General features: G+C 34.7%; 15 protein-coding genes across 22 annotated transcripts; 2 read left to right on the forward strand and 13 right to left on the reverse strand.

Annotated features, from left to right (window-relative positions):
* Positions 1–2,788: 2,788 nt before the first annotated feature.
* Positions 2,789–18,533, forward strand: LOC131957740 (organic solute transporter subunit alpha). Of its 4 annotated transcripts, none has more exons than XM_059322767.1 (9): positions 2,789–2,878; positions 11,222–11,390; positions 12,492–12,649; positions 14,926–14,999; positions 15,710–15,868; positions 16,253–16,364; positions 16,622–16,874; positions 17,224–17,443; positions 17,993–18,533. In XM_059322767.1, the coding sequence occupies exons 2-9, from the start codon at positions 11,306–11,308 to the stop codon at positions 18,018–18,020; spliced, it is 1,089 nt and encodes a 362-aa protein (XP_059178750.1). In that variant the 5' UTR covers positions 2,789–2,878; positions 11,222–11,305; the 3' UTR covers positions 18,021–18,533. The 4 variants fall into 4 exon arrangements, with proteins under 4 accessions (XP_059178750.1, XP_059178672.1, XP_059178518.1 ...); XM_059322689.1 differs by lacking the exon at positions 2,789–2,878 and adding an exon at positions 2,914–3,006; XM_059322535.1 differs by lacking the exon at positions 2,789–2,878 and adding an exon at positions 3,676–4,013.
* Positions 18,534–22,914: 4,381 nt separating this feature from the next.
* Positions 22,915–32,892, forward strand: LOC131957972 (putative ATP-dependent RNA helicase DDX5). Its single transcript, XM_059322884.1, has 15 exons — positions 22,915–23,029; positions 23,665–23,890; positions 24,098–24,194; positions 24,430–24,563; positions 25,123–25,188; positions 25,319–25,460; positions 25,562–25,722; positions 25,829–26,001; positions 26,707–26,817; positions 27,052–27,113; positions 27,234–27,293; positions 30,148–30,384; positions 30,900–31,056; positions 31,353–31,548; positions 31,847–32,892. The coding sequence occupies exons 1-15, from the start codon at positions 22,998–23,000 to the stop codon at positions 32,087–32,089; spliced, it is 2,097 nt and encodes a 698-aa protein (XP_059178867.1). The 5' UTR covers positions 22,915–22,997; the 3' UTR covers positions 32,090–32,892.
* A 15-nt stretch (positions 32,893–32,907) lies between these two features.
* LOC131950595 (multidrug resistance-associated protein 1-like) lies at positions 32,908–45,424 on the reverse strand. Its single transcript, XM_059312840.1, has 22 exons — positions 45,248–45,424; positions 41,295–41,428; positions 40,956–41,093; positions 40,639–40,785; positions 40,224–40,302; positions 40,070–40,136; positions 39,836–39,962; positions 39,099–39,275; positions 38,625–38,792; positions 38,047–38,239; positions 37,739–37,796; positions 37,481–37,568; positions 37,151–37,388; positions 36,581–36,891; positions 35,995–36,194; positions 35,717–35,843; positions 35,457–35,558; positions 35,203–35,352; positions 34,824–34,982; positions 34,142–34,308; positions 33,669–33,863; positions 32,908–33,207 (listed from the first exon to the last, which is right to left on the reverse strand). The coding sequence occupies exons 1-22, from the start codon at positions 45,372–45,374 to the stop codon at positions 33,096–33,098; spliced, it is 3,264 nt and encodes a 1,087-aa protein (XP_059168823.1). The 5' UTR covers positions 45,375–45,424; the 3' UTR covers positions 32,908–33,095.
* An 11,016-nt stretch (positions 45,425–56,440) lies between these two features.
* On the reverse strand, positions 56,441–67,279 carry LOC131950692 (ABC transporter C family member 8-like). The gene is made up of 20 exons (XM_059312945.1): positions 67,199–67,279; positions 66,865–67,002; positions 65,485–65,563; positions 65,322–65,388; positions 64,433–64,559; positions 64,070–64,246; positions 63,733–63,900; positions 63,143–63,335; positions 62,799–62,856; positions 62,539–62,626; positions 62,200–62,437; positions 61,629–61,861; positions 61,097–61,296; positions 60,826–60,952; positions 60,584–60,685; positions 58,461–58,610; positions 57,777–57,935; positions 57,349–57,515; positions 56,876–57,070; positions 56,441–56,552 (listed from the first exon to the last, which is right to left on the reverse strand). The coding sequence occupies exons 1-20, from the start codon at positions 67,277–67,279 to the stop codon at positions 56,441–56,443; spliced, it is 2,859 nt and encodes a 952-aa protein (XP_059168928.1).
* Positions 67,280–69,681: 2,402 nt separating this feature from the next.
* Positions 69,682–78,147, reverse strand: LOC131950803 (multidrug resistance-associated protein 1-like). Its single transcript, XM_059313032.1, has 7 exons — positions 78,136–78,147; positions 77,106–77,234; positions 72,558–72,668; positions 71,520–71,581; positions 70,975–71,097; positions 69,979–70,263; positions 69,682–69,877 (listed from the first exon to the last, which is right to left on the reverse strand). Exons 1-7 carry the CDS (start codon positions 78,145–78,147, stop codon positions 69,682–69,684), a joined length of 918 nt encoding a protein of 305 aa, XP_059169015.1.
* A 6,110-nt stretch (positions 78,148–84,257) lies between these two features.
* Positions 84,258–94,171, reverse strand: LOC131950890 (multidrug resistance-associated protein 1-like). Its single transcript, XM_059313130.1, has 20 exons — positions 94,145–94,171; positions 93,806–93,943; positions 93,090–93,168; positions 92,930–92,996; positions 92,197–92,323; positions 91,831–92,007; positions 91,494–91,661; positions 90,905–91,097; positions 90,566–90,623; positions 90,304–90,391; positions 89,965–90,202; positions 89,427–89,623; positions 88,874–89,073; positions 88,602–88,728; positions 88,358–88,459; positions 86,240–86,389; positions 85,556–85,714; positions 85,129–85,295; positions 84,671–84,865; positions 84,258–84,369 (listed from the first exon to the last, which is right to left on the reverse strand). Exons 1-20 carry the CDS (start codon positions 94,169–94,171, stop codon positions 84,258–84,260), a joined length of 2,769 nt encoding a protein of 922 aa, XP_059169113.1.
* A 17,560-nt stretch (positions 94,172–111,731) lies between these two features.
* On the reverse strand, positions 111,732–119,402 carry LOC131950974 (ATP-binding cassette sub-family C member 3). Its single transcript, XM_059313245.1, has 19 exons — positions 119,277–119,402; positions 118,937–119,083; positions 118,453–118,531; positions 118,284–118,350; positions 117,956–118,082; positions 117,342–117,518; positions 116,751–116,918; positions 116,199–116,338; positions 115,540–115,627; positions 115,207–115,444; positions 114,775–114,971; positions 114,044–114,243; positions 113,751–113,877; positions 113,505–113,606; positions 113,262–113,411; positions 112,917–113,075; positions 112,585–112,751; positions 112,261–112,455; positions 111,732–111,958 (listed from the first exon to the last, which is right to left on the reverse strand). The coding sequence occupies exons 1-19, from the start codon at positions 119,385–119,387 to the stop codon at positions 111,847–111,849; spliced, it is 2,751 nt and encodes a 916-aa protein (XP_059169228.1). The 5' UTR covers positions 119,388–119,402; the 3' UTR covers positions 111,732–111,846.
* Positions 119,403–119,459: 57 nt separating this feature from the next.
* On the reverse strand, positions 119,460–127,007 carry LOC131951061 (multidrug resistance-associated protein 1-like). Its single transcript, XM_059313369.1, has 11 exons — positions 126,870–127,007; positions 126,554–126,664; positions 126,318–126,446; positions 125,830–125,940; positions 124,542–124,603; positions 124,004–124,126; positions 123,146–123,409; positions 122,361–122,538; positions 120,345–120,531; positions 119,607–119,740; positions 119,460–119,486 (listed from the first exon to the last, which is right to left on the reverse strand). Exons 3-11 carry the CDS (start codon positions 126,444–126,446, stop codon positions 119,460–119,462), a joined length of 1,215 nt encoding a protein of 404 aa, XP_059169352.1. The 5' UTR covers positions 126,554–126,664; positions 126,870–127,007.
* Positions 127,008–129,131: 2,124 nt separating this feature from the next.
* LOC131951148 (ATP-binding cassette sub-family C member 2-like) lies at positions 129,132–152,890 on the reverse strand. Its single transcript, XM_059313485.1, has 27 exons — positions 152,879–152,890; positions 152,293–152,421; positions 151,614–151,735; positions 142,639–142,761; positions 141,674–141,958; positions 140,819–140,996; positions 139,202–139,388; positions 138,877–139,010; positions 138,512–138,649; positions 138,128–138,274; positions 137,719–137,797; positions 137,552–137,618; positions 137,200–137,326; positions 136,601–136,777; positions 135,951–136,118; positions 135,340–135,546; positions 134,395–134,632; positions 133,869–134,179; positions 133,444–133,643; positions 133,182–133,308; positions 132,919–133,020; positions 132,644–132,793; positions 132,277–132,435; positions 131,483–131,649; positions 131,032–131,226; positions 130,391–130,478; positions 129,132–129,257 (listed from the first exon to the last, which is right to left on the reverse strand). The coding sequence occupies exons 1-27, from the start codon at positions 152,888–152,890 to the stop codon at positions 129,132–129,134; spliced, it is 4,143 nt and encodes a 1,380-aa protein (XP_059169468.1).
* Positions 152,891–157,109: 4,219 nt separating this feature from the next.
* On the reverse strand, positions 157,110–173,075 carry LOC131958062 (multidrug resistance-associated protein 1). Its single transcript, XM_059322983.1, has 24 exons — positions 172,808–173,075; positions 172,040–172,217; positions 171,447–171,633; positions 170,740–170,873; positions 170,467–170,604; positions 170,120–170,266; positions 169,700–169,778; positions 169,528–169,594; positions 169,165–169,291; positions 168,062–168,238; positions 167,601–167,768; positions 167,040–167,232; positions 166,760–166,820; positions 166,492–166,579; positions 164,895–165,132; positions 164,328–164,638; positions 163,924–164,123; positions 163,631–163,757; positions 163,363–163,464; positions 161,848–161,997; positions 161,145–161,303; positions 158,377–158,543; positions 157,910–158,104; positions 157,110–157,568 (listed from the first exon to the last, which is right to left on the reverse strand). Exons 1-24 carry the CDS (start codon positions 172,903–172,905, stop codon positions 157,457–157,459), a joined length of 3,603 nt encoding a protein of 1,200 aa, XP_059178966.1. The 5' UTR covers positions 172,906–173,075; the 3' UTR covers positions 157,110–157,456.
* Positions 173,076–175,294: 2,219 nt separating this feature from the next.
* LOC131951223 (ATP-binding cassette sub-family C member 3-like) lies at positions 175,295–178,906 on the reverse strand. The gene is made up of 6 exons (XM_059313599.1): positions 178,819–178,906; positions 177,433–177,612; positions 177,141–177,251; positions 176,548–176,676; positions 175,547–175,657; positions 175,295–175,423 (listed from the first exon to the last, which is right to left on the reverse strand). The coding sequence occupies exons 1-6, from the start codon at positions 178,849–178,851 to the stop codon at positions 175,295–175,297; spliced, it is 693 nt and encodes a 230-aa protein (XP_059169582.1). The 5' UTR covers positions 178,852–178,906.
* A 34,427-nt stretch (positions 178,907–213,333) lies between these two features.
* Positions 213,334–214,002, reverse strand: LOC131951314 (uncharacterized). The gene has a single exon (XM_059313708.1). The coding sequence runs from the start codon at positions 214,000–214,002 to the stop codon at positions 213,334–213,336; it is 669 nt and encodes a 222-aa protein (XP_059169691.1).
* A 5,122-nt stretch (positions 214,003–219,124) lies between these two features.
* Positions 219,125–246,153, reverse strand: LOC131958168 (multidrug resistance-associated protein 1). The gene is made up of 31 exons (XM_059323079.1): positions 246,053–246,153; positions 244,920–245,099; positions 241,432–241,542; positions 240,689–240,817; positions 239,999–240,109; positions 239,295–239,356; positions 237,060–237,170; positions 235,947–236,219; positions 235,281–235,458; positions 234,142–234,328; positions 233,776–233,909; positions 233,273–233,410; positions 232,537–232,683; positions 232,041–232,125; positions 231,725–231,791; positions 231,471–231,597; positions 231,104–231,280; positions 230,572–230,739; positions 230,117–230,285; positions 229,542–229,605; positions 228,718–228,817; positions 228,149–228,389; positions 227,412–227,722; positions 226,670–226,869; positions 224,781–224,907; positions 224,331–224,432; positions 223,622–223,771; positions 221,777–221,935; positions 220,976–221,142; positions 219,609–219,803; positions 219,125–219,324 (listed from the first exon to the last, which is right to left on the reverse strand). The coding sequence occupies exons 1-31, from the start codon at positions 246,083–246,085 to the stop codon at positions 219,201–219,203; spliced, it is 4,527 nt and encodes a 1,508-aa protein (XP_059179062.1). The 5' UTR covers positions 246,086–246,153; the 3' UTR covers positions 219,125–219,200.
* Positions 246,154–248,138: 1,985 nt separating this feature from the next.
* On the reverse strand, positions 248,139–253,220 carry LOC131958246 (small ribosomal subunit protein eS6). The gene is made up of 5 exons (XM_059323204.1): positions 253,093–253,220; positions 249,807–249,938; positions 249,310–249,520; positions 249,068–249,217; positions 248,139–248,463 (listed from the first exon to the last, which is right to left on the reverse strand). Exons 1-5 carry the CDS (start codon positions 253,096–253,098, stop codon positions 248,192–248,194), a joined length of 771 nt encoding a protein of 256 aa, XP_059179187.1. The 5' UTR covers positions 253,099–253,220; the 3' UTR covers positions 248,139–248,191.
* Positions 253,221–265,268: 12,048 nt separating this feature from the next.
* Positions 265,269–275,044, reverse strand: LOC131958318 (ERI1 exoribonuclease 2). Of its 5 annotated transcripts, none has more exons than XM_059323405.1 (10): positions 274,995–275,044; positions 269,269–269,397; positions 268,973–269,058; positions 268,572–268,652; positions 267,937–268,064; positions 267,690–267,840; positions 267,272–267,372; positions 266,980–267,061; positions 266,791–266,879; positions 265,269–266,323 (listed from the first exon to the last, which is right to left on the reverse strand). In XM_059323405.1, the coding sequence occupies exons 2-10, from the start codon at positions 269,295–269,297 to the stop codon at positions 265,397–265,399; spliced, it is 1,674 nt and encodes a 557-aa protein (XP_059179388.1). In that variant the 5' UTR covers positions 269,298–269,397; positions 274,995–275,044; the 3' UTR covers positions 265,269–265,396. The 5 variants fall into 5 exon arrangements, with proteins under 5 accessions (XP_059179388.1, XP_059179307.1, XP_059179472.1 ...); XM_059323324.1 differs by lacking the exon at positions 274,995–275,044 and adding an exon at positions 274,638–274,716; XM_059323489.1 differs by lacking the exon at positions 274,995–275,044 and adding an exon at positions 273,095–273,180.
* Positions 275,045–278,642: the final 3,598 nt, after the last annotated feature.

A 278,642-nucleotide genomic window follows, 5' to 3' on the forward strand; every position in this document is an offset into this window, starting at 1 on the left:
TATCATACAATTCTGGACCTTACGACTTAACAGTTCCACTAAAAGCCTGTAAACACACATTGTTTAAAATATTAATACTTCTCCCGATTCCTTCTTGGAAATACTTTTAACACATGGTCACGCGAGACATCTGAAGTCTCGCGAGACTTTCCGGCCACCTGAGCTTTGTAACGCAGTAGGGGGTGTTGTAAGACTTCGTCCAATGGTTCGTCTGGCTTAAGGTCGTCTGCACCGAAGCAGACGGCTGGGTACAGTCAACAGTTGTAGGTTTGGCATGCAAAAGACGGCAGTTAACGTCTGCTGTGCCCCCGGGTTCAACGCTGGAAGAACTACCACACGTGTGCAGGGAAAAAATGCAGGGCTCACGTTTGTTTATTTTCATGTACACTTGTGACATCGTCTTTCTGTACCCCTCCCTCTGGTTACTCATGGCAACCAAGATTTTAGCAGTGATTCTATATATATATATATATATATATATATATATATATATATATATATATATATATATATATATATATATATATATATATACACAAATATATTCCTGCATATATCCTACATATGTATATGCCTAGATATATCAAATATGCATATATATATATATATATATATATATATATATATATATATATATATATATATATATATATATATATTTAAATGCATATATTTGCCTAGATATATGCATATATATATATATATATATATATATATATATATATATATATATATATATATATATATATACATATATATATATATAGTCACGCCGCCTCCGTTCTCCTCATCGTCACTAAAACCTTCGTCCTTGGTGTCGGAGGTAACACCCACCCCGCCTCAGATGTCCCCCCCCCCTCCCCCACTTCATGCAGGTTGCAACAAAATAAGCATGGCTCGACTAACGGCCAAGTTAATCCTGACATAATGAGCCTTCAGTTAATCCATACTGGCGAGTGACCTTTCAGCTTGTGACAGTTGGTACCGAGTAAGGTCATTTTGTCTGAGATTTTTCCACAACTCGAGTTCCCATGCTTTACTTCCACGCCCTGGGTCGGCTCTACTTTTTAAAATCATTTTTCGACGGGTTAAACCTAAAAAAAAACAATTTCCACAATGTTGATGTTATAAAACATAAAACTTATGTAACGGCAATCTGCATATGCGCGTACATGCTGGAGAAATACAATAATGTCTTTCACACTTACAATTATTCACTGAAAGCAATTTATTTCTAACAAATATTTATAACACAACACATCATAGTGCTGCAATGAACCTTAATATTTGAAACTGAGAAATAAAAAACGAATATTACACAGAGAGGCCCTGGATGATGAATACGGTCTTTGTTTACCCTTTCAAGTAATTTCGTTCACGTAATAATAATAGCATAGCGTTGAGAAAAAGGGAGGTAATAATATACAATAACTGACTGTGTTTATATAAAATACAAGGGCGTATTGGGATTAGCCGTCAATTTGACATGTTTTCCGCATTTAAAAGGAATGTTTTTGATGTGGGCACACCTCGCACTTAGTTATACACATTCAGTTTGAAACATCAAGAACGGCTGGTGGAAATTCAGGCCACATATATAATATAAACACACACACTTATATAATATAGGCGTATATATAAAAAAGGTAAACACATTCATACAACACTTAGGCCTAAACATTTTTCAACATCTAAGCTGACGGGTAGCCTGTGATGCTGTTAGTTTTTGAACTTTCGATCTAATAGAAGCTGATCTAATTAACCTAATTATAATCAATGACACGCGAGTTCGCTGACCACCTCGACCTGACCAAACTCCTAGACCAGACTAGCAGACGTCACGATGCTAGACCCCCCCTGGAGGTTACGTGTCCCGAGTGATTGACATAAGTACGGGAACACCCGACACTGTGTTGTTCTATGGGAGTTTTAGCCGTGTCTTTTTTCCGTTTCACATTTGATATCGATCACAAGATACCTAGGCTTCAATCATAAAATAAGTCACGTGATTCTATAAATAGCTACACGCTTCAACTGTTTTAGCTTTGTGTTTTACAGAAGCTCGAGAAAATCGATCTTACTCTTAGGCGAGAGAAAAAAAGATTCACCCCTCCCCTCATTTTTTTCCCAGCTCTGTATCGATACTAACTAAACCTACTGATCTTTTTATAACCTACCGACTTAAATTTGACCCAGGTTTTTACGCAAGCTTTCGCCGTTTTTTCCATTTCGGTATCGATATTGACCATCTAACACGAATATCGTCACAGATCCACCACAAAGCAGGCAGTTACAGCCTCACCTGGAGTAATCGATTCTGGCCGCTACGTGAACCCATACTCGGAAACTGGTTCACTCGCCTCCGGTCGACCTCTGAAAATATCTTTCCAGCGTTTAGACTTCCGTCTGGAAGCAAAGCCAGCATTCTTGCTGAGCAGTGGTTTCCCTTACTTTACCCTCCCCTCTTTACACATTTGAAAGAAATTCCCTCCGCCCCTCCCCTCTCAAAATGTTAAATAAACACGCCGTAATACAGATTTACATAGAATTTTTTTCCCCTGTACTTACAAGCACGTTGACATTTCGCGATCCTTGTCAACGAGTCCCCGCTCCACAGTTTGAAACCCGCTGACCCGCCGCTTGCCTCGTCGCCATCGCATTCGCTGATTGCTCTAAAACGAACCAATCAGATCACGATTCGAGTCGGAAAAAATATAAACGAAAAACCGAACCAAAAATATTTTTTCTTATTTTAAAAAAAAAGGGAAAATGTGAGAGGGGGGGGGGGGGGGGAGAGAGAAAATGTGCCGGCAGCAAACAAGTGGGCGGGTGTTAGCAGACGACGTTTTTCAATTCCTCGGACCAAATATTATTTAAGGTGCGTTAACGCTGTAAAACCACCAACAAATACAATTTTTATCTGCGTATTTCACGACATTTTGGGCTGTAGATTTTTTCTCCAGTTTTTTTTTACGCGACTGACGTCTGCTGTTGTTGTGTTCTGAGGTAAACAAGCAAAGTTTAATTACTAGTGTATTGATTCTGTCGACCCGAGCCTGCATGTCCGTTTCTTTATGTGATGCAATTTGCCTTTAACTCGATGGCTACTCGTAGTGACCATCAACCGAAACACAACATAATTTTACTGCACACTCCTCGCTCGATTATTAACATAATTTTAAAATAAAATAAAACGCACGAAAGGTATATTGATTGATATTTTATTCTAGATCGATTGTATTGTTTTGATTCTCATTCGGATTATCGAAAAACAATTATCAAAACTACATGTTTTGAAACATTGTTACTGTTATCGGTGATTCCTTAAATATATAATGGATATATATACGTGTATATATATATATATATATATATATATATATATATATATATATATATATATATATATATATATATATATATATACATAGATTTACACACACTTATAAGACTTAACGGTTTGAGCATAATTTTAAACAATAGTCTATTAATAGTCTGCATGTTGTTTTCGTCATTGTGAGTAATTAGGGCGGTTCATCTATCACTCACCCGGAGTTTTTTAAAGCTTAGGCTTAGGAATTTGGCATGTAGGCAGGTTATTTCAGACACGGCTGAATTTAATGTGTTTTTTCCCGCCACTTCAGGTAAGGGCTCTCTACCGTCTGCTCTATACAATTTCTTATAGTCTGTTCACATTTTCCAACCAACACGGTTGCGCACGATTAATTCAATGAAACCGCCTCCCGGCAAGTAGATCCAGCGGGGAAGTAACTCCTCCGCTTCGCGCGGCTCGTGACCTAGTTAGAAGCCAGCAGACGACAGTACCTTGTATTATTTATTTCTGTGCAAGCATGTTTCGTTTCATGCATGGCGAGGCAGAGGGAGAGCTTTGACCTAGGTCGACTATTTTCTTTTTATCTAAAACACAATTTTAACACACACAGGCCAGCATAGAGTTCGTGTGACCCACATTTTTATTTCAGCGGTTTACTTACAAGAATTCTTTACAACAGGTAAGTTTTATTTTTGTTTTACCGTAACAAAAATTGTCTGCTTAGTCACGTAGCTTAAAAAATAGGTTGTGTCCAAAATATTAAAACAAGGCTACATAAATCTCGCCTTCTATGAATCTACATTCACCAGTGTTATGTTTTGAAATGTGTACCTTTAGCTAAATAACGTGGGAGGCTTCTGTACGGAAATATGGTTGAAACGAGTGCCGTCATTGACTTGTGGTGTGTTCCCATGCTAGATCTAGAATCTAGGCGAGTTCCTGTCAACATGTTGGCAACAGGAAGTGTGTTGTTATCCGTGATTTGAATTTTAATACACTGGGCTTCTAAAATATTGTTTACCACGAAACGATCTACTAACGGCATGGTCTTGGCACGTCACACGTGATGTGGAGTACTGTAAATTCTTATTAAAATATGTTTTTTTTAAAAAACCATTGGTGACCTAAGTACAGGCCTACTTACTTAATATATCCAAACACACGATTCATGACGTATTTATTTATACGGTCGTAACAAAACAGAAATCAGATAACACGTGTCGATATTATTGTTGTGACAGCCTAGCTGGCTCTCGCCATACTTTGTCGCAATGTTGATACTAGAAGTAAGGTGGGCTTGGAACTGGAGTAGATACTCAGTGGCGTAGGCAAGGGGGGTTATAACCCCTCCCCTGGACTCACACCCCTATATATATATATATATATATATATATATATATATATATATATATATATATATATATATATATATATATATATGATTTTATACATATGGAAAAATGTTTGAACCCCTCCCATTACCAATGCCTGCCTACGCCACTGTAGATACTTGTTAAAATTATAATATTTTATTTCAACCCCTCCCTCCCCCAGGACTTAGCATGACCCCCCCCCCCCATACCTAACAGAAAGAAAATGTATAGGCTACTTTAACAATTCTCACAATTACCGCCCCCTCAACCCCCACCCCCGGGGGCAAAATGTCTACAAGATAACATGATAACAACACCAGCCCTAACAGTGGCACCGCCTGAAAACAATATGAACTAGATCTATACTTCAATAATCTGCCTTGATTACTTTTTTTTTAAAGTGCCATTTCGATGAAGGTGCGCCACCTTAGTTGCTATGGAGACTAGATACATTATAAACAATACCGTGCTACGGCTGAGTTATCACCACCTATGTTGGCGCCAGCAGCGTCATAGGACTGTCAATACAATGTTTTATCGAAGGGGTCATTCGTATATGACGTCAAGCTTCTTCTTTGACGATTCTCATCCCCACACCCCACTTTCCACATTGTCATAAAATTTAAAAACCCAAACCCCATTATCGTTACACTTTCTGACCCTCCCCCCCCCCCCCCACCAAGCGTGTGACACTCATCAAAGTGACGTCACTAGTTGCCACGCGTCGTTGTGGGTCAGAATCAGTCGTTGACTAATTAATTAATTAAACATGTAAGGCTAGCTTTGATGAAAATACGATACGCACAAAAAATAATATCAATATTCATTGCTTGCAAGGGGTGTGGATAGTGGGGGGAAGGGGGCGGTGGCACCATCCGCATTGAGGACTGATAGGGTGGCACCATCCTTGGGGGGGGGGGGCATAAAGAGAAATGTAATATGGCAACATCCGTAATGTGGGCTGAAACGGTGGCACCACCCTTGGGGGGGGGGGGACATAAAGAGAAATGTAATATGGCACCATCATTGGGGGTGGAAGAGGTGGTATCATTCATGGAGGGTGGGGGACATAAAAAGAAATGTAATAGATCAAACACAGACGTACCGAGTGTTTTATCAATCGATCCTAATTAAATTAGCTTGCATAATTAAGAACAGGTGACACCATCCACGTGGGTGATAAAATGTAACTTCGCTCATTTCAATTTTCGATAGAAGGAACAGCTTGGTCGAGGTGGGTGTTTATTAACCTTGTAAAGTCTTCCTTTGTTTCTTTCTTTATCTTCTCTTGTGCGTATTGTTCTTTCATTCATTCCCTTATTCATTCTTTCTTTCATTATTTTTTCTTCCTTTCTTACTTTTCAAAATGTATTTTTTCTACATATCTCTCTTTCTCTCTAACACACACACATATACACACATCAAGGCAGACACACACATTCTCTCTCTCTTTGTTATAAATAGCTTTAACGCTTCAAGTTCACTTCAACAAGTTGTTATTGGCCTATTAATCTTTTAAAGACTTTCACAAGCTCAACCGAATCCAAAAAAGAATGACGTTGTTGCTTCTTAATTCCCTCGCTGTGTGAGTACAAATATACCCAGATAGTTTGTCGTCTGTATTGAGAGATCGAGTGAGACATAAAACTTGTGTCCGTTCAAAATGTGACTGATTTTAATACGTAGCGATACAAAGGCGACCTTGTAGAAGCCACAAAAGAATAGGGAAGTTTGTGAAAGCAGCATCGGTAGATATTGGCCTGGCTTTGTTTTAGATTTTCAATAATCGTTACACCAGTCTTTGGTTAAATCAAGCTTGCGGATTACTCAGTTTTGTTGATTTTACATAACGTTGTAGTGAATCTGGCCAATTAAAAAAATGTTACATGTAGAATTTCAAAAATAAAGTTTGTTGTTTCTTTAAATAAAATTGCTACTATGAATGTCAACTCGCTGGTATGTATAAGTTCGTAGTTATAAACAAAATAGAAAATACTCTTCCGAACCTGACGGTCCATGGCAAAGGTGAGTCCACCTGTTTCAGTGACCTCGGTATGTGAAGGGATAGTGGTCAACACTATACCCAGCCACCTTCCCTTTCCCTAATCGTAGTTAGAATTTAGAACATTATGCAGCTGTCTGATATTCTTTTATTTTGAACATTTTGAATATTTCTGTTGTTAAGTATATTTTTCCTGCGTTAAATTGAAACCTAGAATAGCGACATCTGTTTTTTTTTTATTGTCCTGCTTCGAACCTGTTACAATTCTGCTAAACACTTTGAAATGTGACGATAACAAAATACTTGTCAATGTCGACTTGTTTCTGTCAGTGTGAAACGATCTGTTATTTTTTAAACAATATCTGGGAAGTCTGGTCAAGAGACATGCAGATCTTCTTTCTGGTACCTGGCGAAGAGGCGGGCCGACTTTATCAAATCCAGAACTCGTCCTTTCGTGTGTTAATTCTATGGTGTTTGAAGTTTTACTCCAAACCTATAGGATGTGTTTTAATGATTTACGTTTTCGCGATTTTCCAGATTGTGTAATTTAGGAAGAATTAAGTCGAGCTGATATAAAGAAACATGAACTAATAGTCGGCTAACGATGCTCAATTTCACTCATTGGCGGCACAGGGTGGGACCGGCCGCCCACGGCGGGACTTTTGTTCTTGTAAAACGGGATGCCGGAATCGTAGATCGGCCCTGAGAGGCAAGTTTTGACTGCGATATTTGTTTTTCTTTCAGCTTGGGTTTCCTGTTATTAAGACTTGACATACATGATGATCAGCACTATCTCATTATCTTAGATTGGCTAACGTTGTAGTCTTTAACAGCCGTTGTAGTGTTTTAATTAATAAATTAATTTTTTGTTGTTGGGGGGGGGGGGGGGGGATAAGTTGAGCTATGTTCTCAGATAATTCCTTCTTAGTAGAAACATTCCTGATTGTCACCTGCTCCATGCGGTTTGTGTGATTGTTAACTTTGTATACGTTGGTAATGTGAAATCATAGAATCGAACCAGGGACCTTTCACAGCGCTTGTACCAACGTTCATCAGTTTGCTGTCCAGTGGGGGGGGGGGGGGGGGTGATATTATGTTGAAAAAACTTAACTGTCAAAACTGTGTTTTATCCTGTTGAGATAACAAAATAGATAAGGGAGGAGTGACACCAAACCCAAAATGGAAAATTGTTGGAGAGTGTGGGGTGACACCCTCAGTTACCGCACCGGGGGACAGCCGACCTAGTGACGCCATTGCTGCTGTCCGCAAAGGCTTGTGTATCTCTGTACATAGCAGTTTCTTTCAGACATCACTTCGGAGGGTGGAGGGGGCGAAGAAAGTCTACCGCCCCCCCCCCCCCCATCGAAATCGAATGTATATAATATATACTTTTGCCAGTGTCCGCCCCCTCCCCCCCGGAGGACCAGTATCATTTCTACCTCCCTAGTTTCCTTGTTATGTGGAAATGGCAGCAGTTCAACTGAAAAATAACTTTTCTTTGTTATTAAACACTTTTTTTTATCAAAGGTACATTAATTTCACAATTAAAGTTATTTTTAGGAACACCAGCTTGTAAAATCGATTTTAAAAAAATGTTAAATCAAAATACGTCGTTTGATGTCATTATTGACTGTTTATGATTAATTCTGTGTAATTTTGTAATTTTACTTTAAAACAGACTTTTAAAATTGTGGATGCTCCGAGCCATACCATTATATCATGCATAGATGTAACTCGCTTGAAGATTTAAAATCTATGTACGGGTATATGGTTTTAAGGGCCTATTAAAATAAAGTTGATTTCAAGGGATTATACGAGTCATATTATTTAATGGGCTAAAACAAGTCACACAAGTGACTGATTGCAAACAGTGTTTCTTCCAGACTTTCTCCGGGGGGGGGGGGGCGGGGCGGTAGACTTTCTTCGGGGGGGGGGGGGGGCGGATACTGTTAAAAGTATATATTTTCTATATAAATTATATAAATTTCATTTCAATCGGGGGGGGGGGGGGGCGGTAAAAAAGATGCCTGGAAGAAACTCTGATTGCAAACACTTGTCACACCTGATAATAGGCTAATGATCTTTCGGGTTACGAGCTAATACAAACAATTTCATAGGGCCAAACTTTGAAATGATAATATGGGGCTCATCATTTCCTACCTTGGGCTGACTCTTGATTATTCCTTGCTTCCATACTGCCGACGTATGTGTGGGGTTTAAGATAACGGCCAAAAAAAAACAAACTATAAAACTACCCAATCTAAATAGCATTGACAAAAAGGGATCCAACAAAAAGACTAAAAAATGCTTTCAACAATAGCTAATTTGTCTAGAGTCTAGAGCTTAAATAACAGTTGTTTTTTTATCGTGAAACATTTTGATGGAAATCAGTTTGTTTGGAGCTTAAATAACGGGAACCTTTTTGTCAGAAGCTGAATTGACGGGAGCCCGATTGTCAGTAGCCGTAATAAAGGGGTAGGTTAACAAATATCTGGCGACTTTTTGTACCGGTTGAGTTTTTGTGATATCACCTATGTTACGCCAAGAGTCCAGAGGAGGTTGGAAAACTTACGGTGTAGACCCAAACGTGAATGGGGGAAAAAAAACTCCCAGATCTTATTACATTCGTGAATCGTTCGTTAAACCACAGTAAAGCCCTTGTTCATAAACTAATTCCCCGGCTTATATTTAATGTCTCTTTGATTGACAAGGACAAACTAAACCGTTATATCAAACGTCAGTCGTTCTTTTTTTTTAAACCAGGTAAACCGAACAGAAATTTGATACATCAAGATTACAATCATGTCATGAAAATACTGTTTGTTTACGCTTTTCACAAGTTACCAGCTTGGTAGTTAGTCCACATTTTTTTCACCCAGCTTTGTGGATTCTAATTGATACAGCTGAATGAACCGTAACTGGGACAAGTGTGTACATTGAATGTAAAACTCTAAACCCACCACGCCATGAGTTGCGCACAGTGACGGTCTCAGCGCGTGCTCAGCTATCGATTGGCCAATTTTGGTTTCGTCTTGTACGACACAAGGTCACGTGCTTCGTATTGAAAACCGACAACCTACGACATTATTATCAGTTCGACTCCATTTTCCCCCCTCTCTCTCACTCTTCCTCTACGAAGACGGCGAGGGGTGGGGGAGATGAAAATCTATTATTAAGACAATTTATTCTTAAAATTTTAGACACGTTGCCGTGGCGACAACGATTTTTCAATGTGGTTGGGTTTTTCAGATGTTTATGATGGCGAGTTATATTTCTACAAACGTAACAGCTTATGTCTACTGTTAGCTTAATGGCCAAATTATTTAAATAAAAACTCAACATTATTCTAGCCACATTTTAAATTCGAAATATGTTCAAAATGTTACATACATGTTGAACATAATTAATAAAAAAAAAAATTAGCCTTGATGTTAATGTTGGTTTGTTTAATGGATCCTGAAGACAAAGAGAAGAATATCGATTCGGCCGTGGTAACAGTGTAGAGGGTATGCTAATGTAGCGGGCAGCAAGTTCTGAAGTGATGTTACATACCGTCAAACCAACGAGACAGTCACATGACCCTTGCCACACCTGTAGTAGGCTAATTCCCAGGTGCGCGACCTATTTTTCCTAACCCTGAGGTCATATTCTCGCCAACTATATATATATATATATATATATATATATATATATATATATATATATATATATATATATATATATATATATATATATATATATATATATATCTGTGTGTATAATTTTTGTTATTTATATATGCATGCATGCATTTATTTATACTGTACAACTAGACTGCCCCCGCTGCATTGCTACATTCTTATTCTCGTCTGGTCCTTGGGGAGCATACGACACTTTCGCTTCAACTTCAATCGATCCCATCCTTAGTCTTAAAAGATGTTATGCAGGTTATTTTTGGACATTGTACGCATTACTAAAACAATGCTGAGATTTTTACGATCTGAGGATTTTTCTGCACATAATTCAGTCGAACTGTCTAATCTTCAGTAATATCCAACAGCCAATCAACATCACCAGAAACCTTCAGCAATAGCTCAATAACATGTTCAGTAGCGATCAATAATAGCTTTCAATAATAGCTCAATAATCTTTAGTAACTTCCCACAGTAGCACAATATAATCTTCAGTAGCCTCCTACAATATCGCAATATCATCCTCCGTAACTTCCTACAATAGCTCGATATAATATTCAGTAGCCTGCAACAAAATAAGCGCAATAATATCTTCAGTAACTTCCTACAAAAGCGCAATAACATCATCAGAAACATCCAACAATAGCTTAACTACGTCTCACCACCCTCCACCCCACCCCCACAATACCTGATTGCCAAAAAAAAAAAACCTGATTAAAAAGTCAGACAATGAAATAGCCCCCGCGGCCATTAAACAAAGACCAACACCGCCAATTATCCCAGGATCCTGTCATCACTGACGTCTCTCTGTCACTGTCCGCTTGTTGTTTATCTTCCCCAGCCACCAGCGACAGTGCCGGAGCAGCCCTATGATGTACGGCTTGTTTGTGTAGACAGACCAGACCAGTCTTGAACCCGCCACACGATGGAGAGAAACACCACCCCCGCCCCGCCCCTCAACCACACGGACTCCTCACACTTTGTACCCTTTTCAGATGAATTTTTTCAAAGTAAGCGTTCATCTAGCGTACAGTAACGTATAGGTCTTGATAAATATAAATAAGTATATATATATATATATATATATATATATATATATATATATATATATATATATATATATATATATATATATATATATATATATATATATATATCCACGCATGTGTGTACATGTATATGTGTATAATCTCGGTTAATTATAGCCTGCTGCAACTTTCCTTCTATGCTTATGACAAATGGTGCAGGAAAAATAATTCCTACGCTGTTAATTTATGCGCGACATACATCACCATAGCTGAGGTTACAGTAACACTTCACTAGCAACTGTTCCCGTAGTAGCTACAGTCACGGGAAACTTTTCACTCTTTCGCCTAAAGCAGTGGTTCTTAACCTGGGTTCAATCGAACCCCAGGGGTTCAGTGAGTAAGCCTCAGGTATTCGAGTCATTATTCGCGATCGAATTTCGTCAGTTCGGACAATAGAGCTATTTAGAAGGGTTCGGTGCATGCGCATATGAAACTGGTGGGGTTCGGTACCTCCAAAAAGTTTAAGAACCACTGACCTATAGCTTTTATTAACATGCTTACAAACTTACTTAAATTTAAATCCACGAGGCTCATCTTTGCATCTTTAAAAGGATTAATCATGTTAATTATTACATCTTAGTATTATCAATAACGGGATGAGCTAATGAGCCTGTGGGATTAATGAAAGTTTAAAATAAAAAGACAAACAAAGACGATATGTGTTCTGTAAACGCTACTGACGCCATAGATATCATATTCTCCTTTTTTTCACACCGCACAAATCAGTTTGTCAGAATTTGGAATTCTGTATTACTTGAGACTATGGGGGACTAGCCTAGTCTAGTCCCCCCCCCCCCCACCCCACCCTCCTGTCAACGGACAGCACGCCACGGATTAGCGACTGTATTATTATACCACATATCTACCATCGCATCCCAAAGTTAAGGAGAACGTCCTTATATTTCTGATTACCTTTACATCTGACTGTGTACTATTAGATTCTGACGTTTAATATAGGACCTGAATGTTTATCCACCAAGGTCACGTGATTTAAAAAAAAAAAACAACATTTTTTTTTCTTAGACTTAACGGTAGCGGAGACCATTTTCGTCGTTGTTTGTGCCTTGGTCACCATAGCAACGCTTGCCATCTTCGTGGAGGAAGTCGTGTATGTGACCCGTCACTACAAGACAAGTAATGACATTAAGATCAAAACCTTACAAGTCCTCAGCATTCTCCCGGTAAGTCTCAGATAGGTATCTGATTTCTTAGAAAAACATTCTCACACACAATCTCTCTCTCTCTCTGGCATCTCCCTCTCTTATATACACACCTTTCTTTCACTCTTTCTCCCTTTTTCTCTCCCTTTCTCTCTCATTCCCTCCCCTCTGTCTCTCTGATTTCTCCCCCTCCTTTTCTCTCTATTATCTCTCCCTTTTTCTCTCCCCCTTTCTCTCTCTCATTCCCTCGCCTCTCTCTGAAGTTAAAATCACATTAAACTAATGGCAGCTTTCATCTTTTGCTTATATTAGTTACTATTTATAGGTCAGCTAAAAAACATAGTTCCAAGATCAAAAGCCTCTTACTACTGGTCAAGTAGAGCTCAGTTCTTAACATTCCCAGGGTGGTAGAAAGGGGTGGGGGTACGTCCAGTGGCGTAGCGAGGCCGGGTGGCACCCGGTGCGGCACTTAATGGTGTCACTCCCACACCCCCAGAGGCGTAGCGACCCTTCCCGGGGACAAATTTTCAATTTTTATTTTCGATTTGCACCCCCCCCCCCCCCTTCAAACTTTCGATTTGCATCCCCCCTCAAAATTTCGATTTGCACCCCCCACTCAAGTTTTTCTCTATGTGTTTCGCTATTTTTTGCCTTGGTGTCACCCACCCTGGCTAAATGGTGTCACCCGGTGCGGTCCGCACCCCCCGCCCCCTCGCTACGCCTCTGGGTACGTCTAACACCCGACCATAATTTAGGTAAAGAAAGCGTGAGTGAATATGTCTGGTCACTTGCAGTTTTCAAAAGTTTAAAGTAAAACACACATAGCCAGATGTACATTAGTTTTATTTGTCCCGAGGAGGGGGGGGGGGTGGTGAATAATGCAGGTGATAGAACAATGGCCAGGACATTGTGCGCAAAATCGGCTGGAGTAGTTTTGTCGAGATATCAAAGTTATTGGTCGAGATATCAAAGTTATTGGTCAAGATATCAAAGTTATTGGTCGAGATATCGAGGGTATTGGTCGAGATATCAAAGTTATTGGTCGAGATATCAAAGTTATTGGTCGAGATATCAAAGTTATTGGTCGAGATATCAAAGTTATTGGTCGAGATATCAAAGTTATTGGTCGAGATATCAAAGTTATTGGTCGAGATATCAAAGTTATTGGTCGAGATATCAAAGTTATTGGTCGAGATATCGAGGGTATTGGTCGAGATATCGAGGGTATTGGTCGAGATATCGAGGGTATTGGTCGAGATATCGAGGGTATTGGTCGAGATATCAAAGTTATTGGTCGAGATATCAAAGTTATTGGTCGAGATATCAAAGTTATTGGTCGAGATATCGAGGGTATTGGTCGAGATATCGATGGTATTGGTCGAGATAACAAAGTTATTGGTCGATTTTTCAAAGTTATTGGTCGAGATATTGAGGGTATTGGTCGAGATATCAAAGTTATTGGTCGAGATATCAAAGTTACTGGTCGAGATATCGAGGGTATTGGTCGAGACGTCGAGGGTATTGGTCGAGATATCGAGGGTATTGGTCAAGATTTAAAAGATTGTTGTCGAAATAGTACAGATTTTTGGTCGAGATACTAAAGATTTTGGTCGAGATATCAAAGATTTGTATCCAGATATCATAGATTTATATCGAGATATAAATCAACAATTATGATCAGGGTATAAATTATTTTGGCCTGAGTAAGCTTAAAAATTTTGTTCAGACGATTGAACCTAAAGTTACAAAGTTCTTAAAAGACATTCTATATGTCCTACTTTAAGGGTAAAGAACGGTAACTCGTACCAGATTCGCCCACCTGTGTATGTATAATTCCGATGGTGAGTGAACGTGATAAGGTCTACCTTTGCTTGAGGCCGATTGTTGTACAGGTTCTCATACAAAACCCCACAGGACAGTACATTATTATCCTGTAGAACTTTTTCTTCTTTTGTCGGAATCGCTGTTAAATGCCAGGGCAGGGTCAAGGTTAAAGCCAAGGTTACGGGGCTGGTTACGATGCGATAAAAAAAATTATACTGAATTTATATCGTGCTGAAGTTTAAAAATGTTCCGTAAGTTATAAATAGTAGGAGATATTGGTTGAAAGCAATCGATTAACTTCAAAGAGCATCAGAAAAACATTAGGCTTACTGTCTTACCACCCACCCCCTAATTAAGTTATATCATTTATGACCATTCATATTTCTCATTATTTTTAGCTTAAAACGCTGCATACTAAAAAATTTCGATACCATTGATAATAAATTGCATATTTTATTTTTTAATAATTTTAGGTTATCTCCCTTGTTGCCTTCCTAGCACTTTGTATTCCAAGGGCGAATACCCCGTGTCATTTGATTATCTTCACGTAAGTAAAAGCCAAACTAAAATGGTTTTAAATATCTCCTCAGTATTACCTAATTTTGGTTAATTATTTATTGTTAAAACATTCTTTGGAAATGAAATAGGTCGATTACTGTATGTCAAAAATCATTCCCTACACGTCAATACATGGTGTTTACAGATTTCAATCAGATAAATGAAGTAAAGTATTAAAAACTGAATACACCATTTTTGTATGTAAGTCGGATAAGCAGGCTGATGTATGCATTAACAAGTGTGAAAGCACATAAATAAAACTTAACTTCATGAAATCAAGAAAGTAATAGGCTCATTTAAATTTCTCAATAGATTAAATTTTTACATAAATACTAAAATACCACTAAACTATTATGCAGTGGTGGAAAAGGTAAATGATATTATAGACATGTGCCAGTTTGGTTGTTTGGTCTATCCAAGTTCAGTGATAGAATGTTGAAAACAAAATATAGCCATTTTGGTAGGGCTTAAATCTAGGCCTTTAATTAGGGCCTGCTCAATTAACATAATCTGGTAGGTATGAATTCTTGTAAATTAAAAAAAACCATCTAAAGTATCATAAAAAAAACAAAAAACCCACATTTTAGTTCCCTCTACATTGTAACAGGAGGCCTAATATTTATTATTTCAAATAGATAAGACATAACCTGTCTTGGCATGTTTCCTGTTTAAAATCCAGCTTTGTATGTGTTGTTTCAGGTACATCTCAGTAACATTGTATAACTTTGTGAACCTGATGATCCTCTACTGTGGTGGCCTGAAGCAGATGCTGCCTGTCCTGAAGGATGCCACAATTGAGCTTCAGTCTCCTCCATTCTGCTGTTGTTGTCCCTGTCTGCCATCAAAGCATGTCACACAGTAAGTCAGGACCACATTTGCTTTGTTTTTTCTATAATTGTGTTTAAAAATCATTCTCATCGTCTTTCCCATTCAAAACCCAAGACACATGGGGCATATGAAGTAGAGTTTGTAAGAATTTGGTTGGGTTTTTTTTTTCATTTCTAACTTGGGCTGTATTAAGTAACTAGAAGCAAAGCCTGTTGAAAAAAGGCAAACAAAATACAAAAACAAAAAAAATACATGTTGTTTAAATCTAAACATTTTTTTTTGTTTCCCTTTCTATCTGTCCCTTTTTCTGGCCATTTATGCCTTCTGTATTTTTATGTTATTTGGTTTTACAAGACACAGATAGACTTATTGCTTTATTAAATAGTATTATCATCATTTGATTTTTTTTCCTAGGCAAAATGTGCAGAGGTTAATTATTTTGGTCCTGCAAAGTGCCCTAAGTCAGCCAATTTTTGCAGCTCTCTCCCTTTTCTTGTGGATAGATACTAAATATACCAAAGGAAAAGTGAGTTTTTTTTTTAACATTTTAATTTTAATTCTATAGTGAAAAGTTAAAAACTTTAATGTATTTGCATTTCTTTTCTACACTACTTATATATTATCAATTTAATCTTTTATTTGTTATTTATGACCAATTCTGTTTTTATTATTACTCTGCCTGGTATTTTTCTTAGCTTTCATGTTAAATTATTTCTCTTTTTTTCATGTACTTATAAGCTTTATTTTAATGAACTTTAATAAAATATTTTCATTTCTTTACAGATAAGTCTTACAGATTCATACCCCTATATTACATTTTTCAGTCAAGTTTCATTTTTATTGAGTCTTTATGGATTCATCATGTTTTTTGGTGTCTGCAAAGTATATCTCAAGCCAGTATTTATTTTGGTGAAATATTTGTCAGTGCAATTGATAGTCTTGGTGTGTCTTTTACAAGAAGCTGTGTTTTCTATCTTGGCCAAGTTTGGCCTGCCTGCTTCTCGAGGAATTTTATCCTCTGATGTGAGAGGCGAAGGTAAAATTCCTGTGGCTAAAATTAATTTTTTGTATGCTTAATTACAGTTTGATCGAAGTGGAAGATACAACTCATAACAGCTGTACAGAATATTAAAAAGCTATGAGAAAAATTAGAACTAAACATATGACATATTTAAAAAAAACTATACAAATAACTTGATCCTAAAATTGAATTGTTACAGATTATTTTGTTAGTTATCACAAACTCTGCATAATCAATAACATTTTCTTGCATATTCAGTATAATTATTCATAGAACACAGGCTAACAAAAACCGTAATCTTTGAAATTATAACACATATTTTAGAAAAAATTGTAAACTAACATAACTTGAACATATATTTCAGCTTACTTCTTGATGGCCGTGATCATACAGGTGATGCTTTTATCTGTGTTGAGCCGTCACGTGTATCGGCATCCCCATGATCAAATAAGGAAACTCAACACAGACCATGATCAAAATGATGGAAACAATACCAACCATGACACAATCAAATGTAAAATATTGCCTGGAGATGAGACAGAAAGCACAAGGGCATTAACTTCAGACCTGATCAGTGATCAAGAGTAAGTGTTTACAAATCTTTATAAAAAATAATAAAGCATTTGGTGGATTTATTTTGGTAATATGATATACTTATGGATTTACTTTGGTAATATGGTATATAATATGAAATAAAATTGTCTATACAAAATTAACAAGTCTTGATTTTCATCAATAAAATATTTCCTGTGATCATAAATCAAACTTAATGTAACTTTGAGTGTATTTATAAATAAATATTAAAAGCTTAAAATTCAAGGTTGACACAAACTGGAAGTCAAATATTATATTTTCAGGCTTAAATAAAGCTTTTGATAAATATAAAGTAAGAGTTTTATTTAATGTGCTGGCAAACAAAATATAATTTATTAGTTCAACTTACAATAAAACAACAATTTTGTTATAAAATTGTTGATGAAAAAAATGTCAACTTTTCTGTACTGCTAAAATATATTTTATTAGACTATACTTTATTTGTATGGACAATGCCATTAAAATATACAATTAGCAGTAAAAATTCCAGGTTTTTTTTTTAAATTTAAAATAATACATTTTTGTATTTTATTTTTCAGTCTTAATAATCCTGCAATACCAGTCTGATAGCTCGGACCCAACAATAGAGCCCTCAACTAAATCTGAACTGGTTGTTTTGAAATTCAACTTTTATTGTAGATGGCTCTATGTGAAACTCTCCACTAATGTGTGTCCAGAACTGGACATTGATATTTAATTTCTTGTAATGTTCATGTTTCAATGAGATTTCAAGAAATATTTTTGTTTATTATTTAAACTGAGATTAGAAAAAAAAAACCTAATAAACTGTTGGGTATCATTTTTTAAATTAAAATATTTTATTATATTATAACCAATAATTGCATTGTTTCACTGTTGAAAAAAAACCACAGCATCAGTTAAAGTTGATGACTACTCACCAAGAACTATGGAGATTGACATGTTTCACAATTCAAAGTGCTACAGGAATAATATAATCTGGCAAGTTCCTAATTGTTACAGGAACAATGTTATGTTGACTGATAAGTTTTAAAAATTATAAGTTTTACCAGAACAATGTTGATTGAAAAGTTAATTTGTATGTTAAAGTTCAATGAATTTTTGTAAAAATGTGCAAATACATATATTTAAATATTACAATGCTATCCTCTTATCTGCATACATTTTGAAAATTTCAAACATAAAAAAAAGTTGGTCTTAGATTTTTACAAATTAATTAAAATGGTGTGTCCAGGTAATGCATTTAGATCTGTGTCCAAAATATTTTAATTTTAAATAAATCCCTGAGCTTCCATGATTTTCTCAGGGCCAAAAATTTATAGCCATTTTTGTTTGGCTTTTAAATTGTACATTAATATTTTCAAATCTCTCATTTTACATTTTGGAATATACATCATAAGAATATACTCAGCATAATCAGGATTTTTCAATATCTGGCCATGCACTGTAGAATTGAAATAATGAAAACTACCTCATGCAACTGAGATATATTAGCATAAGGGCTTCTGATTGAATATTAATGAAAATTTGTCTGGAACTCAAATTTAAAGTACCCCTTAGGGAATAGTTAGGATTGTAACAAATGGCCAGGTACACTTCAAATTTTAATCTCAATGAGATTCAATCTTCCTCCCCAACAAAAGAATTCTGCAGCACAGTCAGACTCACCTATCATTGTATGGCACTGGTTTATGTTGGTATCAAAATTGTGCTCTTATTTCTCGTATTTAAAAAATTGTGATTATAGTATTTGAAATGTGTAATATATTTTTTCAGTTTTACAACCCATTTACAATTGACTTTCTACAGTTTGGGTAAATAAATTATATAATCAATATTGCATATGTGGCAACCTAGTATTAATGAGTGTTCACTGGTGTACAGTTGTTTGCCTTAGCAGTAGCAAAAATGAAAATCAATAAGATTAGTCTGTTGTTCTTTTATTAGAACTAGTTTTTAGTTTTTTCTTAATTTCAGGAATTCACAAATTTGCTAGTCTATGAAAACCTTGACTTTCCAACATTTGGAGTTTACTTTTTTTTCATATTACTAGTTGACCATGTTGTTGTACTATTTATATAAATGTTATTCATAAATGTAATATTAATTTGTGGATTGAAATATCTTACATTTTTAGAATATTTTCTTTTCTTTGTGATGTTAAGTATTTTTGTCAGTTCAAGTTACATAATATTGCATGTAGCTTATTTTTAAAAATATATTTATGTATCGTTTATTTACCTTATTTTACAACTAGAAAATTTTAATGCATGCATGTGTTATGAGATTCAAATATTTTTTAAAATAAAAAAAAATGATCTCATTCTAATTAGAGATTTATGACTTGACTGAAGTTTTTGTTTCTGTGTGTACAGATTATCTTAGGGTTTTTCATATCAAGGCTTATAACCCTACTTTAAAACATACAAAAGTTATATGTACTACAACCAGTGTTTCTTCCAGACTTTTTTCTCCGGGGGGGGGGGGCACTTGAAATCTTCGGGGGGGGGGGGGCGGACACTGTTAAAAGTATATATTTTCTATATAAATTTCATTTCGTTCGGGGGGGGGGGGGGTGGGGGGGGGGGCGGTAAAAATTTTTCGGGGGGGGGGGGGGGGCTGAAGAGATGCCTGGAAGAAACTCTGACTACAACTGGTGAATCACACCAGATGATTACAGTTTACAGTAATGAGATGCATCACCTAATTCCACCTCAAACTTTTGGAGTTTCTGTATGCAGAGTATAACAGTGGTAAAATGCAGTCTGTTAATTAACTCAGATATGCACATTAATCTTAATAAGATCTAATAATTACAGTTAGTTAGCTTTTCATTACTGAAATGGGAATTAACTACTGATACTGATTAATTGAGTAATATGTCTATCATAATTTTTTTAATTAGTATAATTAGCATTATTGAGACCTGTTACACTTAATTAAAGTGTGAAAATAAACAATTAGTCCGCGTGTTGCTCAACACCACTTCACTCAACAATCCCTTTTTGCTGGATCTGTTCTCCTTACCTTACTTACAAAGTGTTTATGATGACCTAATCGAAATAGTGTCTCCCCAAGCAACTTTTTTAAAGTCTAAAACACAATATTTTAAATAATACAATCGGGCTATATCAGGTCATTTTATTTTTAAGAGTTACCTACCCTTAAAGGTAAATATGCCTGTGTAAGCCGCCTGATCGTGCTTATGTTTACATAGGTGAGGTAAGCCTGTCGCCCCTCCTGGGAAATAGGCAGCTTACTAGAGCAGTGTTTCTTCCAGACTCTTTTCTCCGGGGGGGGGGGGGGGCACTTGATATTTTCGGAGGGGGGGGGGGGCACTGGTAAAAGTATGTTTTCTATATAAATTCCATTTCGTTCGGGGGGGGGGGGGGGAATGGAGATGGTGTTAGGCCAGTTGATGCCTTTGGTGGTGGTTGTTACTTTCCAGCATTCGATGCCATTCAGCAGTACGCTAAGGACATTACTTTTGGAATCTCTGCATTTGGTCTTGAAGGGGATTTTCTTCGATCCCCGTGTTTTGCATGGTTTGCGGATAACAATTTCGGAGGGGGGGGGGCGGACACTGTCAAAAGTATATATTTTCTATATAAATTACCTGGAAGAAACTCTGCCTTCATATATGATTTTGATGGCATTTACGATTTTTTTTCCTTAGCAAAACCATTACACAATAAGGTATTCCAGCGGTAAAGCGGTTGTTTCAAATGTTGTAGTCTAGGCTATCAAAGGCCTTTTAAAAAATCAACGAAAATGCATAGAGGGGCTCTTCCATTCATAGTTTTGCTTAGTATTTGTCGCTAGGTAAATATGTGGTCAATGCATCGTTTGCCTTTCCCAAACCCAGCTTGTTCTTTTTGCATTTATTTCGTCTGCTTCTCTTGAGATTGTCTCGAACAGGAGTCTCCAAACTTTTCAGCCCGAGGGCCGCATTAACTATCGAATATAAGTTCGGGGGCCAGAGTTTCTTCCAGGTATATCATTGGGGATGGGGTGGCATTTTTCCGAAGTCACCTACAACAAAAAAAAATTTCCGTGGACAAAAAGATCTCCGAGGGCCGGATGAGAGGACCTCGCGGGCCGCAGTTTGGAGACCCCTGGTCTTAAATGATTCTGCAAAACATTTTACTGGTGAGTGGTAGGAGTATGAAGCCTCGCCAGATTTCAGTTTTTTTCCTTCCCTTTTCTTTTGTAGTTTGACTAATATACCAGTTTTCCATTCATGGGTTTTTTTTTCCTATCGTTCAAATTGTTCTTACAAATTTAACTCCATAAGGGGTCGCTCCCCCCACCCCCAACGAAATGGAATTTATATAAAAAACTTATAGTTTTACCAGCAGTGTTTCTTCCAGACTTTTTTTCTCCGGGGGGGGGGGGGGGGGCACTTGATATTTTCGGGGAAGGGGGGGGGGCGGTCAACATTTTTCGGGGGGGGGGGGCACTAGTAAAAGTGTATGTTTACTATATAAAATCCATCTTGTTCGGGGGGGGGGGGGCGGTAGACTTTCTTTCTATACGAAGTATAGTGAAAGTCTTGTAATCGTGCAAAAAAAATCGTGATTTTTGCAAATCTCGACGTTTTAGGGCTCCCTGAGTCGGAAAAACATAGTTTTGCAATCTTGTCCGTATGTCATTGTGTGTATGTGTCTGTGTGTAAACACGATAACTTGAGTACCGTTATAGCTAGGTTGATGAAATTTCAAATATAAGTATTAAGTATTATATCAAAATCGTAGATCCGTATCAACTTTTGAGCGATTTCCAACCGGAAATGGAACTTTTTCTACTTTGAACTTTTCAAAAGCCTATAACTTGAGTACTATTTCAGATAGATAAATAAAATTTCACATGTAAGTTAAAGATCTAATTCTCTGCCTTCTTTCAAATTTTGAGTAATTTCCGTTGACGGAAGTAGTAATTTTCACTATTTCCGATTTCTAAAAAAAAAACGCATCTGAATTTATAAAGTACTAATAATATTCCGCACTATTATGCACATTTTATTAGGCGTTCACTTGGTGTGCAATTCTTTTTTCTACGAGATTTCCTTCTATTTTAAAAAGTTTAAGTATTTAAAATGGATTAAAAATCATGTCTATATTCCGAGTTGCCATCCCCTACTGTTTCATATAGATCTAAGAATATTCGAGACAGTTTATGGGAGATCCCTCCCGTTTTTGTTTTGTTTCGGCACACTGGGCGGTTATATCCAAAAATAGCTTCCTCCAAGATTATTTTAATGCCAGTTTGTCATTTGTATTCAAAATATATTACGATCATATTTCTCTTCTAGTTATGTATAATATTATCGAAATATTTAAACAATATTAACATTAATTTATAAAAAAAATTATTTGAACAAAATTTTGATATCTCAAACGAGTGTTTATTAAAATCTTTGTTTAGTAATATGAATTAATATGTTTGGCTATAATGTAAAAAGTAAATTTTGGTCATCCTATTAGTCCTATTAGTACTTGACAACACACAGGACCATCAAGAAATAAATTACAACTTGCAAAAATTCATCACTAATTCCACGACACAATGTCTTTCAGGGACAGAGACCGAAACAGGGGGTATGCAAATGATGGGCTTATTACTAGCCTATTATTATACTAAATATAACTAACTAAGATTCTTGACTAGGCATAAATAAATAATTATTTAAGGACTCAACGGTCTTCTTGCCCCTAACTCCTAGCCCTGCCCTGCCCTAGCTAGAGCCTCTAGATCTAGCTCTAGACTAGACTATACTAGACTATACTACTTAACTATACTTAATATACTATAGAGATCTAGATTTAGATACTAGACCTAGATTCTAAATGGCCTAGTCTAGAAATATATTTTTGAGGCTTAGGCCCAAAAATTTTTTGTCTCTGTTTTTTTTTTATTCATACCATTAGGCAGGCCTACTAGATCTAGATCTAATAATTTTTTAATTTATTAGGCCTAACTAAGTATTTAGTAAGATCAACCAAAGTCAACAAACTCTGTTTAAATTGAGTTTGAAAGTAGATCTAGATCTAGACTCTAGGTCTAAAAATTTAGAAATCTAAAATCTAAATGCAGCTGCTGAAACTATAATTAAGAATGCTAATCTACTATCTATATCTAGATCTACTACTAACTAATCTACTAGTAGGCCTAATCTATACAACTAGATCTAGAGTTAGATTATTTTAGTTAAAATAGTTACATTGCTTTGTAGGTTTGGGAGTAAATCTGATGGAGGTTCCAGAGGACATTATGATAGAGGAGGAGGCAGATTTGGAGGTTTTGATCGGGGAGGTTTTGATCGTGGAGGTGGCAGGTCCTCATTAAAAGGAAGTCAACCTGGACAAAATCTGAGGAGGCCAAAATGGGATTTGAGCAAGCTACAAAAGTTTGAAAAAAACTTTTATAAAGAGCACATAAATGTTGCTCACAGAACACAGGTAAAAGCCTAGATATTAAAATAATATTGGTTACAGAGGCTTAATGTTTCTGATTGATTTTTATGTAGTTAAGAGCACCATGCAATTAAACCCCTCTCTTTAATACATTTTGCACTGCAGTTTTTCACGTTTGCTGTTTTATGGACAGTTCATTGTATTTGAAACTTTGCATTAATATAGTTTTAAATCACCTTTTACAAATGGCAGAGTGAAATACAACAGTTTTATGAAGCAAATCAAATCACTGTAAATGGGAAGAACATACCTAAACCAATATTTACATTTGAAGAAGGACTTTTTCCAGGTGAGTTTTAGCTATTCTGCTTGATATTGTACACTATATGTAAAATAAAAGAATTAGAATCCACAAAAGCAAACTTATAAATATTTAAACAGACAAAAAAATGTCCATTACTGTAAGACTATAATTTAACATGCTTGATTATTTTCTAAATTGTTAACTGGAAGTTTGTTAGGCCTATATATTTTCATTTTGATTTTCTGAGACTATCAAGAAATTCTCATTGTTTCAATTTCAGATTATGTCATGAATCAAATAAAGAAAAACTGTTGGCAGGCCCCCACATCAATCCAATCTCAAGGCTGGCCTATAGCTCTCTCTGGTCTAAACATGGTTGGAATAGCACAGACAGGCTCTGGGAAAACATTAGCTGTAAGACATTCACAACTTTTGAGTTCCGTAAATTTATGTGAAATCCCTTACACTGCACCATAAGAATAGAAGTGTAAGCATCACAATTATAATTCAGTTGGCGCCTTTCAGTTATTAAATAAAAGAAAATTCAATAAGCAATAATAAGCAATGTGTAAATCAGTATCTTAGATGCTCATCACAAGGTACTTTTATGCAAGATCTGTAAAAGTGGTGATAAATAACTTGTAATTAAGGTCCATATTTTGAACTGTACATGCAACTGATTTAAGTAATAATGTTTGTGAAATATATACTGTGTTTGATTACAGCTGGGGAAACTAGTAATAAAAATATTGTATTTTGCTTGAACTGACAAAAATACCTTGTTATAACGTAATAGTCTAATAAAATGGCCTAATGATAATCTTAATATTTACCTTGTGCAGATCAACGTCAATTTCAATGTAAAACTATTCAACTAAGTCAAATTTGTTTTTGACATTATTCCCTACCCTGTATTCCAGTTTTATGTTTAAATAACTTAAAAATGTAATAACATGTGTCACACATATTTCAGTTCATCCTCCCAGCTATTGTCCATATTAACAACCAACCTCTTTTGGAGAGAGGTGATGGACCTATTGTAAGTGAAGTATTTTATTTTTTCATATTCTAGCAACTTATCTGTTTTCTTGCACTTGTTTCCATCCAGCTGATGAGTAGGTTATCTCAAATTGAAAATGTGGTTTTGACCAGTTGTTTGTGTTTTCCAGTGTTTAGTACTGGTCCCAACACGAGAGCTGGCCCAGCAAGTTCAGCAAGTGGCCCAGGAATTTGGCCATGCCTCACAGATCAGAAATGCTTGTGTTTATGGTGGTGCCCCTAAGAGGCCGCAGATACAGGATTTAGAAGATGGTAGCAGTTTTTTTTCTTTTTATATAAACTTATTATAACAAGAAAATTATAGCTAAAAATTTTTTTTAAATTAATGAAACGACATAAACTTTGTCAACAAGGAGCTGAGATCTGCATTGCTACACCAGGCCGCCTAATAGATTTGCTAGAATCAAACAAAACCAATTTAAGAAGAACAACTTATTTGGTGTTAGACGAAGCTGACCGCATGTTGGACATGGGATTTGAACCGCAAATCAGAAAAATTATTGAACAAGTTCGAGTAAGTTATTGAAAAGATTTATTTTTGTCATTCAAATTTTTTCTCAAGAATTTAAAAAATGTTGCCCAATTACATAATTCTCTAAAATGTTGTCTTGCTTTTTTAGCCTGACAGACAGACTTTGATGTGGAGTGCTACCTGGCCGAAGGAAGTACGAAGGCTGGCAGAGGATTTTCTCCAAGACTATGTGCAAGTTAACATAGGAGCTCTGCAGTTGACAGCTAATCATAATATCCTGCAAATTATTGATGTGTGCATGGAGTTTGAGAAGGAAGACAAGTTAGAATATTTTATTACTTGTAATTATTGAAAAACAATGAAGTCTGAAAAGCACCTTTTGCTAAGGTCACCAGACATAGGAGATTAAGAATATGCTCTTTTTCTTACCTTAGTTCATACTCAACTCTTTTACTGATGATTCACGGTTTAATGACATAATTAATTGTACATTTTATAGGTGGTATGTTTTATAGCAATGTTAAGAAAAAAGGAAGAAATGATGTGAAACCAAAAGTTTCATCTACTATTATTATTATTATTTGGGGGGGGGGGGGGGAGGAGGAGGAGGAAGAACTTTATGATTTATCATTTTAGGAGTTCTTGCTTTATGCAGTGTCATGTGACTGTTAATGTTTCTAGCACTTATGTTAGGAATAACATTCAAATGTCACTCTAACCACCTTTATTCATAAAACCTCAAACAGTTAATAAATAAGCTGACCCATTGGGGATTGTTATTGTTTATCATAATACACCAGACCAGGCTGGTAGTTTGGTAGTTCAAATAAGCTGTTTCTCTTGAGTGCATTTAGAATTAAACAATACTGACATGGAAGTGTTTAAAAAAGAATATAAGTGCACAATGCCACTGTTTTGATAAAATAAACCAATTTACCATTCAGTGCCTAATTATGAGTGTAGCGTTCTTTAGGACAATGGTCCACTGTAGGTAATGAACTCAATAAAAATAATTCAATGTTGCAGACTTGTCAAATTGTTAACAGAGATCATGCAAGAAAAAGAAAATAAAACTCTGATTTTTGTTGAAACTAAACGTAAAGCTGATGATATATCTAGACGCATGAAGCGAGATGGGTAAGTTTTCATTATTGTGTTATTACCTGCTATATGTTAATCTTTAACAATTCATTCCTAGTTTATTGACCAGTGTTATAAGCTAATTCCATTCCACTTAGTTTATAACATAATTTTTAGTCAATTTTTGAAAGATTGTTGGTTTGATTTGACTTGATAAAAGTACAAGTAACACAATTATTTTTCAAATGTTGAATTAGGTGGTGTAGTGAAAATATTGAATTTCTTTTTCAGGTGGCCTGTGATTTGTATTCATGGAGACAAATCTCAAGACGAGAGAGACTGGGCACTGAATGGTATTTCATTTTCTTACCCTCAGTGGTTTTGTCTCGAATGTTTACAGACTTATCCTTAAATGCATTCTAAAACTGTTTTTTTAATGTCTTAAATCTGAATTTAGCTTGTTCTGTTTTTAGAGTTTAGAAGCGGCAAAACACCAATATTACTGGCAACAGATGTTGCTTCCCGTGGCTTGGGTAAGTTGTTTGTGATTGTTCTTGCATTTTTTTTTGACATGCTGTTCACTTCAAATGTTAAAATTACATTGTGTATTGTTAAGATTACAGTTATTTCATTCAAACTTGTTATGGATATCATTGATGTTGAAACCTAAAAATGTAGCTGGCCAATATTTGTTTAGTCGTGGAATTTGAAACAAATTCTGTTCAAAATGTTTTGGGTGGTACACTGAAACTAAAATGTTTTATGAATAGTTTCTTTACTCATTTTCTTTAACTTGAACCCATTAATGCAAAGGATGAAATGAGGTATAATCACTCGCAACCAGTATCTACAGAGTAACAAGCTCTCTATACATTGTGATAACATGTTTCCTTAAATATCTGACCTACATCAAAAATAATACTTAGCAATAGTATTTAGCAGCATGTATGTGTGGGGAAGGGTGTTGCATTTGAAGTAACGTAACTCTCAGCGTTAATGGATTGTAGAGCTATAATCATCTTATTAGTATCCGAGTCCAATAATTTGAAACATTTTGTTTATTTATTGATTTATAGTTTTGTTAAATAATTTAAACTAATGCTTTAAATATACTTTTTGTTTCAGGTGAATTATGATTCTAATTTTTCAGGATCTTCTTGTATTTCTTAGACCATAGATTATTTTATCCATGATAAAAAGGCACCTGAAACTGCTGTTTGAATGTTACTAGGTTGAAAGCATAATTTGAAACCTTTTTTAATCTTTGACATTTTAAGCACCTCATGATTATCACCACACTTAATAATGGGCATTTTTAAAAAAAAAATTATTTTGGCTTTGTTTATGAAAGTGAATGACATCTGATAAAAATATTTAAAAAAACGTTTAAGGGGGGTTTAATTGTGGGGGTTTTTGGGTAGAGAAAATAAGTAGTGTTCAGTTGAGACCTGTCTGTCATTGATCATACCTTCAGTAAAGTAACGTGAGACACATTAACTTACCCTCACAAAGGTTGACAAGAATTGTAATTGTGGTGCTTATTATGTTAAAGTTAATTAGGGAGGTCATAGGTCTGCTGAATATTTTAAATGGGTTCATTTATTTTGGTACTTTTCCCATACCAGCCCATTGAAACATTGATTTATACAGACTGTGTTGCAGGTAGAAAATGATCCTGTTGAGAAAAATATCACAGACTCACTTTTAATGTAAAAAAGAATCTATTTATTATTTTGATAATAACTTGAATAATAGTAATTCTAATTATATCTTCAAATCAAGTACTTTATTACAAAATGTTTCTCACAGCTGTATAAGAAAAATACTATCAGATCAGATTTACTCTGGATGATTTTGTTTACCTGGGATACCAATAGAACATGTATAAATGTGTTCCACAACTGGTCTTTAGAAAAGTACCTTAAAACTATTGTCCCTCTTGTGTTAAATTATGATTAGAGTATAAAAAAAGTCAATTAATTGGTGTAGTGTGTATTTTGACAGGGTGCCTCGCCTGGAAGTCTGATCATGACTGGAGAACCGTGCAGCGAGAAGCTAGTTTAGCCTTACATGGAATCCAGTGGCAAGGTGGATTCCCTACGAGTCTGCCAGTCGCTGGATGCCTAACACAAAGACTGGCACTGTTTTAAAGGACGTGTTTTGCCAGTCTACCCCCACACTATGGCTAACCTTTAACCACTCTAGTCTCACCATCTTCTATGGGACATTAGTTATCATGAGTGGGTATAATTTCCCATGTTTTGGTTGTGAGGCTGACATCAATTATCCTACTATAATGGAACAAGTCTGTTCTGAAGGCAATAGCAGGGACTGCCTTTCAAGATACTTTACCATCAATCATTTGTCTTTGTGTAAGTTATATACAATGGTGCATTTTGAAATATCTGTTTATAGGTGTGTATTTTTCATCCTTGAGGTAAACATACTGTCATTGGTTTTATTTGTATGTTCCAAATGTTACTTCATTGTTTGTCTAAAATCTGTGCCACAAGCAAACCTCATTACCACTAAAAAGATACTCAGCCTCCCAACCTCCCCACTTGTGTTTAAAGATCCCTAGTATCAGCCATATCTTCCCCACCCTTTATTTTTCGCTGAACGCGGCTGAAGTCATGTCATCAGACACAAGGTGTTTTGAGGCTTAAATTTGGGAACCTGCCAGCACATTTTAGGACTCACTTTCTACATCATTCTACATAGGCAAGCTGTCAATTCACTTTGCATTCAATCTGCTCATAAACTCCACTGAAATAGTTAGCTTCCTTACCCTATTTTTAATGAGAGCAAAAGTGACACTAGGCAGATTGCTAGCTTAATGTAAAGTAGTTCAGATGTGTATGGTTGTGTTCCCTGTATAGATTTAAGTGTTGCATAGTTTTAAAAACTGTCATTGAGTGGCTAGTCTTATACTGGAACTTGAAGGTAAGTTCTTATCCTGATCATTCAAGGTAAGTCCTTGTGGTAATCATTAAGGACAGTTTTTAGGCATTGATGATTATTGTTTTGGGTTGTGAATTCAGTGCTAAATAATACACTTTTCATTGTGGTTTACTGACAAAAATTAAAAAAATAAGTCTTAGAAGTGTCATTGTTTGATGGGTGATTTTTAAGTTTTGTAAGGTTTAATTTTTACTTGACAAAACATACTACATTAAAAAATGCAGTCAAAATGGTGAGCCATCAATGTCTAAAACATATGAAAAAAGTTTAAATTTTACATGGGCTATACATTTTGAAAAAACAGCAAGTTTGGTGCTTTTGGTTTAAATGATTAAACAATGCTTGAAATGAAAAAAAAAACTTTGCTAGCTAAAAACAAACAATCTAAAATAATTAAGTTTTTGAAAGTTGCTGTATTGGTTACAGATGTGGAAGACATCAAATTTGTCATCAACTTTGACTACCCTAATTGTTCAGAAGACTATGTTCACCGTATAGGGCGTACGGCCCGTTCCACCAACACGGGTACTGCGTACACCTTGTTTACACCTTCTAATATCAAGCAGGCTCCTGACCTGATCTCAGTGCTGCGTGAGGCCAAACAAGTCGTCAGCCCCAAACTCTTAGACCTGGCGGACTCTTCCAGAAATTTCCAGGGCAGAAGTAAGTTGTTGAGTCAATTTTGATTTGGAATTATTTTAATTCAGTTGTTCGTTTTACACAGAAATGCCTATCATCCCAGCAGCTTTTATTTATACAGCAAAGAAGGAACACAGCTGTATTCATAAATTAAAAATGAAATAAAATTATTTAAATATTTATTTCAAGTTAGCAAAGTAGCATCCACATTTATGTTCCCCTCTTTTGCTTCAAATTTTTCTTTGTATGACTAAATGCTGTGTAGGTATGTCTGGTTTTATAATGTTTGACTACATGAAAGAAATTAATATGCCAACCCTCCCTATAGATTTGAATAACTTCAAGTTACAAATCAGTGAAATGTTTGCAATACCCAACCCTCCCCTAGGATTAGAAATCTCCCTTATTTGATTACAGAAAAATTAGAAGCCAGTGAAATTAATAATTTCTGTCTTAAAGGAATTTTAATAAAATGCATTTTATGTGCAGTAGCTAAACCAACCTTCATAGATAAGATAAAAACAAAGTGTTTTCTCCAGGTCGTAGTCGCTGGGCTTCGAAAGAAAGAGGTGGAAGAGAAGACAGAAGCACAACATCTCTGCGAGACAGAGACGCCAGTGGACGAGGTGGTGGCAGAGGCGCTAGTAGTACTGGATACACTAGTAGTACTGGATATAGACTAGGAGGAGGAGAAAGGTTTCGTGATATGTTACTTTTACATTAATTCTTCAAAATTAAAGATTGTTCAAAATAAAAATGAAGATATTTTCTTTAGCTGTAGGAACCAAAGAGTTTGGTGGGTCTTACATTTAGGTGTTATAAAAAAGTTTCTGCTAATTAAACCTAAGTTTTAATAAATAGTCATGATCAGTTGTATTGTTCAAACAATGAGTAAAGTTTGTGTTTTATCTTAACATGACATACTTTGTAATTGTAGTTGATGTTATTTTAATGATATACTGTTCACTTGGTGACATTCTGTGTGATTGTAGTTCACGCGGAGGCCACTCAAGTAATATGAGACCAGCGGACAGGGACCAGTTTGGGAGAGATAAGCCTAACACATACACACAGCAGAACCAACCAAAGCCTGCGGGATTCAACCCAGGAGTTGCCAAACCCAGCCTGTTTAACACACCAGCCCAAAGACCCCCTGGTGTCAGTAGTTCCTACACTCAGGGATACCAGGTAGGGCAGCTGTCATTTTAACTGATCAAATCACAGGCAAGGTGTGGACGAGCCTTTGTTTAAAACACCAGTTGTTTACATTTTAACTAACCTTAACCAACTCATCATTGTTGCATGGCAACTACTCATCGCTGTTTCATTTGAAGTAAATTGGCAGCACATAACCATCATCACGCAATATGTTTACATTGAGTTTTCTATTAATATAATGCAATGTTTTGGTACTCTTAAAAGGCTAACATTTGCTTAAATTAGCACTTATGTTGGTGACAAAGCCTGATGTTTGTATATTTATCAGGCACCCAAACCTCTGTTGGGGGGAGGCAGCAACAACTTCCAGAGTTCAGCCATGACCAGGAACAACTTCCAGTCCCCCCAGGGTGGCTACAACCCACAGGACACCAGCATGCCCAACTACAGCAACCAGAACATGTACACCCAGCAAGCCCCACCCCAGCAACAGTGGAGTCAAACCTTCAGACCACCCCTGCCAGTGAACGCACCTCCACCACCCCCACCTCCACAGAATTCTGGCTATTGATTGAAATAACTTTTATATACATTTACAATTGCATGATAATATATGTAAATAAAATTGATATGCTAATCATTTTTTGTTGACCAAAACCAATACTTGATTCCTGACCAATAATTTGTGGGATTAAGAATGTGATGAAAGTATTTCACAGGAATACGTTTTAAAAAAAAATCTTAATTGATTAACTAAAAATAATTAGTAGTTAAAAATATTAACATTTTAATTAATATTCATTGACTTTAAATTAATTATTTCTGATATATATATATATATTTATCATTTACCTTGTGTATGTTGGCAAATTGATATATACATGTTGCTAAATAACCACTAGATGTCCCCATATTTTTATTTCCATTATTACATACATTGACTCATATTCATTACTATTGCAATTGAAATAAAAGTAGCAGGCGGCTATGATAAAACGTTTGGTGCCGGATTTCTCATACCAATATGTTCATATTAACCATGCAAAATAGTTTATTACATCTTACTGACTTAATGCATGGTGTTTTAATTCAATGAGGCAACTAAAATGTTCATATTCTCTTTATTTTATGAACCTATTGTATATGAACATAAGCTGTTAATTAATGTATGTAGTAGTAACCATGTCTTGTAGTCTGATGTTGATAAATGTTCACATTTCAATTGGATTTGAATCATTTGCGAGTGATGTTTTATTTTAATATGACTTATACATTCTTCAGAACACATTTTAAATTGAAATTAATTAATAAACTTCAACTTTTAATATTTTAAATTTTATTTATGAAACGCATGATTAATGAGATGCGAATAAATGGAAAAATTAGGAAAACAATTTGTGTTTATTCCTTCTTTTTATGGGTTAAGTTTTTTTATTTACTTGTATAAGAACATGCAATTTTTAATTATTACATTTTTAATTATTTTTGAAACAGTATGAAGGCATGTTTGGTTTCATTAAATCAAATGGTGTCACAATAGTGGGTAGAGGGCATACCATGACCAAGGGAAAGTCCAATCAAATGGTGTCATAACACTGAGCTAGAGAATAAAACTTAGATGAGCTGTTCTGTAATAAATTGCTTGGAGAATCCACTTCTATAATTTTACCTTGCCCTAGCACAATAATTCTGTTTAAAGGCAAACAAAAAATACAACCATTTAGAAGGTAATGTAATCCATTTGTGTACTGGCAATAACTTAATATGATTAAACAATTATTTTTAATGAAGTTCATCTGTACAATGATCTCAGCATACAAGGGGATAGTGTGGTCAGCACTATGCCCAGCTGCCGTTGTTTCCCTAACTTGAGTCAGGTACACATCAGAGCTGAGTGGACTCAGGGACGACATACGTCCTCACAGAAATCCAAAGTTGAGACCTGTAGGCTAGCAGCCAAACGCTCTATCACTCGAACATGCTGTCCTCAAATTCTGTTACTACTTAACATTTAATATTTATTTTATGAGCCTTATCAAGCCTAAAGAATATTTTCCAATAGGGATATGTAAAAATACTATTTGTCAAACATACTGTTTAAGACTCAACACTTCATACATTCTGTTAGTGAACTTTGGTGTCAGAGTTACCTGTCATAGTCCATGACTGTATGAATTCTGTGGGCTATGGTGATCACTGTACAGTCCCTGAAAGCAGTCCTTATAGTTTTCTGAATAAAATCATCTGTCTCTATGTCCACTGATGCTGTTGCTTCATCAAAAACTAAAATCTTTGTTTTTCTCAGTAGAGTTCTGGCTAGGCAGATCAGCTGTTTCTGTCCCACACTAAACACAAACAAGTTGGTAAAGGTTGTTTATGTTGAGGAGATAAATAATAACATTTAAATAATGGAAGTGAGGTGTGTATGTCAATGTTTATTCTGAATTGATGTGGTCATCCAGCTCTGAAGACTACCCAGGACCATTTTAATGGAAAGATAGGATGCACGAGTCTCAAATATGATAAAATACTAATATTTTGTGTGATTTTAATCTCATCTGAGGCTATAATTCTATGTGAATAAAGTGTGAAATCATATTTGATAAAAAATGACTTTACTAACCTGAGATTTTCTCCCCCCTCCCCAACATCATACTCCAGCTGATTGGGCAACTGTTGAACAAAGTCTTTAAGGTTGGCATGTTCTAAGCTATCCCAGAGTTCTATGTCAGATTTTTCGTTGGATGGGTCAAGGTTCATGCGCAAACTGCCAGCAAAAAGCACTGGATCCTGAAAAAAGATTTTGTAAACTGGAGCTTTTTTACAAGCTAGATAAAAAAAAATTCTAAGTTACACTCTTAATTCTAAGCAATATATTTGTTCTTCATAAAGTATTTACATCCAATATAATTTCATTTTGGATGTTGCTAAAATCATACTGCTTTTAATAACGTTATACTGTTAAACAATAAAACAGTCGAATTTCAAAAGGTGTCTTGCATAAATCATATTCATTGAAATTGAACTGTTACTTAGATCTATTTCAAGACTATTGTCTTTGATTAATTTTTTTTAAGCTTTAAAAAATATTTAAAGTTTAAAACAAATGCATGTGTCAAACTGAGGTTTAACTGAAGTTCCTATAGCTTACATGAAAATTCTATCATTTGCCTAGCATAAAATTAAAAGAAAAAACCTAAATTGTTCCTTATAAAGCTTCCTTAATTTTTTAGCAGAAATAAAAATTTTAAAAATTTCTGGGATAAAAATTTCAAGCAGAAATAACTATTAAGAGGATTCATTACCTGTGGCAGTATGGTGACAGCATGTCGAAGTGTGTGTAGCCCAATCTTTGAAATGTCCACACCATCTATTGCAATGTAGCCACTTGCTGCTTCAATCAAACGGAAAAGGGCAAGAACCATAGAAGATTTACCTGCTCCTGTTCTTCCTACAATTCCTATCTAAGATTCAACAGTATAATATTTAGCTAATAAAACACCTCTATTAGGTTGTGGTTTAATGAATATACAATGATGGTTTGTATTTTTTAAATTCTCAGCAGAATAACAAATTAAACTTCACAAAAAAGATATATAAATATAAATAGGCTATAAAATACAATATCACTTTGAGTGATAGAAAAATAATATTTTAAGTGACTAACATTTGTTCAGAATTTACCTTCTCTCCAGGATGTATTGACACATTGATGTTTAGCAGTACAAAATCTAATCCTTCTCTGTATCTTGCACTATAATTAACAAATTCTATATTTCCATTCAGTGGCCACACACCTGATAATCTAATGTCATCTGGCAAAGTCCAAGGAGCCTGGGACAAAAAGATTATTTTTTTACTATAATTTTGTTAATTTTGTCAAGAAATACACTATTCGGAATGTTCAAATTTGGTACAAATTTCAATGTTATTTTTACCTCACTTTTAATTAGTGAATATTCTTGAATTCTTTCCACAGATATGATGTTTGATTCAAGGTCACTTGACATTCTTGTCACTAATGTCATGTCATTTGTTATCTATAATTAATACCATATATAACATTTAGAAGCATTTCATATATAATTATAACTAACAATAATTTTAATTAACAAATATACTCTATAAAAATTCATACATTAAAACAATAAAAAAAAGTCAAGTAGGCTCTTTAATTAAAAAGTTAAATTCTTCTTACCATTAATACAAAAGTAATGGACAAACTGACCAAACCTGGGGCCACTTCCCCTCTATTGATTATTGTAAAGAGGGTAACACCAGCAATTAAAATATATGTAATAATGTCCAAACGAGTTTGCATCCAGCTGTGTAATGTAGAATGGGTTTGATTCATTAACATAAGACAACTCACTTTTAAGATAACTAAGAGTATAAATAGAGTCTATAAAAAATGATATCCAAGTTGTTAATTTTTTTTTTATGGTTTCAAAAAATGGAATTACAGTATTCACTTACTTGTTTGTTGCATGCATTATCATCAAAGGTCTCTGAAAGAAGTCGACCTTCATGTGAGAGTCTTGTGTGAACCTCAGCTGCTGCCTGTGTGCTCTGATGACTGTCAGACCAGACAGTGTCTCGCTGAAGTGGGCAAATACAGGTGAGCGATTTTTTGATGTGATACGCCTCAGCTGACATGAAGTCCTGATATAATATTGCTGGCAATCATAAAGATATCCGTTAATAATAAGAATGTTTTGAAAAAATGGGCTACTTTAAGCCTACTAAATACAACTAATAAGTTAATTAACTTTAACAGATATACTTCAACTATGATAATTACATCATTTCATAATTTCTTCTATAAAAATATATTATGGAAAATACATAAAAGGAATGTTCTTTGTATAGCCAGGCATGAGTCAGACACTGGCCCCTGCCCACCCCACTCAGGGAAAAATTATATGGGGCACCTGCCAAACTGGAGACCAGTCCGGTTTGTTCACGAAGTTGGACTTGTTGTCTGAATCCTCCACCATATTCTCAATTAAGAACAAAGAAGAAGAAGAAGACATAAAAGTGAGCTTCAAAAACAAATCTTTACCTGCACAATAATAAAAAGGAAGGCAGAAACAAATAATACACCAAGGAACCCTGAGAATATGTAGCTGATATACCCCAGATTTCCAACTGCAAACATCACAATCTGAATAAATATCTCCAAATTTATAAATATTTCACAGTCTAGAATATCCAAATCTTGACTAAACCTGTTCAAAATTCTCCCCATAGGAGTTGTGTCAAAAAATGACATGGGTGCTCTTAGCACTGAATTTATAAGTTTTGCATGTATCCATCGACAGGTGGTCACATGACGCAACTGGAACAGCCCTGAGTATATCAAAACACATAAAGCTGTGGACAAAAGGAAAATATAATCAATCATAATAAATTATCTAATACTGAAGGAACAAATCACATAATGGATCCCTAGATAGAAAAATATTTGAAAATCTTTAGGTAATTTTAGAAAGAGTCTGATGATATGCTTGCTTCTAACTTCAAACTATAACTATAAGAAAAATTAACCGTTTGCTTTAAAAACATAAAAAATTTAAATAAAAAAAAAAAACAACTGACATGTCATGATTTTTAGAAGTCTTTGCAGACTTACACTGAATAGAGCCACAAATAAGATAAGACAGAACATAATGTTTATTCATGTTATATCTTTCATTGCTGTTAGCTGGGAGCTCTGTCAAGTTGGACAATCGAACATCCCCTATCCACATTGTCAAAGTTATGTATGCTGCATTATAGGCAACATGGAAGCCACATATAAAAACAGCTGTCAGTAACACATATGGTACACCATAACCTTTGATGATATCTAAATAAACTTTCCATTTGACCTGAGGATAGAAAAAGATAAAGAGAAAATTTACTACACAGAATTAATAATATTACTTATAGATATCTATAGTGATAAATCAATGATGCATACTTTTCCTATTTGAGTTTCTTCCAATGTGATGAGTTTGCTCCTATTAATGGACTCATCTTCCTGTTCTTTTAAAGGTGTTTCTAAAATGCTGCACTTTGTTTAAAATAAATTTTGTCAATATATGTCTACATCTATCTAAAAAAATGAAAATTTAAATAATTAAAACTCAAAATTTCAAATAAATTTAAATACATTTTTTTCATCTGAGTTTGGGCAAATTGTTTCAACTTTCCTAAAATGTAAAAAAAAAAGACTTGCTTTCTAATGGTACTTCTCATTCTGTTCCTGATGTTGGTAGTTTGTTCAAACATTTTTCCTATTTAAAATTGTGTTCAAGATTCTAAACATTTGTTTTCATTGTAGATACACAGTAATAATAATAAGATATTCATTTATCAAAAGTTAAAACTTAAATAGCCAAATATAATAATTTAAATTTTTCTAAACTATTCTTATATCATACAAATGTTAACATTTTCAGCACATAAAAACACCAAAATTATTTAAATTTAATAAAGAATGAAATAAAATAGACAAATGTTAAAGAATGACTAAGAAATCTTGACCTGAAGTATCCCATTCTGACTCAGTATCATTGTTAATACACTCAGATAACAATCGTAAGATATTTTCACAGCGTTTGTTCTCAAATTGTAGAATTTCAGGGCCCCCAGAATCTACAATTTTACCATCATGCATAGCAACAACCAAGTCCACGTTTGACAATAAATGAATTCCATGTGTGACTAGGACACGAGTCTGTTGAAATTTTAAAACAATGTTTATTTTAGCTACATGATATTTTGGTGTTAAAATGCAATTAATAATAAATTTTAAAATTATTATTTTTTGTTTGACCATTAGGGAAAGGCATGTTGGATGGTAGTGTATGGCTGCAGACCTTATGTCTAGAGTTTGGGTCCCAGGTTCTTGACACTTACTGGAGTAAAACTTATAATTTATGCTACTGGACATAGTACAGACCATACTAGGTCAAAGAAACAGGTGAACTCTACTTCACTTTTCTAAAAGGATTGGAAGAAATTTAAAGGTTTGTCTCTATTCATACTATTTTTAAAAATTATTTATATAGAACAATGATTTTTGACAAGTTTCAAAAACAGAAAATAAACCGTTGCTTAACCTTTCTGTTTAAAAGTCCAGTGTTGCTGATAACATGTTGGAAGATGTGTTGTCCCACATGGCTGTCCACTGCACCCAATGGATCATCAAACAGGTAGATGTCAGCCTGGCTATAGACAGCTCTTGCTAGAGAAATTCTCTGCTTCTGTCCCCCTGACAAGTTCACTCCCTTGAAAATAAAAGATGGCAAAAAATATTTTTGAAAATTTGTAACTATAAATTTCTAATATTTCTTATTAATATGTGTATGAATAATTCTAATTATCTTTAACATGTGTAGCATATACACTGGTAAAAATATATATTTTCTATTTAAATTCTACTTTATTCAGGGGAGGGGGAGGAGGTAGACGTTTTTCAGGGGGTTCTGTATTAATTAATTAAATTATCATAAAGATGTGTGTTGTTAATTAGTCATATTGTCTAAATTATGTATGTATTAATTAATTAAATTATCATAAAGATGTGTGTGTACTTTCTCTCCAATTTCTGTCAGGTCACCAGCAGGTAAAATCTCCAGGTCTTGGTTTAAAGCACAGGCAGTAATGACAATTTTATAAAAAGTTGGATCAAATTCCCGACCAAATGTAATGTTCTCTCTCACAGTTGCATTCTGGATCCAAGCTTGCTGTGGTACATAGGCTAGAGTGGACTAGAACAAAATATATTAAAATATACTTTATTCATGAACATAAGTTAAAAGCCTACTTTTTTTTTTTAAAAAGTGTTTGGGATTTTAGCAATTTTTTTTCTTTTAAATGATAGATAAGTAGAACAATTTAATTTTTAGTCATTAGTGTACTTGCAGTCTTAAATATGTTTTTTAAGGAAGTAAGATAACTGCAATTATTACATGTCTTAGTTTTAACTGCAACCGATGATGATCCAGGGTTAAGGTAAATGTTTTGCATTATCCTAAAATGTACTAGAACAAATGACTGCAGTTCTCAAACTTATTATTTCTGAGTTCTTAAGGATTTTAGGCTATATATTTTAATTACCTAACATTAAGACATGAGTGTATTTGTATATAAGGTTGGTATGTTATTCAAATTTAATCAAATACATAATTATTAATTTAAATAACATATTGATAACTCTAGTTTAATAATAGTTGTTTGGTGGAATATAGCTGGTCATGAAAATTAAGCATAATTGTAAATTTTACTTATATTATTTCTATAACCAGACCACATATGTAAGAATTCTTACATTGATATTTGAGCTGCCTGAAGTTCTGTTCATCTCTCCCAGTAGAGCTAGCAGCAGAGATGATTTCCCAGCACCGACTGACCCCACCACTGCCACCAGCTTGCCAGGCTCAATCTTTAAATTGATGCTTGAAATTGTAAAATAAAAACATTACGTTACACAGAACAATTTTTCACAAAATCTCAATTCAGGTTATTTGTAGTTTAAATTACAAATTTAAAAGTTTTAGCCTACTTTTTAAGGTTAATATTTCCTGATTTTCCCCATGAAAATGAAGCATTGTCCATCCTTATGGCAAGATCTGTAAAACATTGTTTAATTTTTATTAATGCATCAATAGATAAAATATAATATTTTTGCACTAGAACTTATTTTTAAAAAGTTTTACCATCTAAGGTGTTGTATTCAGTTGAATCAGAATCTTCAGCCTGAAGAAATTTGTTAATACGAACAATAGAACCAGCCATCTAAAGACACTCAGATGAAAATGAATAGAACCATTAAAAATTTTTCAAATAATAATATTTCAGATTTGCTTAAACTTTAATAAAATTAGATATCTGATCTTTTCCTAACCTCAATATGTAACTTGACTAGATGTTTCTACAACCTGAATATGTCATTTAACCAGATCTTTCTATCACTCTAATAATTTATTTGACCCGAGTGTGTTATTTGGCCATTCTCACACCTAACAAACATGTTTTTACTGAGCAGAAATTTTATCCACCACACAAACTTATTTAAAACTTGATTGTTTTTTTTTAATTAAAAAATAACACTAACAAACAGACAAATCATACTTTGACAGCATATTTGATGTTGAGGGGACAATTAGTGAGGGCAATCCTGATCAAATTTATGTAATTGATTGCAACAAAAGCTGTTCTTGTGCTGATAAAATGATGCTCATTAAAACTGACGTAGGTCACCAGCATAAGAAATGTTATCTAAAAGAAAAAATATTTCATCAGACCTTTGCCAACAGTTAAATGACTAGAATGTTTTTTAATTTCATTAAATTTAATTAAATATTAGTTAAGACAAAGACTGAAATCATTATTAAAATCTTCTTTTCCTAGAATTAAAAAAAACATCCTTTTGGCTTTTTTAAAATTACCCAGAACGTTGCTCCAGTGTAGGCAAAAGTGTCAATCCAGTCACACATTGAATGTTTCTGTAAAACCTTCAGCTCTTTGTCTCTAATGCTCATTATTTTAGAGATAAACATGGGTTCCCAGCCATATAGCTTTATAACCTGACGACAATACATGGAGTGATTATAAGGTTCACTGTTAAAAAATAATAATTTTTGGTGCATCAAAAATATACTACATATTCATATACAAACAAAAATTATATAATTTTTTAAAATCAGTAATAGTAAACATATGAATTTGAGATTTTTACATAAAATCTTTAGGCTGAGGGTAAAAATATGTAATTAATTCTGTTTTACCTTGATGCCTTGCAGTATTTCATTCATTGTGTTTAGTCTTACATCTTTTACTTCCATCATCTCTTCTTGATACGTTCTCATTTTTTGTGTTATTATGAGATTGCTTATGAACATCAAGCAAATTAAACCTAGCCCTAAACAAAGGGATCAAGCACTTAATAGATCATAACATCAAAGTTTTAGAATGTGGTTTGTCATTTTGTGCATGGGCGTGGAGATGAAGTAATGATTTATAACAGCGTTATCTACCCATAATTTTACAGCACAGTTGTTACACAAATCTGTTACAAATAAGAACATGCAATAATTATAACCTGAACAAACATTTGGATTTTAAGGAATAAGAACAACCCTATAATTATATGTATGTATATATATATATATATATATATATATATATATATATATATATATATATATATATATATATATATATATATATATACATATATATATATATATATACATATATATACATATATATACATATATATACATATATATATATATATATATATATATATATATATATATATATATATATATATATATATATATATATATATATATTTATTTATATATATATATATATATATATATATATATATATATATATATATATATATATATATATATATATATATATATATATATATATATATATATAAATATACAGATAAATATATATAAATATACATATAAATATATATAAATATACATATAAATATATAGATAAATATACATATAAATATATAGATAAATATATATATAAATATATAGATAAATATATATATAAATATATATATAAATATATATATAAATATATATATAAATATATATATAAATATATATATAAATATATATATATAAATATATATATAAATATATATATAAATATATATATAAATATATATAAATATATATATATAAATGTATATAAATATATAAATATATAAATATATAAATATATATATATATATATATATATATGTATATATATATATATATATATATATATATATGTATATATATATATATAGATAAATATATAGATAAATATATATAAATATATAGATAAATATATAGATAAATATATATAAATATATATATAAATGTATATAAATATATAAATATATAAATATATATATATATATATATATATATATATATAGGGTAAAGGAGGGCGTTAAGAGCCGTGTGGTATTAAGCCCCAATCAACACCCCAACCCCACAAAACCCCCAATAACACTGCTAATCTACTTCTGAGGTAACAACCACTGCTGTTCTTTGATAACAGAGAAGCAGAGGATTCATTTTATGTAATTTGTGACACACTTGGTCCAATAGGGAGAGGATGAGACAAGATTTAATCCTACTGCTCTTTCCCTAAAATTTCTCATCTCCATAAAACCATTTTGTGAACTTTTTTTCCAAATAGACATAACTTGGGAAACTTCACTTTGTAATAAACCAAATGAGTTTTTCAAGCCCATTCTTTGTTCCTGTATTAGAGCATTGGTTGTTGTACATTTTAACACTATTTTTATAGCTATGGCTAGAATAGTTTTATTTTGGTGAATTTTTTTTGCACAGTGAATATTGGTGCCAAAACAAAATGGCCGACATTAGTCCCATTTTACCATGCTATAAAGTTTTTATCATTATCAGAGTAAAACTTGACTGATCATTACCATAATAGTTTTATTTGTTAGATAATAACTAAATCTACATGAATACATTAATTTTGTTCACTAGCTTGCCTGTTTAGAAAAGTTATAACAGATACTGTTATGTGGCTCTTGAAACCCTATGTGCAAGTTTCTCATTTATTAGACCACTGAATATGACACTGGTATAGGAATAGTTAACACAAAATGTATTAATTGTTAAACAGACTTGTGTCTAAATGATAGAAATACTATTCTAACCTGCTAAAAAGTAAAAATTCAGTCATCTCATGTTAGCAAGGTAATTTTTAAAATGGTATGAGTACTTATTACCCCTAAGGGGCAATACAGCCGACTCAGCCCTCACCTGTTTCTAACCAACCATAAAACTTCTAATCTCTTTGTAGGTATCAGGAATAAATGTTCTTAGGTCTCAGCCAATCTGGGGTGGTATGTTATGTAATTTATGACCCTCATGGTCCAGCATGGAAGTAAACAGACACATTAATACCACTGCTCCCCCCCCCCTTACAATTTCTTACCCCCATGATACCCAGCCCCCACCAGTTTCTGGCCCACCATAAAACTTCATCTCTTTGTAGGTAACATGGATTACAGTTACAGATCTCAGACAATCTGTGGTGGCATGTTATGTAACATATGACCTTCATGGTCTAGCAGGGTGGAGACCAAAGAGGAATCAGTACCACTGCTCTCCCCTCACAATTTCTCACCCCCATGATACTCAGCCCCCACCTGTATCTAACCCACCATAAAACTTATCTCTTTGTAGGTAGCATGGACTTAGTTCTTAGATCTCAGCCAACCAGAGATAGCATCTCCTTATGTAATTTATGGCCCTCAGGGTCCAGCAAGGAGAAAAAAAGGGGAAACCAGTACCACTGCTCTCCCCTCACAATTTCTCACCCCCATGATACCCAGCCCCCACCTGTATCTAACCCACCATAAAACTTATCTCTTTGTAGGTAGCATGGACTTAGTTCTTAGATAGATCTCAGCCAACCAGAGATAGCATCTCCTTATGTAATTTATGGCCCTCAGGGTCCAGCAAGGAGAACAAAGGGGAAACCAGTACCACTGCTCTCCCCTCAACATTTCTCACCTCCATGTCATGTTATGTAATGTATAGCACACATGGCTTATCAGGGGAAAGCATTAAGGCAGATTAGTTAGTACCAACCCTTTTTACATACAAGAATGTTAACTCTGGACAGCTACACACTAGTATACTAGCTACACACTAGGCATACTAATGTGCCTACTGTAAACTACTTGACTTTAGGCCCTATGTACACCTGTAATTGTATCAATTGTAGACTGGGCCTATTGGGGCCTAGTGATAGCTAGTATCAGTTAAAGTGTGTGTACACAGCATTAACTATTTTGGGGTTAGAAATTAATTATTTTTATTGAGGAGTTAGTCTAAACTAGGAGATAATGCTTATTGCCCCATTGCCCGGCTCCTTTCACCCCAAATGCTGATTTCGGGGGTATGACAATAAATGTTCAATTAAACCCATTTAAAGTATATTTAATAGACTTTGTTATTATTTTTATATTGTGTAAGATATGTTAGAATAATTTTGCCATATTTTCAATACTAAAAAATTCTTAGATTAGTAGAAATCTTTAAAAATGTACAGGTGCTAAAAAGTGTGGCTCTTAACGCCCTCCTTTACCCTATATATATATATATATATATATATATATATATATATATGATATATATATATATGTATATATATATATATATATATGTATATATATATGTATATATATATATGTATATATATATATGTATATATATATATATATGTATATATATATATGTATATATATATGTATATATATATATATATATATATATATATATGTATATATATATATATATATATATATATATATATATATATATATATATATATATGTATATATATATATATATGTATATATATGTATATATATATATATATGTATATATATATATATATGTAATATATATATATGTATATATATATATATGTATATATATATATATATATATATGTATATATATATATATATGTATATATATATATATATGTATATATAAATATATATATGTATATATATATATATGTATATATATATAGATATATATATATATATATATATATATATATATATATATATATATATATATATATATATATATATATATATATATAGCCTATATATATATAGCCAATATATATAGCCTATATATAACGTATATATATATATTACCTGAGAGCATAGCGAGTCCAATGACAGTATACAGCAAGTAACACCCAAAGGCAAAGAGCAAAATACTCATCCATATCCAAAATGCACCATTTAGACACAGCTCAAAGTGATTTGTGTCGATAGACATTAAGTTTGAGATTTCCCCCAAACTGAAGATTTTTCTTGACTCATTGGACATACGCAAAGACTGCAATGCAAGAATTTAAATATCAAATTAACATATTGGCTCTATACATTGATAAATGTACAATAATTTTTGTTTAGTTTTTATACAAATGCTTGTCTTTCTCTCATCACTTTGTTTAATCAACTGCTACACTGCTTTTCTTAAAGTCTTGAGCTTAAGTGTGACCAGAGTTTTGCAATAATTAAAATTCTCTGGCTCAAATTTTACCTAGACTCAATTTATTTGCTATACAACATGGATTTTAAAAAAATAACTTAACCAGCAGTTTTCTGTTATAACTTACAGTTTAAACTTTTTTGCATTTATACTATTATTATAGAGCCATTGTTTTATAGAGCAAGTTTTCCCCATGTAGGCCTTGGCTATATTTATCTATAATACTGGAAAATACATTTCTTTCATTTATACATTAATTTATGCAAATAGTATTTAATCTATTTATCAATTTGGAAAAACCATATTCATTAAAAAATTTAATTACAAAATTGGATCCATATTTGTAATAAACCCGCCCTGTGACTTAAGGTAACTTGAAGGAGTGGGACTATCTATAGCTTGCACGTTATATTTGAAATACAAGGCAAAACGTATAATTACGACAACTAAATGTCCAAGGTAAATGAGACAAATAGATCTAGATCTACCTTTCGAAATATGGCGCCTATAGCAGCACTTCTAACACGAATGGCCAGTCTGCTGCTTAGGTACTCTGAGGTTTGACAGAAAACTGTGGTCAGGATCTTGTTAGCTAACAGTAACATCATAAAGACATATCCATGCCAGTGTGGCTCTGTTAAATTTACACTGTAGTCTATCAAACAACTGAAAGTAGAAAGTCATAAAACATATGAAGTGATACAACAGCCCCCCCCCCCCACTCCTCCAAAAAACAACAACAAAAAAAACCCCAAATACAATATAAAATTAAAATAACATAATATGATATAATAGTCTAAATAGTAAATAATAAGCTACAAGTAGTAAGTAGGCCTATAGTTATTAATATTTTACAAATTCTTTTGTAATGTTATAGTAGACTGTTTTTTTTTAACTTTCCAGTAGCATGGAAAACTTTCTAGATCTAGATCTAGATATACCTAACCCTGGCTCATTCCTCTTCTTCCTTTTTATTTTAGTTGTAGATCTAAATCTAGATCTAGATCTATTATTGAGGGGATTACTGGATTTTCTCCTGTCAGCAGCCAGCATTTTATGCGCCAATCTGACCCGTTGACTCCGACTGCAACCTGCTTCTCAGCGTATTAATTACGTTTTATTATTTGGAATCTAGTTCGGAACCAAATAGTTTTAATATAATACCACCTTTACACCAACAAAGCCCTGTGGTGACATAAATCACGTATGTTGTAATATGTAGCTTAAATACACCACTGCTGCTTTTTAGTGTATTCACGTATTGAGTATTGGAAAAAGGGAAGGAGTACGAACTCTGATTGTCCTGCATACAAATATTGTCAGAGTAGTGCCCCTTGAGCAAGGCACAATCCACCATGGCAATTGAGTCTTGAGGGTGATAATGCACTACCTTGCTGTTTTTTTTTATAAATGTATCCGTCTTATCGCCCTTCACCATCAACTCAATACACTACAAATGTCTCGAGATGTTCTCATGAGATTGAATTCATTTATACATCATAATGCAGTCTTCCTGCTTACAAGACATAATGATGATTAGGGATTTCATTCATATTACAAAAAGTAATTGCCTCGAACCTACCCAATAATGAAAGGGATACATAAATTCATAGCCACATACACCAACATCCCAATATTGCAGTATAAAAACTCCCATCTGAAGGTTAAAAACAGAGCCATGAAGAACGATCTTTGTTTTGGTTTCTTTGTTTCATTGCTAGCATAGCTCTTGACGGCGTCATAGGATCGTCTCTCTGTGTCTTCACAGTTGTTGGCGTCCAAAAGTTGTGTTTCTTGTTCATCGCAGCTTGGCTTAGCTCTTATCCACTTCCAGGGTCTCAGACGCAACCATTTCTTTCTTGGTGAACTGTCAATAAATATAGTGGTTTTTGAAAAGTGATTTGTAATTTTAAAAATCTTTGAGTGTGTAGAAATAGCGATCAAGCTACTTTATGGTTGTTATAGGGCTGTTGTTGTTTAAGAAAATAACAGTTGTCTGTGAGGATTCTTTAATGGAACATGTAGCAAATGGTTGAAATATCTTGAAATTGTTGTTTTAAAAAGATGACTAGTTGAATTGACCAGAATGTAACAAAAAAATTAAAATTTAATAAATACCATAATGGATGAGGGAACTTATAATTACTTTTCATGATAAGTCCAGAATCTTTGTCACATTAATAATCTTATACAATTTCCCTGCAACATTTGCAATGTTCCATTTGAGATTTCGCCCTCTGAAGATATTATACATAGTGCCCTCCCCCCTTTTCTGCGGTTACGCTACTGACTGTTGTATTGTATTCCAGAAATGCTTAACGAAACAGAAATAATGATGTCATAAAAATGACACCTGACAGACGGAGTATGGTAAATGTTTCCAAAATCTACATATTAATGCTTAACTCACCTGTGGGCAGTAATTATGGTATGCTTAATGAGCGCATCTGTTACTATTGATGACTTATCATCCGGTATGAGATCGTATGTATCATCATCTTGTAATGGACGTTTGTATCCCAGGCGTATCAGGCTTAAAATACAGACAGAACTAGTTAGTTAGTAGACAGAGTTAGAGATGGGTGAATGTGGAAAGAAATGTTGGTTAACAAATGTTGATCCCGTCCCCAATCACAAAGTCACTAATAAAAAGTTTGGCTGACAAGGGATGTATACGTCTACTGCTTAAACGTCGGACAGATATCCTCTGTAATTCCATAAAAACAAAGGGCTTCAGCAAACTCTCTCCAACGAACTCTGTTTTGGGCAGCTCTCTTCAGGAACGTTCTCAACAAGCTGGTATTGGGTTGGTATATTTGAAGATTCTCTAGCTTATGTTTTTTTTAGGCAGGGCTGCTAGCCACGAGCTCAGCCCTCCTCATTTTGTGCACCCGTAATTAGGGCCGACTTTGGTTGAGTTGAAGACATGCTCAGCTACAACACAATCGATAGATATGTCCGTCTAAATGTCAGACATCTATGTCCGTCTAAATGTCAGACATCTATGTCCGGCTAAATGTCAGACATCTATGTCCGGCTAAATGTCAGACATCTATGTCCGGCTAAATGTCAGACATCTATGTCCGGCTAAATATCAGACATCTATGTCCGGCTAAATGTCAGACATCTACGTCCGGCTAAATGTCAGACGTCTATGTCCGGCTAAATATCAGACATCTATGTCCGGCTAAATGTCAGGCATCTATGTCCGGCTAAATGTCCGGCAACAACTTACGGTTCCAGCCACGTGAAGGAGATCCAGGATAAAACAGCAGCCGATGTCTCAGGGTTATGTGACTGAGGAGACAGGAATAAATCAGATTTATACATATATAAATACATTATAAATTATAGAACTTGGTAAAAATGTATTGATGATTTTAAATAGATCTTGGAACATTTCACTGTGAACTTAAGCTAATACACAAGACTATTGTGCGTGGTATTATAATTAAAATAAATACGTATTTAGGGATTTAAAAAAAAACACAAGAGCATCGCTTTTTCCAGTACAAAATTTGCAGAATAAATAGGAAGTTTTTTGTTTGTTCAAAGTTTAAAGTATGAGTATTGATATTACGTTGCATTTGTAAACATCTAAATTGACCGATTGGTCATATCATCTCACAGCCCACAAACATTGATTTTGTGATTAACGAACCGATTGAAATATGTCTCAGCTAGCTGTTCCTAACAGCCACTTAATTTTTGTTAGCTGAATGTTTTACTTCATCACCTCATAACGGGGACAATCCAAGTTAAAAATCTGCCTTGTTCTTTGAGTTGAATATCACTCTCAGTATAATATGTAGGCATGCTTCGTTTTTTTTATCCATTCACAGTAATTCAGTATTAGATACTTAGAAAATGTAACTGTCACCAGAATACATTTTTAAATGAAAAAGCACGTAACAAAAACAACTGGGGCGGCATATTGGAGCGGGAATCAATTACGGCATCTCAATTAATGTCCGTGGGAAAAATGCTTTAAGATACGAGCAATCAGGACGAATCAAATTCTTATCTCGAGGCACCATTATAATATATATATATATATATATATATATATATATATATATATATATATATATATATATATATATATATATATATATATATATATATATATATATATGTATATATATATTTATATATATTTATATATATATGTATGTATAATATATAAATAACAAATGTAGTTGGTCCTTAAAAGCCTATTTCTTTCAATTTTCAAAAGGAACATATTCTTTTTTTCAATTAAAATGTGCACTATAAAATCGAGACCTGTATGAATCTTTATAAAATTCACACGTTTTAATTAAAAATTCATTCGATAAAGGCAATAATGAAAGCTGTACAATTACTGGTACTGTTATTTGGACAGTTTACAGACACGTATCAGGACTGACCTTGTCTTTGACCCCATGGTACTCAGAAAAACACGTGACCACAAGCAGCGCTGTTGTCGCCACGTAATGCAGTACAACCACGCTAAAGTTGAATGTTTCTTTTGTATATTCCTAGACATTGTAGAAAACAACCTATACAAGTTTTGAAATCTTAAAATAAATAAATAACAGAAGGTCGTCTATATTCATTATTTTAACCATAGTGGACTGTAATCAAACAAACATTAAAAAAAACAACCTAAAATGTATACGAGATTTCATATGCGACCAAGGTTTTTTATTAAAGAAATCGTTTGTTTTAATTTTTCTTATTTTCAGTGCATATAAATGCTTGTTACTATAAAGATTTTTATTTTTATTTTATTTATTGAATTAAGTAATCTTTAAATTAATTTTGTATGACTAATAATATTACAAATTAGTCGTCGGAGTCGAATGTCTCTGGAGAGTTTGATTACAATCGATTCACTAGAAATGAGTTAAAATTGGAAATAGAATTTGCAAAAAACAGTCATTATGACATAGATAAAAGCTTACAATTATGAAATATATTTTGAATAAGTGAATGAATAAAAACTCACTCCGCTCATTCCCTTTTCAAAGATTTTCACAAGCAAGCAGAACGATGCCAGGGACCAGTAGACAAACATAGGGAAAGATCTGACAACGTTACGTGATTTCTCTAGCATAATGGTGCCTATGTAGAACATCTGGAAAAACTTACCAATACATTTTCTTTGCAAAACGTAGGTTCATTATTAAAAGAAAAAATACAGTGTTGTAAATTTGACAAACAGCCTTAACAAATAAAAGAAACTCCGATTTGATGAATATGTACTATTGTTAGTTTTGACTAGCCAATTATTTTAAAAGGTGGGTAGTGTTAGAATCATCTACTCCCAATATAACTGAACAACGATTATGAATAGAAGGAAGTTTAGACTAGGCCCAGTTGGGCTTTTGGAACATCGAGCAATCTCAGCAATGATCATCGATAAAATGGACGCGAGTAAAGGACCCGACAAAACAGCTAGGTGGGTTTAAGATTTGAAAGAGCTTAATTTGTGGCAGTTGATTAATGCAGTCTTCTCTTCGCGCTATTGAAGAGAGTGACACTATATTAAATCTACAGTTCAAGCATTAGTCAATGACATATTAGTAACAGTACAAGCGATTTTCGATAGAGGCTTTTGTCTCTAGCCATATTAATGGTGCCATATTTGTCACTTGTCTTTATTAAAAAGTGAAGGAATTTTTTTTATATATATTGCCAGTTGATTGTTAATGTCGCGGATATTTATTTGATGGTAAAAAAATCATCACATTCTTTTTTGACTTTGCAAGAAACTTTACTTACATTCCCCCATCCCCTCCCCCCCCCCCCCGTTATGTGAATGTCATAAATTGAAAACCCCTTAAAACATGGCAACACTTACCAACATGAACATTCGAACCAGTATTACAAGGAGTTGTTCAAACATTGTTTCCTCCGTCACTATAGCAACAGCCCACGTGATATCAGCTGCCCCAAGACACGAAGATAAAATCTAAATGAATATTCAATTACTCTGATATAAAAATTAATAAAAAACGTTTTAATTAAAAGCGTTCATGTAATAATGCAATAAAAAGGAGAAAATAAACGATTTTCTTAAAATATATAATAAAGAACTACTGTTTAAAGAATTTAAAAAAAAACGCGGGTCGCTATACCATGTATTGAATACATTTACTAGAATTCAATAAGCGACCCACGCATTTCTTATTAAATACAATAAAAATTAATTTTCATACAAATTTTGAGGCTATTTTATGCCGCAATCTTTTTGTTGATTTTAACCCCGCAATGATATATCTAACAAGCATAACAATGTGCGATCCCATGCATTATTTCAAATAAACCTGGAGGGATGTCCCCTAAACTTTCTCGAATATTCTTATATAACACTACGGGGGATGGCAACTCGGGATGCAGACAATATTTTTAATCCAGTTTTAACTACTTAAACTTTTTATAATAATAGAATAGAATCTCGTTGAAAAAAAGAATAATAGTGCGGGATATATCGGAAATAATGTAAATTACAACTTTCGGTCAACGGAAATTACCCAAACCTTGATAGAAGGCAGAGAATTATATCTTTTACTTATATGTGCAATTTCATTTATCTATCTGAAATAGTACTCAAGTACTCAAGTTACAGGCTTTGGAAAAAAATTCAAAGTAGAAAAAGTTCCACTTCTGGTTATTCGAAATGGCTGAAAAGTTTATACGGATCTACACATTTGATATAATACCTTATACATGAAATTTCATCAACCTAGCTGTAAAGGTACTCAAGTTATCGTGTTTACAGACACACATACACAAACACATACACACATACACATACAGACATACGAACACGAGTGCAAAATTATGTTTTTCCGACTCAGGGAGCTGTAAAACGTCGAGATTCGCAAAATTCGCGATTTTTTTGCACGATTGCCGTACTTTATACTCTGTATATACGAGAAAGTAAAAAGTAAAAACAACAAAACTTACGAGTTTAGCAATAAAAATCCAACAGACCGGATGTTTGTCACGTGACGAGGTCAGCAAGTGATACCAGTAGCACGGGGTCGTAAGTAAAAACCAGAAGGCCGGCGCCAGCTCTAGAACTGTGTTCTGGAAACATTCTGAGAGCTCGGGCCATGTGTTGTTTGACCAGGCTAACGAAGAGTCCTTGAGGAATGGTAAAGTTTAGGCTAGACATGTTTACTAATTAGAATAGGATAGTTTACATCTTATATTTTTATAATTCAAAATAAAAAAAAAGTTTTTGTGCACTTCTTTGAAAATCAAAATAATACATTTTTTAACCATTAAATATAATTTACATTTCACCTTTTTTTATAAGGTATATAATTACATAATTCAATATCTTTAGGCGAACAATATTCACAATTTATTTGCTACTTAGTGTTACACAATTGATGTTTTTGTATTGGGCATATATTTGATGGGATTCCATTGTTGGTATACACCGTTTTGCTGGCTGGTTGGCCTATAAAGCCCATTCTTTAGTCTTGTTACCCTGTGGTGGAAGTATGTAAAAACCCACCCATAACAGAAATTACTCACATACTAACTACGCACTGAGAAAAAAAACTACACGACTAAAAACCGATAAATAGTCTACTTCGCAATTGTAAGTTTTTTAAATATTACACAATGTACGATAGTGAATTGTGTGGGACCTCTTGTTTAAAATTAGCCTGTGCAGTTCACAAACATGTGTTTACATAGTAATTAACTAGAATAAAGCAGTTAATCAAGTAAGTGGAATTACCCAAAACACTGTTTTTGAAGTTGGTGCAGTTCTGCAGGCCTGTCTATATAAAATTGTAAAACCAAAATAAAAAATAAACACTTACCCAGAGTTGATCTTGACTGCAAACTTTTAACATTTTTGCATCGTTTTTTCCTTTGCATGAATTCAAATAGGTGGTCTTATATTAATCAAGTAAATTGAGTCATAAAGTTAAACACAGTGGACTATGAATATTTAACACAGCATTACGATCAAGTTAGTGTCGTTCATTTTATGGTAAAAATAATAATAAAGAATCAAGTAGTCATAAAACAATGAAATACATAATAGATCACGGCATCAGATTGTACTGCAGTCTCCCAATGTTATCACTCAGTCGATAGGCTGTGTCCATTGGTGTAGGCAAGGTGGGATGCTAGTGTCGCTTTTATGGGTCGTCCATAAATGACATCAAACTCGTTGGGGGGAGGGGGGTCCGTAATTTTGTGACGGTGTGTGATGAGGGGGAGGGTTTCAGTGAAACAACAAGCTAACAACCAGCTAACAACAAGCTAACAACAGCAACAGAGCCAACTAGACACTAGAAACCCCACAATCTAGATTCTAGGTTCATCAGAGCTAGATGCATTAGAGTGCCCCACAGAGCTGGGTGGAAAAGGCTTTCATAAACAGATTTAAAAAAAAATATACATATTTTCTAAAATATGTATCTCCATACATACTAGAAAATAAAATAAAAACTTTACTTATTTTAGAGTATTAAGTAAATACTTTTTATAAAACAGATAGTTGTAGTTACAACACCAGTACTTGATTATGTTTAGCAACTATACTTTAATATATATATATATATATATATATATATATATATATATATATATATATATATATATATATATATATATATATATATATATATACATATATAATATACATGTTTTATTTAAATTTTGTGAATCATTTTTTGTTTGGAAGTTGTCTGTAGGTGTTGCCGATCTCCCCCCCCCCCCTCCCGGTGGTCGACTCATGTGAACTGTGCAGACCCATTAGTAATGTGTACCTATAGTCGGTTGTTAATACAGCTTGATATAGCATGACTTTCTAGCTAGTTAGCAAGTTTTCGCAATGGTATTACCCCCTCCCCTCCCTCGGTATAGCGGTTTGGCGTTTTTTGCTTAAAACAATTTAACACATTAATTATGAGTTAATAAACTTTAATGATTCTGGACGACAATTCATCTTCCTTTTGTATATTTAGCAATTGTATCACCCTTTTATATGATGTCACCCGATGACTCCTTTTATATGACTGAACTGAAAAATAATGACTTTAATCGTATTCTATACACAACCGATATAAAATACTATTCAATAAAACAATAGGTCTATAACTTTAATGGGCTATAATCAATAGGGCTGTAACTTTGGTGTGCCATAACCAATAGACAAATGATAACCTTTTAATATATTACAAAAACAACCCTTGGAACAGTGAAAACATTATTCCAGAATAAGTGTTGTCTGTACGTATTCCCCCCCCCCCTCTCCTTAAAGCCTATATCTGGCCATGTTGTTCTATCCTAATCAACGCGCCATTGTTGAAAACTTCAGTTTTTCCATGTTTGAAACTTTTAAAACTTATTTTTAAAATCAACTACATAAATGTATAACTACGGTGTTAAATGTCATTTGAGCGAATTATAAGCATTCTGTAAACAAGCAATGGAAAATAAATACCTTCAGAATGTTTCAAAAATGAATAATTTATAACGTATTTGACAGGTTTATAAGTCTTTTATGAATGAATATTTTCATATTCCGGTAGTTAGTTGAAAGGTCAAACAACCAAAACAACTCACAACATTCTATCGCGACATTAATGATTCATCAGCTGGCTTATTCTATAAAACACAACGTACTGAAAGATTTTAAAACTACGAACACGTTTATGTCAAGGTCGCAAACTGAACAACACTTTCGCTATATTAGTTGAATGGCGTGACATCTATAAATATTTATTTAAACATTGAAGCCACAGCAGAGCGAGACTGTTGAGATGATGAGTAGTAACAATCGGATGGTACAATATATTGCATGTTAATCAGGGGCAGATTAAGCCTTATCAAGATCAACCATCTCGTACATTCCTATCCCAGGAAAAGAAAAAAGGTTGGGTGTAGGACTAGCAATCCTACCTCATCAAACAATAGAGAAAGCGAAACACATTAAATCAACGAGAGCTCGTGAAGGAAGATTCCTCTCTAGTAAAGCTTATTATAACGAGTGCTAGTGAAAGCCTTCACGTAGTTATCGCTCTGACAAATCTTCTGACGAACAAAACAAAAACCAGAATAAGGACTTGAAAAAATCCAAACCCTGTATGGAATGAGAAGATACAACATCAAGATTCTCGGTCTATCTGAGGCACAACCTATCTCATCACAACTGATAGCTGGAAGACTTAATACCAATGGACCGTAAGACAACCATTTTTCAACAGAGAAAAAAAATAAGAGTTCTACAATTCTATTTAGGCTTTTCTTCACCGCACACGGAAAAGATAACATGATCATTATGGTAGATTAAAATGCGAAAAATGAAGATGGAAATTCAGACTATTATGGGAAGACAAGAAACGAGATCATGAAAGAACGAATGGATGGAGAAAAATCGTTACATTTATTTATACGGTAGATTACGTAATTTGTAAGCATTAAAATAGAAAATAACATAAAATAAAAATTTCCAAGTAGTCTATTTGTCTTAAAACTTGACCACGCTAACTTTAAGAGATGTTCACAAGCATCAAAATTTTCTTAATTTTATAAACATGTTAAGTGGAACAGTAACCATGTCTTGTAGTCTGATGTTAATAAATTGTTCACATTTCAATGGGATATTAAAAAAAACTTAAAAATACATTTTCTCTCCCTTTATTTGCAAGAGAAGTTTTTAATACGACTTATACGTTCATCAGAACACCTGTCAGACTAACATTAATAAACTTCAACTTTAATAAACATTTTAAAATATATTTATGAAACACGCGATATACTATTATTAAAACAGAACAGTACGGTTTCATTCAATAAAATATTGCCACAACAGTGGTGGATGAAACATTCAATCAAACGGTGTCATAACTGTGAGCCAGAGAATAAAACTTGGATGAGCTGTTCTGTAGTAAATTAGCTGGAGAATCCACTTCTATTATTTTACCTTGTTCTAGCACGATAATTCTGTAAAGGCAAATGAACGAGTTTAAAAATGTAAGCAAAAACGTGTAATCAATACCTTTATATTATAAGTTAACCACATCAATAAGATAAAAAAAACGAAATTGGGAGGATTTTGTAAAGGTAAACTCTACTAAAACTTTACGTGAATGTCCAAAAAAAATATGTTAACATTTTGTTGGTAAAATTTAACATTTTGAATCGCAATATCAAGATTAATGGTACAAAAGAATACTTATTCTCTACATAGGGTTTAGATAATATTGCTTTACGTTACACATAATTTCATCCCCTTTATACATTCAGTATTTTGGACTAAGCCTAACCTGTCATAGTCCATGACTGTATGAATTCTGTGGGCTATGGTGATCACTGTACAGTCCCTGAAAGCAGTCCTAATAGTTTTCTGAATAAAATCATCTGTCTCTATGTCCACTGAAGCTGATGCTTCATCAAAAACTAAAATTTTTGTCTTTCTCAGTAGAGTTCTGGCTAGGCAGATCAGCTGTTTCTGTCCCACACTAAACACAAACACGTTGTTAAAGATTGTTTATGTTGAGTAGGTAAATAGTAACATTTAAATAATGGAAGTGAGCTGTGTATGTCAATGTTTATTTTGAATTGATGTGGTCATCCAGCCCTGAAGACTACCCAGGACCATTTTGATGCAACGATAGGATGCACGAGTCTCAAATATGATAAAATACTAATATATTGTGTGATTTTAATCTCATCTGAGGCTACAATTCTATGTGAATAAAGTGTGAAATCATATTTGATAAAAAATGACTTTACTAACCTGAGATTTTCTCCCCCCTCCCCCACATCATACTCCAGCTGATTGGGCAACTGTTGAACAAAGTCTTTAAGGTTGGCATGTTCTAAGCTATCCCAGAGTTCTATGTCAGATTTTTCATTGGATGGGTCAAGGTTCATGCGCAAACTTCCAGCAAAAAGTACTGGATCCTGAAAACAGGTTTAGTAAGACGTCATTTCTTTAAAACCTGGGTTAGGATTTTGGGTCATACAAAATAAGTATTCACGTCCAAACCGATTTAATTATAGGCCAGTGATGCTAACATTTAAAAATGTTTTACACATGTTTTAATAAATGTCCTCTTGATAATATCTAACTAATTGACCAGTAGGCCTATATGGAATATTTTTAAACAGTGGTGTCAGGATTAAATATTTTTAGCTTAAATAACTTTTAAGATCTATGTCTACCTGTGGCAGTATGGTGACAGCATGTCGAAGTGTGTGTAGCCCAATCTTTGAAATGTCCACACCATCTAATACAATGTATCCACTTGCTGCTTCAATCAAACGGAAAAGGGCAAGAACCATAGAAGATTTACCTGCCCCTGTTCTTCCTACAATTCCTATCTAAGATTGAACAATAATATTTAGCTAATGTAATAATATCTTTATTAGCTTATAGTTTAACTAATATTCAATAATGGCTTGAATTTTTATTTATTCTCAAGAGAATAGCAAATAAACCTTTACGAACAAAATTTTTATTGTTATAAATTGAATACCATTTGAGGGTCTTCCGTAGACGACGTTACATCCCTAACGGGGAAAGTTATAACGAGGGGAAGAGGTGGTGGTCAGAAAAATATGACGACACACTTTGCCTTTTTATAAAAAGCTTTTTATAAAGCTTTTATTTAGTTTAATATGTTTGTTTGTAGTTTTGTGACATATTTTGCTACTCAGGTTTTAACCAACAATTTTATTCAAACTTTCTATACACATTTTTTCTCCAATGACCATACAACAATACGTCATTTTCAATCTAATTAGACATTAGTCAATCAAGAACAATTTGTCCAAAATTGTGGCGTTATTTAAGGATATGTCTGATAAGATTATGAAAATTACAATTAATATATTTTTAGGTTTTACCTTTTCTCCAGCATTTATCGAAACATTGATATTTTGAAGTACAAAATCTAATCCTTCTCTGTATCTTGCACTATAATTAACAAATTCTATATTTCCATTCAGTGGCCACACACCTGATAATCTACTGTCATCTGGCAAAGTCCAATGAGCCTGACACAAAAAGGTTATTTTTATTACTATTTTCGTCCAAAAAAAACCCCCCAGAATTTTTTATGATAACATTTGGTTAAAAATAATGTAAAAAACGTTTTAATACCAAACTTTTATGCAGTATTACACTAAATAAACCTGGAGTGATCTCCCCTAAACTTTCTCGAATATTCTAATATAACACTACGGGGGATGGCAACTCGGGATATAGACATGATTTTTAATCCATTTTAAATACTTAAACTTTTTAAAACAGAATAAAATCTAGTCAAAAAAGGAATTGCACACCAAGTGAACGCCAAAAAAAAAAGATTAATTGTAGAATACAGGATAGTACAGAATAGTAGCTCTACCAATACAAGAAAACTTACATTTTACATTGTAAAATCACAATGGATTGTGGGCCCCTTTCCAACGCTATAAAAATCTTCTTAATATCTAGCGGCCCTTTGCTCAATGGACTTTGATTTTAATTTCAAAGAATTTGCTACGACAGCGTGTGTTTGATTGTATGGAAAAGAGGATTCGGCTTTTACAGTGGTTTAAAATCAAAGTGAAAAAGAATATACAAGAGCGTGGGATAGTGTCTATAAAATAAAGATAAGCCAACCGCAGCTACAGTGATCTTTTTAAAAAAAACAACAATCAAGTAAAAAATGCTAGAAAAAATAACTATAAAAAATGTATTATGATCGGCAGTGGGCCCTAAATGGCATGCCCCCTCCGCCGCCCACATTGCGGGGTCTGGCAGCACTTTAGTTCCGCCCCTGTTCTCAAGTTCAGGTTTCACATACATACATACATAAACATACACACACGGACAGAATTGCAAAGCCCGGTTTTTCCGACTCGATTACGCATAGAACACCCACATAATGATAAATCTGCAATTATTATTTTTGTCCCCCATACTCCGTATGTGAAGAAATATTGAGGTGTAAAATGATGAAAACTTTCACAATTTCATGTGATTTTTGTGCATGATTACAATACTTCCTCTATACTCTGTATACGAGAAAGTAAAAACATAATATAAAATTGCGTTTCTTTATTGAACTATTTTAGTCGTTAAATATTTGATAGAAATCTTTGATCTTTAGCCTCACAGATAATCTGATTCGAAAATACAAGGAATTTATCTAGAGCTACGGAAAAACTAGACTTATGTCAGCCGTAGATTCTAGATCTATATCTAATACAGCTCTATCTAGATCTAGAATCTAGGCCAATAATGAGTTTCTATACTTAACTATTTAAGACCTTAATTATTTTATATAAAACTTTGTTCAGCTATGGAATTGGCTAATTTGGGATATAAATTAATTTAAAGTAGTAAAGCCTATTCGCGTAACTTAAATTTCTTACACGGGCTCTAACCCATTAAATTTGCACCTTTTCGAAAGTGTTCGAGACACATCAAGGCAATGTTATTTTTATTTATTTTTTATTATATTAAAACAAATAATGCACAGTGGGAAATCACAACACGTGCGATTTGTTCTAAATTATTATTATTAATTCGACGTTAGTTTTAATAATTTATTCATTTATTATTCAAATGAGGTTTGAGCTCAGAAAATATTAAAGAAAGAAATCAATGTTTTTAAAAAACGAAAACATCTCTTCAGATGTGAAGGATAAAGTTGCCTTACGAGATTTGACGGGACACTGGGCAGGTAAAATAGAGTTTACCTGTTTCTGTGACCTCAGCAAATGAAGGGATAGTGTGGTCAGACCGATGCTCAGTCAAAATCGGTGTTTTTAAAAGACAAAAACATGTCTAACGCGTGACGTCTTTTTGAATGCGGGGTCTGGGTTTTTGAGAAGATGTGTGACAGTGAAAAGGGAAGGGGGAAAGATAACAATCATCAAACATCAAACAAACGTGACATCATTAATGGATGTTCCCCGAAACACATGGTTTTTCAAGAATGACGGGTCTAGTAAATATTAATTAATTAACTAAATTTTACCTCATTTTTAATCTGTGAATATTCCTGAATTCTTTCCACAGATACAATGTTTGATTCAAGGTTACTTGACATTCTTGTTATTAATGCTATGTTATTTGTTATCTATTAATAAAACCACATGATCATTCACAAAAGATAAAAAAAAGGACTAGTAACTTAATGTGATTTTCAAATATACACTATATATAAGCTTTATTTAAAACAATAAGGGCTATTGATTTAAAAAATAAAATTCATCTTACACTTAATATAAAAGTGATGGACAAACTGATCAGTCCTGGGGCCACTTCTCCTCTGTTTGATATTGTAAAGAGGGTAACACCAGCAATTAAAATATATGTAATAATGTCCAAACGGGTTTGCATCCACCTGTGAAAATAGAAATGTTTTGTTATATTGTTCTATTATAAGGCTGTTATTATGACTAAGAAATTATATTTGAATACACTGTATAAAATTGTCCAAATAGATTTTTCTTAAGGTTTTAACAAGAGATTTGCAGGGATCCCTTACTTGTTGGCTGCATACATGATCATCATAGGTCTTTGAAAGAAGTCGACCTTCATGTGAGAGTCTTGTATGAACCTCAGCTGCTGCCTGTGTGCTCTGATGACAGTCAGACCAGACAGTGTCTCGCTGAAGTGGGCAAATACAGGTGAGCGATTTTTTGATGTGATACGCCTCAGCTGACATGAAGTCCTGATATAATATTGCTGGCAAAAAAATAATAATTTAGAAATCTCAAAAATCTAGAAAAATGCTAAGAATGTTTGGTAAATATTTGATAGGTCTACTTTAACCTTAAAATATAAAACCAATAATAATACTTGAAGATTGACTAAGCCTTTAAAACAATTAAGTGATTGAAACTCTTTACTGGAAAAATTATATATATATATATATATATATATATATATATATATATATATATATATATATATGTATATATAAGTTAATTTATATTTACCTGTACAATAATAAAAAGCAAGACAGCAACAAATAATACACCAAGGAATCCTGGAAAAACGTAGCTAATAATACCAACTATTCCCAAAGCAAACATCACGTGCTCAATAAATACTTCCAAATTTATAAATATTGCGCTGTCTAGAACATCTAAATCTTGACTAAACCTGTTCAAAATTCGCCCCATGGGAGTTGTGTCAAAAAAACTCATGGGTGCTCTTAGTACTGAATTTATAAGTTTTGCATGTATCCATCGACAAGTGGTCACATGACGGAACTGGAACAGCCCTGAGTATATCAAAACACATAAAGCTGTGGACAATAATAAAACATCAAATTATCTTATACTTGAGAACATATTGCATTAATAAAACATTTTTAAAGAACTTCTTTATCTTTTCTCACATTTAATTAAGAAATTTAAAAATTAGTAGATTGCCTTAAAAGCCTTATAAATTATCAAAAATATAAGGAGCATATAACATTTTAGATCATTGGACGAGCAATGGTAAAAATCTTTAAAGCGTTTCTAAATCTTTTCCCTCATTTAACATATTTAAAAAGTTTCAGATAGCTTTAAAAGCATTTTTAAACTAAAACTGAAAAATAAATCTGGCATGTTATGTCTGTAGTTTTAATTGCAAACTTACACTGAATAGAGCCCCAACTTAGATAATACAAAATATAATGTCTATTTAAGTCATTTCTTTCCTTGCTTTGATCTGGTAACTCTGTATTGTTGAATAAATGATTATCCCCTATCCACATTGTCAAAGTAATGTATGCTGCATTATAGGCAACATGGAAGCCACATATAAAAACAGCTGTCAGTAAAACATATGGCACACCATAACCTTTGATGATATCCAAATAAACTTCCCATTTGACCTGGGAATGGCAAGAAAAATGTATTAGAAGAATTTTTGTATAGGGTGGAGCAGTAAAGAAAGTTTTATAGATACCTAAAGTGATAAGTCAAAAATCCATACTTTTCCTATTTGAGTTTCTTCCAACGTGGTGAGTTTGCTCCTGTCAATAGACCCGTCTTCTTGTTCTTTTAGAGTCACACTAAAATTACTGTAGATTTTTAAAAAATATACATTCATCTATATAAAATTTACAATACATAAAAGATGCAATCCATAAGTAAGAAAATAAACCATTTATTCTAATAAATGTTATAATGTGATGTTAAAAAAATGAAAACTGCTATAACAAATCTAAAATTAAACAATAAAATTAAACTTGCTTCTGAATGATGCTTTGCAATCTTTTCTTCTTGCTGGTAGTTTTTTCAAACATATTTCCTATTTAAAATTTTGTACAAGGTTACACTTTAATTTAAACTGGAAATTGAAGAATTAATATATACAACTTCAACTTTTGCTTACTTAGCCTATAAAGAATATTTTAAATGCAGAAGTAAATGTTGAAAAACAAGTAATCATATCAAATCATGTAATTTTGCTTTTCTTTCAAATATTATTCACTTGAAACATTAAATCCATTTTCATTGCATAAAAACGCTAAAATTATTTTAATAAAAATTAAATATCAATTAAAGTAAATGTTTAATTATTATGATAAAATTACCAAAATTATCCCTATCGTGGTGATTTTCAATGTTGGTATCATCATATTTAAACTGTGTTTTGTTTTTAAAACACTTCTTCCCAAATTGTACAATTTCTGGGCCCCCAGAATCTACAATTTTACCATCATGCATAACAACAACCAAGTCCACGTCTGACAATAAATGAATTCCATGTGTGACTAGGACACGAGTCTGTTGAAATTTTAAAACAATGTTTATTTTAGTTAAATGATATTTTTGTGTTAAAATGCAATTTATAAAGAACTTTTAAAACATTGTTTTGTTGACCATTGAAGAGATGGCATGGTTGTATAGTAGAGTGCATGGCTGCCATTCTGATCTCTAGAGTTTTGATCCCAGGTTCTTGAAACTTACTAGGGCTATGAAAATTATGGATATCAAACTTTAGTTTGCTGGACATAGTGCGGACTATACTAAGTAGCATAAACAGATGAACTCTACTCAAATTTTCTAAAGGATCGGTAGAAAACTAAATGTTTGTGTCTATGCATGCTATTTTAAAAATTAGTTTATATAGAATAATGCTTTTTGACAAGTTTCGAATACAGAAAATAAACCACTGATCAACCTTCCTGTTTAAAAGTCCAGTGTTGCTGATAACATTTTGGAAGATGTGTTGTCCCACATGGCTGTCCACTGCACCCAATGGATCATCAAACAGGTAGATGTCAGCCTGGCTATAGACAGCTCTTGCTAGAGAAATTCTCTGCTTCTGTCCACCTGACAAGTTCACTCCCTTGAAAGAAATTGATGGCAAAATAAAGTCACTTTTAAAACATGTAACTAAAACGTGTAATTTGTGATTTCTTTATTAATCAAAATTTCTTAAAGATGTGTGCATTAATCGTATTGCCAAAATTATGTGTGTATTAATAATTCAAATTATCATAAAGATGTGTGTGTACTTTCTCTCCAATTTCTGTCAGGTCACCAGCAGGTAAAATCTCCAGGTCATGGTTCAAAGCACAGGCAGCAATGACAGTTGTGTAAAAAGTTGGATCAAATTCCCGACCAAATGTAATGTTCTCTCTCACTGTTGCATTCTGGATCCAAGCTTGCTGTGGTACATATGCTAGAGAGGACTAAAAAATAAATAAATTGAAACAAATATTCACCAAAGAAGATAAAGGCCAACTTTCTTTTTTTAAACAAATGTATTCGTATTTTAGCAAGTGATTTTGTTTTAAAGAGTGAATAGAATTGAATTTATTTATAATGTATTACTTTTATTATTACTAGAATCGGATCACTTTGGCAAGATCTCTTACATTGATATTTGAGCTGCCTGAAGTCCTGTTCATCTCTCCTAGTAGAGCTAGCAGCAGAGATGATTTCCCAGCACCGACTGACCCCACCACTGCCACCAGCTTGCCAGGCTCAATCTTTAAATTGATGCTTGAAATTGTAAAATTAAAAAAAAAAAATTACGTTACACAGAACAAAATATCAGTTCGATTCAGTTGTAGTTTTTATTACAAACGTATCTACCAATATATATATACATATATATATATATATATATATATATATATATATATATATATATATATATATATATATATATATATATATATATATATATATATATATATAAAGCAGTGTATGTGTATGTCTGTTAGTCTGTCTTTTATGCATTACTACACCTTTCATCCGATCGACTTTGGGAAGTTTTTGCGAATATTCTTTGGGAGGTTTATCCCATTAGCGCTATGACGCCTACATTCATTTTAACCATTGCGATAGACTATAGATAAGTTGGTAAGTTGGAGCGTTTGGGTCGTTCATTACATTGAACCAGGCGCGTTCGCCGGGCACCGGCAGGGCCAAATTTGGCGCCCGTGAGCACTTTGGCACCTACGTTCCCTTTAAAAAGTGCGATAGACTATGGATTTAATGGGGCATTACAGTCGTTTACTGAATCATTAGCGCCCGTCGACGCCCCCCTATGGTACGATTTGACCCGTGCTACCCTTGGACTTTCTTCTAACCCTGCGGCAACGCGCGGGGACGGGCATGCTTGTATTTTATAAAATTATGTTGCTGTATTTGTTCATTTTTTTCCATATTTTTAATGACATAAATGTTAGCCACACTATTTACACATGCAAATATTTGTAAATTTATTTTTGAAATCTAATTGCAAAGTCATTAGCATACTTCCTAAGGATCTTAATGCCTGACTTTTCCCATGAAAATGAAGCATTGTTTATCCTTATGGCGAGATCTGTAAAACATTTTTAAGTTTAATTAATACATTAATTAATGAATAAGTAGATAAAATATATTATTTCAACGCTAGAAGCTGTTTATGAGTTTTTACCATCTAAAGTGTTGTATTCAGTTGAGTCAAAATCTTCAGCCTGAAGAAATTTGTTAATTCGAACAATAGAACCAGCCATCTAGACACACAGATTAAAAGCAATTGTAGTGTTGACAATTACAATTTTAAATAGGCTTGCTTAAACGTCAATACAAGTAGCAATAACATTAATAGTCCACTTCATGAACGGTATTTGGCTGTTTTCTCTAACACAAGAATATTTTTTTGGACCCAATATCCAACATAATGTTTTTAATTAAATATTTCCCATCCTAATGAGCAGATATTCCACCAAAACCTGAAAGATTTTTATGATCAACAACATCTCACTATCCAAAATAACAAATTTTCTAATACTTTTTACTTTCTCGTATATACGAAGTATAGAGAAAGTCTTGTAATCGTGAAAAAAAAATCGAGATTTTTACAAATCTCGACGTTTTACACGTCACTGATACGGAAAAACATAATTTTGCAATCTTGTCCGTATGTCTGTGTGTGTGTGTGTGTGTGTGTCTGTGTGTGCGTTTGTGTGTAAACACGATTACTTGAGTACCGTTACAGCTAGGTTGATGAAATTTCATATATAAGTATTTTATCAAAACCGTAGATCTGTATCAACTTTTGAGCGATTTCCCATAAACCGGAAGTGGTACTTTTTCTACTTTGAATTTTTCAAAAGCCAATAACTTGAGTACTATTTCAGATAGATAAATGAAATTTCATATGTAAGTAAAAGATCTTATTCTCTACCTTCTTTCAAATTTTGAGTAATTTCTGTTTTCCGGAAGAAGTAATTTACGCTATTTTTCGATTTCTCAAAAAACGCATGTAAATTAAAAAAGTACTAATAATATTGCGCACTATTATGCACATTTTGTTGTGGCGTTCGCTTGGTGCGCAATTCTTTTTTCTACTAGATTCTATTCTATTTTTAAAAGTTTAAGTAATTAAAAATCATGTCTATATTCCGAGTTATTTAAGAATATTCGAGAAAGTTTAGGGGAGATCACTCCCGGTTTATTTTAACATCGTAAAGATACATAATAAATGTACATACTTTGATAGCATATTTCATATGGAGAGGACAATTTGTGATGACTTTCTTTATCAAACTTATATAATTTATTGCAACAAAAGCTGTTGTTGTGCTGAGAAAGTGATGCTCATCACAACTGACGTAGGTCACCAACATCAGAAATGTAATCTGTATAAAAAGATGTAATCAAATTGGATCCCTCAATATGATTTATTTTAATTCATTAACTAAATTACTCTATAAATGAAACTTAGTTAATTATCTAAATTCAAACTATTTCTGAAAAATATACTTTCGCTAGAATTATAATGGAAATCGTTTATATTATTTTTATAAAATACCCAGAACGTTGCTCCTGTGTAGGCAAAAGTGTCGATCCAGTCACACATTGAATGTTTCTGTAAAACCTTCAGCTCTTTGTCTCTAATGTTCATTATTTTAGAGATAAACATGGGTTCCCAGCCATATAACTTTATGACCTGACAGTAATAAATGGAGTGATTGTTAAATGTTTTAACAATGGCACATTGTTGAAATTCACAAATTATTAATTGTTGATAAGTAGAAAATAAAACAACTAAATAGCGGCGTATGCTACGTCGCGGGTCAGCTCGTATATATGAATTCTTAACTAATTTTAAAGGTAATAAATAATAAACACGTAAAAATATTTACCTTAATGCCTTGCAGTATTTCACTCATTGTGTTTAGTCTTACATCTTTTACTCTCATCACCTCTTCTTGGTAAGTTCTCATTTTTTGTGTTATAACGAGATTGATTGTTAACACCAAACAAATTAAACCTAATCCTAATACAAATGAACTATGCATTAAATCAATGGTGAAGTGTGTGCTTTGTTTAGGGGAAGTAACATTGTTCAATAAAAGGTCTTTTTAAATTTATATTCTTTTTTAAGCAAAACAGAGCTGCTTTTTAAAATGGTTGAGTGCATAAGTTTACGCAATTAGCCTAATTATTTTGAAGCATTTTTACTTTCTCGTATATACGAAGCATAGAGAAAGTATTGTAATCGTGCACAAAAATTCACTCGAAATTTTAACAATTTTCACCGTATTACACCTCAGTCCTTCATTACATCCGAAGTATAGAGGACTTATTATCCAGATTTATCAAAATTAAGAGGTTTTATGCGTAATCCAGTCTGAAAAACTGGGCTTTGCAATTCTGTCCGTATGTCTGTGTGTCTGTGTGTCTGTCTGTCTGTCCGTGTGTAAACACGATAACTTGAGTACCGTTACAGCTAGGATGATGAAATTTCATATATAAGTATTTTATCAAAATCATAGATCCGTATCAACTTTTGAGCGATTTCCGATAACGTCTACGAGATTTTATTCTATATTTAAAACTTTGAGTATTTAAAATAGATTAAAAATCTATAGCCCGAGTTCTCATCCCCTGTTGTTTTGTATAAGAATATTCGAGAAAGTTTAGGGGAGATCACTCCCGGTTTATTTCAATATAGAAATCTGTGAGGTTAAACAATAATCAGAAAAAGTGTTTTTTAGGACAAATGTATAATAAAAATATTTCTTTACACACCACAAATCTATAGAGCTATATATTTATCTAGAACTAGCTCTAGTACAGATAAATTAAATTACGGCAAATAATTATTTAAATCCTTTCTGTTAACATTATACTGGATTTTACATTTTGGTATACAACTCTATCTACACTAAAAATAACAATATATATATATATATATATATATATATATATATATATATATATATATATATATATATATATATATATATATATATATATGTATATATATATATATATATATATATATATATATATATATATATATATATATAAATATATATATATATATATATATATACATATATATATATATATATTTCTTTACTACTATAATTACCTGAAAGCATTGCGAGTCCAATTACAGTATACAATATGTAAGATCCAAAGACAAAGAACAAAATACTCATCCATATCCAGAATACACCATTTATACACAGCTCAAGGTGATTTGTGTCGATAGACATTAAATTTGAAATTTCTCCGAAACCGAAGATTTTTCGTGACTCATTGGACAATCGCAAGGACTGTAATGCAAATATGATTTTATAATTAAATATCACATAAATGTAGGAACTACATGTTTTTAAATATGTATGTTTTGTTTGTCACTCTATCCCTATATTGATTTCTCTTACACTTTAGTTTAAAACTTTAAGGACCGTTTGTGACCATTTAAAAAAAAAATCTATCTATACTAAGTTTTACATTGTGGGTTAAAATGACATAAGGATTATAAATTTTATAAGCATAAGGCAATATATCAATATCTTGAATAATTTTCGCGATATAGGGATAGTATAGGGAGCGTGTCCTATATTAGAAGAGTATAAGGCGAGGTATGACTTGTATCTTTGTTGTTTTTTTATATATGATCAGAGCATAGTGTTGCTCCTAGAAAAGATGAAAATTAGTAACTGTGATAAGAACAAAGAACCTTTGCTTACGTGTTGTGTAATATAAAAAAGTTTGCTTTTAAATGCTACTTTTAGGTAGCACAGTGTGGCTGTGTTATATTTACACCATAGTTTAGAAACCATTTAAGAAGAAACGTAAGTATCATACTTAAAAAACGCATTCACAAAAACTTGGCACACGACACATTAAAAAACTCGACACAAGACACATTTTTTTCTCGTCTTGAATTCATTCTGTGCCTCAGCACACAGCTCTGACATTTTCCTTTTCTTAGTTCAGGTACTGGGGTCATTTAAATGCTTTTTTGCAAATTATTTTTACGAATTCTCTGTTAAAATTACTTTTATTTTCAAATAATTCTAATTTTAAATTTAAATATGACATATTAATAGATCCAGCAAAGTGAACTTTTTATATAGTGACGATTATCAACAGTAAGCTCCTTTCTAATTTTATAAGTTTTATTTCGTTCACAATGTCAGTTTATTTTGTGGGATTTTGGCAAATCCTGAAACTTAATTTGACCCACTTTTAATGAAAGCCAAATACGATTTGTTTATTTTTCGTTGTGGGTAGTTTTTCAACATCTTTCAAGTAGGAGGTAGAGTAGATTTACTCCCGCAACCGCTCCTACCCCCATATTCGGGCATTCACAATCTCAACTAAAATTTTAATATGATAAAAACACCTTTCGAAATATGGCGCCAATAGCAGCACTACGAACTCGAATAGCAAGTCTGTTACTTAGGTACTCGCACGATTCTCTAAAAACTGAGATCAACATCTTAGATGCTAAAAGCAGCATCATGAGGACATAACCATGCCAGTGTGGCTCTGTTGTATTTACACTGTAGTCTATCAACCAACTGAAAAGAAAAGTAGGCATAAGATTAAAAAAAGAAATTACGATACACAAAGCGAAATTTGGAAACAATAACATGTTAAAACGTGATTTCATTGAACTCACCCTAGGATGATGGGGAAAAATAAATGAATAGCCACGTATACCAGCATCCCAATATTGCAATATAAAAACTCCCATCTGAAGGTTAAAAACAGAGACATGAAGAACGATCTTTGTTTTGGTTTCTTTGTTTCATTGCTAGCATAACTATCGACGGCGTCGTAGGATCGTCTCTCTGTGTCTTCACAGTTGTTGGCGTCCAAAAGTTGTGTTTTTTGTTCATTGCAGCTTGGCTTAGCTCTTATCCACTGCAAGGGTTTCAGACGCAACCATTTTCTTCTCGGTGAACTGTCGATAATAGCTTTTTTTTTAAAGTGATTTTAAATTTATGTTTTAAATTACGTAGTTAGTGAGTTTATATAAGGTTATTTTATAGCTGTAGAATTTGCATAGAAACAACAAATTGTATGTCTTTAAAATATAACGTATAGTGCCATCACATGTGATCTAATAAAATCACCTCTCCTTAACTGAATCACAGAGCAATGGATTTCATTAGAAGCAACTGCTTTTTTATTCAGTTCCCCAAAGTGTTTAAAAAGTGAGATGACTTGAACAAACATCGACCACTGTTGCTAGTTTGAACATTTAAAATGAATCAGGTAGTCCATTCGTTCAAACTTGGTTGAAATATTTTTGAACAATTTGAAACAAAAGCACCTTTTTTGTGAATTCGATAACTAAAATATTTAAATTTGTTAAATGCATTGATGTAAAATTAATGTTAAGGTGCACAAACCCTGGAATATTTATCATATAGTTATTTCCACGAATATACAAAATTAGCCAGTTAAATTTTAGCTTTCATTTTTCTGGATATGTCTAACATAATAGCCCGCATTACTTTACACAAAGAAATGCGATATTGTCATCCAATGTAGGTTTTTGTATTCGAGAAATGCTGAATGACACACAACAATTGATTAAAAAGTCATAAAACATTAGTTTGTTACGTGGTGTAAGATAAAATGTTAACTAAGATAATATCAAAGTACCCACCTGTGGGTTGTAATTATGGAATTTTTAATGAGCGCATCTGTTACTTTTGCTGATGTGTCGTTTGGCGTCAGATGGTACGTGTCATCGTCTTGTAATGGACGCTTGTATCCCAGACGCATCAGGCTTGAAATACAGATATAACTCATTGGTTTGAGGTGTTGAACTGACGTGTGTGGGTGGGGAGAGAATGTTGGTTAACAAATGGTGGTGTGGTGAGTGAATGTTGGTTAATGAATGGTGTGGGTGGTGAGAGAATGTTGGTTAACAAATGTTGTAGTGATATGGGTGGGGAGAATGGTAGTTAAAGAATGTTGTAGTGGTGTGGGGAGAATGTTGGTTAACCAATATTGTAATGGTGTTGGGGGGGAGGGGTAGAGAATGTTAGTTAACGACTATTGATCATGACCACAAGGTCGTAGATAAACGAACGTTTGACATCTATGTCAAACTAAACGCAGACAACTAGATCCGGCTTAACGTCAGACATCTATGTGAGGCTAAATGTCAGACATCTATGTCCGGCTAAATGTCCGGCAACAACTTACGGTTCCAGCCATGTGAAGGAGATCCAGGATAAAACAGCAGCCGATGTCTCAGGGTTATGTGACTGAGGAGACAGGAATAAAGCAGATTTTAAATAACACAACCTGGTCAGGTTTTATTGATGATCATGGGTACATCTTTAAAACAGAGAACTCTAGCCGGTATGAGAGTGACTTAGAGTTATTTTTTAAAGCGTCTCATGGATGCCTTTCTCAAGTAGGCAATTTAGCTTATTCATATATTAGTAATTACTGAAAACAAATAATTAAAATATAAGAATCTAAAAAAATAAACCGGGATTGATCTCCCCTAAACTTTCTCGAATATTCTTATATAAAACAACGGGGGATGGCAACTCGGGAAATAGAATTGATTTTTAATCCATTTTTAATTGCTTAAACCTTTTAAAAATAGAATAGAATCTCGTAAGAAAAAAGAATTGCACACCAAGTGAACGCAAAACAAAATGTGTATAATAGTGCGGAATATTATTAGCACTTTATAAATACACATGCGTTTTTTTGAAAAATCGGAAAAAGCGAAAATTACTATGTCCGTTATCAACGGAAATTACTCAAAATTTGACATAAGGTAGATAATTAGATCTTTTACTTACATGTTAATTTTTATTTATCTATCTGAAATCGTACTCAAGTTACAGGCTTTTGAAAAATTGGAAGTAGAAAAAGTTCCACTTCCAGTTATCGGAAATCGCTCAAAAGAAATTTTATCAACCTAGCTGTAACGGTACTCAAGTTATCGTGTTTACAGACAAACACACACACATACACTCACACACAAACATTAATACGGACCAGATTGCAAAACTATGTTTTTCCAACTCAGGGAGGTTTAAAACGTTGAGATTTGCAAAAATCTCGATTTGTTTATTGCACTATTTCAAGACTTTCTCTACACTTCGTATATACGAGAAAGTAAAAAGAATGACTTAATTGTTCAATATGTATAGACTGACATGGGGCTGACATTGGCTTTGTCACCGTGACTTACCTAGTGCACCATACTAACGTAGGACTGACCTTGTCTTTGACCCCATGGTACTCAGCAAAACACGTGACCACAAACAGCGCTGTTGTCGCCACGTAACGCAGTACAACCACGCTAAAGTTGAATGTTTCATTTGTATATTCCTAGACACGGTGCAAATAACAAGATCAATTTTAAATATTTAAACAATAAATACAGTGAATTCACTACAACATATGGTAAACTATTATCAGGGACGGAATAACTAATAGGTTGGTAGGGCTATGTTTAAATGGCTACAGGACATTACCCCCTCCCCGTCAATTACCCCCCGGACATTCCCCCCCCCCCCCGTATTTACCCCCGGAGCAATTACCCCTGTCAATTACACCCTGTCAATTACCCCTATGTAATTACCCCCCCCCCCCCTTCCACCCAAGCCCCCGCTAAACTATATATATATATATATATATATATATATATATATATATATATATAGATCTACAACAAAATCTAAATGTACAAACATTAATAACGTTTAAAATAAGCAACATAAAATATACATTTTTAAATTTTTATTTTCTGAAAAAAAAAAGGAAAACTTACAAACATTCAAAAATATATACAACAAAATCTAAATGAACTTACATGAATAAAATTTAAAAAAATGACAACATAAAATTGTACATTTCTGAATTAGAAAAAGGAGGGAAACTTACAATTAAATTTGAATATTGTAAGCTATCCCTCTTAAATAGTCCATTTGATTTCTGTTGGCATAGTCCTTAACGATGTTAAAAATACGAGAATTGATGGTACTATATTTTGTTCTTGGTGGTTCTACTGGATGTCCGCCAAGCCGCTGACCGATGACCACTTTATAAAAACCTTGCTCGCGTTTGAGAACATTGATAAAACACCAGATATCTGGATGGTCAGCAGCAACTGCAGCTTGCACTTTACGATGCTGTTGTTGGTGCGAGGAAACTCATTTTCCACCCTGTGGTGTATGTTCCAGATGTGAGGCTCATAAAGGGGAACAGCTCGGCCTCTACGTCTTACTCTTCCAAAATGGCACGACGGTCTACTCAAAAGACAACGTCAAAAGACAAACCGACGGACATCAAACGCAAGCCCTATGAGCAGCGTCAACACATTTAGGGTGTAACAAATTTAATTCGCCACACAAGTCCACTCCCCACACATAGTGCCTTCCAAAATTAGAATGATATGTATTTAAAAAGTTAAAACCGACTGGACAAAAAAAACCTATATAAACAGTGGCACCACATTTAAGACTTACATTTTCGTCATTCGCTTTTAAAATCCAATCCTTCACAATAAATCAAGTGAAAAAAACCCACATAAGCAGTGACATTCTCAATCTCCTATACATATAATGATCTTAAGTTGACCGCGGGGAGGGGGGGGGGGGGGCTAATGTCATACTGATGTTTTTGAGCGGGAGGTAATGTCCGGGAGGGGGGGGGGGGGAGATTGACAGGGGGTAATTGCTGGGGATGGGGAAATACGGGGGGAAATGTCCGGGGGTAATTGCCGGGGGGGGTGGTTAATGTACGGTTCCCGTTTAAATAGAGTAAATCAAACTGATACATAACCCTCACTTCAGCGAATTAATTAATGTCCATACTTTCTGAAACAGCTCATCCATAATGAGACAGCGACCCATTCCGTAGCCCTATATACTCATAAACGGAGTATAAGGGACTTATTTTAATCGGGCAAAAATAATAATTGCAGATTTATCAAAATTTCAGCGTTCTATGCGTAATCGAGTCGGAATAACTATCATAAACATTGCTATTCATGGATCAGCATCACATGAGACGAGGCAGAACGAAGCCTATAGGGCTATTAAAACATTAGATCAGCTAACTGATCATTTAATTAGTAGAAGTGGGCTGTACCTTCGACTGTTGCCGAAACGTACTTCTTCTCTTGAAGGGCAACGACATGTATCGACAGTCCCAGTAAAACTAATAAGAGCGCAAAACGATTGCCATGCAAATCACATTGATCGCTTGTTTACAGCTGCAACACTGCATCACCTACAAGAATTAGCTTCCATGCTTGGACCGAATGAGGTATGCTTTATAAGTCAAGATGACAAGGCCCGCGTTCCGCTTGGGTTGACAGCAGCTAAAAAAGTCCATTGCTCATGCACATGGAATACAGGGTGAGCTTGCCTGACCATGACTGGGTTGTGGCTGCTGGACATAAGCTGATCCCTTCAGTTTATGCCGGGATAAAAATTCAGCTCAACGCCTTGGGAAATCGAGAAGCTGTTGGATACTCCGACCCAACATACCTATCAATCAGAACTGGTAAACATTCCTCATCCTCAGCACTTAGCCATGGACTTGATTTTTTAAAATTACTTACTTTACATGAATTTGATGATATCACACAGATTGGTGTGGATCAAATTGTTAAACCAATATTAGTGTTGACGGTTGATGGTGGCCCAGACGAAAACCCTAGGTATTAAAATGTCATCAAAGTTGCGGTACACCACTTTCTCAATCAGAACTATGATGGTTTGTTCATTGCTACCAATGCACCATGAAGAAGTGCATTTAATAGGGTTGGAAGGAAAATGGCGCCACTTAGCAATGAGCTAACAGGATTAGTTTTACCCCATGACCACTACGGCAGTCATTTGGATGAAAGAGGAGCCAAAATAGACACAGATTTAGAGAAGAAGAATTTCCAATTTGCCGGAAACACTTTGGCAGAAATATGGTCACAATAAATTATTGACAGTGGATACATTTCCTATAGTGGCAGCATACATAGATTCAGAAGAGTCTGAACACCTTGAAACTTCTCTGCTCTCTAAGGATCAGCGTTGGCAAGATATTCATGTGAGAACTAGCCAGTATTTGACTCAGATAGTTAAATATTGCTCAAAGCCAAGAAGCTCTAATTTTAGCTTAATAACTGATAGATTTCTTCTTCCACCTTTACCAGTCGCCCAAACAAGCTGTGGACTAACAATACCTGAGCGTTCAACAGATGGCCATCGCCATCTCTTTTTGCTGCTCAAAGTATAAAAGTGGATGAAATCCTCCCCCGCTCTTCAAATCCGTATCGCACAATCCCTTATGATTTGTATTGTACGTCTGTTCAATCCGTGATCAGCGACAGGGTTTTTAAAAAGTGTCACTCACACTTCTCTTCGTTGGTTATGCGGTGCAATCATTCCTTAATTCACAAACAGGAATCATCAATTGTGCCAGTACAGCGCATCAGGCCTCTGAGAAATGCTACACGCCTCCAACGTGAACTGATGGTTATAATTGCCAATGAAATTAATGGTGAGAGTGTAGATTAGATAGAAGAGGAAGACCTTGATGTAAAGGGAATTCCCATTCCATACGGGCAAAAAAATCAATTCCGTCTCTGTGTATTCAATGAAGGAACATTTTAATTCTCCATGGGAGAATGAATAAGCTTAAATATCACAACTTTTTTTATTGATGATTGCTATGTTAATACTGTTGTAAGTAGTTTTTTTAATACTTCGGTTAATGATCTTGCTAAGATTTAGAAATATGAATGTATATAGATATGGTCGGTTAAGTATAACCTGTTACTAATATTATTCTTTAATCGTTATTAATCAAATGTCTATAAAATTTGCTTAGATTCAAGTCAGTGTGAGAGTATTTCTTGTCATTTTCAACATCCTCTTCGCTAACAGCAAAACACGCAATTTAATAATCTAGTGGAGAGTCTTTACTATTAAAAATCGATGATATTTATATTGCTTTGTGAGAGATGACATCCGTTAAATCCATCATATAGGCTACAATAAAATATACCAGGAAAATTAAAGGTCTGGGCATAGTGATAACAGTTAAATAATTTGCATATTATAATTATACTGAATATATTGTTATTCTCACGCGTGTCGTCATGTCTGCAAGAAATACCTACATTTACATTAAGTATTTAAAAAAAAATTAATCTTATCAGCTTTAACATCACCTCACTGTATTACTGCTTACCTGCTGGTGCCACGAATGGGTCCTGCGCTCATTATTAATGCTGTGTCAACGAGCGGTAATTTTAAAGGGATGAAAACACAGCAAATTTAAAACATAGGATAAATTGTAAATTAGGGCTGGGGGTGGGGAGGAGTGTGACGTCCTTTTAGGGGGGGGGGGGGGGTAAAAAAATGGCCAAAAAGGCGTGACGTCATTTATGGACGACCCCCTTATCAGGATTATTTTCTATTTTTTAGTCTCTGATGGATGTCATATAGTCGGAGCCGTATGTAAAACGAATTTTCATGATGGAAGAGCTCATGGACCCATCTAACGATTCTGTGTCATTCACTTTTAAATCATTGTCATTGTTCATGATTTATAGGTAGTTATCAATTGCAACTTACACTATAAAAATAAACATTAGTACATAAAATGTAAGGGCCCGAGATTTGGTAAGTGTTCCAACAGCAACTGCTCAATCCACACTTGAGTATTCTACCCTTACTGTTGCAGCGCCAATAGACTCACATATTTATAGCCTTTCTAAATTGTAATATAATTCAAATAAGTGAATGAATAAAAACTCACTCCGCTCATTCCCTTTTCAAAGATTTTCACAAGCAAACAGAACGATGCCAGGGACCAGTAGACAAACATGGGGAAAGACCGGACAACGTTACGTGATTTCTCTAGCACAATGGTGCCTATGTAGAACACCTGAAAAAAGGATTCAGTCATTTAGTCACTAGCGTCTTCACGTGTACATAGAGTATAGATCATGTTGAGGTTGAGTGGTAATATTGCACAGACGACTAACACTGCCAAGTTTGACTTTCGAACTACAGTTCTTCAATTTCATTGAAATGTATCTGAGAGCATATCAAAAGCAGGTACAGTGACCGCAAAATGGATCTCTACACACGTAAAAATCACGAACGTTTTAACTGGTATGTGTGATGTATTGGTATAGAATTTAACCGTAGGTAGGATATTGCCTAAGATTTTAAACTTTATTATTGTTCAAGATGACTTAAACAATAATAAGCTATATCTACTTACTTTTAATTTGATACCAATTTTTTAATCAATTTAATCAGTAGCCTAGAAAATAATTTGTGAAAAAATCGCGTTTGTTTTTAAATGGCTACGATTATATAACTGAAAATCAGTGATACCGTGGGTTAGTTTTTAAGGCGTGTTGTTGTGACGCGATTGATCGTTCACCGCCGTTCAGCAGAAATGTGAAGTCTGTTAGATTTCTTCCCTTTCAAATACGGTAGTAAAAAAGATAGGTCAAGTGACAACCTACCGTAGGTTGTAATGGCCTCAACATCTTTTGTTTGGTTATTCGTTTATAACATCCAAAAGCAAAATCTAACGTTTCATTCCTAGCCCCTTCTCTCCCTCATGGACTAAACGCGTCCATTGAAATAAAGTACTCCACACTAATCAATATCACACAGCCCAGATCCAGATAATATTATTCTTTATTACAAGAATTTTGTAAGTGGACCCCCCTCCCCCTCCCCCTCTGTTCCCATTAATTCTGCTCGCGTCAAGAAGTTTGACATTTGTGTAAGCATCTTGAATAGATGACCAGTAGTTAGAGTGAACTTACCAACATGAACATTCGAACCAGTATTACAAGAAGTTGTTCAAACATTGTTTCCTCCGTCACTATAGCAACAGCCCACGTGATATCAGCTGCCCCAAGACACGAAGATAAAATCTAAATAAACATGAAATATATTTTAGAGAAAGAATATAAAATATCGTAAGATTCTCTCCTATTTCATAATTATTTCAACTCAGTAGTAAATAGCATGCACCCTGATCTGGATTCCCTGGTCTTTAGCGAATGTTATGAGAAGAAAACGTACCAGTTTAGCAATAAAAATCCAGCAGACCGGATGTTTGTCACGTGACGAGGTCAGCAAGTGATACCAGTAGCACGGGGTCGTAAGTAAAAACCAGAAGGCCGGCGCCAGCTCTAGAACTGTGTTCTGGAAACATTCTGAGAGCTCGGGCCATGTGTTGTTTGACCAGGCTAACGAAGAGTCCTTGGGGAATGCGAAAGTTTACATTTCATATGTGTGAGCGGCTGGAGTGTGTTTATCTGTTATTATAATTATTTGTAACTAAGAAGGCGAATGTCGCTTTTTGTGTTCCTTTGAGGATTGTTGTGGTTTTTAGTTAAGTAGTCCGCTATTATGGCGCTGATATGATTTTGATTTTACAATGGTTTGTAGCCTGGTTATTGTGTCTGGTTTATATTTTAATGTTATTATTTATGCAAACTTTGTTTTGGATTGTTGCTCCACTTTGCTTTATGTCCTGAATGTTAGTTATTGTTGGATTAGGGACTATTTTCTTGTGCGTAGAATTGTTTTTCGTTCGTGAATGTGGTGTGTGGACAGGGAGGGACATTCAGCGGGAATGTCGAGGCTTGTGTTTTGAAGTTTGTGTATCACATTTATGTGGTGTATGGTAAAGTAGAGCTATTTTTATACTGTTTTATTATGGTTTCCTTTTAATGGTTTTCTTATTTTATATACGCAGTGACTACGTACTATTTAGTCACTTTGAGAAATCTCAATGGTTGATGTATCTAGACCACGTGGTAGTATGGTGGTCTGGGTTTAGATTTTAGTCATGGATCTAGAGAATCTAGAATCTATCTCTAGATTTTACTTACATATTTTATGAGAACCTCTTGTTGAGGCTGATTAATGTGTGCATTGAACTAGTAGTTTTATGCTCAGTGACCTGATATTTAAGTTTAAGTGTGTTCTTTGTACTACTTTCATTTGAAAGTTCATTTTGTACAATATCCATTTTATTTTCAATTGTCAACTTCTTAGTTCCTTGTGTATAACTTTTTTTACATTTTGAATTGATTTGTCTATTTTTCCTCTTTCTAGGACGGTGGTCCGAAATTGGGTGTTTTGTTCCGTTGAGTTCTGTTTTGTATGCCTCCAGTGTTCTGTTTTACCTAGATTCTAGTTTTTTTAATAAGCTTGGTTCCATTTTTTTGTTAAATAAATTTTATTATATTGTTAAAGTTTTTGTTTTACTTTTAGTAGTTTTATTATTTAGACTAAGGTTAGGTTATTAACCAGTCTGGGTTTAGCCGGGCTTGCACTGACCGGACGGTAATAGATAAGCCTAGGGTAGAGTAGATTTTAGGTATCCCCCCCCCCCCCCTAGCAGGGCTTACATATGTGTATAAATCAGAATAGGAAAGTTTACATTTCAAATTTTAATAAAACAGAATAGGAAAGTTTACATTTCAAATTTTAATAAAGCAGAATAGGAAAGTTTACATTTTAATTGTTTACAATTCAAAATAGACAATTTATAATTTTACAGATAAAAAAACGAAAGTTTATTTTTCACACCTTTATCATAATAGGAAATTAGGAAGTTTTATATTACATATTTTTTAAAATAAAATTTGTAAAGTATACCTTTATTGATAACTTTCTATATATACTAAAACATATTATTAGGGGTCATCCATGTATATATATATATATATATATATATATATATATATATATATATATATATATATATATACACCTTGTCACACTCATGATTGCTGAAAGATCTGTGTGTCATTTTCTGTTTGCGGAATTTCTTATTTGCGCATTTTCTGTGGGCGCATTTTTAACTTTTGTAAGTTGTTTTTCTGCTGTACACCCCAACGTCTCTATTGACCTTCCCTGTTTATTTTCTCCTCCAGACGATCACTTCAGCGCCATTCCTATCATTTCATCTGGTCTCATCCTGCACACATCGCCCATCCAGCGCCATCTTCTTTTTTTCAACAACTTCTGAAACGCCCGACGCTTTCTATTTCACTTCGTAATCTTTCATTGCAGACGGCGTTGGGCCATTGGACACCTTTTATGTTAGCTGTTATCGGAGTCAACTTCAATGTCACAACTTTCATAGTCTTTGTTTTTTTATGGAGATATGCTCCTCTATCAACGGCTGCTTTATAAAGTTCTGCTTTGGTTTCTGTAGAGGTTATTCAACCCACTACCTGGAGTACTAGCTTTGGTCTTACAGTCTTCCCCTACCCACGAAGCTCTTACCAGCTTGTTTCAAGCTGCATGGGATTACGCTAGAGCAATAATATAGGGAGTGTAAATGATGCGCGCTATTAGGCATGAAGTATTTTTTGTAAAGATAGATAGGAGACAAATAAAAACATTTTGTTTTTAATTAAAAAAAAAACACTTACCCAAAGCTGATATTGTGTGCAAACTTTCATCATTTCTGCAGGGGGTTTTCTTATTCGTTTGTTTGAAAGCACTTAGGCCTACCTTGTTTTTTTAATCAAATAAATAGAGAACCTGTATGAAACACCGCGCACTATGAATGATTTCAACAGTATACTGACCAGGCTGATGTCATGGGTTTCACGATAATAACAATAAAACGTTTACTCTTAAAATAATGAAGTACTAAATTCGATCACACTATCTAATTGTACTGTAGTTGGTCACAGAGTTGGAGAGGCTGTGATGTCAATTAAAAGAACATAGTTGGGCTTTCACGAAGAGGTTCATTGTTAAGAATTTGTATTAATATGCATGTATTCAGGTGAGGCAGGTTGTTTGCTCATTAGTTGGATTCAGTATCTCATTTGTGAAAGCGTGGGTGTAGCGACTATTCATATATATATATATATATATATATATGTGTGTGTGTGTGTGTGTGTGGTTGTGGGGGGGGGGGGGGGGTGGATGGACGGCTAGATATATATACTATTATATTTATTACTAGCGTACCCGTCGCCGCGCGTTGTCGCGGGGATAGAAGAAAGTCTGACGAAATATCAATGCATTACTAATCCTATGTTCGTAGACCCGTGACCTTCTTTTCTAAAACTGAGTTATTTAAATGTAAACAATGCCTACGCTTGGATCATAAATATCTGGACACGGGTTTACCCACACTACCACATGAAAACCTTGAATTTACGTTAATAACTCAGAGAAATAATGAGGTAGAACACACTTCTGTGACCACCCATGTGTCAGGGACGTAGGCGGTGCTCTCAGGAGCCCCCAGGTGCTGCGTAGGTCCCTGGCTACTTAAAACTAACATAGGCGCCACGGTGCTCACAGGATAACCCAGAGCGCCAAACAGTATCCTGAAAAAAATGACGCAGGTTGCGTCATTCGCTAAAGTGACACACATCAACAGGATTTTTTTCTTTAACACGTAGAAAACAATTATTTGACGTGTATAAACATCAGTATGACTGATGCAATTTGTTAGCGGTACTAATTTTAAAAGAAGCTCGATCTCAATTTCTGATTGGATCGTCTTAAAGTAGATGCTAATTGCATTATTCGTAAGTGATGAAACTGTTTTCGTCGCTTTTTGTCAACAGAAAAGGAAACAACCCTGTTAATAAACTAACCTTCATTTCTCTGATAATTAAAAAAATGTATTATAGGGCCCTCAGCGGCTTATGTGAGCCTTTGGGGGCCGAAACTGAAATTTTAGTTCGCAGGAAAATCGCACTCTACCAGGGCGCCGTAGGACATGCCTCATTCAATTTAGTGAGCGACTGTAACGCACCATCTTATCCATTGTCTATCACACTGTTCAGAACGGACGTAGTCGCCATAGCGCTAACGAGAAAGACCAGGGCGCCAAATCGCATCCTGCCGGGGCCGCCCGTGTGAAATTAATTACCCCCCTCCCTCCCCCCAGAAACTTTCTCATGAGTATTCATCAACTCCCTAAAGTTTTATGGAACTCAGATAAAGGTGTCGAACCGCATCCGACTTTAATTTCTTTTAATATATCGTATATACAGAAGAATCACACACCCCCGTGGCGCCGCCCTTGCGAAATTAAAAAAAAAAACTTTTTTTTTCAGAAACCTTTCTTGATTGTTTAATCAACTCCACAAATTTTCATGGCGATCAGGTGGTTAACGATGTCAAACCGCAATCGGCTTTTATTTTAAACATACCGTATACCCTCCCGGGGCGCCACCCCTGCGAATTAGAATTTTTTTCACAGACACCTTCCCAGGAGTATTGTCAACAACTTCTCAAAGTTTCATGGCGATCGGATTAAAATTGTAGTAATGCATAAAAGACAAACAGACAGACAGACACACATACACACATACACACACATATATTGCTTTATATATATATATATATATATATATATATATATATATATATATATATATATATATATATATATATATATATATATATATATACTAGCCGTCCCGGCCAGGCCCTGCTCTGGTTCTGTGAAAAACCTTTCTGTTAAAGACCATTACCTTTGTGTTTAGTAATCATCATAAACCCGGCATTGCCCACCCAAACCACAACCAACCAAAACCAAAACAACAAAACGCAAACATAACGCTAACACAATTACAAATACAAACGAAAACAAAAACCTAACAACAAACCCAACCACAACCACAAACACCAATACAAACACAAAGAAAAAACAAACAAAAAAGCTAAAGAAAACAAAAACCTAACAACAAACCCAACCACAACCACAAACACCAATACCAACCAATAACAACACAAAAAAAACGAAAAAGCAAGCGAAAACAAACCAAATCCAAACGCAAAACCAACCAAAAACACAAATACAAACCCAAAGAAAAAAACACGAACAAAAACGAAAAAAGAAAGAACAAAAACGAACCAAATCAAACCGCAACCACTAACGCAAACCCAACCTAAACACAAAGAAAACACTAACGCGAACATAAACGCAAAGTGCTCAATCGCCTGTTTTAGCTTTATAAACGACTATAGTACCCCAACTTATTCATAGTCTTTTGCACTCACTTAAACGAACGCGCCTGTTTCAATTTAATGAACAATTATAATACTCCAAGCTTATCCGTAATATACCTACAACATTTGCACTTGATCAATCCCCGCTAATTATGTAATTATTTTTTTTCCTAACACCAAAACAAAGTAATAAAAAGTAAATTATTTCCACTAATGCAATGGTTTTATAAAGGGATGTAATTGTGTTTTCCTAATTTATCAAAGGTAAGTAAGTGCTATAGGACTAAATAAAGACATAATTAGAATTTTTGTAACAGATGATATTTTTTTAAAACTTGCCGAAAATTATTAGAGAGAGAGAGATTTATACATTATGTATATTTATTATTTATATATTAAAATTACGTAGAGTTGTCCTTAAAATACTGAATACATGGAGAGAAATCGCCACATGTATTTATAGAGTAGATAAGGTAATTTGTAAGCATTCAAATAAAAAATAACAAAATTTAAAAAATGATTTTAAAATAGTCTATTTATTTTAAAACTTGACCATGCTTACTTTAAGCATTGTGTTTTTATACAATGGGGCAACTAGAGATGTTCACAGGCTACGATATTTTCTTAATTTTATGAACCAATTGTACAAAAACATAAGTTGATAATTGATGTACGTAGTACAGTAACCATGTCTTGTAGTCTAATGTTAATAAATTGTTCACATTTCAATGGGATATAAAAAAAATCTTAAAAATACATTTTCTTTCCCTTTATTTGCAAGTGAAGTTTTTAATACGATGATGCATTCATCAGAACACATGTCAGACTAACATTAATAAACTTCAACTTTAATAAATATTTTTAAATATATTTATGAAACAGAACAGTACGGTTTCATTCAATAACATATTGCCACAAAAGTGGTGGATGAATCACTCAATCAAATGGTGTCATAACTGTGAGCCAGAGAATAAAACTTGGATTTGCTGTTCTGTAGTAAATTGCTTGGAGAATCCACTTCTATAATTTTACCTTGCTCTAGCACAATAATTCTGGAAAGTCAAATAAACGATTTTAAAATGTAAGCAAAAATTTGTAATCCATACCTTTATATTGCAAGCTTACTTCATCTATAAGATGATTAAAAATGAAATTGGGTAAATTTTGTAAAGGTAAGCTATACTAAAACTCAATGTGAATGTGACAAAATATGATTACATTCTGTTAATAATATTTAAAGTTTTGAAAGCCATAATAGACTAATGGTACAAAATAGGGTTTAGAAAATAAATGCTATACGTTACACATAATTTCATCCCCTTTATACATTCAGTATTTTGGACTAATCCTAACCTGTCATAGTCCATGACTGTATGAATTCTATGGGCTATGGTGATCACTGTACAGTCCCTGAAAGCAGTCCTTATAGTTTTCTGAATAAAATCATCCGTCTCTATGTCAACTGATGCTGTTGCTTCATCAAAAACTAAGATTTTTGTCTTTCTCAGTAGAGTTCTGGCTAGGCAGATCAGCTGTTTCTGTCCCACACTAAGCACAAACACGTTGTTAAAGATTGTTTATGTTGATTAGGTAAATAATAACATTGATATTATGGAAGTTTCATACGAAAGTGAGCTGTTCATGTTAATGTTTAATATGATTCGATGTAGTCATTCAGCTCTGATGATTACCCAGCACCATTTTGATAAGGGTTTAATGTTTTGTTTAATTTTAATTTTATCTGAGAATACATTTCGTACTGAATAATATGAGAAGTCTGAAATCATGTGACAAGAAGTGATTTTACTAACCTGAGATTTTCTCCCCCCTCCCCAACATTATACTCCAGCTGATTGGGCAACTGTTGAACAAAGTCTTTAAGGTTGGCATGTTCTAAGCTATCCCAGAGTTCTATGTCAGATTTTTTGTTGGATAGGTCAAGGTTCATGCGCAAACTTCCAGCAAAAAGTACTGGATCCTGAAAACAGGTTTAGTAAGATGTCATTTCTTTAAAACCTGGGTTGGGATTTTGGGTCATACAAAATAAGTATTCACGTCCAAACCGATTTAATTATAAGCCAGTAATGTTAACTTTTAAAAATGTTTTACACACGTTTTAATAGATGTCCTCATGATAATATCTAACTAATTGACCAGTAGGCCTATATGGAATATTTTTAAACAGTGGTGTCAAGATAAAATATTTTTGCTGAAATAACTTTTAAGATCTATGTCTACCTGTGGCAGTATGGTGACAGCATGTCGAAGTGTGTGTAGCCCAATCTTTGAAATGTCCACACCATCTATTGCAATGTATCCACTTGCTGCTTCAATCAAACGGAAAAGGGCAAGAACCATAGAAGATTTACCTGCCCCTGTTCTTCCTACAATTCCTATCTAAGATTGAACAATAATATTTAGCTAATAAAGTAATATCTTTATTAGATTATAGTTTAACTAATATTCAATAATGGCTTGAATTTTTATTTATTCTCAAGAGAATAGCAAATAAACCTTTACGAACAAAATTTTTATTGTTATAAATTGAATACCATTTGAGGGTCTTCCGTAGACGACGTTACATCCCTAACGGGGAAAGGTATAAAGAGGGGAAGAGGGGGTGGTCAGAAAAATATGACGCCACACTTTGCCTTTTTATAAAAAGCTTTTTATAAAGCTTTTATTTAGTTTAATATGTTTGTTTGTAATTTTGTGACATATTTTGCTACTCAGGTTTTAACCAACAATTTTATTCAAACTTTTTATAAACATTGTTTCTCCAATGACAATACAACAATACGTTATTTTCAATCTAATTAGACATTAGTCAATTAAGAACAATTTTTCCAAAATTGTGGCGTTATTTAAGGATATGTCTGATAAGATTATAAAAATTACAATTAATATGTTTTTAATTTTTACCTTTTCTCCAGCATTTATCGACACATTGATATTTCGCAGCACAAAATCTAATCCTTCTCTGTATCTTGCACTATAATTAACAAATTCTATATTTCCATTCAGTGGCCACACACCTGATAATCTACTGTCATCTGGCAAAATCCAATGAGCCTGACACAAAAAGGTTATTTTTATTACTATTTTCGTCCAAAAAAAAACCCAGAATTTTTCATGATAACATTTGGTTAAAAATAATGTAAAAAAACGTTTTAGTGCCAAGCTGTTATGCAGTAATACACTAAATAAACCGGAAGTGATCTCCCCTAAACTTTCTCGAATATTCTAATGTAACACTACGGGGTATGGCAACTCGGGATATAGACATGATTTTTAATCCATTTTAAATACTTAAACTTTTTAAAACAGAATAAAATCTAGTAGAAAAAATAATTGCACACAAAGTGAACGCCAAAAAAAATGATTAATTGTAGAATACAGAATAGTACAGAATAGTAGCTCTACCAATACAAAAAAAACTTACATTTTACATTGTAAAATCACAAGGCATTGTGGGCCCCTTTCCAACGCTATAAAGAATCAAAAGTCTTTCTTAATATCTAGCGGCCTCTCGCTCAATGGACTTTGATTTTAATTTCAAAGAATTTGCGAACACAGCGTGTGTTTGATTGTAGGGAAAAAGGACTCGGCTTTTACAGTGGTTTAAAATCAAAGGGAAAAAGAATATACAAGAGCGTGGGATAGTGTCTATAAAATAAAGATAAGCCAACCGCAGCTACTGTGATCTTTTTACAAAACAACAATCAAGTCAAAAATGCTAAAAATAAAAAAAAAAATTAACTATAAAAATGTATTATGATCGGCTGTGGGCCCTAAATGGCATGCCCCCCCCCCGCCCGCATTGCGGGGTCTGGCAGCACTTTAGTTCCGCCCCTATACTCAAGTTCAGGTTTCACATACATACATAAACATACACACACGGACAGAATTGCAAAGCCTGGTTTTTCCGACTCGATTGCGCATAGAACACCGACATACTGATAAATCTGCATTTATTATTTGTATGTGATGAAATATTGAGGTGTAAAATGATGAAAACTGTCAAAATTTCATGTGATTTTTTTGCACGATTACAATACTTCCTCTATACTCTGTATACGAGAAAGTAAAAATATAATATATAATTGCGTTTCTTTATTAAACTATTTTAGTCGTTAAATATTTGATAGAAATCTTTGATCTTTAGCTTCACAGATCATCTGATTTGAAAATACAAGGAATTTATCTAGAGCTACGGAAAAACTAAACTTAAGCCAGCCGTAGATTCTAGATCTATATCTAATCTAGCTCTATCTAGATCCATGCCAATAATAAGTTTCTATACTAAACTATTTTAGGCCTTAATTATTTTATATAAAACTTTGTTTAGCTATGGAATTGGCTAATTTGGGATATAAATTAATTTAAAGTAGTAAAGCCTATTCGCGTAACTTAAATTTCTTACGCTGGCTCTAACCCAATAAATTTGCACCTTTTCGAAAGTGTTCGAGACACATCAAAGCAATGTTATTTTTTTATTATATATAAAAAAAAATAATTAATGCACAGTGGGAAATCACAACACGTGCGATTTGTTCTAATTCATTATTAATAATTCGACGTTAGTTTTAATAATTTATTCATTTATTATTAAAATGAGGTTCGAGCTCAGAAAATATTAAAGAAAGAAATCAATGTTTTTAAAAAACGAAAACATGTAACCGGAGGTGTGACATCTCTTCAGATGTGAAGGATAAAGTTGCCTTACGAGATTTGACGGGAAACTGGGCAGGTAAAATAGAGTTTACCTGTTTCTGTGACCTCAGCAAATGAAGGTATAGTGTGGTGAGACCGATGCTCAGTCAAAATTGGTGTTTTTAAAAGACAAAAACATATCTATCGCGTGACGTCTTTTTGAATGCAGAGTCTGGGTTTTTGAGAAGATGCGTGACAGTGGGAAGGGAAGGGGGAAAGATAACAACCATCAAACAAACGTGACATCATTTATGGATGTTCCCCGAAACACATGGTTTTTCAAGAATGACGGGTCTAGTAAATATTAAATAATTAACTAAATTTTACCTCATTTTTAATCCGTGAATATTCCTGAATTCTTTCCACAGATACAATGTTTGATTCAAGGTTACTTGACATTCTTGTTACTAATGCTATGTTATTTGTTATCTATTAATAAAACCACATGATCATTCACAAAAGATTTTTAAAAAAGGACATGTAACTTAATGTGATTTTCAAATATACACCATATATAAGCTATATTTAAAATAATAAAGGCTAATGATTTTAAAATTATAATTCATCTTACACTTAGTATAAAAGTGATGGCCAAACTGATCAGTCCTGGGGCCACCTCTCCTCTGTTTGATATTGTAAAGAGGGTAACACCAGCAATTAAAATATATGTAATAATATCCAAACGGGTTTGCATCCATCTGTATAAATTGAAATGTTTTGTTATATTGTTCTATTATAAGGCTGTTATTATGACTAAGAGATTATATTTGAATACACTATATAAAAATGTCCAAATAGATTTTTCCTAAAGGTTTTAAAAAGAGATTTGCAGGGATCCCTTACTTGTTGGCTGCATACATTATCATCATAGGTCTCTGAAAGAAGTCGACCTTCATGTGAGAGTCTTGTGTGAACCTCAGCTGCTGCCTGTGTGCTCTGATGACTGTCAGACCAGACAGTGTCTCGCTGAAGTGGGCAAATACAGGTGAGCGATTTTTTGATGTGATACGCCTCAGCTGACATGAAGTCCTGATATAATATTGCTGGCAAAAAAAAATTAAATTTGAAATATCAAAACTAAGAAAAATGCTAAGAATGTTTGGTAAATATTTGATAGGTCTACTTTAACCTTAAAATATAAAACCAGTAATAATACTTGAAGATTGACTAAGCCTTTAAAACAATTAAGTGATTGAAACTCTTTATGGAAAAATTATATATATATATATATATATATATATATATATATATATATATATATATAAAGTTAATTTATCTTTACCTGTACAATAATAAAAAGAAAGACAGCAACAAATAACACTCCAAGAAATCCTGGAAAAATGTAGCTGATAATACCAAGAATTCCCAAAGCAAACATCACGTGCTCAATAAATACTTCCAAATTTATAAATATTGCGCTGTCTAGAACATCTAAATCTTGGCTAAACCTGTTCAAAATTCGCCCCATGGGAGTTGTGTCAAAAAAACTCATGGGTGCTCTTAGTACTGAATTTATAAGTTTTGCATGTATCCATCGACAGGTGGTCACATGACGGAGCTGGAACAGCCCTGAATATATCAATACACAAAAAGCTGTGGACAATAATAAAACATCAAGTTATCTTATATTTGAGAACATATTGCATTAATACTTAAACATCTTTAAAGAACTTCTTTATCTTTTCTCTCATTTAATTAAGAAATTTAAAAATTAGTAGATTGCCTTAAAAGCCTTATAAATTATCAAAAATATGAGGAGCATATAACATTTTTTATCATTGGACGACCAATGGTAAAAATCTTTAAAGCGTTTCTAAATCTTTTCCCATATTAAACATATTTTAAAAGTTTCAGATAGCTTTAAAAGCATTTTTAAACTTAAACTGAAAAATAAATCTGGCATGTTATGTCTGTAGTTTTAATTGCAAACTTACATTGAATAGAGCCCCAAATTAGATAATACAAAATATAATGTCTATTTAAGTCATTTCTTTCCAGACTTTGATCTGGTAACTCTGTATTGTTGAATAAATGATTATCCCCTATCCACATTGTCAAAGTTATGTATGCTGCATTATAGGCAGCATGGAAGCCACATATAAAAACAGCTGTCAGTAAAACATATGGTCCACCATAACCTTTGATGATTTCCAAATAAACTTCCCATTTGACCTGGGAATGACAAGAAAAATGTATTAGAAGAATTTTTGTATAGGGTAGAGCAGAAAAAAAGTTTTTATAGATACCTAAAGTAGTAAGTAAAAAATCCATACTTTTCCTATTTGAGTTTCTTCCAACGTGGTGAGTTTGCTCCTGTCAATAGACCCGTCTTCTTGTTCTTTTAGAGTCACGCCAAAATTACTGTAGATTTAAAAAAAAATATACACTCATCTAGATAACATTTAAAATAAAGAAAAGATGCTATTCATAAGTAAAAAAATACTACAATTTATTCTAATAAATGTTATAATGTGAGGTTAGAAAAATGAAAAATGCTTTAACATCTCTAAAATTCAACAATAAAATTAAACTTGCTTCTGAATGATGCTTCGCATTTTTTTCTTCTTGCTGGTCGTTTTTTCAAACATATTTCCTATTTAAAATAAATTTTGTACAAGGTTACACTTTAATTTAAACTGGAAATTGAATAATTAATATATACAACTTTAACTTTTGCTTACTTAGCCTACAAAGAATATTTTAAATGCACAAGTAAATGTTGAAAAACAAGTAATCATATCAAATAATGTAATTTTGCTTTTCTATTATATATTATTCACTTTAAACATTATATCCATTTTCATTGCATACAATTATCTTAATAAAAATTAAATATTAATTAAAGTAATTGTTCAATTATTATGATAAAATTACCAGAATTATCCCAATCATAGTCATTTTCAATGTTGGTACTATCAGATATAAACTGTGTTTTGTTTTTAAAGCACTTCTTCCCAAATTGTACAATTTCTGGGCCCCCAGAATCTACAATTTTACCATCATGCATAGCAACAACCAAGTCCACGTTTGACAATAAATGAATTCCATGTGTGACTAGGACACGAGTCTGTTGAAATTTTAAAACGATGTTTATTTTAGTTACATGATATTTTTGTGTTAAAATGCAATTAATAATGAACTTTTAAACATTGTTTTGCTTGACCATTGAAGAGATGGCATGGTTGTATAGTAGAGTGCATGGCTGCCATTCTGATCTCTAGAGTTTTGATCCCAGGTTCTTGAAACTTACTAGGGCTATGAAAATTATGGATATCAAACTTTAGTTTGCTGGACATAGTGCGGACTATACTAAGTAGCATAAACAGATGAACTCTACTCAAATTTTCTAAAGGATCGGTAGAAAACTAAATGTTTGTGTCTATTCATGCTATTTTAAAAATTAGTTTATATAGAATAATGCTTTTTGACAAGTTTCGAAAACAGAAAATAAACCACTAGCAACCTTCCTATTTAAAAGTCCAGTGTTGCTGATAACATGTTGGAAGATGTGTTGTCCCACATGGCTGTCCACTGCACCCAATGGATCATCAAACAGGTAGATGTCAGCCTGGCTATAGACAGCTCTTGCTAGAGAAATTCTCTGCTTCTGTCCACCTGACAAGTTCACTCCCTTGAAAGAAATTGATGGCAAAATAAAATCACTTTTAAAACATGTAACTAAAACGTGTAATTTGTGATTTCTTTATTAATCAAAATTTCTTAAAGATGTGTGCATTAATCGTATTGTCAAAATTATGTGTGTATTAATAATTCAAATTATCATAAAGATGTGTGTGTACTTTCTCTCCAATTTCTGTCAGGTCACCAGCAGGTAAAATTTCCAGGTCTTGGTTCAAAGCACAGGCAGCAATGACAGTTGTGTAAAAAGTTGGATCAAATTCCTGCCCAAATGTAATGTTATCTCTCACTGTTGCATTCTGGATCCAAGCTTGCTGTGGTACATAGGCTAGAGAGGACTAAAAAATAAATAAATAAAAAAAAATTCCTTCATCAAAAGAAGATAAAGGCCTACTTTTTTTTTTAAAACAAGTGTATTCGTATTTTAGCAAGTGATTTTGTTTTAAAGAGTGAATAGAATTGAATTTATTTATAATGTATTAATTGTATTATTACTAGAATCGGATCACTTTGGCAAGATCTCTTACATTGATATTTGAGCTGCCTGAAGTCCTGTTCATCTCTCCCAGTAGAGCTAGCAGCAGAGATGATTTCCCAGCACCGACTGACCCCACCACTGCCACCAGCTTGCCAGGCTCAATCTTTAAATTGATGCTTGAAATTGTAAAATAAAAAAAAAATTACGTTACACAGAACAAAATCTCAGTTCGATTTAGTTGTAGTTTTTATTACAAACGTATCTACCAATATATATATATATATATATATATATATATATATATATATATATATATATAAAAGCAATGTATGTGTATGTCTCTCAGTCTGTCTTTTATGCATTACTACACCTTTCATCCGATCGACATGAAACTTTGGGAAGTTTTTGAGAATATTCATTGGGAGGTTTATCCCGTTAGCGCTATGGCGCCTACGTTCATTTTAACTGTTGCAATAGACTATAGATAAGTTGGTAAGTTGAAGCGTTTAGGCGTTTACTAAATTGAACCAGGCGCGTTCGTCGGACAGCGGCAAGGCCTAATTTGTCACCCATGAGCGTATGGTACGATTTGCCCCGTGCTAACCTTGGACTTTCTTCTAACCGTGCGGCAACGCTTGGGGACGGGCATACAAGTATTTTATAAAATTATGTTGCTGTATTTGTTCATTCTTCCATATAACATAAATGTTAGCCACACAATTTACACAGGCAAATATTTGTAAATTTATTTTTGAAATCTAATTGCAAAGTCATTAACATACTTCCTAAGGATCTTAATTCCTGACTTTTCCCATGAAAATGAAGCATTGTTTATCCTTATGGCGAGATCTGTAAAACATTTTTAAGTTTAATTAATGCATTAATTAATGAATAAGTAGATAAAGATTATTTCAACACTAGAAGTTGTTTATAAGTTTTTACCATCTAAAGTGTTGTATTCAGTAGAGTCAGAATCTTCAGCCTGAAGAAATTTGTTAATTCGAACAATAGAACCAGCCATCTAGACACACAGATAAAAAGCAATTGAAGTGTTGACAGTTACAATTTTAAATAGGCTTTCTTAAACGTCAATAAAAGTATAAATAACATTAATAGTCCACTTCATGAACGGTATTTGGCTGTTGTCTCTAACACAAGAATATCTTTTTTTACCCAATATCCACCATAATGTTTTTAATTAAATATTTTCCCATCTAATGACAAGATATTCCACCCAATCCTGAATGATTTTAATGACCAGAAACATCCCATTATCCAAAGTAACAAATTTTCTAATACTGTTTTAACATCGTAAAGATACGTATTAAATGTACATACCTTGACAGCATATTTCATTTGGAGAGGACAATTTGTGATGACTTTCTTCATCAAACTTATATAATTTATTGCAACAAAAGTTGTTGTTGTGCTGAGAAAGTGATGCTCATTACAAATGACGTAGGTCACCAACATCAGAAATGTAATCTATATAAAAAAGATGTAATCAAATTTGATCCCTCGATATGATTTATTTTTATTCATTAACTAATTTAGTCTATAAATGAAACTTAGTTAAATATCTTAATTAAACTATTTCTGAAACATATAATTTCACTAGAATTATAATGGAAATTGTTTATATTATTTTTGTAAATTACCCAGAACGTTGCTCCTGTGTAGGCAAACGTGTCGATCCAGTCACACATTGAATGTTTCTGTAAAACCTTCAGCTCTTTTTCTCTAATGCTCATTATTTTAGAGATAAACATGGGTTCCCAGCCATATAACTTTATGACCTGACAGTAATAAATGGAGTGATTGTTAAATGTTTTAACAATGGCTCATTGTTAAAATTCACAAATTATTAATTGTTGATAAGTAGAAAATAAAACAACTAGATAGCGGCGTATGCTACGTCGTGGGTCAGCTCTTATATATGAATTCACCTCTTAACTAACTTTACAGGTAATAAATAATAAACACGTAAAAATATTTACCTTAATGCCTTGCAGTATTTCACTCATTGTGTTTAGTCTTACATCTTTTACTCCCATCATCTCTTCTTGGTAAGTTCTCATTTTTTGTGTTATAACGAGATTGATTATCAACATCAAACAAATTAAACCTAGTCCTAATACAAATGAACTATGCATTAAATCAATGGTGAAGTGTGTGGTTTGTTTAGGGGAAGTAACATGGTTTAATAAAAGGTCTTTTTAAATTTATATTCTTTTTTAAGCTTTTTAAAATGGTTGAGTGCATACATTTACACAGTTAGCCTAATTATTTTGCAGCATTTTTTTCAATATAGAAATCTGTGTGGTTAAACAATAATTACAAAACTTTAAAAAACCCCAGAAAAAGTGTTTTTTAGGACAAATGTGTAACAAAAATATTTCTTTACACATTACAAATCTATAGACCTATATATACTGGATTTTACATTTTTGTATACAATTATATTTACACTACTAATAACCATATAAAAAGATGTATATATATATATATATATATATATATATATATATATATATATATATATATATATATATATACACATATAAACACACACGCATATATATATATATATACATTTGAACATATATATATATATATATATATATATATATATATATATATATATATATATATATATATATATATATATATATATATATATATGTATATAAATATATATATATATATATATATATATATATATATATATATATATATTTCTTTACTACTATAATTACCTGAAAGCATTGCGAGTCCAATAATAGTATACAATATGTAAGATCCAAAGACAAAGAACAAAATACTCATCCATATCCAGAATGCACCATTTATACACAGCTCAATGTGATTTGTGTCGATAGACATTAAATTTGAAATTTCTCCGAAACCAAAGATTTTTCGTGACTCATTGGACAATCGCAAAGACTGTAATGCAAATATGATTTTAAAATTAAATATCAAATAAATGTAGGCACTACATGTTTTTAAATATGTATGTTTTGTTTGTCACACTGCCCCTAAATTAATTCCTCTTACACTTAAGTTCAAAACTTTAAGGACCATTTGTGACCATTTAAAAAAAAAATCTATCTATACTAAATTTTTACATTGTGGGTTAAAATGACATGGGGATTATAAAATTTATAAGCATAAGTCAATATATCAATATATTGAATAATTTTCGCGATATAGGGTTAGTATAGGGTCCTATATTAGAAGATTATAAGGCGAGGTATGACTTGTATCTATGTATTTTTTTCATATATGATCAGACCATGGTTTTGCTCCTAGAAAAGTAGAAAATTAGTAACTGTGATAAGAACAAAGAACCTTTGCTACGTGTTGTGTAATATAAAATTTTTTCTTTTAAATGCTACTTTTGAGAAGCACAGTGTGGCTGTGTTATATTTACACCAAAGTTTAGAAACCATTTGAAAAGAAACGTAAGTATCATACTCATAAAACACATTCACAAAAACTTGGCACATGACACAATATTTCTCGTCTTGTATTCATTCTGTTCCTCAGCACACAGCTCTGACATTTTCCTTTTTTTAGGTCATTTAAATGCTTTCTTTTGGCTAATTATTTTTACGAACTTTCTGTTAAAATTACTTTTATTTTCAAATAATTCTAATTTTAAATTGAAATATGAAATATTAATAGATCCAGCAAAGTGAACGTTTCTTATAGTAGCGATTATCAACAGTAAGCTCCTTTCTAATTTTCTAATTTTTTTTAGTTCACAATGTCAGTTTATTTGGTGGGTTTTTGGCAAATCTTAAAACTTATTTTGACCCACTTTTAATGAAAGCCAAATACGATTTGTTTATTTTTCGTTGTGGGTAGTTTTTCATCTTTTAAGTAGTAGGTAGAGTAGATTTACTCCCGCAACCGCTCCTACCCCCATATTTGGGCATTCACAATCTCAACTAAAAATTTTATATGATAAAAACACCTTTCGAAATATGGCGCCAATAGCAGCACTACGAACACGAATAGCAAGTCTGTTACTTAGGTACTCGCACGATTCTCTAACACCTGAGGTCAACATCTTAGAGGCTAAAAGCAACATCATGAGGACATAACCATGCCAGTGTGGCTCTGTTGTATTTACACTGTAGTCTATCAACCAGCTGAAAAGAAAAGTAGGCATAAGATTAAAAAAAAGAAATTACAAAACACAAAACCCCATCATAAAATGGAATTTTATATAAGATCTAGTTCTAGGCTAGTGTAATCTTAATTTTTTTTTAAATTTTACCGTCAGTAAAGCTACTTCATGTATTTTTTGTCTTAACTTTTCATTTTCCCGATGTCTCACTAAACATAGTAGGTAAGAACAAATATTTAATAGGATTAACAACACTACGGAAAACTGTTCAGTTCTAGTCCAAATCAGCATCCAGCTTTTATAATATACAAATTATATAATTATGAACCAAACAGTTGTTTTGTTTAGTATCACATTTACCCCCCCTCCCATATATATATATTATATAGACGTATAAAGCCTAAAGGCATTACTGTGGCATTTTTATACAAAATCAGTGATCATTTTAAATCTAATATTTATAAACCAGACATAATTTTAATTTCATTCGCCAATCATATTGGGGCTGCTTAGGGGTCATCCATAAATGACGTCACACTCCTAGGGGGGAGGGGGTCCGTAATTTTGTGACGATGTGTGATGAGACGGGGGGGGGGGGGTTCAGATGTTGCAACGTCACACTTTTGCATTATAAAAAAGCAATGTTAGAAAACGAATTTTAGACGTTACTTCGCGTTTAGATAACTGTTTTAATAAATTGTAATAGTTTAGACAAGATTTTAGAAAAATATCGATGTATAAAAAAAAATTCAACTGCAATTTTGAGGGGGGGGGGGGGGTTGTAGGTTGAGGTTTGACGTCATTTTAGGGGGGGGGTCTGGCTTTTTGTGACGACGTGTGACGGAGGGGAGGGGGGGGAGGTAAAAATAGTCCAAAAAAGCGTGACGTCATTTATGGATGACCCCTTATCTAAGTCTCGAGCAGTTCTCGGTAACTTGAATTTCTTGCATACTGCCACAAGACTCATATGGACTTTCGCTAAAACATAATAATTATTATTTACACCCAAAAAAAGTAGTAAATTAGAGATAAACGAAATTTTGAAACAATAACATGATAAAACGTGATTTCATTGAACTCACCCTAGGATGATGGGGAAAAATAAATGAATAACCACATAAACCAACATCCCAATATTGCAGTATAAAAACTCCCATCTGAAGGTTAAAAACAGAGCCATGAAGAACGATCTTTGTGTTTGCGTCTTTGTTTCAGTGCCAGTATAGCTCTTGACGGCGTCGTAGGATCGTCTCTCTGTGTCTTCACAGTTATTGGCGTCCAAAAGTTGGGTTCTTTGTTCATTGCAGCTTGGCTTAGCTCTTATACACTGCAAGGGTTTCAGACGCAACCATTTTCTTCTTGGTGAACTGTCGATAATAGCTTTTTTTAAAAGTGATTTTAAATTTATGTTTTTAAATTACGTAGTTAGTGAGTTTATATAAGGTTATTTTATAGCTGTAGAATTTGCATTAAAAAATGTTATGTCTTTAAAATATAACATATATTTCCACGAATATATTTCCACGAATAAAGAAAATTAGTTAGTTTAATTTTAGCTTTCATTTTTCTGGATATGTCAGCCATATTAGCCCGCATTACTTTACACAAAGAAATGTGATATTGTCATCCAAGGTAGGTTTTTGTATTCGAGAAATGCTTAATGACACACAACAGTTGATTAAAAAGTCATAAAACATTCGTTTGTTACGTGGTGTAAGATAAAATGTTAACTAAGATAATATCAAAGTACCCACCTGTGGGTTGTAATTATGGAATTTTTAATGAGCGCATCTGTTACTTTTGCTGATGTGTCGTTTGGCGTCAGATGGTACGTGTCATTGTCTTGTAATGGACGCTTGTATCCCAGTCGCATCAGGCTTGAAATACAGACATAACTCATTGGTTTGAGGTGTTGAACTGACGTGTGTGGGTGGGGAGAGAATTTCGGTTAAAAAATGTTGTAGTGATGTGGGGGGGGGGGGGGGGGGAGAATGTTGGTTAACGAATGGTGTGGGTGGGGAGAGAATGTTGGTTAACAATTGTTGTAGTGATGTGGGTGGGGAGAATGTTGGTCAACGAATGTTTTAGTGGTCTTGGTGTGTTAACAAATAGTGTAATTGATAATTTTTGTTATCGAATGTTGTAATGGTTTGAAATAGAGAGTTAACGAATGTTGTAGTGTTGTGGTGTGGGGAGAATGTTGGTTAACCAATATTGTTATGGTGTTGGGGGGTAGAGAATGTTGGCTAACGACTATTGATCATGACCACAAGGTCGTAAATGAACGGACGTTTGACATCTATGTCAGACTAAATGCAGAAAACTAGGTCCGGCTGAATGTCAGACATCTATGTCCGGCTAAATGTCAGCCATCTATGTCCGGCTAAATGTCAGACATCTACATCCGGCTAAATGTCAGACATCTATGTCCGGCTAAATGTCAGGCATCTATGTCCGGCTAAATGTCAGACATCTACATCCGGCTAAATGTCAGACATCTATGTCCGGCTAAATGTCAGGCATCTATGTCCAGCTAAATGTCAGACATCTATGTCCGGCTAAATGTCAGATATCTATGTCCGGCTAAATGTCCGGCAACAACTTACGGTTCCAGCCACGTGAAGAAGATCCAGGATAAAACAGCAGCCGATGTCTCAGGGTTATGTGACTGAGGAGACAGGAATAAATCAGATTTTAAATGACAAAAGCTGCTCAGGCTTAATTAATTATCGAGCTTATATCTTTTAAACAGATAACTCCAGCTGGTATGAGAGTGACTTAGAGTTATTATTTAAACGCGTTCATGAATGCATTTCTCAAGTAATCAATTTCGCTTGTTCATACATTATTAATTACTGAAAACAAATAATTAAAATGTAAGAATTTAAAAAAAATAAACCGATATGGCAACTCGGTAAGTAGAATTGATTTTTAATCAATTTTTAAAAACTTAAACGTTTAAAAATAGAATAGAATCTCGTAAGAAAAAAGAATTGCACACCAAGTGAACGCAAAATAAAATGTGCATAAAAGTACTGAATATTATTACTACTTTATAAATTCACATGCGTTTTTTCAGAAATCGGAAATAGCGAAAGTTACTACTTTCGATCAAGGAAAATTACTCAAAATTTGACATAAGGTAGATAATTAGATGTTTTACTTATGTGTGAAATTTCATTTATCTATCTGAAATAGTACTCAAGTTATAAGTTTTTGAAAAATTGAAAGTAGAAAAAGTACCACTTCCGGTTATAGGAAATCGCTCAAAAGTTGAGACGGATCTACGATTTTGATATAATACTTATATATGAAATTTTATCAACCTAGCTGTAACGGTACTCAAGTTATCGTGTTTACAGACACACACACAGACACACACACACACACACACAGACACACAAATACAGACATACGGACCAGATTGCAAAACTATGTTTTTCCAACTCAGGGAGGTGTAAAACGTCGAGATATGCAAAAGATTTTAAGTTTCTCTATACTTCGTATAGACGAGAAAGTAAAAAGAATGACTGAATTGTTCAATATGCATAGACTGACATTGGCTTTGTCACCTTGACTTACCTAGTGCACCAAACTAACGTAGGACTGACCTTGTCTTTGACCCCATGGTACTCAGCAAAACACGTGACCACAAGCAGCGCTGTTGTCGCCACGTAACGCAGTACAACCAAGCTAAAGTTGAATGTTTCATTTGCATATTCCTAGACACGGTGCAAATAACAAGATCAATTTTTAAATATTAAACAATAAATACAGTGAATTCACTACTATATATGGTAAACTATTATCAGAGACGGAATAACTAATAGCTTGGTAGGGCAACAATGCCTAGCGTTTTAATTTATTTTATTTTATTTTAATTTACATTATTTTAATTTACGCTAATTTTAAATGGCTACAGGACATTACCCCCTTCAATTTCCTCCCGGACATTTTCCACCCGTATGTACCTCCCGGAGCAAGTACCCTCTGTCAATTACCCCCTGTCAATCATCCCCCTATGTAATTACCCCCCCCCCCCCCTCTTTTCCACCCAAGCCCCCGCTAAACTATATAAATATATACAACAAAATATAAATGTACAAACATGAATTAAGTTTAAAATAAGCAACATAAAATATACATTTTTCAATTTTTATTTTCTGAAATAAAAAAAACAAATAAAAGGAAAACTTACAAACATTCAAAAATATATACAACAAAATCTTAATGAACTTACATGAATAAGATTTTAAAAACTGACAACATAAAATAGTACATTTCTGAATTAGATAAACCGGGAGTGATATCCCCTAAACTTTCTCGAATACTCTTATATAAAAAAACAGGGGATGGAACCTTGGGATATAGACATGAATTTTAATCCATTTTTAAATACTTACACTTTTTAAAATAGAATAAAATCTCGTAGAAAAAAGAATTGCACACCAGTGAACGCCAAATACGATGTGCAGAATAGTGCGGAATATTATTAATCAACGGAAATTACTCAAAATTGACAGAGAATTAGATCTTTTACTTACATGTGAAAATTAATTAATCTATATGAAATAGTACTCAAGTTATAGGCTTTTGAAAAATTCAAAGTAAAAAAGTACTACTTCCGGTTATCGGAAATCGCTCAAAAGTTGATACAGATCTACGATTTTGATAAAATACTTCTATTTGAAATTTCATCAAACTAGCTGTAACGGTACTCAAGTTATCGTGTTTACAGACACACAGACACATAGACACACAGACAGACACACAGACATACACACCGACATACGGACAAGATTGCAAAATTATGTTTTTCCGTATCAGTGAGGTGTAAAATGTCGAGATTTCCAAAAATCTCGATTTTTTTTTGCACGATTACAAGACTTTCTCTATACTTCGTATATACGAGAAAGTAAAAATGGAGAAAAACTTACAAACATTTAAATTTGAATATTGTAAGCTATCCCTCTTAAATAGTCCTTGTGATTTCTGTTGGCATAGTCCTTAATGATGTTAAAAATACGAGAATTAATGTTACAATATTTTTTTCTCGGTGGTTCTACTGGATGTCCACCAAGCCGCTGACCGATGACCACTTTGTGAAAACCTTGCTCGCGTTTGAGAACATTGATGAAACGCCAGATATTAGGATGGTCAGCAGCAACTGCAGCTTGCATTTTACGGTGCCAACCCTCGACGCTGTTGTTGGTGCGAGGTAATTCATTTTCCACCCTGTGGTGTATGTTCCAGATGTGAGGCTCACAAAGGGGAACAGCTCGGCCTCGACGTCTCACTCTTCCAATATGGCACGACGGTCAACTCAAAAGACGACGTCAAAAGACAAAACCAACGGACATCAAACGCAAGCCCTATGAGTAGCGGCAACACATTTAGGGTGTAAAAATTTCATTCGTCTAGGGCAGGGGTCTCCAAACTTTTTAGTCCGAGGGCCGCATTAACTATCAAATTTCAGTTCGGGGGTCAATTTGTTTCCAGGCATGTCATGATTTTTCTGAACAAAGTTCCTCAGCCATCACCAACAAACGTTTTTTTTTCGTGGACTAAAAGATCTCCGCGGGCCGGATGAGAGGACCTCGCGGGCCGCATCTGGTCCGCGGGCCGTAGTTTGGAGACCCCTGGTCTAGGGTGTAAAATAATTCATCCGTCTGCCACACAAGTCCACTCCCCACACATGGTGCCTTCCAAAATTAAAATGTTATGTACTTCAAAAGTTAAAACCGACTGGACATAAAAAGACAATATAAACGAATTTTCATGATGGAAGAGCTCATTGTCCTATCTAACGATTCTGTGTCAATCACTTTTAAATCATTGTAATTGTTCATGATTTATAGGTAGTTATCAATTGCAACTTACACTATAAAAATAAACATTAGTACACAAAATGTAAGGGCCCGAGATTTGTTAACTATTCCAACAGCAACTGCTCAATCAACTGTTGCAGCGTCCATAGACTCACATATTTATAGTCTTTCTAATTTGTAATATAATTCGAATAAGTGAATGAATAAATACTCACTCCGCTCATTCCCTTTTCAAAGATTTTCACAAGCAAACAGAACGATGCCAGGGACCAGTAGACAAACATAGGGAAAGATCTGACAACGTTACGTGATTTCTCTAGCACAATGGTGCCTATGTAGAACATCTGAAAAAAAAAAGATTCAGTCATTTAGTCACTAGCGTCTTCACGTGTACATAGAGTATAGATCATGTTGGGGTTGAGTGGTAATATTGCACAGACGACTAACACTGCCAAGTCTGAGAGCATATTAAAAGCAGATACAGTGACCGCAAAATGGATCTCTACACACGTAAAAATCACGAAAGCTAAAAATTGGTATGTGTGGTGTATTGGTATAGAATTAAACCGTAGATAGGATAATGTACAAACGTAGTTTTGTAGATAGTATAATGCTGAATGAACGTGGAATGTTTCAGTCTTGTGCGACAAAGGGTTCCAAAGCCTTAGAGATTTGAATTTTGAATTTTGAGTAAAAATGAAAAGTTGAGAAAACGTGAAAAGAAAGGCGGAAAAGGGCACTGTGCGTTTTCTCTTATAAAAAACAAAAAGAAAAGTCTTGTTATGTGTGGAAGAACCATTTGACTAATAAAATACGCGTTGTAATTTTTAGACAGATTATTCTATGTAAGCAGAAAATATGTATTCAACAGGTAATTAATTAATGACTATTAAGTATTACACATCCTATCTATCGAGTGTTATTCTCAGAGCAGCTATCATCAAACCAGATAAAGTTTTGTTTGTTAGCCGGTCTTCTCACTTCAATACAATGTCTATCCCTACTTACATTGTAGCTTACACAAGTTTATTGCCTTTTGATAATAGCCTACTACACAATCCTGGGCTAGACACGCCCCCATCCCACACCTCCCCACCGCTGGATAGTGCGTGAAGATCCTATGAGACATAGAGTACTGATGTTTATTCAACCGTGAATAACACATCCGTGTAGATAGGATCAAGCACTATGTTCCCGAACAATAGCTATTTATCAGCTCTCCCATCTAGTATTTACATTATTGCTAGCAAACCCTACACGGAGCGAAGGGCATACACATTAACACATGTGTCGTTTACAGTCCGATGTAAAGTCTGATGAACGCGTTCAAGGCTATAACAGCATGATGTAACAAGATTATAAACTGGTCGTTTGTTGAATAGCGAGAAGGGGGTGAGGGTGGGGGGTGAAGGGGATGGACATAGCACATTCTTCACACTGACAGACATATCCATAGCGCATTTTTTCAGCTTAGTATAAAGCGTACTAAACAGTGTTTAGTGGTGTTCCAATGACCATCAACAGTACACTTCTTGGCAAAGTTTCAATTATTAACCAAAACGTTGTATAATTTGAAAACATCAAATAGAAGAGTATATGCAAATAAAGTATACAAACGAAGAGGAGCGATAGTTTTGTTTATCTAGAAACAAGAAGGCTGCCTATCATACTTGGTTAGTTGCAACCTATCGTGAATTATTTTGATTTACTGTACTATAAAATGATTGGTCATGGTATCAATGAATATCCACCCATTCCTCATTTTTACGCGCATGCCCTTATACAGAGTTTAATTTCAAATTTTACTTAGTTGAAAACAACTTTTATCCCACTTAATCTTAAAACAAAAGAAAAGGTCACTACACGAGAGTGTACACGAGTGCTTGACCGAAGTTTATGGCACCCCCCGCGGGCAATAAATGATGTAAGACCCATCGGAGATAGCTGCTGTCCACGTAGTAGTGTGAAAATTTGCCGTGGGGTACCATTTTTCACATCGCAACAAAAGGATAACCGTAGGCTGTAGAAGTCCAAAATGTTCGGTTTAGAAAGATAAAAGGTATTAGTACCGAATTAAGAAAAAAAAATGATGAGCAATTTAAAAAAAAAAAATCGAAAACACGTGTATCTTGTATCCTTAACAGTGGTATCATACAGCTTACTCCTAATATTATTCTTTATTACAAGAATTTTGTAAGTGGATCTCCCTTACCACTCTGTTCCCATTAATTCTCCTCGCGTCAAGAAGTTTGACATTTGTGTAAGCATCTTGAATAGACGACCAATAGCTATGGTCAACTTACCATCATGAACATTCGAACCAGTATTACAAGGAGTTGTTCAAACATTGTTTCCTCCGTCACTATAGCAACAGCCCACGTGATATCAGCTGCCCCAAGACACGAAGATAAGATCTAAATAAACGTGAAATATGTTTTTAGAGAAATAATATAAAATACGCAGTTCTATTCAATATCGTAAAATTCTCTCCTATTTCATAATTATTTCAACTCAGTAGTAAATAGCATGCACCCAGATTTGAATTCCCTGGTCTTTAGTGAATTTTATGAGAAGAAAACGTACGAGTTTAGCAATAAAAATCCAGCAGACCGGATGTTTGTCACGTGACGAGGTCAGCAAGTGATACCAGTAGCACGGGGTCGTAAGTAAAAACCAGAAGGCCGGCGCCAGCTCTAGAACTGTGTTCTGGAAACATTCTGAGAGCTCGGGCCATGTGTTGTTTGACCAGGCTAACGAAGAGTCCTTGAGGAATGGGAAAGTTTACATTTCATATGTATACTAATCAGAAATAGAAAGTTTACATTTTACATGCTTACTAATCAGAATAGAAAAGTTTACATTTCATATGTGTATAAATCAGAATAGGAAAGTTTACATTTCACATGCTTACTAATCAGAATAGGAAAGTTTACATTTCAAATTTTAATAAAGCAGAATAGGAAAGTTTATATTTTACGTGCTTACTAATCAGAATAGGAAAGTTTACATTTTAATTGTTTACAATTCAAAATAGACAATTCACAATTTTACAGTTCAAAAAAGAAAAGTTTATTTTTCACACCATTATCATAATAGGAAAGTTTAAATTGCATATATTTTAAGATAAAATTTGTAAAGTATACCTTTATTGATAATTTTCATTTCAACTATATACTAAAACATATTATTAGGGGTCATCAATTTAAGTATATTATATACACCTTGTCACACTCATAATTGCTGAAAGATCTGTGTGTCATTCTCATTCGTCATTTTCTTATTTGCGCATTTTCTGTGGCGCATTTTTTTGTTTGCGCATTTATCTGTGGGCGCAATTTCTTGTTTGCACATTTTCCTGGTTATGCATTTTTCCGTTGCGCGTTTTTCTGGTCACCATATCGTGAAACCAAATCACAATAATGCAAATAATTATTTTTAATCAAAGCCTAAGGGGTCGTCCATAAATGACGTCACATTCGTAGGGGGAAGGGGGGGTTCCGTAATTTTGTGACGGTGTGTCATGAGGGGGATGGGGGGGGGGGTTCAGATGGTGGGACGTCACACTTTGGCATTATAAAAAAGCAATGTTAGAAAACGACATTTAGCCCTTATTTTGCGTATAGAGAGTTCAGACAAGATTTTGGAAAAATATTGATGTTTTAAGAAAAATTCAACTGCAATTTTGAGGGGGGTTGTAGGCTGAGGTGTGACGTCTTTTTAGGGGGGGGGTCTGGCTTTTTGTGACGATGTGAGACTGAGGGGTGGGGGGAGGTAAAAATCGTCCTAAAAAGCGTGACGTCATTTATGGATGACCCCTAAGACGATGTAGATCTAGATCTAGTCTTTTTTTTTAAAGTAATAAACTCAAAATAACCACATTAAAATTAGATATTTAAAAAAAAAAAACGCGTATGCAGACTGTGCTCGCAAGGTCAGCTTTCTCGGGTCTCGTGGTCAGCGCGACCACATGGAAAGGTGGGGAGAGGTTTTTTTGTATTATGGAAGCTCGTGTGTAATAAAAAGCAACATACCTTACATCTCTGCTAGAGTTAGTCTTATAGTTTTATACCCACAGCCCATATAATATATTTATTTTTTTAGTCTACAGATAAGCGACCGTTCATAAATGACGTCTAGTTAATCAGCCGAATTTTACCTCACAATCAAAAGCGTCACTGTGTACTACACATTACACGGCAAAAGCCATACTATCGCGTGCACACACCAGATACTCACAAATTATATATAAAAAAAATTATTCTGCATCCCACCTACCCACTCTTCAATAAAAATATTATTTTTATGTCTGCATGCAAGGTTTATGAAAAATAGTCGGTAAAAATTCATTTAAAAAAACGTTTTAATCACAAGCTTTCAGGAAATAATGCACATAAGTAGAAAATAAATAATTTTCTTTAAATGTATAATAATACATTGTCGTCAGTCTAGATCGAAACGCCCGAGCGAAAATTCGGACACTTCTAACTGACAGATACGGTTCACGGATGGCAATGCAATCTGACGTTAAATTTGACTTAAAATTGGATACCTAATTAATTTTTTATGAGTTAATTAAAATTATGTCCAAATTAGTAGGCTGTATTACCCAACTATTCCGCACTATTATTATCGCGTTTTTATGTTTTTATTCATGCAACTCTATTGTAAATTTTTAAAAATTAAAGTACCGAAAAAAAAATCATTTATAACGTTTAAATAACACGTTTTTATGTAATAATACACTAAAAAAGAAAATAAATAATTTTCTTTAAAATATAATAATACACTACTATTTAAATAACTATAAAGAAAAGCGTGGGTCGCCTAAATATTAGTAAAGTAATCCAATAGATAATAGTGTGACCCGCGCTTTTCTTTATAGTTATTTAAATAGTAATGTATTATTATATATTTAAAGAAAATTATTTTTTTTTCTTTTGTAGTGAATTACCACATGAAAGCTTGATATTAAAACGTTTCTTATGAATTTTGTTATTGTGTATGTTCGTGATTTTCAATACTTAAACTTGAATCAAGTTTCACCAAAATGGTTGATTGAATTCTTCTGGGCTACATAGACTACAACTACTGTATCAGGAGCTTTTACTTTGTTCTTTAATATAATCGATACGGCTAGTTAAATGCGTTCATCGCCATCTTATACCTTTGATGCACAAAAAGAATGCTCTATTTGTTTTTATCGGTCGGTTTCTGGTCACTTTCTTTGCGATTCCCTAAAATGTTTCAACTTTTGTAAGTTGTTTTTCTGCTGTACACCCCAACGTCTCTACTGACCTTCCCTGTTTATTTTCTCCTCGCGACGACCACTTCAGCGCCATTCCTGTAATTTTATCTGGTCTCATCCTAAACACATCGCCCATCCAACGCCATCTTCTTTTTTTCAACAACTTCTGAAACGCCCGACGCTTTCTATTTCACTTCGTAATCCTTCATTGCCGACGGCGTTGGGCCATTGGACACCTTTTATGTTAGCTGTTATCGGAGTCAACTTCAATGTCACAACTTTCATTGTCTTTGTTTCTTTATGGAGATATGCTCCTCTATCAACGAATGCTTTATAACTTTCTGCTTTGGTTTCTGTAGAGGTTATTCAACCCACGACCTGGAGTACCAAGTACTAGCTTTGGTCTTACAGTCTTCCCCTACCCACGAAGCTCTTACCAGCTTGTTTCAAGCTGCAGGGGATTACGCTCGAGCTATAATATAGGGAGTGTAAATGAAGCGCGCTGTTTGGCGTCAAGTAATTTCTTGTAAAGATAGATAGAGGGACAAATAAAAACAATTTTTTTTAATTTAAAAAAAAACAACACTTACCCAAAGCTGATATTGTGTGCAAACTTTCATAATTTCTGCAGGTTTTTTTTTCATTCGTTTGTTTGAAAGCACGTAGGCCTGCCTTGTTTTATTTAATCAAATAAATAGAAAAAATTGTATGAAACACCGCGCACTATGAATGATTTCAACTGTATACCAACCAGGCTGATGTCTTGGGTTTCAAGATAAAAATAATAAAACGTTTGCTCTTAAAATAATGAAATACAAAAATCGATCATCCTATCTAATAGTACTGTAGTTCTTCACAGAGTTGGAGAGGCTGTGTTGTCAATTGAAAGAACAAAGTGGGGCTTTCAAGAAGAGGTTCATTGTTAGGAATTTGTATTAATATGCATGTATTCTGGTGAGGCAGGTTGTTTGTTCTTAGTTGGATTTTAAATTTTTCTATTCAGTATCTCATTTGTGAAAGCGTGGGTGTAGCGACTATTCATATATATATATATATATATATATATATATATATATATATATATATATATATATATATATATATATATATATATATATATATATATATATATATATATATATATATATATATATATATATATATATATATTATATATATATATATATATATATATATATATATATATATATATATATATATATATATATATATATATATATATATATATATTTATATATATATATATATGTGTGTGTGTGTGTGTGTGTTTGTGTGTGGTTGTGGGGGGGGGTTAGATGGATGGCTAGATATATACACTATTATATTTATTGCTAGCGTATCTGTCTCCGCGCGTTCCGCTGGGATAGAATGTGACCTACTTAGGTCTGGTAATTTTTATTTTTACATTTGTTATACCATAAATGGTCTGTGGTGCAATCACTGGTTTTTTCCACTGTCTTAAGAAAGTCTTAGACTCAGTATTTTTCCATTATGAGATGATTGGTTGATTCGGACCAGGTGATACCCCAACCAATAGCCTTATGATTTGAAGGTGACCTTCCATGTTGCCTAAGTCAATAAATAGACCGCGCACAGGTTTCTCGAGGCAGTTACTTGACCAGACATCGTTGAGAGATAATAAGCCCTGTGTGTCGCCGTGTAGTAGTTTAAGCAGCACATTCTTATATTACTTGTGGTTAAGTAATACTTTATGCTTATAGCAGTGTTGTGTAAACTGTGGTGATTTTTCTGAAGTGTTAAAAGCTGTGATAGTGTATCATATTATTTTTTTCCACAAATTGTAAGTTGGGTTTTGTTCATTCTGTAAATCTATTTTATCCTGTATAAATCTAGTGTCCTGCCATGAATTTGTACACTCATTAAAAGTTATATGCAGATTAAATGTATTGTTGGCATCAGTAGTTTCTCTAGTGTTTCCCCTAGACGTCAAGTACGAGTCCTAGTGAACTATTGTGTTAGCTTACTTTTATTTAGGCTTTTCGCCATCTGTGTATAATCATTTAAACGAATCCGGGAGAGTTCGCCAACTATCTGGCTGATAGATTGGTGTTCGTTACAAGAAGAAAGTCTGACGAAATATCAATGCATTACTAAACCTATGTTTGTAGACCCGTTATATTGTTTACTAAAACTGAGTTTTTTTTAAATGTAAACAATGTCTGCGCTTCGATCATACATATCTGGACACGGGTTTACCCACACTACCGCATGAAAACCTTGAATGTACGTTAATAACTCATAGCAATAATGAGGTAGAACACACTCCAGTGACCGCCCATGTGTCAGGGACGTAGGTGGCGCTCTCGGGGGCCCCCAGATTACACTACCGCAGAGATGCCGCGTACGGACCCTGGCTACTTAGGGATCGTCCATAAATGACGTCACGCTCGTAGGGGGGAGGGGGGTCCGTTATTTTGTGACGGTGTGTTATGGGGTGGAGGGGGTTTGGTTTCAGATGGTGCGACGTCACACTTTTGCATTATAAAAATGCCATGTTAGAAAATGAATTTTAGACGTTATTTCGCGTTTTAGACAACTATTTTAATAAATTGTAATAGGAATTGATTAAAATACTCTATATAGACAAAGTTTAGACAAGATTTTAGGAAAATATCGATGTTTTAAGAAAAAAATTCAACTGCAATTTTGAGGGGGGTTGTAAGCTGAGGTGTGATGTCATTTTAGCGTGGGGGTATGGCTTTTTATGACGATGTGTGACGGAGGGTAGGGGGAGGGGAGGTAAAAATCGTCAAAAAAGCGTGACGTCATTGATGGATGACCCCTTAAAACTAACATAGGTGCCACGGCGCTCACAGGATAACCCAGAGCGCCAAATAGTATCCTTAAAAAATGATGCAGATTGCGTCATTTGCTATAGTAACACAGATCAACAGGATTTTTTCTTTAACACGTAGAAAAAAATTATTTGACGTGTATAAACATCAGTATGACTGATGAAATTTGTTAGCGTTACTAATGGTGAATTATTAGAAGCTCGATCTCAATTTCTGATCGTCTAAAAATGGATGCTAATTGCATCATTCGCAAAGTGACGAAACTGTTTTCGTCACTTTTCGTCAACAGAAAAGGAAACAACCCAGTTAATAAACTAACCTTGGTTAATTATTATTAATGTATTATAGGGCCCTTAGTGGCCTATGTGAGCCTTTGGGGGCCAAACTGAAATTTTAGTTCGAAGGAAAATCGCACTGTACCAGGGCGCCGTTAGACACGCCTGATTCAATTTAGTGAGCGACTGTAACGCACCATCTTATCCATTGTCTATCACACTGATCAGAACGATCTTAGTCGCCATAGCGCTGGTGGGAAAGAAAAGGGCGCCAAATCGCATCTAGCCGGGGCCGCCCGTGCGAAATTATTCCCCCCCCCCACCAAAAGAAACTTTCTCAACTCCCTAAAGTTTTATGGAACTCTGATAAACGGTGTCGAACCGCATCCGACTTTAATTTTTTTTTTAAATATCGCATATAGAGAAAAATCACACGCTCCCGTGGCGCCGCACTTGCGAAATTTAAAAAAACACTTTTTTTTCAGAAACCTCCCCTGGAGTGTTTAATTAACTCCACAAAGTTTCATGGCGATCGGATGGTGAACGATGTCAAGCCGCAATCGGCTTTTATTTTGAACATACCGTATATGGTGAAAAAACAAATCGCAACCTCCCGGGGAGCCACCCCTACGAATTTGAATTTTTTTTTCGCAGACACCTTCCGATTTGTATTCTCAACAACTTCTCAAAGTTTCATGGCGATCGGATTAAAAGTGTAGTAATGCATAAAAGACAAAGAGACAGACAGGCAGACATACACACACATATATTGCTTTATACATTATTTATATTTATTGTTTATATATTAAAATTACGTAGATGTATTCTTGAAATAATGAATACATGGAGAGAACTCGCTACATTTATTTATGGGGTAGATTAGGTAATTTTTAAGCATTAAAATAAAAAAAATAACATAAAATTAAAAAAAGCATGATATCAAAATTGTCTATTTATTTTAAAACTTGACCATGCTTACTTTAAGCATTGTGTTTTTATACAATGGGGCAACTAGAGATGTTCACAGGCTACGATATTTTCTTAATTTTATGAACCAATTGTACAAAAATAAGCTGATAATTGATGTACTGTAGTACAGTAAGCATGTCTTGTAGTCTGATGTTAATAAATTGTTTACATTTCAATGGGATATAAAAAAAATCTTTAAAATACATTATTTTCTCTCCCTTTATTTGCAAGTGAAGTTTTTAATACGATGATACATTCATCAGAACACATGTCAGACTAACATTAATAAACTTCAACTTTAATAAATATTTTTAAATATATTTATGAAACACGCGATATACTATTATTAAAACAGAACAGTACGGTTTCATTCAATAACATATTGCCACAACAGTGGTGGATGAAACATTCAATCAAACGGTGTCATAACTGTGAGCCAGAGAATAAAACTTGGATTTGCTGTTCTGTAGTAAATTGCTCGGAGAATCAACTTCTATAATTTTACCTTGCTCTAGCACAATAATTCTGGAAAGTCAAATAAATGATTTTAAAATGTAAGCAAAAATGTGTAATCCATAACTTTATATTGCAAGCTTACTACATCTATAAGATGATTAAAAAATGAAATTTGGTGAATTTTGTAAAGGTAAGCTATATTAAAACTCAATGTGAATGTGACAAAATATGTTTACATTCTGTTAATAATATTTAAAATTTTGAAAGCCATATCTAGACTAATAGTACAAAAGAGGGTATAGACGAAAATATTACACGTTAAACATAATTTCATCCCCTTTATACATTCAGTATTTTGGACTAATCCTAACCTGTCATAATCCATGACTGTGTGAATTCTGTGGGCTATGGTGATCACTGTACAGTCCCTAAAAGCAGTCCTTATAGTTTTCTGAATAAAATCATCTGTCTCTATGTCCACTGAAGCTGTTGCTTCATCAAAAACTAAGATTTTTGTCTTTCTCAGTAGAGTTCTGGCTAGGCAGATCAGCTGTTTCTGCCCCACACTAAACACAAACAAGTTGGTAAAGGTTGTTTATGTTGAGGAGATTAATTTTAATTTTATCTGAGAATACATTTCGTACTGAATAATATGAGAAGTGTGAAATCATATGACTAGAAGTGATTTTACTAACCTGAGATTTTCTCCACCCTCCCCAACATCATATTCCAGCTGATTGGGCAACTGTTGAACAAAGTCTTTAAGGTTGGCATGTTCTAAGCTATCCCAGAGTTCTATGTCAGATTTTTTGTTGGATGGGTCAAGATTCATGCGCAAACTTCCAGCAAATAGTACTGGATCCTGAGAAAAAATCTTTGTAAGCTAAATTTAAATGCAAAAACTAAAATGTTCCTTTTAATTTAGTTCCTAAAATATTTAACAGAAAAGCTTTAAAATAATTTGTTATTTGAGTTAGCTGTATGAGTGTAGGATAATAAACAGATACCTGTTAAGAGGATTCATTACCTGTGGCAGTATGGTGACAGCATGTCGAAGTGTGTGTAGCCCAATCTTTGAAATGTCCACACCATCTATTGCAATGTACCCACTTGCTGCTTGAATCAAACGGAAAAGGGCAAGAACCATAGAAGATTTACCTGCCCCTGTTCTTCCTACAATTGCAATCTAAGATTCAACAGAATATTACATCTATTACGTTATGATTTAAATAATATAAAACAGTAGTTTTTTTGTCAATTGTTTATAAGAATAATCAATTTAACTTTGATTAAAGGATTATAATAAAATTATTGAAATATACGTTCAATACAATTATATCTGCCATATTAAAAACACACTTTCATGTTTTACCTTTTCTCCAGCATTTATCGACACATTGATATTTCGCAGCACAAAATCTAATCCTTCTCTGTATCTTGCACTATAATTAACAAATTCTATATTTCCATTCAGTGGCCACACACCTGATAATCTACTGTCATCTGGCAAAGTCCAAGGAGCCTGGGAGAAAAATTTACAGTTTATAATATTGTCATGCTATTTTGACTGTTAACATTTAAAAATAATTAATAATGGGCTACATTAAAATTTTACCTCGTTTTTAATTTGTGAATATTCTTTGATTCTCTCGACAGATATAATGTTTGATTCAAGGTCACTTGACATTCTTGTCACCAATGTCATGTCATTTGTTATCTATTAATAAAAGTATACATATATTTAAAACAATTTAATTTACAAATAACTAACAATGATTTTACTTAATAAATAAACACTGCATTAACATTAAAAACAACAGGTAGGCATTAGATTTTAAAATAAAAGTTACATTCCACTTACCATTAATACAAAAGTAATGGACAAACTGACCAGACCTGGGGCCACTTCCCCTCTATTAATTATTGTAAAGAGGGTAACACCAGCAATTAAAATATATGTAATAATATCCAAACGAGTTTGCACCCATCTGTGAAAAAGGGAATGTATTGTTTTAATAATAATAATATACAATTTAAACGTTTATTACAACCAAGCGAAAAAATATATTAAAATACACTAAATATTTAAAAAATGCTGTCCAAGTTGTTAATTCTTTTTAGGGTTTAAAAAATGGAGTTACAGAAACCACTTACTTGTTTGTTGCATACATGATCATCATAGGTCTCTGAAAGAAGTCGACCTTCATGTGAGAGTCTTGTGTGAACCTCAGCTGCTGCCTGTGTGCTCTGATGACAGTCAGACAAGACAGTGTCTCGCTGAAGTGAGCAAATACAGGTGAGCGATTTTTGGATGTGATACGCCTCAGCTGACATGAAGTCCTAATGTAATATTGCTGGCAAAAATAATTGTTGAAGGTAGAAACAATATTATGAGTTAAAACAGGAAGTACAGTATGGCTACCTTAAATAAATCCACATAAATGCAATGAATGTTAACTAACTTAACCCCCCCATTAATACTAATGTTCATAGGACGGAGTGGTCTAGCGGTAGAGAGATGGGCTGCTAACCCTTAAGTCTCGAGTTCGAATCCGGGTTCAAGTCAGTAGACCGTCCCTGAGACCTAAATCTGACCTAACTCACGTCAGGGAAAGTCAAGGCGGCTTGGTATAGTGCTGACCACAATATCTAATGTTTCAAGCAGGTCTATTAAAAACTTTAAGAACACTTCGTTTAAAATGTTTATTAAAAAAAGTCCCACATATAAATGTTATTTAAAAAAACAACATAATGTGTTAAAAAATCTTTACCTGCACAATAATAAAAAGGAAGACAGGAACAAACAACACACCAAGGAATCCTGGGAAAATATAGCTGATAGTACCGAGAATTCCCAAAGAAAACATCAAATGCTCAATAAATACTTCCAAATGTAAAAATATTTCACTGTCTAGAACATCCAAATCTTGACTAAACCTGTTCAAAATTCGGCCCATTGGAGTTGTATCAAAAAAACTCATGGGTGCTCTTAGCACTGCATTTATAAGTTTTGCATGTATCCATCGACAGGTGGTCACATGACGGAACTGGAACAGTCCTGAATATACCAAACAGCAAAAGGCTGTGGACAACAGTAAAACTTTAAAGTACTTCAAATTCAAGGAGCACATGCCATATTACATTAACACATATTTTAAATGAATTTTACAATTTATCTGGTAAACTACTTATTTCCAACATTGAACAAAGATCCTTTTAAAAACTATGAGATTGCTTTAGAATCATTATTAAATCATTATTAAAAACCAGCAACTTAAAATTTGAAAACGTCTTTAAAGTTTTAATTTCAAACTTACACTGAATACAGCCCCATATAAGATACGACTGAACATAATGTTTATTTATCTCATATCTTTCATTGCTGTTAGTTGGTAACTTTGTCATGTTGGACAATCGAATATCTCCTATCCACATTGTCAAAATTATGTATGCTGCATTATAGGCAACATGGAAGCCACATATAAAAACAGCTGTCAGGAAAACATATGGTACACCATAACCTTTGATGATATCCAAATAAACTTTCCATTTGACCTGAGTGTAAAAAGGAAAATATAATTACAATAGTTATTGTACAATATAAAGAAAACAATTATGGAAATCTAAAGTGACAAGTCAAAACTCCATACTTTTCCTATTTGAGTTTCTTCCAATGTTGTGAGTTTGCTCCTATCAATAGATCCATCTTCCTGTTCTTTTAAACACACACCTAAATCACTGCAGATTTATTAAAATACACTCATATTTACAATCATCATTTAAAAGTTTATGTTTAGGTTTATCAAGTGATCAATAATCAAATATAGTGAGAAAAACTATTAACTTTGAGAATTATTTTAATATGAGATTAGGCAAAAACAGTTCCTTGAACTTTCTCAAAATTACACAACAAATATCAACTTGCTTTTGAAGGCTACTATTCCTTTTGTTCTGTTTGTTGGTAGTTTGTTTTAACATTCTTCCTATTTAAAATTTTGTTCAGGTTTATATTTGCGTTCATTGTAGATACACTTTAATTATAACAAAAAAATTCAAGGATTAAAATATATAACTTTAATTGTAGCTTACGCAATTATAACTATTTAAATAAAGACAACACAAATTATTTAACTTGGCTTTGTTTTATATATCATACATTCAAACATTACATCAAATTTTAGTACATAACAACTATAATTATTAAACTGAAAATAAATATCAAATAATGTAGTAAAACATTACTATAAAATGTTAAGCGAAATAATCTCAGTCTGATCCATATTCAGTGGTAGTACCTTTAGATAGCAACAGTAGTATGTTTTCAAAGCGCTTGTTCCCAAGATGTAAAATTTCAGGGCCCCCAGAATCTACAATTTTACCATCATGCATAGCAACAACCAAGTCAACGTTTGACAAAAAATGAATTCCATGTGTGACTAGGACACGAGTCTGTTAAAATATGTACACCGTTGTTTTTGTTTTAATTATACGATAACTAAACATCTTAATAATTACAATTACAAAAACAACAAATAATAAATCAAGAAATGTATCCCAAATAGGATAGTAGGGAGTTCGGTCTAAAGGATAACCATTTGTTTATTGGTAAAATTATCAAAAACATTTAAATTTACATGTAAATATTCTGGGTTTAAGTATAAAACGTTTTGGTAAGTTAGCATAGATAAAAGTTTGCCTTATCTAAAAAAAATTAACATCCTTGCTTTAAAATTTTTAAACACTTTTAAAACTATTTTTGTGACTTGTAAAGAAAAAAGTAAATAATGAGAAATATAAAACAGATTTAAAATCTATTTAACTTTTGTGGCCTGTTTTGAAAAATAGAAAAATTCAGACAAACCTTCCTGTTTAAAAGTCCAGTGTTGCTGATAACATGTTGGAAGATGTGTTGTCCCACATGGCTGTCCACTGCACCCAATGGATCATCAAACAGGTAGATGTCAGCCTGGCTATAGACAGCTCTTGCTAGAGAAATTCTCTGCTTCTGTCCACCTGACAAGTTCACTCCCTTGAAAGAAATTTGATGCCAGAAAAAACTTTTAAAAAATGTAATTAAAATATTTTAATATATGATTTCTTTATATGAATAATTTGAATTATCTGTAAAGTGTGTAGCATACTAATAATAATTTTAAGGATTTGTAAGTATTAATTAATCAATTGATCAATTAATCTTCAAGATGTCTGTATTGAACAATCAAATTATTTTACTAATGTGTTTGTATTAATTAAATGAAAATGCGTGTAAATTAAACAATCAAATTGTCTAGAAGATGTATGCGTATTAACTAATCAAACTATCTTAAAGATGTGTGTGTGTGTACTAATTGATCAAATGATCTTAAAGATGTGTGTATATCAATTAATCTAATTATCTTATTGATGTATGTGAATTAATTAATCAAATTATCCTATTGATGTGTGTGCGTACTTTCTCTCCAATTTCTGTCAGGTCACCAGCAGGTAAAATCTCTAGGTCTTGGTTCAAAGCACAGGCAGCAATGACAGTTTTATAAAAAGTTGGATCAAATTCCTGGCCAAATGTAATGTTCTCTCTCACTGTTGCATTCTGGATCCAAGCTTGCTGTGGTACATAGGCTAGAGAGGACTAAAACAAAATACATTAAATTTCTTTTATTCATCAAAAGAAGATAAAGGCATACTTTCATCTTGAAAACAAGTGTATTGGTATTTTAGCAAGTGATTTTCTAAAGGGTTCATTAATTCGATAATTCAACTTAGAAACAAGAATTTATTTTCAATCTTAACTATGTTTTTGAAGTAAATCAGCAAATTGCATTTAATACATTTCTTAGTTATTAGTAATCAATGAAAAAAGTTGGGGAAGAGGGAATGGGATTTCAGAATTCACACGATTTTGTAATACGAGCTTTAATAATGACATCACACAACTAGGGGGAGGAGGTAGGGATGGGATGAAGTGTGATAAAAAGGAAAATTAAGAGCAAGTGATGAGAATGGCTTATTTAGACAATATTACTTTTATTATTTCATGAATCAAACCACTTATGTAAGAATTCTTACATTGATATTTGAGCTGCCTGAAGTCCTGTTCATCTCTCCCAGTAGAGCTAGCAGCAGAGATGATTTCCCAGCACCGACTGACCCCACCACTGCCACCAGCTTGCCAGGCTCAATCTTTAAATTGATGCTTGAAATTGTAAAATAATAACATTACGTTATACAAAACAATTTTTTTGAGCTAAAATCAAATAACGTTTGTTGATTGTGTAAAATAAAAAATATCCCATATTATAAATAAATTAAACCAGAACTTTATTTAATTATTTACACGTGTTAGCGTTAGTCATTTATACTAATTTATTTTAATTGTACACATTCTATAACCTACTTTTTGAGGATCATATTTCCTGATTTTCCCCATGAAAATGAAGCATTGTCCACCCTTATGGCAAGATCTGTAAAAAAAAAACAATAACATTTTTTAGAAGATTTAATTAATCAATAAAAAATGAAATAAAAGATATTTTTAAAAATTTGTTTATAAAAACTGCTTTTACCATCTAAAGTGTTATATTCAGTTGAGTCAAAGTCTTCTGTCTGAAGAAATTTGTTAATTCGAACAATAGAACCAGCCATCTAAAGACAATGAGATGAAAATAAATAAAAACTGTTGAAAATTACAAGAATTATAAATTCATTAGGACACCACGGCAATAATAACACTACTTTTGTTTTGCATGCGTAATCTTCCATTTATAAAAAAGTTATATATATATATATATATATATATATATATATATATATATATATATATATATATATATATATATATATATATTTCTATCATCCGAATATATTTGTGAACAGATGTTTTTGCAATACATTTTTATTTCTATAAAGTATTTTTTGATAAAATATTACACCCAATCCTGAATGGGTTTTTTTCTGTTCAGAAATCCCCCCCCCCCCCCCCACGACACACGCACACCCCACACATCTAATACTGTTTTAAACACTAAAATAACTGACTAATCTACATACTTTAACAGCATACTTGATGTTAAGAGGAAAATTTGTTATGGCCATCCTGATCAAATTTATATAATTTATTGCAAGGAAAGCTGTTCTTGTGCTGAGAAAATGATTCTTATCAAAGCTGACGTAGGTCACCAGCATAAGGAATGTTATCTATAAAAAAAAATTAATCAAATCATTGACTCACTTGCTGTTGAATGATTATTCAACGCTGTTTTAAACGCATTTAAATTTGATCATCTAATTTTAAAGAAAGAAAAACAAAAATATGTTACTCAAGTGCAAGTCTATGAATTAGAATTAACGCAAAGTCTGGCAAATATTTTTTCTCTAAAATTAAAATTACCCAGAACGTTGCTCCTGTGTAGGCAAACGTGTCGATCCAGTCACACATTGAATGTTTCTGTAAAACCTTCAGCTCTTTTTCTCTAATGCTCATTATTTTAGAGATAAACATGGGTTCCCAGCCATATAACTTTATAACCTTTAATAAAACAATAGTGATTACAACATTATTCATTTAAAGCAATTAGCGAGGTATCCTGATAATTATCATCTACAAACAAAAAGCTAAATTGATTTTTATTTGAGGTGTTAAATATAAACGAAGTAGAAATTTGCAAATAAAATCTTTAGGCAATAAGGCTTAAAATATGCAATTAGTTCTCCGTAGTACCTTGATGCCTTGCAGTATTTCACTCATTATGTTTAGTCTTTCGTCTTTCACCACCATCATCTCTTCGTGATAAGTTCTCATTTTTTGTGTTATAGCAAGATTGCTTAGTAACATCAAGCAAGTTAAATCTAACCCTAAAATAAAGTGATCATGCAATACATCTTTAATCGATGTATAATTATTATTTTTATAATTGATTTCTAAATCAGCCTATTGTGCTAAAGAAGCTGCTGTTTAATAAAAGTGTTTACAGCAATTTTAATATTATCACTGTTTGCGTTGGTAATGAAGGGGAAGTTTCATACAAATTACATACACTATTAGGGTAGTCTTTTTTCGACATAGAAATGTACACAGCAATTGATTTCGTTCAGCATGAAAATAGTTATTTTAACGTTTAGACTAAGTCGAACTAAATTTGAGACATATCCATGATAAATATATATATATATATATATATATATATATATATATATATATATATATATATATATATATATATATATATATATATATAGTCATATATATATATAGTCATATATATATATATATATATATATATATATATATATATATATATATATATATATATATATATATATATAGTCATATATTTAAATAAATTAAAAAATAATATATATATATAGTCCAATATATATATATATATATATATATATATATATATATATATATATATATATATATATATATATATATATATATATAGTCCTATATTACCTGTTAGCATTGCGAATCCAATGACAGTATACAGCAAGTAACACCCAAAGGCAAAGAGCAAAATACTCATCCATATCCAAAATGCCCCATTTAGACACAGCTCGAAGTGATTTGTGTCGACAGACATTAAGTTTGAGATTTCCCCCAAGCCAAAGATTTTTCGAGATTCATTGGACAATCGCAAAGACTGCAATGCAAACAGTAATTTATAAATATCAATTAAACATTGGCTCTACTTATTTCTAAAATTGTAGGTTTTGTATTTTTTACATAACTCGTGAATAAATGTCTCTAACAACTATGAGAATCAAAAGGATTGTGCGCAAATTTTAAATATTGTTTTCACAATTTTTCTTTTTTTATAAATTTAAATCAATTTCTAAAATAGTTTTCTTTGTACAACATGTAATACATCTGTCCTATCGTGAAGATTATCAAGAATTAAGTTCTCTATATCGTCACAGTTGTCTGCAAACAGTAATGTTTTCAATATTTTCACCACTTACCATAAAATACGTTATATAATCTTACTAATTATACTGAAAAAATACAATAGTGTTTTATGGTAAAACAATAATTGAAAATCATGTTTTTAAACAAGCAAAGCTACTAGATGTTCCTCATCGTAATAAAAAATATAAAGTGTTAGTGTGGTCTTCAAAGTGAAAGTTCCATTAATTTGAAAATCCATCCAAAATATACATTCCTAATTCATTCTTTAAAAAAAAACTAATTGTGTAATGTAATTGGTGGATTACAACAAGTTTAACAGATCTAAATTAATTCAATTTCAATTATTTTGAATTTTAAATCTTTAGATTTTTATGAGATCAATATGTTCATTGGTCCGCAAAGGTTTGATCACTTCAATTTTTTTTAAATGATTATCATAATAGTTTCATTTTTATAACCAATCTTAAGTGTTACATGACCTACTTAGGTCTTGTATTTTTTTTAGTTTGACTTTTATTGCTCAACCATGAGTGACTGTGTTGCAACCACCAGGTAATTTTCCATAGTTCTAAGAAAGACATATACCCTAGTACTTTTCCATCACGAGTGGTGGTGCAATACTTTTATACTTTCGATTGGTTGATTCGGACATCAGAGTTGTCCCAACAAATAGTCTCACGTTTTGGAGGTGACCTCCCATGTTGCCTCAGGTGTCAAATGGTCTGCGCACACACTTCTGCAGGCAGTCCACCGCAGCAGTACGTAGCAGCAAGTCAGACCAGACATCTTTGAGAGAGAAAGCCTTGAGTGTCGCTATTTTGTAGCCTATAGTTTTAAGCAGCATTTTTCCTTTATTACTTGTGGTTTTAAGTAATATTTTGTGCTTTAAGCAGTGTCGTATAAGCTGTGGTGATTTTCTTGAGTGCCATATCCTGTGATAGTGTTAAATAGTGTTTTTTCCTAAAATTGTAAGTTGGGTTTTTGATATTCTACTCATTCATTGTATTCTGTATAAAGCTAGAGTCTTACCTTGAATTTGTACACATATTAAAAGTTATATATGGATTAAATGTGTTGTTGGCATCAGGAGTTCATCGAGTGTATCCCCTAGACGTTAAGTACGTGTCCTCGTTAACTGTTGTGCTAGCTATCATTTATAGGGCTTTAAGCCATCTGTGTATAACCATACAAACGAACAAACGAACGTTCGCCAGCTATCTGGCTGATAGAGTGGTGTTCGTAATAGTTATAAGATTTTTGCAGATTTTAAACTTCTCAAGCTAAATAGTCAATTTGGATATTTTTGTTAAATCTTATAAAGTAGGCTATGTATATTTCAGATAATGTGAAAAACTGCAGTTATTGTATTTACATGATGCGTCAAGTTTAAAAAGAAACAAGTATTTTAAAAAAAAAATTCATATTTGAACCACATTTAGGAATTCACCCGCTCTGTCTTTTGTTAGCCTAAAAAATTACGATTATAATATCGTGCGGATTTATATGTAAAATGAAAGCCAAAACGAACTCAACAAAAATTTCAATATCACACGAGAAAAATACCTTTCGAAATATGGCGCCAATAGCAGCACTACGTACTCGAATGGCCAGTCTGTTACTTAGGTACTCAGACGATTGGCTGAAAACTGTGGTCAGCATTTTGGAGGCTAAAAGCAACATCATAAAGACATAGCCATGCCAGTGTAGCTCTGTTATATTTACACTGTAGTCTATCAACCAACTGAAAAGAAAAGAAGACATATGACTTACGAAACACTACAACAGAAACTAAAACACCTCAAGTTAATAGGATGATATAGGGCCTAGAGGGTACAAATATAATTTGTTTTATTTTGTTATTGTAAACTTTTTAAATAAATTTCATTTTGTATTGTTTTTTAACTTTCAAGTTTTACACTAGGCAGAGAAACGAACAACATTTCGAAAAAGTTGTAACACGGAAATTAAAGTCTAACGAAATTCTCACCCTATCAGTTATCGTATTTATACAGTTGGGAACCAAATGGTTTTGTTTTAATATCTAATATCACCTTTACTACCCCCAACCCATTATCATATTACATTTTTGTTTAGCCTACGGAGATAAATGTAGCCTTTCCTTAAAACAACATGTTATTTTGATTTCATTAGCCAATGAGTTGTACATCGCGTGTTCTCGTGTGTTTGTACTTGTTGAATACATCATTATGCAGTATTGTAGATTTTAAGACCTAAAGCCATTTGGTCGAATGGTTAACCGTTGTTTATTAAAGACCAAAAAAATAAATAAATAAAAAATAAGTGATTTAAAAAATGTATTACATAAAACGTTATTTCCTTCAACTCACCCAAGAATGAAGGGGATAAATAAATTCATAGCCACATAAACCAACATCCCAATATTGCAATATAAAAACTCCCATCTGAAGGTTAAAAACAGAGCCATGAAGAACGATCTTTGTTTTGGCTTATTTGTTTCATTGCTAGCATAGCTCTTGACGGCGTCGTAGGATCGTCTCTCTGTGTCTTCAACTTTGTTAACGACCACAAGTTGGGTTTCATTGTAGCTTGGCGTAGCTCTTATCCACTTCCTGGGTCTCCTTTTTGGAGAACTGTCAATAATAGGTTTTTTTAAAGTGAATTTTAACTTTTGGGTAAGTGGAGATCATGTACATAATATATAGTTATAACACGGCTGTAGAAAATTACGTGAGAATTGTGACAATAATTCTCTATATTAACCGTATCCATATCGACACAAGGGATCTAATAAAAATAACTTTGATTCATAGAATAATACAATGGATTATATTTTAGATTCCACAACGATTCCTAAAAGTGAGATAACTAACTTGAACGGCTTTTAAACATTAACCGCTGTTGTTGATATAAAGATTTGTAAATGGATAAAGTAGCTAAGTGTTTCAAACATGGTTGAAATATTGCTGTTTAAAATAAACGTGACTCTAGTTGATTTAATGTTATTTAAACTCGATCAATATCGTAATGGAACTTAACATTTTTTTAATGATAATCTCAGAATCTTTAGCACATGATTAATTGTTTACAGCCAATGTGAGTGTTTGTATTCTAAAACTGTGTAGCCACACACACAAAAGGGACATAATGGCACCTGATAAATACTGTAAGTAAAACGATACACGAATTTAAAAATGTAGGTTTGCATAAAATCAAATATTACTCACATGTGTGTGGTAATTATCAAGTTTTTAATGAGGGCATCTGTTACTGACGACGACGTGTCCTGCGGCATGAGATCGTATGTATCATCATCTTGTAATGGACGTTTGTATCCCAGCCACAATAGGCTACAAATACAGACAGGACTAGTTAGCTAGAAGACAAAGTTTGGACGTGTGACTGACTTTTGTGTTTGAGTGGTAATCAAGTACCCTTTCAAACTTTAGGATTCATGGGGAAATGGAAGTAGAGTTCAACTGATTCAATGACCTCGGTATTATGACGTGATATTGTGATCAGAACTATACCCAACCACCTGGGTGGACTCGGGGTCGATCTACTGACACGAACTCGAGACTTTCTGTTTAGCAGTAGTTTTCTACATCTTGGTCCGGCTAAATGTCAGACATCTATGTCCGGCTAAATGTCAGACATCTATGTCCGGCTAAATGTCAGACATCTATGTCCGGCTAAATGTCAGACATCTATGTCCGGCTAAATGTCAGACATCTATGTCCGGCTAAATGTCCGGCAACAACTTACGGTTCCAGCCACGTGAAGGAGATCCAGGATAAAACAGCAGCCGATGTCTCAGGGTTATGTGACTGAGGAGACAGGAATAAATCAGATTTATAAATGACACAACCTGGTGCGGTTTTATTGATGATCGCGGATAGATAGCTGGAACATTCTATTGTTCGGCAACTTTAGCTGGTGTAGAAAACAGTAAAATACAAATATTCCAGAAAATACGTTTCATGTATGAATATATGAGGTCGGCTGCTAGATCTATGAGTGATTAGTGTTTTACCTAAAAAACAACAATTAGAAGACTAAAATTGTAATTTAAAGCGTAACTAAATGAGGTACGGTTTATGTTAACAAATAGGCCTACAGATCTCTGCGTCTGCTTCTTTGACTTATTAAAGTTAAAGTAAAAAAATAAACGTTTTTGTCACAGGCTGTATTATTTGGTATGTTTATTATATTGTGTTTTACATGAAGTTGCATGAATGTAGAGTACCTGGCTAACGGAAGGACTGTCTCAGCGACTCGTCATGTATTTTTCCATGCTTTTGAGAGATCGCTCATTGACGAAAGGGGAGAGAATGGAAAGTATAATAGGGGGAGCGAAAGGTGAACGATGTGTGCTTGCCTGTGACTGTGTAGTAAGATGTAAGATGTCACCACGTCAGTTTGTTCTAGACTATAATGTAATAGTCATTTTTCTACTGTGGAATATCATTATTGTTTCTTATGGATCTATGTAAATAAAGTTTGAAGTTACAAAGCACTGTAAATCGTATTCTTGGATGAACGAACCCACAATAACAACAGTATCATCCTATCAACAATATTCCTGTTGTTACATTGGTGTCAGAAGTGGGCGTATATTCCTGTTGTTACAGTTTTCATAAAATTTGGAAAACCGATGTCTAGATAATTTTGGTTTCTAGTACAACAAAAAAAATAACAATATTGTTGTTTGTAACTGTTCACAATTAGATTAGTGGGTGACCGGGTGTAGGTGCTGCTAAAGACCCGAGAGAAAAGTTAAATCACGTGCTGAGTTGGATACTAAAGCATGGCAAACGTTGCTCTTAAAAATAGAAGAAGTTTGATGAAGCTGACGTTGAAGTGTTTGAACGTCACAAATAGAAGACGTTTGATGGAGCTGACATTGAAGTGTTTGAACGTCACAAATAGAAGAAGTTTGATGAAGCTGACATTGAAGTGTTTGAACGTCACAAATAGAAGAAGTTTGATGAAGCTGACATTGGAGTGCTTGAACGTCACCTACAGAAAATGACAATGTTAGCGTATGTCTAACCTTGCCTTTAGCCCCATGGTACTCAGCAAAACACGTGACCACCAGAAGCCCTGTAGTCGCCACATACCGCACGACCACCAGGCTGAAGTTGAACGTGGCTCTTGCATGGTCCTAGACGTGGCAGAAATAATTGGATCACGTCTCAAATATTACAATAACTCAGTGTTTCAATAATGTAGATATTGAGGACAACTTTCAGGTACACTATAAGGAATAGGTGACAAAACAACAGCACACCTCCTCCTACACCTACTTCTACAACTTAGTACTAGCCCTAGCAGTAGCCAATGCCCAAACTCTAGCCCTGGCGCTGGCCCTGGCGCTGGCCCTAGCACAAAATTAAAGTTCTGAGTTTTACCCCTGTAGGTTAATCTGCCAATGGATACGCTACCATTTAGACGGACCCCATGGGCTTGGAAAAAAATGAATACATTTTAATTTTTTAAATTATAAAACAAAATTAAAGAGATAAATAACTAAAAACTCACTCCGCTCATTCCCTTTTCAAAGATTTTCACAAGCAAACAGAACGATGCCAGGGACCAGTAGACAAACATAGGGAAAGATCTGACAACGTTACGTGATTTCTCTAGTACAATGGTGCCTATGTAGAACATCTGAAAAAAACGAGCCTGTTACTCTTGTGTGACCAACATCAATTGATGGCCCCTCACATCAACCCCCCCCCCCCCCCCACACCCAACTAGAAGATGGAGTCACTCACCAGAATAACGACCTGAACCAGTACTACGGTGAGTCGGTCAGCCACTATTTCTTCCGTCACTAAACCAAAACCCCACGTGATATCAGCCGCCGAAAGGCACAAAGCTAAAATCTAAAGAAATATTAACTGTGTTACATTTTTTGTTAATAAAGGTTTTAACTTAATGTTATAGTCTATAGTTTAGGCTATTTTATGCCGTAAATAATTGAATGTAACTCCGAATTATGTTTCTGATTCCCACCATCAATGGTTTGTTTGATGTGTCGGTTACCTCACTTTGGAATCCAATGCTCTACCAGAACAGAAAAAAACGTACCAGTTTAGCAATAAAAATCCAGCAGACCGAATGTTTGTCACGTGACGAGGTCAGCAAGTGATACCAGTAGCACGGGGTCGTAAGTAAAAACCAGAAGGCCGGCGCCAGCTCTAGAACTGTGTTCTGGAAGCATTCTGAGAGCTCGGGCCATGTGTTGTTTGACCAGGCTAACGAAGAGTCCTTGAGGAATGGGAAAGTTTAGGCTTGACATGTTTGCAAATTAGAATAGGAAAGTTTAGGCTTGAAATGTTTACTAATTAGAATAGGAAAGTTTAGGCTTGACATGTTTACTAATTAGAATAGGAAAGTTTACATTTCACATGGTTACTAATCGGAATAGGAAAGTTTACATTTCACATGGTTACTAATCGGAATAGGAAAGTTTACGATTTAGAGATCTACATGTTTACTAATCAGAATAGGAAAGTGTATATTTTAATTTTTTTTCACAAATTATAATCAGGAGGTTAAAATTTCACAAGTTTGCGAATCAAAATATGGAAGTTTACATTTTATTTATTTAAAATTCAAAATATTTAATACTCCAAATAAAAGTAGGAAGCTTTACATTTCAGTTAATATTTTTACAAATCAAATAGGAAATGTTTCAAATTTTACAAATTTTCGCCTATAAAAACACAATATATTATTACAATTAGATCTACTTGTTTAGAATAAAAAGTGATTCGCATTTGTTTCTTCTGCAGTGTCCTCAGTATCATACCATCCATGTTATAAAGAGGTATTATTTGATGTAACCCATATACTGAGGACACCGATTGGCTCGTAGCTAAAAATTTGTCTGCGTTAACAGGCTATAATGTGTGTACTCTTGTGTTGTGTCATGTATTAAAATCTTATCAGATCAATACCAACTTTCTAATTAGACAATATCGAGCTGTTGCTCAGTGTTCGCGCGACCTCAAACAGAAATAGCTTACACTTAAAAGTAGGCCTACTAACAAGAATTTGAGAAGAACGAAATACAACTAAACCGGTAAGATCCTTAAAACTGGATGGCTTATGAAATTATACTTTATTCTGACAATGGTCCTCTTAATTTCATGATTTAAATTTTAAAAAATCTAAACGGTTGAGTTGATTACTTGCTGAGTTGATCTATGGTATGGAGGTATATAAGTGTACAAACAATAACTATCCCTAGTAATTATCTAGAATAAAGTAAAATGAGTAAATTAACATAATCTTGATTTTAAAGATCGTGAGGTGTATATGAGTTGTAGGGCTACCTATGTAAAAACAAACAAGCACGAAATTATAAAAAGAACTAAAAACTTACCCAGAGCTGATGTTGTGTGCAAACTTGTAGCATTTCTACATTGTAACAGGTCGCTTGTTTTATAATAGAAATAACTGAGCCCTAAGAAATACTTAACTGATCATAAATCTAGAAACGCAAAGGCATTGACAGATAGGAGTAGACTAGATCAAGACAGCCTATGTCCTTTTAACACAGGTTATATCCATTAATGTACTTTCTGAATGATCATTCTCAGTCAAAACCTAAAATGTGCAATGCATTCATGATCCTCTTGTACTGTATTTAATATTCTATACTTTTTGAACCATTAAAACAAAGATAAAGTGTGTGCTCTGCTGGCGTAAAGTAAGTGTTCACCTTTGGTGCGGCGGAAACTAAATTCTCGTTCGTGCGCAAATATGCTCAAATGGGCTGTGGGAATTTCCGAATGAAAATGTAATTTAAAGTTTTTAAACACCGATTATTTCGGCTGAGCATGTTGCTGACCACACTATCCCTTCATGAGCTCATGTCATATAAAATGTTGAACTATACGTCACCCGTCCCGTAGCCCTGCCAGGCCCGAAAGGCAACGTTACCATACACATCTGAAAAGAAGTCACACCGCAACTTCGATTAATTTGATATATTTTCTAAGCTTGTAGCTAATATGAATAAATTATTTAAGCTAACATCAAAATAATAGCAATAAATTGGAATTCGAAAAATTTGAAGGAATGCTACTCTTAACCATAACGTAAAATTGTGCCGAAGATTATTTTTAATTAAATTATAGTATTGAAAGACTACAATAGTTCAGTATTTTATTTTAAATCTACGAATAAAAGATCTGTTAAGAGTATCCTATCTCAAGTTAAAACATGTAGAGGGGGTGGAAGCAAGCGTTGTAATGGCCATATTCCGTACTTTTGTCTACCCTTAGCGATGAAATATCACTTTCTCTTTGTATTGCTATTGAAAGATAATAATATTATTGAAACCTAATAGAAATAATGAGCAGATGTATCTTTAAAGATATATGTTAGATAACGCATTAAACTTTTCAATCTCAAATAATTTTTAAATCGGACAGCCATTTTGTTTTCGAGCGAGGCATTCCGTGCAAGCTGCAAACTTCAGACCTGGTTGTTCGTTTGTATGATTAAAAGTGTGTTTTTACATAAGAATAAAACATGATTTTAATTTAAATCTTAAAATGAGTGTGTATATTTATATTTAAAATATAATCTAATTTAAATGTTTACACGTATATGGTTGTGTATTTACAAAATAATTTAAGAAAATTAAAAGAGCACTGCACAAAGCTACGCTAAAACAAATCGCACATTTTCCAAATCCCTAACCCTGTTCCTAACCAAAATCATATGCGTAAATTTCACCCTATCCCTAATTTTTATAACCCAACCGTTACTATTAGAGCGGCCCCTACCGTTACCGATAGCATTATTATTGCTGTTACTATTTCCGTTATCTTTACTATTACCAATATCATGACCGATATCACAGCCCGTATCATTACAGTTCCCCTTAATACAGCTCTCACCGTTACCCAAAGCGATGGGTAATTAACAGAGGGTAATGTCCTACTGCAGTTTTGTGTCAGAGTAAGATCCTGGGAGGTGGAGTATTTGACAGGGATAATTTTATCCGGTGATAATTACGTTGGTGAAATGAAGGGGATGGGGATTATTAATAATTAAATATGTAAAAATAGTTATTTATATGAACAATAACAACCGTAGGTAAAGATTACCTGCCCTAATGTTGTGGTATGTGTCTGCTAATTGATCAATATAAATGTTTTCAAATGGCTCCAAAATGTATTTCCATATATTCATACACATGGCATATATTGATCACAGTTATGAAATAATGTTTGCTTTTGGAGTATATTTTACTACTGTAAAATGCTATGCAATAAAATTAACAGACAAACCCATCATCAAACGTTTGGTACCAGATTTCTCATACCAATATGTTCATGTTCAACTTGATAATGCAAAATAATCTATTTATTTTAAAGCTTGATTGCGCTCACTAAAGATGTTCACAAGTAGAAATATGTTCTTTATTCGATGAAGCATTCACTATGTTTCACTTCTTTTTGTTTGTGTGAGGAAATGTCTCTATATACTTTAAGATACCAATATTTAATACGCCTATTAGGTTTTATATACTAAAATAAAGCCACAACAGAACTCATGAAAACATTCACTCAACGGGTATCATAACAGTGAGCCAGAGAATAAAACTTGGATGTGCTGTTCTGTAGTAAATTGCTTGGACCATCCACTTCTATAATTTTACCTTGCTCTAGCACAATAATTCTGTAAAAGACACCAAAAAAAATTAATAACGAAACTTTTAATTGATATTTGTGTGCCTCTGTATATTTATGTTAACTTTATATTATAAAACCATCACATTTAATAAAATCCATAGGATTTTTTAAAAATCTATAAAATCCAAATTTGCACAAAATTCAACATAGAATATCATTTCACATACTGTTAGAAACATTTAACATTTAGTATTTTATAATGTTCTGTTACGATGAGAGATACAGAAGAGAATTTATTGTCTCCAGTTGCGTCACGTGACTGGTGGGGTGGGGGGCGTTCTGCATTGGGTGAAAGAATTTAGGGGAGTGATACCATGATGAAAAATTGTAAAACTTACATTGAAAACAAAGATCTATTAAGTTAAAAAAAAAATTAGAGAGAAAGGGATGACACCTAACAAAAAAAAACTGTTAGAGAGGGTGAAGTGACACCCTCAGTTATCGCACCTAATGACGCCCATTATTATACCAATGGTGTTTCCAAAAACTAAATTCATGATTTACATCTATCAGTCATTCGACTTTGATGTCAGCATTACCTGTCATAGTCCATGACTGTATGAATTCTATGGGCTATGGTGATCACTGTACAGTCCCTGAAAGCAGTCCTTATAGTTTTCTGAATAAAATCATCTGTTTCTATGTCAACTGATGCTGTTGCTTCATCAAAAACTAAAATTTTTGTCTTTCGCAGTAGAGTTCTGGCTAGGCAGATAAGCTGTTTCTGTCCCACGCTAAGCACAAACAAATTGGAAAGTAAAAAGAATGTTTCAAAGATAAATTAGAAAATTAAAGGTATTAAAAAAATTGAGGTATCATTTTGAAGTAAGCAGCTAAATAATAAACAATTTTTGACCATGTTTCTTCTAGTCTAATGCAGCAATCGAGATCTGATGGGTTCCTACCACTGTTTTTTATTTGTTTTGATGTGTGTCTTAAACATGTGAAAAAAATGTAATATCGTATTTGACTGTATGTGATTTTACAAACCTGAGATTTTCTCCCCCCTCCCCCACATCATATTCCAGCTGATTGGGCAACTGTTGAACAAAGTCTTTAAGGTTGGCATGTTCTAAGCTATCCCAGAGTTCTATGTCAGATTTTTCCTTGGATGGGTCAAGGTTCATGCGCAAACTTCCAGCAAAAAGTACTGGATCCTGAAAACAGTTTTCATGAGCTGGAGATAATATTCGGATTCACATCTAATACTATTTCATAATAGGTCAGTGTTAGTGTAAACATGGTGTTAGTTTCTTACAATGTTTTACTCATAATTTAATAGGTGTCTTGGGGGTCATCCATAAATGACGTCACGCTTTATTTAACGATTTTTATCTGCTCCACTCCATCACACATCGTCGCAAAAAGCCAGACCTACCCCACCTAAAATGACGTCACACATAAATTGCAGCTGAATTTGTCTTAAAAAAGATATGTTATTCAAAATTTTGCCTGAACGATGTCAACATAGAGTATTTTAATCAATTGCTATTAAAATTTATTAAGGAGTTTTATAAAATGCGAAATAACGGTAAAAATTCGTTTACTAGCTTTGCTTTTTTATAATACAAAAGTGTGATGTCACGCCATCTGAACCCCCCTCCCCTTCATTACACACCGTCACAATATTACGGATCCCCCTTTTTCTACGAGTGCGACGTCATTTATGGACAAACCCTTTGATGATAATATCTAACATAAAGATCAGTACGACGAGTATTTTTAAAAGTTTGGTATCCGGATAAAATATTTTTGCTGAAATAACTTTTAAGATCACTGTCTACCTGTGGCAGTATGGTGACAGCATGTCGAAGTGTGTGTAGCCCAATCTTTGAAATGTCCACACCATCTATTACAATGTAGCCACTTGCTACTTCAATCAAACGGAAAAGGGCAAGAACCATAGAAGATTTACCTGCCCCTGTTCTTCCTACAATTCCTATCTAAGATAGAAAATAATATTATCAAGTCTAAAAAAATACATCTATTTCGTTGTAGTTTAAATAATATGCAAAAAATAGTTTATATTTGTAAATTGCTCCGCAAAAAAGTAAATTAAACTTTAAATAAAAGAATTTTCATAAATATTAATTCTAAGATAAAACTGTATTGGCTCAATTGAAAAAAAGGGAATAAATTTTTAAGTTTTACCTTTTCTCCAGCATTTATCGACACATTGATATTTCGCAGCACAAAATCTAATCCTTCTCTGTATCTTGCACTATAATTAACAAATTCTATATTTCCATTCAGTGGCCACACGCCTGATAATCTACTGTCATCTGGCAAAGTCCAAGGAGCCTGGGAAAAAAAAGATTATTTTTATCACTATTTTTGTCCTAAAAAAATTCATAATTTTCAATGTTAACATTTTCAAAAATACTAAATAATGGTAAATTTGGTAAAAAGTTCAATATTATTTTTACCTCATTTTTAATTTGTGAATATTCCTGAATTCTTTCCACAGATATAATGTTTGATTCAAGTTCGCTTGACATTCTTGTCACTAATGTCATGTCATTTGTTATCTTCATAAAAAAACATGATCCTTCATTAAAATTTCTTAAAATAGACATGAAACTAAATATGATTTTAATTATGAAATGTACACTATATATCCGTACTTTAAAATATTAAGAGGAAGTTACAAGAAGGCTATTGATTTTAAAAAAAATAGAATTAATCTTACCCTTAGTATAAAAGTGATCGACAAACTGACCAGTCCTGGTTCCACTTCCCCTCTGTTGGATATTGTAAAGAGGGTTACACCAGCAATTAAAATATATGTAATAATGTCCAAACGGGTTTGCATCCATCTGTGAAAATGGAAATTTATGGTTCTATTAAAAAACAGATTAAACTTAAACTTATGACTAAGAGGCTACATTTGAATTCATTACATGAACAATGCTGTTCAAATAGATTTTATTCCTAATGTAGGGATTACTTACTTGTTTGTTGCATACATGATCATCATAGGTCTTTGAAAGAAGTCGACCTTCACGTGAGAGTCTTGTGTGAACCTCAGCTGCTGCCTGTGTGCTCTGATGACAGTCAGACCAGACAGTGTCTCGCTGAAGTGGGCAAATACAGGTGAGCGATTTTTGGATGCAATTCGCTTCAGCTGACATGATGTCTTGATATAATATTGCTTGAAAAAACAATTTAGAAATCTCAAAAAATAAGAAAATTGCTAAGAATGTTTAGCAAATATTTGATGGACCTATCTTAACCTTAAAATAAATTTTATGAATTAACCAGAATAAACATCAATACTAATACTTAGTTAGACCAAGCCTTATTTTTTAAAATTTAGAAATTGAAACTCTTTACGAGAAAAAATGAATTATATATATATAAGTTAATGTATCTTTACCTGCACAATAATAAAAAGGAAGACAGCAACAAATAATACACCAAGAAATCCTGGAAAAACGTAGCTAATAATACCAAGAATTCCCAAAGCAAACATCACATGCTCGAGAAATATCTCCAAATTTATAAAAATTGCACTGTCTAGAATATCCAAATCTTGACTAAACCTGTTCAAAATTCTACCCATGGGAGTTGTATCAAAAAAACTCATGGGTGCTCTTAGAACTGAATTTATAAGTTTTGCATGTATCCATCGACAGGTGGTCACATGACGGAACTGGAACAGCCCTGAATATATCAAAACGCATAAAGCTGTGGACAATAGTAAAACACCATATTAGAATATGTTATTTCGGATCATTGAACGACCAATACTTTAAAATCTTTAAAGAATTTTTACATATTTTCCCACATTTAAGATATTTAAAAAGTATTAGATTGCTATAAAAGCATTATCAAAATAAAACTGAAAAAAAAATCTGGCATGTTATGTTCAGAAATCTGTGTAGTTTTAATTGCAAACTCACTCTGAATAGAGCCCCAAATTAGATAATACAAAATATAATGTCTATTTAAGTCATTTCTTTCCAGGCTTTGATCTGGTAACTCTGTATTGTTGAATAAATGATTATCCCCTATCCACATTGTCAAAGTTATGTATGCTGCATTATAGGCAACATGGAAACCACATATTAAAACAGCTGTCAGTAAAACATATGGTACGCCATAACCTTTGATGATATCTAAATAAACTTCCCATTTGACCTGAAGATAGAAAATTGTAATTAGAATAGTTTTTGTAAATGATAGAGCAGTAACGAAAGTTATTATAGATGCATGGAGTGATAAATCAATGATCTATACTTTTCCGGTTTGAGTTTCTTCCAATGTAATGAGTTTGCTCCTATTTATGGACACATCTTTCTTTTCTTTTAGCGTCACATCAAAATTACTGTAGATTTGTTAAAAAATATATACTCATCTATATGCAATTTACAATAAATAAAAAATACAATTCAAATTAAATGAAAGTTAAAGTTTTAAAAATTTTCATCTTATTTTTAAAAAGTTTTTATGTGAGTTTAGAAAAATTAAAATTGCTTTAACTTTTCTAAAATTAAACGATAAAATTTCACTTGCTTTTGAATGATTCTTTGCATTCTGTTCTTCGTGTTAGTAGTATTTTCAAACATATTTTCTGTTTAAAATTTTTTTAAAGGTTAGAAACACTTTTAATTATTTATATCTCGAAATTGAAGGATTAATATATATAACGTCAACAGTTGTTTACGTAGCCTACACATTTTTAAAAAATAGACAAATACATTATGTAAATCATATAAAATCATTTAATTTTACTTTTCTTTCATATATCATACACCTTAAACATTAAATTCTTTTTCACTGCATTAAAAAAAAATATAGTAATTTAAATAAAAGTTAAATAACAACTAAAGTAAAGGTTCAATTACTATGACAAGTTTACCAGATTTATCCCAATCAGATTCATTATCAGTGCTCGTACTATCAGATATCAAGTGTATTATTTTTTTGAAGCATTTGTTCCCAAGATGTAAAATTTCAGGGCCCCCAGAATCTACAATTTTACCATCATGCATAATAACAACCAAGTCCACGTCTGACAATAAATGAATTCCATGTGTGACTAGGACACGAGTCTGTTAAAATTTTAAAACAATGTTTATTTTAGTTACATGATATTTTTGTGTTAAAATGCAATTAATAATAAATTTTAAAAGTATTATTTTTTGCTTGACCATTAGGGGAAGGCATGTTGGATGGTAGTGTATGGCTGCAGACCTGATGTCTAGAGTTTGGGTCCCAGGTTCTTGACACTTACTGGAGCGATAACAATTCTGATGTATACCCAACCTATAATTTATGCTACTGGACATAGTGCAGACCATACTAAGTCAAAGAAACAGGTGAACTCTAGCTCACATTTCTTAAAGAATTGGCAGAAATTAAAGGTCTGTGTCCATGCATGCTATTTTTAAAATAATGTATATAGAAAAAATGATTTCTAATAAGTTTTAAAAACAGAAAATCAACCACTATCAACCTTCTTTTTTAAAAGTCCAGTGTTGCTGATAACATTTTGGAAGATGTGTTGTCCCACATGGCTGTCCACTGCACCCAATGGATCATCAAACAGGTAGATGTCAGCCTGGCTATAGACAGCTCTTGCTAGAGAAATTCTCTGCTTCTGTCCTCCTGACAAGTTCACTCCCTTGAAAGAAATTGATCGACGAAAAATCATTTTTTTTTAAAATGTGTAATTAAAACGTTTAATTTGTGATTTATTCCTATATTAAATTCTAAAATTATTATAATTTTCTTAAAAGTGTGTGTACTAATGTAATTACTTTTTGCGTATGTAGTAATAATAATAAGTATCTTTTAATGCTAATTATCTTCATGGAGTGTGGGATTCATGCAAATACTTACAATATCTTAAAATATGTGTGATTTAATAATTCTATTTACATTAAAAATGTGTAGGTATTAAAAATTTTAATTTTCTTAAAGATATAAGTACATAAATAATTCAAATTATCTTAAAGATGTTTTTTAATAATTCTATAGACCTTAAAGATTTACACATATTAATTAATCAAATGTTCTTACAGATGTTTGTATATTGATTAATCAAACAATCTAAATGATGTATGTGAATTAATAAATCAAATTATCCTATTGATGTATGTGTACTTTCTCTCCAATTTCTGTCAGGTCAGCAGCAGGTAAAATCTCCAGGTCTTGGTTCAAAGCACAGGCAGCAATGATAGTAGTGTAAAAAGTTGGATCAAATTCCTGCCCAAATGTAATGTTCTCTCTCACTGTTGTATTCTGAATCCAAGCTTGCTGTGGCACATAGGCTAGAGAGGACTAGAACAAAATAAATAAATTAAAATATATTTTATTTATGAAGGATGATAAAGGCATGCTTTAATCTTAAAAAAAAAACAAGTGTATTGGTATTTTAGCAAGTGATTTTCTAAAGAGTACATAAATTTAATAATTCAACTTAGAGACAAGGTACTCTTTTTAGTTGTAACTATGTTTTTGACGTAAATCAGCAAATTGCTATTATTACATTTCTTAGTTATTAGTAGTAAACAAAAAACGTTGTAATACGAGCTTTAATAAATGCCATCACACAACTATGACTGATGAGGTAGGGACGGGTTAAATTTTTTTAGATAAGTGTGTTAAAAAGGAGAATTAAGAAAGAGTGATGCGATTGGTTTATTTAGACTATATTATTTTTATTGTTTCTATAACCAGACCACTTATGTAACAATTCTTACATTGATATTTGAGCTGCCTGAAGTTCTGTTCATCTCTCCCAGTAGAGCTAGCAACAGAGATGATTTCCCAGCACCGACTGACCCCACCACAGCCACCAGCTTGCCAGGCTCAATCTTTAAATTGATGCTTGAAATTGTAAAAAAAAAATTACATTATACCGAATAATTTTTCACAAAATCTTAATTCAGTTCGATTGTAGTTTTCATTACAAACTTATATTTTATAACATTTGTGACTGCATTTGTTCAGTTTTTCATATCATTAATAAAAAAAAATGTTATACACATTATTCACACAGGCAAATATTTGTAAATTTTTTTTTGAAATCTTATCTATAAGCCATTAGCATACTTTCTAAGGACATTATTTCCTGACTTTTCCCATGAAAATGAAGCATCGTTTATCCTTATGGCGAAATCTGTAAAACGTTATTAAGTTTAATTAATTAATACATTAATGAATAAGTAGATAAAAGATATTATTTCAACACTAGAAGTTGTTTATAAAACTGATTTTACCATCTAAGGTGTTGTATTCACTTGAGTCAGAATCTGCAGCCTGGAGAAATTTGTTAATTCGAACAATAGAACCAGCCATCTAGACACACAGATTAAAAGCAATTGAAGTTTTGAAAATTAAAATAATCAAAATAACACTATTTGAAATATGTTAGCTTAAACTTCAATAAAAGTAGCAATAAAATTAATAGTCCACGTTTTTTTTTTACTGTTCTCTCTACCACAAAAATATATTATTGGACCCGATCTCTAGCAATCTGTTTTTAAATTAAATATTTCTCATTATTAATGATCAGATATTCCACACAAAGCCTGAATAATTTTACCAATCAGATACATCCCACCATACTGAATAACAAATTTACTAATACTGTTTTAATATCACTAAAAAATGATAATATGTACATACTTTGACAGCATATTTTATATGGAGAGAACAGTTTGTGATGACTTTCTTTATCAAATTTATATAATTGATTGCAACAAAAGCTATTCTTGCGCTGACTAAATGATGCTCGTTAAAAGTGACGTAGGTCACCAGCATCAAAAACGTAATCTATAAAAAAAATTAAAATATTTATTAATTCGGATATATCATTTCTAGTTAAATAACTAGGATTTAATTTAAATCATTGTCTAATTTTATAAATTAAAAAAAGAAAAACAAATGTATTTTTTCTCAAATTTACTCTGTAAAAAAAACTTGGCTCTTGGTCCTAATTTTCATAATGTCTAAAAAAATTTTTACGCAAGAATTAAAATGGACATCATTTATTTTATTTTTATAAATTACCCAGAATGTTGCTCCTGTGTAGGCAAAAGTGTCAATCCAGTCACACATTGAGTGTTTCTGTAAAACCTTCAGTTCTTTTTCTCTAATGCTCATTATTTTAGAGATAAACATGGGTTCCCAACCATATAGCTTTATAACCTGACAATAAAACAATCATTGCAATATATGAAATAATATTTTTGTTACATGAAAAATATAGTAAGTCACACTGATATTTTTATTGACAGTTATATATATATATATATATATATATATATATATATATATATATATATATATATATATATATATATATATATATATATATGAATCATTCACCTCATAACTAACTTCACGGGTAAGAATGTACACGCGAAAATATTTACCTTAATGCCTTGCAGTATTTCACTCATTGTGTTTAGTCTTACATCTTTTACTCCCATCATCTCTTCGTGATAATTTCTCATTTTTTGTGTTATAACGAGATTGATTATCAACATCAAACAAATTAAACCTAGTCCTAAAACAAAGGAATTATGCATTTAATAAATAGTGTAGTGTGTAGTTTGTATATGGGAGCTAACATGGTTTTTAAAATGTGCTTTTGATTTTCTTTTTTAAGCAAAACAAAGCCGATTTTGTAAAATGGTTGGGTTCTTTTTCTGATACAATAATTGTATGGAAATCTAATATGTTTACTACTATAATTACCTGAAAGCATTGCTAGTCCAATGACAGTATACAAGAAGAAACACCCAAAGAGAAAGAGCAAAATACTCATCCATATCCAGAATGCACCATTTATACACAGCTCAATGTGATTTGTGTCAACAGACATCAAGTTTGAGATTTCCCCCAAACCGAAGATTTTTCGAGACTCATTGGACAATCGTATCGACTGAAATGCAAATAAGAGTATCTAATTAAATGTCAAATAAAAGTAGGCACTACATGTTTAAAATTAATTAGGTTTTGTTTTTCACAGTGCCCCTAAACTAATTTCTCTTACACTTTTGTTTAACACTTACACTTTCGTTTCACTCTTTAAGGACCATAAATATTTTGCACAATTTAAACATATTCTACTTATACTTTTACATTTTGGGTAAAATGACTAATGGATTCGATAAATCTATATATATAATTCTCTTCTGGGAGCCGTTAGAAAACAAGCTGCAAGCGCCTCCTTGCAATCCCCTCTTTCTCACTATCACTACCACCCCCACCCCACCCCCACATTGTCTGGTGAGCTGTGCTCACGCTGTTTACATTTTACAATCATAGAGACGGGTTTGGTGACGGCTATTAGGGGCAGATAATTTAGTTTGAAACGATTTTAAACTTAGAGGAGGTAACTAAGAGGAGGTTGCTTTCACGTGGGGGGAGGGGGGTTTAGTGTTTTTAAGCAAATATTTTCAGTGGCAGCATTGGTACCGTCGAATTCACAAATTATAAATTACTGAAAAGTAGAAAAAAAACAACTAAATAGCGGCGTATGATACGCAGCGGGTCGGCTCGTTATAAATATAAGACAATGCATCAATGTATTGAATTTTTTTTTTCTAAATGCAGCATAAGGACAGTGTCCTGTAATGAAGACTACTAATGCGAGTTATGGCTTCTATCTATGTCGTTTTTTTTAAAATTCCAGCTATGATCAGACCAAGATGTGGCTTCTAGAACATGAGTAAATTCAGTCTAAAGAAGTAGTTTTTTTAAAGGCACAGTGTGGCTCTGTTATATTTACACTATACTTTAGAAACCATTTGAAAAGAAACGTAAGTATAAGACTTAAAAACGCAATCACAAAAGCTTGGCATAAGACACATTATTTTTCGTCTTGTATTCATTCTGTTCCTAAGCACACAGCACGGACATTTTCATTTTCTCAGTTCAGGTACTGGAGTCACTTAAATGCTTTCTATTGCAAATTATTTTTACAAATTTTGTATTAAAATTACTTTTATGTTCAAATAATTCAATTTTAAATTGAGTTATGAAACATTTATGTTCAAATAATTCAATTTTAAATTGAGTTATGAAACATTAATATATCCAGCATAGTGAACGTTTCCTATAGTGAAGATTATCAACAGTAACACGACGTATAGCGCCTTTCTTATTTTATAAATTTTATTTAGTTCATAATGTCTGTTCTGTTTTATTTTGTGGGTTTGTGGCAACTCTTGCAACTTTATTTTGACCCACTTCTAATGCAGACAAAGACGACATGTTTAATATTCGTTTTATGTAGTTTATTTTAGAAAAGGTGAAGTAGACAAAAACAAAACAAAAAAATAAGCAGATGGCACAAATGTATTAAAATACCTTTCGAAATATGGCGCCAATAGCAGCACTACGTACTCGAATGGCCAGTCTGTTACTTAGGTACTCGGATGATTGGCTAAAAACTGTGGTCAAGATCTTGGAGGCTAAAAGCAACATCATAAGGACATAACCATGCCAGTGTGGCTCTGTTGTATTTACACTGTAGTCTATCAACCAACTGAAAAGAAAAGTAGTCATGAGACTAAGAAATAGCAATCAGAAAAAAATATATAAAAAATCCAACATAAAATGGAATTTTATATAAAGTCTAAATCTTGGCTAAAGTGTTAATTTATCTTTTGTTTTATTTTTACCGTCAGCAATGATACTTTACGGTGTTTTTTAACTATTCATCTGCACGATTTCCCCCTAAACACAGAAGCTAAGAACCACTATTTTTAAAATCTGATTAGCAACACCTAGGGTAACTGTTCAACCCTTGCCCAAATCCGCATCCAGCTTTTATATAGTTCTAAACCAAACTGTTTTGCTTAGTAACACATTTACCCCCCTCCCTCATATAAATTCTTTAAAAAACATATAAAGCCTATAGACATTACTGTGGCCTTTTTATATAAAAATCAGTGATCATTTTTAGACTAATATTTATAAACAAGACATAATTTCTATTTCATTGGCCGATAGAATTTAACACCGTGCGGCTGTTAATCGAAGTCTAGGACAGTGCTCTACAGCTTGAATTTGTTTAGTACGGCATATGAAGTCTACTTCCTCTGGATACATAGGGCAATTTGCTAGAAAATATTAATTATTTTTTACACCTACACAAAAAAATTAGAGATAAACGAAATTTTGAAAAATTATTATTTTATAAATTGATTTCCTTCAACTCACCCTAGGATGATTGGGGAAAATAAATTCATAGCCACATAAACCAACATCCCAATATTGCAATATAAAAAGTCCCATCTGAAGGTTAAAAACAGAGCCATGAAGAACGATCTTTGTTTTGGCTTATTTGTTTCATTGCTAGCATAGCTCTTGACGGCGTCGTAGGATCGTCTCTCTGTGTCTTCACAGTTGTTGGCGTCCAAAAGTTGTGTTTCTTGTTCATCGCAGCTTGGCTTAGCTCTTATGCACTCCCAGGGTCTCAGACGCAACCATTTCCTTCTTGTTGAACTGTCAATAAATATAATTATTTTTTTAAGTGATTTTTAATTTGTTTTTAATTTCGTAGTGGGTTTGGGTCGTACAAAATTATTAGATTGTTGTAGGATATGCATAAAAACATCTACAAAATTGTGTCTTAAAATATGACGTAGAATGCGATCCCATTCTATCTAATAAAAGCACCTCTCACGAATCAAACAGCGATGGATTAAGTTTATTCAGTTCCTCAAAGTATCAAAAAATTGAGATGACTAATATTGTTGAGTTATACATTTTAAACCGACTAGGTAGTCCAGTCGTTCAAATTTGGTTGTAATATGTTGAAAATTTTGAAAGAGCAGCTCTTTGTGAAATCGAAAAAATAAAATATTATTTTAAAATATTACGTATCATGATGAAATTTATAATTAATGTTAAGGTACACAAAAAATTGAATATGTATTATATATACAATAGTTTCCACGAATGTGCACAATTAGCAGTTTTATTTTTAGCGTTCCTTTTTCTGGATATGTCAGCCATATAAGCCCGCATTACTTTTACGCAACTAGATGTGATATTGTCAGATAATGTGGGTTTTTGTGTGAAATGCCTAATGGCTTTCAACTATTCATTAGAATGTCAATAAAACGACACGTGTTGCGTGGTGTAAGATAAAATGTTAACTAAGATAATATCAAAGTACCTACCTGTGGGCTGTAATTATGGAATTTTTAATGAGCGCATCTGTTACTTTTGCTGATGTGTCGTTTGGAGTCAAATGGTATGCGTCATCGTCTTGTATTGGACGCTTGTATCCCAGACGCATCAGGCTTGAAATACAGACAGAAATAGTTGGTTTTAGGTGTTGAACTGACGTGCGTGGGTGGGGAGAGAATGTTGGTTAACAAATGTTTATATTGCCCTACCGCAAGGTCGTGAATGAATTGATGTTTGAATTCTATGTCGGGCTAAATGTCAGAAATCTATGTACGGCTAAATGTCAGACATCTATGTCCGGCTAAATGTCAAACATCTATGTCCGGCTAAATGTCAGACATCTATGTCCGGCTAAATGTCAGACTTCTATGTCCGGCTAAATGTCAGACATCTATGTCCGGCTAAATGTCAGACTTCTATGTCCGGCTAAATGGCAGACATCTATGTCCGGCTAAATGGCAGACATCTATGTCCGGCTAAATGTCTGGCAACAACTTACGGTTCCAGCCATGTGAAGGAGATCCAGGAGTAGTATATTAGGTCACTTTTGATTATTATTTTTGGCGGAGGTGGGGAGGGTGAGGAACAATGACATATAGTAAAATACTCGGGAGCAGGATGCGCGGGTGGCGCAAAGACATATAGCAAAATACTACGCCAGCTGCCGCAGCCTGGCGCATCGGGAGGGTAAGGGTGGGTGAGCAGGATGTGGGGGTGGCGCAAAGACATATAGTAAAATACTACGCCAACTGGGGTTGGCGGAGGTGGTGGGGAAGTAGGTCACCTTTTGGTGACCTTGTGACGTAATTAGTAACATTATGACGTAATTAGTGACTTTGTGATGTAATCATTGACCTAGTTACGTAATTTTAATGCGTTTTTTAATGAGTTTTAATGAGTTTTTAAATTTTTAATCAATTTTTATTGACTAGTTACGTAATTTGATTATTTGTTTACTTTTTAATTAATTTTTATTGACCTAGTTACGTAATTGGATTTTAATGAGTTTGAATTTAATGTTGTAGTTTTAATTAATTTTTATTAACGAGTTACGTAATTTGATTATTTGTTTGATTTTAAATTGTTTACTTTGTTTGTTTACTTGTTGATTATTTGTTTACTTTTTAATTATTTTTATTGACGAGTTACGTAATTTGATTATTTGTTTACTTTTTAATTATTTTTATTTTGTTTATTTTTAATTTAATTTTATTTTATAATTAGTTAAATTATTATTAACTAGTTACGTAATTTGATTTTAATTACTTTTGTTTATTTATTTATTTGATATATTTCTTTTCTTTGTTGTTTAATGTTGTTTATTTATTTGAATGTATGTATGTTTTAAATAAAAGACTAACACTAGCCGTGTACTTTGTGAATAACATCCATTAAAGATAACGATCAGCCACAGCTGTTACGTATCGACCCGCCCGCGAAGTTTTCTCACCGCTGCCCGTTTTAATGGGAATGTATTGATCGCACCCACGGGCCATCACACCTAATTAATTTGGTCACGCCTCGTGGGTTTATGTGTTGTTCACGGAAGCGAACACAGCAGGGGGTATGATAATTAATTGAAAGAGCTAAGTGTCTCTCCGTGAAGCCAGCGTTAAGTGTGGGAACACCTGTTACCACGTTAATCGATTTTTCCCCGCTCGGTTACTAGAGTGGGAAGCCATCACGTAACAGCTGGTGCTGTAATTACCCTGAGTAAGGACATTGGTTGTAACTATTCGCTTATAGCGAGGGTCAGCGAAAACAAAATATATTTAAGGGTTGGAATTTTCTTTCAACCACCGTTAAGTCAGGTTTGAGACGAAACAAAGTCTCGGTAGGTTCGTGTTTTTTTAATTGGCGACAGGGCGACTTGGTGCGTTGGTACGTGAGGTATGCGGGTAGACATGTTTTTTTTTTTTTTTTTTTTTTTTTTTTACAAGTCTGGAAAAGTAATTACGTTTTTGTATGACCGTTCCGATTTTCTTTTGATCTGACCACCATTTGACCACACTGAGTCAGATAAATTTAACAAATGTTCAATACATAGTCGCTTATAATAATATGGGTGAGGGGTGTAAGCAGGCGGGTGGTGGTAAGGTGGTAGTGGTAAGGTGGTGGTAAGGTGGTGGTAAGGTGGTGGTGGTAAGGTGGTGGTAAGGTGGTGGTAAGGTGGTGGTAAGGTGGTGGTGGTAAGGTGGTGGTAAGGTGGTGGTAAGGTGGTGGTAAGGTGGTGGTAAGGTGGTGGTGGTGGTGGTGGTGGTGGTGGTGGTAAGGTGGTGGTAAGGTGGTGCTAAATTTGTTTGGAGTAAAGGATATATAGTAAAAGATTCCACCACCTAAGTGAGGTGGATTTTAATTTTAATTTTTTTTTTTTTTTTATTTTATTTTTTTCATCATCTGTTAACTTTAAGGTTCTATAACTCTATATATTTTAATACGTTTTTTGATTCAAATGAGTTTACTCCCCCTAACGTAAGTACATGTAAAGAGGGATTTCCTATAGATCTGTAATGAATTAGGCCTTTTTGACTATGACTTGTTGCCCAGGTGTTGACATGATACACTTTTTTGAGATACATGTACACACACACACACACACACACATACACACGTACACACACACACACACACACACACACACACACACATACGCGCGCGCGCGAAATTCATACTAGGTCGATAAAGGCGGAGAGAACTTATAGGTATACATTATCATGGTGACAACAAAAGCGATCCTTATTTTATTTACATGAAAGCGTGTTTTCCAAAAAGTGTCGCCATGCCGTTGTCATTTTCGCAGCGGGGTTTATTTTAAGTGCACCCAGTGCACAGTTGTTTACATTTTAAAAGAAGTATCACGTGTCTTCCCCATAGGTCTTCCCTAATAGAGAAACGAGAGGAAAGACAACTGTTCTAAAATTAGAACAGCCTTGTCTACAGACACGAGTATCGTCCCTTGTGAAAAAAATTCGCGTCAGAATCCTTAACTAAACAGTCAATTTCTTTAACAAGTTAAAAAATAATTTAGGAAGACAAGGGTTAACAACATTAGACGCTACCGTTTTTGTTTCCTGTGACGACAAGGCACAATACACTTTTTTTATTTTATGTCTCAAGTAGAGGGGTGGGAAATTTTTTCTTTGTAAGTGTGTTGTAAACAATGGGTAGAGGAAGCGATTACTAGGTAAGAGGGGAGAGAATGTGACGTCAATCGCGATATTTGAAAACATGGCGATGTTTAATCTCAACCAAAAAAGGCAATGAACCTAGAAGGAAGACGAATATATATATATCTTAGTCTTGCAGCAGATTGCCTTCCCATGTTCGCTTTAGTATTACAGTTTTCATCAAACTTCTTTTTGACTTGAACTTCTTTAATTTTTAAGAAAGTTTACTTATACATAATACATTACGTCTAATGACAATTTTTTATTTTTACCACTCAATGTATTTTGTTTTTCTATATCTTACATTGTCATCTTAATTTTTGATCACCTTAGTAAAAATTTGCTTAAGATTATAAACTTCAAGTTTTAAAAAACAACAACGTTGTAGTGCGTCGTGTCAAATGACACACCGTTTAAAATGTCTACATTTAAAGTTCACCAAAATAATGACGTAAAAACTAAATATGATATGACGTTAGCATACATATCATTCAATCTAATCATTCTAAAGTACAAATCAATAATTTTTATTGATTAAGGGGCTGGGTGAGTTATTTTTATCACTATTCGCCCTTCCCCTTCCCTTTGTCCGCAACCCCTTTCCCCTTCTCCCATCCCTAACCTCAATACCAACCGTACCACTACCCATTCTATACCATTAAAGAGACAAAGGATGTATGACAATCCTACATTTATCTACACTCAACTAATATCACAACTCCTAGACACTACTTCAACAGACTGCGATATGTAACTTGTAGACACCACTCCGTAATGAATACCACAGGCGCCCTACCTACATCGACAACTTTGTCCGCCGCCCTCACCCCATCCCTAAACAACCGATAGATAAACACATCGTACCACTACCCACACTATTCCCTTGGACAGACAAAGGACAAAGTAACAGACAAACATTTATCACCCTTCGTTTACTGTCACAAGTGACAACGTTCCCATCCAACGCCAAAACATCCATGGCCGAATTTCGAAACCAGCCTCGTTGAAAACTCCCCTGACCCTAGTTTAACTTTGCCTCACCATTTCCAAAAAACAGTAATGTACCAAACATCCATGTACCAATTTTGTTGAAAACAAAGACCGTCCCACTCTAGTGTAAACTCTACCCCGACCAACTCCGAAACAGGGATGGGCCACGTTTGAAATCTGCCTCGGTGAAAACAAAACCATCCCACAGTAGTATAGACTCGGCCCCTATCACTTCCAAAACATGCATGTAGTAACTTTGAAACCACCCTCGGTGAAAATTTCACCGACCCTAGTATGAACACAGCCCCTGTCCATTCCTAAACATACATGTACCAACTCTGAAACTCCCCCGACCCTAGTATGAACTCGGCTACCAACAATTCCTAAACATGCATGTCCCAATTTTGTAACCTGCCTCGGTGAAAACTTCACCGACTCTAGTATGAGCTCTACACCTACCGATTCCAAAACATACATGTTCCGAGTTCAAAACCAACCTTCACCGACACTAGTATGAACTCGGCTACCAACAATTCCTAAACATGCATATACCAACTTTGTAACCTGCCTCAGTGTTAACAAACCTCCCCGACCCTAGTATGAACTCGACTGCCAACAATTCCTAAACATACATCTCCCAACTTTGTAACCTGCCTCGGTGAAAACTTCACCGACCCTAGTATGAACTCGACTGCCAACAATTCCTAAACATACATCTCCCAACTTTGTAACCTGCCTCGGTGAAAACTTCACCGACCCTAGTATGGACTCTACACCTACCGATTCCAAAACATGCATGTTCCGAGTTCGAAAGCACTCTCGGTGAAAACTTCATCGACCCTAATATGAACACGGCCCCTAACAATGCCAAGGACGCATGTACGAACTTTGAAACCACCCTCGGTGTAACCAAAACACATCCGTCCCTAGTGTAAACTCTACCGCATCCAACTCCTAAACATGCATGGTCCGAGTTCAAAACCCAACCTTCACCGACACTAGTATGAACTCGGCTACCAACAATTCTAAAACATGCATGTATCAACATCACTCTGTGTTAACAAAACTCCCCCGACCCTATTATAGACTGGACCCCTAACAATTCTAAAACATACATGGACTAGCCTCGAACCCTGGCTCGGTGAAAACGTCACCGACTCGTGTATAAAATCTGTCCCAACCAACTCCAAACCTTCCCTGCGCACCCGGATAAAAATAACTCACCCAGCCCCTTAATCAATAAAAATTATTGATTTGTACTTTAGAATGATTAGATTGAATGATATGTATGCTAACGTCATATCATATTTAGTTTTTACGTCATTATTTTGGTGAACTTTAAATGTAGACATTTTAAACGGTGTGTCATTTGACACGACGCACTACAACGTTGTTGTTTTTTAAAACTTGAAGTTTATAATCTTAAGCAAATTTTTACTAAGGTGATCAAAAATTAAGATGACAATGTAAGATATAGAAAAACAAAATACATTGAGTGGTAAAAATAAAAAATTGTCATTAGACGTAATGTATTATGTATAAGTAAACTTTCTTAAAAATTAAAGAAGTTCAAGTCAAAAAGAAGTTTGATGAAAACTGTAATACTAAAGCGAACATGGGAAGGCAATCTGCTGCAAGACTAAGATATATATATATTCGTCTTCCTTCTAGGTTCATTGCCTTTTTTGGTTGAGATTAAACATCGCCATGTTTTCAAATATCGCGATTGACGTCACATTCTCTCCCCTCTTACCTAGTAATCGCTTCCTCTACCCCTTGTTTACAACACACTTACAAAGAAAAAATTTCCCACCCCTCTACTTGAGACATAAAATAAAAAAAGTGTATTGTGCCTTGTCGTCACAGGAAACAAAAACGGTAGCGTCTAATGTTGTTAACCCTTGTCTTCCTAAATTATTTTTTAACTTGTTAAAGAAATTGACTGTTTAGTTAAGGATTCTGACGCGAATTTTTTTCACAAGGGACGATACTCGTGTCTGTAGACAAGGCTGTTCTAATTTTAGAACAGTTGTCTTTCCTCTCGTTTCTCTATTAGGGAAGACCTATGGGGAAGACACGTGATACTTCTTTTAAAATGTAAACAACTGTGCACTGGGTGCACTTAAAATAAACCCCGCTGCGAAAATGACAACGGCATGGCGACACTTTTTGGAAAACACGCTTTCATGTAAATAAAATAAGGATCGCTTTTGTTGTCACCATGATAATGTATACCTATAAGTTCTCTCCGCCTTTATCGACCTAGTATGAATTTCGCGCGCGCGCGTATGTGTGTGTGTGTGTGTGTGTGTGTGTGTGTGTACGTGTGTATGTGTGTGTGTGTGTGTGTGTGTACATGTATCTCAAAAAAGTGTATCATGTCAACACCTGGGCAACAAGTCATAGTCAAAAAGGCCTAATTCATTACAGATCTATAGGAAATCCCTCTTTACATGTACTTACGTTAGGGGGAGTAAACTCATTTGAATCAAAAAACGTATTAAAATATATAGAGTTATAGAACCTTAAAGTTAACAGATGATGAAAAAAATAAAATAAAAAAAAAAAAAAAATTAAAATTAAAATCCACCTCACTTAGGTGGTGGAATCTTTTACTATATATCCTTTACTCCAAACAAATTTAGCACCACCTTACCACCACCTTACCACCACCACCACCACCACCACCACCACCACCTTACCACCACCTTACCACCACCTTACCACCACCTTACCACCACCTTACCACCACCACCTTACCACCACCTTACCACCACCTTACCACCACCTTACCACCACCACCTTACCACCACCTTACCACCACCTTACCACTACCACCTTACCACCACCCGCCTGCTTACACCCCTCACCCATATTATTATAAGCGACTATGTATTGAACATTTGTTAAATTTATCTGACTCAGTGTGGTCAAATGGTGGTCAGATCAAAAGAAAATCGGAACGGTCATACAAAAACGTAATTACTTTTCCAGACTTGTAAAAAAAAAAAAAAAAAAAAAAAAAAAACATGTCTACCCGCATACCTCACGTACCAACGCACCAAGTCGCCCTGTCGCCAATTAAAAAAACACGAACCTACCGAGACTTTGTTTCGTCTCAAACCTGACTTAACGGTGGTTGAAAGAAAATTCCAACCCTTAAATATATTTTGTTTTCGCTGACCCTCGCTATAAGCGAATAGTTACAACCAATGTCCTTACTCAGGGTAATTACAGCACCAGCTGTTACGTGATGGCTTCCCACTCTAGTAACCGAGCGGGGAAAAATCGATTAACGTGGTAACAGGTGTTCCCACACTTAACGCTGGCTTCACGGAGAGACACTTAGCTCTTTCAATTAATTATCATACCCCCTGCTGTGTTCGCTTCCGTGAACAACACATAAACCCACGAGGCGTGACCAAATTAATTAGGTGTGATGGCCCGTGGGTGCGATCAATACATTCCCATTAAAACGGGCAGCGGTGAGAAAACTTCGCGGGCGGGTCGATACGTAACAGCTGTGGCTGATCGTTATCTTTAATGGATGTTATTCACAAAGTACACGGCTAGTGTTAGTCTTTTATTTAAAACATACATACATTCAAATAAATAAACAACATTAAACAACAAAGAAAAGAAATATATCAAATAAATAAATAAACAAAAGTAATTAAAATCAAATTACGTAACTAGTTAATAATAATTTAACTAATTATAAAATAAAATTAAATTAAAAATAAACAAAATAAAAATAATTAAAAAGTAAACAAATAATCAAATTACGTAACTCGTCAATAAAAATAATTAAAAAGTAAACAAATAATCAACAAGTAAACAAACAAAGTAAACAATTTAAAATCAAACAAATAATCAAATTACGTAACTCGTTAATAAAAATTAATTAAAACTACAACATTAAATTCAAACTCATTAAAATCCAATTACGTAACTAGGTCAATAAAAATTAATTAAAAAGTAAACAAATAATCAAATTACGTAACTAGTCAATAAAAATTGATTAAAAATTTAAAAACTCATTAAAACTCATTAAAAAACGCATTAAAATTACGTAACTAGGTCAATGATTACATCACAAAGTCACTAATTACGTCATAATGTTACTAATTACGTCACAAGGTCACCAAAAGGTGACCTACTTCCCCACCACCTCCGCCAACCCCAGTTGGCGTAGTATTTTACTATATGTCTTTGCGCCACCCCCACATCCTGCTCACCCACCCTTACCCTCCCGATGCGCCAGGCTGCGGCAGCTGGCGTAGTATTTTGCTATATGTCTTTGCGCCACCCGCGCATCCTGCTCCCGAGTATTTTACTATATGTCATTGTTCCTCACCCTCCCCACCTCCGCCAAAAATAATAATCAAAAGTGACCTAATATACTACTTCCAGGATAAAACAGCAGCCGATGTCTCAGGGTTATGTGACTGAGGAGGACAGGAATAAATCAGATTTTAAATGACACAACCTGGTGATGTTTTTTTTATAATCATGGGTACATCTTTTAAACAGAGAACCCTAGCTGGTATAGAGCTAGAGTTATTATTGAAATGCGTTCCGTGGATGCCTTTTTCTAGTAGCCAATTAAGCTTGTACATAATTATATCATTACTTGCTGAAAACAAATTGTTAGAAGGTTACAATTATTTTTTTTAAATATACTGAATTGTTCAATATTTACAGACCTGTGATTGAGCTGTCTTTAACTAATTTAATCAAGGCATCATAATAACATGGGACCGACATTGCCTTTGTCACCCTGACTTTACCTAGTGCACCAAACTGACGTAGTACTGACCTTGTCTTTGACCCCATGGTACTCAGCAAAACACGTGACCACAAACAGCACTGTTGTCGCCACGTAACGCAGTACAACCACGCTAAAGTTGAATGTTTCATTTGCATATTCCTAGACATGTTACAAATGAGGATCAAGATTTAAATATTAAACAAATAAATACAGTGAGTTACTACTGAACTGAATTTGCTATGGAAGCTACAATCATGGACGAAATAAATAAGAGACTAGTAGGCAACAAGGCCTAACGTTTTACTTTTATTTTAATTAATTTTATTTTAATTTACGCTACGTCTAATCACAGCAAAAATAAACTCAAACACATCCCTCACTTCAGCGAGTAAATGTCCGTACTTTTATCATTTCTGAAATAGCTTACCCATACATTCATAGACGAAAGGACCCATTCTGTCGCATGAACGAACTGTCTATTTCGCGCCCAGACCCCCCTCCCCCTACCTATTTACATAGCCATCCACGGTGTTGCTAAAGCTCACCCCCTCCTTTAGAAAGTTCTTAGGCCAGTCACTGTACCATAAGAGTTTTATTTATGATGTCATACTATTTTGATGCATAAAATAGTAATGTTAAGAAGCAGTTTTTATTTCTAGTTTTATTTTTAAACTGTAAAACAATTTGAATACATGAATGAATAAAACACAACTCACTCCAGTCATTCCCTTTTCAAAGATTTTCACAAGCAAGCAGAACGATGCCAGGGACCAGTAGACAAACATAGGGAAAGATCTGACAACGTTACGTGATTTCTCTAGCACAATGGTGCCTATGTAGAACATCTGAAAAAAGATTCAGCCGTTTAGTCACTAGCGTCTTCATATACACATGGGTCACGTTAAGTGTGATTGGCAATATTGCACAAAGCGACTGACGCTGCCAAGCTAGACTCTCGAACTGTGGTCTTTAATTTCTTTTCCTTGGGATGTATCTAAGAGCAGCTACTGTGACAAAAAAGTCTCTTTACACAAGTAAAAAAAAAACGAAATATCATAACTGGTACAACTCATAGTTTAAACCTCCATGTGTGATTTGTTGGTATAGAACTAAACCTTAGGTTGTAATGGCCTCAACCGCTCCTGTTCTAGTCATTCGTTTATAACATCCAAAAGCAAAATTTAAGATTTTATTCCTCGCCCCTTCCATCCCTCTATTCTGCATCGTCAAGAAATTTGACATTTGACTAGCCTCGCCTCTTAAGCATCTTGACCAGATGACCAGTAGTTAGAGTCAACTTACCAACATGAACATTCGAACCAGTATCACAAGAAGTTGTTCAGACACTGTTTCCTCCGTCACTAGAGCAACAGCCCACGTGATATCAGCTGCCCCAAGACACGAAGATAAGATCTAAATAAATATTCAATTTGTTACAATAATTTTGGTTAAGCTTTTCAGCAGAATATTGATGTGGCTCCAATTGTCGATTATATTTTTAGAAAAACAATATAAAATACTTATTTAATAGAATAAACTTTAGTCTTCTTTTTAATGATTTTGACTCAGCAATATATGTGTACCAATTTAGAATCCCCTAGTCTAAGTTGAGTTTTATGATGAGAAAACGTACGAGTTTAGCAATAAAAATCCAGCAGACCGGATGTTTGTCACGTGACGAGGTCAGCAAGTGATACCAGTAGCACGGGGTCGTAAGTAAAAACCAGAAGGCCGGCGCCAGCTCTAGAACTGTGTTCTGGAAACATTCTGAGAGCTCGGGCCATGTGTTGTTTGACCAGGCTAACGAAGAGTCCTTGAGGAATGGGAAAGTTTACATTTTATATGATTTCTAATTAGAATAGAAAAGTTTAGGTTTGACATATTTATTAATTAGAATAGGAAAATTTACATTTCACATGTGTATAAATCAGAATAGGAAAGTTTACATTTCACATGTGTATAAATCAGAATAGGAAAGTTTACATTTCACATGTGTATAAATCAGAATAGGAAAGTTTACATTTCATATGTGTATAAATCAGAACAGGAAAGTTTACATTTCATATGTGTATAAATCAGAATAGGAAAGTTTACATTTCACATGCTTACTAATCAGAATAGGAAATTTACATTTCACGTGCTTACAAATCATAATAGAAAAGTTTACATTTCACATGTTTACTAATCAGAATAGGAAAGTTTACATTTCACATACATACAAATCATAATAGAAAAGTTTACATTTCTCACGGGTACAAATCAAAATCCGGAGGTTTAAATTTCACACGTTTACAAATCGAAATTTGGGAATTTACATTTTACTTGTTTACAATTCAAAATAGGAAAGTTTAAAGTTTACAATTTTACAGATTAAAAAGGAAAGTGTATTTTTAACACCTTTATCAAAATAGAAAGATTTACATTTCATATTTTTGCAAATAAACATTGGAAACTTAACACATATTGATAATTTTCATTTCACCTTTTTACAAAAACATATTATTACATAGACCTGTATTTTTATAATAATTAACTTTAATTGTTATTGTGCTCTTGATCTTCGGTACTTAAACTTGACTCCAGTTTAACCTAAATGTTTGACTGAATTCTTCTGGGCTACCTAGACTACAACTACTAGAATGAGCTATGGCAGTTTTCAAACATGCGTTTACTTTGTACTTTAATATAATAAAACAGCTAATTAAATGCTTTTATCATATAATCTTATGCCTTTGATGCACCCTACAGAATGCTCTGTCAGCTTTTATCGGTCAGTCTCTGGTAACTTTCTTTGCAATTCCCTAAGATTTTTCGATTTGTGTAAGTTGTTTTTCTGCTATGCACCCCTATATCTCTTGTACTATCGTGTAAATTAAGCGCGTTGTTTTGCGTCAAGTACTTTTTGTAAAGATAGAGAGGTGAACAATTAAAAACAATTATTAAAAATTATTAAAAAAACACTTACCAAAAGCTGATATTGCGTACACACTTTAACCATTTCTGCTGGGTTTGTTTTATTCATTTTTTTAAAAGCACATACTTTGTTTTATTTAATCGAAAAAAAGTATATATTATATGAAGAACCGTGGACTTTGAATTATTACCAGAGTATGACGATCATGTGGTGGGTTTCACAATAAAAATATTAAGGCGTGTACAATTAAACAATGAAAAACAACAACCGATCCTAGTATCTAATTGTACGGTAGTTCGTGAGGTAGAGAGGTTGTGATGTCAATAAAAGAACCAGGTGGGGCGTTCATGAAGAGGTTCATTGTGAAGAATTTTTTATTGATATGCATCTATTCTGGCGAGGCAGGTTGTGGTTGTCTGTTCATTAAGTGGGTTTTCTATTCAGTATCTCATTTGAGAAAGCGTGGGAGTAGCGACTATTCCGATATATATATATATATATATATATATATATATATATATATATATATATATATATATATATATATATATATATATATATATATATATATATATATATATATTTATATATATATATATATATATATATATATATATATATATATATATATATATATATATATATTTATATATATATATAGCAGAGTTGTAGGCTGCCCGTGGGGCACTTCCCGGAGCCGAAGGCACTTCAAATTTGGCAGGCTTCTGTCTTGGAACTATAGAACACGGGGGCCGGTGCCGGTTGTCCGACAAGTTTAAAAAGAGGGGGTCAAAACTGACCTCGACTGACCGCCGCCTCATATGAGCTATATATCGAAAAAAAAATTCCCACATAGGAACCTCTTCATAACTCCTGAGGTCGTAAACCAACCCTAGGGGTGGCTAAAAACACTATGATATATTTGGGAAAATTCCAGAAGGGCTTTAGAACTGACCGGTACGAATTTTCCATATATAAACATTGTTAATTTGGTGAAAAAAACTGACTATTTTCAAAAAAATGTTTAGGAAATTTGGCTCTGTACATCTGGCTTATTTTTTGCATAGAGCTGAGTAAATGAATCGGCCTTATAAATAAACTATCCGTCAGCCTTTGCTAAAAATTGACCACACGTGAAATTCTTTTTATATGAGCTATATATCGAAAAAATTCCCACGTAGAAACCCTTTGAAAACTCTTGGAGATGTACATCGGCCCCAGGAGGTCAGGAAAAAAATAGTGTTACCCCCGGGAAAATTCCGGAGCAATGTTTTAACTGACAAGAAGCCATTTTTCCTTATATAAACATACGACTGTTTTTGTAAAAAAAAAATACAAAAATCTGGACGTACAAACCCAATCATAACTCATGAGGTCATAGAAATACCCTCGGGGATCACTATACAGTAGGCGTTATCTTCGGGAAAATTCCGGAAAGGCTTTAGAACTGACCGACCCGAATTCCCTATATAAACATTATTAATTTGGTGAAAACCGATGACTATTTTCAAAACAATGTTTTGGAACTTTGGCTCTGTATATCTGACTCATTTTCTTGCATAGAGCTGAGTAAATGAATTGGCCTTATGGATAACGTATGGATAAACTATCAGTCAGCCTCTGTTCGCAAGGCGAGGGCTAAAAAGTGACCGCGAGTGAAATACTCCTTACATGAGCTTTATAACAAAAATTAGCTGAACGATTTGGTGAAAAACGATGACTATTTTTAAAACAATGTTTTGGAACTTTGGCTCTGTGCTTCTGGCTCATTTTTGCACACCTCAACCTACAAGCTCCCTCAAAGTGGCAGTTCAATTTTCTAAAACTTCGAATTTTAAAAAGAACTAGACCACCCGTCATCCTTTGGATAACTGTGGGTTTCAGGGTTCATCCATAAATGACATCACGTCTGTCACTTATCGTCACAAAAGAACCAGACCCCACATTCAAAAAGACGTCACACCTCAGACGTTTTGGTATTTTAAAAACACCTATTTAAGCTAAACATATGTCTGACCAAACTAACCTTTCATATGCTGAGGTAAAAAAAATGGTCAACTCTACTTCACCTGCCCAGTGTCTCTACCCCCCCCCCCCCCCAACTCAGACATGTTTTTGTCTTTTAAAATTCAGGCTCCAACAAAACTTGTTAAATGCAAAGATGTGACGTCAATCCATCTGAATTCGACCCTTCCCCTGATCACACATGAACACAAAATTACAAACCCCTTCACTCCTCCACCCCCTCAAGGAGTGTGACGTCATTTATGGACGACCTATTTCACGATAATAACTATTAAATTAAGTGATACCAGATTTCTCATATGTTCATGTTCAACTTGACCATGGAAAGTAGTCTTTTTATTTTGAAACTTGATCATTCTGACTTGATGCATGCTGTATTTAATGAGGCAACTAAAGATGTTCACAAGTAACAATATTATCTTTATTTTATGAACATATTGTTTTTTAACATAAGCCTTTAATTGATGTACGTTGTACATTAACAACGTCTTGTTTCTAATGTTAATAAATGTTCACATTTCAATTGGATTTGAAGCTTTTTAAAAAAAAAATTTTACATTTTTTTTTAAATCTTTTTTTTTTAAGAACATCAGATTACCGATACTTTTGTATAAATGAAAAGGAGGCCGACCAACAAAGCCATTTAGACGTGAGCTGGAAGAAGACACCCAGAAAGTTGGATACACCTGAGGACAGTCAGAGAGAATAGCCCAGGACAGAGACGCCTGGAAAGCTCTTGTCAGCAGGAGGAGGCGAAAGACTTACCAAAACTAATTTAATTTTTACGTTTACCTGAACACACGAAAAGTTGACAGTCATGAGCTTTAAGTTTTATAAATATATTTAAAGTGTATTTATAACAATTGACATAATGTTTAAACATGATTGTTTGGTTTCATTGAATATAATAATGTCATAATAGTGGGTCACTGCACGTTGAATCAAATGGTGTCATAACAGTTAGCTAGAGAATAAAACTTGGATGTTTTGTTCTGTAGTAAATTGGCTGGAGAATCCACTTCTATAATTTTACCTTGCTCTAGCACAATGATTCTGTAAAAGGCAAATTAAAAAATTTTAGCATGCAAGAGTAAACTTGTAATTTATATTAGAGTCCCTCTGTGCATCAATCTATAAATATAATTACAAGACCATTACATTTAATTAAATGCTTTAACATAGAACGAATTTCGGAGGATTTTTTTTACTTTAAATTCTACAAAATCCTAACTTACATGTGTTGAAGGATCATTTTATATTCTATTAGTATTACTACGCATTTAGTAGGTTTAGAATGTTTTATCAAGTCAAAAGGTACAGAAGAATAATTATTGTCTCAATAGTGTTTGCGAAATAGTATTCTTTAAATTACTATTTAATTCTGTCATTATTACCTGTCATAGTCCATGACTGTATGAATTCTGTGGGCTATGGTGATCACTGTACAGTCCCTGAAAGCAGTCCTTATAGTTTTCTGAATAAAATCATCTGTCTCTATGTCCACTGATGCTGTTGCTTCATCAAAAACTAAAAGTTTTGTTTTTCTCAGTAGAGTTCTGGCTAGGCAGATCAGCTGTTTCTGTCCCACGCTAAACACAAATAAGTTATTAAAAAAAATGCTGAGAAGTTAATTAGAAAAACAAAAGTATTAAAAAAAATGGGTGTATCATTTTGAAATAAACTGTTAGGTAGACAGACAGAGCAAATTGGTTATGAGCATGTTTCTTCTAGTCTGATACGGCAATCCAGATGTGATGAGTTCCTGCACCGTTTTGTATTTGTTGTGATGTGTGTCGTGATCATGTCGTAATCATGTGAAAGAAATATAATATCGTATGTGACAATAAGTGATTTTACTAACCTGAGATTTTCTCCCCCCTCCCCAACATCATACTCCAGCTGATTGGGCAACTGTTGGACAAAGTCTTTAAGGTTGGCATGTTCTAAGCTATCCCAGAGTTCAATGTCAGATTTTTCATTGGATGGGTCAAGGTTCATGCGCAAACTTCCAGCAAAAAGTACTGGATCCTAAAAAAACGGTTTAGTAAGCTGGAGATATCATGTTCATAATAGATTGGGAATCTGGGCTATGTAGGTAAAGTACTCACATCAAATACTATTTCATAATGTGTGTGTGTTTATATAAACATGTACCTACTGTTACAAGTGAGTTTTTTAACACCATTATACTCTTATTTTAATAGGTGTCTTGCAATGAATAACTATTTTAAAATCAGTATATGAAGATTAATATTCTGGCATACTTTTAATTGAGACACCGTTAACAACTAAATTAAAATCCATGTGTTTACATAGTTTATAGCTAGAGTTCATATAAATTATGCCAAGGATTTCTCTTTTTTTACTTATTTTTATATACGAAGTATAGAGAAAGTCTTGTAATCGTGCAGACACAAAAAAAATAGAGATTTTTGCGAATCTCGACGTTTTACACTTCAACGATACGGAAAAACATAATTTTGCAATCTTGTCCGTATGTCTGTGTGTCTGTGTGTGTGTCTGTGTGTCTGTAAACACGATAACTTGAATACCGTTACAGCTAGGTTGATGAAATTTCATATATAAGTATTTTATCAAAATCGTAGATCCGTATCAACTTTTGAGCGATTTCCGATAACTGAAAGTGGTACTTTTTTACTTTGAATGTTTCAAAAGCCTATAATTTGAGTAATATTTCAGATAAATAAATAATAAATGAAATTTCACACGTATGTAAAAGATCTAAGTTTCTACCTTCTGTCAAATTTTGAGTAATTTCCTTTGACCGGAAGTACTAATTTACGCTATTCCCGATTTCTCAAAAAACTAATGTAAATTTATAAAGTACTAATACTATTCCGCACTATTATGCACATTTTATTTGGCGTTCACTGGTGTGCAATTCTTTTATCTTCGAGATTTTATTCTATTTTAAAAAGTTTAAGTATTTAAAATGGATTAAAATTCGTGTCTATATCCCGAGTTCCCATCCTCCGTTTTTTTATATAAGAATATTCGAGAAAGTTTATGGGAGATCACTCCCGGTTTATTTTAGTTGAAATAAAAAAGGGAAATAAAAAAGTTTTCCATTCCATAATTTTGTGTCGCTTTTTATACGTGTAGACTCTTTAGTTGTTTGTGTGTGTTCTATCGAGTGACAGGTGCCGTCTATTTATATATGGTTGTGTGTTGATGTTTTTAAGACTAACAGGTGTTCACCGACTGTTCATGTAGAAATACATCGGTGAAACGTGCAAAAACAAGTATTAGCATAATATAGACGTTTACAGTTGGTGTGTGCTGGGAAGTGTGTCGTGTGTAAAAATTAGCACCGGGTGTGTGCAGATGGGTGAGCTGAGAAGAGTGTTGTGTGTGACAGTTTGCACCGGATGTGTTGAGTGGAACGTATGTGGTGTGATGTGCATGTAGGAGATTATACTGAGTAAAATAAATTTATTTTTAGTACTTATTAATTTCTATAATAAATTGCTTTTTTTCCCACGTTTTCTTTAACTTGCTTTCGCGTCTGTTTGTTTGTCTTTCCATCAAATCTTGCGATCGAAATTTTGGGCACTTCCCAGTAAGCTAGCGCGCTGAAATTTTCAGGGAAGCTTTGTTTCCGATGACAATACAATATTCAATTATTATTATTATTATTACTAAATTATTCCATGGAAAAATTTTATTGATCATTTTAGACTCCTATTGATTTGTACAAAAAAGGGACATAACCTAGTAATTGTAATTTGATAAAAACAAGGTTCGGTACTTTCCCTCTTCTGGCTTACTGAAAAACAAATGAAAAATCATGAAGGAGCGAGCACGCAATTGGCTGAGTAGTGGTCACGCGGTGTTTGTGTACAAACCTATCCAAATCTGACTGATCAGGAAGTAGAATGTTGATGGTCGAATGGTTTGCACGCGAGGGCAAAATGGTGAAAGAAACGGCAACACAGAAGAAACGTCGATTGGAAAAGGCACGCCAGAAGTATCAGGAGATGCGCAATGCAGGATACAGATTGGAAAATCCTAATAAACGATCAAAAATTATGGAAGAAGGTGAGTATCAAAAGAAGCTTGAAAAAGATCGAAACCGAAAATCTGCTGCTTTTGCGATGGAGACAGAAGAACAAAGTGTCTCTCGTAAAGCAAAAGATAGAGTGCGTCATGCTACTGCTCGTGCGATTGAGACAGAACAAGAAAGGGTCTCTCGTCTTGCTAAGCAGAAAGAACGAACTGATGCTGCACTTGCGATTGAGACAGAACAAGAAAGGGTCTCTATTCTTGCTAAGCAGAAAGAACGAACTGATGCTGCACTTGCGATTTTCTACTTTTTAGTTCAATCAGAAAACGTGGGTTTTTAAAAAAAAATTAATGATAATTATTTATCTTTTACTTTATTTACGTAATATTTATTATTAAGAAAATTTCTGCAACATCGGTAACTTCTTACTCCCAAGGCACAAATTGTGTTTGTATTTCTAATTTGCAATCCCCCAAAGGTCTATTAGACTATATATATATATATATATATATATATATATATATATATATATATATATATATATATAATTGACCAACATCGCCACCATATAAACCGACTCAGATATTTTTAAAATCACTGTCTACCTGTGGCAGTATGGTGACAGCATGTCGAAGTGTGTGTAGCCCAATCTTTGAAATGTCCACACCATCTATTACAATGTAGCCACTTGCTGCTTCAATCAAACGGAAAAGGGCAAGAACCATAGAAGATTTACCTGCCCCTGTTCTTCCTACAATTCCTATCTAAGATTGAACAATAATATTTAGCTAATATAATAATCCCTTTATTAGATTATAGTTTAACTAATATGCAAAAATGGTTTGAATTTTTTTAAATTCTCAATAGAATAGCAAATTATAATTTACGAATAAAATGTTTATTGTCATAAATTGAATACCATTTGAGGGTCATCCGTAGACGACGTTACATCCCTATGGTAATCGGTGTTGGGTGGAAGGGGGGGAGAGTGTGTGGTCAGAAAATATGACGACACACTCTGCATTTTTATCAAACGCTTTATTTTTTAAGCTTTTATTTAGTTTAGAATGTTAGTTGTTTGTGATTTTGTTACATTTTTTGCTATTCAGGTCAACTTCCAATGCAGCGATTTTATTCAGTTTTTCTATAAACATTTTTTCTCCAATGACAATACAAAAATACATCATTTTTAATATAATTAGACATTAGTCAATCGAGAACAATGTGTCCAAAATTGTGGCGTTATTTAAGGATGATATGTCTGATAAGATTATAAAAAAATACAATTAACATATTTTTAGATTTTACCTTTTCTCCAGCATTTATCGACACATTGATATTTCGCAGTACAAAATCTAATCCTTCTCTGTATCTTGCACTATAATTAACAAATTCTATATTTCCATTCAGTGGCCACACACCTGATAATCTACTGTCATCTGGCAAAGTCCAAGGAGCCTGGGAGTAAAGATTTTTTACAAGCTTTTATTTAACTTGCCTTCTCTAGATGACGTGTTTATTTTGTTCTTCGTCATGAGTCTAAACGGGCTAGTGAAATTTCGAAAACTTTTAACGGACCAATTTCTTTCAAACTTGGCACGTGGGTCAAGATCCGAAGACAATTCAATGTGACACACTTGTTTTAACTAACTGGAAGCTTCAGAATTGTAGATAATTAATTACATTGTCCGATATAAAGTATTAATTGTCCGCGCTATTATACGCACATAATTTGAGGTCAGTTGGTTTTAGCCACGCAGTTTCATTGTATTAAAACACGACGTGTTGGAAATTAAAGCTGGAGTGATTTTCCCTAAACGCTCTCATTTAATATTATATAACAATAAGGTTTACACTTCCAGTGCAATTAGACTATAAAAAAATGTTTTTATCAAGTTTTTTAAAAAATACTTACATCTTTTGAATAGATTAGAATCACATAAAATAAAGAATTGCGTACCAAATGAATGCAAACAGTGTGTGTACAATAGAGCAAAATGTGTTACTTTATTAAAGAAACATTGATTTTTTTTAAAGTTAATTTAACATTGAAACAAGTCTCATCAAAACTTGACCAACCTGAAAAGTTTGAAATAAATAAGTCCGGTAGTAATGGTCGAAATTTCGCTCTCAATAGTCCGCCCGTTGCGGATGACACACAGAGAAATGAAGTTCAATAAACTTTTAAGAAAACTATTAACTAATTATGTAAAGTACAAAATTCTCGACTTGGGAAATCATTCACAATTTGAAAGATACCTGTGAGGAATATATTATACCTATGTATAAAATTTCGTCCACCTAAAAGAAACGGCACTGAAGTTATCGGTGTTTTTTAATACAGAAATAGAGTCAAGTACCATTTCCGAATGTTGGAGGTCGCTAATCCTCGTTTAAGATATATACTTATATGAAATTTTGTCAACCTAACTGCTCAAGTTGTCTTTTTCACATGGAAGAAAAGTGCCACTTTCGTTTAACAAATATCAATGAAAAGAAAGAAACGTGCGCATACAAATAAACTCCATAAGTTAAATTTGGTCAACGTAACTAAATCGGTAATCACAAAACATACAGAAACACAAGCAAAATTGCCCCAATTAAATAAAATCATCGCTCTATAATTTCCTCAATATTTTTTTCTGAAATACACAAATTAAACGGAATATCCACGCTTTAATTACATTTTTTAAGATTTTTTTTTTTTACTTTTTAGGGCATAATTCTATTAAAAAGTATTATTAAAATGTTTTTTTTTCTTTCATATAGTCAGAAAATGCAAATATTAACAAATCTGTTAAAAAATTTCAATATAAATTTTACCTCATTTTTAATGTGTGAATATTCTTGAATTCTTTCCACAGATATAATGTTTGACTCCAGGTCACTTGACATTCTTGTCACTAATGTCATGTCATTTGTAATCTATTAATAAAAACCACATGATAATTAAGAAAAATATTTCTCAAAATAGACATTTAACAAACAATGTTGTTGTTTTTTTAATGAATATACTAAATATCTCCAATTTATAAAAAAAAAAATTAAAAAATTATCATTGACTATGTATTAAAAATAAAATTCTTCTTACCATTAATACAAAGGTGATGGACAAACTAACCAGACCAGGAGCAACTTCCCCTCTATTAATTATTGTAAAAAGGGTAACACCAGCAATTAAAATATATGTAATAATATCCAAACGAGTTTGCATCCACCTGTTAAAAATAAATATGTCTTCTTTTATTAATATACAGATTAAACCTTCTTATAATCAAAGAGGATTTTAAAAAAAATAATAATTCATAAACAATACTGTCCGAATCGGATATTATGCATGTCTTATTGATGATTTCAATTAAGGGATATACAGAGGTAACTTACTTGTTGGTTGCATACATGATCATCATAGGTCTCTGAAAGAAGTCGACCTTCATGTGAGAGTCTTGTGTGAACCTCAGCTGCTGCCTGTGTGCTCTGATGACAGTCAGACCAGACAGTGTCTCGCTGAAGTGGGCAAATACAGGTGAGCGATTTTTGGATGCAATTCGCCTCAGCTGACATGAAGTCCTGATATAATATTGCTAGTAAAGAAAAATAATGGTTAGAGTATATTTAACCTACTTTCCATCTACGACTAATGCTATTTATACACTTTAACAAGCACTGATACTAATAATTAAATTTTAAATGAGCCTTACATAAATCAATTTAGAAATTTAGTTCATTAAATTATATATTGGAAAAAAACACAGTCAAATGTAAATAATGTATTTAAAAATCTTTACCTGCACAATAATAAAAAGAAAGACAGCAACAAATAATACACCAAGGAATCCTGGGAAAACGTAGCTGATAATACCAAGAATTCCCAAAGCAAACATCACGTGCTCAATAAATATCTCCAAATTCATAAAAATTTCACTGTCTAAAATATCCAAATCTTGACTAAACCTGTTCAAAATTCGCCCCATGGGAGTTGTATCAAAAAAACTCATGGGTGCTCTTAGAACTGCATTTATAAGTTTTGCATGTATCCATCGAGAGGTGGTCACATGACGGAACTGGAACAGCCCAGAGTATATCAAAACGCATAAAGCTGTGGACAATAATTGTTTTTAAATATTTAAATTTTGAAGGAGCACATAGATTATTGAATTATTATTTGATTAAAAAAAACTTCAATAATATTTTAAGAATTTTACAATATATCTGGTGAAATACTAATTATAAAATTTTGATTTTTTTTAATACATTAAATTTTAAAATTACTTTAGAAGCATTACGAATTTGAAGTTTAAAAACTCGCTTCTTATATTGTTCAGAAGTATTTTTAGTTTTAATAGCAAGCTTACACTGAATAGAGCCCCAGATAAAATACGACTGAATAAAATGTTTATTTATGTCATATCTTTCATTGCTGTTTGCTGGTAGCTCTGTCAAGTTAGACAATCGAATATCCCCTATCCACATTGTCAAAGTTATGTATGCTGCATTATAGGTTGCATGGAAACCACATATTAAAACAGCTGTCAGTAAAACATATGGTACGCCATAACCTTTGATGATATCTAAATAAACTTTCCATTTGACCTGAGGATAGAAATAAATATATGAATAAAATATAAATAGAATGGTTAATGTACAGAATAAAGGATGTTTGTTATCATAATACTACTAAAACTCAAGTTTGTTTACATGTTTGAATATTTATTTGTTTGTTTTTTGTTTGTCTGATTGGCTACTGGAGAGTATCTGCGCTATGTGTAGAGCTGTAAAATAGTATGTAGGTAGAGAACATTTTTTTGTTTTCAGACAGACTGTTAATCACAAATTTATTAATTTGTTAATTAATTTATTGATTTATTCATTGGTTTATTAACCACATTAATTATAAAAGTTTCAAACAGTGGCTTTACTTTGACTGAATAATGACATCATATGATTTGTTTACTTTTTACATCAACAATGGCGGCTTCTATCGAAGAAGATTGTGTTCCCATTCCAATGTTTAACGCGTTATAAAGTTAATTTTCTGTCGGCTATAACTTTAACAATACGTCCGTTTGATGTATTTATTATGTTCCAACACTTATATCAATTTTCAGCTGTCTTTTTCATTTAGTTTTACAATAAATTTCTCTAGATCTACAGATCAGCTGTCGAAGGAAGAAAAAGTTTTGAATCTAGATCTAGATCTATGTCACTAGCCTTAACGTAAATTCTAGATCTAGACTTAATGTAAATTGTACATCTAGAATCTATTTCAGACCTTCATTGTTTTGTATAAATCTTTTTTTGTTTTGCTATGCAATTGGCTAATTTAAGATAAAATTTAATTTGAAAGTTACTAGACTTAGATCTAGATCTAGATAGGACCTATGCGCGTAAATCAAGTTGCATAAGGAGACACTCATAGTATTAAGTTATACCACAAAAAACATCAGTGAGGTCACGAGTCTAGACAGCTAAGTTGTCAGTGTAATAGGCTTTCATGCAGGTGGCAGGGGTTCGGTTCTAAACACATCACGTCCATGTTAAAAAAAATTTTTTTTAGATGTAAATGATAAATTTGACTATCTGAACTTGGCGGGATACAGGGCAGATGAAGTAGAGTTCAGCTGTTTCTTTGTCCTAATCACATGAAGTGTGGTCAGAGACATGCTCGGCCGGAATCATTTTTTTAAGGACACTGGGCAGGTGAAGTAGAGTTGAGTAGGTCACCTGAGACGTCATATATGAATGGGATAGTGTGGTCAGACCTATGCTCAGCCGAAATCGGTGTTTTTAAAAGATAAAAAAACCTCCTTTTTAATGTGGGGTCTGGTTATTTTGTGATGATAAGTAAGAGACGCGATGTCATTTATGGATAACCCCCGAAACCCACAGTTATCCAAGGAATGACCGGGTAAGTCTAGTGAATATTTAAAGTTGTAAACCAATGATCCATACTTTTCCTATTTGAGTTTCTTCCAATGTGATGAGCTTACTCCTATCAATGGACCCATCTTCCTGCTCTTTTAAAGACACATCCAAATTACTGTAGATTTGTTAAACATAAAGTTGCCTATAAATTTTTTTTCTATAAATTTATAATAGTGAAATAAGCATTTCATAATTAGAAAAATGTACAATTAATTGTCATTAATGTTTTTATATGAATTTAGACAAATAAAATTGCTTCAACTCTCCTAAGATTAAATTTTAGAAATTAACTTGCTTTTGAAGAATGTTATTGTGCAGTCTGTTCTTTTCGTTGGTAGTTTTTTCAAACATATTTCCTATTTAAAATGTTCAAGTTTTAATTTGAAGATGACATTAATAATAAATGGAAATTCAATGATTAAAATAAATAGCCAAAACAATAAATAATATTTCAAATAAAGACAAATACATAATATCTAACTTAAAGCTTTTCTTTCATATATCATGCAAACTTTGAAAACAATTATTATTACTCTCAAGTAATATCAAATAAAGAATTATTGTGAAATCTTTACCTGAAGTATCCCAGTCTGACCCGGTATCATTGTTACTACAATCAGATAACAATCGTAATATATTTTCACAGCGGTTGTTCCCAAATTGTAAAATTTCAGGGCCCCCAGAATCTACAATTTTACCATCATGCATAGCAACAACCAAGTCCACGTTTGACAATAAATGAATTCCATGTGTGACAAGGATACGAGTCTGTTAAATATGTTAAATGTCAATAGAATTAAATGATATTTTGATATATTGTAAATCAATTTAAAAATAAACAGAAAATGTGTTTCTTTATTACGTTCATTCGTTGGATAATAAAATGCATGACTGTTAACCTGATAGTCTTGAGTATGGGTCCTAGGATCGAGACCCTTACTATATACACGAAGTTTCGATGGATATCGGACTTATGTAAAGGAAAAGTAAATATTACAGCTGGACATACTGCTGACCATATCAAGTCACCAAACGATGATCCTTACTTCACTGTTTCAATTTTAATCTTTTTTTTAAATGTATATAGAACAATACCTTTGAAGGTTTTGAAAACAGAAAAAAAATTGTTGCTTAACCTTCCTGTTTAAAAGTCCAGTGTTGCTCATAACATTTTGGAAGATGTGTTGTCCCACATGGCTGTCCACTGCACCCAATGGATCATCAAACAGGTAGATGTCAGCCTGGCTATAGACTGCTCTTGCTAGAGAAATTCTCTGTTTCTGTCCACCTGACAAGTTCACTCCCTTGAAAGAAAGTAATGCCAAAAAAATACAATAGTGTGTACTCAACTTATTTTTTATAGTATGTGTACGAATGATTCAATGAGTGTGAGTGTCAAAATTACTAATTGAAATTAATTAACTTGAAGATGTCGTGTGTATCAATTTTCAACTTATCTTAAATATTTGTGAGCATTATTTAATCTATTTAATCTAATAAATAAAATTATCGGAAAGATGTGTGTATATTAATTTAATTATCTTAGTGATGAATGTGAATTAATTAATCAAATTATCCTATTAATGAGTGGGTGTACTTTCTCTCCAATTTCTGTCAGGTCACCAGCAGGTAAAATCTCCAGATCTTGGTTTAAAGCACAGGCAGCAATGACAGTTGTGTAAAAAGTTGGATCAAATTCCTGCCCAAATGTAATGTTCTCTCTCACTGTTGCATTCTGGATCCAAGCTTGCTGTGGTACATAGGCTAGAGAGGACTAAAAAAAAGATTTTACTGCATTCATAAAAAGAAGTCTAGTTTTCTTTTAAAAACTGTTTTATTGTTTTTTGGCACTGTATTTTCTAATAGATTCATACAAAAAATATTTTAATATATAGTCATCAGTCTATTTTCAGTCTTAAGTCTTGTAGAAGTCACACTTTTCAGTGGGGAAGTGGAAATGTTAGACTTTGCAAAATTCGGCACTATATCGGATTATAGGCACTCCATAAATAAAATTACACTTCTGGGTAAAAGTGGGGCGAGGTTCAACATTTTCAGATAATGTTAGATTTGGCGAATGGTAAACAAAGTTTATTTTGAAAAGTCAATTATTTTTTAGTAGTGTTTTTTTTTAGTTATTTTTTAGATTTTACAGACTTTTAGTAAATTATGATTAAATTGATCAAGCTTTGTTAACATTTTAGAGAGAGATTTGTTTTAAAAAAAAGAAAATTGCAGTTGTAAGAGGATGAACTGACCAGTCTTCATTTTATATTGTGATTATGTGTAATAAAGGATGAAAAGGGGTTTGAAAACTTTGGATACAATTTATTTTCGGATTGAAAACGATCGTCATTATATATGAATGCCTCCGAATCCATTATATAATAGAAAAACTGTAATCTCATTACGTACCTTAGTTTTGAAATGTAATTTAGTGTTCCTTTATGAATTAGCCCTCATACATTTTAATGCCAAACAGTAATGGGTGAGGTATTTGCACATGAGGGTGATCTAAGTTTCATATGTTTACAGAACTTATATATTCATTAGAATTTCAACTAATCACTGGTTAATGGTTGGAAATTCATCATAATTAAGATGTCATATTAATGAGAACAGGATTTTTCTGGAATGTGTTAGAATCCCTATTAAAATCATCATATCTAATAACCAGACCACTTATGTAAGAATTCTTACATTGATATTTGAGCTGCCTGAAATCCTGTTCATCTCTCCCAGTAGAGCTAGCAGCAGAGATGATTTCCCAGCACCGACTGACCCCACCACTGCCACCAGCTTGCCAGGCTCAATCTTTAAATTGATGCTTGAAATTGTAAAATATAAACATTACGAATCACAGAACAATTTTTCACAAAATCTCAATTCAATTTAGTTTAGTTTTAGTTTCAATTACAAAATTAAATATATTTTATGAAAATTAGCTAGCTGTATTTAATCAGTTTTCTACATTTTAAAAAATTAACATAAATGTAAGACATTCTATTTACAGAGACATTAATTAAACTATTTATTTTTCTAATTTTAGAATCAGAAGCATACTTTCTAAGGATAATATTTCCTGACTTTTCCCATGAAAACGAAGCATTGTCCATCCGGATTGCAAGATCTGTATAAAAAAAACATTATTTTAATCTTTTTATTTAATACATTGCAGATAGGTAAATGTAATATGTTACTTTAGCTCTGAAAGTTATTAATAAAATCGTTTTACCTTCTAAATTATTATCTTCAGTTGCGTCGAAATCTTCAGCCTGTAGAAATGTGTTAATACGAACGATAGAACCAGCCATCTAAAGACACAGAGTTGGAAATTTTAAGAACTGTTGGAAATTACAAGAAGAAGAATAAAACTCAATGATATTTTTTCCTTATTCTTCTATAAAATTAGGAATATCATTATTCCATATCCTGAGCTTTCTACCACATAGATATTATATTTCACTAGATCTCCAACCATCTCTCTCCAACAAAATATTTTAAATTGAATTTTCCCTCCTTAAATTGTTATTGGACAAAGTCTACCATCTCTAGCCTTATTGGTTTTACTGTTTAGAAACGTCATCACCTCCCAGCCAACAAGTTAACATCCTACTGTTTTTGTATTGGATACTCAGTTTTTGGTATTACATACTTTGACAGCATATTTCATATTGAGAGGACAATTAGTGATAGCCATCCTGATCAAATTTATATAATTGATTGCAACAAAAGCTGTTCTTGTGCTGACAAAATGATGCTCATTAAAACTGACGTAGGTCACCAGCATCAGAAATGTTATCTATAAAAAAAATTATCAAACAATTTGTCTCATTTTATAGAATTTATTTTAAACCCTTAATTCATTTATAATTTTATAAATTTGAAAAAGGAAAAACAAAAGTATTTTCCTTAAATGTAGTCTATTAATGAAATTTAATACAAAGTATGTCTGGGGAAAAAATCTCTCTATAATTAAAATGGACATCGTTTTTAAATTACCCAGAACGTTGCTCCTGTGTAGGCAAAAGTGTCAATCCAGTCACACATTGAATGTTTCTGTAAAACCTTCAGCTCTTTTTCTCTAATGCTCATTATTTTAGAGATAAACATGGGTTCCCAGCCATATAACTTTATAACCTGAAAATGAAAAACATAGTGATTAGGATTTTGAACATTTTTAAAAATATTCTATAATATCATTCTCATATTAAAAAAATATCTGTGTAAATATTGTTTCATTAAAATCTTAAAGTAAGAAGTTAAGAAATGTACCTTGATGCCTTGCAGTATTTCACTCATTGTGTTTAGTCTTACATCTTTTACTCCCATCATCTCTTCTTGGTAAGCTCTCATTTTTTGTGTTATAGAAAGATTGCTTATTAACATCAAGCAGATTAAACCTAGCCCTAAAACAGAAGGATTTTGCATTTAATAATCGTGTAGTATGTTGTTTGTCTATGATGATATAGTATGATGGTTTTACAAATATGCTTTTGATTTTTAAGTTCTCTTTAAGTAAATTTTTTGCTTTCTAAAATAGTTGGGTGATTAAGAAAATATTACTGGCTTAGACCTACTTTTCTCTAACACAATGTTTAAATCGTATATAATGGATAGTTAATTTGTGAATGAATAGTGAAAGTAACAAGAAAAATATTTATACATATTTTTTTTTAAAATAATTCCCGAATTGCATATGCACATTCGTATGATTTGAATATTGTATATAGGTTTTTATAGGTTTTCTATTATTCTAGCAAAAGATCAATCGAATAATTTACAATCGAAAATAACTATTTAATCTTATATGTGCCTGCAAGTTCTTATAGGGAAGTCTAAATTTCACTCTACACATCTCTAATATTTGATGTGTTCTTTATATTCGGTGGAACTAATATATATATATATATATATATATATATATATATATATATATATATATATATATATATATATATATATATATATATATATATTACCTGAGAGCATCGCGAGTCCAATGACAGTATACAGCAAGTAACACCCAAAGACAAAGAGCAAAATACTCATCCATATCCAGAATGCACCATTTAGACACAGCTCAAAGTGATTTGTGTCGACAGACATCAAGTTTGAGATTTCCCCCAAACTGAAGATTTTTCGTGACTCATTAGATATACGCAACGACTGCAAAGCAAACATAAATTTTTTAAAGAATTGGCTTTTTTATATACACATTTCTAAAACTGTATTATACCTTTATTTATTTATTTATTTATTTATTTATTATCATTTCTCTAAATTTTAATAGAAATTGATTAATTTATTTAATTTTGACCGAGCTCAGATAAAAGTTTTGGAAATTTAAATTCATTCATTTACATTAGTTTTTTGTTGAAAAATATGTATCAAATTTTAAAAAAACATATTTTTTAAATCTTAAATTTTCTTAAATTTGAGCCGCATTTTGGAATAAACCCTAATGTGCCCTGTGGGTTTTGGAAACCTACAAATGCTAGACCTATATCCTATGGATTAATATGCAAAATGATAGCCATCACAGGTTCAAAAAATTGTCAAAAGGAAAGAATACCTTTTGAAAAATGGCGCCAATAGCAGCACTACGAACACGAATGGCCAGTCTGCTGTTTAGGTATTCGGATGATTGGCTAAAAACTGTGGTCAGGATCTTGTTCGCTAACAATAACATCATAAGGACATAACCATGCCAGTGTGGTTCCGTCATATTTACACTGTAGTCTATCAACCAACTGAAACGAAAAGAACCCATAAGAAAAAAGTGCTATAAAAAAACATAAAGCCCACACCAAATAGCATTATGAATGGCTTTTTATTTCTTTTGCCTAGCTTTTAACTTCAATAGCTGTGTGGTTTTTTTAAATCTCGAGCGATATGTTGTTATCAAAAATAGAGAAGCTAAGAACCCTTTGAAAAATCTTTTAGTAACGCTACTGAGAAATTGTCTTACCCACGCTCAAATTCCCATCCATCATTTACAGCTATTATATTGTTAAGTACCAAATAGTTTTAATATTACATTTAACCCCATCCCGCCCATACCTACTTACCTACACTTACGTTGCCTACGAACATAACTCTTCTTTTTTTTTAATTTAAAAATTCAGTAATCATTTTAAAATGATAATAATCATAGAACAGCCACCATTTTTATTTCAATTGCCGATAAAGCTGTAAAGCGTGGTGTTGCAAATCTAGAAGCTCGACAGCTTGATAGCGTTAAGTGATATACAGACCTTTGACCTATCGTTTGAAGTGGTGAATCCTTATTTACAGAACTTTAATTTTAACACTATTTTAAAATGTGATTTCCTTAACTTACCCTAAGATGATTGGGATAAATAAATTCATAGCCACATAAACCAACATCCCAATATTGCAATATAAAAACTCCCATCTGAAGGTTAAAAACAGAGACATGAAGAACGATCTTTGTTTTGGCTTCTTTGTTTCATTGCTAACATAACTATTGACGGCGTCATAGGAGCGTCTCTCTGTGTCTTCACAGTTGTTGGCGTCCAAAAGTTGTGTTTTTTGTTCATCGCAGCTTGGCTTAGCTCTTATCCACTCCAAGGGTCCCAGACGAAACCATTTCCTTCTTGGTGAACTGTTAATAATAGTTGTTGAAACAAATTACTTGAAGTTATGTTTTTAATTTTCGATGTGTGTGGGGGGGGGGGGAGAGGGAAGGAAAAGTGGGGTGAGTACAAATATTATTCACATACATTTATAACATGGTTGCAGAATGCGTATAAAAATAACGATAGTTTGTCTCTAAAACATAACATACGGTGTCATCACACCTCTCATTATTCAGCTGGATTTCATTCGAAGGTTTGCATCCTAAGGCTTTTTTATTCAGTTCCCCAAAGTGTTCAAAAAGTGAGATAAACAACTTGTATGAACTTTAACCACTGATGTTGATTTAAATAGTTTTAAATGAAACAGGCCGTCTAGTGGTACAAACATATGCTTGCAATATGGTGGAAATTTCGAAACAAAAGCAGCTCATTGTGAATTCGCAAAATTAAATATTTAATTTTTTTTAATGCCATGAATAAAATCATAATTACAGTTAAGATACACAAAGCATGGTATCTTTATTACATCTGCAATTATTTCCACCATTATGCAAAATGTTTGGCTTTCCTTTGTCAGGATACGTCAACATTATTAGCCACAAGCTACTGTTACTTCACTGAATGCTATATATTTTAGCGAATGTGGGTATTTGTATTCCAGAAATGCTTAATGGCATTCAGAAATGTCATTATAAAGTCATTAAATGGAAGACTCTCAATTGAAAATAGTAAGACAGATAGCAGCAAAGCACATACCTGTGGGCAGTAATTATGGAATTTTTTATGAGCGCATCTGTTACTGATGCTGACGTGTCCTGCGGCATGAGATCGTATGCGTCATCGTCTTGTAATGGACGTTTGTATCCCAGGCGCATCAGGCTTAAAATACGAACAGAACTAGTTGGTTTGTATGCAGAGTTTGGACGTCTGATAGACGTTTGTGTTGGGAGAGAATGTTTGTTAATGAATGTTGTAACGGTGTGGGTGGGGAGAGAATGAAAGTCAGACATCTATGTCCGGCTAAATGTCAGACATCTATATCCGGCTAAATGTCAGACATCTATGTCCGGCTAAATGTCCGGCTAAATGTCAGACATCTATGTCCGGCTAAATGTCCGGCAACAACTTACGGTTCCAGCCACGTGAAGGAGATCCAGGATAAAACAGCAGCCGATGTCTCAGGGTTATGTGACTGTGGAGATTAGAATAGATAGGTGAAAGACTCTACTTTTCTCTAACTCTAGCTGTTGTCACAGTAAAATACAGTTAGTATTGAAACGCGTCTCGTTTATGTGTTTTTCACGTAGGCTATTAGGCTTGTTCATGTATCGTATATTAGTGAAAATAAAAACTATTTGAATGCTTAATTATTTTAAATTTAAAAAGTGTATGTATCACAGCATTGTTTAACATATAGGCCTTCAAACTTCGGTGTGATCTGTCTTTAACTAATTTAATCACGTAAAAAGTTATTTCGTGTAAGATGTAAAAAATGGGTGTACAAGTTTTAGCCATTTATAATTGGTTGTTAAATAGTCGAACAACAGCCACATAGCGCTCTTAACTTGGTGGATGATTAGGGAGCGGGTGTAGTTGATGGTTGATAGTCAACCACATGGTGGTTTTCTTAAACGACAAAGTCTACGGGTGAGATTGAGAGAAAATGGCAACCGTTATTCTTAAAAACAGGGAGCGTTGGTGTGACTGACATTGCCTATGTTTCCGTGACCTACTGACTTCCTCGTGACTCCCTGTGGGGCATAAATCAGTGACTCCGCCATGCCTCCCTGTGGTCATAGACAGCAACAACTCTGCCCTATGTGGCATAAGGCAGCAACAAAGCTCCGCCATGCCTCTCTTATCTGGACGAGCCACCAGATTTCAAGCAAGGTTTTGCTTGTGGTCAGCACCTCTTCCATCTCTCTTCTCCACGTTCTTAATGGTCGTACATTCTTTCATTTTTCAGGTTGATTCTATCTCAGTGCCGTGTTGGGAGACTTCTTTTAACATATTCAGTGCATTCCCCAACCAACACCACCTTCCTGGTGTTATCTCACACACAATATTGTTTAGGCCGGTCTTCTCATTTCTCTACTTGTTATTGGATCCCCCCCCCCATTTATGTTCTGAAGACGGTGAATGGATCGTCTCAAAAACCTATGATGCGGCGTTCGCTTTGCACGTTTCTGCAGCATACAGGAGCCTGTTGAAGGTCCGTACTGCCATAGCTATTCATTTTGCTCTTTCTTTTTTGGTGATGAACTTAGATAAATGTAGCTTCCAATGTATTTGAAGTCTTCGACCTCTTCCACTGCACTAGGGGATGAATTAACTGTACTTTTAGTTTTTACCTTTATCTGTTTGTTTTTTCCAGAGTTAATCTGATGTCACTCTAATGTCAGGTCACCTCACTAATGTTGTACTGCGCATGCGTATGTCACCGAGACCTACATAGGACACGACACTACCATGCTACTAACCATGCCTTTAGCCCCATGGTACTCAGCAAAACACGTGACCACCAGAATCCCTGTAGTCGCCACATACCGCACTACCACCAGGCTAAAGTTGAACGTGTCTCTTGCATGGTCCTAGACGTGGGGGAAATAATTGGATCACTTTTTAAATAATACAAAAATATATTCTGTATTTTGATTACTGCAGCTAATCTGAGCTATGTTCATGGGCGGACTAGACCCCCCCCCCCACCCTCATTTTCCTTTGCTAAACAAAATTGGTTGTGAACTCGCAGCAATAAATGTTCTAAATTGTTTCATCTTTATAAAAGTTAAGTTTAGACCGCGATCTGTAAGCCTATTTTCTCTCAGGGTCGTGTGTATCGGGAAGCGATTGAGGTATACTTGCAACAAACAATAGGGTCATAGTAGAGAGGGGGACACATTTTAACAAACATAGTGGAGAGTGGTACGAATTTCAACACACATTTGTTACTTAGCGAGAAGGGGGTGAGATTTGATGCACTGATCGCAAAAAGTATTTTCTCAAGCAGAAAAATTGCACCGTGATTAATAACAAAATGGTATGATGAACATAAAGGTAAAATTTCCAGTTGATTATTTCTTGCATTTTTTAACACTATCATAAAATCGTTTGATATATTTCAGCTGTAAACACATAACAGGGGTTGTATTTTGTTATAGAGTAAAAGACGAATTAGACTAGATCTAATTTTTCTGATAAGTAACAATAAAATATTTTAGAAAAAAAAAATAACATACTGAATTGTCTTATTTCGCTCAGGTTATGCCGTGTATGTTCAACACTTTAGTATAGATACGTGTTATAAGTTATATCAATATAGAGCCCAGTAGGCTGCTAATATATTTGCATCAAGAAGATTTATGTAGGCTATCTAACAGGGCCTAACATTTTCACTTTATTTCAGTGACAATGGACTTACATATTTATAACCTTTCTAAATTATAAAATAATTCGAATAAATAAACAACTAAAAACTCACTCCGCTCATTCCCTTTTCAAAGATTTTCACAAGCAAACAGAACGATGCCAGGGACCAGTAGACAAACATAGGGAAAGATCTGACAACGTTACGTGATTTCTCTAGCACAATGGTGCCTATGTAGAACATCTGAAAAAAAGGATTCAGTCATTAGGTCAATACACATACTTTAGACGACAAGACATAGCACAGACATAGCACAGGGAGACTAACTCTGTCATCGCTGACTTTTGAAGTTTAGTGCCTACATTTGGTGGCAGTGAGATTTGTTTTTGTGCCTACATTTAAGCGGCAGTGAGATGTGTTTGAGACTCCTTAGCACCAACAGCGACTACACCATGATCTAACTATTAATTTGTTTAAAAAAAACTTCGGTTCGGTATGTTATGTGTTATATAAAAAAACAATCTTATGATAGTGTCATCCTCGTTTGTTATGAGTCATTTATAACATCAACAAAAGACCTCCCCCCCCCCTTTTTTTTTTCACTTCTCTTCGTCATAGACAAAACGCGTCATGACAAAAGTTATCACCACCCACCCACATGGCTCCACTTGACCTGTCCATACAATCAGCAGTTAGAGTCAACTTACCAACATGAACATGTGAACCAGTATCACAAGAAGTTGTTCAGACACTGTTTCCTCCGTCACTAGAGCAACAGCCCACGTGATATCAGCTGCCCCAAGACACGAAGATAAGATCTAAATAAACATGAAATATGTTTTTAGAAAAAGAATATAAAATACACAGTTCTATTCAATATCGTAAAATGCTCTGATATTTTATAATTAGTTCAACCCAGTAGTAAATATCATGCACCCTGATTTGGATCCCTGGTTGGATCCTTTGGTCTTTAATGAATTCTGTGAGAAGAAAACGTACGAGTTTAGCAATAAAAATCCAGCAGACCGGATGTTTGTCACGTGACGAGGTCAGCATGTGATACCAGTAGCACGGGGTCGTAAGTAAAAACCAGAAGGCCGGCGCCAGCTCTAGAACTGTGTTCTGGAAACATTCTGAGAGCTCGGGCCATGTGTTGTTTGACCAGGCTAACGAAGAGTCCTTGGGGAATGGGAAAGTTTACATTTCACATGTGTATACATCAGAATAGGAAAGTTTACATTTCATATGTGTATAAATCAGAATAGGAAAGTTTACATTTCACATGCTACTAATCAGAAATAGAAAGTTTACATTTTACATGCTTACTAATCATAATAGGAAAGTTTACATTTCACATGTTTACTAATCAGAATAGGAAAGTTTACATTTCACATTTGCATAAATCAGAATAGGAAAGTTTACATTTCACATGCTTACTAATTACTAATCAAAATAGGAAAGTTTACATTTCAAATTTTAACAAATCAGTATAGGAAAGTTTACATTACTCATGCGTTTAAATAAAAAAAAAGTAAGTTTACATTTCATTTGTTTGCAAATTTTTAAAAAAAAATTAATTTTTACAAATCAAAATATAGAATTTTTCATTTCACATTTTTACAACACTAAATCAAGAAGGTTTTACTTGTTTACAAAACAATAGCTGGAAAGTTTCACAACAGTTGATAATTTACATTTCACCTTTTTACAAAATATAATTTTATGGCCTAATATGTTTATGCAAAACGATTCGCGATTTTCTTTCCCAGTATTACACAATCCGTGGTCTAGAGAGGTAATTACATTATAGACTGCAGTATATGGAGGACGCCATTTTACTGGTAGCAAGTAGCTGGGCTGATTTGAATATCTATTCTTTAAAGTACACGACACGACAACACAGTGAAAACATTGTTAGATCGATGCTAACTTTCTAATTGGACAATATCGAGCTGTTGCTCAAGGTTCGTGCGACCTCTAACAGAAGGATTAACGTGAAACATTAAACCCTAGTAGACCCAGTGAAGTACTAAACCCTCGTAGACCTAGTCACTAATACTAAGAGGAGGGAAAACATAACTAATTTTATAATAATCCTCACTTTAGTTTGATTGTTAGTGCGTGTGCCCTTGTATTTCATTACGTAAACTCTTAATACAACTACATCAAAACTGTTAACATTAACCCTAACCCTATTTTTCCTAAACTACAACCACTTAATGAGCTATTGGATCAGTGTTCAAACATGAGCTTATTTACTAGTTAACTAGAAAATAGTTTACTAGAATAAAACAGTTATTTAAGTATGATTGGCACAAACTATTTTTTTTTAAATATCCTAAGATGTATCTAATCAAGACCACACAAAAAAAATTAAACACTTACCCAAAGTTGATGCTGTGTGCAAACCTTCAACATTTCTACTGTTTTTCACCAATTTGTTTGTAATCACATAGCTGGTCTTATATTAATTAGAATATATAGGGTAATTAAATTAAACACCGTGGCCTATGAATTATTACCAGCGTATCACAATCAAGTTGATGTTGCGGGTTTTATAGTAGAAATAATTAAGCGAGTAGGCCCAAATCAATGAAATACATAATAGATCACGCGTCAGAATTGTATTGTAGTCTAACTCTCTGTTGGGCTGTGATGTCAATAAATGAACGATGTAGAGCTTTTATGCGGCGGTTTATTGTTTTGCGTTTGTATTACTATGTATTTATTCTGGTAAGGCCTGCCAAGTTGAATAATATACACAAATTTATTTGTTGAGTTATATATTCATTTGCTCGATTTAGAAAGCTTAGGTGCTGCGACCAATGCAGGCGTTAGGGACACTATCAGTTTTGTGCCCCCTCCTTTAAATTATTTATATAAGTTACGGCCGACTCCGAAGTGCAGGCAATGAACGCATTGGCCGGCCAGTTCGTGTACAGCTTTAAATTGACAGTTTTCTTACACTGCCTGGTCAATGCGGGAACTGGCCCGGATGCCCTGGCCGATGTACGATATAGCTTACCGTATGATTGCGTCTCGGTTATTCTAGCTGCGTTTGTTTAGTGAGTATCTTATTCCTCACGGCCATCAGGTGTTAAAGCCTTGTCGTGGCTTGGCAGTGCTAAAGCAGCGGGAGTGTAAACTCCTGGTAGGTTCAACCAAGCTGGGAAGATCTGCGTGGGTAGGGGTCAGACAAAATTAGCACTCTGGATCTCCAGGTTGGGGGTTGAAACATAAGGCCAGCAACCTTATATTGTGGGGGGAAAGCCACAGAAACTGCAAATACTCCAACCCTGCGTCACTATGAAATCATGGAGAAGAACGTTAGAAGAAGAGACAATGTCGCTTGTCTAACTTGAGCTCCGATAAGGAGAGCAGCCCGAATTCGAGTCCGGTGGAGAGGTATGGCTGCAGACCTTTGCTCTCCAGGGGCCACAAAAGAATAAGTAAAGGCATTGTATTTCTCAGCTCGTGTTTACAAAAGGGTCTTGATAAAAATGGCCTTTGACATTGCCACTCTGTCAATTACCCATTACTGTGTTTGTGCGTTTGTGTTGTTTTGCTTTCTTGTCTAAGTTATGTAATTTTGTAAATCAGACATACCAATATGTAGACAGAATATACAGCCTCACTAGAAAACAAATAGTTGTTTCCAAATTGTCTCTAACTCTCACATAATATTGATTGTACTGTATGCTTTAGCCCCTTCTAAGATGACGAGGTGAGATAATCATCAAAGAACAAAATCAAATTGTCTCAAAATAACGCTCAAAAAACAATCTAGTATTGGATGCTACCCTTGTGGGGTCCTAATGACGGGATATGACTTGGCCTTCTGAAACCATATTTCATCAACAAACAAGGAAAATACCAAATGTAGTAGATCAAGAGTTCCGCAGCTCATGCTAATTTGCTAAATTAAGGTGCTAGGATACTATAATATTCAATGCAAAATTTAAACCAGCGGGAGTTGGAGATATTGTAAGCTTCTGTGTGAATAAAGCTAGATTGTTGTCTAGGTACATCTGACAAATCATTAAAAAATGTAACTAAAGTAATGTTTTTTAAATTGAGATCTATCATCGTTTACGCTGATAAATCACTAATGCGCTTCCATTCATTCTATTCTTTAATAGAAATCATTCCCTGAAATATTTTGAAATACAAGGAATCAATATAGCCCAGAATTCGATTCTAATCTAACTTCCTGAAGAATGAATCCCTTTGCCTTGGCAAATGACCGATAAAAATATTCATGACCCTTGATCCATCGGTAGTTTGGGGGGTCTGGAAGATCAAGTTGATTAAATAAAAAGCTTAAAAAGGGAGTGAACATACGTGAGATAAAACAGAGAAGTAACTGATGAATTCCACACTGTATTCCCGTCTTATTTGCGTTGATCAAGATTTAAAAAATAAATCTTTATCGTTGATTGATGTCTTGTTCATCTCCGTGTCTGGGAAACGTTATGTATTACTTCGCCATGACAGAGGTTTGTGTAGTATTACGACATATCATCTGAGTTTACGTATGTTACGTGCATCCTTACTAGCCCCAATGATTGAAGACATTCAATCTGAGTTTATTTTAGCCTAGACATGCTAGCCCCAATAATTGAAGACATTCAATCTGAGTTTATTTTAGCCTAGACATGCTAGCACCAATGGTCATCTAATCCAAGAATTTTTCTCGAAACACACCTAAAACAAAAAAGCAGGACTTTCGACTGAGGCGAGCGTCATGTCACATTCTGTTAGTGCCAGTAACGACCGAGTGAACAAGCCTAGAGCGTCATGTCACATTCTGTTAGTGCCAGTAACGACTGAGTGAACAAGTCTAGAGCGTCATGTCACATTCTGTTAGTGCCAGTAACGACCGAGTGAACAAGCCTAGAGCGTTAAGTCACATTCTGTTAGTGCCAGTAACGACCGAGTGAACAAGCCTAACAGGCTCATTAGTTTTTGGCTTCCCCTGGGAGCCTAGTAACTGGCATTGATTTTCTTGGAGTTTTATTTTTACAGAATTTTTATTTTATTTTCCAAAATTATTTGAAAACAAAGTTTAAAATTTACTTTTAAGATGTTTTTTTTTTTGTTGTTAAAAAGATAACAATCTTTAAGAGAATGTATGCTTAAAACCAACGTTCAGAGATCAAAAGCCATTTTAAAAAACTTTTCTCAAGAAATGTAAATTCCCAATCATCAGGCAAATGATCAGTAGGATCCCAACCTATCTGAGATTGTATATCTATATAATAATGTGTCTATAGGTCTACATAACTAGGCCGAAGGCCGTAAAATCTGTTTCTGTAAGAACTAAGACGGTTAACACTAGTCTCCAAATGAAGCCAGCATGATTTGTGTCTCTTCTGGGTTTTGGAAACATATATGTACCTATTTTCTCCACCAAACAATTTTTGTTTGAATTTCATTGACTTTGTTTCATATTACTAAGGTCTATATATATATATATATATATATATATATATATATATATATATATATATATATATATATATATATATATATATATGTTACGGTCAAAGCCCGAAGTGCGGCCAATGCTAGGATTGGCCGGCCAATCCGCGCATTGGCCGGCTCTCTTGGCCAAAGCCCGAAGAACTTAGCACTAAGATCGTATTTCGTACATTGGCCGGCCAATGCGCGCACTGGCCGGGACGTACTGGCCAAAGTCCGAAGCGCTTAAACTTGACAGCGTATTTTGTATATTGGCCGGCCAATGCGCGCACTGGCCGGGATGTCCTGGCCAATGTTCTATCTAGACTAAGTTGTGATCGCATTTTTATTATTCTGGTTGCGGTTTCATTGAGAGTAACGTATTGTTCAGCTCTTGTTTGTATAGCATTCTATACGCAATTCGACATGGATCAATGGGCCGTCAGACCATGAGACAGACACAGTGTTTCTTCCAGACTTTTTTCTTCGGGGGGGGGGGGGGGCACTTGAAATTTTCGGGGGGGGGGGGGGGGCGGTAGACTTTCTTCGGGGGGGGGGGGGGCGGAACACTGTTAAAAGTATATATTTTCTATATAAATTATATAAATTTAATTTCGTTCGGGGGGGGGGGGGGGCGGTAAAAAAATTTCGGGGGGGGGGGGGGGCTTCGCCCTCCCCGAAGAGATGCCTGGTAGAAACTCTGGACAGACATAGCAGATGGCTGTCAAAAGAAAAAAATGTAAATCCATGTTAGTTTCCATATATGGGCTCTCGATAAAATTATTACTGAGCAAGATCTTGAGAACATTGAACAAGAAATGGAGGTTGCCATAAATGCAACGACATGCTCAGCTAACACATCTACTGCCGTGGCGGAACGCCCAGACCAGATGTGTGACAATAATGTGGCCAACAGATTCTGTATAGTTTGTGCAGCTCATTCTTTTGGATCCTGTGGCAACGATGTCCATGCTATTTGTGGAATACCCAATGAAGCAGACGAAGGGTACGGAGGGAACATTACCTGCAGATTGTGTCACAACAAACAAGACATCATGGAACACAGATCAGCAGCTCATACTGGCTTGCAAATTCAAGGTACTAAGATGCTTAAAACATCAAATACAAAATTTAAAGATGGTGAAGTGGGTGACAATGTACTCATCCGTATACCAGATGTTGACAGAGGTCGCGGTGATCCCCGAAGCGTGATTGCAGTTGTCATGAGCGTCGAGGGCGGTTCCTACAAATTAGGAACGGAACATGGTGTTCTAAAACAACTGTATGCTAGAAGTGAGTTTTCAATTCTTCACGAAAAACTGCTCTTATTGTCGTCAGTTGGCACTGAGGAAAAATCACTACGAACCATCGCATCTTCACAATCATTTACTGGGGGCCAAGGCTACACTCGCTGCAAGTGCACAACTAAGTGCACAACAAATAGCTGCAAGTGTAAAAATAACAAGCTGCTATGTAATTCTAAATGCCGTAAAAGTTCAACTTGTTGTAACAAATTATGATATTGATATATTGAGACTATAGTACAATAAAAAATTTGAATGTTTCTGTCATTTACTTTAATTAATAATCAATAAAGACTTAATTGCATGATCCTTATGGCATAAAAAAAAAAAAACCAAAATCTGCTCATGATCTTCTAATTCGGACTTTGGCCGGTCATCCCTAGCCAGATGATCTTCTAATTAAGACTTTGGCCGGTCAACCATGGCCAGTCCGCGGACTGGCCAGCCAAAGGCCGAAATCAAGACCTATTTCAGACTTTGGCCGGTCCACCGTGGCCAGTCTGCGGATTGGCCGGCCAAAGGCCGAAATCAAGCAAAGTTTCGGACTTTGACCGACCTATGGGAGGCGATATTGGCCAATGCGCGGATTGGCCGGCCAATCCTAGCATTGGCCGACTTCGGGCTTTGACCGTAACATATATATATAGTCTGAAATAGCTCTTGATTTCGGCCTTTGGCCGGCCAAAGTCTGAATTAGAAGATCATGAACAAGTTTTGGGTTTTTTGATTATTGATTATTTTTTATTTATTGATTATTCGTTAAAGTACTATATTCTCAATCAATATTATCACTTCGTATGGCGATTGTTGGATTCCTTGATAAAAAGAACGATTTTTCATAAATTAAATGAATTTGAGACTCAGCCCAATGAGCTGATTCATTTGCTTGCATCCATGTCATCATCATGTTTTGAACATCTTGGTTGGCACGTTCGACTGAACATTGGCTTTGGCTATACCTAGGTTTTCCGACTGTCTTTGATTTTGTTCTTTGATGATTGTCTCACCTCGTCGTCATGGAAGTGGCTGTCACATACAGTTGTAGCCCATATATGGAAACTAACATGGATTTACATTTTCTTTCTTTTGACACCCATCTGCTATGTCTGTCTCATGGTCTGATGGCCCTTTTAATCCATGTCGCCTTGCATATAGAATGCTATACAAACAAGAGCTAAACAATACGTTACTCACAATAAACCGCACCCAGAATAATGAAAACGCGATCACAACTTAGTCTAGATAGAACATTGGCCAGGACATCCCGGCCAGTGCGCGCATTGGCCGGCCAATGTACAAAATACGATCTTAGTGCTAAGTTCTTCGGGCTTTGGCCAAGAGAGCCGGCCAATCCGCGCTTTGGCCGCACTTCGGGCTATGACCAGTACGTCCCGTCCAGTGTGCGCATTGGCCGGCCAATGTACGAAATACGATCTTAGTGCTAAGTTCTTCGGGCTTTGGCCAAGAGAGCCGGCCAATGCGCGCATTGGCCGCACTTCGGGCTTTGACCGTAACATATATATATATATATATATATATATATATATATATATATATATATATATATATATATATATTACGGTCAAAGACAAATTGTATTTAGCTAACCATGACTAGTGGCACGTGTATTGTATCACTGATAGTTTGATTGTATTATAAAGAAGATTTATTATTGGTGAAGTCTTTGTTAGAAAAAGTAACTGGTAGAACGACTTTGTCTTACGTTATTCATGCTTGAGTTATCTAAGTATTTACAACCATGTTTTGGGAGGAGTGCTGGGACTCAAAAATGCTAACTTGCAATTCTCAAGCTCGGATTCCAGGAATTCAATCTATGGGGCATCACTGAGTCTGCCCAACTCTGAAGAGTACCTGTATTAATTTTGGAAAGGTCAAAAAAGAATGGACATTTTTTTTACTACACAATACCTTTACCTAATAGACAGGTGAATTATATATGTCTCATATTCCTGCTTTAACGTCAGAGATGATGGACTTAGTCCATCTTCCATGATGACTGTAGTAAAGTGTGAGCATGAAATAAATTTAACCATCCAACATTCGAACATGTTTGTAAATGACACCAGGGATCATAATAAAGACAAACGAATACAAGTTTTTGAATCATGCTTTAATGTAAGGATTTTAAAAGAACCAAAAATTAACACAATTTTAACAAAATAATATTCTTATCTTTGTTGGCCTGACACCAACCTAGGGACAAGACACCAATTTGCTAACAAGAAACTAATCTGCTAACAAGACACCAATCTCTTAACAAGACACCAATTTGCTAACAAGACACCAATCTGCTAACAAGACACCAATTTGCTAACAAGACACCAATCTGTTAACAAGACACCAATCTGCTAACAAGACACCAATTTGCTAACAAGACACCAATTTGCTAACAAGACACCAATCTGTTAACAAGACACCAATCTGCTAACAAGACACCAATTTGCTAACAAGACACCAATCTGCTAACAAGACACCAATCTGCTAACAAGACACCAATCTGCTAACAAGACACCAATTTGCTAACAAGACACCAATCTACTAACAAGACACCAATCTGTTAACAAGACACCAATCTACTTACAAGACACCAATCTGTTAACAAGACACCAATCTACTAACAAGACATCAATCTGCTAACTAGACACCAATTTGCTAAGAAGACACCAATCTGTTAACAAGACACCAATCTATTAACAAGACACCCATCTGCTAACAAGACAACAATCTACTAACAAGACACCCATCTACTTACAAGACACCAATTTGCTAACAAGATACCAATCTGCTAACAAGAAACTAATCTACTAACAAGATATCAATCTATTAACAAGACACCCATCTGCTAACAAGACAACAATCTATTAACAAGACACCAATCTGCTAACAAGACAACAATCTACTTACAAGACATCAATCTGCTAACAAGACAACAATCTGCTAACAAGACACCAATCTACTTACAAGACACCAATTTGCTAACAAGACACCCATCTGCTAACAAGACATCAACATGCTAATCAGACAACAATGAAGTCGCATAATGTAACATAAGGCAAAGCATTAATCTATCATAACGCAAAGCATAATTTAACATATGGCAAAGCATAATCTAACATAAGGCAAAGCATAATCTATATATAGCATAAACTAATGGGTACAATTTTAACGTTCTGTATTAAAGTACCATTTTACATCAACATACTTGTATCCAGATGTTAGCTACAACAAATTGTGACTAAAATGACAGGCTGAGCTAAAATTAAATGCATTTAACACCTAATACAGACTTAGGATGTGAGCTGACGTCCTATTCCATTGCGGACGTAATGGGAAATAGTGATGATAAACCAACGAACTAGTCGGGTGTTGTAAAACTTTGGAACAGAAAGTTTGAATAGACTCTTGTGCATTAAAATGTATTCTGGTTGCACTTTGATCTCCGACAACAAGACGTCTTAAACAGCTTTTATCTTGCTGATACTGGTGCTTTTAAGCTTAGCAGATGAGAGCAATTTATCAACTGTTTCTTTAGAATATTTTAGTCTCTTTTGTAAATATTCACTTTTTGTTTTGCAACCTTCTAAAGCAACAAGTTCTGCATTTGATTTCTTGTAAGTTCCATTTTTCTCACAGAGCTTTTTGCACCGGTATACCTGCAGCATGCATGAAGTCCCATCTCTGTTTTAATCAAGGTACAGAATATTTTTTTTTAATTTTATGCACAATTACTTAATCTAAATTTAGTTTGGCTTCGATTAGTAAAAAGTCTAAAGTGTTTTTCAATTTATTTGTTTTGGTGTTAGGCTGAGGTAAATAAGATGACAGAAAATCAGCTGTTCTTTTGTCAAAATCACGTCTCATTTGGAGGTATTCAGATGGACAAGTGCATCCTTTTAGTGCATTAAGATCACCACACATATTATTGTATACAATATGAAATTGCTTGATACTAACACCCAAATAATTAAAAACTTTATCCTGACTACTGACAGGATTGTCAGTCAACAAAGACCTAGCCTGTAAGAGCTCCAACCTCCTGTCAAGTTCCTCGGGTGAAATGGTATACAATAGTCCTGGATTTGTTGTTATCAGAGACAAAGGAAAATTGTAAGACAACAGCAAGTTTACGTTTCTAATTGTGGATGTTGAGTAATAAGTTTATCAACATCCTTTTGATTGCAACGAAATATTTGAGCAAGACGTTCAGATTTACTCGCAATTCCTTTTAGCGCATCAAGCTCATCACACATGTTCTTGTATCCAATATCAAACTGCTTGAGATTCATTCCCAAAGAATTAAAAACTTTGTCCTGACTTCTGACAGGATTGTCAGTCAACAAGGACCTAGCCTGTAAGAGCTCCAACCTCCTGCCAAGTTCCTTGATTGAAATGGTATACAATAGTCCTGGATTTGTTGTTATCAGAGACAAAGGTAAATTGTAAGACAACAGCAAGTTTACTTTTTCCTCTAAAAGTGGTATAGACATGGTTTCCAAACCTGGATGTTGAGTAATTAAAGTATCATAATCCTTTTGATTGCAACGGAATATTTGAGCAATACGTTCAGATTTACTGGCGAATCCTTTTAGTGCATCAAGCTCATCACACATGTTCTTGTATACAATATCAAATTGCTTGATACTTCTTCCCAAATAATTAAATACTTTATCCTGACTTCTGACAGGATTGTCAGTCAACAAGGACCTAGCCTGTAAGAGCTCCAACCTCCTGCCAAGTTCCTCGGGTGAAATGGTATACAATAGTCCTGGATTTTTTGTGATCATAGACAAAGGTAAATTGTAAGACAACAGCAAGTTTACGTTTTGCTCTAGCAGTGGTATAGACATGGTTTCTAATTGTGGATGTTGAGTAATAAGTGTATCAACATCCTTTTGATTGCAACGAAATATTTGAGCAAGACGTTCACATTTACTCGCACATCCTTTTAGCGCATCAAGATCATCACACATGTTCTTGTATCCGATATCGAATTGCTTGATATTCATTCCCAAAGAATTAAAAACTTTGTCCTGACTTCTGACAGGATTGTCAGTCAACAAAGACCTAGCCTGTAAGAGCTCCAACCTCCTGCCAAGTTCCTCGGGTGAAATGGTATACAATAGTCCTGGATCTGTTGTTATCAGAGACAAAGGTAAATTGTAAGACAACATCAAGTTTACTTTTTCCTCTAACAGTGGTATAGCCATGGTTTCCAAACCTGGATGTTGAGTAATTAAAGTATCATAATCCTTTTGATTGCAACGAAATATTTGAGCAATACGTTCAGATTTACTCGCACATCCTTTTAGCGCATCAAGCTCATCACACATGTTCTTGTATCCAATATCAAATTGCTTGATATTCATTCCCAAAGAATTAAAAACTTTGTCTTGACTTCTGACAGGATTGTCAGTCAACAGGGACCTAGCCTGTAAGAGCTCCAACCTCCTGCCAAGTTCCTCGGGTGAAATGGTATACAATAGTCCTGGATTTGTTGTTATCAGAGACAAAGGTAAATTGTAAGACAACAGTAAGTTTACGTTTTGCTCTAGCAGTGGTATAGAAATGGTTTCTAATTGTGGATGTTGATTAATTAAAGTATCATAATCCTTTTGATTGCAACGAAATATTTGAGCAAGACGTTCACATTTACTCGAGCATCCTTTTAGCGCATCAAGCTCATCACACATGTTCTTGTATCCAATATCAAATTGCTTGATATTCATTCCCAAAGAATTAAAAACTTTGTCCTGACTTCTGACAGGATTGTCAGTCAACAAGGACCTAGCCTGTAAGAGCTCCAACCTCCTGCCAAGTTCCTCGGGTGAAATGGTATACAATAATCCTGGATTTGTTGTTATCAGAGACAAAGGTATATTGTAAGACAACAGCAAGTTTACGTTTTGCTCTAGCAGTGTTATAGAATAGGCTTCTAATTGTGGATGTTGAGTAATAAGTGTATCAACATCCTTTTGATTGCAACGAAATATTTGAGCAAGACGTTCAGATTTACTCGCACATCCTTTTAGCGCATCAAGCTCATCACACATGTTCTTGTATCCAATATCAAATTGCTTGATATTCATTCCCAAAGAATTAAAAACTTTGTCTTGACTTCTGACAGGATTGTCAGTCAACAGGGACCTAGCCTGTAAGAGCTCCAACCTCCTGCCAAGTTCCTCGGGTGAAATGGTATACAATAGTCCTGGATTTGTTGATATCAGAGACAAAGGTAAATTGTAAGACAACATCAAGTTTACTTTTTCCTCTAACAGTGGTATAGCCATGGTTTCCAAACCTGGATGTTGAGTAATTAAAGTATCATAATCCTTTTGATTGCAACGAAATATTTGAGCAAGACGTTCCGATTTACTCGCACATCCTTTTAGCGCATCAAGCTCATCACACATGTTCTTGTATCCATTATCGAATTGCTTGATATTCACTCCCAAAGAATTAAAAACTTTGTCCTGACTTCTGACAGGATTGTCAGTCAACAAAGACCTAGCCTGTAAGAGCTCCAACCTCCTGCCAAGTTCCTCGGGTGAAATAGTATACAATAGTCCTGGATTTGTTGTTATCAGAGACAAAGGTAAATTGTAAGACAACAGCAAGTTTACGTTTTGCTCTAGCAGTGGTATAGAAATGGCTTCTAATTGTGGATGTTGAGTAATAAGTGTATCAACATCCTTTTGATTGCAACGAAATATTTGAGCAATACGTTCAGATTTACTCGCACATCCTTTTAACGCATCAAGCTCATCACACATGTTCTTGTATCCAATATCAAATTGCTTGATATTCATTCCCAAAGAATTAAAAACTTTGTCCTGACTTCTGACAGGATTGTCAGTCAACAAAGACCTAGCCTGTAAGAGCTCCAACCTCCTGCCAAGTTCCTCGGGTGAAATGGTATACAATAGTCCTGGATTTGTTGTTATCAGAGACAAAGATAAATTGTAAGACAACAGCAAGTTTACGTTTTGCTCTAGCAGTGGTATAGAAATGGTTTCTAATTGTGGATGTTGATTAATTAAAGTATCATAATCCTTTTGATTGCAACGAAATATTTGAGCAAGACGTTCACATTTACTCGAGCATCCTTTTAGCGCATCAAGCTCATCACACATGTTCTTGTATCCAATATCAAATTGCTTGATATTCATTCCCAAAGAATTAAAAACTTTGTCCTGACTTCTGACAGGATTGTCAGTCAACAAGGACCTAGCCTGTAAGAGCTCCAACCTCCTGCCAAGTTCCTCGGGTGAAATGGTATACAATAATCCTGGATTTGTTGTTATCAGAGACAAAGGTATATTGTAAGACAACAGCAAGTTTACGTTTTGCTCTAGCAGTGTTATAGAATAGGCTTCTAATTGTGGATGTTGAGTAATAAGTGTATCAACATCCTTTTGATTGCAACGAAATATTTGAGCAATACGTTCAGATTTACTCGCACATCCTTTTAACGCATCAAGCTCATCACACATGTTCTTGTATCCAATATCAAATTGCTTGATATTCATTCCCAAAGAATTAAAAACTTTGTCTTGACTTCTGACAGGATTGTCAGTCAACAGGGACCTAGCCTGTAAGAGCTCCAACCTCCTGCCAAGTTCCTCGGGTGAAATGGTATACAATAGTCCTGGATTTGTTGATATCAGAGACAAAGGTAAATTGTAAGACAACATCAAGATTACTTTTTCCTCTAACAGTGGTATAGCCATGGTTTCCAAACCTGGATGTTGAGTAATTAAAGTATCATAATCCTTTTGATTGCAACGAAATATTTGAGCAAGACGTTCCGATTTACTCGCACATCCTTTTAGCGCATCAAGCTCATCACACATGTTCTTGTATCCATTATCGAATTGCTTGATATTCACTCCCAAAGAATTAAAAACTTTGTCCTGACTTCTGACAGGATTGTCAGTCAACAAAGACCTAGCCTGTAAGAGCTCCAACCTCCTGCCAAGTTCCTCGGGTGAAATAGTATACAATAGTCCTGGATTTGTTGTTATCAGAGACAAAGGTAAATTGTAAGACAACAGCAAGTTTACTTTTTCCTCTAACAGTGGTATAGCCATGGTTTCCAAACCTGGATGTTGAGTAATTAAAGTATCATAATCCTTTTGATTGCAACGAAATATTTGAGCAATACGTTCAGATTTACTCGCACATCCTTTTAACGCATCAAGCTCATCACACATGTTCTTGTATCCAATATCAAATTGCTTGATATTCATTCCCAAAGAATTAAAAACTTTGTCCTGACTTCTGACAGGATTGTCAGTCAACAAAGACCTAGCCTGTAAGAGCTCCAACCTCCTGCCAAGTTCCTCGGGTGAAATGGTATACAATAGTCCTGGATTTGTTGTTATCAGAGACAAAGGTAAATTGTAAGACAACAGCAAGTTTACGTTTTGCTCTAGCAGTGGTATAGAAATGGTTTCTAATTGTGGATGTTGAGTAATAAGTGTATCAACATCCTTTTGATTGCAACGAAATATTTGAGCAAGACGTTCAGATTTACTCGCACATCCTTTTAGCGCATCAAGCTCATCACACATGTTCTTATATCCAATATCGAATTGCTTGATATTCATTCCCAAAGAATTAAAAACTTTGTCCTGACTTCTGACAGGATTGTCAGTCAACAAAGACCTAGCCTGTAAGAGCTCCAACCTCCTGCCAAGTTCCTCGGATGAAATGGTATACAATAGTCCTGGATTTGTTGTTATCAGAGACAAAGGTAAATTGTAAGACAACAGCAAGTTTACTTTTTCCTCTAAAAGTGGTATAGACATGGTTTCCAAACCTGGATGTTGAGTAATTAAAGTATCATAATCCTTTTGATTGCAACGGAATATTTGAGCAATACGTTCAGATTTACTGGCGAATCCTTTTAGTGCATCAAGCTCATCACACATGTTCTTGTATACAATATCAAATTGCTTGATACTTCTTCCCAAATAATTAAATACTTTATCCTGACTTCTGACAGGATTGTCAGTCAACAAGGACCTAGCCTGTAAGAGCTCCAACCTCCTGCCAAGTTCCTCGGGTGAAATGGTATACAATAGTCCTGGATTTTTTGTGATCATAGACAAAGGTAAATTGTAAGACAACAGCAAGTTTACGTTTTGCTCTAGCAGTGGTATAGACATGGTTTCTAATTGTGGATGTTGAGTAATAAGTGTATCAACATCCTTTTGATTGCAACGAAATATTTGAGCAAGACGTTCACATTTACTCGCACATCCTTTTAGCGCATCAAGATCATCACACATGTTCTTGTATCCGATATCGAATTGCTTGATATTCATTCCCAAAGAATTAAAAACTTTGTCCTGACTTCTGACAGGATTGTCAGTCAACAAAGACCTAGCCTGTAAGAGCTCCAACCTCCTGCCAAGTTCCTCGGGTGAAATGGTATACAATAGTCCTGGATCTGTTGTTATCAGAGACAAAGGTAAATTGTAAGACAACATCAAGTTTACTTTTTCCTCTAACAGTGGTATAGCCATGGTTTCCAAACCTGGATGTTGAGTAAATAAAGTATCATAATCCTTTTGATTGCAACGAAATATTTGAGCAATACGTTCAGATTTACTCGCACATCCTTTTAGCGCATCAAGCTCATCACACATGTTCTTGTATCCAATATCAAATTGCTTGATATTCATTCCCAAAGAATTAAAAACTTTGTCTTGACTTCTGACAGGATTGTCAGTCAACAGGGACCTAGCCTGTAAGAGCTCCAACCTCCTGCCAAGTTCCTCGGGTGAAATGGTATACAATAGTCCTGGATTTGTTGATATCAGAGACAAAGGTAAATTGTAAGACAACATCAAGTTTACTTTTTCCTCTAACAGTGGTATAGCCATGGTTTCCAAACCTGGATGTTGAGTAATTAAAGTATCATAATCCTTTAGATTGCAACGAAATATTTGAGCAAGACGTTCCGATTTACTCGCACATCCTTTTAGCGCATCAAGCTCATCACACATGTTCTTGTATCCATTATCGAATTGCTTGATATTCACTCCCAAAGAATTAAAAACTTTGTCCTGACTTCTGACAGGATTGTCAGTCAACAAAGACCTAGCCTGTAAGAGCTCCAACCTCCTGCCAAGTTCCTCGGGTGAAATAGTATACAATAGTCCTGGATTTGTTGTTATCAGAGACAAAGGTAAATTGTAAGACAACAGCAAGTTTACGTTTTGCTCTAGCAGTGGTATAGAAATGGCTTCTAATTGTGGATGTTGAGTAATAAGTGTATCAACATCCTTTTGATTGCAACGAAATATTTGAGCAATACGTTCAGATTTACTCGCACATCCTTTTAACGCATCAAGCTCATCACACATGTTCTTGTATCCAATATCAAATTGCTTGATATTCATTCCCAAAGAATTAAAAACTTTGTCCTGACTTCTGACAGGATTGTCAGTCAACAAAGACCTAGCCTGTAAGAGCTCCAACCTCCTGCCAAGTTCCTCGGGTGAAATGGTATACAATAGTCCTGGATTTGTTGTTATCAGAGACAAAGGTAAATTGTAAGACAACAGCAAGTTTACGTTTTGCTCTAGCAGCGGTATAGAAATGGTTTCTAATTGTGGATGTTGAGTAATAAGTGTATCAACATCCTTTTGATTGCAACGAAATATTTGAGCAAGACGTTCACATTTACTCGCACATCCTTTTAGCGCATCAAGCTCATCACACATGTTCTTGTATCCAATATCGAATTGCTTGATATTCATTCCCAAAGAATTAAAAACTTTGTCCTGACTTCTGACAGGATTGTCAGTCAACAAAGACCTAGCCTGTAAGAGCTCCAACCTCCTGCCAAGTTCCTCGGGTGAAATGGTATACAATAGTCCTGGATTTGTTGTTATCAGAGACAAAGGTAAATTGTAAGACAACAGCAAGTTTACTTTTTCCTCTAACAGTGGTATAGACATGGTTTCCAAACCTGGATGTTGAGTAATTAAAGTATCATAATCCTTTTGCTTGCAACGAAATATTTGAGCAATACGTTCAGATTTACTCGCACATCCTTTTAGCGCATCAAGCTCATCACACATGTTCTTGTATCCAATATCAAATTGCTTGATATTCATTCCCAAAGAATTAAAAACTTTGTCCTGACTTCTGACTGGATTGTCAGTCAACAAGGACCTAGCCTGTAAGAGCTCCAACTTCCTGCCAAGTTCCTCGGGTGAAATGGTATACAATAGTCCTGGATTTGTTGTTATCAGAGACAAAGGTAAATTGTAAGACAACAGCAAGTTTACGTTTTGCTCTAGCAGTGGTATAGACATGGTTTCTAATTGTGGATGTTGAGTAATAAGTGTATCAACATCCTTTTGATTGCAACGAAATATTTGAGCAAGACGTTCAGATTTACTCGCACATCCTTTTAACGCATCAAGCTCATCACACATGTTCTTGTATCCAATATCGAATTGCTTGATATTCATTCCCAAAGAATTAAAAACTTTGTCCTGACTTCTGACAGGATTGTCAGTCAACAAAGACCTAGCCTGTAAGAGTTCCAACCTCCTGCCAAGTTCCTCGGGTGAAATGGTATACAATAGTCCTGGATTTGTTGTTATCAGAGACAAAGGTAAATTGGAAGACAACAGCAAGTTTACGTTTTGCTCTAGCAGTGGTATAGAAATGGTTTCTAATTGTGGATGTTGATTAATTAAAGTATCATAATCCTTTTGATTGCAACGAAATATTTGAGCAAGACGTTCAGATTTACTGGCGAATCCTTTTAGTGCATCAAGCTCATCACACATGTTCTTGTATACAATATCAAATTGCTTGATACTTCTTCCCAAATAATTAAATACTTTATCCTGACTTCTGACAGGATTGTCAGTCAACAAGGACCTAGCCTGTAAGAGCTCCAACCTCCTGCCAAGTTCCTCGGGTGAAATGGTATACAATAGTCCTGGATTTTTTGTGATCATAGACAAAGGTAAATTGTAAGACAACATCAAGTTTACGTTTTGCTCTAGCAGTGGTATAGAAATGGTTTCTAATTGTGGATGTTGAGTAATAAGTGTATCAACATCCTTTTGATTGCAACGAAATATTTGAGCAAGACGTTCACATTTACTCGAGCATCCTTTTAGCGCATCAAGCTCATCACACATGTTCTTGTATCCAATATCGAATTGCTTGATATTCACTCCCAAAGAATTAAAAACTTTGTCCTGACTTCTGACAGGATTGTCAGTCAACAAAGACCTAGCCTGTAAGAGCTCCAACCTCCTGCCAAGTTCCTCGGGTGAAATGGTATACAATAGTCCTGGATTTGTTGTTATCAGAGACAAAGGTAAATTGTAAGACAACACCAAGTTTACTTTTTCCTCTAACAGTGGTATAGCCATGGTTTCCAAACCTGGATGTTGAGTAATTAAAGTATCATAATCCTTTTGATTGCAACGAAATATTTGAGCAATACGTTCAGATTTACTCGCACATCCTTTTAGCGCATCAAGCTCATCACACATGTTCTTGTATCCAATATCGAATTGCTTGATATTCATTCCCAAAGAATTAAAAACTTTGTCCTGACTTCTGACAGGATTGTCAGTCAACAAGGACCTAGCCTGTAAGAGCTCCAACCTCCTGCCAAGTTCCTCGGGTGAAATGGTATACAATAGTCCTGGATTTGCTGTTATCAGAGACAAAGGTAAATTGTAAGACAACAGCAAGTTTACGTTTTGCTCTAGCAGTCGTATAGAAATGGTTTCTAATTGTGGATGTTGAGTAATAAGTGAATCAACATCCTTTTGATTGCAACGAAATATTTGAGCAATACGTTCAGTTTTATTGGCACATCCTTTTAGTGCATCAAACTCAGCACACATGTTCTTGTATTCAATATCAAATTTCTTGCCACTAGATCCCAAATAATAAAATATCTTTTCCTCACTTCTGAGAGCATTGTCAGTCAACAAGAATCTAGCCTGTAACAGCTCCAACCGCCTGCTAAGTTCTTCGTGTGAAGTGTGGAGCAATAGCTCTACATTTTTTGTGATCATAGACAAAGGTAAATTGTAGGACAACAGCAAGTTTACTTTTTCCTCTATTAGAGGTATAGACATGGTTTCCAAACCTGGATGTTGAGTAATAAGTGAATCAACATCCTTTTGATTGCAACGAAATATTTGAGCAATACGTTCAGATTTACTGGCAAATCCTTTTAGTGCATCAAGCTCATCACACATGTTTTTGTATCCAATATCAAATTGCTTGATACTCCTTCCCAAATAATTAAAAACTTTGTCCTGACTTCTGACAGCATTGTCAGTCAACAAGGACCTAGCTTGTAACAACTCCAACCTCCTGCCAAGTTCCTCGTGTGAAAATAACAGAGGTTTGGGATTTTTATTGATCAGCGACAAAGCTAAATTGTAAGACAACAGCAAGTTTACTTTTTGCTCTAACATTGTTATTGACATGGTTTCCAAACTTGGATGTTGATTAATAATTGAATCAACGTCCTTTTGATTGCAACGAAATATTTGAGCAATACGTTCAGATTTACTGGCACATCCTTTTAGTGCATCAAGCTCATCACACACGTTCTTGTATACACTATCAAATTGCTTGACATTCATTCCCATAGAATTAAAATCTTTGTCTTGACTTCTGACAGGATTGTCAGTCAACAGGGACCTAGCCTGTAAGAGCTCCAACCTCCTGCCAAGTTCCTCGGGTGAAATGGTATACAATAGTCCTGGATTTGTTGTTATCAGAGACAAAGGTAAATTGTAAGACAACAGCAAGTTTACGTTTTGCTCTAGCAGTGGTATAGAAATGGTTTCTAATTGTGGATGTTGATTAATTAAAGTATCATAATCCTTTTGATTGCAACGAAATATTTGAGCAAGACGTTCACATTTACTCGAGCATCCTTTTAGCGCATCAAGCTCATCACACATGTTCTTGTATCCAATATCAAATTGCTTGATATTCATTCCCAAAGAATTAAAAACTTTGTCCTGACTTCTGACAGGATTGTCAGTCAACAAGGACCTAGCCTGTAAGAGCTCCAACCTCCTGCCAAGTTCCTCGGGTGAAATGGTATACAATAATCCTGGATTTGTTGTTATCAGAGACAAAGGTATATTGTAAGACAACAGCAAGTTTACGTTTTGCTCTAGCAGTGTTATAGAATAGGCTTCTAATTGTGGATGTTGAGTAATAAGTGTATCAACATCCTTTTGATTGCAACGAAATATTTGAGCAAGACGTTCAGATTTACTCGCACATCCTTTTAGCGCATCAAGCTCATCACACATGTTCTTGTATCCAATATCAAATTGCTTGATATTCATTCCCAAAGAATTAAAAACTTTGTCTTGACTTCTGACAGGATTGTCAGTCAACAGGGACCTAGCCTGTAAGAGCTCCAACCTCCTGCCAAGTTCCTCGGGTGAAATGGTATACAATAGTCCTGGATTTGTTGATATCAGAGACAAAGGTAAATTGTAAGACAACATCAAGTTTACTTTTTCCTCTAACAGTGGTATAGCCATGGTTTCCAAACCTGGATGTTGAGTAATTAAAGTATCATAATCCTTTTGATTGCAACGAAATATTTGAGCAAGACGTTCCGATTTACTCGCACATCCTTTTAGCGCATCAAGCTCATCACACATGTTCTTGTATCCATTATCGAATTGCTTGATATTCACTCCCAAAGAATTAAAAACTTTGTCCTGACTTCTGACAGGATTGTCAGTCAACAAAGACCTAGCCTGTAAGAGCTCCAACCTCCTGCCAAGTTCCTCGGGTGAAATAGTATACAATAGTCCTGGATTTGTTGTTATCAGAGACAAAGGTAAATTGTAAGACAACAGCAAGTTTACGTTTTGCTCTAGCAGTGGTATAGAAATGGCTTCTAATTGTGGATGTTGAGTAATAAGTGTATCAACATCCTTTTGATTGCAACGAAATATTTGAGCAATACGTTCAGATTTACTCGCACATCCTTTTAACGCATCAAGCTCATCACACATGTTCTTGTATCCAATATCAAATTGCTTGATATTCATTCCCAAAGAATTAAAAACTTTGTCCTGACTTCTGACAGGATTGTCAGTCAACAAAGACCTAGCCTGTAAGAGCTCCAACCTCCTGCCAAGTTCCTCGGGTGAAATGGTATACAATAGTCCTGGATTTGTTGTTATCAGAGACAAAGATAAATTGTAAGACAACAGCAAGTTTACGTTTTGCTCTAGCAGTGGTATAGAAATGGTTTCTAATTGTGGATGTTGATTAATTAAAATATCATAATCCTTTTGATTGCAACGAAATATTTGAGCAAGACGTTCACATTTACTCGAGCATCCTTTTAGCGCATCAAGCTCATCACACATGTTCTTGTATCCAATATCAAATTGCTTGATATTCATTCCCAAAGAATTAAAAACTTTGTCCTGACTTCTGACAGGATTGTCAGTCAACAAGGACCTAGCCTGTAAGAGCTCCAACCTCCTGCCAAGTTCCTCGGGTGAAATGGTATACAATAATCCTGGATTTGTTGTTATCAGAGACAAAGGTATATTGTAAGACAACAGCAAGTTTACTTTTTGCTCTAGCAGTGTTATAGAATAGGCTTCTAATTGTGGATGTTGAGTAATAAGTGTATCAACATCCTTTTGATTGCAACGAAATATTTGAGCAAGACGTTCAGATTTACTCGCACATCCTTTTAGCGCATCAAGCTCATCACACATGTTCTTGTATCCAATATCAAATTGCTTGATATTCATTCCCAAAGAATTAAAAACTTTGTCTTGACTTCTGACAGGATTGTCAGTCAACAGGGACCTAGCCTGTAAGAGCTCCAACCTCCTGCCAAGTTCCTCGGGTGAAATGTTATACAATAGTCCTGGATTTGTTGATATCAGAGACAAAGGTAAATTGTAAGACAACATCAAGTTTACTTTTTCCTCTAACAGTGGTATAGCCATGGTTTCCAAACCTGGATGTTGAGTAATTAAAGTATCATAATCCTTTTGATTGCAACGAAATATTTGAGCAAGACGTTCCGATTTACTCGCACATCCTTTTAGCGCATCAAGCTCATCACACATGTTCTTGTATCCATTATCGAATTGCTTGATATTCACTCCCAAAGAATTAAAAACTTTGTCCTGACTTCTGACAGGATTGTCAGTCAACAAAGACCTAGCCTGTAAGAGCTCCAACCTCCTGCCAAGTTCCTCGGGTGAAATAGTATACAATAGTCCTGGATTTGTTGTTATCAGAGACAAAGGTAAATTGTAAGACAACAGCAAGTTTACTTTTTCCTCTAACAGTGGTATAGCCATGGTTTCCAAACCTGGATGTTGAGTAATTAAAGTATCATAATCCTTTTGATTGCAACGAAATATTTGAGCAATACGTTCAGATTTACTCGCACATCCTTTTAACGCATCAAGCTCATCACACATGTTCTTGTATCCAATATCAAATTGCTTGATATTCATTCCCAAAGAATTAAAAACTTTGTCCTGACTTCTGACAGGATTGTCAGTCAACAAAGACCTAGCCTGTAAGAGCTCCAACCTCCTGCCAAGTTCCTCGGGTGAAATGGTATACAATAGTCCTGGATTTGTTGTTATCAGAGACAAAGGTAAATTGTAAGACAACAGCAAGTTTACGTTTTGCTCTAGCAGTGGTATAGAAATGGTTTCTAATTGTGGATGTTGAGTAATAAGTGTATCAACATCCTTTTGATTGCAACGAAATATTTGAGCAAGACGTTCAGATTTACTCGCACATCCTTTTAGCGCATCAAGCTCATCACACATGTTCTTGTATCCAATATCGAATTGCTTGATATTCATTCCCAAAGAATTAAAAACTTTGTCCTGACTTCTGACAGGATTGTCAGTCAACAAAGACCTAGCCTGTAAGAGCTCCAACCTCCTGCCAAGTTCCTCGGGTGAAATGGTATACAATAGTCCTGGATTTGTTGTTATCAGAGACAAAGGTAAATTGTAAGACAACAGCAAGTTTACTTTTTCCTCTAACAGTGGTATAGACATGGTTTCCAAACCTGGATGTTGAGTAATTAAAGTATCATAATCCTTTTGCTTGCAACGAAATATTTGAGCAAGACGTTCAGATTTACTCGCACATCCTTTTAGCGCATCAAGCTCATCACACATGTTCTTGTATCCAATATCAAATTGCTTGATATTCATTCCCAAAGAATTAAAAACTTTGTCCTGACTTCTGACAGGATTGTCAGTCAACAAGGACCTAGCCTGTAAGAGCTCCAACCTCCTGCCAAGTTCCTTGATTGAAATGGTATACAATAGTCCTGGATTTGTTGTTATCAGAGACAAAGGTAAATTGTAAGACAACAGCAAGTTTACTTTTTCCTCTAAAAGTGGTATAGACATGGTTTCCAAACCTGGATGTTGAGTAATTAAAGTATCATAATCCTTTTGATTGCAACGGAATATTTGAGCAATACGTTCAGATTTACTGGCGAATCCTTTTAGTGCATCAAGCTCATCACACATGTTCTTGTATACAATATCAAATTGCTTGATACTTCTTCCCAAATAATTAAATACTTTATCCTGACTTCTGACAGGATTGTCAGTCAACAAGGACCTAGCCTGTAAGAGCTCCAACCTCCTGCCAAGTTCCTCGGGTGAAATGGTATACAATAGTCCTGGATTTTTTGTGATCATAGACAAAGGTAAATTGTAAGACAACAGCAAGTTTACGTTTTGCTCTAGCAGTGGTATAGACATGGTTTCTAATTGTGGATGTTGAGTAATAAGTGTATCAACATCCTTTTGATTGCAACGAAATATTTGAGCAAGACGTTCACATTTACTCGCACATCCTTTTAGCGCATCAAGATCATCACACATGTTCTTGTATCCGATATCGAATTGCTTGATATTCATTCCCAAAGAATTAAAAACTTTGTCCTGACTTCTGACAGGATTGTCAGTCAACAAAGACCTAGCCTGTAAGAGCTCCAACCTCCAGCCAAGTTCCTCGGGTGAAATGGTATACAATAATCCTGGATTTGTTGTTATCAGAGACAAAGGTATATTGTAAGACAACAGCAAGTTTACGTTTTGCTCTAGCAGTGTTATAGAATAGGCTTCTAATTGTGGATGTTGAGTAATAAGTGTATCAACATCCTTTTGATTGCAACGAAATATTTGAGCAAGACGTTCAGATTTACTCGCACATCCTTTTAGCGCATCAAGCTCATCACACATGTTCTTGTATCCAATATCAAATTGCTTGATATTCATTCCCAAAGAATTAAAAACTTTGTCTTGACTTCTGACAGGATTGTCAGTCAACAGGGACCTAGCCTGTAAGAGCTCCAACCTCCTGCCAAGTTCCTCGGGTGAAATGTTATACAATAGTCCTGGATTTGTTGATATCAGAGACAAAGGTAAATTGTAAGACAACATCAAGTTTACTTTTTCCTCTAACAGTGGTATAGCCATGGTTTCCAAACCTGGATGTTGAGTAATTAAAGTATCATAATCCTTTTGATTGCAACGAAATATTTGAGCAAGACGTTCCGATTTACTCGCACATCCTTTTAGCGCATCAAGCTCATCACACATGTTCTTGTATCCATTATCGAATTGCTTGATATTCACTCCCAAAGAATTAAAAACTTTGTCCTGACTTCTGACAGGATTGTCAGTCAACAAAGACCTAGCCTGTAAGAGCTCCAACCTCCTGCCAAGTTCCTCGGGTGAAATAGTATACAATAGTCCTGGATTTGTTGTTATCAGAGACAAAGGTAAATTGTAAGACAACAGCAAGTTTACGTTTTGCTCTAGCAGTGGTATAGAAATGGCTTCTAATTGTGGATGTTGAGTAATAAGTGTATCAACATCCTTTTGATTGCAACGAAATATTTGAGCAATACGTTCAGATTTACTCGTACATCCTTTTAACGCATCAAGCTCATCACACATGTTCTTGTATCCAATATCAAATTGCTTGATATTCATTCCCAAAGAATTAAAAACTTTGTCCTGACTTCTGACAGGATTGTCAGTCAACAAAGACCTAGCCTGTAAGAGCTCCAACCTCCTGCCAAGTTCCTCGGGTGAAATGGTATACAATAGTCCTGGATTTGTTGTTATCAGAGACAAAGGTAAATTGTAAGACAACAGCAAGTTTACTTTTTCCTCTAACAGTGGTATAGACATGGTTTCCAAACCTGGATGTTGAGTAATTAAAGTATCATAATCCTTTTGCTTGCAACGAAATATTTGAGCAATACGTTCAGATTTACTCGCACATCCTTTTAGCGCATCAAGCTCATCACACATGTTCTTGTATCCAATATCAAATTGCTTGATATTCATTCCCAAAGAATTAAAAACTTTGTCCTGACTTCTGACTGGATTGTCAGTCAACAAGGACCTAGCCTGTAAGAGCTCCAACTTCCTGCCAAGTTCCTCGGGTGAAATGGTATACAATAGTCCTAGATTTGTTGTTATCAGAGACAAAGGTAAATTGTAAGACAACAGCAAGTTTACGTTTTGCTCTAGCAGTGGTATAGACATGGTTTCTAATTGTGGATGTTGAGTAATAAGTGTATCAACATCCTTTTGATTGCAACGAAATATTTGAGCAAGACGTTCAGATTTACTCGCACATCCTTTTAGCGCATCAAGCTCATCACACATGTTCTTGTATCCATTATCGAATTGCTTGATATTCACTCCCAAAGAATTAAAAACTTTGTCCTGACTTCTGACAGGATTGTCAGTCAACAAAGACCTAGCCTGTAAGAGTTCCAACCTCCTGCCAAGTTCCTCGGGTGAAATGGTATACAATAGTCCTGGATTTGTTGTTATCAGAGACAAAGGTAAATTGTAAGACAACAGCAAGTTTACGTTTTGCTCTAGCAGTGGTATAGAAATGGTTTCTAATTGTGGATGTTGATTAATTAAAGTATCATAATCCTTTTGATTGCAACGAAATATTTGAGCAAGACGTTCAGATTTACTGGCGAATCCTTTTAGTGCATCAAGCTCATCACACATGTTCTTGTATACAATATCAAATTGCTTGATACTTCTTCCCAAATAATTAAATACTTTATCCTGACTTCTGACAGGATTGTCAGTCAACAAGGACCTAGCCTGTAAGAGCTCCAACCTCCTGCCAAGTTCCTCGGGTGAAATGGTATACAATAGTCCTGGATTTTTTGTGATCATAGACAAAGGTAAATTGTAAGACAACATCAAGTTTACGTTTTGCTCTAGCAGTGGTATAGAAATGGTTTCTAATTGTGGATGTTGAGTAATAAGTGTATCAACATCCTTTTGATTGCAACGAAATATTTGAGCAAGACGTTCACATTTACTCGAGCATCCTTTTAGCGCATCAAGCTCATCACACATGTTCTTGTATCCAATATCGAATTGCTTGATATTCACTCCCAAAGAATTAAAAACTTTGTCCTGACTTCTGACAGGATTGTCAGTCAACAAAGACCTAGCCTGTAAGAGCTCCAACCTCCTGCCAAGTTCCTCGGGTGAAATGGTATACAATAGTCCTGGATTTGTTGTTATCAGAGACAAAGGTAAATTGTAAGACAACACCAAGTTTACTTTTTCCTCTAACAGTGGTATAGCCATGGTTTCCAAACCTGGATGTTGAGTAATTAAAGTATCATAATCCTTTTGATTGCAACGAAATATTTGAGCAATACGTTCAGATTTACTCGCACATCCTTTTAGCGCATCAAGCTCATCACACATGTTCTTGTATCCAATATCGAATTGCTTGATATTCATTCCCAAAGAATTAAAAACTTTGTCCTGACTTCTGACAGGATTGTCAGTCAACAAGGACCTAGCCTGTAAGAGCTCCAACCTCCTGCCAAGTTCCTCGGGTGAAATGGTATACAATAGTCCTGGATTTGCTGTTATCAGAGACAAAGGTAAATTGTAAGACAACAGCAAGTTTACGTTTTGCTCTAGCAGTCGTATAGAAATGGTTTCTAATTGTGGATGTTGAGTAATAAGTGAATCAACATCCTTTTGATTGCAACGAAATATTTGAGCAATACGTTCAGTTTTACTGGCACATCCTTTTAGTGCATCAAACTCAGCACACATGTTCTTGTATTCAATATCAAATTTCTTGCCACTAGATCCCAAATAATAAAATATCTTTTCCTCACTTCTGAGAGCATTGTCAGTCAACAAGAATCTAGCCTGTAACAGCTCCAACCGCCTGCTAAGTTCTTCGTGTGAAGTGTGGAGCAATAGCTCTACATTTTTTGTGATCATAGACAAAGGTAAATTGTAGGACAACAGCAAGTTTACTTTTTCCTCTATTAGAGGTATAGACATGGTTTCCAAACCTGGATGTTGAGTAATAAGTGAATCAACATCCTTTTGATTGCAACGAAATATTTGAGCAATACGTTCAGATTTACTGGCAAATCCTTTTAGTGCATCAAGCTCATCACACATGTTCTTGTATCCAATATCAAATTGCTTGATACTCCTTCCCAAATAATTAAAAACTTTGTCCTGACTTCTGACAGCATTGTCAGTCAACAAGGACCTAGCTTGTAACAACTCCAACCTCCTGCCAAGTTCCTCGTGTGAAAATAACAGAGGTTTGGGATTTTTATTGATCAGCGACAAAGCTAAATTGTAAGACAACAGCAAGTTTACTTTTTGCTCTAACATTGTTATTGACATGGTTTCCAAACTTGGATGTTGATTAATAATTGAATCAACGTCCTTTTGATTGCAACGAAATATTTGAGCAATACGTTCAGATTTACTGGCACATCCTTTTAGTGCATCAAGCTCATCACACATGTTCTTGTATACACTATCAAATTGCTTGACATTCATTCCCAAAGAATTAAAAACTTTGTCTTGACTTCTGACAGGATTGTCAGTCAACAAGGACCTAGCCTGTAAGAGCTCCAACCTCCTGCCAAGTTCCTCGGGTGAAATGGTATACAATAGTCCTGGATTTGTTGTTATCAGAGACAAAGGTAAATTGTAAGACAACAGCAAGTTTACGTTTTGCTCTAGCAGTCGTATAGAAATGGTTTCTAATTGTGGATGTTGAGTAATAAGTGAATCAACATCCTTTTGATTGCAACGAAATATTTGAGCAATACGTTCAGTTTTACTGGCACATCCTTTTAGTGCATCAAACTCAGCACACATGTTCTTGTATTCAATATCAAATTTCTTGCCACTAGATCCCAAATAATAAAATATCTTTTCCTCACTTCTGAGAGCATTGTCAGTCAACAAGAATCTAGCCTGTAACAGCTCCAACCGCCTGCTAAGTTCTTCGTGTGAAGTGTGGAGCAATAGCTCTACATTTTTTGTGATCATAGACAAAGGTAAATTGTAGGACAACAGCAAGTTTACTTTTTCCTCTATTAGAGGTATAGACATGGTTTCCAAACCTGGATGTTGAGTAATAAGTGAATCAACATCCTTTTGATTGCAACGAAATATTTGAGCAATACGTTCAGATTTACTGGCAAATCCTTTTAGTGCATCAAGCTCATCACACATGTTCTTGTATACAATATCAAATTGCTTGATACTTCTTCCCAAATAATTAAAAACTTTGTCCTGACTTCTGACAGCATTGTCAGTCAACAAGGACCTAGCTTGTAACAACTCCAACCTTCTGCCAAGTTCCTCGTGTGAAAAGAACAGAGGTTTGGGATTTTTATTGATCAGCGACAAAGCTAAATTGTAAGACAACAGCAAGTTTACTTTTTGCTCTAACATTGTTATTGACATGGTTTCCAAACTTGGATGTTGATTAATAATTGAATCAACGTCCTTTTGATTGCAACGAAATATTTGAGCAATACGTTCAGATTTACTGGCACATCCTTTTAGTGCATCAAGCTCATCACACATGTTCTTGTATACACTATCAAATTGCTTGACATTCATTCCCAAAGAATTAAAAACTTTGTCCTGACTTCTGACAGGATTGTCAGTCAACAAGGACCTAGCCTGTAAGAGCTCCAACCTCCTACCAAGTTCCTCCTTTGAAGTATGATATAATAAACTTGGATTTTTTGTGATCAGATTCAAAGGTAATTTAAAAGACAACAACATTTTTATTTTTAGCTCAAGCAGTGGTATAGACATGGACTTTAAAGGTGGATGTTTCGTTGTAAGTGATTCAACGTCATCTTGACTGCACTCGAATATTTTACTAAGTAAAAAATTATGTTCTTTTAACACTTGGGTTTTTTGATGTACATCGAAACTTTTTTCTTCATGTTGTGTTCTTGTCCGTGAGGAAAAATACCTTTTTATTTGTATTTTACTAGGAACATGTTTATTGTAGTACAACATGGGAGCTTTAAACTGTGTTAAGAGCACAATAGGGCACTTTTTAAAAACTCCACTGACAAAAAATGAAGCCATTTCGCTTGTATATTGTTAAAATCAGGTAAGTTTAGCTTGTGAATTCCAAAAAGTCATTAAATCCTATATGTATCTGAAAATAAAGTTCTAAATGTTAAATAATCACCGTCTGTTGATTAAGAGAACAACCAAAGAAGATCTGTTACAATTGACATCATATTTGATTCAATGGTCTAACACGAGTTGTCGTAATAGCGTTTTATTTAAATGGATAACTGTTAGCATTTAATTTGTGTAACAAACGATAACAATCGCAAAAATTCTAAATTTATTAATGCTGGAGAAGATATTGTGAAAACGTTTATTTTCTTAAAAATAGGGTGGGAAGTGTTTTGCTAAATCAACAGTCAAGTCAATGTTCTATAATATTATTTGTTATTGCCAGTAAAACAACACTGCACTAATGTCAAATACAAGAACGGCATTCAGGCTAGATTGTCTTTAATCCAGTAAGGGACGATGGTCCAAAAATAAAAAATCCACAAAAATGTCCCTAAAAATTGTAAAATATTTAATAAAGTACAACATGCAATGTTGACGTATTTCTTATTTTAATAAAAGACTTGAAAAGCTGGTTCCAAATTTTTGTTGCCAGAAAGCATATTTTTCAATCAAAATTTAATATTTTATAACATGGGTGTAACAAGTACAAAATTACTTCCGGTTTCATTAAGGCTAGAAATAGTTACAGAAATAATTACTAGTAATATAATGTTTAATTTAGCAAACACTTTATTGTTAATTTAGATTAGAAAAGTCAGGGTGTTTTGGTGAATGGGGATGTTATATTATTTAATATAAATACAATACTACGCTCTACACCATAGATAACTATTGTGTATTTTTATCATGGAAAACAATTGTTCTTCTTTCTTCTTCGTTCATAATTTTAGGGTTGGAAGGGATGCACCTCCTACACAATTAACTGGTTATGTGCCATTGAGGCCATTGACTCCGATTTTAGCCCGTTTTTCCTTTTGTATATCAAATTGTATACAAAAAGATTGTGTGACTACATACAATTAGGTTTGGTAAGCTCGGCGTCTTTAGATTAAGATAAAGGCGCTTCTTTTCGTACTTCAACAGGTGACACCATATACAAAATTACACCAAGACAAAATAGTGTAAATTTATCTGATAGATCTACGCTCAGTTTAGCATGTCGATTAACTGATAACTGTTACATAAATCGAAAACTGACATTTGAAATTATCTGGCTGTTATGGGAGGAAGCAGTCAATTGGGAAACTTTTTTTATCAGAGTATCAGATACATATTGATTGACTTTCGGGAGTTTCACAATCGACTAAAACGTCACACTGCTAGGTGTGTGACAAGGTGGGGGAGGGTATCAGAACGTCACACTGCTAGGTGTGTGACTAGTTGGGGGTAGGGGGATCAGAACGTCACACTGCTAGGTGTGTGACTATCTTGGGAGTGGGGGAGGGGATCAGAACGTCACACTGCTAGGTGTGTGACAAGGTTGTGGTGAGGGTGGGGATCAGAACGTCACACTGCTAGGTGTGTGACAAGGTTGGGGTGAGGGATCAGCACGTCACACTGCTAGGTGTGTGACAAGGTGGGGGAGGGGATCAGAACGTCACACTGCTAGGTGTGTGACAAGGTTGGGGTGAGGGATCAGCACGTCACACTGCTAGGTGTGTGACAGGGTTGGGGTGAGGGATCAGAACGTCACACTGCTAGGTGTGTGACAAGGTTGGGGTGAGGGATCAGCACGTCACACTGCTAGGTGTGTGACAAAGTGGGGGAGGGGATCAGAACGTCACACTGCTAGGTGTGTGACAGGGTGGGGGTGGGGGAGGGTATCAGAACGTCACACTGCTAGGTGTGTGACAAGGTGGGGGAGGGGATCAAAACGTCACACTGTTAGGTGTGTGGCAAAGTGGGGGAGGGGATCAGAACGTCACACTGCTAGGTGTGTAACAAGGTGGGGGAGGGGATCAGAACGTCACACTGCTAGGTGTGTGACTAGGTGGGGGTGGGGGGATCAGAACGTCACACTGCTAGGTGTGTGACAACTTGGGGGAGGGGATCAGAACGTCACACTGCTAGGTGTGTGACAAGTTGGGGGAGGGGATCAGAACGTCACACTGCTTGGTGTGTGACTAGGTGGGGGTGGGGGGATCAGAACGTCACACTGCTAGGTGTGTGACATGGTACTGGAGGGGGGGGGGATCAGATTGTCACACTGCTAGGTGTGTGACAAGTTTGGGTTGGGGGGATCAGAACGTCACACTGCTAGGTGCGTGACAAGGTGGGGGAGGGGATCAGAACGTCACACTTCTAGGTGTGTGACAAGTTGGGGGTGGGGGAGGGGATCAGAACGTCACACTGATAGGTGTGTTACAAGGTGGGGGAGGGGATCAGAACGTCACACTGCTAGGTGTGTGACAGGGTGGGGGTAGGGGGTGGGGATCAGAATGTCACATTTTTAGGTGTGTGATAAAGTGTGGGATTGGTCTGTTTGACAAGTTGGGGAAGCAGGAGGGTATCAGAAAGTTTGGCAAAATTTCACAAAAGAAAACACAGACTAAAACTCAATTTTTTATTATAAGTCAACATTAGGATTTCATACTTTCTATTTTTTTATCCTTATCAATATCATGTACCAACTTAAAAGAATTACTAGCATTACAAGATCTGGTCGAAGACGAAACTGAAAGAAATGTTGCATTCAAATGTGATGCAAACATTTCTGGCTACCTTTCAGTTTTGGCTACCTACAGTTGTAGCTGCCAATAGTTTTGTTTACCTAAAATTTGGTTAACTGCAGTTTCGCTATCTACAGTTGTGGCTACCTATAGTTGAGGCTACCTATAGTTGAGGCTACCTATAGTTGAGGCTACCTATAGTTGAGGCTACCTATAGTTGAGGCTACCTATAGTGGTGGCTATATATAGATGAGGCTACCTATAGTGGTGGCTACCTATAGTTGAGGCTACATATGGCTTAGGCTACCTACAGTTGAGCGTACCTATAGTGGTGGCTACCTATAGCTTAGGCTACCTACAGTTGAGCGTACCTATAGTGGTGGCTACCTATAGCTTAGGCTAACTACAGTTGAGCGTACCTATAGTGGTGGCTACCTATTGTTGAGGCTACTTATAGTTGTGGCTACATAAGTAGACACTATTTGAACATGACGATGAGTTTAGTGCTATTTTAATGCATGTTTTTTTTTAAATTTCTCTTCTTACATGACTTGAACATAGATCTAGATCTAGGTTTAAATCACAGCATTGATAGCGAGGCAACAGGTCAGACTCAAATTTCTTACTCTTAATGTTAACAAAAAAATTACATTCCGCAATTATATGATTGGTACTGTTGTTTAATATTATTATATATAATACGTACTTTTATAACTCCGCCATGACGATAAAAAAATACGCTGGTAGTTTTGTTGTGAATTAAAACTAAATCGAGATCTTGATTCCAGATCTACTAATAAGAAATACACAGATATTTTAACTAATGATAATGATAAAAGTACAAACCCTACCCTTTCAGTAGCATGTAGATAGCTGTCCCGGTTAAGTGCTTCTGTAGTGTGGGTAGATTTGCTTAACATTAAAAAAAAATGTATCATCTTTAATTCTCAAGATACACACAGTCTGATGCAACATTTAAATATTGTTACATGTCTCTATTCCAGCACAGTAATGATCTTCAGGTTCATTCTTTGCACAAGGTCGGTCATATGACGTCTAGGGTACTGTGTTTTTGTTAACGTATGGGAATTTGTAATTCTACAAGGTTCCTTCCCATGTTTGAAAACCTCAAGTTTAATAGAAATGCATTACATTGTATTACCTATTCCGTTTTATTATATTTATTCGATTCAACAATGACGGGAGTAGCCGTTAATATAAAACAAAGACAAAAAGTGCTGTGATATCGTTTGAGTGTCGTAGGGGTAGATGGGTGAGTAATTGTAGGGATAGGTTGGTCCGTACTTGTTTGGGAGTGGGGTCCGTAATTGTAGGGGTAGGTGGGTCCGTAATTGTAGGGGTAGGTGGGTCCGTAATTGTAGGGGTAGGTGGGTCCGTAATTGTTTGGGAGTGGGGTCCGTAATTGTAGGGGTAGGTGGGTCCGTAATTGTAGGGATAGGTGGGTCCGTAATTGTAGTGATAGGTGGGTCCGTAATTGTAGTGATAGGTGGGTCCGTAATTGTAGGGATAGGTGGGTCCGTAATTGTTTGGGAGTGGGGTCCGTAATTGTAGGGGTAGGTGGGTCCGTAATTGTAGTAATAGGTGGGTCCTTAATTGTAGGGAAGGGGGGTCCGTAATTGTAGGGGTAGGTGGGTCCGTACTTGTTTGGGAGTGGGGTCCGTAATTGTAGGGGTAGGTGGGTCCGTAATTGTAGTGATAGGTGGGTCCTTAATTGTAGGGAAGGGGGTTCCGTAATTGTAGGGGTAGGTGGGTCCGTAATTGTAGTGATAGGTGGGTCCGTAATTGTAGGGATAGGTGGGTCCGTAATTGTAGGGATAGGTGGGTCCGTAATTGTAGGGGTAGGTGGGTCCGTACTTGTTTGGGAGTGGGGTCCGTAATTGTAGGGGTAGGTGGGTCCGTAATTGTAGTGATAGGTGGGTCCTTAATTGTAGGGAAGGGGGGTCCGTAATTGTAGGGGTAGGTGGGTCCGTAATTGTAGTGATAGGTGGGTCCTTAATTGTAGGGATGGGTGGGTCCGTAATTGTAGGGATAGGTGGGTCCGTAATTGTAGTGATAGGTGGGTCCGTAATTGTAGTGATAGGTGGGTCCGTAATTGTAGGGATAGGTGGGTCCGTAATTGTAGGGATAGGTGGGTCCGTAATTGTAGGGATAGGTGGGTCCGTAATTATAGGGATAGGTGGGTCCGTAATTGTAGTGATATGTGGGTCCGTAATTGTAGTGATATGTGGGTCCGTAATTGTAGTGATAGGTGGGTCCGTAATTGTAGGGATAGGTGGGTCCGTAATTGTAGGGATAGGTGGGTCCGTAATTGTAGGGATAGGTTGGTCCGTACTTGTTTGGGAGTGGGGTCCGTAATTGTTTGGGAGAGGGGTCCTTGATTGTAGGGGTAGGTGGGTCCGTAATTGTAGGGGTAGGTGGGTCCTTGATTGTAGGGGTAGGTGGGTCCGTAATTGTAGGGGTAGGTGGGTCCGTAATTGTAGGGGTAGGTGGGTCCGTAATTGTTTGGGAGAGGGTCCTTAATTGAAGGGAAGGGGGGTCCGTAATTGTAGAGGAGGGGGGGGGGTCCGTAATTGTGCGTTGAGGAGGAGTGGGTGGGGTTTCAGATAGTGTTACGGGGGGGGGGATTGTAGGCTGATGTGTTATGTCATTTTAAAGGGGGGGGGTCTTGTTTTTTGTGCCGATATGTTGCGGAAGGTGGGGGGGGGGGTAAAAATCGTCGCAGAAGCTGACGTCATTTATAGAAGACACCTGGTACATTTCGGGTGGAGAAGCTATTTGATACTTAGTGCAACCATGTCTTTTATCTCCCTTTAGAGGTCGTCCATAAATGTCACACGCATAATAAATCTGTTGGAGTTACTGGACTTTGTAGCGTTGGGGGGGGGGGGGGGTGAAGGAAGTGTGATGGTACTCTAGTGCATTTTATTTAAAAGTAATATTAGTAACTGACTTTAGGGGTAATTTCACGTTTTTAAAAGCTGTTGTTTTGTTGTTGTTGATTTTTTTTTTATTAATTGCAAAAGAAATTGACTTCTAAACTCAATATTTATCGCGGCAGAAGTAAAAAAATTAAAAACAATTGTAAAAAAAAAAAAAAACTGCCCAACCTCTCTCAGCAAGTTGTCCCCACCATCAGTCCGGCCCCTGGCGAGCCCCCCCCCCCCCCTTCCCCCTGCTCTCTGGTACCGACTGGTCATGAAGCTGTGCCCGCGCGGCTTTCTCCCCTGCAGAGTTTCTTCCAGGCATCTCTTCGGGGGGGGGGGGGGGCAAAACCCCCCCGAAAAATTTTTACCACCCCCCCCCCCCGAACGAAATGAAATGCATATAATTTATATAGAAAATATATACTTTTAACTGTGTCCGCCCCCCCCCCCCCCCCGAAGAAAGTTTACCGCCCCCCCCCCCCCCCCGAAAATTTCAAGTGCCCCCCGGAGAAAAAGTCTGGAAGAAACACTGCTCCCCTGACACCAGACTGCAAAAATACCCGCCAGTCTGGACAAGAGCGTCCCCCACTTCATAACACTATTTATTCCGATAGCTTGTGGTGGTGGCACGTTGGAAAACAAATGTCAAAGTGTGGACGAGAGGGGAGCTAAACGACAACTTACTTCAATGGATAAGGAGTGTTCAGTGTCGAACATGTTCGTTTGAGGGGAGATAAGTCAGCCTAAAGTTGATTGAATGCCGAGGTAATCAACATCGGTTTTCTTATTCGGCTTTTTGTGTTTGTATTAGTCATTTCTTTAAATATCTCACTGTCTTGTTGTAGCTCTGTATATCTCAGTGGTCATCGTTATCTTACTGGTCAAATTTACCTCACTGGTCACCTTTCTATATATCTCACTGGTCATCTTTATCCTACTGGTCATCTTTATCTCACTGGTCATCTTTATCTTACTGGTCATCTTTATCTCACTTGTCATCTTTATCTACTGGTCATCTTTATCTACTGGTCATCTCTATCTCATTGGTCATCTCTATCTCACTGGTCATCTTTATCTCACTTTTAATCTTTATCTCACTGGTCATCTCTATCTCACTGGTCACCTTTCTATATATCTCACTGGTCATCTCTATCTCACTGGTCATCTCTATCTCACTGGTCATCTCTATCTCACTGGTCATCTCTATCTCACTGGTCATCTTTATCTCACTGGTCATCTCTATCTCACTGGTCATCTCTATCTCACTGGTCATCTTTATCTCACTGGTCATCTCTATCTCACTGGTCATCTCTATCTCACTGGTCATCTCTATCTCACTGGTCATCTCTATCTCACTGGTCATCTCTATCTCACTGGTCATCTCTATCTCACTGGTCATCTCTATCTCACTGGTCATCTCTATCTCACTGGTCATCTCTATCTCACTGGTCATCTCTATCTCACTGGTCATCTTTATCTCACTGGTCATCTCTATCTCACTGGTCATCTTTATCTCACTGGTCATCTCTATCTCACTGGTCATCTCTATCTCACTGGTCATCTCTATCTCACTGGTCATCTCTATCTCACTGGTCATCTCTATCTCACTGGTCATCTCTATCTCACTGGTCATCTCTATCTCACTGGTCATCTCTATCTCACTGGTCATCTCTATCTCACTGGTCATCTTTATATGATCCCCAAAGCTTCCCTACAGTTGTAATGAACGTTTCTGGCGCTTCCTATGAACAAGAAACAGAACAATGTCTTCTCAAAAGCTGTATTTCAGAAGTGAGTTTTCCACGAAAAACTGCTCAAGTTGGCTTTCATTATTTTGGTAATGAATGCTAATATAGATTGAACAATAGAATAATTTAACTGTTTCTGACATTTAGTATGTGTTTCCCCTTTAATGACAATGACTCAGGAATCAAATAACCAATGGCATCTTATCTGCATGTTATATGAAGCAAACTCCTGTATTTCTTGTAGAGCTGTACGCCGTTTTGATCTATCACAAAACACCGACTCTTGATAACCCCATTGTCTGATGAAAGCTAGTATTTTCAAACTGAACGTTAATCCGCCACTGCATAATCAGTAACAGCTGATGCATCGCAAAACAAAAGGCCTGGCTAGAGAAGGGGAAAAAACAGGTCTACATATGAATATAACTATAAACAAAAATAATAGCTATAAATAACATCTTCGCTAAAATAACAAAGAGAAAGGAAAACAACATAGAAGTGATATATTTCACTTGAAAGTTTTCACATTCCGAGATCACAGAAACGGGAATTCTACATCACTTGCTCTATGAACCGTCAGATTCGAGAGGGAACTATACGTTACTTGGTGCTTATGGACAGTCATTAAAGTTAAAATACACACTCGATCTTGATGGAAGCGGCTTGTGTTTTACAGATCTACACCTTTTTATCAATGTCTGTCCAAATATGTTTGGAAAGATGCGACGGTGACTCTTTCAGTATTGTTGGTATCTTGGTCTTATTTTTTGTGGACGTTGAACTTTTCTAATAGACTAAAATTTACTGATGCATCTGCTGTTGATTGTGACGCAATACGTTTAGTGTCATCAACAAGGTCGTCAAGGTGGTCTCACGAAGTTTACAGACGGGTGCTCGGAAGCTTCCTTCATGTTTCAGGCAAGGCGAAAATATACAGGAAGAAAGACACCTGTAACATTTTACTAATTCGTTTGGCATTTTTTTAAATGTAATTATTTGCGACCTATCGTCATAAGAGTTCTTGATAAGGTAAGCTTCATATTTATTAATATTATGTTTGAGCAGCTTTAAATGAACCCAGGTCATGAGCTTTCTTACAGATTTTACAGTGAACATTAATAAGCAAATACGTTAGTGGAGATAGGTGTGATACTGTCCGTGAAACATCTATTTGTCTAAACCTCACCGTGCCTAGTACTGCTGGCGAACTGTGTAAAGATAGCCAACACCAATATATTTAAGTTTGATTTTTTTTTTGATTTGTATTGTAAATATAGGGTACTAAAAGATTGCTTAAAGCACAGGAAAATAGTGTTAAAAAAACAACCAACCTTGGTTATGATAACACAATTTTAAAACCTTTCTTCGTACTGTATTCGCGGTATGGCATGTAGGTTTGTATTAATTTGTTTAGGGTTTAGCGCTGCTTATCCAAAAGACGAAACAGGATTATGAAAGACATATAAACTTCCTGATATATTTCTGTGTATGTTTAGTCTCCTTAACATATCCAAATCTGGCAAAGTAAATTGTGTTTGGTGAAGTGAGGCCAAGGGAAATATTTATAAGAATTTTGTAAAAATTCTATAGCTTGACCTATTGAATCAGCTTGGTTGAATGCAGAAACACGTCTTTCTATCACAGGAAACCACGTTAAATGAACACTGTTTGACGTGATGCGACGACAGCTGCAGCTTACAATTTTTGGCTTTTACCATTGTTATCAGAGTATCTTCCAGGCATCTCTTGGCAGCAGTAATACATTCAGTCTAAAAGTAAAAGCCAAAACGTCGGTAAGCAAGTCAACCTAACCGAAATTTGAGGGCTCTAAATGTCACGTGCATAGTGCTTAATCCGTCCCTGTCTAGCATTGTTTTTGTTGTGGTCGGGCCAATCAATAAGAAAGTCTCGCAATAAACACTTATTTCTCTAACCTAAATTTACTCTCTTGTTCATCCAGAGTGCAGTGGCGTAGGCAGGGGGGTGGGTTAGGGGGGGGGGGGGTCATAGACCCTCCCATAGACCCCTCGGTATATAGAAAAAGTATGAGGGGGGGTGCAAATCGAAAGTTTGAGGGGGGGGGGGGGTAAAAATCGAAAGTTTGAAGGGGTGCAAATCGAAAGTTTGAGGGGGGGGGGGGTGCAAATCGAAAGTTTGTCCCCGGGTAAAAATTGGAACCCCCCCCCCCCCCTTGAGACGATCCTGGCTACGCCACTGCCAGAGTGTATGTCACAGATTAAGTCCGCATTTTTCAAGGAGTGTCGATTTTTTTTAAATGTATGAGAAGGAAGCGATAACACCCTTACGATAAACCCGCCTACGCCAATGTAAGAAACTCACAAGGACATCACTAGCTGGTCGTCGATCATGTGGCAGCGGGATCATTAATTTAATCGCACATTTTACAAGTAGAGATGATTAAATTCAGTTTGTTTTCTGTTCTGCCAACAGCTCACGTGATTGCTAGCAGAAACAAAAACTTGGTTGTTTTATTTTAAATCATGTAAGCTAACACATGTGGACAAGAAGCGATGACAGAGATGGTTTTGCCGTTTACATAAAAAAACAACTCCAACTTTTGTGGTGCGTGTTTGATATTTTACTGGACATGTGTTCTGTTTTCCCTGAAAACATCTAATTTAATTGTAGATATTTTCTCCTATGTGGGATAATTGTTTATTTTTTCTGAATTGGAAGGTTCGAGGGCCTCAGGCTGCCACCTTCTCACCCCTTACCCTGTACCGCCACTGATAACAAGTAGGCCTATAACTTTGTTCGGTAGATGTTATAAAAAGTAGAACCTATAAAATTAGTATTTCGGCAGATTCCAGTCAATGGCACACTCGTTGAAGGTAGGTCCAACTTTTTTTAAATTTAAAACTTGGTAGTTTTTTTTCAGTATGGATCTTTGACCGCCGCCATTGAAAATGTGTATTGAAACCTTTTCACTTTGCTATCAGCTCTGATCCCTCTCCGCTGCAATACACTAGGTCTAACATCAAAGCGAGAAAATGTGAGTGTAACAAACGGGTTCGATTCTCACTGGTGCATTAAACCGTTTAATATCGTGTGCTGTGTTATTAAAACATGTGTTCACAAAAACTTAAGTGTATTTTGTATCAGTTATGCACAAAGAACAAATGTGTGTGTTGTTTTTTTAGTAATATTTTAGGTCACTTTATTATTTTTAAGCCTACAAAATGCGTTGCGTTTTCTCGTGGTCACATAATAAATCAATTTCATTTTCAATATACAACTAGTCTAAACTTTACTGCACGAGAATCGGAGCCTAAAAGAAAAAAAAACTTTTCTGCGACTGAACATTTTTTTCTTTCTCATAAATGGAGTATTTGAGGAAGTATTGTAGGTTATTCGTGTAAGGCTACTTGGAATTTAAAACGTTAATAAAGCGTTAATAAAACTTTCTTCAATTTTCTTATATAACATTACGGGGAATGCAACTCGGGATATAGACATGATTTTTTTCATCCATTTTTACTTACTTAAACTTTCAAAAATAGAATAGAAAAAAAAAGAATTGCGCACCATGTGAACGGCAAACAATGTGTGTATAATAGTGCGGAATATTAGTACTTTATAAATTCATATGCGTTTTTTGAGAAATCGGAAATAGCGTTAAGTACTACTTCCGGTCAACGGAAATTACTCAAAATTTGATAGTGAGCAGATAATTAGATCTTTTACTTATTTGAAATTTCGTTTATCTATCAGAAACAGTACTCAAGTAATAGGCTTTTGAAAAACCAAAAGTAGAATAAGTTTCACTTCCGGTTACCGGAAATCGCTGACAAGTTGATACAGAACTACAAATTTGATATAATACTTATATATGAAATTTCATCAACCTAGCTGTAACGGTACTCAAGTTATCGTGTTCACAGACATACACACACACAAAAATTACTAAGTTTTTCCGACGCAGGGAGATGTAAAACATTGGAATTTGTGAAAATCTCGATTTCAATTTTTTGCACGCTTATAATACTTCCTCTATACGAGAAAGTAAATGATGTATGAAAAATTGTAAAATATAGATATACTATTCAAAATCCAGTTCATAAATGTTGATTATAGTGAGGTTCTTAATGTCAGTCGGGCAATTAAAAACTTGCGCCGACAATTATTGAGAAATATTAGGATCAGAACATTAAAAACAAAACTGAATTAACGCACTTTTGATAAGTTCGTGTCTTCTGCTGTCATAAAAGGTGAATATACCCCATTAACCGAAATATGTAACTACCAAAACAACTTAAGCCATTCTCTCGTGACATTAATGATTTAGTCATCTCACTAACTCTAGACATTAACGATTTAATCAACACACTTATTCTATCAAAACAACGAACAAATTAGATCAAGGTCGCGAAACACTGACGCAAGGTATACCAAGCGAGCAGGACATGACAATATCTCAAAATTCAGGTCAGGGGAGTCGTCAGCGAGGGGGCCCTGGCCTTGGGAGTCGGCAGCGAGGGGGCCCTTGCCTTGGGAGTCGGCAGCGAGGGGGCCCTTGCCTTGGGAGTCGACAGCGAGGGGGGCCGCCTAAAGACCCTATTCTGGAGATTGGTGACGTTTTCTGTATCAGCCGCTCTCCTGCCTCGAAAATCTGGTGATGTCCCTCACTGATGTACTGACGGAATAAGGACCAATCTACTGAATCAATATAATTCAAAACAAGTTTATTTTAAATGTGTAGGTCAATCAGACATGTTGCGGCTGCTGAACTTGGACGGCCCCACACGCCAGGAACGACAACTCGGGCCAATAGCGGACGAAGGCAGGTTACTTGGGTCAATAGTGGACGAGGGCAGATTACTTATAATATATACTGGAAAATGTGCTAAAGTATTCCGTGCGCCATTATCACACTACTGCCGGGGCACAGACTCTCCAGTATAAATTTTTTAATGGCGGAAACCAACTCAATGTGATTGGATGAATGGTGTAGAAATGCATAAAAGACCAACAGTGCCACCCCAATTTATTTTATTCAAGTAAATGATTAAAAAATGAAGATAAAAGTATGAAAGTATTTTAATAAGACATATATTTTTATATTAGATCATGTAACATATATAATTCTAGAGGGGAGGTATTTTCCTCATTTTTCTAATTACATTTGCTGCTGTTGTTTCGCTCCTTCATGTGTGATGGAATAAAATTTAGAGTTGGTGTTTTTTAAAAGAGTTTTCGGTGAATCAAATTCAACCACTCTTCCTCGCTCCATAACTATCACCCTGCGGAGACAAACATTTCTATTAACTTTGTTTTAGTTTAAATCAAGAATAATATTATTGTCTGGTATTTAAAATATATTTCTACATACCCATATTTTAAACCAAATCTTGAAGGAAGCTTATTAATATTCAACTAATAAAACTGTATATAAATATGATTTAAGGTTATTACTACACAGAAAAAAATTAATTTTATGCATCATAATTATAATTAATTTTAAGGATTTTACTTAAGAAGAGTGAAAGACAAACTACATAAGTAAAAAATGAGATGAATGACATACTTATCATAATTTAAAACTGTGTGGATTCTGTGAGCTACTGTGATAACAGTACAATCGCTAAAGGCTGTTTCTATGGTTTTTTGTACAAGGTTGTAGGTCCCTATGTCTGCTGCTGATGTGGCTTCATCAAAAATTAAAATCTTCCTTTTTCTGAGGAGAGCTCTGGCCAAACACACCAGTTGTCTCTGTCCCATGCTGAGGAAATTAATAAGTTGTTTTTTTTTCAATAATTGAATCCTCTGTTTAATTAAAACTTTTTAAATTAGCCTAAAATTGGTTAAAAATGACTGGTTAAAGAAACAATGAGGTTTAAATATTTTAACTTCTTACTAAGTTTTTGTTTCTTTTTTTTATAACTTATATTAAAAATGATCATGAATAGTAAAAAAAAATCTATTGCAGTATAATTTTATATATTTTTATTTTATAAATCAGTTAGCTGCCTTGTTAGAATTTTGGTGGAAATAAATCTCTGACTAAGTCAAGGGGAGTGAATGTGTGCTTGAGCCTGCACTCACCTGAGATTCTCACCACCTTTCTCGACTAGATAATCCAGCTCATGAGGTAGCTTACTGACACAATCTTTCAGCCAACCTGCACTCACCTGAGATTCTCACCACCTTCCTCGACTAGATCATCCAGCTCATGAGGTTACTTACTGACAGAATCTTTCAGCCAACCTGCACTCACCTGAGATTCTCACCACCTTCCTCAACTAGATCATCCAGCTCATGAGGTTACTTACTGACAGAATCTTTCAGCCAACCTGCACTCACCTGAGATTCTCACCACCTTCCTCGACTAGATAACCCAGCTCATGAGGTAGCTTACTGACACAATTTTTCCACCAACCTGCACTCACCTGAGATTCTCACCACCTTCCTCCACTAGATAATCCAGCTCATGAGGTAACTTACTGACACAATCTTTCAGCCAACCTGCACTCACCTGAGATTCTCACCACCTTCCTCAACTAGATCATCCAGCTCATGAGGTAACTTACTGACACAATCTTTCAGCCAACCTGCACTCACCTGAGATTCTCGACTAGATAATCCAGCTCATGAGGTAGCTTGCTGACAAAATCTTTCCGCCAACCTGCACTCACCTGAGATTCTCACCACGTTCCTCGACTAGATAATCCAGCTCATGGGGTAGCTTGCTGATAAAAATTTTCCACCAACCTGCACTCACCTGAGATTCTCACCACCCTCCTCGACTAGATAATCCAGCTCATGAGGTAGCTTGCTGATAAAAATTTTCCACCAACCTGCACTCACCTGAGATTCTCACCACCCTCCTCGACTAGATAATCCAGCTCATGGGGTAGCTTGCTGATAAAAAAATTTCCACCAACCTGCACTCACCTGAGATTCTCACCACCTTCCTCGACTAGATAATCCAGCTCATGGGGTAGCTTGCTGACAAAATCTTTCAGGTTGGCGAGTTCTAAGCTGTACCAAAGGTCACCATCTGTTTTTTCATTGTATGGGTCAAGGTTCATGCGTAAGCTTCCAGCAAAAAGTACTGGATCCTGCATTGATGTTTATAAAATTGAAACATTTAGAATGTGTTCTTGATTAAAATAGAAAAAAAAATAACCCAAAAAAACTTTAGCTCAGCACAAAAAAGTAAATGTAATGATAATAAATCTTAGGTTGTAAAAATAGTGTCTCAAGTCAATGCCCCTTCCCCCCCCCCTCTCCAGATGAATTCCCCTATCAATCACCCCAAATTAGTAATAACCCCCTTCTCAAGAATACATTTAATTAGCTACAATTTACCAGTAAATAAAGAAAGGTGAAATGGTAGATAACTCAAAACAGATCACATTTCTTTTTACTTTTGCTATACAATCTATAGAATACCAAACAAGGAAACCAACTAACTGCAGAATAAGCTTATTTCTTCTAGCACATTTTCCAAATCTATCCATAACTCGTACTTTACATATAGGTATAGGCTACGGGTATTGTTAGCATTAAGTGGAGGGTCCATTTATAATCAACAGAGGGTAATGTCTTACTGTAGCTTGTGAGGTCAGATAATATACAGAGAGTAATTAATGGGTGGGGTAATGTATGTTGTACCTGAATTAAAATATTCATTTACAGGGGGTAATTGACAGGGTAATTGATAGGTTGGGGGTAATGAAATGCATGTTATACCTGAGTTAAAATATTCAATCTGTTCCTGAGTGTGTGTAGGCCAACATTCTTGATGTCCACTCCATCAATTTTGACTTGACCAGTGGATCCCTCAGTGAGCCGAAACAAGGCAAGCACCATGGCAGATTTACCTGCCCCAGTCCTCCCAACTATGCCAACCTGAGGGGACAAACACGACTCATTGAGAGGGGACAAACACGACTCACTGAGAGGGGATTTGAAACTGGGACAAACATGACTCACTGAGACGGGACAAACATGACTCACTGAGAGGGGACAAACATGACTCACTGAGAGGGGACTTGAAGTTGGGACAAACATGACTCACTGAGAGGGGACAAACATGACTCACTGAGTGGGGACTTGATGTTGGGACAAACATGACTCACTGAGAGGGGACAAACATGACTCACTGAGAGGGGACTTGAAGTTGGGACAAACATGACTCACTGAGAGGGGACGAAGTTGGGACAAACATGACTCACTGAGAGGGGACTTGAAGTTGGGACAAACATGACTCACTGAGTGGGGACAAACATGACTCACTGAGTGGGGACTTGAAGTTGGGACAAACATGACTCACTGAGTGGGGACTTGAAGTTGGGACAAACATGACTCACTGAGAGGGGACAAACACGACTCACTGAGAGGGGACTTGATGTTGGGACAAACATGACTCACTGAGAGGGGACAAACATGACTCACTGAGAGGGGATTGAAGTTGGGACAAACATGACTCACTGAGAGGGGACAAACATGACTCACTGAGTGGGGACTTGATGTTGGGACTAACATGACTCACTGAGAAGGGACTCGAAGTTGGGACAAACATGACTCACTGAGAGGGGACTTGAAGTTGGGACAAACATGACTCACTGATAGGGGACTTGAAGTTGGGACAAACATGACTCACTGAGAGGGGACGAAGTTGGGACAAACATGACTCACTGAGAGGGGACTTGAAACTGGGACAAACATGACTCACTGAGGGGGGACTTGATGTTGGGACAAACATGACTCACTGAGAGGGGACTTGAAGTTGGGACAAACATGACTCACTGAGAGGGGACTTGAAGTTGGGACAAACATGACTCACTGAGAGGGGACAAACATGACTCACTGAGAGGGGACTTGAAGTTGGGACAAACATGACTCACTGAGAGGGGACAAACATGACTCACTGAGAGGGGACAAACATGACTCACTGAGGGGGGACAAACATGACTCACTGAGGGGGGACAAACATGACTCACTGAGAGGGGACTTGATGTTTCCACAAGAAAATTGTACTATTTTAAAACTTGTATTAAGGTGCAAAAATAACTTTGCAAAATTGTATAGATGGATAATTGATTACCATCAAAATTTTGTGATAATATTCTTTTACTCTTAACTATAATAATGGAGACTTCCCCAGCATAATTAAATATATTATATCAACATAGTATGTGCCATGTAAAGCCTATTTACTCTGATTTCAGCCTGCTTTTCTTTTTGGGTACTTCTATAACCTTTGTCCAATGGACAGAGTTGTTTAATGGTAGACCATATGACAGCTAACCAGAAAGTCTCGCATTCGAATCTTTCAAGTAAGTAGAACATCCTTGAGTCCCCCCCCCCCCCCCCCCCCCCAGTGCTGAAGGGTAACTGACTCGTGTTAGGGAAAGTAAAGGTGACTGAGTAAAGTGCTAACCAAACTATTCCTTCATATGAAAAAAATTAACAGAAACAGGTGAACTCTACTTCCCTTGCCCATTGACTGTCAGGTTCAAAATGGAGCGTCACTTCTACTAATTTAAAAAATCGACCTTGTTTCTCCACATATTGAAAGAAAGTGCAGCTAACCTTCTCACCAGGCTGTATAACAACATTGATGTTCTGGAGAGCAATCCCACAACCTTTTCTGTATTTTTCACAATAGTTATTAAATTCTATCATCCCACTGTGTGGCCATACATCCACAAAAGTTGAATCGTCCTTTACAGTCCAGGGACCCTACAGAATGTTTTAGGATTGGTTCATAATATTTTCAATAAAATACATCTATGTTAAGAATGTTCATAAAACTTACAAAACACATGGATGTTAAGACTGATAAAGAAAATGTCACCTACAAACTGCAAGTTTGTTAAGATGGGTAAGAAAAATGAAACCTGGCATTAAATTAATGTTAACTTTCATGTTCCAAGCTAAATGGGAAAATATGTTTAACACTAATGTTCAGTCTCTTGAATATATAAAGTGAGAAGATCTAAAACAGTGAAGAAATGTGCATCATTGCTCAGTGGAAGTTTGAGAATCAGAGTGAGGCTGGCAGTCTATTGAAGAAATGTGTATCATTTGGTTAGTATGAGAATCAAAGTGATGTGAGAAATGTAGTAATTAGCCCACCCAGCAAGCAAAAATTATTTGATACATCATTTATTTTTGTTACTGTAATACTTTCCTTTTAGGTCTTACATGTATGTAGTGCTAGGCATCCACATTGTAAGCCAGAAACTGTGAAGTGAAGTTTAGTAGCAAGCGTTTGCCAGTTCCAACAAGACTTACATACCTCTTGAACTATCTTAGAATATTCTTGAATTCTCTCAGCTGACACAATATTTGTCTCAAGTTCACATAGCATTCTTGCCATCAATGTCAGTTCATTTGAAATCTGGTTGGGAAACCAATGTAACAGTTCATTGCATTAGGCAGCACTAAATAAGAAACTAAAGAAGAAACTAGGTTTTTTTTCCACTAATTAGTTTTTTAAGTAATTTACATAATCTCATATTCTTTGGTTATGTAATTTGACTCTATGTGATAATCTGTCATTGAGCAGCTTTTACTTATAGATATGATAATGTTTTGTCAATTCTGAATTACTGATACAGCAGGCTATAGTATCACACATTACATAACATTCAAATATAAACAGTAACCAAATTTAGTTTAACGAGCAGGCTTAAGCTCCTTGAATTTAGGAATAATTTATGGCAAGTTAAACACTTTATTGTCATACCATTATGATAAATGTAATGGCTAAGCTGATGAGATTAGGGCTGGCTACATCCCTGTCTAAGATAGCCATCACAGCCACAGAAATGATCAATAAATATGATATTAATTCCATCCTTGCTTGCAGCCACCTTGGCAAAAATAGTTGAACTTAGTGAAAAAATGTATGAGTATGGTACATTATAACGAAATAATACATAGTGAAAAAACGTACAGCAGTGTTCATGAAATAATACATATTTTGAACATTAAACAATGCACCAGCACCATAGTGTGTGTATATATATAATATATATATAGGCCTATATATATATATATATATATATATATATATATATATATATATATATATATATATATATATATATATATATATATATAGGCCTATATATATAAACTACGCATGCTGCCCAGCTTCGCTTGGGCTTTCAAAAACATTGAGAATTTGAATGTTTAATTAATTCGCCCGAGGGTCGGTCTACGACCTCAGGAGTTATGAAGAGGTTCCTACGTGGACAATTTTTTTTTCGATTTATAGCTCATATAAGGCGCTGGTCAGTCGAGGTCAGTTTTGACCCCCTCATCGTGGACCCTTAGGCCAACCGGCACCGGCCCCCGTGTTCTGTCGCCCCAAGGCAAGATCCTGTCAAATTTGAAGCGCCTGTGGCGCCGGGAAGTGCCTGATGTCGGGCACCCGACAACTTTGCTTCATATATTATAGAGATTAGCAAATTGCATAGATAAACAAAGATTTCCAAAGTAGTTCCTTTCTTTATAGTCTAAAATAGGAAGATTCACATATAAAAAAAAAATTAGGGTTGACTTGGTGTGTCTCGATCCGGCACCACCTGTGTGGTATCAAGTACACTATCATCTCAGCTAATTAGGTACCTTTAAAATATGGAGAATAAAAGAAGTGTTTTAAAAAAATAACTTACGCGAATATGCCTATTTTTGCAAATTATTTTTTTTTACCCAAAATTAGCCAGTTTCATTGCTAAACAAACAAAGATTTCTATAAAATATTTAAGTCCTGAAAAAGTTTATTATAGAAATTTATTTTTGGAATAGATTCTACAGCAGATAGAGTCTAAATCTGAATCTAGAATCCAAATAGATAAAATAATTTTTTTAAGTTTGGGCCGAGAAAATCGTATTGTATACATTTTATAGCGTACATAGCTCTAAATCATATTTGAATGAAATAGTTCATTTATTTTTATTCTAAACTCGGAAGATGACGTCATCAGTTTCGTGCTCTTTTTTTAGTGTAAACAATAAGCGACGTCATTGTTAAATGCGTTCTTGTCCCAAGTTTAAACACTTTTCCGGTTGCATAAATAAAATTGTTTTTCTACATTCGAATACGCCATTATTTTTTATTTTTCTTCTTTAAATAAAATTGTGGTTATACATTTAAAACATCTAACATATTATTTTCAACAAAAGTCCATATAAAGTTCTCCATATATCGCTGCAGTTTCTGATGTGATGTCCGGCGAAAATATTTTGCGGACAGACAGACAGAGAGAGAGAGAGGTGCGCACGGGGTCTTTTATATATTAGGATATATATATATATATATATATATAGAGGTGCGCACGGGGTCTTTTATATATTAGGATATATATATATATATATATATATATATATATATATATATATATATATATATATATATATATATATATATATATATATATATATATAGGCCTATATATATATATATATATATATATATATATATATATATATATATATATACAGATATATACAGATATATATATATAGATACAAATATAAATATCTAAGTATTCTATTTTTAAATCATTTAATTTTGAAATATAGTATGTGATAAAGATAAGATCAATTCATTTAGAAGTTAGAACTAACTTGCTGCATGCAAACATGGTCATCATGGGCTTCTGAAAGACGTCAACCTTCTTGTTGAAGTCCTGAATAAACCTGACCTGCTGCTTGCTGGCCCTGATGACAGTCAGGCCAGACAGTGTCTCACTTATGTGGGCGCAGATCTGAGAAAAGTTTCTTGATGCCAGACTTCGCAACTGACAAATGGTCTCAACATACAGATGCTGGTCGTTTGGAAAAGTTACACAATGAGAAGGCTCTCAGAAAGTTCAAATGTTTAAGTATTTACAGATAATTTTTTTTAAATGGTATTTATACTGTATATATAGTAAATTACACATATAAAAAACTCTATCAAGACATTGGGAGCAGGACATTAACACTCCCCCCCCCCCACTTCATTACCCCAGATCAATTACTACATGTTATAGATAAAGGTTAAGGATAAGTTATGGTTAGGGATAAGAATAGAGATGTTGATAGGGTTGGAGATAGGGTACAGTATAGAGATAATGATAGGGAGCTGGATACCTACATGAATAATATGTATTTTAAAGGGAGTAATTACCCCAGGGGAGTAACAGGGGAGTAATTAATCTGAGTGGTAATGACAAGTGAAAAATTGATTTAGGGGTAATTGTTTTAGGGGGAGGGGAGGAAATTTCCTAGACTTCAATACCTTAGTCAAAGACAAGCTGTATTTATAACACTATTTTTTTATTTTTCCGTTTAAAAAAATAGTCATGAAATTAAAAAAATGATTTACCTGAATACATAAAAAAAGGAATATGGAGGTAATTAAAGCAGTGAGAAAGACTGGTGATGTGTAGCTGGTGACTACCAAAATCCCAAGGGTAAACATGGTATGTTCGATGAAAACCTCCAGGTTTAAAAACAGTTCACAGTCTACAATGTTTAAATCCTGACCAAAAAGGTTCAACAGCTGTTCCACAGGGTTTTCCGAAAATGTGCTCATTGGTGCTTTTAAAACTGCATCTAAGAGCTTGGTGTGGATCTTACGGGATGCAGTCACATGAGCATACTGCAAGAGCCCAGAGTAGATCACACAGAATATTGCTGCCAATAATAAAGTAAATGTTAAAATATTCATGAGTGAATACTTGTGACTAAGTCAAAATTAAACATATTACAACTAGTGAATGTTTGTTAAATGTAAGAATTAAAATGTGAACTATTAAATGTGTGGGGTCAAATGGTAGAGCTTATTACTGCGACCTTGATTGTTTCAAGTTTGAGGCTGTAAGATTAACTCTACTTCATCTGCCCCATGTGTCTTGGGCACAATTGGGAAAAGATGTTGAGATGATGATTTGTTACAAAGTAAAAACTAAAATATTATTCACCGAATGAGTGTTATCTTAATTCAAAATCATGCAATAATCTAAAGGAGGTGTTAATTTAAAGAGGCAAAAATATTCTAAGAAAATGTATCTATTTTTTTACTAATACTTAATTTATGTTAATTGAAAAAAAATTTCTCACATTGCATAAAGCCCCATATGACATAAGATTGCACATATAGCTGGTTTAAATTAGTTCTTCCTTCACTCCCAACTGGCAACTCTGATAAGTTGGCCAGTTGATGGTCACCTGACCACATTGCCAGCTGCAGGTAGGCCAAGTTGTAAGTTATGTGGAAGCCCAAGACAAAAAATGCAGCCATTGACACACTAGGTGCACCAGCTGCCTTAGCCAATTCCAAATAAACTTCCCACCTCTTCTTCTAAATGGATGATAGAAAAATAATTGTTTTTTAAAATCGCTTTTATCTATTACTATAGTCTAATATATGCCAAAGAAAATCAAATGGAATTAAAAAAACTACTTAATCGACATTAATAAATGTAAATTATATTATTTAATAACCACCTGAAATGTTATGACTACTACCCATCCATAAATTTTATCATTTTAAAAAACAACCGTGTCTGACAGAGTGGCCTCCCTCTAGATCTATGAATCTATTTTTAGCCCACATCAAACTAACCTCGGTAATAACACCAGTAATTGATCTATATAATATATATCTATTTGTACAACGTTAAGCTAACCTCTGGCTTGTATGTTTTTTGTTTGGTCGATTTTGCTGGCCAATTCTCTCTCATTCTTTTTAAAGCATCAAAAGTAAGTTCAAACACACTGTAACTCATTCTAGTTGGAGATCATCAAAAAATATTTTAGATAAAAGATATATAAAAATGTGATTGGTTCTGAAACCAAATGTTAACTCTTTAAATCTTGCCTTACCAGCTCTGCCATGTAATTCAAGGTAACAGTTTTTTTAATTAACTGTAGCTTACTTGAATCTTAACTTCATGTATACAGTGTGGAATAATTTCATCAGTACTTATATAAAATTCTGATGAATATCTAAGCTGTTTCCTAACAGATAGCATTTTTAAAATGAAAAATGGAAACTTTACATGTTTCATTAAAACAAGGAAAATCAAATTCAAAATTGGGTCATTTTGATTCAAACTTATTGTTATAAGTTAACACATTGAGAAAGTCTCCTTTTGTTCAAGTGATTGACTAGTTATAATGTTATAGTTTTAGGGCCTATGGTTTTAATTTTTCCTTTTTTCAATTGTAACATTTAAAATTCTCTTATTATCATTTACAAGGTTGTGTTGCACTTTATTTAAAACCCAAATATTGCTTGGTATTTGGAATTATTTAGAGCTCTTTTAACATGAACCGGATAATGCTTACATTTAACAAACTTTTACCCAGTGAGCACATTAAGAATGAGAGTGAATACATATGTCAGTCACAAATACACTAAGCACTTTTTTAAATACCTGCATACTAAAAGAATGTTTGATAAAAGCTATATAATGAAAGTATTAATAGTAAATCCCGCATACAAACTCACCTATCTGTGGAAATAGAATCTCTTTGTTTTTGAACCAATGTGCTGCCTTTTTTAAGTGGGATAACTGAATGTTAAAAAAAAAAGTATGTATATGTGAATAAATCAGGGACTTAAGTAATTTTGCCACTGTTTAGCATCTACCTTTACATTATTACAAAACTTAAATAAGAATAATGGCTATAAAACTTGTGAATATTATCCATACAACAAAAAGCTAATTTTTCTGATACTACATTGGAAAAATACTAAATTGTTACAATATGTCTATCTTTATTATATTAATTAAATATTTTTCAAGAATTACACTATTATGGCTACATTTACTTCTATGACTTGGAGTCAAAGTTTTAACTATGCACTGAACAGATTTTGAAGCTACTAAATATAAAAAAAGCAGTAAGACTTACTGTTGAATACAGCCAAACAAACACAGCCAAAAACAGCAGTACAATGTCAAATACGATAAAAAACAGAGGACTTAATATCAAACACAGCCAAAAACAGCAGTACAATGTCGATTACGATAAAAAACAGAGGAATTAATATCAAACACAGCCAAAAATAGTATGACTTACTGTCAACGGTAGAACTAAATGAAAACTGTTTAGCAGCTCTTATAAACTCAGCATTTTGTGATTTAAGTTCCTCAAAGCTGCCAGTAAATTGAATTTGCCCATCAGTCATTAAAACTACTGTGTCAACTTTAGTCAGCCAATGAATTTGATTGGTCACTAATATTCGGGTCTGGTGGGTGGAAGTGTAATGCAGTTACTGATAAATTTTAAAAGACTTTTTTTAATCTAGATACAGTAGGAACATTTTAAATAGGTCTGAAGGCAAATATATTTTGAACTTTAAAAAATCTTATTTTTATATAGTGCAAATTTGCTGATGACATGTTGGAGAATAAGTTGCCATAGTTGTTTTATTTATGATATTATACTTCATCCCTAAAAAGTTATAAAATTAACAGTATTAGATAGATACATTTTTAACATTTCATTACAGAAAAAATAAACCACTGATCAACCTTCCTGTTTAAAAGTCCAGTGTTGCTGATAACATTTTGGAAGATGTGTTGTCCCACAAGGCTGTCCACTGCACCCAATGGATCATCAAACAGGTAGATGTCAGCCTGGCTATAGACAGCTCTTGCTAGAGAAATTCTCTGCTTCTGTCCACCTGACAAGTTCACTCCCTTGAAAGAAATTGATGGCTAAACATTTTTAAATACAAAAGTATTTAATAACCAAAGTTTATTTAAAACTGCATTAACTGGAGTTTTTTAAATGTAATGTCTATCACCCCCCACCCCCCCAGACAAAATTGAAAAACATATAAATGTTTATAAATAATATACTTTACTATTGTCTGCTCCCTTAAGCCAGTAATGTAAATGCCCCCCCCCCCCCCAGAAAAAAACAGAAAAAAGTGTATCAGAGCTATGTTAGTTTTAATGTACTTAATTACTTTAGAATTTTAGTTCGGTATCGACTACCAAGCTGGAAGTGTAAGGAATAGTTAATTAGTCGAATAGCAATAGTGAAAGAGCTTCTGCCAACCTTCTCTCTGATATCAGTCATATCTCTAGACTTGAGTGCATCTATTTCATCCATCAATGCACATGCTTTTAATATATTGTTGTAACTCTTTGATTCAAAAACACGACCAAATGTGATGTTCTCCCTGATTGTGGTGTTTTGGATCCAGGCTTGCTGTGGGGCGTATGCCATATTTGACTGAAAATATAAGCTGAAGATGACTGAAATTATTTTTTGACAACCATAAAATATAAAAATAAAAAAATGACTTTAATATAAAAGCATCACACAATAATTTTTGCTGAAAGAAAAAATTGTCCATAAATATTTGGAAACTTGGTATTACGTCAAAAAAGATCATTTGTGACGGAAGAAATAAATGTCTTACATTAACATTTACAGTACCAGCAAGAGTGTTCATCTCCCCCATGATTGCAGATAACAGTGAAGACTTTCCGCAACCCACCTCACCTATAACTGCAACAAGCGTGCCTGGTTGAATTTTTAAGGTAATGCTGAAAAGAAAATTGGCAAAAATGATCATAAAATACTGACAAAAATTGAATTCATCTGCATGTAATAACAGTAAACATAGACCAATGCAGCAAAAAAAAAAAAAAAAAAAACCAGTGTTATTGTTACTTTTTTAGAAGAGCTTCTCCAGAAGCAGACCAGGAAAAGCTTGCATCTTCTATTTTTACGTCTAATTCTGAGGACAATTATTGGAGTCTTGAGTTAAATCAAGAAGAATAATAGCTAAAAAGTGCAATTACTAAATGATTCACTACAATAAACCCATGATCACTACCACAGTAATAATACATGTACACAGGAACAATATAACATTATACTGTCGGTCAATGCTACATAACAAATCCTTGCACAAATTTTAAACTGATAAAACTACAATAGTAATAACTCTTTCATCCATTATTTGGAAAAAACGTCTGTAGTTTACCTCCATCCACAATTTTATTTAAGTTGTTAATTTCTATGTTATCAGATTGTAAAAATGTGTTGATGCGATGGACTGATGACCACATCTAGAATAGAAAAAATTTGTAATTTTTATTGTGAATGATAGGAATGTAAATATTTTAGGCTGCAATCTAAAAACATCTAAATCTATTAAATTAATAAATAATAATTTTTAAAAATCATTTGTTTTTCATTTTTAGTTCATTATTTGAGCCTTTTTGTTATGATATAGATCTAGTGACACTTCTAAACATGCATCACATGCACTAATTCATGTAATTATAACCTCTTGTGTGTTGTAATCATTATGTAGACAGTAGGCACAAATGCTATTACATTTTTCCAATCTAATTCCCACTAGATCTTCAGAACTGGTTTTTATATTGTCATTACCACCTACCAATTATGTTAAATACCAGGTTTTGGTTTTCTTAACTGCTAATTATTAAACTCAAAGCACCAGATATAAAACTTACCTTAATAAAATATTTGATGTTGAGGGGAATGCTTGTCATGGCTATCCTGATTAAGTTGATGTAATTGACTGTAACAAAAGCTGTCTTGGTGCTGATGTAATGACTATCCTCTATCACCAGAAATGTTACTAATGTAAGAAACGTTATCTGTGAAAATAAATTCTGCCTTAACTTTTATGTGGTTATATAAGCTTTCTATATTGATTAATGTATCATAGTTTTTTGAGGATTTTTGTCCCCCACAAAAAACACCACCATCCTAATCATCACTAAAGCAAAAAAAAAAAAAACCTCATGCCTTCGTAATATCTTTCAAGGATGTGGACCAAAATTAAAAGAATGTTTGTTTACTGTATGAATGTGTAGATTATAAATTAAAAGAATGTTTGTTTACTGTATGAATGTGTAGATTATAAATTAAAAGAATGTTTGTTTACTGTATGAATGTGTAGATTATAAATTAAAAGAATGTTTGTTAACTGCGTGGTGTGTGGACTATAAATTAAAAGAATGTTTCTTTACTGCGTGGTGTGTGGACTATAAATTAAAAGAATGTTTGTTTACTGCATGGTGTGTGGACTATAAATTAAAAGAATGTTTGTTTACTGCGTGGTGTGTGGACTATAAATTAAAAGAATGTTTGTTTACTGTATCAATGTGTGTACTATAAATTAAAAGAATGTTTCTTTACTGCATGGTGTGTGGACTATAAATTAAAAGAATGTTTCTTTCCTACCCAAAATGTGGCTGCTGTATAACAGAATGTGTCCAAGGAATCAAGCAGAGCGTGTTTTGTTAAAATCTTCACCTCCTTCTCCCTGATACTATTCACTCGAGAAAAAAACAAAGGCTCCAATGCTAACAGTTTTATTGTCTGAAAGTTGTTGCAAATTTAGATTTTAATTAACAATTAGTTATCCACTGCTAAATGGTTATGCTTTTTTATGCCAAACTGGCAAAACAGAATGGTGGCATAGAAATTCTAAGAAACTGGCAAGCTTATACATGTTATATCTGCTACATTCTTTTTATAGTTGTTATATTGGTCTTATCATTTGTCAAATTACTGTTTTATGTTATATGGTTATCAAATTAAAGTTTTGGTCGAATTGCCATCTGTTTGTTGGTTAAAGTCATATTTATATCTGTTTGGTGACTTTGTCCTAAAGTAAATACGATTCTGTACGAACAATTTTTATTTTACGTTAACACTATCAGGTAAAAAAAACTATTAATTACCCTAATTGTGTTTACTATCTCATTAATTAATTTGAGACGCTTATCTTTTGTCTTCATCATGCACTGTTGAAACTGAACCATTTTATGAGTAACCAATACGCTGATTGTTAGAATATTACTAATGACAGCCAGCCCTGAAAATTCCAAAGAGAATTGGCTGGAATATAATACATAAACAAAATTTGCAGGAAATAGATGCAGCACAGCTAGATTATTTAAAGCTTTAATGAGTTATCCATTTTAAATTTAATTTGAATATACATAAACAAATATTAATGAAATAGCATGATCATAAATTTGTTAAGTCATTAGCTTGAATGACTATTTTATAACTAAATCTTTGCATCAAACACAACACCAACAAACCTGCAAACATGGCAAATCCGATATAGTTGTACACCATCAAGATTCCACCCAGAAATAGTGCAGCACTCACCCAGAGCCAGTAGGCATTGTTGACAAACATCTCCAGGCGCGCTGTATCCCTGGACATCATGTCCACAATGTCTCCTAAGCTGAATTGTTTCATGGATTCCATTGAAAGCATCAAGCTCTGTTTTTAGAAATATTTATAGACTCTTTTTTTTTTAAAAACATTGTTGAATTTTTAAAATGTATTGTTTAAAAAAAAATGTATAGTGGTAAAATAAAATGTATAGTTTTGAAAAAAAATGTGTTGAGGAATAGTTTATTTATTTAATAAAATTGAATAGTTTTGAAAAATGTATAGCATTAGAAGCAAATCAAATATATATTATAGTCTTATTTATTTCAAAGATAATGAAGGTGTGCCCCAAAAACACATGACAAATATTGATTAGGTACTGTTTTGAAAACAACTTGGCCAATTTGTATCTTACTATTTTCTTTGGTTGTACCTCTCTTACAAAAACTGCTGCTCAATGTTTCTATTAAGCCAAATAGACCTAACTAGATGAAAATACAAGCATTTCTGGCACCCTTGTTGTTGTCAGATGCTAGGCCATTGTGTTTTCACCAGGCTTCTAATGCCTCTGCTTGTGTTTTTTGGAAGGGGAGCAGCCTATGGTCTAGAGGCTGGATACCAAACTTGTTAATTTCCAATAGGTTTACATGCAATTTAAAGCAAGACCATACTATGGTTCTAACTAAAGGCTTCACAAAAAGTCAACAAAAACTATTTGGTGGTTAATTGTTCTAAGTATTTCTTTAAAGTAAAAAAATGAAAACAAACTGTTAAGTTCATATTGTTGTAATAATCTTTATTTTAAAATAAAATACCTCTTGTGTTTTAAGTACCACCATTTACCCTACTGAAATATAGTGCACAAGCTTTATTTATTTTGGATGTTACACCTTTGTCACTAAAAAACACTGCTGCTGTTTCAAAACAGCTAAAATCTATTTAAGTTCAAAATTGATAATCCCAAACTGCAACAGCTGGAAGTACAATATGGACCCTGGACATTTTAAATAAAGTACATGTCCAACCAAAATAAAAATACTTTTAAAAAAATAAGAATTACCTTCTGGTAAATTGCGCCCATGGTGGCGCTGCGAACACGAATGGCCAATCGACTACTTAGGAACTGTGCCGATAGATTAAACACTGAGCCTAGCACTCTGACCACCATTAGCAAAATCAACAAAATAAAACCATGCCACTTGGGTTCCTTTAAATCTGTACAGAAGTCTATCAAACATCTGAAAATAGAATACTGTCAAAGTTCTGTTATTTTTTAATGGGAAAGTTAGCCTTACAAAAACCTATCAAACATCTGAAATTAGAATACTTTCAAATTTCTGTTATTTTTTAATGGGAAAGTTAGCCTTCCAAAAACCTATCAAACATCTGAAATTAGAATACTTTCAAAGTTCTGTTATTTTTTAATGGGAAAGTTAGCTGTACAGAAACCTATCAAACATCTGAAAAAAGAATACTGTCAAAGTTCGGTCATTTTTTTATAGGAAAGTTAGCTGTACAGAAACCTATCAAACACCTGAAATTGGGTGTTCATAGAGAGGGGTAATGGCTCTTCTATCACCCCACTACCTATGCAACTGGTTAGGCTTAGACAGGATATCCATTTTCTATTAGGCAGGGGATTAAGTTTAGATTAGGTCAGTTTGTGTGTTGGGCCTATGATTAAAGTGTAAAAAGTAAAATAATATGCACACACACACACACACACCCAAGAATAATCGGTGTCAACAGTTGCATAACAACAAACACCAGCATGCCAATGTTGCACAAGAGAAGATCCCACCAGAACGTCAGAAGAAGGGCACGGAAAAGACTCTTTGGTTTTGCGGGCTTGGTTTTATGTTCATTAGCCTCACATATTGAATCTACAGTCGCTCTTCGATCGTCACGTGAACTTTTGTCAAAAACCTCACGGAAATCCTTTTCTTCACTTGTTTTTCTTGGCCGAAGTTTCCTCAACAAAGCAGTTCCCAACATTTGTCTTAAAAAGTAAAAACAAAAAGTAGGCTTATTGATGGTATTTACACACAAAATACTAAATAAATAAAAAAATATAGATTTTTTATATTATAGGCCTATATATATATTTATATATATATATATATATATATATATATATATATATATATATATATATATATATATTATATATATACTTAAAATACAAGTCTATAAATTGTCAATTAATTAAGAATAATTATGAAAAAAATATACTTAATGAAGACAGTCAATTCATCCAGTTTTCAAAATGTAACAAGTTCACTAATGTTAGTAGCAATCAAACCAATTAAAAGTACAAATTCGTCAAATGTACTGTTTTTTTATCAACAATATATTTTTTAATATACTTAGGTTAGGCTATATTTGTACACCGACGAGAGTGATCTCCCTGCATTAAATACCACTTACGAGAGTAATCGTCCTTTGTGCATTAACACCTCTCTGTCACACATACATACACACACCGCCTTTCTTAAATATGAAATAAGGCCAGCAATTTTTTTTTCATCGCTTTATTTGAAATAAATAAATCACGTTATCAGTATTAAAAAAATACCTTTTCAGACCAGACGATCCATGTGACAGATTATAGCCTATATGCTATATGTTGTAGGCCTATATGACTATATGTCCTTCCGTTTTTTTGTTTTTTTCCCCCAACTCTAAGATGGTGGCTATTAATAGCATTTAGGCTTAGAAGCACTGCACGGATATGAGCTCGCGAACTGTATCTACCTCTCCATCACTCCTTACCAACTCAGCTGTAGATGGATGTTGTTATATAGGCCTAGACTTCTACAAACGCTAAGACGCTGTTTACCTGTCAAAATTTTTCAGCAAACGTCTCGTGGCCACGGGGATTGTGTCCTTACGGTGAAGCTCCTTCATGTCATTGTTGTCAATCACTTGGTATCTGCTCGCCCTTATAAAGCTGAGGTACCAACAACAGAACAAGTTAGCTTTGCTACAAGTTAGTTATACTACATTGTTGTCAATTACTTGGTATCTGCTAGCCCTTATAAAGCTGAGGTACCAACAACAGAACAAGTTAGCTTTGCTACAAGTTAGTTATACTACATTGTTGTCAATTACTTGGTATCTGCTAGCCCTTATAAAGCTGAGGTACCAACAACAGAACAAGTTAGCTTTGCTACAAGTTAGTTATACTACATTGTTGTCAATTACTTGGTATCTGCTAGCCCTTATAAAGCTGAGGTACCAACAACAGAACAAGTTAGCTTTGCTACAAGTTAGTTATACTACATTGTTGTCAATTACTTGGTATCTGCTAGCCCTTATAAAGCTGAGATACCAACAACAGAACAAGTTAGCTTTGCTACAAGTTAGTTATACTACATTGTTGTCAATTACTTGGTGTCTGCTAGCCTTTATAAAGCTGAGATACCAACAACAGAACAAGTTAGCTTTGCTACAAGTTAGTTATACTACATTGTTGTCAATTACTTGGTGTCTGCTAGCCCTTATAAAGCTGAGGTACCAACAACAGAACAAGTTAGCTTTGCTACAAGTTAGTTATACTACATTGTTGTCAATTACTTGGTGTCTGCTAGCCCTTATAAAGCTGAGATACCAACAACAGAACAAGTTAGTTACACTCCATTATTGTCAAACACTCGGTGTCTTCTCTTATTCACGTGGACATCAGAACTTACAAAGCTACACGAGACAACATAATTAGTTACCTAGTTAGATCTACATAAAATACAACTACTCATAAGACTTAACACAACAAGTTACCCTGCTACACAAAAACAAAACAGCCCACACCAAATATCTGACTAACGTGATACCGACAACATCATCACAAAGATTCAGTCAAATGTTAGCCACGATAACGACAACATCAGCACAAACACTCAGTCAAATGTTAGCCACGATACCGACAACAGCATCACAAAGACTCAGTCACGATACCAACAACAGCAGCACAAAGATTCAGTCAAATGTTAGCCACGATACCGACAACAGCATCACAAAGACTCAGTCAAATGTTAGCCACGATACCAACAACAGCATCACAAAGACTCAGTCAAATGTTAGCCACGATACCGACAACAGCATCACAAAGACTCAGTCAAATGTTAGCCACGATACCAACAACAGCATCACAAAGACTCAGTCAAATGTTAGCCACGATACCGACAACAGCATCACAAAGACTCAGTCAAATGTTAGCCACGATACCAACAACAGCATCACAAAGATTCAGTCAAATGTTAGCCACGATACCGACAACAGCATCACAAAGACTCAGTCAAATGTTAGCCACGATACCGACAACAGCATCACAAAGACTCAGTCAAATGTTAGCCACGATACCAACAACAGCATCACAAAGACTCAGTCACGATACCGACAACAGCATCACAAAGACTCAGTCAAATGTTAGCCACGATACCAACAACAGCATCACAAAGACTCAGTCAAATGTTAGCCACGATACCGACAACAGCATCACAAAGACTCAGTCAAATGTTAGCCACGATACCGACAACAGCAGCACAAAGACTCAGTCAAATGTTAGCCACGATACCGACAACAGCAGCACAAAGACTCAGTCAAATGTTAGCCACGATACCGACAACAGCATCACAAAGACTCAGTCACGATACCGACAACAGCATCACAAAGACTCAGTCAAATGTTAGCCACGATACCAACAACAGCATCACAAAGACTCAGTCAAATGTTAGCCACGATACCGACAACAGCATCACAAAGACTCAGTCAAATGTTAGCCACGATACCGACAACAGCATCACAAAGACTCAGTCAAATGTTAGCCACGATACCAACAACAGCATCACAAAGACTCAGTCAAATGTTAGCCACGATACCGACAACAGCATCACAAAGACTCAGTCAAATGTTAGCCACGATACCGACAACAGCAGCACAAAGACTCAGTCAAATGTTAGCCACGATACCAACAACAGCAGCACAAAGACTCAGTCAAATGTTAGCCACGATACCGACAACAGCATCACAAAGACTCAGTCAAATGTTAGCCACGATACCGACAACAAAGACTCACGGCTCTATCCAGTAAAATGTCAGCCACGATACAGCCGCCGCTGTCTGCTCGGGATTCTGTAGCTACAGGTAAAAGGATGACAAGTTTAAGTTCAGGGTACACACAATATGACAAGATCAAGTTACCCACAACATGACTAGTTCAAGTTACCCACAATATGACAAGTTCAAGCTACCCACTATACAACAAGTTCAAGTTACCCACAATGTGACAAGTTAAAGTTCGCAACCTCTACATTCTACTTCAATATGTCGCACTCTATTTTAGGAAAACCATACTCTTTGGTTATCTAAAAAAAATTGACTTTCATTCCATAACTGAAACAGGTTAACTCTGCTTCATTTGCCTCATGGGCCTTAAGTCAATGGTCAAATGATTAGAGCTTGTTTCCGGATATTCAATTCAAAATGACAATGTAGGCCTACTAGCGCTAGTGGTTAAATATGAAATGACTGCGTTTGCGCGTGAGTACATGTGTAAGTGTGTATGAAACAGCATGAGAGATAGAGATGAACAGCCAAAAATGTTGGGGCTATTAGAACTTGGTATGAAAATATTCATTGACTTTGAGAATTTACTATCAAATGTTCATTGACTTTGATAATGTACTGTAAGTACTGTAAATTGTTCCTTGAGTTGGAGAATGTACTGTAAAATGTTCATTGGCTTTGAGAATGTACTGTAAAATGGTCATGTTTACATACCCGATATCTCCCATCTAGCGGGTCTGAGAAGCAGTAGAGCAAAAATAAGGAAAATTTGGCTGATAGGCGAAAGGACATCAAGGCAATTTTGGAGAACTTGTAGTCCAACTCCTGTGGATTCAAAGAGAACGTTTACACCTTGCATCTGATCAACGGACGGATGTTGCTCTTTAGTTTTGCTCTAGCAAGACCCACCGGCACGTGAATCAAACAATCAGTAGACTTTGAATCTAAAAGGTTAGGGTTAGGTTTGCATTTTATAAAGTAATGCTAGAATCTGAATTTTAGTCGCTATTTTGCGTTTTAAAAAGATTTTTTTTTTTGTAAATTGTTAAAAACATCGATGCCTCAATGGTGATGAAGCACAGTAATCAATTTAAAAGAAAGCGATATTTTAAAAATCATGAAAGACCACTAACACGCTTCATGCATCACACATTAAATACTCGAACCCAGAGGCGTTGCGACCCTTCCCGGCGCCCGGGGACAAACTTTCGATTTGCACCCCCCTCAAACTTTCGATTTGCACCCCCCGTCAACCTTTCGATTTATTTTTCCAACCCATTTTGGCGCCCCCTAAGGTCGGCGCCCGGGGACATGTGCCCCCTCCCCTCGCTACGCCTCTGCTCGAACCACTGCGTGTCGTATTTGGTAACTTCTGTTGGCAACAAATAGAAAGAACTGACTTACCCCCTTCATGATGGTTTGGTACAACTTGATGGTCAAACAAAGACTGGACAAAAGCCAGAAGGAAAACATCGGCATGGACCTGACAACGCCGCGTGTTCGCTCACGAGTGACTATAGAGAGGATGATCCCCTGAAATACAGGACCAGATGTGTAGTAAACATGCTCACAAATACTCAATATAAATACACACTCGTGTAAACACACGCATAACTCAAGCACAACTAACACATACAGGCAAAGTGAAAACGTGGTCAAGTGGTAGTGCGTGAGACGAATGTTATTCAGAAATTCTCGAGTTCAAATCCCAGCTCATATGGGTACTTGACTCAACGTTACGGAACGTCAAGGCGGCTGGACATAGTGCTGAACACACTATTCCTTCGTTTGTCGAGGACAATTAGGTTCGTAAAGGGACAAAACCGAGTACATACTTCTGAAAGCGGTAATGATTTATGTACCTTTAAGACCACTATTTCGAGCGAAAAACTTGCAAAAATAATTTTTAAATAACATTGTATTTCTTCGCACCCCACTCACTGTAGTTTTGACGAGATGTTTCAACTTGCAAAATTTATTTTATTTATTTATTTTTGCGTTCACAAAGCACGAACAATTTTTCCGGTCTAAAATTTGTGATGATACTAATACTAACATTTTTATAGCTAGTAATTTTAAAAATAAATAAGCGAGCGGTAAAATAAGCGAGCAACTTGAAAAGTAAAAAAAAAAGTTTAAAAGTTTACCAGGATGGTGAGACGCATCACCTGCACCAAGACAGTTTCGTTCGTGAGGCCGGTGTGCATTCGCGAGGTCAGACTGATCATGTCCACGATCCCCAGAATAAAGATGCACAGCTGTGGAGAAACCGCAAGTCAGAGAAGACTGGCGCTTGTGTCAGAGATTATTCCGTGATTTATGGAGAAACTAGACATTGGCTAGGTAGTGTATGGAGAAACTGGACATTGGCTAGGTAGTGTGTGGAGAAACTAGACATTGGCTAGGTAGTGTGTGGAGAAACTGGACATTGGCTAGGTAGTGTCTGGAGAAACTAGACATTGGCTAGGTAGTGTGTGGAAAAACTAGACATTGGCTAGGTAGTGTGTGGAGAAACTAGACATTGGCTAGGTAGTGTGTGGAGAAACTAGACATTGGCTAGGTAGTGTGCGGAGAAACTGGACATTGGCTAGGTAGTGTGCGGAGAAACTGGACATTGGCTAGGTAGTGTGTGGAGAAACTGGACATTGGCTAGGTAGTGTCTGGAGAAACTGGACATTGGCAATGTAGTGTTTGGAGAAACTGGACATTGGCTAGGTAGTGTGTGGAGAAACTGGACATTGGCTAGGTAGTGTCTGGAGAAACTGGACATTGGCTAGGTAGTGTGTGGAGAAACTGGACATTGGCTAGGTAGTGTGTGGAGAAACTGGACATTGGCTAGGTAGTGTGTGGAGAAACTGGACATTGGCTAGGTAGTGTGTGGAGAAACTGGACATTGGCTAGGTAGTGTCTGGAGAAACTGGACATTGGCTAGGTAGTGTGTGGAGAAACTAGACATTGGCTAGGTAGTGTGTGGAGAAACTGGACATTGGCTAGGTAGTGTCTGGAGAAACTGGACATTGGCTAGGTAGTGTGTGGAGAAACTAGACATTGGCTAGGTAGTGTGTGGAGAAACTGGACATTGGCTAGGTAGTGTCTGGAGAAACTGGACATTGGCTAGGTAGTGTGTGGAGAAACTAGACATTGGCTAGGTAGTGTGTGGAGAAACTGGACATTGGCTAGGTAGTGTGTGGAGAAACTGGACATTGGCTAGGTAGTGTGCGGAGAAACTGGACATTGGCTAGGTAGTGTGTGGAGAAACTAGACATTGGCTAGGTAGTGTGTGGAGAAACTGGACATTGGCTAGGTAGTGTGCGGAGAAACTGGACATTGGCTAGGTAGTGTGTGGAGAAACTAGACATTGGCTAGGTAGTGTGTGGAGAAACTGGACATTGGCTAGGTAGTGTGTGGAGAAACTGGACATTTGCTAGGTAGTGTGTGGAGAAATTCCGGGGCAGTTCCAAACACTGGTTAAATATATTTTTTCTATATAAATTATGTATTTATTTTTATTTCATCCGGGGCGGTGGATGTACTTCGGTGGAGGGGGGGGGGGGAACAGTGCCACCCCAAGAGATGCCAGAAACTCTGTGCGAAATAAAGCCAACCTAGATAATTCGTTTTTACTTTCTCGTATACGAAGTATAAAGAAAGTATTGTAATCGTGCAAAAAAAAAGCGAGATTTTTGCAAATCTCGACGTTTTACACCTCCCTGAATCGGATAAAGATATATTTTGCAATCTTGTCCGTATGTCTGTGTGTGTATGTGTGTGTATGTGTGTCTGTAAACACGATGAGTACCGTTACAACTAGGTTAATGAAATTTCATGTATAAGTATTATATCAACTTCGTAGTTCTGTATCAACTTTTCAGCCATTTCCGGTAACCGGAAATGGAATTTATTCTACTTTCAATTTTTGTGTACTGTTTCAGATAGATTAATGAAATTTCATATGTAAGTAAAAGATCTAATTCTCTGCCTTCTGTCAAATTTTGAGTTATTTCCGTTGATCGGAAATAGTAATTAAAGCTATTTCCGATTTATCAAAAAATGCATGTGATTTTATAAAGTACTAATAATATTCCGCACTATTATACACATATTGTTTGGCCTTTACTTGGTCCGCAATTCTTTTTTCTACGAGATTCTATTCTATTTTTAAAAGTTTAAGTAATTAAAATGGATTAAAAATCATGCCTATATATCCCGAGTTGCCATCCCCCGTAGTGTTATATAAGAATATTCGAGAAAGTTAGGGGAAAGTTAGTATGGAAAACATGCCTTAAATAATAAGTTATTTTTTTTAATGAATATTGTAACAACATGTATTCTTTGTTGTTGTGGGTTTCATACAGGAACACGAGCAACAGTGGCAACTTGAAATGACAACTTTATTTACACTATGTACAGATAAATCCGTGGTACATCCATATTTGAAGATCAACTGATATAGGTACAAATAATAATCACGACTCCAAGTCATGGAGACATCTTACATTCACTGCCCTCGTTCCAGTCCCCAGGTTCAAGTTCTAGCACACAACCCCCGTTCACCTTTTTGCTCTCACTTTTATTCACCACTTTCTCTCCCCTTACGTACATGAGCGATCTCACCCAAAAGCATGAAACAACACATGACGATCGCTCAGACAGTCCTTCCGCTAGCCAGGTACTCTTCATTCATGCAAAACACAATATAATAAGGATACATAATTATACAGTCTGTGACAAATATCATGATGTCTGGTTTATAATTGTACACAGAAAAACACAGATGATTTGCAATTTAAACATTAGATTCAACTAATGACTTACAAATTTACACACACAGGACTCACAAGTTTACACAGTTAAGACATAGCAGACCTACAACTTTACACAGTCGGGACCTACAAGTAACTTTAAGCACATAGGTACAACCATCTTACACACAAATAACTTACAATCGTAGGCAAAAATGACTTAGTGCAATTTTACACACGACAGAATTTTTACACATAAAGATACAACTATGTACTTAAAATTTTACACACAAACATACAACTTTGTAATTACCTTTTTACACATAAAGATACAACTTTGTATTTACCTTTTTGCACATAATGATACAACTATGTACTCACAATTTTGCACATAAAAAAATTATGTACTTACAAGTTTACACATAAACATAGGGGTCATCCATAAATGACGTCACACTCGTAGGGGGGAGGGGGGGTCCGTTATTTTGTGACGATGTGTGATGAGGGGGAGGGGGGGGGGGGGGGGGGTCAGATGTTGCGACGTCACATTTTTGCATTATAAAAAAGCAATGTTAGAAAACGAATTTTAGACGTTATTTCGCGTTTTAGATAACTGTTTTAATAAATTGTAATAGTTTAGACAAGATTTTGGAAAAATATCGATGTTTTTAAAAAATTCAACTGCAATTTTGAGGGGGGTTGTAGGTTGAGGTGTGACGTCATTTTAGGGGGGGGGGGGTCTGGTTTTTTGTGACGACGTGTGACGGAGGGGAGGGGGGGAGGTAAAAATCGTCAAAAAAAGCGTGACGTCATTTATGGATGACCCCATACAACTATGTACCAATCACTCACAATTTTACACATAAACATACAACTATGTACCAATCACCTACAATTTTAGACAGAAAGATACAGCTAATCGGATGTTTCCGGAGCGGTGACGCCAGCAGGTGATACAGGTAAAATGGCACCATGACGAGGAAAAAGAAGATGGGGACGATCTCCAGCAAGGTGTTGTGGAAACATGACGTCAGCTCAGGCCAAGAGTTGTCTGTCCAGGTTAAGGACGTATTCTACATGGTTAAAGTTAGGTTGGGTGTTAGCAGGGGCGTAGCGAGGGGGGGGGGTGGGGGTGCGGATCGCACCGGGTGACACCATTTAGGGGGGTGACACCAAGGCAAAAAATAGCAAAATATATAGAGAAAAACTTGAGGGGGGGGGTGCAAATCGAAATTTTGAGGGGGGGGGGTGCAAATCGAAAGTTTGAAGGGGGGGGTGCAAATCGAAAATGTGAAAGTTTGTCCCCGGGAAGGGTCGCTACGCCTCTGGGGGGGGGGGGTGACACCATTTAGTGCCGCACCGGGTGACACCCGACCTCGCTACGCCACTGGGTGTTAAAATGATGTTAGAAGGGTTAAGGGATCGTATATAAGCAATGCAGCACAATAGTTTAGTTTGGGCCCACTCATATTCATGTTATACAATATTTTCATAAAGCATCAAACTAATAGTGGCGTTAAACACAAGTATTCAAGCTTTAAATACTACTTTATGCCTCTATATAGACATAATTAAGTACCCCACATAATCATAACAAACACCAATTATGTAGCCTATATTATGGTGCACCGTAAAACGGTTTCAAGTTTGACATGCAAAGCACCAACTAAAGAAGAGGCATTAAGTGTCAACCTTAAATGACGTCACACTCGTGGGGAAAAAAAAAGGGGGGGGGAATCGGAGACTCTGTAAGTGTAACGACACAAGTAATGTAAGAAATAAAAACTGATTTCAGCCTTATTTCGAGTTTTTAAGAGGTTTTCTTTTTTATTTAATTAACATTGACAGAAAACAGAAAAGTTTTCGAAAGAAAGCGATTTGTTACGATACTAGAATTAAGAAGGGGGGGGGGGGGAGGTTGTAGGGTGAGGTGTGACATCTTTAGAGATGAAGTCGGCTTTTTTTAAGGTTGACGTCATTTATGTGGCTCCTCCTGGCAAATTTAGCAAACGTAAACTGAACTCACCCACACAAGTTCTCCCTTGCAGAACACGGACATGGTTCACTTTGACTAACGCCTAGATAATGAATTTCTCGGGTTAAATCTTTCTTCAATACTAAAAGGCACACCTTTTATTACACATAATACAAGTGTAGTTGAAGGTCCCCACAATTCAGAAATGCCATTATTTTTTTTACAGCTGCTTTACAATTGTGTTTTACATACTGGACATCAATGATTAAATCTCTAACTTATCTCTAAGTCATTATAATCTCGATTTAGAACCTAGGTCTAGATCTAGGAAGATTTTTTAAAAATTATTTGCATTAGCATAGTATAGATCTAGTATAGTATAGCTTTTTAGTTAGGGTAATCTATCGTTTTGGGTACGTAAAATCGCCCGCGGCTATTAATGTACGAAAACGTTACCTCATTGTCAATGCTGTAAAAAGAAGTATATTGTGATATGTTTGTGTCAAATATTATAGATAAATGGATAATAAACCTAAATCAATGGCTAAATATATCAATATAGGCCAGAAATTAACTTTAAACAGCAGTGTCTGCAAGCAAGATTTGCTATATAAACAGCAGCCATTTGTAAAATAGAGTGACTTCCGCCTGAATCTTGCGCTTTAAGTCTATAAAAATAAAACTTTTACAAGATGGCTGCTATAGTAAATGAGCATGGTTGCATCTGTTGGAAACATCGCTAGTCTTCATTTATTACTGAAAAGTTTTAATTCAATTGTTTAAAAACAGGTACATAAATGAAACAAGGAAACATTTTTGTATTTTTAAAACATAAATCCTCCTCAAAATGTGAAATAATTATTAAAATGTAAGGAGTCACCTGTTTTTCACATTACTAGTTGCGGGCGATTTTACGTACCCAAAACGATAGATTACCCTTTTTAGCTCACTAGATCTAGAATCTACGTAAATATTATTTTTATCAACGATAATGTGACTCCCAGTGGTGGAAAAACGAACCAATTAAGAAAAAAATTATTGACGCTAATTTAAACTAGATCTAGTAATTTTGTACCGTATTTAAAAAGTACGCTTATGTTATTTGATTTAAGCTTAACTTACTAACTTAAGATTGTTTAGGGTATTTAAAACTACTGAAAATAAAACTTATTGAATCTTTTGTGTTGGCATATTCATTTCCGGTTTAAAAAATTAGATCTAGGGCCTATTTGTAGCCTGATTTTGCAAGGTGTGCAAAAGGCAGTGCGCATTTTTATCGCTATGTTTGGCAGCCCAATGCGCCCACGCGTATAGCCCCTTAGTCCACCACCAGTGTATGGGGTCATCCACAATTAACGATTTTTACCTCCCACCCCCCCCCCCCCCCGTCACAAAAACCCAGACTACACCCCCCCTAAAATGACGTCACACCTCAGACTACAACCCCCCCCCCCCCTCAAAATTGCAGTAGAATTTTTTTAACATCGATATTTATAGCAGGTGATGAAGACATGACAGCACCATGGCCAGTAAATTGCCCATTTGAGATGGTTTCAAAGAGGTTAAAAATATAATAGGTAAAGCTTGACCTAATTCTTTGACTTGAGGCCGCTGGGGGGAGGGGGCGGCTAAGGGCTGTTAGGATCCATCTGTTTAGTGCTGCCCGCCTTATCCACGCCTAACGGCCTTAACCTCATACTTCTTCTACATACTTTTCCATGATCTTTTAGGTTGGCACTTTCCTAGGGATTCCGATAGTTTTCTTTTCAATATTATTTTCTCCCTTCTCATGGTATGCCAAATCGATCATTTATATTTGTAGACTTCAATGTCCTTATATTTTGAGGATATATGTGAACATTTATTTGTGAACGACAGACGATAGCAGTCTGCAACCCTCCAGGGTATACAATTATAAATGTAATTGAAATCAAGAAAGCTCAGCCGAACTATCAAACTAGGCTATGAATTTAAGGTGCTAATAAATCATCACGGGAATGTTGGACAAAACAAAAAATATCACAGGTTTTCGAGGACTAGTGTTTACGGAAAATCATCTTCTGCCCAATAATCAGTGTTTCTTCCAGGATGGAGGAGAGGAGAAGGATAACGGGACAAAAATTAAAAAACAATAACAAAACTTGCAATATTATTTTTATTTTACTGATCTTAGAACAATCTCCAACACATTTATTTTGCAGTTGCTGGAGCAGCAGGTGTACTCTTTGAGACAGACTCTCTGATAGAATCACCTTTACTTCTTGAGTTGGACCTCTTTCTCTCAGCTTTACGCTCCTTAGCTTCCTTCATTCTCTGTGCTAACAATTTGGTGTACTCTGCCTGTTCTTCCCTTTTCCTGACCACTCTCTTCTTTTTCAATGCTGCACGGAAACGTTTGCGTTGCAAGACGACTGGGGTCACAAGTCGCTGAATTTTAGGGGCTTTGCTCTTGGCTTTCTTGCCTAAAATAATAAAGCAGGTAGCATGAGCAAAAAAAAAAACTATGAAAGTATATCATACTAAATGCTAATGCACAAGTAGGACTAAATAAAGAAATATAACTGACAGCATTTGTCCAACGGTGAAAAAAAAACTGATGTCACAGACAGTAAATCCAAAAAAAAAAAAAAAATATAAATACATCTAGTACATGATACCCAGAAAAAGATAACAGGGTAGAGCTTAGTATTTGAATACTTATCAGAAAGTATCTTTATTGCCTCTTGATAATTTTCTAAATAACCAGTTTTTTTTTATAGACCTTAAAATTTGGTTTAAAAAAAAAGTAGATTTAAATAAAGAAAGAGGATCCTGTCTGCTTGGGCATTTGACCAGATGGGCGAGGGTGCTGTTAGATGTGCCTAAAGAAAGTACAGGGCAAAATTGCTGTAAATAGCCCAATGTTAAATTCTGGACCAGAAACCGAAGGTCGCCCAAATTATTTTTAAATATGATTGTGACTTTCATTGGGCATCAAAATTAGTAGGGACGTTTTGATGATTTTAAAAAATAAAAAGGGGGGGGGGGGGGGGGGGGGGGGGAAAAGAGAGAATTTAATTTACATACCTTCTTTCTCTGGAAGGGGTCTCCTAACAACATACTGTCTCACATCATCTTCTTTAGATAGATTAAAGAGCTTTCTGATTTTGCTTGCTCTCTTTGGACCAAGTCTACGGGGAATAGTCTTGTCTGTAAGACCAGGGATATCTTGTTCACCTAGTGAGAAAAAGTTTTGACAAACCAAATTAATACTGTTAACATCTAATCGCACCAAGTAAAATACTCTTACTATTAGGATAAAAGATTACCTTTCTTAATAATGACAAGAGACAATACACTAAGTTGTCCATCAACAATGCATCCACGAACAGACTTGCGTTTGCGTTCTCCAGTGCGACGTGGGCGGTAGCATGAGTGACCCTTGCTAAGAAGTAGTCTTACTCTAGACACTGTCAGAACACCTTGTTTCATGGGAAAACCTTGCTTGTCATTTCCACCACTAATTCTAACAACATATCCCTAAAACAACAATTTGAATGGTTAAAGAAAAGTTTTTAAAAGGCATGAAATTTTTTTCTTTAAACTGTATTTATATAATGTACCAAGCTTGCTCCAATGGGTAAAGGGATTATCTTCCCCAAGGATAGAAGCTGAATGTTAATGTACACAGACAAAACGATCATCCTGTGCTCAATAGTTAGCGAGGATGTAGCTGGTACTGTGAGAAAAAAACATGGTCCAAATTTGAAATACATTTAATAAGAAAAGCATTACTGTGTATTAGATACATTCTATGCACACCTACCTTCCACTCATCTCCCAAGCTTTCGGCAGAAACCTCAGCTGAAATACGTTTGTCATAAAATGGACGCAGTTTCCTCTCATCATCAACTTCGATCAACTTTTGACAGCCCGTGGCTGGAAAACTGACGTTGAGCTGAAATAAAAAATAAATAAATGTAACATTTGCCTACTTGACGTTTTCAGGGCAATAAATTATCAATCACATGTCACAAGTTTGTTCCACTGAGTAAAAGCAATCAAGATCTTTCTCAAGGATAGAACCAGATTATTATGTACACAGATTAGAACGATCATTCTAAGCCAATTTTAAGCCTGAATGTAGCTGGTACTGTGAATTTCCTACAAGAGTATAATTTTAGTCTCAGAGCATAAATGTAACATTTGTCTACTGAACCTTTACAGGGCAATAAATTATCAATCACATGTCACAAGTTTGTTCCACTGAGTAAAAGCAATCAAAATCTTTCTCAAGGATAGAACCTGATTATTATGTACACAGGTTAGAACGATCATCCTAAGCCAATTATAAGCCTGAATGTAGCTGGTACTGTGAATTTCCTACAAGAGTTTAATTTTAGTATATAGGTTCTGTTAAGCTGCTAAATAATTTTTCAATATTTTACACTCAAGAATTAAGTAAGATTTAGCATTCATTTAGTTCCCTTTTAAACATTGTGCTTAAGTCATGCAAAAGAAAATGTGTAAATTGTTGGACAAATCTCTGCAGAAAAGGTTCTTGTATTGCTAGGCCTAATATAGGCCCTAATGTAATATGCACTTATGCACTGTACAACATGCTCTCAACGTTATTTTAAAAATTTGAATACATATTTGTATCAAAATGTTTAACTGTAGGCCAATAAACCCTTTGAGCCCTGGCCTAATTTCTCCCATTTCCTGAGCTTCCAGGTCCAAACCTATATTCAGCTTGACGACTAGTTTCCATGCAAATTAGATTACAAACAGAATCATCCCACATCAAAGACAAAAATCAACCGTCCTGGAGTCAGCTGATATAGAATCTGGAATATTTTTTACACCAACATTTTCAACTGGTTTGAATGTCGAATCTCAAGCAAAAAAAGAATTATTATCAACACGTCAAGGAGATTGAAGTTTTACAGCACCACGTGCATCAGAATGTACTTGAACAGTTTCATTGTCACTTTCAATTTTAATGTCACTGTTCTAAAATTCAACGTCACTATCATCACAATATAGACCAGGAATATTATCTTCATCAGAATCAATAAGTAGTTGAGATGCCATCATTCTACTTCTTTTGTTGATATTTTGGTCTTTTGCTTCATCTTTTGCATTAACTTTATGTGCTGAAGTCGATGGCTGTGACTCAGCTTTTCGTTTCAGCAGAAAGGCTACGAAATGTAAACACTTTCCCTAAAATCTATTTTTAAATTCATAATCCAGCACTAAAAAGACATGCGCAGTTTTAGTCAGTCTTCCGCTAATTATATTTAATTAGATCATCGGGCCGGAAAACCAGCATTTCTGACATATATATGTTGAAGCCGGTTTACCGGCCTGGTGGGCTCAAAGGGTAAAAAAATATCAGTTCACGTTATAAGAATACCTTTAATTTGCTTTTATTAAAGCATATTCACAGGAAACAATATTAGAGCGAGACAAAAATAATTAACATAATGTCTTAGGCCCTAGGCCTAAAACATTTTAATTACCAAAAGGCATAGGCCCTACTTCTTAAGTCATTAAAATGTATCAAACTTGTTCCAATGGATAAAGCCATTATTCAACTTAACCAAGGATATAAGCTGAACAATTATGTACACAGTGGTTAAAATCCTCCACCCTATAGTTGGCAAGGATGTAGCTGGTACTGTGATAATCACTAATAATCAGTGCATACATTTTTTGGGACTGACATTTAATTAGCCTGAAGAGGTAAGAATTTAAAAAAAAAAATGGGGCTACAAGCCATTTTAACAATCTCTAATGATGATTACTTGAAGTTAGTTAATGAACACCAAATGGTGGCAACGTGACCTACATACATAAATAACCAAAAAAAAATATCATTTCCACATACTTAAGATATGTCTGATCAGTAATCTCATCGGTAATCTATCGTTTTGGGTACGTAAAATCGCCCGCGACTTGTAATGTGAAAACCAGGTGACTCCTTAAATTTTAATAATTATTTCACATTTTGAGGAGGATTTATAATAATTTATATTTTTTAAAATACAAAAATGTTTCCTTGTTTCATTTATGTACCTGTTTTTAAAGAATTGAATTAAAACTTTTCAGTAATAAATGAAGACTAGCGATGTTTCCAACAGATGCGACCATGCTCATTTACTATAGCAGTCATCTTGTTTAAGTTTTATTTTTATAAGCTTTATAAGCGCGAGATCAGTGGGAAGCCACTCTATTTTACAAATGGCTGCTGTTTATATAGCAAATCTTGCTCTCAGACACTGCTGTTTAAAGTTAATTTCAGGCCTATATCGATATATTTAGCCATTGATTTAGGTTTATTATTCATTTATCTATACTATATTTGACACAAACATGACAATATACTCCTATTAAAGCCTTGACAATGAGGTAACGTTTTCGTACATTAATAGCCGCGGGCGATTTTACGTACCCAAAACGATAGATTACCTCTCATCTAGAATAATCTTTTTAAAAATCGTGATTCCAACGTATTTGAAACTAGCCTTTATACAGGGGGAAGACCAAAGTAGAGACAGTGGGCAATCAGATCGCTAAGCCATCAAAACAATGGGAAAACCATTCTACTTTTCATTTAACGTTAGGAAATGACCTTTTAAACTTCATTACCATAAATTAATAACGTATTAGTATGCAAAACCAAATCTTGTGCGCCCTGTATTAGAAAGTAATGGGCGATTTCGGGTCATGTTTTTACCGCGATCTCGGCCGATACCGATAGACATGGATACAAAAACAAATGTAACAGTAGTGTAGTAATACTTTAAACTGAGGATTAATATGCGATACATGTTTTGTATTATAATTGAGAAAAGACAAAAAATTTAAAAAAAAGACAAAAAAAGAAAGATAGATCTTGATCTACACTAAAATTTTTTTAGTAAAAATGAAGCAGTCCAAGCAAGAGACAAGTTTTCCGATACAACCAATCCAAGTGTTCATTAACGAACGGTAGTGCATCAAATGAAAACTGTAGATATATATCAAAGGTTGATATTAAAAATAATTTTTATTACCTATATTTATTGAAATTGACCATCCATTAATGAAAATAACTAAAAAAAATTTACCTTCATGATGCTCTATATGTTGGATTCCCTAATAACCCATGTAAAAAGGAAGTAGTTTTTGTTTCTGGTATGGAACTTCCGGTAAAAACTGTGCTATTAACTTTACAAACGGAACAAAACATAGATCGAATAGGCCTGAACGTAAATTTTGTTAGTCCTAGAATAAGGCCTGAAGTGCGACATAGGCCAAAACTATAGTCTGTAGGTTTTTAAATTACGTTGTTTTTATTACCTCTAGATCTAGATCTACTATGGAAAATAGGCTAAAGTAATTCATATTTGGAGAGATAAAACACTCATCGTGAAATAGCGGCTTTAGTTTTGAGTCTCGAATTTGCCTTAAATGTGTAGTCCACTAGCAAGCGTATTAGAATTTAATGTAAGAACATTGTCCAGTGCTTACTACACAGTGGCGTAGTTATGGCAGAGGTGTAGAGGCTTATTGCGAACTAGCAATTTTGTGCCGCCCCACCATTTAGTCTATATATTTTTTTTCCCGCAAGTTCGGGTCGCCCCATTAAGTTTAATGACTGAATGATACATTGGCCTAGTTAAAGTTTTTTTAGCGCAATTTCAAAAAAAAAAGAAAATTGCGTTTAATAATGCGTCATTTCTGGATGGATGTGTGGATGTATGGATGTGTGTCCGCAGCTTTAAGTCGTATCTCCTCCTCAACGAAGCAATATCGAGGACTAGAATCTAGTTCCAAAAGCAAATATGTTAAGCAAGTTCCAAGGATGATTGTGGGCCAAAAAAATTCCCGGAATTCCTTCCTGGATTTCCCGGAAAAGCCAAAAAACCTCGAACAAATGCAGTTTTTGCTCCATATCTCGGCAACCAGACCACTTGCGACTTGAAACATTTACCAATCGATTCCTGCCATAATTTAGACCAACATTGCCGAAGAAAGTTTTTAAAAATATCCTTTCGTTCGGTCACAAAAAATTAATTAAGAACATTTAAACTGAGCATCGTGTAGGTTTTTAGCGCAAAGCTGGTTCGAAAGGATTTTACCATAGCGAATGAGCGGAGGTTCGAAAGGATATTTTAAAATTTAAACTGAGCATCGTGTAGGTTTTTAGCGCAAAGCGCTGAGGTTCGAAAGGATTTTACCATAGCGAATGAGCGGAGGTTCGAAAGGATTTTTACGTAGGTCTGTGAATTCTAAAAAAAATAATTAAGGAAATCGCGCTTAAATTGTCACTAGACTTTTTATTAACTTTTTTTTTGTTAAAATGTATTTTACAAAACTATCAATTCACTGTTTTAACAATAGCTATAATTAACTTTTAATTAAAGCATATTCAGAAAGAAACAACATTGGAGTCAATTAAAAATAGTTCTACATAGCTTTAGCGAGTGATTTTTCCAAATCAACCAAATAGGACTAGATCTGCCAAGCAATAACTTTTTTTAAAACCGCCTTCGGGCTGTTTTTTTTTTTCAACTGAGGCACCAAGGTAACCCGAAAGATTGACTGTTGAAAAAAAAACTGCTCAATAATTGGAATAATTTCGGAACTTAAAAAATAAGAAACGTATAGGCCCACAAAACAGTGTTTCTTTCAGACTTTTTTTTCCGGGGTGGATGGAGCGGTAGACTTTCTTCGGGGGGGGGGGGGGAGGGGGCGGACACTGTTAAAAGTATATATTTTCTATATAAATTTCATTTCGTTCGGGGGCGGTAGACTTTCTTCGGCGCCCCCCCCCCCCCTCCCCCGGAGAGATGCCTGGAAGAAACTCTGCCACAAAAGGGAAATGTTGAGACAGTAGCATTTTACAATCATCATTTTGTAATAATTTACAATTTACAGCTCACTCCTAATCTATTGACTTAATCAGTATGCTTTTGAAAGCATATTTTTCTAACCAAAATTAAAGAGGCTTCACCACAACTCATCCAGTGTTAATTGACAATAAACATTTTGTGCAAAAACACATCCAAAACTATAGATACAATCAGACAGCACAGAAAGGGATGGATTGCTTGTTTCATAACAACCCCCCACCTTACCCCGAATGCACTAAAAAGTAGAAAATAAATTATAGACTACTATTTAAATAACTATAAAGAAAAGCGTGGGTGTCTTCCTTAACATCAGTAAAGGTATCCAATAGATACGAAAGTGGCCCACGCTTTTCTTTATAGTTATTTAAATAGTAGTCTATAATTTATTTTCTACTTTTTAGTGCATTGGTACATAAAAGCTTGTTATTAAAACGTTTTTTATGAATTTTTTTACAAGCTTTTATTTTACTCGCTTCCTCTGTCGACAGTCTGTTGTCAGTCGTCAGTGTGTCTAGATCGAAACGCCGGAGTGTAAATTCGGACACTTCTATTTGACCGATACGGTTCACACTTGGCACGTGGGCCAAGACATGAAGACAATGCAATCTGAAATTAAATGTGACTTAATTGGATGCCTAATTAATTGTTTATGAATTGATTAAAATTTGGACCTTATAGAGTCCTTGCAAACACGTGACCTAAATCACGTGATACCTACGCCCGCCGCCACAGTGGTGTACATCAGACGTAAACACAATCAGCTGTTCGCCAGCGCTGGACGTGTTCACCGTATGTAAAGAATCGCGCCCGCGGAAAAGGAAAAATATGTTAAAAAACTTGAACTCTTAGGAATTGAAGATCCTTATACAGTTATTGACAGTTTCGTGGATAATATAAATATGTGGCGAAATTTCGAAATAAAAATACTGTTAGTAATAATACCGTTTGCGTTTAGAGTTTAAGTAGACGAAGCCGATCAAATGCAGTAATATATTATAGGTTATCTACTGTAGCAAACGTGAGACCACTTAACTCCTACAAAACCCACACTACAACGGCTAATATAATCCATGGGTAATAACCAATCTGGGTAGCATGTTATACAATTTAAGACCCTTATAATCCACATTAATACTGACGTTCAACCCTCATGATGGCTGCCCCCACCTGTATCTAGCCCACAATAAAACCTAAGAGGAGTCTGCCCTGCCCTCCCCTGAAAATGTCTCACCTCCGTGATACCCAGCCCCACAGAGATAGTATTTCTTATATAATTTTGACCCTCAGGGCCCAGCAGGGAGAACAAAGGGGAAAGTCCCACTGCTCTCCCCTCAACACTTCTCACCTCGGTGTCATGTTATGTCATTTATAGCACACATGGCTTATCAGGGGAAAGCATTAAGGCATTAAGAATCTTAACTCTGGACAGCTACACACTAGTATACTAGCTACACACTAGGTGCCTACTGTAAACTACTAGACTGTAGGCCCTATGTAGACCTGCAATTGTATCAATTGTAGACTGGGTCCATTGTTATTATTCTAAACCATCTCACTTATAATGTTTCTAGCTTGATTTGTTTCTTTTATAAACAGTGGATTAAAAAAAAAAAAATTAGCCTAATCATTAACCAAATAATAATAATGTGGTTATTTGTTGTTGGCTGGTATGATCTAGATTGTACTACTAGGCTACAAAAACTTAGTAGACCAATTACTAGATATGAATTTGAATTTAATTAAACTCAGTCCAGTATCAGATACATATTGCTGTAAAAAGACAACAAAGTAGGTAGGCCTTAGTAATTTATTAAAGCCTTCTACTACAATAATATCAACTACATGCTTGTATTTACAATTTAATTTAAGTAGCAGATTCTAGATCTAAGTCTAGTCATACAATCTATTTCAATTTCAGAAAATTTTGTTTGCTAAAAAAATGATTATGACGTGGATTGTAATGACTGACGAGAAGCCGCGTTGGTTGTTAACAGCCTTTATTATGTACAGATGCCATGTTGCAAAGAGAGGAAGAGAAATGGCGAGAGAGAACTATTTATAGATAACAACATGTAAGGGACATCACTCAAGATAACAATATAAATATAATACTAATACAGAGAGTGAGTTCCCTTGATCTCACAATTAACTCAATCTATTACATCCCTTTACCCTTAGAACACAATAACACATCTCTCAATAGAACAATTGATAGTATCCTAAAATCACCAATTATATTGTAACATGCACTATGGTAGATTACATCCTTGCAAACAATGCACAATATGCCACAACATAATCAAAATACAAAACAATGATGTCAAAGTCCTTTTGACCTTTAGAATCATAGGTCTAACTTATTTGGGACTTTGATTGTCCTGCTTGACCTTCTCAAAGGCTTTTGATTTGGTGACTCAAGATTCTGACCATCTGGATTCTCTATCTCAGGAGGTCTAGGATTTAAATCATTAACTCCAGAATTTACATTTTCTGACTCTAGACAACTTGATTCACTCATATCAACAGAACTTGGTTGTGGAACAAACTGAGTTGGTGTGAACTGATCAGACTTGGTGGGATTGATAGATTCACACTTATTATCTGCACAAGTTATTTTTAACTTTATAAGGCACAGGTCCTGTACATTGAACAATTTGACCTGGTATCCATTTTTCCTTTCTCCCATAATTTCTTAGATACACATTATCATTAACTGCAAATTCTCTTTCAATGGATGATTTGTCATGATTTACTTTTTGTGTATGTTGATGTTGGGAAACAGACCTTTGAACAGTTGGATGTAGTAGGTCAAGATGAGTTTTAATTTTCCTACCACATAGCAATTCACATGGTGCAACACCTGTTGTTATATGAGGAGTTGTGCGGTATTTGGTTAAGAACCTGTTTACTCTTTCTCTAAGAGAAAACTTGTTACCGGTATTCATTTTTACCATAGCGGTTTTGAATATGCCTACCGCTCTTTCAGCTAAACCATTCCCAGCAGGATGATAGGGGGATGTGGTTATATGCTCAATACCATTTGCCACACAAAACAGTTTAAACTCATGAGCTGTGAAACTAGGCCCATTATCTGAAACAATTTGATCTGGTAATCCATGAGTTGAAAATATTTCCTTAAGTTCTATAATGGTATCATTTGCAGTGATTGTGTTCATGATTTTAACTTCTAACCATTTAGAATGTGAATCAATAACAATTAAGAACATTTTGTTCATGAAAGGTCCTGCGAAATCTATATGTATACGTTTCCATGGTTCAATTGGCCAGTCCCAGTTTTGCAAAGGTGCTGTAGCTGGTTGATTTGAATGTTGTGCACAGCTTGAACAAAGTTTTACATATTTTTCAATATCAGCATCCATATGTGGCCACCAGAACCATGATCTTGCTAGACTCTTCATTTTGGAAGAACCAAGATGAGTATCATGTAAAGTTCTTAAAACTTCTTTTTGTAACATTTTGGGGATAATTACTCTTGACCCCCATAGTATACATCCATCTTCTAGACTTAACTCTGTTTTTCTTATTTTATATGGCTTTAAGTCCTCATTCACTGACTCTTCAGGCCAACCATTCTTACAGTACTCATATACTTTTATTAAGCACTCATCTTTTTGTGTTTCTCTCTTAATATCATTCACATTTATATTGGAGTTATCCATGATAGTGAAGAGAACAAATACATCTTCTGGTACATAGCTCAGGCTTTGGTTTTTTAAAGGTAATCTACTAAGACTATCTGCACTATTCTCAGATCCAGGTTTGTATTTCAATTCATAATTGTATGCAGTTAGTGTGATAGCCCATCTTTGAATTCTTGGTGAGGCATGCTCAGGTAGGGTTTTGTTTTCTCCAAATAAACCTAGCAATGGTTTATGATCTGTAAAGATGGTGAACTTCCTACCAAACAGAAACTTATGAAGTTTCTTAACACCAAAAATGATGCCTAAGCCTTGCCTATCTAACTGAGAATAATTTTTCTCAGCCTGGTTCAAAGATCTACTGGCAAAAGCAATGGGTCTGTCACCCTTCTCATCCATGTGGGACAAGACTGCTCCTACACCATCTGGTGAAGCATCACATGTTAATATAAGTCTTTTCCCTGGGTCATAGTGAGTTAGTAAGGTGTCAGCAGACAAAGCCTCTTTTGCTGTATTAAAAGCAGTATCTTGTTGTTTACCCCAGTGCCAAGTTGCATTTTTCTGTAGCAGCTTGTACAGTGGTGATAGTTTACCAGACAGATTTCCTATGAACTTTGCATAGTAATTTATCAAGCCCAAAAAAGCTCTTAGTTGTTGGGTATTTTCAGGTTTTGGTGCTTCTTTAATGGCTTTAGTTTTCTCAGGTTGAGGTCTGATGCCTTGCTTGCTTAATATATAACCAAGAAAACTAATTTCTGTTAGCATGAATTGACATTTATCTTTGTTTATCTTTAAACCTTTTTCACCAACAATTTTCAATACTTTATCAAGTGTTTTAAGATGTTCAGTGTCATTCTTACCAGCTATGTACACATTGTCAAAGTACACACAAACATTTGGAATATCCTTAAAAATACTGTCCATGACAGCTTGGAAAATTCCAGGGCTAGATGATATGCCAAAACATAGTCTTTCATATTGGTAGAGTCCTTTATGTGTGTTTATTGTCGTATAGACTTTTGAATCTGGATGCAGTTCTAGTTGAGTGTAAGCATGACTAAAGTCTAATTCAGTGAATTTGTCTCCTCCTGCCAAATTCAAAGAAATTTCCTCAATGTTAGGAATAGGGTACCTATTTAGCTCTATTTGCTTATTCAGTGTAGTTTTATAATCTCCACAAATTCTTATAGAACCATCCTTCTTTAACACTGGCACAATGGGTGTCGCCCAATCGGAATAGTCTACCTTCTTTATAATGCCATTAGATTCCAATCTACTTAGCTCATTTTCAATTTTATTCCTCATTGCATAAGGTGGAACTCTAGCTTTGCAGTATCTTGGATTTGTATCTTTAATGCTTAACTTCACTGTTCTATCATTTAGTAATCCAGAGTTACCAAAAACACATTTATTTTCAGATATTACTTTATCTATTGAAGTAAGACTAGATTCTTTTACATTCTTCAATGAACAAATACTCTCCCAATTTAACTTGAGATCACTTAACCAGTTCCTACCTAGTAATGGCGGTCCATTTCCTTCAACCACAAGAAGAGGAAGTTTAACACTTTGACCATTATAACTTACATGAACCATACACTCTCCTATTACCGGAACATTGTCACCAGTGTATGTTGTTAGACACTTGTGACACGGCTGTAGAGGCACTGATCCTCCTGTGACAGCGTCAAACTCTTTCTTTGTTATGACTGTTAGAGATGCTCCAGTGTCAAGTTGGAAGCTGATGCTCTTACCGTTGATATTAACTTGTACATTGATGGGAGCATGACTTATTGATTTCACAGAGAACAGGTTGAAATCCGGCTGCGAATCAGTTTGAGCATTTTCACTGGTAGAGTGGTTCATTGGTTGGGTTAGGTAGTCTTGGTGAGAGTTAACATAGTGCTGCTTTTGGTTGCGGTACTGTCTTGACTGGCTAGATTTAGCAACAGACGAAGACTTTGCAAAGCAGGCCTTGGCAATGTGACCTTGCTTACCGCACTTATAACAAGTTGCTAACTTGAACTTGCACCGATGAGATGCATGGGGACCTTTGCATCGATGACATTTTTGATAATTATTACTAGATTTAGATCTAGGATTTGAACGAGCAGGCTGTTTAGCATAAGTTGGAATGCTCTGATGGGGTTGATGTTTATTGACTAACCTGCTGTTTACTGCATGGATCTCTGAAGGTGCTAAAGATCTCACCGCATCTGATGACTGCTGGATTGAAGTTGCGAGTTGTATTGCTTTTTCTAATTTTAGATCTGACTCGAGCAGCAACCTTCTTTGAATATCAGGGCTGTTTACACCTGTCACAAACTTTTCACATAGTCTGTCAGACAGCGTATCGCCGAATTCACAAAATCTACTTAAATGACGTAAAGCAGCAACATATTCTGTTATTGACTCGTTTGGTTGACGAGTCCTACTGTCAAATCTAGCTCTACATAGAAACTTTGATGGGGTAGGCGCATGGTGGTCTGTTAGCAATTTGCTCAGCTCGTTAAAGCTCTTGGTATCTGGACTAGCTGGTGCGCATAAGTCCTTTAGTAGCCTGAATTGTTGAGGCCCTATGACTGTTAACAAAACAGCTCTCTTTTTGGCTTCTATCGTCACGTCGTTAGCTTCTAGGTAAAAGCTTAACCTCTCTAGGTAATCTTGAATGATTTCATCATTCGCATCAAATTGTTTTATTTGGCCATACAGCGCCATAATTCTAGAAATAATTAGCTAATAAGCTCTAGCAAACCTCTTTTTTGCGTAAGTAGGTGCTCTTTCTAGTAGATGTTTATCCTTCGTCGCCAAATGACGTGGATTGTAATGACTGACGAGAAGCCGCGTTGGTTGTTAACAGCCTTTATTATGTACAGACGCCATGTTGCAAAGAGAGGAAGAGAAATGGCGAGAGAGAACTATTTATAGATAACAACATGTAAGGGACATCACTCAAGATAACAATATAAATATAATACTAATACAGAGAGTGAGTTCCCTTGATCTCACAATTAACTCAATCTATTACAGATTAGATAATAGAGCGAGATTTTAGATCTTAGAGACAATTAAATGCTTTATTAGGCCTATTATGACTACTTTTGATTTATTATGGGTGTATTTTGAATCGAATGTAGATCTAAAGTAATTAAATTTAAGTAAAGAAGTAGATTCTAGATTCTATGTCTACCCAGCGAAGCCAGGTATTAGGCCTACTATTAGATCTTATTATTCTTATTATTACTTTTGACTTTGTCTTTTACTATTAGTATTTGTGAAGGTCGAGCATATTTGTTTTATTAATAGTTATCTTTTATAATTAAAATGAAGTTTATTATTTTACTGTCCTTACCTGAAACAAAGTATCGAGAACTGCATTTGATCAGATTCGGCTACTTTAACTCTAAACGCAAACAGTATTACTAACAGTATTTTTATTTAGAAATTTTGTCCACATATTTATTTATACGAAACTGTCAATAACAGTATAAGGATCTTCAATTCCTAAGAGTTCAAGTTTTTTAACGTATTTTTCCTTTTCCGCGGGTGCGGTTCTTTACATACAGTGAACGCGTCCAGCGCTGGTGAACACGTCCAGCGCTGGCGAACAGCTGATTGTGTTTACGTCGGGTGTACACCACTGTGGCGGCGGGCGTAGGTATCACGAACGGACGTGACGTCATATGAAAGGACTCTATTAGTAGGCATGTCTATCCAACCACACCACACGCGTCATCAAGTTCAATAGCTGCGCCATCACGTTCAGTAGGCGCGCAATGGTTTTTAGTCATGTTAATCTATTGTAAATAAAACATGTAAAGTACTGAAACAAATTTCATAAAAAACGTTTTAATAACAAGCTTTTATGTAATAATGCACTAAAATGTAGAAAATAAATTATAGACTACTATTTAAATAACTATAAAGAAAAGCGTGGGTGTCTTCCTTAACATTAGTAAAGGTATCCAATAGATACTAAAGTGACCCACGCTTTTCTTTATAGTTATTTAAATAGTAGTCTATAATTTATTTTCTACTTTTTACTTAAAATTTTAGTGCATTATTACATAAAAGCTTGTTATTAAAACGTTTTTTATGAATTTTTTAAAGACAACGATTCTGGTGCCGAGTCAAAAGGTAGGATGTTTTTGTTTGGAACTAAGGACAACCTTAGGTTATTGGAGGTTAATCAGCACTGGTACATGGATGGTACATTCAAAACAGCTCCTGCATTGTTTTCACAAATGTACACAGTCCATGCATTAGTCAATGGACAGACTGTTCCATGTGTTTATGCTTTACTTCAGGGGTCTCCAAACTTTTTAGCCCAAGGGCCGCATTAACTATCAAATATCAGTTCGGGGCCAGAGTTTCTTTAAGGCATCTCTTCAGGGTCGTGACACCCCCCCCCCCCCCCCCGAAGAACGTCTACAACCATCCCCCCCCTCCCCATCGAAATATAATTTATAAAGAAATATACACAAATTTCAAGTGTCCACCACCCCCTACCCCCCACCCGAGGTCCACGTTTGCTTTCAAATTGTTCTTCGCGTATTTTATTCTTGAAAATGCTTGTTCACACAGGTATGTTGTTCGAAAATTTGAAAGGTACTTTGATGCCAACGTTTTAACGTTAGGAAAGTCTTCCTTGTGCAAAAACGTATAAAAACCCATCCGCCCTTCTTTGAACGTGTCTCTAAGGAAGTCATTTTCTTGCAATTCAATGACCTCCAGCTGCAGTTCATCTGGGCAACTGGTCACATTTGCTTCAAATGGGCTTTGAAACAGTCTCACTTCTTATGCCTTTGAATCCAAGTAAAAAAACCGCTACTGAAACTGCAGCTGGAGGTCTTTAATGATCTCGTATATAATGACGTGGGGAATTCAGCGGTTTCTTCAGCCGTAAAGACCTTACACTGCTGAAAGTGTGTCAAGTTGTTGGCCAGTACTTGTTCCAAAAACATGACAAGTTTGGATCTGAAGGCCTTTAGGTGGGTTTATAGATCAGAAACTAGATTTCACTCTCTTGCCGTTTTAGGTTCAGAAAATTTAAATGACTAACTTATGTCTGCAGCAGAGGCCAATTTCTATACCCACTCTTCATCAAACAATAATGGCTGTGACTTGCCTTTACTATCAGGAAGTCACCTATTTCTTTTCTTAGATACTCTGCTCAGAATTTTCTTGCAAAATTAGCCATCTTACTGATGTGAAATATGGTAAATCTTGCGATTTTGTGTTTGTCTCTGAACTATCTATGGTTAGATATAATCTCCGGTAACAGTGTCATACATTCTATGTAGGGAAGCCAGCTCTTGTGTTATGTTCATGTCTTCATCCACACCTCTAATGAACACAAGCAGTTGAGAGGTAGAACAGCTGCCCAGCGACTCATCAATTGCATTGAAAAATAGCGAAACTTGCTTGCATTTTTCGCTATTTGAGTCGCAGTGTTTTCAACAATGTCTGCAACACGGCGAGTAATTGTATTTGCACTCAAAGCTACATTTTCAAATAGTTTTGAATTTTCTGTGCAAAGCTCCTGAGCCACATCCAACAAACATTTATTCAGTGGACAAAAAGATCGTCGCGGGCCGGATAAAATGACCTCGCGGGCCGCATCCGTAGTTTGGAGCCCCCTGCTTTACTTGATCACAACAAAACGCAGGAAACATACACAGCACTCTTACAGCAACTAACGGTCATGAATACAAACCTGCACCCAATTTCTATCATGAGTGACTTTGAAATGGCTGTGATAAAAGGTGTTGAAAGGGCTATGAGGGAAACTGATGCTTTTTCCATCTTATCCAAAACATACAGAAAAATACAGGACTCTGGTGGTCTTCAACAACTTTACCAAGTTGATAACGAATTTGCTCTCAATCTCAGAATGCTACCTGAGTTGGCTTTTGTGCCCACTGAACACATTAGTAATGCTTTTGATAAATTATCGGAAATTTCCCCCCAAGAAGCAATGCCGATTGCAGACTATTTCGATGACTACTATATTGGCAGACCACAACGTCGAGGTCGGAGACAACCTATGTTTCCATTTGATATGTGGAACATGCAATCACGTGCAGAAGATCATATGCCAAAAACAAACAATTCATTTAAAGGCTTGTACAGATGTTTCCAGTCCAATACGGGATGGGATGTTGCCACCCAAATATTTTGAAGTTCATTGACTGTATTAAAAAGGAACAATCGCTCCAAGAGGTTTATTGTATACAGATAAATTCAGGTCGCTTACAATCTCTCTTTTTAAAGTTATTATGATACAGTTTTTTCTAATGTTTATTTTGTTTTTAATTTTTTATTTTTGCTATTATGTTTGGTTTTCCTTATATAAATGGGGGTATTTGTCCCGGTTTTTTTTTAACCGGACACCCTAAGCTACAGAGTTTGAAGGGATAAGCAGAGGTGTCACAAGGGGGAGTGCAGACTGCACCGGATGACATCCTTGGGGGGTGTGTGACACCAGCAAGACTAATTTCCTTGTTACATCATATGTATTTTAAACGAATAAAGCTTTAAAAACTGTATATCCGACTATACCCTGTAATTTGTGCGATTAATTGATCACTACGTATTTAACTTACCTATTTCCTTTTAATTTTCACGAGCATGAAGTTAAACTACATTATCCATTCAATCACCATCATAACATTAACAATACTAAAAACGAATTAACAATGAAAATAAAAAAATACCAAATTTTATTTACATTTAAAAGGTAAATAAAAATACCCATGAGAGCTCTTTCTTGCAGACCAAGGCAAATCATAAATTAAAAAACAATTGTTCAAAAAACAAAATAAAACCACTCGGATCCTTTTCAAATTGCTTCATGTTTATGTATTGGGTGTTTCCCACTTAAAAAACTTGCAGCCAGATTTCCTTTCATTGTCAACGCCAGGGCTCCCGATGGAACAGCTGAAGAACCAGCGGCCTGTATTAGGACCTTGGTTTTGTACTAGTCTTCTTTTAGCTCTGCGACCACAAGCACACAACGGGGGTGTCATTTTCATGGTTGTTGTTTGGGGAGTGTTAAATTTGGGGGTTTTAAAATTTGAATTAACACCTGTATTAATTGGAGTGGTACTTGTCATAGCACATGCATGAGAGAGCTGTGTTCTTAGTGAGACTGGTTTCTTTGGGTCTTTTAATTTGGTGAAGGAAGGAGTTGTGCTTGTAGTAGCACAAGCATATGAGAGCTTTGTCCCAAGCGACACTGGTTTCTTGGAATCTCTTAATTTGGTGAAGGTTGTATCTGAAGCTGATACACTGGAATTATTGTTAGTGGTTTTAGCTAGTGGTGTAGTATTACACACAAAAGATGAAGAACCACATGGGATTTGGGATATTCTACTTGAATTTACATTAGCAGAAGATTCACATGGTAAGCTGTTTTTATTTGTTGATTGTTTGGTGGACAATGAATTCCTCCAGTTAGGATTTAACATGGGAAGCTTGCTTGAGGCTTTTTTACACTCAACTAGGCCAGCTCTCTTTGGTGTGTTTTCTGATACTGTGAGTGAGGCTTCTCTACAGACCTCTCCATCATTGCTAATCTTCTTGTTACTTATTTCATTATTTAACTTAGTTATGAGTGGCTGAGGAGCATATTGCACATTCATATTTCTCTCTGACAGACGAAGAACTGAAGTTGAATTGCTGCTGGCAGTTTTAACACTAGCATCTTCATCTTTAAGTACATGAAAAGAAGCTACTGGTCCTACAGAAGCTCCAGCAACCGCACTGGATTTGTTTGGCACAGTCTGAAAAAAATATTTATAACAAAATATTAGCTGTCAGTTTAATGTAAGTAAAGTAATCAGTACAATTCTAGTTACTGGTATTGAAGTTTTTTCAATTGCATTAACAAAAGTAAAAATTTTGAGTTAACTAAAATTAAAAAAAAAAATTAGTAAAGATACAAAATAATAAACTGTTAATTTTTATTTTTAAAAGTACTTTCTGTTTAATATATAAAACTTAGGTCCATCTATACAGAGTGCTTATAAAGGTATTAAAAACAACGATCCAACAAATCTTGAACAAATAGCGTTAGCAAGCATTTTTTGACAAATTAATTTCATGAAAATAAGAAAGGGTTGTTAGACTTTCTACATTACTACCTTACAAAGTTATTTCTCAATAAAGAAAAATTAAACACATTCAGATGCAAATCAGTAATTTACTTGACAAAATCCGACAACTATTTATGCACTGTATATTTGTGTACCATCGTAAGATTCTTTGTAATGTCCATTACACACCCATCCCTGATCATTCTCCATGCCAGTTTGGCAGTGTTTCGAGCATCATCCAACCCTGAATGAAAGATTTTAACAATAAATTAATTTAAATAAACAAAAAACGTTGATAAAGTAATAGTAGAAACATTCTGTAAAAATATGAAATCATTAAATACCTGAGTGCTCCCTTCCACTGAAAACAATTCCCAAGTCTTGAAGTGCACCATTTAAACCATCTGGTTTGCGACTGTAAAATTTCTAAAGAAACATAATTAAATTAGATCACTGAACACAAAAAACAGGTTTTCTAAAAACTGTTTAAATAACTTGTATAAAAATACTATACTCCCAAAATTAATTATCAATTTGAACTAAGATAATTATTCCAAAGTCAGTAAATATTAAATTCTATGAATTGAAGAGAGCTCTCCTACAATGTCATTTCAATAAAATGTGTGATATTACTACCCTGTATGTAGCTCTCAAGTCTATCCATCTGTCCAAACCCGCTGTCTTTGTTATCTGTTTTCTTTTGGTTTCATAATGTAGACACACAGCCAAATCCCAATCTACATATTAGTCAAATATTGTAATTAATAGCAGGGATACACACATTTGCATTATATAAATAAAATACGTAATTTCACTATTATATTATAAATGTTATTTTCAGGCAGAGCAGTTTACACAGAAGGTCACTGTTAATAGCCTTTGTTTTTCTGGTAATTTTCTGCTGTCTTAACTATTTATTACTTTAAAGAACAAATAGATTGTATTAAGTTCTGTAAGTACATTTTGATTTGGGTTTACCAACAAAAAGTTAATAACATATTTGATTAGCTTCAGTCATGACTAAAAGTGTGAACTCAATGATTCTTGTACTAACCTGACCAAGTGACAAACGCAGCCACTTTTTCATCACCAACTTTTTCCCGGTCATCAGCACATACAATCCCTTTCTCATCCTTAAGTTTCTTCAGCCAAGTAGAAAATTTCCTGAGGCACAGTGACAACGGTATACCATTATCTACCTGGTCCTATGACAATAAAAACAATAAAAAAGTTGACACATAAAAGAAGACAAATAAATTAAACATTCAAAAATGTGGACTTGGAATTAATGTGGAGCATACCTGAGTGATACCTGTGAGCTTTTGACAAAACTCACTTAAAAATGGTTTCTCACTTGGCTGCAGGTAATAATGGAATTCACTCTCAATTTGACCATTGGTTGTATTCATTAAAACAGCAGGAAATTCAACTGTTAAAAAGATATTTAAATGCAAACATGAGTAGTAAAATCTAAATTAAACGTGACTTGAGGTGTATAACAAGAAAAACTATAATCACAAATAAATCTTGAATATTGTAATTACAATCAGGGATTGTGCACATATTTAATTGTGTAACTAATAAAAGCAATTTTTTAAACCAACATAACATTTTATAAGGTTTCTGTTGACCGACACCCCTGCCCCCTTGTTATAAAATTCCCTTTCACTACACACACAGAACAATGATTCATTATGAACTACATTGATCAAATCAATCAGTTAAACGATGTTACTAATATTTTAATCTTGAAATATTTTTAAACATTCACTGCCTGCAAGTCTTCAGCAAAGGAAACATTCAATATGCATAAACCTATAGTGAACTTAAGTTTAAGTCAAGTAATGGGGATTATTGATTAAGTGCCATGCTTTGAAAAGAATTTTGACATGAGGAAATGAACAAGGAACAGCACTAAAATATGCAGCATACTTACTGATCTCTTGAGGACTGTATTTATCATTTTCCCAACATGTTGACTCAAAATCAATTACAATCAAGTAAGCAAATTTCTGCGCTAGGATAAAAAAAACAACAACTGCAGATAATGAAACTGAAACAATCAAGCCATAACAATACAGAAAATTTTTCCCTAGCCAGAAGAATGCTTCTGTTAGTTCCATAATTAAAAAATCCAGAATGTTTACATGTATCACTACATCATTTGTGACAGTGGTGTAGGTTTATTGTTCCCACCAAGCTGCTGCCATATCAGAATACATTTAGTTGAAAAGTACCCATTTGCATTATTAAAATTCAGTAAACATTTAAAAAGTTAACAGTTATATATTAAAACTTTATCACCAACATTTAATCTCATAATTAGAGGGAAATTACCATTAACTGGAGTAACTAGACAGCTTTTTTTACAGGTCCTAGAAGCAGCTTCAGGAAATGGACGCTTTCTCAACAGACCTAATTCTCTGAAATCATTTAAAAAAAAAAAAAAATTAATGCAAGAATGCTGTTATTTTATTTTGGCATATAGTAATTAAACAACATAGTTATTAGGCCTAATCATTTTATTATAAAAAGCATAACCATAAATATTATGTGACTATGGAGTGAAGAAACAAAAAACTAAACCACACAATAAAAGATTAGGCCTAATTATATTTTAAAAACAAACATACCTTGCAAGCTCTTTAGTTGATTTGGCCATAATGAAGTTACTGAGTTTTATTATTGTAGATACAAATCAACTGATTTTTTTCCCAACACTGTGATGCTCATGTAAGGTGTTTAAGTCTAATGATAACATTCTATTAACAAAAAACAAGATTATTGATTAGGTGGATGGATGCCAAAAGAAATTTTGTTGTGATCCAAAAAAACATTATTTATAATTTATTAACACCTTCATAACATTTAATTAGGCTAGAAAGTAAAAATTTAAATATTTGATAGTAAAAAACTTTAAAAATAGAAAATGCAGAATATTTAGGCTATATATTATGATACGCTTACTTTTTTTAGGACTGCATATAATGAGTTAAATAAATGAGGACACTAATCCTAGTGTCTGAAAATGCCCTCTTCCAATACATTGTTTAAAAAGGGTAGTTACATTTTTATTATAAATTAGTAGCATAATTTATAAGGCCTACAGCTTAAGCACTGATTATAAGTTTAATAATCATTCCAAAGCTAAGATCACCTAACACCCCGTTTTCACATACCACAAGTTTAGAACACAAAACCTTTCAAAGTAAATAAAAACATCATAATATAATAGTGAAAAAGCAACTTTATTATTTAAATGGAGGCTGCATCTATTTGAACCTGGGTGCCAATAGCCTCAGCCGCTATTTGGACCAGCCAATAAAATTGTTAACAGTTAAACATTAATTCTTTTAGGATGCAGAATATATCTTTTTCTGTTATTGTGATTTTCTTCTTGTAATTCTAAACAATATCCTGAGATCTTGATTTAAATACCCGATATCATTCCTTACAAATGTCAGGGCGAATGGGAGTCGTTAGGTCTATTATATTTATGTACGGCCTATTGTATGAACTTCTCTGAACGAGCGAATGTTGAGCACCCATGTAAAAATGTGCTTTATTTTTTTTCTTTTTCTCTGTTAAATGTATAGGTCTATCAGTCCAAATTAAAAATAAAATTGTATGAAATTAGCTGAATGTAGGCTACAGTCTACAGCTAACGGGCCGTTTTCTTCAACAATAATATCTCGCATGTGTCGTAGTACACTATATTAGAAGCAATATATAACATGTATCTAGCATAACACCTGGGGACAGTTGGAGAGACTAGCCCAGGACAGAAAGTTGAGAAACGCCTGGAAAGCTCTTGTGGCTTATGTCCCAGGAGGGGCGACAGGCAAACCTAAACTATCAGCATCTGAGCTTGAAATAATTATACATTAAGTATGATAGTACTGTTTTAAGACACTACAACACTCTTTATTACTCCCTGGCTACACTTTTTAAAAATAGTTATTTAAACAGAGTATTAAATTGAGTATTATAATATGTGAGCCAACCTGCGGCGTAGCATACGCCGCTATTTAGTTTTTTTATTTTCTACTTTTCAGTAATTCATAATTTGTGGATTCGACACAACCAATGCTACGACTGAAAATATTTGCTTCAAAACACTATCAGTAGCTCGTGAAGCAGCAGCCTCCTCAGTGAAAGCAGCCTCCTCTTAGTTACCTCCCCTAAGTTTCAAATAGTTTAAAAACTAAATTATCTGAGCCTCATAGCGGTCACTTATTTGACACGGCGTTAGAATTGTTAACATTTTGTGTGAACCACAGTTCACCTGACAGGTGGTGGTGGGAGCAATCTGCCTAGAGAGGAAGGGAGGGGGAGACTAGGCGCGTTTATGTGGTGGTGGCCCGCATGGTCTCCACATAGAGAATTTTATATATATATATATATATATATATATATATATTGATTTAGGTCTAAAGAAAATAATTTATTTTCTCCTTTTTAGTGCATTTTTACATAAAAGCTTGTTATTAGGGGTCATCCATAAATGACGTCATGCTTTTTTTGACGATTTTTACCTCCCCACACTCCGTCACACGTCATCACAAAAAGCCAGACCCCCCCTTAAAATGATGTCACACCTCAACCTACAACCTCCCTCAAAATTGCAGTTGAATTTTTTTAAAACAGTGATATTTTTCTTAAATCTTGTCTAAACTATTACTATTTATTAAAACTGTTATCTAAAATGCGAAATAATGTCTACAATTCGTTTTCTAACATTGTTGTTTTATAATGCAAAAGTGTGACGTCGCAACATCTGAACCCCCCCTCCCCCTCATCACACATCGTCACAAAATTACGGACCCCCTTCCCCTATGAGTGTGAGGTCATTTCTGGATGACCCCTTAAAATGTTTTTTATGCATTTTTTTTTTAAATACAATAATAATTCAATAGTTGCATGACTAAAAACTAGTGCTGGATAATTGGATAAGACTTAATTATAATAATTACCTAACTCATAAAAAATAATTAGTCATCCTATTAGAAGTGCCCGAAATTCTGCTTATCCATTTCTATCTCTGATGACAGACTGAGGAAGCAAGTTAAATAAAAGCTTGTAAAAAGTAGTTGCTAAGAGTAAGTAGTAATTGCTACTAATATTAAGTACAAAGTAGACCTAGCTGCTAGACTAGAAATCTAGTGTCTAGTCTAGAGTAAATTAATAATAATATGTTGTACTGTTTAAGTAAGTCAGTACGTAAAATAAGACGTGGCTAGACTCGTATTAATTAGTAGTATTACTATTAGTAATGTGAAAGAAAGTAATTAAATTTTAGTTTACCCTAGCCAGTTAATAATAATATGCTAGGCCATAATTATATCAGTATCTACTATCTAGATTTCTAGTAGATCTAGTAGGGCCTATCTATTAGTATCTACTTTATCTAGTAAAGTATTTACTAACTACTAGATCTCTAGATCTAGAATAAGAATGATAGAATCTGATTGAAGTTAATTTTACTTTAGTTTTACTTTAGTTTACGACAGTTTACGTGTGTTACGACATCTAGAATCTAGATTATTCTAGATCTAGTACGTACAGATATGTCTGAATGATAAATTTTAGTTTTACAAATCACCTCACTCCGACCTCACTCATTTACTTTAGACTTTAGTCAACTTTTACTTTAGTGAAGTTTAGTGAGACATTAATCTATATATATAATTCTCTTCTGGGATCAGTTAGAAAACAAGCTGCAAGCGCGCCTTTGCAGTCCCCTCTCTTCCTCTCTATCACTATCACTACCACCCACACATGATCTGGTGAGCGGTGTTCACATTTTACAATCATAGAGACGGGTTTGGTGACGGCTATTAGGGGCAGATAATTTAGTTTGAAACGATTTTAAACTTAGAGTCTTAGAGGAGGTAACTAAGACTAAGAGGAGGCTGCTTTCACGCGGGAGGGGGGGTTTAGTGTTTTTAAGCAAATATTTTCAATGGCAGCATTGGTACTGTCGAATTCACAAATTATAAATTACTGAAAAGTAGAAAAAAAAACAACTAGATTCTAGATCTAAATAGCGGCGTATGATACGCAGCGGGTCGGCTCGTTTCATATAATTAATTATAATTTGCGGCTTAGCCCTAGGGCTAGGCCTAGAAGGCTAGGGTTACGGCGCTAGTGCTAGGAATATGGATTATGTAGCTAGTCTCATAACGCGAGTTGAATTACCTCCCCTGACCCGCTTTTTTATGGCCACTTTCTAGTTCGTTTTTTTCGATCGCGTCTCGGCACTGTTGCTAAAAATAGCATTCGCGCAATACCATACGGGTAAATCTGTTTGGCGTCTGCTACACGTGATAGATCGTTGAATGGCCGACAAGCTGATATAAAAATTATTGCGACCGGATGCGATTTTCGTGGAAATTGAGCTAGATTTAGCAAAAGACAGCTATATTTGTGTAAAATATTATTATTTATACTTCTACTTACACAAATATTTTGATAACTGCAGTTCAGCCGTCCATTTTTCTTTTAAAATGTATCTTTAGAATTTCTGTACCTTTTGGCAATCTGTCAGGAGCATTTGCGCACTAAACCCACCCCCCTACGGCAGATCCGATTTTTTTCCCAGTGAACTCGTACTGACCTCCCACATAGCTAAGATACTGATGGGAAAGCCTCTAAATCTGTATTCCTACTAGAGATCTAGAAATAAATCTAGATCGTGGAGTTTTTATAATGACTTTTAAATTGAATGTCTCCAGTTTAAGATATTTTTTTTTCAAAACATAGCTACTTTTAGTACTATATTTAAGTATTTCAAACCCTTTTGGTAGTTTTTTTTCTTAAACTTAGACCTAGATCTAGTGATTAGATATCTATATTTTGTACTTATAACTTGCAGGTCTATTAAAATAATAATAAAACAGTTTGCTTGATAACTTCATTAGGTCATTTCATAAACACAAATGTTATAAACATATAAAAATCACAAAACCATAGGTAATATCTGAATTCTGTAGCCTACCTTACATTTAAGCTAATACTGAATTAAAAAGAAATTACATTAAGGTTTGAAATTAATACAACTTGTAATTAAGAAAGAAAGCTTCAATTCTAAATACTACAAGATATAATAACAAACAAAATGAAACAAATTCAAAGCTTTTTTCAACTCATTTAGTCGAAAAGATTTCTATTTTTTCCGATATTGACCAAAATAAGTTTTTAAAGCTTAGGCCTAATGTTTTTACAAACATAACTCAATTTTATTAGGCCCCTGTAAACATTAATTAAGATTCCTCTGTAGACAAAGCAATCTATTTGGCAGATGAAGTAGAGTTCATGTTTCTTGACCTCAGCATTTGAAGTGATTGTCCGTGTGGTCAGCGATATTCACTTTACTTTTTACCTTTAATTTCCCCAATGTATATCAGGTACCCATCAGAAATGGGTGGACTAATTGAATTTTATTAAACAAACATTTTGATATAGGCCTAGATCTATAATCTATAACATTCCAAACATCTGTTCTGTAGAATTTACCTTTCTGCTTCCAAATGCGGTATTTTCCAATTGAAAATTCATCACAAAACATACAATAAATTATATAAATGGCATTTTATAAATTTATAGGGAGATTGTTTACACCGGTGTCTGATAATGGAATCTTCGTTAAAAAAGGGGTGTTAGGTTACTGGTAGTTAACTAAATACACACATGGCTGGATAATGTCAATGCTAACCCTGTCCCTAACCCTAACCCCAACCCTGGTCCAACCATACGCCTAACCCTAATTTCTAATTATACAATTAGTCGAGATTACAATACTACACTAACAACCCAACACCCCTTTTTTAAAGAAGATTCCATTATCGGACACTGGTATCTATAATCATCCAATTTATATAAACTATTTACTTTCACCTTGGTGTAAAAAAATGTAGGTATAAGCAAACTGATTTCAATAGTAAGAAAGAATCATGTCTTTTCTTGCTTACTAGCTTTAAAACAAGTGAATTTGACTTTTTACCTGCGTTTTTGGTCGCGTTTCTATGCAGATAGATCTGCTAGCCTAGCCATAATCTAGTTAGTCTCATATAAATTCAATTTTCTTCAAATTATAAAAAGAATAGCATATAGATTATAGATTCTAATTGTAGAGCTTTAAAAATGCAATCCAACAGTACCAATTTTATTAATTTAGCATAATCGGTTGATTAAATATAATTTTTTTAGTGTCGCAAATAAAATATATAGTAGTATCTGGATCTAGATTTAGACTCTAGTTTAGATCTAGTAATATCATAAATCATCTTTAGAACAGATTCTAGTGACAGATACTAGACTAGATACTAATATCTAGAATCTAGATCTAGATTCTACTGACATCTTCGTAGTGCGGCAAATATTTTAAAATAAAAATAGATACAGAATCTGATGCCAGATAAATATTAACAAAGCAATGTCAAGACGCAAAGCCTCTTAAAAATAGATTGTGCTTTTTAAACAAAAATATTGTCTAGATGTAGATTCTAGATCTAATCTAGATCTAGATCTAGATCCAAATTTACATGAATGATATTATTAAAAAAAAGAAGAAAAAACCTGAACCATTTAGCCAATATATCTAATTTAAATTTATCTATACTTGGAGTGAATGGGCTATGTTATTGTTAAGAAAGTGATTGTTAGTGATTATTCAATGGGGTTGTTCATCCAAATACTTAAAAAATAATATTATTTAAAATAAGTTTGTGGTCAAATTTTGTAAATTCAATTTTTACTCACTTCTGTACTGCAAGGTAACGATTTCATTTCCAGAAAAAGTTTTTTTGGCCAACACTGCAATGTCTAATTTTTAAATTAATTATTAGCCTGATGAGTCATCAAAATAAATTTAAAGGTTACTTTTTTAAAAAGTAGAAAAATATATATAGTTCTTAGTGTATATAATAATTTATCTATATATATAATTCTCTTCTGGGAGACATTAGAAAACAATCTGCAAGCGCCTCATTACAGTCTCCTCTCTTCCTCTCTATCACTATCACTACCACCCCCACCCTCACATCAGAGGCGTATCTAGGTTTTCGTTGTAGGGGGAGCGAAAAGAGCAAAAAAAGGCGCCGAATTTTTAACACGTTCTATATACGTGTATTATATATATATATATATATATATATATATATATATATATATATATATATATATATATATATATATATATATATAATTACCAGCTGTATGTCATTACTTCGCTATGATGTAAAATAAATTGAAAGTAGCACTCTGAAGAAATAAGAAAAAACACATAATATAGGCCGACAAAACAAAAATTGTATCAATCTAAACAACAACAAAAAAATCTACACACACTACAACCAAAAACAATGAACGTAACACAATCTTTTTTGTAATTCTTTTAAACACAGTTCTTACATAATAATTCCTGGGAAATTATTTAAGACAAGTGATATAGGGGAAATAATCACTCTCTTAATATAAATATGTATATATCTGCACATTTAATTATAAATGTCAAAACAAATAATTAATTACTTTAGAATATCAAATTGTTTAACACTATTCGTTTTTACAAAATGTGTTTGTCTATAATCATAATTTAATATATCGTCATCATGAATGCTAATGTATTACAACATAATAAAAGTTTTTAAAATCAGAGTTGGTATAAAACCACGCTTTTCGATATGATAGAAAAACATCAGGAATAACAGCCTACATTTAACTAAATATCGGTCTTTTAGTTTAGATCATATATTTTTAATTAACTACTGCTTATTTGTGTTCTTTACAGATCATTTTTTAACATAGTGATAGCTATGAGTTAGATCACTGTATTGATCACAAACCTTTTTACTGGCAATTGCCAAAACAATATTCACAGAGTTTTACGTTTAAAAAGCTAATTTTCTGGCGGCATGGTACTTTGGTACATCATTACGCGTTTTTCTACATGTACTTAACAGATCAGTTCGGGGTGGGGGGGGGGCTGTGGGTTCAACTTCATTCAGCACTGTCCGGTCACTTTAGTTCAATTATCCAACCCAGTGTATACCTTTGTGTGACATTAATGTCGCTCTACACAATTGTGGTGGTGAGGTGTGTGTGTGTGGGGGGGGGGGGGGAGAGATAACCAACTCAGAGTGAACATAGCATAAGTTTTTAGATGACTGTTCCAAACATACATATATATTACACAAATATATATTGCACACATATATATTACAGAAATAGATTTAAATAAGTAGCAGTGGTATTATGACAATATTTTTTTTTACAGAGGGGTCCATTGGGGAGGGGGGTTGTAACTCTTTCATATAATTTGTAATCGTAATCACTATCGCTCGAACTGTAAGAATACTACTACTTCATCGTGATGACGTTGTTGACCTTGTCAAAATTTCCCCACCACTACGCAGTTTGCTCACAAGTAAATTTAAATAGAGGTGCCACATCAGTTGTATTTGTTTCTGTATTGTAATTTTTTAAAAATTAATCACACGATTCAAACTGTATAATATATAAAGAAATTATGTGTGAAGTTTTATGTATAACATTTTCTAATTCAATTATTCGTAAGCAAATACATTATACAGTTGCCTTAAACTTAACACCTCTCTTGCCAAGTTGTACTACCCGTAGAGGTTTTTTAAACATTGCAATGCATTGTAATGGTTATTTTTAGAATGGCAAACTGATGCAGCTGTTAATACGTGTTGTAAACGTAGACACTACTAGACTAGTACAATAATGCTTAATTGCTGCATGAAAAGAAATCTTGTGATTTACATAGATGTGCCGACCAAAAATATTTTTTGAACAAATATCTTTTCTGTCTGTAGGGTAGAATAGTTTTTGTGTATCTATAATCTTAGCCTATGGCAGCACTAGGTCCAGCTATCTTTATTATCCCCAGTGTTTCTTCCAGACTTTTTTCTCCGGGGGGGTGGGGGGGGGGGCACTTGAAATTTTCTTCGGGGGGGGGGGGGGGGGGCGGACACTGTTAAAAGTATATATTTTCTATATAACTAAATTATCTGCCCCTAATAGTCGTCACTAAACCCGGCTCTGCTTGTAAACATTTAGAGTGAACACAGCTCACTAAGACCATGTACTATATTGAATTCAGTACTACTGAGTATAGGAATTGCTCAATTGACAATTAGCAAAGTGACTGACACTGAAGTGAGTGGAGTTCACTGAAGTTTTCACACTTGATAGTTGATACCTAATCATGGTTATTAATAATATATATATAGTCATTACACTCATTACTAATGAGTGATTAGTGAGTCATTGGTGTATAGAGTGAGGATCTTAAGCTACTGATTCGCTTTAAAGCAAATATTCATATTCGTTAATAAACTAAATGAAAACAAAAACAAATATAAAAAACTTTCTAATAAGCTTTTAACTGCACTGTGAAAATAGAAATTTCTTTTATTTTCTGTTTACTTTTTGAAATGAATTTAATCAAAATTCGTTACAGAAAACAGTTATAAGTAATGTAAATACTAAATACACATTTAATAGTATTAACTATTATAACTACTGTTTTTCATCATTCAAAGTTATTAGTTACTAAATATATTAATATTCAAACTAAAGTGTGGAGAACAATTTGTATAGTCATTACTCTCTAGACCCTCTAAAGTATACATGTGGTAAGTGTAAACACTTTATTAGGATTATATTTGTGTTTTCTTCGTAAGAAAAATGGTTTGCAGTTTCCTTTTATTATTTTACCATTTTCATTACCTTAAATATATGAGTGTTATATAAATAACACATATTCAAAAGCACTAAACAAAGTTTTAAACAGGGGCTAATCCATCCAATAGTGACCTCCCATAGACCAACTGCTTTTTATTTGCAGTATATATTTCTAGAAGCAGAGGACTAATTATATTAAACACTGTCAAAATAAATTGACAATTTTTTTAAAAGGCAATTTCCATGATATTATGTTAGGTGTTTCATTTGTTGAAAATCAGCATTCATATTTTTATAC

The sequence above is a fragment of the Physella acuta genome, unplaced genomic scaffold (assembly GCF_028476545.2).
Source record: "Physella acuta isolate Inbredline_101_S28 unplaced genomic scaffold, ASM2847654v3 ptg000008l, whole genome shotgun sequence".
NCBI classification, from domain to species: Eukaryota; Metazoa; Mollusca; class Gastropoda; family Physidae; genus Physella; species Physella acuta.

Coding starts and splice junctions, on each gene's coding strand:
- LOC131957740 (XM_059322767.1), top strand. CDS start 11,306: ATGGAGAGAAACACCACCCCCGCCCCGCCCCTCAACCACACGGACTCC. Junction 12,650..14,925: donor AAGTCCTCAGCATTCTCCCG/GTAAGTCTCAGA, acceptor TAATAATTTTAG/GTTATCTCCCTTGTTGCCTT. Junction 15,000..15,709: donor TGTCATTTGATTATCTTCAC/GTAAGTAAAAGC, acceptor GTGTTGTTTCAG/GTACATCTCAGTAACATTGT.
- LOC131957972 (XM_059322884.1), top strand. CDS start 22,998: ATGTCTTTCAGGGACAGAGACCGAAACAGGGG. Junction 25,461..25,561: donor GATACAGGATTTAGAAGATG/GTAGCAGTTTTT, acceptor TTTGTCAACAAG/GAGCTGAGATCTGCATTGCT. Junction 31,057..31,352: donor AGACTAGGAGGAGGAGAAAG/GTTTCGTGATAT, acceptor GTGTGATTGTAG/TTCACGCGGAGGCCACTCAA.
- LOC131950595 (XM_059312840.1), bottom strand. CDS start 45,374: ATGTCTATCGACACAAATCACTTTGAGCTGTGTCTAAATGGTGCATTT. Junction 38,793..39,098: donor TGACAGAAATTGGAGAGAAA/GTACACACACAT, acceptor TTTATTTTCAAG/GGAGTGAACTTGTCAGGGGG. Junction 37,389..37,480: donor AAGAAACTCAAATAGGAAAA/GTATGCATCATT, acceptor TTCTATCCTCAG/GTCAAATGGAAAGTTTATTT.
- LOC131950692 (XM_059312945.1), bottom strand. CDS start 67,279: ATGAGAACTTACCAAGAAGAGGTGATGAGAGTAAAAGATGTAAGACTA. Junction 62,438..62,538: donor AAGAAACTCAAATAGGAAAA/GTATGGATTTTT, acceptor TGCCATTCCCAG/GTCAAATGGGAAGTTTATTT. Junction 60,953..61,096: donor ATCATGTATGCAGCCAACAA/GTAAGGGATCCC, acceptor CTATTTTCACAG/GTGGATGCAAACCCGTTTGG.
- LOC131950803 (XM_059313032.1), bottom strand. Junction 72,669..77,105: donor TTGAAAAGGGAATGAGCGGA/GTGAGTTTTTAT, acceptor CACCGTGTCTAG/GAATATACAAATGAAACATT. Junction 71,098..71,519: donor TCCTTCACATGGCTGGAACC/GTAAGTTGTTGC, acceptor CTGTATTTCAAG/CCTGATGCGTCTGGGATACA.
- LOC131950890 (XM_059313130.1), bottom strand. CDS start 94,171: ATGAGTGAAATACTGCAAGGCATTAAG. Junction 91,098..91,493: donor CTGGACTTTTAAATAGGAAG/GTTGCTAGTGGT, acceptor AAATTTCAACAG/ACTCGTGTCCTAGTCACACA. Junction 90,203..90,303: donor AAGAAACTCAAATAGGAAAA/GTATGGATTTTT, acceptor TGTCATTCCCAG/GTCAAATGGGAAGTTTATTT.
- LOC131950974 (XM_059313245.1), bottom strand. CDS start 119,387: ATGTTTATCTCTAAAATAATGAGCATTAGAGAAAAAGAGCTGAAGGTT. Junction 119,084..119,276: donor ACACAGGAGCAACGTTCTGG/GTAATTTTAATT, acceptor TTTTTTTTATAG/ATAACATTCCTTATGCTGGT. Junction 113,412..113,504: donor ATTCACAAATTAAAAACGAG/GTAAAATTTTAA, acceptor TTTTTCTCCCAG/GCTCCTTGGACTTTGCCAGA.
- LOC131951061 (XM_059313369.1), bottom strand. CDS start 126,446: ATGTTCTACATAGGCACCATTGTACTAGAGAAATCACGTAACGTTGTC. Junction 125,941..126,317: donor TTGAAAAGGGAATGAGCGGA/GTGAGTTTTTAG, acceptor TGCCACGTCTAG/GACCATGCAAGAGCCACGTT. Junction 124,127..124,541: donor TCCTTCACGTGGCTGGAACC/GTAAGTTGTTGC, acceptor CTGTATTTGTAG/CCTATTGTGGCTGGGATACA.
- LOC131951148 (XM_059313485.1), bottom strand. Junction 136,119..136,600: donor TGACAGAAATTGGAGAGAAA/GTACACATACAT, acceptor ATTTCTTTCAAG/GGAGTGAACTTGTCAGGAGG. Junction 131,650..132,276: donor CTGTCACCATACTGCCACAG/GTAGACAGTGAT, acceptor AACTGTTTTCAG/GATCCAGTACTTTTTGCTGG.
- LOC131958062 (XM_059322983.1), bottom strand. CDS start 172,905: ATGTCTCTGTTTTTAACCTTCAGATGGGAGTTTTTATATTGCAATATT. Junction 171,634..172,039: donor TTGGCGCCATTTTTCAAAAG/GTATTCTTTCCT, acceptor TTTGCTTTGCAG/TCGTTGCGTATATCTAATGA. Junction 168,239..169,164: donor CAGGCAGCTCAAATATCAAT/GTAAGAATTCTT, acceptor TCTTTTTTTTAG/TCCTCTCTAGCCTATGTACC.
- LOC131951223 (XM_059313599.1), bottom strand. CDS start 178,851: ATGTTGAAGGTTTGCACACAGCATCAACTTTGG. Junction 177,613..178,818: donor GCACACAGCATCAACTTTGG/GTAAGTGTTTAA, acceptor CCATTCCCCAAG/GACTCTTCGTTAGCCTGGTC. Junction 175,658..176,547: donor TTGAAAAGGGAATGAGCGGA/GTGAGTTTTTAG, acceptor CCCCACGTCTAG/GACCATGCAAGAGACACGTT.
- LOC131951314 (XM_059313708.1), bottom strand. CDS start 214,002: ATGACCAGTGAGATAGAGATGACCAGTGAGATAGAGATGACCAGTGAG.
- LOC131958168 (XM_059323079.1), bottom strand. CDS start 246,085: ATGTCCGTGTTCTGCAAGGGAGAACTTGTGTGG. Junction 236,220..237,059: donor TTGCTGAAAAATTTTGACAG/GTAAACAGCGTC, acceptor TTACTTTTTAAG/ACAAATGTTGGGAACTGCTT. Junction 231,598..231,724: donor GGAGAAGCTCTTCTAAAAAA/GTAACAATAACA, acceptor TTTTCTTTTCAG/CATTACCTTAAAAATTCAAC.
- LOC131958246 (XM_059323204.1), bottom strand. Junction 249,521..249,806: donor GCTTGGGAGATGAGTGGAAG/GTAGGTGTGCAT, acceptor TTGTTGTTTTAG/GGATATGTTGTTAGAATTAG. Junction 248,464..249,067: donor ACCCCTTCCAGAGAAAGAAG/GTATGTAAATTA, acceptor TTATTATTTTAG/GCAAGAAAGCCAAGAGCAAA.
- LOC131958318 (XM_059323405.1), bottom strand. CDS start 269,297: ATGGCCAAATCAACTAAAGAGCTTGCAAG. Junction 267,841..267,936: donor AGCTCACAGGTATCACTCAG/GTATGCTCCACA, acceptor TTATTGTCATAG/GACCAGGTAGATAATGGTAT. Junction 266,880..266,979: donor CAGTGGAAGGGAGCACTCAG/GTATTTAATGAT, acceptor TCTTTCATTCAG/GGTTGGATGATGCTCGAAAC.